Here is a 237224-nt window from a genome sequence, read left to right as displayed (position 1 = left end):
CATTTATTCACTCTAATTTAAGGTTTTGTGTGCCAGTAATACATTTTAACATTTTTAGGTCTCTTTCTATAAGTCTATAATATACAACTAAACTATTGATGTATGTAAAGTAAATAAGGTTTTTAAAATTTTTAAGAAGCTTCATTTACACTTAAATTAAAATGTCAGTGGCCAGGACCTGGGCAGTGTGAGTGCCACTGAAAATCAGCTTGTGTGCTGCCTTTGGCACGTGTGCCATAGGTTGCCTACCCCTGCTCTAGATCACTGGTTATCAAACTAGGGGGCGGCTTCCAAGGGAGGAGCAGGAATGTGTCAAGGGAGGTCCAAGCTGTGTAGGGTGGGTTGGTTGGTTTTTTAAAAGAGCTCTGGCTGTCAGCCCTGGGGTGGCAGCGGCAGAAGCAGCATAGAAGTAAGGGTGGCAATGGAGTGTTATCTGCTATGAAAATTGATGACATGAAGAAGAGGGGACCCCCATCAAATAAGTTTGAGAACCACCACTGCTCTAGATTGTGATTTTCATATATGCCTTTCCCAGATGCCCAAAATATTTAGCTTTTAGGCTGGTGCCCAAAGATATGCTTATTTAAAGTGTGGCTCTGTTCTGCTACGCTGATTATGTATTTCATACTCAGTGGATTTGATTCTACTTCTTTATAATGGAGTTTTACCTTTTTGTAAACCCTTAACTCTAAGGGCTCACAGTAACCTTTTGTTTTACACCAGCCGAAGTAGGAGAATTGAGCCTCCTACATCTACTGTTTGTGTGTAATCAGACTTTTATCTAGTCACTTTGTGTTGATAAGCTTTTCTTCTTTTTACTCCTGTTTAGCCCTCCATTCTTGACACAGCTAAGGTAGAGTGAGCTGAATGCTATTACCCTGTGCTTTATCAACAGAATTGTTTAGGAAGTGCCATTTATTTGTACCAGTCCAGGCACCCTTAAGGCAATGATTTGCATAAGAGTCAAAGGGCATAATTTGATCTGTAAAATCTTTTTACAGGGCAGATGCTACATGTACAGAAAGGGAAGAATCCACCTTCACTTGTAGATTTGGAAGTTATAAAACTATATTTTAAATTGAGCTCCTAATATGTTAAAAAATCATGAGTCAAACTCTCCAGAAATATGAGCGGAGCTTTAAAAAATCATAAGATTATGTAAAAAAAATTTTTTTGCCTTCTGCTTTTTGAGCAGGGGGTGCTAAGGTCACATTTTGAAGCTTTCTGCACAGTCATCCAGGCTCAAAACTTACTTTTCCACTAAGAAATCTTGCTTCTAGGAGCTGGGGCCGTTTTAAGGAAAAGAATAATTATGCGCCTCATGACAAAATCATGAGCGTTAGCACTACTGAGCTGATTCGTTTGTAAAACCAGAAATCACGGAGACAGACATCTAAAGTTACCCGGCCTGGCTGGTCTGTTTTAGCACCATGTGGCGTCATGGGTTTGACATGATCCCTCATCGTCTCGTTCTCTCAAACAGAGCTCAGTAGAAACCCCTCCCCGCAGCTCTTGTGTGCGCGTCTGTGAGGGGCCGGACAGGAACCGGGGGCCGTGAGGCCTCCAGGAGGCGATAAACCCGCGGCTGCCTCTCCCGAAGGGAGGCGCTTAAGCGCGTAGGCCGGGGCGGGGCAGGGACGAGGCGAGTTCCTGCATCATACGGCGGGAGGGGGCGCTGTGAACATTCAGGGGCTGCTCTGGGCTCGCCCCATCGATAGCTCGGAGCTCGCGCGTGTTCCCTGGCCCGAGCTCGGGCCGCCACGCCCCGGAAGTGAGCGGGCGGCGCCTGCGCTGTGGCCGGGCTGGGCTCCCGGCGTTCCCGGTAGCGAGGCTGGTGGCCGCGAGCGCCCAGCGAGGCAGAGAAAGCGGCGCGGAGAGGGCGGGGAGGTGTCTCTGCTGCGCAGGCCCGAGCCCCTCGCGCGCGGGGGGGGGCCTCCCGCCCACCAGCCATGGTGCGGTTCCTGCACGTCCAGAGCCGGCAGCGGCCGCCGCCGCCCATCTGCAGCGACTGCCCCGCTGTCCAGGTGCGGGGCTGCCCCGGAGCCGGGCCGGCGGGCGTGGGGGGCGCTGCGGGAGGGGGCGTGTGTCCGTGTCCCCCTCTGAGGGGGGCGTGGGACAGGGATCCCCGCGGGGTCGCGCTGTTGAGGGCTCTGGAGCATGAACGTGCCCGAGAATGGCTGGATTCCAGGCTGGTCCGTCTCTTCTGGATCAAACTCCTCTCCTGGGACTCAGGCCCCAGAGGTTCTGAGGTGTAGCTGAGATAAAACACCCGCCCGCGCTGATTACCGCCCTTTTAAAAAAGTAATAATTGATTCTGCCAAAGTGTTGGGTGAGTTTGGGTTGTTACACGTGTGGCCGTGGTAGCCGCCCCTTTAAATCCTGACTTGTGCACGCTACGCATTAATATCAAACAAAACTAAGTTAAAGTGGACTGTTTAGGGTGGGAGAAGGATGCATTTGAAATAGGGGTGGAATGAGGATGTCTGGCCTGTATTAATATGCAGTTTATTCTGCCTGACAACTTATCTGGAGGAGCATCCACAGTCATAAGCTACTCCTAATTGGATGCTTTCATGGCTACGCAGTAAGATAATTTTCAGTTTCGAGTCTGAGTCTGCAGGACCTTTTCATAAAATTTCTATTGATGTCAAGGTGTGGAGAGCTTACAGGTTCGGTTCCTTGAAGTCTGAGGTCTACCATAATAGGTTGCTGTCTCAATCTCTGTAAGCTCCCTCATCCTGATATGTATTGAGCTATATCAAGTAGGTAGTGGGGCAGGAATACTTTGCTTTAACCTGAATTAATCATTGTGAAAGTATTTTGGTTAGTTGTAATTTGATTACAATTTATTAATGTGTGCAGGATTTTTTATTTGCTTACAACAGGCTGAGGCATCTCCATACTCTTTACTTGACATCTCTTTGAAAGCGCTGACTGCTGACCTAGAGAAGTTTTGTACTGAGAGACAAGATGGAACACTATGCCTGAAAGAATCTGAAAGACTTCCCCAAGAAGTAGCTGATCGATTGCTGCAGACTATGGCATTTCATGGTAAGACAACTGTCTTGGGATCAGCAAGTGTAGATCTGGTGGAAAAGCTGGATGTCAGGCACTTTAGTCATTTGTTATATTTTTAACATCTGAAATCTTGGAGTAATACCACCTCAAACATTCTTTTCCACCTCAGATTTCACCTTTGGAAATCTGATCACCACCACCTTCAGAAAGTTTGTTCTTTTTACCTTGCCCCCAAAATCATTTATCTTGAATTGATTGCATCTTGTTTCTACTATTACATTTTCTCTTCTGCTTTTCTTAAATTGGAATTATCTAAATTTGAAGGCAACCAAAATTTCCTCCAATTTATGGTCACCTTCCCCCACCCCAAGATTTCAGTGTGCCTCCTTTGCTCACCTAAAAAATGTGAGAAGGGTGGAAATTTATTTTAAAATATTAGTTAACAATATTTATTTTGGTTCCATCTTGGACTTGGTGAAGTTCTGGTGAAGAGTCTGGGAAAGGCAGGGCATGGGTATGTGTGTTGGAGTAAACAATAAAACATCTCACTGGCATCACAATTTAGAAATATGATCCATTTAATCTCTTTAAATCTTGCTTTCTTTTTTCTTTCAGCTAGTGAGGGACACTCTGTTCATATTGTGATTCTGTACTGAGTATGGAGGAATTTTATATAAAAATAAACGAGTGGAACTTAATTTTCATATCACACAGGCCTATCGGGCTTAAGGAATTTAGAGCAGTAAGGAGGGGTCTATGGTGGTTGTTTGCCATCTTGTAGATTATGAAAAGGTTGTGTGGCTATTTTGCTTATTCATAAGATTATCCTTGTCTAAAGTTAATTTAATTGTTTTATGCTTCTCATTAAGCATTAAGTGTTGGAAACTATGAATATCTGATTTTTTTTTGAATGGTCCTAAATTATACAACAATTGGAGTTTCTTAGCAGAGTCATGGGAATAGGATTTTATGTATAAAAGTTTGGGAATAATTACCAGATTTGGTATATTTAAGTATTGTATATTGACTGCAATAAGGAAAGCAAGTTATGTTGTTGCCCTGTGACTTACTGGTGAACTGGTTCATTTCAGGTTAACTAATTTATAGTTACACTTTTATATTTTTCCCTGCTGGCAAAGTTCAGGTAAAATATGTCACAAGCTAGCCTAGTCCTCCTCTGAGCAGACCCCCGTGTGTGGTGACTGGAGCCAGCCGCTGAGTCCCATGTGCTACTAAGGCCTCTGAGTTTGGGTAGGAACTGACTGTTGTTCCTAGCTCTGGGTCTCTCAAGCATACTCCTTTGTCTTGGGCCTGGCCTATGCTTAAAAATTAGATCGACCTGGCTTCATTGGTTAGGGGTGTGAAAGAGAACCATAGTGAAGTTGACTTAGCCATGTCTATGCTGTGGGTTATGTTGACAGAAATATTCTTCTTTTGCCCTAGCTACTGCCTCTTTGAGAGATGGATTAGCTTCATTGATGGAAAATATATAGGATATAGGAAGCATCTACACTATGGTGATACAGCGGCAAAACTGCAGCATAATAGCTGTGCCACTGTAGTGTAGATATGCTCTTAGGAAAACAACAAACATTCCCCCTCAATGTCAAAGTCTTTCAGCTCAGCAGCCCTTCCTGGTGTCTGGACTTCTTGCTTCTGATGGTGGAATGCTGCCCCTCCTTCCTCAGAGAAGAAGCCTCCTTAAAAAAAGTATTTCCTCTTTCGCCAAGTGGTCAGGCTGGGCAACTCCAGCTCTTCCAGCTATGTGCTTTGATTATAACCTCCATCTTGGGTTAAGACATCCAGTTGGAACTGAAAACCGGGGGATTTTGGCCCCCTCCTCAGACAGGTTTCTGCATAGAGTCCTCTGACTTTCAGAGTCAGCGACTTCTACTTAACAGCAAGCCTTTTCTTCCGTTAGGATAGTCACTCAGAGTAGATGGCCCTGAATGACTTTGTCATGGTTAGCTCTATAAGAGGTATCCGAAACCCCAGTATTATCACACAGTGCCAAGAATAGACTCTCTTTGGTAGGAATTAAACGGTTTTCAGTTCCACCTGGATGTCTTAACCCAAGATGGAGATTATAATCAAAATGGGATTCACAAAACAAGTTTGTGTCAAATTGTACATTCCATTTTATCTCCCAGGCTGTCATAGTACACATCTAAAGAGAGCAGCTACCAAGGGTGGAAGGGAGCTATTTAAGGTAGCACAAAAGTGTAATGTATGACAGGGTTCAGTCTTGTCATGGTTGTTCAAAGTGTATGTCAGCCTGCTGGTTGAGATGGAGATTTTTTATTGTTAAATTCTTTTTGGTTTGGATGTTTTAGGAAAGACAAATATCTTACAAAAGGAGGACAATGTGGTTTTTTTGGTATGCTTTAATAACCTTCATACAGTTCCCGGGTACTTCTCGTCATAGGTTTTCTGACATTAAATACTTAGAACTAATAGGATGAAATTAAGAAAATGAAAATGTAGGCTGTGGAATCATCACTTAAGGTCAGCAGTGGAAGGCCCTTCAGTTGGGACAATTAAAGCTAGATTGAGCGAAGCACTAGGAAAAAGTAGTGCACAAACCATTCTGATATTTAGCTGTTTATACTCTAATCAAGTAAGACTTACACAACAAATCCTTAACTAAAAACTCCAACATCATCTCTTCCAGACTAACTCTGAGAATTCTGTAGAAGCAGCAAAGAATCCTGTGGCACCTTATAGACTAACAGACGTTTTGCTGCATGAGCTTTCGTGGGTGAATACCCACTTCTTCGGATGCAAGCAGTGGAAATTTCCAGGGGCAGGTGTGTATATATAAGCAAGCAAGAAGCAAGCTAGAGATAACCAGGTTAGATCAATCAGGGAGGATGAGGCCCTGTTCCAGCAGCTGAGGTGTGAAAACCAAGGGAGGAGAAACTGGTTCTGTAATTGGCAAGCCATTCACAGTCTTTGTTTAGTCAAAGAGAAACTGCTGAGCTCCAGTTCATCTGCAAATTTAACACCATCAGCTTAGGACTAAACAAAGACTGTGGGTACGTCTACACTACGGGACTATTCCGAATTTGCATAAACCGGTTTTGTAAAACAGATTTTATAAAATCGATTGCGCGCGGCCACACTAAGCACATTAATTCGGTGGTGTGCGTCCATGGTCCGAGGCTAGCGTCGGCTTCTGGAGCGTTGCACTGTGGGTAGCTATTCCCTAGCTATCCCATAGTTCCCGCAGCCTCCCCCGCCGCCCCTTGGAACTTCCGGGTTGAGATCCCAGTGTCTGATGGGGCAAAAATCATTGTCGCGGGTGGTTCTGGGTAAATGTCGTTAGTCACTCCTTCCTCTGGGAAAGCAACGGCAGACAAGCATTTCGCGCCTTTTTCCCCTGGATTGCCCTGGCAGATGCCATAGCATGGCAATCACGGAGCTTGTTTTGCCTTTTGTGACTCTCACCGTATGTGTACTAGATGCCGCTCACAGAGGCGATTCAGCAGCGCTACACAGAAGCATGCTTTTGCATGACAGCAGAGATGGTTACCAGCCATATTGCACCATCCAAACCCTTCCATAAATTGGAACTAAGATGATCATGGCTACCAGTCCTTTTGTACCATTTGCTGCTGTCATAAGTGCCCCTGGCTGCTCTTAGCCAGGGGTGCAAAAGCCAAAATTGGGAATGACTCCCTGAGTCAATCCCTCCTTTTTGGTATCTAAAAATAGAATCAGTCCTGCCTAAAATATAGGCAAGTGTACTAGATAACCACTGTATCATAGAACCAGAGAGCACAGCTGCTCTGTGTCAGATCCTGCAGAAATTATTATCTGTATGCTATTCACAGGGGGTGCTCCTGTAACAACAACACCTGTTCATTCCGTTCTTACCCCAGCCTTCCTGGGCTACCATACCATTGTCCCCCCACTTGTGTGATGAAGTAATAAAGAATGCAGGAATAAGACATGGTGACTTGTTAGTGAGAAATGAGTGGAAGGCAGCCTCCAGCTGCTATGATAGTCCAGACAGGACATTAAGCAGTGTGTAGGAGAGAAGCCCAGCATCCCTCTGCTAGTCCAGGGGCAACTGAATCTTTTCTTTACACATGAAGGGTGGGGGCTGATGGAGCTCAGCCCCCTGTTGCTATGATGACGATGGTTACCAGCCATATTGCACCATCCACCACCAGAAAAAATTAGGGCCAGGCGCCCTTGATCGACCTGACGGATGCTAGTCAGCATGGTTACTGCCCCATGTGCCAATAGGCTGATGACGAGGACGGTTACCAGTCCTTTTGTACCATCAGCCACCCATGGCAGGGGGGGAGTGATGATGATGATGTTGGTGTTGACGGCTGCAGCATCGTGTCTATCTGCAGCATTCAGTAAAGATAGGGTGACATGTAAAAGAGTCAGAGGATTGTTTTCCCTTTCGCTTCTGGGGGTGTGTGGGGGGGGTGAGTAGATTGCCAAGCTATGCCCTGACCCACCGCGGACACTGTTTGACCCTAGAAGCATTTGGAGCTCAGCCAAGAATGCAAATACTTTTCGGAGGCTGCAGGAACTGTGGGATAGCTTCAGTCCTCCAGTCCATGAGCATCCATTTGATTCTTTGGCTTTCCGTTACGCTTGTCACGCTGCAGTGCGCTGAGTCCCTGCTATGGCGTCTGTCTGGAGATTTTTAAAAAAGGATTCTGAATTTCATCTTCTGTAACGGAGCGCTGATAGAACGGATTTGCCTGCCCTTACAGCGATCACATCCGCATGGTCCGTGCTGGAGCTCTTTTTTTATTTTGATTTCGGACTGCATCGCCACCCGTGCTGATCGGAGCTCCACGCTGGGCAAACAGGAAATATTCAAAAGTTCGCGGGGCTTTTCCTGTCTACCTGACCACTGCATCCGAGTTCAGATTGCGGTCCAGAGCGGTCACTGGTGCACTGTGGGATAGCTCCCGGAGGCCAATGCCGTCGATCAGCGTCCACACTAACCCTAATCCGATATGTTAATACAGATACTAGTGTTACTCCTCTCGTTAGGGAGGAGTACAGAAACCTGTTTAAAGAGCCATTAAAATCGATATAAGGTGCCTCCTAGTGTGGACGGTTGTGGCATTAAATCGGTTTTACGCTCCTAAAACCGGTTTAAACGCCTAGTGTAGACCAGGCTTGTGAATGGCTTGCCAATTACAGAACCAGTTTCTCCTCCCTTGGTTTTCACACCTCAGCTGCTGGAACAGGGCCTCATCCTCCCTGATTGATCTAACCTGGTTATCTCTAGCTTGCTTCTTGCTTGCTTATATATACACACCTGCCCCTGGAAATTTCCACTGCTTGCATCCGATGAAGTGGGTATTCACCCACGAAAGCTCATGCTGCAAAACGTCTGTTAGTCTATAAGGTGCCACAGGATTCTTTGCTGCTTCTACAGAACCAGACTAACACGGCTACCCCTCTGATATCTGAGAATTCTGTTTTGTCTTTGCTTCTGCTTGCTGGTTGTTTTTTTTCTTGATGTTTCATTGGTTAACACCATGGATAAAATACACACCATGGCTGAAATGATTCCAACAAATGTTTAAATGTTATACCATACTTCCTAATTTAGGGAACAACTTAAACTAATCTTAACAAAACTCCCACCCTTTCACAAATAATTGAGGCTTGTGCATTTAAATGCTGCCTGATCATTTTTAAATGGTAATGTTAAAATATGTACCATACTTGATAATTCTCACATTTTTTAACATATTCCTGACTGTATCTATAATCTGTTTTCCTGTAGAGTATGTAGAAATGGTGTCCTGATTTACTAGGATATAAGTATAGGGTTAAATCTATATATGCTGTATTTGTAAAGGAGCTCTTGAAAAGATGTGATTGAAAAGCTAACCACCAGTGGATGCTTGAATTTGAGAGACAGCTAAAAGACCATTAACTTATTCTTTTCCCCTTCTCTTGCTCTTCTCACAAGCACACAGTCGTGATCTGTAAGGGGGAATTTTTATGGTTCTGTTAGCTCTCTAACAAGCTGGAATATCAGTGTGTGTGTATAAATCTACCATTTAACATGAAAATAGAGCATCAAGGAGTTTGTACTTCAAGTTATAGTATGTTTTTACTCTCAAATACTTATTGTATAATGAACAGTATAGAACATAATGAAGATTTTTAGTCAGAATAGAGAGTTTAGTAACAGTGTTTCCACCAAGCCCACAAAGGTGAGGTACCCTGTATCCAGTGTAAAAGAATGTATCCCTTGCCACATACATGTTCAGGATGTAATATGTGTTTTTATTGTGAGGAAGGCTATAACACTTTATCAGTTCACTGCCATAAGCCTTTTTGAGGATTCAAAACATGAGGAAGGAGAAACATCTTTCAAAATCCATTTATTCTTCTCAGTTTCCTGCTCATAGATTGTTTCCTTACCTTCTAAGAATAATCCTTACAATTTTCTCATGTATGAATATTCCTCCTGGCTAAAGTGCACTGAACATGAGGGATGAAATAGGAGCACTTTCTATAGTTCCGTTACATTGCTGTCTGCTGTAACACACTTATTGATGTTTCCCAATAGAGCTGCTGAATGATGGAACTGTGGGCATTTTCCGAGGTAACCAAATACGCTTGAAACAAGCTTGCATCCGGAAAGCAAAAATATCTGCACTATCTTTCAGAAAAGCATTCTGCCATCATAAGCTAATAGAACTTGATGCTACAGGGATGAATGCAGACATTTCTATTGCAGATATTGTAAGTGGACTTGGTAGCAATAAGTGGATCCAGCAAAATCTTCAGTGCCTTGTACTGGACTCATTAAGACTTTCCCTGACAAATCCATATGAAAGGTGCTTCAATCAATTGTCTGGTCTTCGTGCTTTGAGCATTACCAATGTTCGCTTCCACAATGAGGATTTAGTGGAGATTGCTTCACTTCCAAGGCTGGAAAGTTTGGATATATCCAACACTTCTGTCACTGACATAACTCCACTTCTCGCCTGCAAGGATCGACTTAAGTCTCTCTCTATGCACTACTTGAAGTGTTTAACAATGACTACGCCCCAAGTCTTGGATGTCATAAGACAACTAAAGTATTTGAACCACCTTGATATTTCGGATGATCAGCAGTTTACATCTGATATACCCGTCTCTTTACTAGAACAGAAAGACATCCTACCTCACCTAGTGTCTTTGGACATTTCTGGCAGTAAATACATTACTGATGAAGCTGTAGAAGCATTTGTCAAACAGCGACCTGCAATGCAGTTTGTGGGACTACTTGCTACTGATGCCGGCTACTCCGAATTCCTTTCGGGAGAAGGAAACTTGAAGGTTTGAGTTTAAAAAAAAAAAAAGACACATTTGCATGCAAAAGGAAGTGTGATCTGCTGTGTTGTGTAGGAAGTAGAGCCAGGAACTCTGAATCCTACTCCCAGTAGGGTAAAAAAAGAGTTCAGGGAGAGGAGCAAAGATATGTTATTTAGCTCTTCTTTGCCCCACTTCTCTCTGTCTAATCCTGTCCTAATGAAAGTAACTTTGAGAATAAATCTAGTAAGGGTCAAAACCGTTTGTGCAGTTAACAGTTGAGCTTGTTGAAAATCGGGAATGGAAAAAAATTAAAATTAAAATAAAATTGATTACTTCAATGAAAAAGACAAAAGAAGTTGTAGACTAACATTACTAGTGTTTGTCCAGCTCTGTTCTGCTGCCCGAAGTTAAAATGAGCAAAAAATTGAATTGAGACAGACAACTGAGTTGAGGTGAGAGCAGTTTTGTTTAGTGGTCTTGCCTAGATGCATTTATCCTCCATATGGAGCACTAACAAACTGCTGTGTTGTGTTTGAACTATTTCCATGGCTCTGGGAAGAGCCTGGACAGAGCTCAGGTTCGAGGTCTTTGAACAGAAGACGCTGTCACAATGCAAAGAATTTATCTGGAGAATTTTCTAAGTATATTCTTAGATTACTACATGTGAGTTATAGTATAGCTCAGGGGTGGGCAAACCACAGCCCATCGGATCTTTTAATCCAGACTTCAAGCTCCCATTGGGCGGCTCCTGGAAGCTGGGCTCTGCGTGGCTCCCAGAAGCAGTGGCATGTTCCCCCTCCGGCTCCTATGTGTAGGGGTAGCCAGGGACTCTATACACTGCCCCTGCCCCAAGCGCTGACTCTGCAGCTCCCATTGGCTGGGAACTACGGCCAATGAGAACCGCAGGGGTGGTGCCTGCAGATGGGGCAGTGTGCCAAGCTGCCTGGCCAGTGCCTCGCCTCTGCGTAGGAGCCAGAGGGGGGACATGTCACTGCTTCCGGGAGCTGCTTGAGGTAAGCGCTGCCCGGAGCCTGTGCCCCAACCCCCTGCCCCAGCCCTGATCCCTCTCCCACCTTCCAAACTTCTCATTCCCAGCCCAGAGCACCCAACCAGAGCCCTCACCCGCCGGCACCTCAACCCCCTGCCCCAGCCTGGAGCCCCCTCCCGCTCTCCAAACCCAGATGTGGCCCTTAAGCCAAAAAGTTTGCCCACTCCTGTTATAGCTAGATGACAGCTTGCTCATTGTAACTTCATATTTTGAATGGTTTTGGATAAGACTAATTTATTTGCACAGTTTCAAAAGATCCAACTTGTTAAAGGTAACGTGAAATTTTCCAATTAAACTTCAGTGTATTAACTGTTTTGTGCCCCCAGGTATCGGGAGGAGCAAATGAGATTCAGATTTCTGAAGCTCTGAAGCGTTACAGTGAGCGGTCATACTTTGTGAAGGAGGCTTTCTTTCGTCTCTTCACCCAGACGTGTTTTATGAGAATAACTAAGCCTGAAATCTTAAAGGTAAAAATGAATTGCTGGTGAGAGTAAATATCAATATATTTGTGTGTGTGTGTGTGTGTGTGTGTGTGTGTGTGTGTGTGTGTAAAGATCTGTAACTCATCAGGTACACATCCCAGACTCTTCTCCCTTCCCTTGAGTTAGCTGGTATGTTGAGTGGGGTTATTTCAGAAGTACACTTGCAGGAGTAACCCAGGTGCTGTAATCTCCTTTCCTGTTGATCATAACTATCACAGCAGGTAACAAAGGAAAAGATGGATTTGGGGAGAGTTTATGCTTTTCCCTTCCAGAATTTTAGAGATTAGGGCCAATATCCTTAAATGGATTTGGATTTAAATGGGGAGTTGATAAAGACATGCTTTGTTTGTTTCCTCCATTTAGGATTCTGACTGCAATGTGATGGAATGGCTGTAGCTTTTGCAGTCAATTCTAGGTAGAACACGTTGACTAGTCCAGCATGTTAGCTATGAAAGTATGGGTGGGACTGACTAGGTCTGCATCTGGTGCAATTTTGTGTTTAATCAAGGATCACAGAAGACATTCCCAGCCACTTCTTAGGTGTCCTGGATAAGCAGTGAAGGTCTGCCCTCTTGCCATCCCCAATACTCATTCTCCATTGGCTATTGGAGGTCAGATGCCATCAGGTGCAGTCATAGATCTTGCCTCTTCCCCAGGGTGTGCCCCCTGTTCACAATAATATCACTTCAATCTCCCCCCAAATTTAGTTTGGGGTCACTGTCCTTTCACATCCTGCGGATAGTAGGACATATCATGGAATGGAGAAAAACTCACACCCTTCTCTAGGTGATATGATTGCAGAATAAAATTGATTTTCGCCATTACAACCCTACTGCGCTACTAAGAGGGTGCACTTCTGGGTATACTTGTTGCATTTGGTTAATAACTATTTAAAATATTCAGTAATCATAATTAGAAGTGCATCATAACTTGTACAATGCAGTATTGTGACTGTCTTACAAAATTAGAAATATGAGATCTTATTATGTGAACATAACTTTTCTATTTCAGCTTGTGATTGTTGGAATGAGAAATCACCCCTTGGACTTGGCGGTGCAGTTAACTGCTAGTGCGTGTTCTCTTAACTTAACTAGACAGGGTCTGTCTGCTGGCATGCCTGTTCGTCTGCTATCCGATGTGATCCATTTACTACTCAAAGCCGTGGAAAACTTTCCTGAACAGCAACAGGTAAAAGGGCAGGGAGCACAATTTTAATTCGCTTCTCCTAACAAGGAGGGCTATAATATAAAGCAGAACAAGTATGTTTCTGCTCTGAGAAGGCTTCATCGGTATTGATGTACTGATATTTTGTTCAAATCCAAATGAAATGCCACGATTAGCAGAAAAGACCAGATTTGTAGAATCTGTGGGGTTTTCCCCTAATTTCTCCCTTCTGCTTTGCATCAGTAGAGGCCAACACTAAGGTTGGATGACTGGTGCTCTCTCTACTCTCATGCAGCTTAACAATTTTCTTTTTTGTTTTACTATTTATAAATTATGTATGCCATTAATTTTAACATTCAGATTCCTTTACAGTGTTAACCTTGCCTTGTCATGTTTCATCTTTGCTCTGTATTAGCAGACTTCTTATATGTCACTTAATATAGTATAATGAGTACACTTAATTACACAGAAAAATAAATCGAGAATAAGTAGTCTGAAATACATAGAAAGCTGTCATCCTGATTGTATGAAAATACAGGAAATGCAGGCTGGACTCCTGGGAAAGTGCGGAGACTGACAGATGTGTTATAAAGCATGTACTGTTGTTCTTAACCAATATTTGTGAATTGGTGTAAGTGGTGAAATGCCATAAAATTACTCCTGAATTTTAAAGAAGACCAAACAACAACAAACTCTGCTTGCATCACCGCTGAAAGTCTCCTGCTTTTCCTGTGCAATCAAATGTGGAGCTACATCAGAGTTGTCTTCTTATGGGAAGCATAACTAAAATCTCAATTCTCACTGAGACATCAGCATCATTCACAGCTAGGGAAATATTGAAGCAGTGACAGACATTTTAAGGACTGTACTGGAAATGGGTATAATTAGTAGATATTTACTAATCGAAGTTACCTTTCAAGCTAGCTGTCCTCTGTACAATGTAGAAATCTCTCTTGCTGTATAAAGAGACTTGCAGTATTCTTGCTGTCATGAGGCCTCAGGTGCATTTTAGTATTGGCATAACTTAAAGAGAATTATTAGAAGCTTGTCTTTCAGCAAGCAGGTGAAATTAGTCTGGCACAAATTCAGTCATTACTTCCTCCACAGCAATTAGATTTCTTTAATTTCTGTTCAGAAAGAAGAAATAGCAATTCCAATATTTGCAATTCCACATCGAGGACTGATGGGTAGTGCTTTCTGTGTGGGTAACTGAATTGGTGGTGGCTTGAGATCTCCCACTTACTCCTATCCTCTCATAAGTCGAAAAAGCTAACAATGCTAGCCACCATTAGGAAAGGGCTAGCTAATAAGAGAGCAAATATCATTATGCCACTATATAAATCTGTGGCACACCCACACCTTGAGTACTGTGTGCAGTTCTGGTTACCCTATCTCAAAAAAGATATATTAGATGTGGAAAAGGGCAAGAAAATTATTACAGGTACGAAACAGCTTCTGTATGAGGAGAGATTTAAAATACTGAGACTGTCCAGCTTGGAAAAGAGATGACTAAGAGGGGATATGGTAGAAGTCTATAAATGGTTTGAATAGGGAATTGTTATTTACCCTTTCACATAACCAATGAATTAATAGGCAGTAGTTTTAAAACAAACAAATGGAAGTACTTCTTCACATAACACTGTCAACCTGTGGAACTCATTGGCAGGGGACATTGTGAAACCCAAGGTCTGATTGGGTTAAAAATAATTAGATAAATCCATGGAGGATAAGTCCATCACTGTCTTTTAGCCAAGATGGTCATGGTCACAACCTCATTCTCTGGGTGGCCCTAAACCTCCGACTGCCAAAAGCTGGAACTGGATGAAAGGGGATGGATCACTCAGTAATTGTGTTTTCTGTTGTCTCTTTGAAGCTGCTGGCATTGGCCACTGTCAGAAGCCAGGATACTGGGCTAGCTGGATAATTGATCTGATCCCATATGCCCCTTTTACATTATTATGAGATAGCACACACTAAACTAAGTAATGGTTAGTGGCAGCAATATTCATGTGCTTTTCTTGAATCCAGTCCGGGCTGATAGCAAAGGCTGTTAAGGAAATGCTTTAGATCCAAAGCTGTGATACAGCCAACTGTAATCTTGTAGGATGGTAACAGTCTGCCTTTCTTGCAACACTGAATTCATACAGCTGATACTGACCCTTGAGGAGAGGTTAAGGCTGGTAGTGGGGACTCGGAATGAGATTTTACAAAGAGGTCCAATTCTTAGACAACTTTGAATATGAATTAAAAAAATCTCACAGCAAGATAAAATTTAACATCTTCCCCCATTCCAAAAACCTCCTTGTACGATAAAGTTAAGTAAGGAACAAAACTGGACTCATTAATATCATACATTCTAGGGGGGATTGCATTATCTGTACTGCAGAAGCCTTTATATTGTTTAAGATTTCGTTTATGGTATCTCAATTCCATCCTTTGCTTGTTTAATTATTTGTGTCTAATAATACAATACATGGTTCCCTAATGATTAGTGAACTGCAAAATTATTATAAAATAAAATATGAGAGCGCGCTTCTGTAACTTCATAAAATCTTTTTCTCTTCTCCCCCCGCTCCCCCCCAAAAAAACAAAACAAAAACCAGCTACAGAAGAATTGCCTCCTCCTCCTATCTAGTGTCAGGATCCTTCAAGATGTTCCATTTAACAGGTAAGTGACAACCCAATACATTGAAATAGGATGTCAAGCAGCATGTCAGATATTTGGAACAAATTTTCTTTTTTCTGTTTTTCTTTTTTTTTATCATAACTTTCATCTTTAAACTTTCTTTTGTGGATCCTCAATTAACTAGTCTTCTGACTTGTCATTCAGAAATTTTAGGTTCGCTTCCTAGGGCCTGATTCTTGCTTATAGACTCATAAACTGCAAGTAACTCCACTGAAGCTGATGGTGTTACATTTGTACAAAGCTGGTGGGAGATCAGACTGGCAGTAAAATCTTGGCCCAATTGACGTCAATGGCAAAATTCCTGTTGACTTTGGAAGGGTCAACACTTCAAGATTTCTAGCTCCCTGGACATGTTCATCTGCTGGAGGGAAAGGCAGTTGCCTTGTATATGACTTCAGTGATCTTTCTTATCTGGCAATGGTGTTAATACACTATTGATGTCATTGTTGTGGTAGCCGGGGAGGTCCCAGGATATTAGAGAGACAAAGTGAGCAAGGTAATATCTTGTATTGGAACAGCTGTTGGTGAGAGAGACCAGCTTTCGAGCTACACAGAGCTCTTCCTCATGTCTTCCTGAAGAAGAGCTCTGTGTAGCTCCAAAGCTTGCGTCTCTCACCAGCAGAGGTTGGTCAAATAAAAGATATTACTTCACCCACCTTGTCACTCTATTGATGACATTGGCACTTGACTGCCTGGAGGGAGGAATGGGTGACGGAAGCAGAAGGTACGAGTGGAGGATTCTTTGCTCTGACAGGAAGAAAGGGAAACCTTTCTTCAGATGTGGAGAGGGGGTTTGGTGGTAGTTCTGTTAGTAACAAAAGGCATCACTCATGCATTAATAATGAGTTATTTATTGTTGCTCACTTAGTCATTTTTTAGATAACCTTTTAAAACTATTGGATCCCTCTTAGCATCTTTCTTGTGGCCTGATCAAAGGCTGCTATAAATTAGTCTTTGTTATTGCCCGTTTTCGGGGGTGAGGAGAGGATATGCAAAAACCAAGCTTGTGCTTTTCTATCCTTTGGAAACTAAGCATGTTTCCTTCCGTTTCCAGAGGTTGATATGAGAACCCTAGAGTCTGAGATGCAAGATGAATTTTAAGTTTTGTATAACTTATACTCTGCTGTCATAATCTAGGTTTGAAGCTGCCAAACTTGTTATGCAGTGGCTGTGTAACCATGAAAATCAAAATATGCAAAGGATGGCAGTGAATATAAGCTCTATTCTAGCTTTGAAGGTATGAGACTTAAATTTGGAAATGTTCAAACTTCTGTTTCCTAATTTTCAACAGATATTTCAGATACTCATGTAACATTATTTACTTGCAGCTTTCATCTGAGCAAACAACACAACTCAGTGCAGAACTCTACATCGTTGTGGGGGTGAGTTGCACATCTCTATGTGACATTCTTTGTCACCAGATATTAAACCAACATCATGAGAAAAATGACTCAGTTCTGAGCAACCCACATTTGTACAGCACAGAGCATGATGGGGCTTAAGGTCTTTTGGTGCTTTCACAATATCGATATGAATTATTACTAATGTCTGCAACGAGAATCAAAGCCAAAATCTAAAACCAGGGCCGGCTCCAGACCCCAGCGCGCCAAGCAGGCGCGTGGGGCGGCCCTTTCCCGGGGGGGCGGCATTTGGCTCCGGCATGATTGCGGCGGGTCCCCTCTTCCCGCGGCTCCGGTTGAGCTCCCGCAGGCATGACTGCGGCGGGTGCGCTGGTCCCGCGGCTCGGACGGAGCTCCCACAGGCGTGCCTGCTGATGCTCCACCGGAGCCGGGACCAGCGCACCCGCCGCAGACACTTCTGCCCCGACCGCGGGACCGGGGAAGGGCGGCGGAGCGCGCCGCCCTGCTTGGGGCGCCCTAATTTATAGAGCCGCCCCTGTCTAAAACCTTATTTTTTGCTTTTCCTTTACAGGAACTTCTTGAAATAGTTGAACAGAAAACAAATTTGAATGAAGTCGATACTACTTTCATGTTTACCCTGAGTGCACTTTGGAATCTCACTGATGAATCTGCTACCACCTGTAGGCACTTCATTGACAACCAAGGGTTAGAACTCTTCATGAGAGTCTTAGAGGTGAGAGTGTGACTGATTGTGGTAGATTGCTAGCATACATCAAACCTCTATTTAATGATGACCTTCGTTTGTCTTGACAGTGTTTTCCATCTGATTCAGCTATACAACATAAAGTTCTTGGCCTTCTGGTAAGATCAAAATCAAGTTCTGTTTTAAAAGAAGCATTAGTTTTCTGTTACTTGTTTCTGTTTAACTTTCAGTTAGGAAATACCTGGAGGGCATGTTAACTTACTTTTAAATTGTAAGGGAGAAAATCTCTTTTTACTAAAGGATCAGTTTATATCCTTAGACACTCATCTCAGCATCATTTTTACATTACACTGATGATTTTCTGAAAACCAGTTTACAGTACATGGATTAAAATAGAAATAACCATTCAGCGGTCAAGGCATTTCCTTCAGTACTTCCGCAGAGGTTAGGGGAGCAAGTGAAATGTCTACAAGTACCCAAAAGAAGATAAAGGTCCAGTTCTGCTCCTGCTGAACTCGATGGCAAAACTCTTGTTAAATTCTGGATTGGACTCAAAATTAAGTAATGTAACAAAATATGAACTGTAGGTGAGGGTTTGGTAGTGGGTTTTTTTATTTGCTTCAGTTTGATTTTTAGGTATTGAAGCTTTCAGAGTATCAACTATGTTGTTATAGAAAATGGGAGGTTATAAGGCTCATCATCCTTTAGAAGAAATGTATTTACTTATCATAATGCTTATGAACGTTGTATATGCTGCTTGTGCACATTGATTTTTTTCACCTATTCTGTCTTACAGAACAATGTAGCAGAAGTGAGAGAACTTCAGTCTAAACTAATGTGGAAGGACTTTGTAGACCGTCTCAGTGAATTATTGTGTAGTGCTGAGATAGAAGTCAGTTTCTTTTCAGCTGGGATTATTGCTAATTTACTATCTCGAGGAGAGCAGGCCTGGACACTGAGTCAAACCCAAAGAAAATCTCTGATTGAACAACTGGTACGCTGGCTAAAACTGATACCCTAGTTATATTCTAGTACAGTGCTTGTGCGGTTTACTGTAAATATTATAATAATTAGTTTTGTATCTTTACAGCATTCAACCATTTTGAAGTGGCCAACACCAAAATGTAAGATGGTAGCATTGGTTGCCTACAGGTAATGAATTTGGAATAATGTCTTGACAATATTAACTCTTCTCCTGTTTCTGAAGTTTGTGTACTTACTGTATTTCTGCTGCTGCCGCCGCCAACCTCTTCACCCTAAATGTTCTCCTTTATGGAACACTGCTTTTGTAGCAGATCTCTTGGACATGTTTGGCCAGGGAATGGAGGGGCGAAAAGCCATTTTGGAGCCTGCTGAAATACTGTTCTAGGTAGTTCTAACCAGCTAAAATAATACATACCGTTCACAGGAACCAGATTTGGGTCCTGCACCTATGACTTCAACATCCCAAACCTTTTTTTTTTTTTTTTAGGAGCATATAAATTGCTATGCTGCATTACACTGGTGGCTTATAGTGTAGTATCCTGTCTGTGAGAGTGTCCAGTACTACCAGATGTTTCTGGGGAAGTTGCAAGATACCCTATAGCTGAAAATTTATAGAATTGGGCTATTAAAGGACGCTTTTGCCTAACTTCTGTCAGTTAGAAATTGGCTTAAATCCTGAAGCATGTGGCTTTCTCTTTTTAAAATAATAAAAACCACCACAACCTAATGTAATTGTGGATGCTCCCATTAGCCATATGGTTGTCTTAAAGCTTTATAAATCCTGCCAAGGTGTTGGCCTCTCATGAATGAGTTCCATAGGTAACTCTTGTGGAGGTGTTTTTAAAATTTTCCTTGAATTAGTATTAAACTTAATGGTTTTCAATTTTGTCACTTTTTTTCTTATTTAGAGTATAAATGGGAACGTTATTCCCCCCCCCATGCCATTAATTATTTTATATATCTTTATCCCTTCTTGTTCATCTACAATCTAAACTAAACAATCCCAATCTCTTTCCATATGGAAGACTTTCCATACCTCTCATCACTTATTACCTATTTACAGAATCATAGAAATGTAGGGCTAGAAGGGACCTTGAGAGGTCATCTAGTCCAGCCTCCTGTGCTGAGGCAAGACCAAGTAAACTAGACCACCCCCGACAGGTGTTTGTCTAATCTGTTCTTAAAGACCTCCAATGATGGGGATTCTACAGCCTCCCTTGAAAGCCTATTCCAGAGCTTGAACTATCCAAGTTTTTCCTATCTAACCTAAATCTCCTTTACTATAGATTAAGTCCATTACTTCTTGTCCTACCTTCATGGACATGGAGAACAATTGATCACCAGATAGCTCAGTGGTTTGAGCATTGGCCTGCTAAACCCAGGGTTGTGAGTTCAATCCTTGAGGGGGCAGGATCTGGGGCAAAAATCAGTACTTGGTCCTGCTAGTGAGGGCAGGGGGCTGGACTTGATGACCTTTCAGGGTCCCTTCCAGTTCTATGAGATAGGTATATCTCTATATATCATTATAACAGCCTTTAACATATCTGAAGACTGTTATCAGGTCCCTCCTCTGTCTTCTTTTCTCAAGACTAAGTATGTCCAGTTTTTTTAACCTTTCCTCATAAATCAGATTTTCTAAACCATACATCATTTTTGTTGCTCTTCTCTTGACACTGTTCAAATAGTCCGTATCTTTCTAAAGTGTGGTGCCTAAAACTGGACACACTACTGCAGCTGAGGCCTCACTAGTCCCAAGTGTAGTAGGACTTTTGCCTCCTGTGTCCTACATATAGCCTACGTTCTCTGTAACTCAGTCTTCACATCATGATTTGAAGACTTCAGTAACTCAACCAGAGGTTAGAAGTCTATTACAGGAGTGGGTGGGTGCGGTTCTGTGGCCTGCAGGAGGTCAGACTAGATGATCATGATGATCCCTTCTGGCCAGGGCCGGCTCCAGACCCCAGCGCGCCAAGCACGCGCTTGGGGCGGCATGCCGTGGGGGGCGCTCTGCCTGTCGCTGGGAGGGCGGCAGGCGGCTCCGGTGGACCTCCCGCAGGCGTGTCTGTGGAGGGTCCGCTGGTCCCGTGGCTCCGGTGGACCTCTGCAGGCACGTCTGCAGGAGGTCCATCGGAGCCGCGGGACCGGCGACCGCCAGAGCGCCCCCTGTGGCGTGCCGCTGTGCTTGGGGCGGCAAAATTCCTAGAGCCGCCCCTGCTTCTGGCCTTAGTCTGAGTCTATGTGACACTTCCATTAATTCAGCCCAGAATATTAGGCTTTTTTGCAACTGTGACCACATTTAGACCACATCTAGATCACATTTCCTTAGGGTTTTTCTTTGAGACTGTCACATGGGACTGTGTCAAAAGCCTTATTATAAAATCAAGATGTATCATGTCTGCTTTCCCCCCACATGCGCTACACCAGAAATTATGTCAAAGAGGGAAGTTAGATTGGTTTGGCACAATTTGTTCTTGTCAAATCCATGTTGGCATTTACTTCTTACCCTGTTATTCTCTATGTGCTTACAAATCAATTGTTTGTTTAATTCCAGCATCTTTCCAGGTGTCAAAGTTAGGCTGACTGTCCTCATCCATCTTCCATGAGTTCTGGAAGATAATTATTTATTAAATACTTTTATTGCTGCTGCTATTAGAGAGTGACTAGAACTAGCCCCAGTATCCCAGAGGAGGGTCTGCCATTGACTTCCATAATGGTATTACAGTGTACTTGAGTGTTTCCTGGGTGTTTAATGTTTAATGCAGAATCCAACACTGTATGAGGATACCTAAAGCTTAATGTGTTGAGACAGCATAGTTACTCTGAAATAAAGGTATCCAGTATCCCCATGACTTCACCAAATATATTTCTCTTTTAAACCCATAGATCCTTGAATCCTTTCTATCCATTACTTGACTGCTTCACGATATCTGGGGTTCAGCTGTGGGCAGTGTGGGCTATGCAGCATATCACCTGCAAAACTCGTATGTATTCAACTTTACAGTTTAATCTTTTAATATGAAATAGGATGGTTCTCATGTTCACTCATAAGCCTGTTGGATAAGTACATCAAAGTTTAAGTCATTCTTTGCTGACCTCTTAGTCATATAGGGTTTATGTTGGATAGTAAACAGTAGTCTCATTACATTCAATGACTCAAAACATTGTAACAAGCTGAGATACAGTTCCTTGGTTTTTAAACTGATCTGTGTTTGGCGACAATAGGGTAGTAAATAAAATGACTGGTCAGGATGAATTTGTCTTTTATATAAATCTCATGAGTAAGGCTACGTTTTAGTCACAGGATTTTTAGTAAAGTCATGGGCAATAAACAAAAATTCACGGGCTGGTGACCTGTCCCTTTCTTTTACTATATACCCCTGACTAAATCTGGGGGTGCCTGCTGGGGGGGATGGGGGGCTGGCTCCAGGGTGCCCGCTGGTGCTCAGGGGTGGGGAGCGGCCCAGGACCACTGTCAGGGGCCTGCCAGGACTGCTGCTGCCACTGCTGTCGGGGTGGCCCGAGACTGCCAGCAGGGGCATGCTGGGATTGCTGCTGCCACTGCTGTCAGAGGGTGGCCCGAGACTGCCAGCAGGGGCATGCTGGGATTGCCACTGTCACTGCTGTCAGGGGGCAGCCCAGGACCACCGCCACTGGCGGGGGACCAGTGAGGCTGGCCCCCAGGCAGACCTGCTGTCAGGCACATCTGCAGGCTTCAGAAGTCATGGAGGTCCCAGAAAGTCACGGAATCCGTGACAGACTCACAGCCTTACTCATGAGTAAGTAATGCAATTCTGCAAACAATGTATTCTCTTTAAATTGAAAAAACAATCCCAGAGAGTTTACAGATGTATTGTAACTAACAAGTCTCATTGCTGCTTGCTTTGTTTTTTTATGTTAATGTGTACATGTGTGTGAGAGTTGATGGATGTGTCATCCCTACTCACCCCATTGCTTTTGGGACTTTACTGTTCTGCTCCTGAGCATTTCCTAAGTTGTTTTCCAGACCATCAAACTAAATGGCAATTTTTATGAGGAATATTTCTGTGTAAGGGAGCAGTTACCAAAAGTACTTGGGTTTTGTTCATTTTGATATCCTAAGTGTTTGGAAATTATTATAACGTTTGGCAGATACACCAAGTTTCTACCTTAAAGCAGGGTAACATCAGAATACTTATTCTCAGGATAAATGAGATGGGATCTGTGCCTACATTATGCTGTAGGGGTTGCAGTGAGTTGAAAAAGAGGGTATAATTGGAGCTGCTATTGAGCCAGTTCCCCAGCATGGTGTTTGTGGCACCGTTCTGTTGGAGGTTCTGTGTTTCAGAGGAAACTTTTTAAAACTGAAGTTCTGATCTTTTTAAAAACGCTGTAGTCCTCTTCAGAATAGGGTTTTCCCTACTATTTCCTGCAGTGTCAGGGTGGATGCTGTAGTCCACACCTCTTCCTGCCCTAAACTGTTGTGTAGCATGGCCGTATGCCATATTCCACCTCAGGGGCAGCTCTAACAGTGTGGAGTGAAGTGGTCTGTAGTAGTTTATAAATTTGTAAAGAGTATTGTGGACTACAAAATCATTTATGTAATGTACATCAAATAATTAGACCCATGTGTGATCACTGGGTGGCTTTAAAGAGCTTTACATTGTATAGTCAGCCAATCTGCATATGCGTGCACTAAAGTCAATGTCAAATTAGTAGCCTGTTTATAACTCAGTTTTTAATAAACTAGTTTGATTCCAAATCCTGTTCCAGTTCATTTAACTATATCTGGGAAATGTTGACCCTCCCCTCTATACTTAACAATGTTATTACTCTAAGGATGGTATTTTCAAAAGCACTTGGCGTTAGCATTATTCTGCCCTCATTGAAGTCCTCATAAATGGGAACAACTAATCCAGTGCTGAGTACTAATGCATCACTAATTATGTAGTCTAAATATTGGCTGAAGTCAGAGGCAGCATAATTTAGTTAACACTTGAATTTTTCTCCTAATGTAAGTTGTCATTTTGACACTCTCTTAGCAAAGTCCCTAATAAAGATGCACTTTCTCTCTCTCTCATTTCAGCTGCCCGGTACTGTAGCATGCTAATTGAAGAAGGTGGCTTGCAGCACTTGTATGACATCAAAGAAAACAATCAGACTGATCCAGCTGTCCTGCGAATCAACAGTGAGATACTAGACACTGTAGAGACACACATGATGTACTATGGGAGACCTAAATATTTAAAGAAGCCACAAACCAAATCAAATGGATAGCTGTAGATAAAACTCTAATTTTCCTTTGTTATAATCCTTCACTAACTGTACTGAGAGTATCTGGTACTATTGATCACTGCTTAAGATGGGCATTCCTATAAGATTACTGCTGCTTGCATTGAGGAGGGCTTGTACAGCCAGAGTCCTCTAGGAATGGCACGTTTTGTGACTTGACTTTTGAGGCGGGACATGAGGCTTTGGGATAGATTTTTAAAAGTATTTAGGTGCCTAAAGATGCAGATAGGTGTGTAGATTCTTATCTGCATCCTCAGTTGCCTAAATACATTTAAAAAGCCAGCCCTTCACCCCCTCAGTTACTGTTTGGAAACTGCTCCCATTTGGTTTGTCAGGCAGGGCTTGCACAGAATGCTATGTGCTTGCAAGTCAGCATTTTTACACTCAAGTCTTCGTGCTCACTTCTCACTGTGACCAAAGTGTGCCCAGGGCCATCCCCAACTGAATCTTCAAAGTCACTTGTAAGCAGTGTCCCTTTTCTAGTCTTGCCAACACTGGACCACTATCCTAGTCTTTCCATGTTGCATCAACAATGTTTGAAATGCTTTGTGGTGTAGAAAGGAATAACTGGATCAGCTCCACTAGAGGTATGCAATAGGAATAGGCAGGAAAAACTTTAAAAATTAATCAAAAGTTAGCAGTAGAGAGCTTCTGTGTGCCCACCAAAAAAACCAAAACCAAACATGAAACTCAGTGGGTAAGAGAAAATACCTGAGATTACTTGTTTCTAATACAGTACCCAGAATATTTGGTCTCCTTACAGGCAGACTAACGGTTGCTTTAGTGTTTCCAAATTCTGTCTAGCAATGCACACACTTTCCCACTGACTTTAGTGGGAGTGAAGTACAGGTCATGGGAGGGTAGAATTTGACTGTGTTGTGCAGTGAATTATATCTCCAAAGAACTATAGTCCAAAATATCACCAACGTTCTGTGTAAATCTCATTGCTATGAAACTGTAAATTTAAAACTATAATGGGAGTCTTCCAAAGGCTTTTTTAAGTTTTCATACAATAAAATATAAAAAACAGGTCTTAGAACAGTGTTTACACCTGTATGGAATTTGGAGTTCTGTTGAAAGAAATGGAGACTGTGCAACATGCAAGTGTCTTGATTAAAGTGTAATTGTTGAAGTAAATGGTGCCATGAATTCAGGGTTCTGTTGTTTCAGTGTTCCGTAAGTGTCTCCTGTCTGGAAAGAAGATGTGGGTGAGGGCCCTGAGAGGTTGCTCTGCACTGTCTGAGGCCAGGCAGTGCATGCCATTCACAGCCAGGATCTCGAAACATTTATTTTTTTTTTTATATAAAAATAGAAATACCATATAAACATTTTTAAATATGAAAACTAAACAAACAGCAGGTCTACACAAACAACAATGGAGCAATAGTCCTCTGGGGATATTCAAAAAAAGCTCAGAGAGCAGAAAAAAAAGCCAAAGGTTTCTTTCTTGGGGAGTGCTTTGTGCTTGCTCCGTTGAAGCACACTTCCGCCGCATGCCCCATGCCAGTGCAGGGCTTCTATTAACATCCGCTCTCTCTGTGTGCCCCTGACACGCCTCAGGGTGATGTCGTTGTGGTGCTGCATCTAATTAGTGGGAGTAGTTGTACTGTTACTATGTGCATGGTAGACTTTTTTTTTTTGAGAATGAATGACCTCGCTTAACAGAGTTTTTTTTTTGCAATCGCCTCAGCCACACAGTGTTGCAGGCCTCAGAGAGAAAAAAAAGACAGGGGGGTTTCACGGTCGGGGTCACTGGCATAACGCTATCTTTTTCTGCTCATTTTTTGCCACAGGAGAGCACAGGCAAGCACAAGCACAGCTAAGCACTAACTGTAAAGCAGTCTGTACTGTTGTGTTTACAGGACTTTTTGCAGCAAGGTCTCTCAGCTCTCCTCGCTTATCCAGTGCTATCAAATGCTAATGCCAATGAGGCGTATTCGAAATCTAGGACTAGTTCTCTGGTTCCTGTTCAGTTTTCTTCTCTTTTCTTGGAAAATGACTAGACTGTACTGTGTGTATGTATTTGTTGCCTTGTAGATGTTCTGCAAGACCACAGGCAGGAGGAGAGCCCCCTGCAGTGCATCTGCAACCGCTCCAACGCCAAGAAGTCCCCCCCCCCCCCCCCCAGTGACAAGGAGGGGGGGGGCGGGGCCGTGAGAACTGTCACTGCACCGCAGCAGACTAATGACAAAGACACTCTGGCTGTGCTAGAAATTCTTGTATCTCCCTTTCCCTTCACCAAATCCCCAGTCCAAGTTTCAACTGAGTACTGGGAAATTCCAGTGTGGTTTCCCTTCCCTTAATCAACTCATTTCCCCCTCCCTTTTTTTTTAAATTCACATCAAAGTACAGTAAAAATCCATCACACTTACAGGGTGATGCTGAATGTTTTACATGTTTATCTTTATCCAAGGTAGTTAAGTGAATTTTATCAGATTTACTTGTCTCACTGTTTATATTTCAGGTGAGTCAACTTTCATTTTCAGATTGTTAAATCTAAGTATTGCAGCATTAGTAGTATAGGGCACTCTTTAACTGGTTTAATTTAAATTATTGAAGTCTTTCAATTGTTAAGAGTCTTTAAACAAACTTATTTGGGGGCACAGTTTTTAAAATTCCAGAGATCTGCTCCTAGAAGCTATTGTAGCAGTTTCAAACACCTAGCTCAGAACCAGGGAACTATTAGTTTGTGAACTTTTTTTTTTAAGCCTTATAGCTAGCTGCCTATTAACTATGTATTCCAGCTGTTGTCTCGGACTCCTAGAACTTAGTGATGTGTACGCTATATTTCTAGTTGGCAATTTCAAACTGAGTAAAGTAGTTTCAGGTACTACTCCTGCCCTGGCCAAGTTGATATTTTTTAAAATAGAAAAATGTTAGTGAAAATATATATATATTTTGTAAAAAGGGAAGTATTTACATAGAAACTTCTGGTTGTAATATTACAGCAAGTTACTGGTCCTTGCCAGCACCAAGTACGTCTCAGCAAATCACACAAAGAATTAAGGCACAGTTTATTTGTGGTTTACATACAATACAAAGAGGAAACAAAGTAACTTTGCATTCAAAAAACTGGTAATTTAGGCTGCATCCCATGACCAACAGCAATCTACGCTTTCCCTTTCAGCCTGAACACCCACATGTACTAGGTATAAGAGGCTAGTTTGGGCATTAAACTTATTTACCCATTTGGCCTATCTGTTGTAGTTACAAGCAGGTATAGTGCAGACTTAAAATGAACTGAGACAAATTCTTTCAGCTGGACCACGGTACTGGTCTTTCATTCACTGTGAACCTGGTCTGGATTTGGACCAATAGCAAAAGGCTTTGTCTCTCCTGACAGTTTAGTGTACAATCTCAGTCTCCCATATGATTTTAATCATTCATAGCCTTACTGTCTAAAAAGCCTTGTTTTTCTGTTAATGAAGCTGTTCAATACCTTAATTATCCTTGTAAAACTGTCTTCTATGGAGTGTCCAGGAATGTAGCAGTGTCCAGGGCAAAGAATTAAGCTTGTAGAATATTTAATAATTTCCAATACGTTTAAGGTTGTGCACCTCCATTTTACTTCCTAAAGAATCATGCCCTGGAATAAGGAAAATCCTTGGAAGGCTATTCCCCAATAAACTGGGGTGGACGTTTCTCTCTGAAGGCAGCCATTCCTTCCTGGCGGTCTCTTGTAGGAATATTCTGCATTAAAATAATAAAAGCAGTTTTTTATTTTAAAGTTAGGCAGCCAATACTGAATTGAAATCACTGTCAATATACTTAGAAGTAAAAGCTTTTATGGATATTAAATCAACATCTCGGAAGAAAGAAGGTCAACTGTCACATCTTACAAGGAGGAAAAGGTTAAATAACTTTCAATGCAGGGTATAGCACCAGTACTTGATGCAGTCCAATGGATAATGCCATTGAATTTAATGGCACTGTCCTCCATTATGTGTAGTAAGGTCCATGAGCCCAAAATAACACCTTTTGAGGATAAGAAAATATTCCACTGGAAGAGAAGTCTTACATGCTCCTGAAATATTGTTTTCAACCTAACCAGAAAACCTTCTGATACATACAGTACAACAGGAATCTAGTGTCCAACTCAACCAGCTCCCAAATCATCACAATGTACAGGCCCATGCTAGAAATTGTATACATGGGTACATATGGCTAAATCTAGTAAAACCTGCAATTCTCATTCAGTAAGATGATCAAGTTAGGGCCTTGATGGACCAAGTTCAGTCTGAGGCAGGTGCAGGAGTCCAACTAGCATTCAGAGGAACCCTGTTAATGGGAAGGTAGAACTTAAATCCATGTTTAAGGGCTTGGCCTATACAAGAAAATTATTGTGGAATAAGTCAGGGTGTGAATTTGAAACAGAACAGTTATGCTGCAAAGACGGCATGGACACTATTATTCCAGAGTAAATGTATATATACACCTTTTTGTGATTTAAGATTGAATCAGTTCAACTAATTCAGAAGTGGATTAGAGTGTGTCCATAGATGAGGTTATTGCAGGATAGTTATTCTACAATAGCTACAGTACAGACAAGCGCTAAGGGACTTCAGTAAGTTTTCAAATGTTTGTATGAGTTTTAGCCCTTAAACGCATTATCTCATGGAAGTTGAGGCTATTACAGTATTTAGGAAAGGTACAGTGTGATTTTAAAAAAAAGATTAAGATAACATACCTGTGCATAACACATTCCCTCAATAGCCATCCCCGATGCAATATCCACCTGAAGGGAAAAAGTGATCTCTGAAGTACACAGCATTCAAACTGCAGTACCCTTGAGTATTTTCCATGATTAAATGTCAGAGTTAGTATTAAATTACTAACTCTAACCCTAGCATTACTGTTCTAGTATTTACAGCTAACGTGGAGTCAGACTCCTGCTCTACCAAACTGTTAATTTTGTTCATGCCTCAGGAGTCAGTCACTTACAAAGAGACTGATCCCTTATTGAAAACAGGCATTAGAATCCATTTACAGAACTTTCTTCATGACTGTTCTAAACATTTTTACGAGTGGCTCTTAAATTTTTGAAAAAAAAAAGTTACCTCTATCCCTCTGTTTATTGCCAGTTTACCCATTTTCACAGCGATGGGAGCCTTTAAAACAAGAAAGATAACTGAAGTCACTTCAGTGTACACTAAAGTGCAGTAGTTCATAGCTTCCAAGGACAGACGGGACCATTGTGATCTAGTCTGACTTCTGTCTAACAGTCCATAGAACTTTCCTAAAATTATTTTTTCTTCCAAATAGAGCAGGGCAAAATGTTTTGCAAACAGTTTTCAGCAAAAGAAATAAAGATTTGGCAACAGCAAGACTTTTTAAATTCATGTTTAGGTCTTTTTTTGACAAGGAACTGCCCCCCCCCTAAAAAATGAAAATTTATTTCAATATTTTCAAAACAATGTTTCAACTTCTACCTTTTTTTTAAAAAGGTCATTTTAAAATGGAGGAATTTCAATTGTTTGTTTTGACAATCTGGAAATTTTGAAAAATAATTTTCAGTTTAACCCAAAACAATTTTGGGGGGGGGGGGGTTTGGAACTGTCAAACTGAAAAGTCAGTTATTCACCCAGCTTTTTCCAAAGGCAGTCTCTTGTCTTCAGGAGTTTGCAGTAAAGCTAATACTATATATAGCCAAAAAAAGCTAAGACTGTCTACAGTTCATAATAGAATGTACTTTTAAGTATTCAAGCCAAAGTTTTCAGACTTGAGTGCCTAAATATGCATTCTTGCCTAACTATATGGCCTGACTGTCAGAGGTACTGACAGCTTGCACTGAAACAGCGGCAGTGCTAAGTACCACTGCACGACAAATTAGCAAGACAAAAAGCAGATTGAAAGTTATCACTTTTACGCTGGATGTGTACAGTGCCACCACTTTAGAGAGCAGTCCCAGTACAGTGTTATTTCAAACAGTGTATCAGGGTCATATGTGTTTGATGCACAGAATAATAATGTTCTATGTTCTAATGCTAAAGAACCATTAGTTGTGTCTCCTACTACCATTCCTAATAGAAGTAAAATACAACAGCTAATGGAGTGGGAGAAGATGGAGGCTATTTTGATGGAGTCATTCAGATCCCATTCTGGAAAAGGAAACAAAAGAAAATTCTGTTTCTCACACTAATTTCAAAGGTCTAATTTTCAAAGCTTGCCTCCTTTTTGTTGGTGTAAGCAATGACAACTAGAGGTCTGATTGTGCCCACAAATCAACTAGTAGATGTCTACATTGCATCATTTGCACTTGCACTGAATTGAATCTGGGTTGAAGATGCTTTAAGAAAAATAAGTCCCCCAAGATTTTAATATTTCATAGAAAGAGGTAAGAAGCTAGCCATGTCCCAGAAAGTAGCCAAAACATATGAGCCAAATAAACAATACTGACCTGAGGAAGAATTTCTTTAGCTAAGGTTAATGCTCTCTGGTAAGCAGCATCCCCTTCATCATTCTGTAGCACTGTGTGGTTTACTAATCCTATTGAGAGTGCTTGTTGCCCATCAATCTGTCTGCCAGTGAAAATGAGTTCCTTAGCAAGACCTATTCCAATACAGCGGGGCAGGCGTTGGGTTCCACCTTAAGACAATATACCACATTAGGGTTTTCTGAGAAACAAATAGCAAAAAACACTCAAATGTGTTACCTGTTTATACATGTGAAAAACCTGGTGTTTTAGTAGTGCTATGCACTATAGCCAGTCAGCTGAGGAGCTCAACATTTCACACATTAAGTCACAGCACCTCGGTGGAGTGAACAAGTATTCACACGTTGTATAAAGGGGAAAATAAAAGGGTGAAATGGTCTTCCTAAGATCACAGGAAGTCAGTAGCAGAGCTCAGAAATTCTCCAATTCTGACTCCCTGCTCCTTGCAATGGCTACTAGATAACACTTCCTTTGTATATAAAAGGATTTTCAAGTACCCTACAGTAAAATTCACATGGAGCTGTGTAAATATTAGAAGATTTAATGAAGATAGTTTACCTGCACCCGGAAGAAGTCCTCTGGTGGTCTCAATCAGGCCCATTTTAGCTGATGAAGCTATTTTTAAATAAATTTTTTTTAATAGGTTACTTTCTCACAACAGAAGATAGCTGTTAACATTACACTAAGATCATTTTCACTTGGAGAATGCCAGTGGATGAATCCCACTAGAGCAGGGGTAGGCAACTTCTGGCACGCATGCCAAAGGCGGCGCGCGAGCTGATTTTCATTGGCACTTACACAGCACAGGTCCTGGCCACCGGTTCGGGGGGCTCTGCATTTTATTTTAATTTTAAATGAAGCTTCTTAAACATTTTAAAAACCTTATTTACTTTACATACAACAATAGTTTAGTTATATATTATAGACTTACAAAAAAAAGACCTTCTAAAAACATTAAAATATATTACTGGCACACGAAACCTTAAATCAGAGTGAATAAATTAAGACAGCACACACTTCTGAAAGGTTGCTGACCCCTGCACTAGAGTCAATGGTGTCAAGTGGCTACATACCTTTCACACTAAACATGCATCAGTTTGTATTGAAAGGTATCAAAAATGCAACTAAAATGAGTGTGACTGCAGTGATTAGTCACATTCTGCGATTTGTGTGGACTTGCTTATGACTGGGGCACACTATTTGCTGAGCAAACTAGAGCTACGGATCTTGGCCTAAACAGCGCACGCACACGTTTGTTCCACAAAAAAGAGAAATTTTGATGCCAGCTTTTGCTGAATAAAAGTGTCTCTGCCTATCTAACACCTTAGCACCAGCTGGAAAGTGATCTCTGTGCAAAGTTTATCGTTAGCATTCATTCAGTCTAGGCATCCTGCAGCTAGACTCTCCATTCTCAACTGAAGACCAGCCTCAAATGCTAGTTCTTATTGAATTTTTTAAGACATAAGCTGTTTAAGACAAACAGCTTTGAGGTGTCTGTTGTACAAAATTTATCTTTTAAAGGAGCATTAAGTTACCAAACTGCCATTTTGGGAGATTTCAGGAATAAGATGGGCCAGGTTACAACATTAATTTCAGGTAGCCAGAGAGGATGGGTGCTACAGTCAACCAACCCCAGCTACAAGTTAGGTGATGAGGAGCCTGGACATAAATATACTTTATAGCTGACTGCTTCCAGGAAATTTGGCATTTTTTTCCCCAGGAAAAAGGGGGCTAAGGGTTTGATATGAAGATTCAGAAGGGAGGTAGGAATTAAAGCATTTTGCTAACTTTTAAAAAAACCTCACCCATTAATTTATATGCTGTGTTTACTAGAAATATTAAACAATAAGAAGGAAATCTGGTAGCACTGTGAGAGTTATATGGGGACACTTATTCCAAAGGCAGGGTGCACTGAAGAAGCTGCAGTTCCTCACTGGACTGGGAGCCTCTAGAAGAGATTCTTACTCCCCTTGAAATGGATGCAAGTGGGGAGGTGGTTTTGGTTCTGTCTGAATTAGGCTTGGAATTAGCCTGAGATCAGACTTATGCACACCAGGTCACTGGATGATAAAGTAAAACTGTCATAATTCAACTTGTCACATGACCTGAGATAATGGAGGTGTTTTGAAAAGAAATAGCAGCTCTCTGATCTTGTGCAAGTTACAAGTACATAGGGATGGCCCAGTCCCTCTGCTGATGTACTTTCTAAAGGGTCTATTCTCATCAATGTGCAGGGACCTCACTGCTAAAAGTAGGTTACACCAAACCAGAATTGATCAGTCACCCAATAAACCTGCTGTTAGTGGGCATTAACCATATACCCCTACCACCAACAGGAGATTAACCCCTTCAAAAAGAATTTTAGTGTAACTCATATTGATACCTCATCTAAAATTGTTTTCCCTTTTAAACAAAAGACATTTAACTATTTGAGACAGCTGTATGTCACCAAAATTTTAGGCAAATGCCTATTCATTTCCTACATTACACAAGTTCCTGCCTTAGCTTATCAGAAAGGGAACCAAACAGCCGTTAGCTTACTTTCAAATGTTGTTTAACTAAAACCAGTGATTACTTTAAATATCCCATATTTGGCAGTGCACATACCTGCTATTCGAAGATCACACGCTAATGCCAATTCCAATCCCCCACCTAATGCATAGCCTTCTATTGCAGCTATTGTGGGCATAGGCAGTGCAGCTATTAAAGACAAAACAGATTTAAAAGTTTAATTACAGGAGCGGTTTTTCAGTGAGTGTTTCAAGTAATTACATCTCAAATGTTCAAAGTTTGGTATGATGCTACAATGATTTCAGTAAGTCAAAAGGAACAAGGAAACTGTCTTCAAATGGTAAAAAGTTGTGCTTTTTTCCTTCCTCCTCATCAAAAATAATTCCATATTATAAAGCACTGAAATGTAAAACAAAGGTCGTTTTCCTCAAACTAAAGCTCTGCCTCCTTGAAATGGAGATAACTGGATGTTCACATTTAATGTGTTACAATGAAACAGTCAATTGACAGATTCTACACTCTGAGGCACTCTCCATGTTCCATTTTATATGGCTACAAATGGTCAGTCCCTACTGCTGTCCAATTCGGCTGACCATTACACGCTGCATTTAGTATGTTTATGAACATTCCGTAAGCCTCCCAACACTTGTGAGCTAGGCGAGTATCTCTCCCATTTTAAAGTTGGGAAAACCAAGGCACCTAGTGGTCAAGTATGCCTTGCAAAGAAAAAACAAACAAATCACACTGAGTGAATAGAAAAGTTGGGAACAGAATCCAGAAGTGTTATCTTGAAGTTCCTGGTTCTAACTACTCAACAACACTCCCTCAAACATCCCTTGGTGCTTTGTAACATGAAAGTCCCATATGGGTGCAGGTATTTTGGATAATACATGTATCTTCTTCTTACTGTTACTTTGATTGATATTCTAGTCAGATTCATTTGTTTTAAACATCTAGTTAAAATATCTCCCTCCAGGGACAACAGAACAATTCATTAATACAAGAAGAGAACTGAGGGCTGGTCTACACTGGGGGGAGGGGGGAAAATCGATCTAAGATACGCAACATCAGCTACGTGAATAGCGTAGCTGAAGTCGAAGTATCTTAGATCGATTTACCTCTCGTCCTCACGGCGCAGGATCGACATCCGTGGCTCCCCCTGTCGACTCCGCTACCGCCGTTCGCACTGGTGGAGTTCCGGAGTCAACGGGAGCGCTTTCAAGGATCGATATATCGCGTCTAGATGAGATGCGATATATCGATCCCCAATAAATCGATCGCTACCTGCCGATACGGCAGGTAGTCTAGACGTACCCTGACTGTGCACATCCACACTTCTTGTCTAAAAAGAGGTAAAATCTTCAGAGGCTAGTCCAACTAGAAATTGACTCAATGATCCAAGCTCCTTTACTATTCTACATAGGTTCTTGTATCACACCTATCTCTATAGTATCTGAGCACCTTCCAGTATAATGCATTAAGTGACATGACTAACATCTGTCATGTATGGTTCATTCTTTCATATCCTCTCCCACTGGGGGAGAACTCTGTGTGCTATGAAGTGGTTGGTTTTTTTTTGTTTGTTTTGTTTTGTTTTAAAAAAGAGTGTATTTGCTGCTCTCATTTCTCTTAGAGAAGGTAGCTCCAAGAAGCGCACCTTGCACTTGGAGCAGAAGATAATCCTTAGTTCCTTAGATGGAAGTTCATTCCACAGTCTCGGACCAGGCCCCAAGAACCGTCTCTTGCATGGACGAGTTTTACCCTTTTAGGGGAGGTATCCTTATAAAGTGTCCCTGATACAGGACCACTGACTTCCCCCCACGGTGTGGACATATATAGAAATATGTGTTTTATAACTGATCATTTACCAATTTCATCCATTAAACTTCTCAGCCTGTGAACAAAGTGTCCAACCTCTGTATCATTCATTTGTGCACGCTCCTTTAAGTCAGCACCTAAAGTGTGGAGGAAAACAAAGAATTCAATGACAGAAGAAAGGTACCAGGCAGTTGAGCAGCAGTGCTTGATGTGACTATGCAGGAGAGTCAAGTTCAAAAGCAATCTTGGAATGCCAACTCTCTAGACTTCTGGAGTTTAGATGCAGCATCCCTGGAATTAAAACATTCATGCTTTAAGAATGGTTGTGGAGTGCTCTGCTCTGTTGTTGTCTTTTTTAGACAGTCCTATGCCTAAGGAGGTTAAATCTCAAAATTGCAGGGTAGGGGCCCTCCTATGAGCAGCTGATGGGTCTAACTGGAAAGAAATGGTAATATAAAGAGAGAAGAGCTAGTCTTCAAGTGTAGCTTGCTCTGCCTGCTGAGATCTCAATTTCTAAGACAGTTACATATGCCTAGCCAGGACAAGGCAATGGTTTGTTCCTTGTTACCCCACAAAGTCAAACCGATTTCCTTACGTTTGTTTTTACCTCTGCTGCTTAGCAGTCTAATCTGCATAACATAATTTGAAGGTATCTGTTTTTAATATCAAGTCACAGAACATTTGTTACATACCTGCACAAAACACGCCTTTTACTTCACTTTTAAACACTACCACGCGGATCCTTTCATCACAACGGAGACTTTCTAGAACTCTGAATAGCTAAGAGTTTAATCAAGAAGAGGAGTTAAGAAAAACAGTGTGTCAAGCATCTAAATTGCTATGCATGTTTAAATGACTGAAGACCCCTATATTCTGATAAAAGTTTAATTTCCTTGTTCTCTGTGGGCATAGGGATCTCTTAGAAAGCCAGCCTCAAGGATGGTCCTTGCTCCACACATGGTTTCTACAAGCCTCTCCTGAAACGCTTAGGATTCCCCTCTTCTCAATCCCATCCACAGAGGTTTTTCTGCATCCCTGACTGTCCTTCTTCTTCAGAGTTGCGCAAGGCTTCCTCTGAAACAGGTCAGTCCCCAATTTGACCAGAGGGGTTGCTTATGACCAACACAAAGTCTCCTCTCCCCAGGGACTAAGCTGCCTTTTGACTACTCCCAGCCCCTGCTGGCCTAGCAACAAAGGACATAACTCTAGTCTCAGACTTTGATCTCACACATGGTACCTCACCTCAGTAGGCCTAGACCATCAAGCTGAAACCAGCAGGGCTGCCCGGGGGGAGGGGGGGGGGGCAAGTGGGGCAATTTGCCCCGGGCCCTGCAGAGGCCCCCCACGAGAGTTTTTGGGGGCCTCTGGAGCAGGGTCCTTCACTCGCTCCAGGGGCCCCGGAAAACTCTTGTGGGGCCCGGGCCCCCGGAGCTGCTTCTGCTCTGGGTCTTCGGCATCAATTCGGCGGCGGGGGGTCCTTCTGCTCCCGGGTGGAAGGACCCCCCGCCGCCAAATTACCGCTGAAGCGGGACCCGCCGCCAAATTGCCGGGTCTTCAGCGGTAATTCGGTGGCGGGGGCCTCCCGCCGCAGGTCTTCGGGGCACTTCGGCGACAGTAGGACTCCCCCACCACCAAATTACTGCTGAAGCGGGGGCCCCCCGCCGCTGAAGACCCCAAGCCTCCTGAATCCTCTGGGCAGCCCTGGAACCCAGCCCAAGTTGTTAGGCCCAAACAATGGACCTACATGAAGAGCTGCTTTGGGGTGAAGTTCTGATACCTTCCAGACACCTTCCATTTGTTGATTTTGAAACCCAGTCCTACTGCAGGACAGATATTAAGGAAACCAAACACACAACTGGTTGTTAGTGAATGAACCTGTGTAAATTCACTGTTAGACTACCAGTAAATTGTATATTTGATTAAAATAAAATAATGTACTAGATACAAAAAGGATTAGATTGCCAATAGTAAATACCAGGGAGATTTCTGAAAGTAAGCAAGATGGGACCATTCTGAAGGCACACATTTTTTGCCGTAACAATCATGGCAGCATCTCTTTAAGTGGAATCATTTAGTGTTGTTATAAAAGCCAGTCAAATCTTGCTCCCTACCCAGAAATATTTTGGTAGTTCAAAGTTCTCCTGTTAGGAGATTAACAACAATAAATTCTTGCTTCTTATTTTGGTGCATCTCTGATCTTTGAGTTCATTTTCCCTAGCAGGCAACACAACATGCTCTAAGTTTTTCCTCTTTGATAGACAGTGGAAACCTGAGATCATGAATGTCCAGGAGCTCCTAGTGCCCCAAGATATGGGGAAAAGGAGACACTGCAGCTCTGGAAGGCTCATCCAACAAAAATGTAGCAGTGTCCCCATCTGTAAAATGGGAATAACTATGCTTAACCTATTTTCCAGCCTTTTTAGAGTGGTGAGAATTAGTTCGTATGTGTAAAGTCTTACATATTATTAAAAAAAAGCCAGAATACAAAGTGATTGGGTGCTTAAGTTTTCTCTTCTGCAATTACTATGGCCATTTTACTTCTACAGGATACATTTAGATACTGATCACAATAGTAAACAATATTTAGTCTAGAGATAGAAAAGCAGATATACTTACTTCATTAACAAGTACTCTTCCCAGTGAATTTCTGGCATGGGCTCTGTTCATCAGGATTTCAGCAATTCCTTTAGTAAAAAGGAGCCAATTTCAGTTACATTTTGCTTAAAGATACAATTTATATTTGACATGGCCAGTCTTCTTGGAACAACAGCCCCAAGTACTGTAGCTCTTCTTTTTTGAGACTTTGTATAAAGATTTTTTAAAATATAAAGTAGGCTGCTTAAGTGAGTGAGTTTTAAATGGAACACGCCAGACCACATTGTGAAATTCAGCACTACAGAATCATTGCGAGGTTACATAATACTGAAAAAATGTAGATAAATAATCCTTTAACTTAAAAGTGGACCTCTTGTCCAACTTGGCAGTTCCAAGTGTTCTTCACATTTTTTTAAACCTAAGAACAGAATGGATCCATGTAACAGTTCCATTTTGCATGCTGTTCTGCTTTCTCCATACTGTCTTCCTGCTTGGATTAGCTGTTCGGGTATTTTCCTTAATGCAGAAAACCTTCTTCCCATACCTACTGCTTACAGGAGAAGAACAGCGCAAACTGGACAATATCAGTAATGGCTCACTGTCCAGAGCCATCTGGAAAATGCAAATCCATTTCTCATAACTAAGCCTTTTGTGTAATCACTAGTTTAAGATTCAGGGGTCTTATTCAAGGTTCTCAAAGTCCAGCCAAAAAAAAAAAAAAAAGGCAACACATTGTCCGTAGAATATTATCATACAGCTTCTCCATGTCATGTTGTTCTTGAAAGAAAAACAGCCTCAGAAGTGATGTGCTGTAGCAAAGCCATTTCCAAAGTTCTCACTGGTGCAGAACAGAAAGGGGACATGGGTTCCATTTCCAATACCCCACACATTCTGTGAGACTGGGCATTAATAAACTTCCTCATTTATTTACAGGCATTTCTATTGTGCTCATCACCTTCTGAGTGTCTCACGAGTGAGAATGAATAGGTCTCCCATCATCACAGGATGTTGTGAAGTATCACCCCCATTTTACAGCTAGGGAAAGCAACACAGAGAGGTGAATTGACTTGCCCAAAGTCACACAGGAAACTTGTAGCAAAGCAAGAAATGGAAACCAGATCTCCTGTCCCTAGTCCTGTCCAGCTCCAAATTTGCTCTATGATCCTGTTGCTGCTGTACATGAAGAGCCACAACAAAATATACAATGTTGGTATTTTGTACACTGCTGGAAGATCTGTACATTTAAACCACTGCTTTTGTGACTGGCTGGTCGGTGTGATATCACCATTGACCAAATGGAAGAGAAAAGTCAACTAGCAATAAAGACGTGCAACAGCTGGCACAGGGCTACAAGGGAAGCTAGCACTATGACAACTGTACAAAACCAAAACACTGCAGAAGACACTAGAGAACCTGTTTTGCAAATCCCAGAACAAGTTAACCTCCTTGAAAGCTTGTTGTGTGGAAATCTTACCTTATCCTCAAATTGACCTGCAACTCTTCTCCAACCCTAAGGTTATCCCACCTTTTATTACTGTACATTACTGACGTCAGAAAAAAAATGAACAGAGTGAATGTAGAGAACAGATTATTTATATTCAAGTTCATTGCACGCTTCCTGCACAGCTCTTTTCCTGGTGCCCATCTGTGTTGGGTCTTTGTAGTTGTACCAAGGAGCCAACTGTGGACCAAATAAAGGACACCATGTAGGACAAAAAGATTATAGAGAACTTTATGAAATTTGCAACCTGAATAATCACCTTAACATGGTGTTTCAGCCCAAGCATAAATCAGTAAAGTTCCAGCTGCACTACAGAAAAACTAACCTATCATGGGTGCTTGTTACAAGTCGTTAGTACCACATATATGTAGAACATAAATTTTTCCAGTAGAGTACATGGATCTGAACAGTGTTTCAGCCAACTTCCTGAATTACACTGAAGTCTTGCCAAGTCTGAGATTAAAGCACTGTTCAAGGTGACAGTTGGAATATGTTCTGTCCCTTTGACACAGGGTCAGGAGCTACCCAGTTGTAACCAGAGCCTCTAAGCTTTTCAGAGGTAGATGGGAATTGTTTTTTGCACCATCTCTGCTATCTATTTACAGATAAATACATACAGTTTGACAACAGCTCTGGTACAATATTCCTGGTTCTGCTTTGTTACAGATCATACTGCAGATTTGGCCCATAGGTACTGTGTGGATAGGCCCAGAGTGCATTAGAAATGGGTTCAGGATGAAGGCCAGGGCCCCTCTCTAGCTGGCCTAATGCTCGTAATGATCTGGCTACTGTACAGTTTACTCCTGCCTATACAGACCTGGCAGGGTCAGTTCATGATCGGGCACATGATTATTAGCAGCTGTTAAACTGGACTGTGTGTTTTGTAGCTGTAGCCTGGGGCTTCCTCTGTTTCTGGATTGTTGCAACTTCCCTGGAGAACAGCCGCAGTTTCACAGTCTGCACATTTCAAGGGAGGATTTGCCAGTTGCGTTTTCGGGGTAGGGGGGGAGAAAGCAGAGTTACTTCGTGTAGCTCGGAAAACATTTTTGTGGGCCAAGACTTGAGTAGCGCAGCGCAGGGGGCAAGGTAGGGGGATGAGAGCTGATTCTCCCGCAGCTACCTCCATTGCAGGGGAGGAAGCTGCCTGGCCAGCACCGGACTTGCTACTTCTCCCTCCCATGGGACTGGAGGGGTGGCTCTAGACTCACCGCTGCTTTCCCCGCCGTGCACATTGACCAGGATCTCCTTCCCCCCAGACGAGGATCTCTTGCTGTGGCCGCCGGCCCCTCGGGGGTGCGGCGCGGCGAGCGCCCTGCACCCAGCTGCAGCTCTCCCCAGCCGGAGCATTGTGCTATTGTTCAAGGCTTTCAAAGCGACAGCGGCGGCGGCGCCTGCTTCCTCCTGCACCTACCTCCAGGTTTGGGGAGACGCTCTGCTGCGCCACCCTCTGGCGGAAATGCTTCCTGCAGCCTCCAGAGGGCAGGGGAAAGTAGGACCCACCACTCCAGCAAAATTGCAACCGGGCTTGGCTCTGATTTAATAGGAGCCGGAGGCAAGACCCACTGTCCTACTGGGAGAAAGGGGGCTCAGAAAAGGTTGCTGATTTATTTAAATTATGGTGGGAAGCTACGATCAGAAATGGCAGGAAATACTGAGGGACTGCAAGGAGAGGTGACAGGTTATATAGACCTGAAGCATTGCTCTGTGTGGCTCAAAAACTTTTCTCTCTCACCAACAGAGACTGATCTAATAAAATATATCATCTCACCCACCTTGTCTCTCAGGTTCTACGAGAGGCAGTTGCTATCTACACAATCTATGGCTTTGATCTTGCCACCCTTTAAGCATTGCAGGGGTTCATTAAGGACTAATTAACTAATTTGTCATTAAGGACTAAATAACTCATTTGGGATCAGAATTAATTAATTTAGAAAGAACATGGAAGTTAATCCAGAAGGAAAAACTCACTGTATCTATACATTTTTATAAAAAAAAATTAGTCTATTTGTGTGTGTGTGTGTAAGGAGTGATTAGCTGACATGAGAAAGAAAAAGATCTACAATTGATCTGAAAAAAAAAAATGCTAGTCATTTAGGCCCAGATCCTTAACAGTATTTAGGCACCTAACTCTCAAAGGATCTGAGTCTCAGGGGCGGCTCTAGCAATTCTGCCGCCCCAAGCACGGCGGCACTCCGCGGGGGGCGCTCTGGCGGTCACCAGTCCCGCGGCTCCGGTGGACCTCCTGCAGACGTGCCTGCGGAGGGTCCGCTGGTCCCGCAGCTCCGGTGGAGCATCCGCAGGCATGCCTGCAGGAGGTCCACCAGAGCCGCGGGACCAGCGGACCCTCCGCAGGCACGCCTGCGGGAGGTCCACCGGAGCCGCCTGCCACCCTCCCGCCGACCGGCGGAGCGCCCCCTGCGGCATGCCGCCCCAAGCACATGCTTGGCGTGCTGGGGCCTGGAGCCGGCCCTGCTGAGTCTTAATCTCTTTGTGCTACTCCCCCATCTGCCAAATGGGGGATAAAACTTCACGGCGGTGTTAATAATAAATAATAATAATATCATATTATGTTGTGCAGATTCATTAGTGTTTGTGAGATGCTCAGTTGCTACAATGATGGAAACAACATAACTCCATTAATGCACAGGACTAGAAGCCAGGAACTGCCTTTCTGTCATAGGATATGATTTACTCCTCATAATTTATAGGGGAACAATACCACCCTGAGTTCTAATCTTACATCTGACTTCTTTTGTGAGCTTGAATAATTCACTTACCCTCACTGCCTCAGTTTTCTTATAAAATAGGGATATTAATACTTACCTACTAACACAGGTGTGTGTTGATTAATTAACAAATATCTGTACAGTGCTAAGCATGATATTAATTATTATTGAGGAATGTATCAATTGTACAACATAACTTTTCAGAGCTGTACAATTAATATTTGAAAATTTAATAATTTGGTAATCTGGCTATCCATTTTGTTCTAGGGACATTTCTGCCAAACTTGTTATTTGAATTTGACAATAGTTACAGATTGCAAAAGGCTCTTTAAATTTCCTTGTTAGAGCTATTTTGCAGACCTCATTCGGAAAACATACCATATCAGATAATTAAAGTTAACTAATAAAAAAAGTCTCAAACCAAAAAGCCCAGCAAAATATGGAAAAAGTGACAGCTGCAAAAATGTATAAAAGTACACAGTACATTTTTCCTACTCACCTGCACCACACCTGTCTTCCTTATAAAAGGAAGGATTTACTATATTGAGGAGATACTCAGCATCAGCTGAAGATTATTATATATGACTAGGCAATGTACTTCTTACATCTGCATGTAAAATCAAAGACTACAGTTCTTACAGAGCTTTTGACCTTGCATGTTAGCTACTCAGCAAGCAACTGCATTATTTTTTGTAGAACAGAGTGGCTCACCCTTTATCCTTTAATTCTAAAACTCAGATTATGTCTTGTAAAAGACCCAAATTAATTTCTCAGATGTTAAAAGAAAATTCTCAATATTACTGTATTAGGCTTTGATGCTGCAATGAGACCTTCATGAGTAGACTCTTGCAGTCACATGGAGACCCACTGAAGTCAATATGGTTCTGCATGGGTGCCAGGGTCTGCCCACACAAAACAGTTTGCAGCTTCAGGGCTTTTGCAGCATGAATGCGTATCTTTATATATTGGTTAGGTTCTTGTTTGGATAACTTTTTTGCTTACTTCCAGTTATTAGCACAGGCCTGGGAATAGTGTTGGTTAGTTAAGTGCTGGTTTCATCAGACCAGCAGAGGGGGAATTTGATATATTATTTTCAGGTATGTCACACCAATATAGTGACTTAAAAAAACCTGAAGGATAGAGTGCTGCCATTTAACAATATTTTATAGTATTTAGAATCTAATTATAATCAAATTAAATCTATCCATCCATAGCATTTGTAATGCTTCCATCACTATAGGAACTATAGTGGTATATATGATACCTCCCCTGGCCATTCCTTAATGTACAGTCCCCACAAGAAATACTCAGTAAATAAGGTGAGATCTCTTTAAAGTCAGATGAGTTCTCACTCTCCATTTGTCAGATGGATCTTATATATATTTCTCACACATATACCTGTTTTTAGTGTTTTTAGTATCTAGTGATTAGTGCAGGAGACTGCAAATCAGTACCCCTAGGTTCTAATCTTGACTTTGCTAATAGTTTATGGGTTTTTTTATTTACAATTCTGATGCTTTGAAAATTGATCCAGGGCTTGAAATAAAAAGGGAACACTCTTTTAAAAATTAAGCTGTTAGTTTAATAAGTACAGCAAAAAGGCAAATTGAAAGAGTTAAAATATTTACCCCGTGAGTTCTGAATAACTCTGTGGTTGCATATTCACCCTATAACTTAACTGAGCACCTGATCTAGTTTGTATTAAATATCCTGTTTTTCGAGGTCATACCAGATGATTTAATTAAATTGATTATTGTGAGGACACTGTCCACTCTCTAACCAGGGGGAATTTGAGAACTGAAAATGTGTACATGCTGGAGCATCTCTGCAGCACTCTTAAGTGCATCTCCTCTCTGTTGCCTTGCTCAGAGCCTCCTCCTATCTGCCACAATATTCCCATTTTGATCACCCCATACCCACCTTGACTGCCTTTCAGTTGCCAAATACTCCCAGTCCCCCATAATGGTAATTTTCATCTCACTCATTAGAGTCCTCCCCTAAATGGTTCTTTCAATGGCTCTGTCTGCTACCCTCATCTCTCTCCAGCCCAGATCCTGCAACTGATTCTGAATGGGTCATCCCGGCACCCATGAGGAATGCCAGTGAACTCAACAGAGGTCTGTCTACTGGGACTAGGTTGCAATATGCAGGCCCATAGGTGCAAAGGTCACAGCACTTTAACACCTTGTAGTCTGGAACAGATTTATTTATTTATGGGGGGGGGGAGTGTTAAAGAAGGAAAGGAACTTTCCATTCAAGTGAAAAGAAAGCTCTTCTTCCCGAAATAACCCCTTGCTGATTCCCCCACCAGGGCCCCCTCAGGCCCAGCTCACTAGTTACATGCATCTGTCCTTACAGCTCTGTGTGACTATTAAACAGAACAAGCCGAAGAGTCCTGCTCTCAGTGGAGCTTTGCTAGCACACTCTCTGGCCAGGCCAGCAGAAAACTCCCTCTCTTGTGCTGGGCAGGACATCCTTCACAAGTGAATGACCCTGAAAGCCGCAGGCTGCCTAGCTATCCCCTCACTGCATTGGCAACACTGACATCTTGCATGGCCAGGGACACTGAGCCACCTGCCAGCCGCCACCTTTGGCCAGTATTGGGTTTACCATGGTGCCAGTGGCTCCATAGTGCCAGGCCCAGAGTCAGAAGGAGAAAGCTGCCCCACCCTGCCTCTTCCCACCCCTGTTCTGCCCCATCCCCACCCCCACCCCTTCACCCCAAGCCTCCTCCCTGAGCTACGTGTCCCAGGGGACTGCAGCAGGGGTTGGACCTGTCCTGCACTCACCGCGTGGCGGGAAGTGGAGCGATCCAGTCCACTCCGCTCCTCTGGCTCCCAACCGTGCCACTGGTGAGTGCTTGGGGGTGGCTCCTTCCCCAAAGTCCAGGAGCCAGGGGAGCAGAGCAGAGCAGGCTGGGGCCAGGTCACTCCACTTCCCACTGCCCTGTGAGTGTGGGGTCGGGCCTGCCCTGCAACCACCGGGAGGCAGGAAGTGGAGTGACCCGGCTCCAGCCCGCTCTGCTCCACCAGCTCGTGCTGGGGGGCGGTTTCCCTGCCCCCCAAGCCTGGGGAGGAGATGGAGTGGTGGGGAAGGGGCATGGGATGGGGAAGAGAAGGGGGCAGGAGGGAAGTGGGGGCTGAGGGAAAGAGGCAGTGGGGAAAGAATGGGGTGGGAGGAGGAGGACGAGATGGAGTGGTGAGGAAGGGGTATGGGATGGGGAAGAAAAGGAGATGGGGCAAGTGGGAGTAGGGGGGAAGCTGGAGCCCAGCATGCAGTATCCCCTTGGCAGAAGCAGGCCCATTGAACCGCACCCTGACAAGCCCTCCCTCCCCTGCATCTGTACCACCCCGATGAGCTCCAGCAGACACCCTCCCCACTAAGCCCCAACCACCTGCACCTGGACCCCCACCCAAATGAACCCCACCTCCCCTACACCTAGAGCCCCCTTGCTGAGCCCCAAACACCTTCACCTGGATCCCCTGCAGATCTGGTGACCAGATGTCCTGATTTTATAGGGACAGTCCTGATTTTGGGGTCTTTTTCTTATATAGGCTCCTATTACCCCACACCCCCATCCAGATTTTTTACATTTGCTGTCTGGTCACCCTACCTGCAGAGTCCCATTGACCCTGCACCTGGAACCCCCAATGAGCTTCTGTGCATCCAGATCTCCCACTGAGCCAGCCACACTCATATTGTCCCACAGAGAACTCCCTTACCTCCACCTGGATGCCCCCACACTAAGTCCCTCTGCACTTGGATCCTGCTGCTGGGCTGAGCCTGTTCACCCACACCTGATGTGCCTGGCATGGGGGGTAGGGCCCAAGGGTGTTTCTGGGGCAGGCCTGGCCCTTGCACTGTGTCAGGGATGGGTGCAGCCTCACTGCCGCGTCCCTGTCCGGGGTGGGGGGCTGCTGGGTAATCTCCCACCTCCATGTAACCAGTAGCCTGTGCTCCCCACTGCCATTTTGGAGCCTCCACATTTATTTATTGACAAAATTTGCAGAATTTTAAAATATTGTGCACAGAATTTTTAATTTTTTGGTGCAGAATCCCCTCAGAAATATGAGATGCTGTGCAGCTGTGATGGTGGGACTGTGAGGAAGGTAGTGAGCAGTGGGGAGGTCTATGGGCACTGGGAGAGCGGTGTGATGTGCAGGGTGCTGTGCAGTTATGGCGGGAGGCCAACAGGGGAGGTCTCTGGGAGGGGTGGGGACTGGGCATAAGGGTGGGTAGGGTGACCAGATGAGATGAAGAAAATATTGGGACACATGAGGGATGCGGGGGAGGGGGGGGCGGTCCGCTGGCGGAGCAAAAAAACCCCCAAAATACTCAAGTGCTGCCAGCGGAGCAAAATATTGGGACAAATTAGGGTGGTTGTCGGGATGCGCAGGGGCAGCTCTAGACATTTAGCCGCTCCAAGTACGGCGGCATGCCGTGGGGGGCGCTCTAGTCCCGCGGCTCCAGTGGACCTGTCTGCGGGAGATCCACCGGAGCCGCGGGACCAGAGCACCCCCCTGCGGCATGCCGCCGTGCTTGGGACCAGCGGACCCTGCAACTGGCAGAGCGCCCCCAGCGGCATGCCGCCCCAAGCACGCGCTTGGCGTGCTGGGGCCTGGAGCCGCCCCTGGGGATGCGGGACAACCACCCAAATATTGGGACAGTCCCGATTTTATCGGGACGTCTGGTCACCCTAAGGGTGGGGCACTGGGCGGGGGTGGTGTGGTGCCAGCCCGGCCTCAATGGGAAGGGGCATGCTGGCAGCACAGGGCTGGGTCAGGCCAGTGTGCCTGACAGCTGCAGGTTTGTAAAGGGTGCCCTCCTGCTGCGGCCCCGCTGTGCCTCATCGCCCCAGCCCGCCCTTCACGCGGGAGACTGACCATCCCGCCCCTCTGCACCTTGCCCCGGGGGCCTACAAATAGTTAACCGGGCCGTGCCTCTGGCGGAGGTTAAACATTAACAGCGGGCGCCGGGCGGCGCAGACCGCACACCCGCAGGCCACCCCCCCTCCGTCCCCTCAAGCGTTCCCAGCCCAAGGCCCCGCGCCTGCCCTTTGCGGGAGGCGGCACGCGGCACGGCCGGCGGTTAACGCTCCTCAGAGGGCACGCGGCCGCCACGGGCTGGTCCCGGGAAAGGGGCTAGGCAGCCGGACACCGGCGCAGCCCTCCAGCCCCAGCAGAGGCCCGACCCCCATGGGCCCAGTGGCCGGATCCGCCCTGTGGCGGCGCCGCTCTGGCTGTGCGACTCCAACTGCCCTTTCTACCACTGACCCCGAGGAGCCCTCGCCCTCCTCCCGCCCCCGCTTCCCGAGTGTAAAGCCGATGAAAGGGACAAGGGGCGGCAAGGAAAGCGCGGGTTTGTTATAAGGGCGCTGCCCCTTTAAGAGAAGGGCGGGGGGAAGAGGCAGGAGAACTGCGCCTACCCCTCCCCTTCCCGCCCCTCGACCTTTGGCTCTTCTCGCCCGGCAGTAAGCGGCGTGGCTGCGGCATTGGGCGACCCGTCCTCCCGGCTGGCTAGCGCCCGCGCCCTTTTCGCCCGGTGGCGGCTCGCGCTCCTCTCACAGCGGCAGGATGGCCCCGTTCGACAGGAGGGTGTTTGTGGTGGGAGTCGGGATGACCAAGGTACTCAGGGGGCCCCGGCTTCGCCCCCACCTAGGGACCCTGCGCCTCCCCCGGGCGCCTGTCGCCTGTGTCTCTGCCCCCTTCTCTGAGGGGCTCGGGGGAGCCGTATCCGCCCCAGCGCTCAGCAGGCTCTGGGGCTGGACAGCGGAGATTGTGGGGGGGCTGGCGCCGCTGTCACCCTCCGCCCCCCAACGCCTTTCCCGTAGGGACGCGGCCCCCCTCCCCCCCACAGCGAGTCCCTGGGTCCCTAATTATGTAGCTGCGCCCCTCTGCCGTGGGGTTTTAACTGCTACCCGTCACCTAGTACCTGGGCTAGAGTTACCGGATCGCAAGGGTGAAAAAGCCTGTGTGTGTGTGTGTGTTTGTATATATAAAACAAAGCCCCGCCCATGCGGACGGTCCGATAATCTGGGCATAGGACGTTTCCCTTCCCCCATCCCTGAATGCACTGAGGGGACGAGGCTTGGGGCCAGCTCCCTGTGCAGCAGACTGCTTGGACTCTTCTCATGCTTCAACCTCATGCCTGTCTCCCAGAATGGTTTTAGGCATGGCTTGTCTGCCCCCTGCCTCCAAACTGTCCTGATTAATATGTGGCCCTCCCAGGGCCGGCTTTAGGCCAATTCAACCAAGGTGTACCAGGGTGGCCCAGCTTCCCCAGGGGTCAATTTAAAGGGGGGCAGGGAGCAGCTGGGACCCACACATGTGCACACCGCTAGGATGACCAGACAGCAAGTGTGAAAATTTGGGACAGGGGGTGGGGGGTAATAGGAGCCTATGTAAGAAAAAGACCCCAAAATCAGGACTGTCCCTATAAAATCGGACATCTGGTCACCCTAGCACACCCCCAGGGAGTGGCAGGGACCCACACATGTGAAATGGAGCTCAGTTCTAGTTCAGGCCCATCTTTTTAAAAAAGAACTTTAGGTAGGGTTAACATACATCTGTATTTTCCCGGACCTGTCAGGCTTTTTGGTTCTTAAATTTTCCTCCCGGAAAAATACAGACATATGGTAACCCTATTGGTACAAAAAATACATTCTGTGGCACATCCCTTAAATCGGAACTTTTTATAGGGAACCGTTTTTTTTTTTTTAAGTCATCCCTGCCGGGGCCACGCCAAAAATGTTCGAATTGGGCCCCGCACTTCCTAAAGCCGGCCCTGGTCCCTCCTCCCCCAAAGGTGGAGCCAAGCATAGTCCTCTCTTTTCGAGTTAGGGGGTGCATATAAGAGAGGAATGTATTTTTCTGGATTTGACAAAATCCAAAGACTTTCTTTGGTGAGTTGATAACTGAAATGGATCTACTTGCCTTTGTTAGAGATCCATTCACAAGTGGCTAGTCCTCAGGAAGAGACCATCCAATGCATTTTTGGAAGAAGTGCTTTAAAACTTGTTAGTTTGCATGTGTAGTAAAGTATATAATCTTTTCCAATTAAGCTACTGCTTGTGGCACTGTAGACATGTGGAACTCCATAGTGCACCAATGAAATATTTTCTGTATCTACAGTAATTTAATGTAAAACCTATGGGGCTATTGGAAAAAACGTAATTGCACACCTCCATTGTTCCAGAGGTTTAGACTTTTTTTTACACTTAAACTTCTACAGCGGCACCGCTGTAACACTTCAGTGTAGACCAGGAATCAGCAACCTTTGGCACGCAGCTCTCCAGGGTAAGCATCCTGGCGGGCCGGGCCAGTTTCTTTACCTGCCGCGTCCGCAGGTTCGGCTGATCACGGCTCCCACTGACCGCGGTTGGCCGCTCCTGGCCAATCGGGTGGCAGGAAGTGGCACGGGCTGAGGGATGGCCTGGTCACTGCTTCCCGCAGCCCCTATTGGCCTGGAGCTGCGATTGGCCGAACCTGCGGATGCGGCAGATAAACTGGTGATCCAGGAGTTCACGATTGTTACTGGATTGATGGAGTCTAACTATAGAACATACCGCCTGTTTGGGATGTCTGCCCTGTTTTTGACAGCCTACCCTGAGGTAGGCTCTCACAGTCATGAGCCACTTCATACATCATAACAGAAATTAATAGGCAGCAGGTATAAAACAAACAGAAGGAAGTACTTCTTTCCACACAGTCAGCCTATGGAACTTGTTGCCGGAGGATGTTGTGAAGGCCAAAAGTATAATTGGGCTCAAAAAGGAACTGGAAAAGTTCATGGAGGATAGATCCATCAGTGGCTATTAGCCAAGATGGTTAGAGTTGCAACCCTATGCTCTGGGTGTCCCTAAACCTCTCACTGCCAGAAGCAGGGACTGGTCAATTGGATAGTTTGCTTGATAATTGCCCTGTTCTGTGCATTTCTTCTGAAGCATCTGGCACCGGCCACTGTCGAAAGACAGGATACTGGGCTAGGTGGACCATTGGTCTGACCCTGTAGAGCCATTCTTATGCCATTCTTATGATAATTTCATAATATCAACTAGAATTCATAAGTCATAGATAGGTTCTCCAAAGCACCCACCCTCACCCCAACGTATCACTTATTTCAACGATTCTTGAAACTTGGTAGTTTTAGGAGAGTGGTGGACTCTTTACTGTCTATCTAATCCCTTTCTTGTAAAATGCACAAAGATGAATTCTTATTTGTTAACCATTGCTTCTGTTAAACTAATTCAAGAACATATGTTTTAAATATGTAGTGTAAATGCATAATTTATGGCTAGCTCTTCAGCATTAGCCACGTTTGCAGTCTGTTGAGAAGTCCTGCATGAGGACAGTTTGGCAGTGGAAGACCATATTAAATTTTGGATGCTTAATATTAAGGTTTCAAATACACTGGAATTAAATTTTATTGAGGTATCTTATAGGCATAGGCGCCAACTTTCTCCGCCGCTGGTGGATGCCCACAGCCCCACGCCCCTGGCCCTGCCCCCATTCCTACCCCATCCCCAAAGTCCCCTCCCTAACGCCACACCCTCCCTGCTCCTATTGGATCCCTTCCCCAAATCCCAGCCCCGCCTCTTCCCCCAGCGTGCCATGTTCCCCCTCCTCCCCTCTCCTTCCCTGCCCCATGAATCAGCTGTTTCGTGGCGCAAGCGCTGGGAGGGATGGGGGGAAGCAGAATGCAGCAGCGCACTCATGGAGGAGGTAGAGGTGGAGGCGAGCTGGACCAGAGGGGCGGGGCAGGCTACAGGGAGCTGCCGGTGGGTGCTGAGCTATGCTTATAGGTATCTTTTACTGTATTTAATCATTCAGCTACTAGTTCACTGTATATTTCTTATTTATAATAAACTTGCCCTGGTGGAGAAGGACTTATTTCCAACAGCAGTAAGACATTTTTATGCTTTTAGTAAAACGAGCATATGTTTCAGTTATGCTAATTTGAACTGCTGTGGAGATTGTAATAAGGCATTTTATAAATTAAAAATAAACTCAAAGTATGGGTAGAGAACTTAGAAAAATAAAGGATGTCTTTTGTTTAAAAAAAAAAAAAAAAAAAAGCCTGAGAGGAGAAAGGGGCCTTGCACTATGCCTTAAAAGTCACCAGACTTGGGCTTTGTTAGAATAGTGGGGAAAGCAAATTCTAGAGTTGAAGGTCTTCTACTGAGAATACCCTATTGCTATCTCCTTAAATCTTTGACTCTAGAGGGTATCTGCTTGAGGAGAGTGGAGAAAGAAATGAGGTATGACAGTTGGTCTGTCACATAGCCAGGACCCAAGTCAGACAGGATTTGGTAGATCAAAATCATTATCTTCTTGACAATTTCGCTGTATTTCTAACAACATTGTCTTAAGTCAGGTGAATACTATGTGAGCATATTCTTTGCACAGCTTTACCAGTTTTGACATAAATATCCTCTTTTAGTTTTTATCCTCTTTTAAGCAGACTGCTAATCATATTGAGTGGGCCAAAGAGTATAGTTTTTGGATTGCAGTGAGAGCAGGATGAGGCCCCATGTGGTGTGCTCAAACAAAGGACTTGGAAAAGTTGTGTAGCTTGTCAGAAACCATGCCTAAAAGTCTCGTTAGCTTTTTGTTTCGGAGCCTTTCAGGATCATATAGTTGCACGCTATTTGGCCTCATGGGAATATTTCTTTTGTCAATCTTTAACATGTTTGGCCAATAGATAAACATTTCATGTACCTATTATGACCATTTTCATAGATCATTTGTCATTAATTTGTCAAAAAATATAATAATGTCTTTGACTTAGTATAGGTCTGTATGCATCTCCATTGAACTTCACACTTCATTTTGTTTTGTGAGCATCATCTTGGTTGTAAGACTAAACTGTGCCTTCCCTGTTATCTTTTTGCCTCCATCTTTGATTCACATTCTGAGAGGCCTTGACAAAGAGTTAACAGTGCACTGCAGAGTAATCAAGGGTCCTTAACTCTGGCAGTACAGTAGATATGCTATAGAGAAGTGGCGTTGAAGCAATGGGAAATCCTTAGCAGAAAAGAAGGAATAAAGACAAAAACTGTTAAAGTTGCTCACTAAGCTAAGGGGAAGCCTTTTGATGCTGGACCTGAACAGCTCAAGGGAACTTGGTGCAGGAGAGGACCTCTGAAGATACTTACAAATCCAACAAATGCTCAAGAATGGTGGTGACTCCAAGGGATTGTCCACACTACAGAGCCTTTGCTGGCATGGCTATGCAGGCAGAGATCCCTAGCAAAACACATTCTGCCAGCATAGCTATGCCACCACCTAGACAACATTACTTATACTGAATAAATTACTCTTTCATCAGCATAGTTGTGTCTACATCAAGGGTTTTGCTGCCATAGCTGTGTCAGCAACAGGGTGTGATTTTTTTTTTTCACACTCCTAGCTGATATAGCTATGCTGGCAAAACTTTGTCATGTAGACCAAGCCTGAGAGAAGGAATTGCATGCAGGTGTTCATTTTTTTGCCTAGACCTGTGTCTCTCATGTGATTCATCTATGAGTAAAGTATGATTTGTTTAGAAATTCCTCTGCTACATGCTTCAACTGTCACATGGTCTTGGAGCTTATGACAGCTGGACTATAGAGTCCCTTTCCTTAGAAGTGGTACCAGAAGTCTGTGCCCAAGAAGCATACCTGAGAGGCCAAATTCTGCCCAGACTCAGAGTTGCTTAAACGCATGTGGATTCAGTATGTAGATCCAAACACAACTTCATGGTGAGCATCTGGAAGAGAGAGTTTAGCCAGGACTGTGATAACCTCAATTAAAACATCAGTAGGGTCTGAGAAATTGCTGATATAGTAGTGTAGGTAGAGCAAGATCTTTTGAATAAGGGGTATTATTAAACACAGAATGCTCTAAAGTACAAGATTGTACATGGATCCATTCCCTTTCACTGAATCTTTCTGGTCTTCACTACAAGGGTATTGGTATATGTTGTTAAAAAGAGGTTTTGGAAAATAGAGATAATGAATGTGAAGGGCTATGATTGGAGCTATAAAGGTGAGCGTATGCAGATGTAGAATCACATTTTGATATTGGTGATAGTGTACACAGATATTTTTAAAAACATTGGGAAGGGGATAATGGGTTTCACTTTTTTTTTTAAACCAATTATGTTTCAGTAATGATCTAAACATGGAAATAAAATCTTTTGCTGACATATTTTATCACTATTTATTAAACATTTGCATGTAGCACGTTCATGTTTGTCTCTTTATAGAGAGAATAAAAGTACAGTCGCTGCTGCAAGAATGAAGGCTAGACATAACTTGACACCTAGGTTATGATGCATAGTGAGTTGACATCAGGAATGGGAAGGGAGGCGTACACAAAATAACACTGAATTTGCTTGCTTTTGTAAGGTACATAGATATTTGCACATAGCCATAAAATTGTATAAAAGGACAAAACCTTTGTCAAAACTTAGTGATGGTTATTAGTACTGTATTAATCAGTGAGAATGAAATTCATTCCGTCTGTGCCTCTCTCCTATTCACAAATCTGTCTTAACACAGAGCCAAGAACTCCCTGTCCAGTCTCTCCTTTCACAGAGCACAGCCTTGGTTCTCGGGAGGAGATGAGCCTCGCCTGCATAGCCTCTGTTAATGCTATACCAGTGGTGTGCAAACGTTTCCAGTCACACCTCCCCCACCCTGCCCTTACCATTAATGGAGTCTGTCTGTGTTCTCCCCTCGCCCCCCATTAATGCACATCTAAGGCTTCCTCAGCAGAGGAACTTAGCCTGAAGGCAGAGCTGGGGGAGGAACTGGGGATGGGGAGGACCTAGGACTAGAGGCAGAGCTGGTCTGGGGGCAGAGAGGGAATGAGGGCAGAGCTGGGCTAGAAGCATAGTGCTCCCTCCCTGTCCTCCATGGGAGCTGACCCAGGCCTGGAGGCAGAGCAGGACTGGGGACTGAATGGGGCTGGGAAAGGAGCGAGACTGGGGGCAAAGCTGGGATGGAAGCATGGTGCTCCCTCCCTGCCCCTTGTGGGGCCTGGCTCAGGCCTTGAGGCGGAGCAGGACTGAACAGGGCTGGGAGAGGAGTGAGACGGGGGGCAGAGCTGGACTGGGGGCAAAGTGTGGCTGGAAGTGTGGTGCTTCCTCCCGGTCTCCCCCTGGGGGCTGGCTTGGGCCCCACTGCATGCTTCCCCCCCCAAATGTTCCTCTACAACCCCATAGGGGGCATGCCCCACAGTTTGGAGAACGCTGTGCTATATACTGTGTAGTTTCTATGGAACAATGACTTTGCATGGGCCCTCTGCAAGAGGGATTTCGCCCTGGGTGTTCAGATATATGAGTAAATTATGTTTTAATGACACTTGAGTGTAGCAATGTGAGCAAAATATCTATATTAACTTTAAATCTTGTCTTTTCTTCCTGCCAGTTTGAAAAGCCTGGTGTGCGGAAAAATTGGGATTACCCTGACATGGCTAAGGAGGCAGGTAATTAATGACCAAGATTACTTTTAGTTTTAACATTTTTTTTCTGAATTGTATTATGAGAAAGGGTAAAATGTACAAGAACGGGGAAGCAACCAATGAACATTCAAGACAGCAAATTTAAAACCGATGAAATGAAATACTTTTTTACATAGTGAATAATTGACCTGTGGAACTCACTGCCACACAGAATCGGAGCCAAGAACATAGGATTAAAAAATAATTAAATATTTAAATAAACAGTATCCTATGTAGTTGCACTAGCTAACATTAATGTATATATGTGATATCAACTTTCATGCATAGGCATACCAGCTGATCACTTAACAGCCAGGAGGAAGACGCTTCTGTTGTTAAAACTATGTACGAATGAAATTTGAACTATGTGGCCCAAGAAAATGTTGGGCATACATCACAGGGCTCAAATGTTTATTATATTCTAGCATTAAAATCTTATCTTTAGACCTTATGTCGCCATTTTGACACTTTCATTGAAATAATTATGTATTAGACAAGATTTTCTTGTCTTAAATATACTAGAGTTTTCTACAGATTCCTGGTATAACAATGAGTCGGTTAAGATACGTTTTCCTCTTTCAAACGTAGTAGGCCTTGAAGTTTTGTTTCTGTAGTGCCTGCGTAATACTATTTTTGTATATTGTTTACATAGATGCATACTATAATGTGCCTTTTTATTCAGAGGGATGAAGAATTAATTTAACTAGATTAGCTTCTAAATTTTTGCAAAAATCAGAGCTACATTCAATAAAAAATTAATTAGGCTTCTATGGTAGAGGATTAAAAATTTGTGTGTTCCTCCAGACTGCAGAAGTATTTAAGTCTGCCCCTCTGAGAATAAATAATGTATTTGCCCTTGATCTAATTTCTTTAATTGCCCCCCTATAACTTTTGTTTGGATCATTTTCTCAAAAAATATTTTATTCACTTTTTAAAAAGTTTTGACAGCTGGATTTAAAAAAAAACTCTCTCTAGGTCAGAAGGCTTTAGCTGATGCAGGTGTTCCTTACTCAGCAGTGGAGCAGGCATGTGTGGGCTATGTTTACGGTAAGTTATGTTACCTGTTTAGGGTATGAGTTTCCTAACACCTACGTACTTAACTTTATGCGTATGAGGAGTCTCATCCGTGAGAATGAAATTTGTCCATTCCTGTACAAAGCCTAACATCCACTCCTCCTTCCCCATTCCTGTATCTGCCTTAACACAGAGCCATGCTTAAAACTATGCACCGGTACAAGTCTTTGCAAGATTAGGGCCTCAGATTTTTAATGAGCACAGATTCAAGCCTTAGTGACCTGTAGAGTGTCCAATTATTTTAATCATTGGTAGGTATAGATTTCAAGGAAACGTGACACATGTGCGAATATCCTAAGTAGCTCCCATTACAGGATCAGGCCCCTACAGTGTTATATTTTGTGTTTGATCATCTCCAGCACCTTATGTGAGTTGTACACAATCCATACATTTTTATAATTATTATGGTAATGTCATTCATTGCAGTCGTTTAAATGACAGTATAGTTTTGCCAGCTGGTGCCACCTCTGGAGGTTGAGAAGTGATGCTAGCCTTGCCTGCAAAGCTAGAACATCACCTTTTTAGAGAGCAAGTCATTTTCTCAAGAGGCATTTCTGTTGTTCTTTCTTCCTTATCTTTTTCTGTATTGTTTCTTCACAGTACTTAATGATATATTTATAAATGTTCTTTTTTGCAGCGCACGTTTGCCCAATTCATCCTGAGCTAGTTATAGAAAAAAGATTAATTATTATTTGGGCAAAGTCAGTCCTCCTTCAAGTACATTATGGAAAGGAAATGGTATAACAGGGAAGTTCAACAGGAAGGTTAAAATTCTGAGAATTCTTTTCTTAAATCACTCAATTGTGAGTAGACAGCACAACACACAATGTAATTAAACTACTTCTAGCAGTAACACTGCCACTAAGAAGCCAAACAACATGGCAAAGCTCTCTTTAAAGCAAATTAGGCCAAGAAGAGTGAATGTCAAAATACAGTCTTTCAGGGTCATTTCAAAGAGAAGGATACAGGTCAGTGAAGAGCATTTCTGTGACTTTTTTATAGTTCTGTAAATAAGTGGCATTTTATTGATGAAATAAAGAAGGAATAAAACTAAGGTGATTAAGTTTCTTTGAGGATTTGTTATATTTTTATAATCATTAGAAAGTAGCCAAGAACTTTGTTAAAACAAGTAGTTAAAGATTTAAATAGAAATATTGCTCAACCTCCTATATTGAAAAATTATTAATCATATAAATTAACAAAGAGTTTTGCTACAAATGCTTAGAAACTAAGTACCATATATACTCGTTCATAAGCCAAGTATTTTTGGTTAAAAAGTGACACATCAAAGGGCAGGGGTCGGCTTATAAACAGGTCTACACCAAAATTTGATGATTTTAAACTCAATGGAATCATTGAATTAAATAGCTAATACATTGTCATTTTGTTTACCTGGAGCGTTCACAGGCACGGAACCCCTCAGCGCCCAGTGTCCGAGTTTTGCTGTTCCCAGCCAATGGGAGCTATGGGAGAACTTCCTGCAGCTCCCATTTGCTGGGAACAGCAAACTGCGGCCACAGAGAGCTGAGGGGCTCTGTGCCTGTGAACACTCCAGGTAAACAAAACGTCCAGGCCCGCTAGCGGCTTACCCTAACAAGCCAGGAGCCAAAGTTTGCCAACCCCTAAAATATAGGGTCAGCTTATGAAAGGGTCATATAGTTTTTGCTATTTTTACCTAACCATCTTGGGGGGTCGGCTTATAAACAAATGGGCTAATGAGCGAGTATATGCGGTGTTTTGCCATTTAAGAGCTAAATGGCATTTTGGGGTTAAGTGAATATTAACACACACTTACAGCTGGAATTGAAGAAAAGGAAATATAGTCCCTAGATAATCACTCTTCAGAATTTTAACCAGCCAGGAAAAGGCAAAGGTAAGTTTGAATCTGAGGAGTTAATTTCTTAGGGTGAAGGAGAGAACTGTATTTATTGTCTAGAAAGATATTTGGTAATAAATACTGCCATCTTGGTATGTGCCTAAGCATGTAATAGGCAAACATGGTCCTTCAAATTTCATTTTATTTTAATACAATACTCTTTACAGAAAATTCAATCTGGCACACCACTTTAATCACCTGTCTTCCAGTAAATGTGTTTGTGATTGACCAGATATGAGCAGAAGACAATCTGCTGGGATATTTAGGAAAATGGATTCCATGTCCTTTGAACACAGTTCAGGTTGACTCTTAACCCCTTGTGACGCTTCATATATGTCTGGGAAACTAACTCCCCTAGTGTCATGAGTGTATATATCTGGAACAGGTATTATATTGTAGACTGTTATTTGTACAACCTGGCAATAGTGACTGGACCGCTTTAGAACAAGGTTAAGTGCAATCTTAGCTTACCTGTTGCTATCGGTTGAGTTGGAAAATTGTGCTCTTCAAAGATTTTAGAAGTGTCTTTTCTAGAATCAAAGTATAGCATTACCCTTATGTTGTAGAATTTTTGCTACTATATGATTACTCTCCGCTTTCTTTTAAATGTTTCATTTTTGTATAAAGGTGACTCAACATGTGGTCAACGGGCTATCTACCACAGTTTGGGATTAACTGGCATTCCTATCATTAATGTTAACAACAACTGTTCCACTGGATCCACTGCTTTGTTCATGGCCCGGCAATTGATCCAGGGAGGTAAGCTGTGTTTGTTTAGAATTAATTAGCAGTGATGTAATACATATATTCATTAATTTTGTGAATCACACTCTGAAACAAATGGGAGTGAAAGGGAATAGTATGTTCTCCAAATTTCATAAATTACATTTGTTCAGTTTCCATAAACAGAGCTACATAAATTCTCTGTCTGCCTCCTCAGACTGGGAAGGGTGATAGGTATTGCCTAGACTGATCAATTTTGTCATGCCCTGTATGGGAGTACAGATCCCTCCATATGGAGTAGATTGCAGGATAGGAGTCTAATACAGTAAGCAACATTGGTTTAAGTAATCTAAAATTGTTTATGAATATACTTTCATTTTTAAGAGTAAAACTTAATGGAAGTGCCAGCATTCAATTTTTTCTTATTCTGCATTGTTTTTACAAAATATTGACAATTTCTGTTAGAATTATTAACATGGGAGACCACCGGATACAAATTTAACCATAAATTCCTTTATTAAATCCAGAGGCCAAATGCTATGTTATACAATTGTTCTAAACATGCCTAACAGCCTAAAAATAAGCAGTTACTACACCCAATACAAGAACAAAGTATTCATAAGCAGGGACAGCTCTATGTTTTTTGCCACCCCAAGCACGGCAGGCAGGCGGCTCTTGTTGGCGCACCTGCGGGCGGTCCGGTAGTCACGTGGATTCGGCGGCATGCCTGAGGGAGGTCCGCCAGTGCCACGCCATCGGCGTCCCCGCCGCCGAAGGCACGGGACCGACGGACCTCCCGCAGGCGCGCTGATGAAAGCCGCCTGCCTGCCGCGCTCATAGCGCTGGTGCCTGGAGCCGCCCCTGTTCATAAGCATGTGAGCAGTATACCTGCAAATAGGCCAGACCCACAGCAAATCATCTCATCCTGCTGTGCTTCAGCATGGTCAGTTAGGGTCTAACAAAGAATCTTCAGATTCCCGGCTCTTTCTATATCCTTCAGTTAACTTACTAGCTTTAGCAAAACACAGTTTGAAGCAGTTAATCCTTGCTGCTTTCCTCCCTCTGCCTTGCTTACCAGCAGAACAGTGAGAAGGCGTGTGCTTGTTTCTTTTAAGACAGTTTTTCTTTGTCTTTGTCTATTGCAGCTCTTTATTTTATTAGTTACCTTTTGAACTATACTTCCTTCTCACACTACAAGTAATAAGTAATACTGAACTGAAAATTCTCTTAGTTAAAAGGTGATCTTGGAAAGGAGAGCGCCTTTTTTGGTGTATAATGACTTTTTTTTTTCTGCTTGTGTTTTATACTAGAAATATCAGGTTTTTATTTTCAGTTTTATTGGAATGACTTTTTGGAGAACTGAAACTAGTGGGATTATGGCATCATGAGAGACTGAAACCTTGAACCACTGAGAGCAGAAGGGAGTTCTAGTCAGACTTTAAATTTTGTTTTGTTTTGTATTGTGTTAACTTTAAATAACTCACTCTTGACTAACACTTTAGGGAAAAACTCTTTGTGGAAGATTCTATATCTATTCCTTTTCAACTGAAGGGTGAGGGAGTTTACACTCTGTTTCTCTAGTTCTTCAGGGAGTTTTATAGCACAAAAAAAAGGGGAGAGGAGGACACATGATATTCCTGTTATTTCTATATTTAAAAATATTAACTCAGAGTTCCTCTAAACAATTATATTTCAGTATTCGTGGCTGAGGTGAGGACACTTGGCAATGCTAAGAAATTGATCTTTCAGCATTAAAATAAATATGTGGTTTGAAATAAAGAAATCTGATCTTCTAAGGTACATTTCTTATTTGACATCAATAATTTGTGTAACCTCAATACCATTTTCATTCAAACTTGACTCAAATTCAGAAGTGAAGAAAAAGGAGGAAAATGTACCAATTTTTGTGTGTATATATATTTTTTTTCACAAAATGAATATTTATAGTACATGATCTTTAGATATTTAGTCATATTTCAAATAACGAAAGCTTTATTTTAAGGTTTGGCAAATTGTGCTTTGGCTCTTGGCTTTGAGAAGATGGAAAGGGGGTCCCTTGAAGCTAAAGTAAGTGTCTTTACAATATTTACACTCTTTTTTGAATGTAATCTAGCAGTACAAATGTTTAAAATGTATGAGAGTTCCAAAGTCCTATGTACACATCAGTTAGTTTAAGATATCATCAGACAGACTGCTTAAGGTAAATTATCTACATTTCCATCAAAATAGTTAAGGTACCTTTCACAACTATTTACTAGGAAATATAAATGTACATTGTGCAAATCATGTATCCACAGATAAGAGATTAATTTCCCAGTAAATTTCACTGTCGGAAGACTAATGTTCAATAGTTCTTAACAACTGCGATATGTGACCTAGGGCTTGGCTACACTTGCAGATGTAGAGCGCTTTGAGTTAAACCAGCCTTCGTAGAGTGCAGTAGGGAAAGCGCTGCAGTCTGTCCACACTTGCAGCGGCACTTGCAGCGGCATTGGGAGCGGTGCATTATGGGCAGCTATCCCAGCATGCAAGTGATTGCAACATGCTTTTCAAATGGGGGGATGGGGTAGAGTGTGACAGGGAGTGAATTGTGTGTATGTGGGGGGAGAGAGTGGTTTTTTGGGGGCGAGAGCATGTCAGCATGCTGTCTTATAAGTTCAGACAGCAGCAGACCTGCTCCTCCTCCTCCCTGCCTCTCTCTCTCACACACAGCATTCCACACTAATGGTTGCTTTGTCTCGGAGCAGATAAGCAGCTGGCTGTCAGAGATGGAGCTTTCAAAGGGCATATCCGCGTTCCTGCAGTGATACAAAACAATGACAAGAGTGGCCACGTAATTTAAGGAGATTATGGGACGTTTCCAGAGGCGTATCAGAGCGCAGTAATGCAACACCTCGTTGACATTGGCGCTGCAGTGCTTCAGCGGGGGCACAGCAAACGTTATTCCTCTCGCCGAGATGGAATACCAAGAGCGCTCTAGCTGAAGAGTGAGAGTGCTCTACGTGCCTTGCCAGTGTGGACGGGGAGTGAGCTAGTGCGCACGGGGCTCCTTTATTGCACACTAACTCGTAAGTGTAGCCAAGCCCCTAGACGAGTGGCACTCAACTTTTCCAGACTACTGTACTCTTTTCAGGAGTCTGATTTGTCTTGCGTACCCTCAAGTTTAACCTCACTTAAAAATTGCTTGCTTACAAAATCAGACCTAAAAATACAAATGTATCATAGCAAATTATTACTGAAAAATTGCTTACTTTCTCACTTTTACCATGGAATTATAAAATGTCAATTGGAATATAAATCTTGTACTTAAATTTCAGTGTATAGTATATAGAGAAGTATAAACAAGGGATTGTCTGTATGAAATTTTAGTTTGTACTGACTTCACTAGTGCTTTTTATGTAGCCTGTTGTAAAACTAGGCAAACATCTAGGTGAGGTGATCTACCCCCTGGAAGACATCGGCATACCCAAGGGTTACATGTACACCTGGTTAAGACCCACTGACCTAAACCAGTGTTTCTCAATGACCAGTCTGTGGACTGGTGAGTCCCTGAGATCTCTTTGATACAGTTTAAGAAGGCAGAAAGCTGGTCTCTGGTATCAAAAAGATTGAGAAACACTGACCTAGTCTATATTAAAAACAAAATTGAGGGGAGGTGCAGAAAATTACAAATGGTAATACTGAGGTACAGAGTGGTTAAAGTGATTTGCCTAAAATTGCACAGCAGGTTGAGGTGAGGGTGGGTGGGGAGGAGGAAGAGAAGCCAAGTCGTCTGATTTAGTCCCATGCTGAATCCAGTAGACCCAAAATGCCCCCTGGGCATTTTCTAAGGGCTTCAATAAATGCTGTACCATCCCTCCCCACCTCCCATAATGCAGTTGCTGACTGTCTTCTGCTTATCTGTCCTTTCTTACAAGTAGGCAAGTTATTGAAATTTCAAAATATCCTACTCGGGCAGAGTGCTGTCCACCTGAGCTGTTAAGAGATGTTGTCTTTTTCTCAAAAGTCCATTACATTTTTGCAGGAATACTGTAGTTTATAAAGGAAATGGATAATTCACCTTTAACTTGCCAGTTGCTTAATTTACAACTATTGTTATTTTTAGTTCACAAACAGGACAAATCCAGTGGATAAACATATGGAAGTGATGATAAACAAATATGGCTTGTCTGCAGCTCCAGTAGCACCACAGTTTTTTGGAAATGCTGGAAAAGAACATATGGAGAAATATGGTACTGTTCAAAATTGTGGGGAAAAATCCTATTGCAGAGTAAAGTATTAGAAGAAAAGTGAAAAATTTGTTTGGGAGCTTAGTTATAAACCGTTATTCCATGACTTTGTTTTCACCAGGTACATGTTGCCATACCCAACATCCACAACTAATAGCGTTGGCAAAGGGGAATCTTGATCAAGGGATATTTTCAGAAAAGTAGATTCATGGGACTGAGTTAAGTTTATGGTGTATACTCTATGCTGTACAATAATTGTGGTAGTGGTAAGGTTTGTGCCTGTATAGGACTTAATTTTTAATTTATTTGCTTTTGTGGTTTTGTGCATGGTACGGATGTGTGTAGCAACATTAAGAGTTTTACGACAACTTTTGTGCATTAGTCATATCTCAATTTACATTCTCAGAGTACCGCCATTGCAATTCCTTCAGCTCTCACCAACCAAAGGAATAGCAGTCCCATAATTGCTTCTAAAACTTAGTCTCTTATTTGGCAGCACATATTCCTGCCAGACAAACTATTGGACATCTCCTATTTTAAAATTTATTTCAGATGATTTATGGAAATAATTTAGAAGACAAATGTTTCAGTGTAATTAAATTACTGTGCAGTGGACAAATAGTAATATATAAACATATCTCTGTTCAAATTTGACTAAAATTGATATCTGTTAGCCTTTTTTATATTTTCTATTATCTGTTAATGACAACATAGTGCATTAGATCTCTAAATTTATCAGCTGGAATTCAGCCAGTTTTAAATAATCTCTCATCTAGTAATTGAAACATTTACTGACCCAAACCCAGCTGTATTGCAAAGAATCCTTAATATAATGGATCTGTTTTAACAGAGATTTTAGAGCTAGTGCCATAAGAATTTGAACTGAATACAACATCCCTATCACTTGTTAATAAGTCTGTGAGAAAATATTACAGCCTCTCAGTATAGCTTGACTTCTTTCTTTCAGGGACAAAACAAGAACACTTTGCAAAAATTGCATGGAAGAATCATAGCCATTCAACTAACAACCCGTGAGTGCAATATTGTACTTTGGTAATGAAAATACAGCAAGAAAACCAAATTTGAAAGAAATCATGTATTGCATAACAGTAAAACTCAAAAAAGTATAAAATAGACAAGACACTTTCCATTAAATACAATGAGAACAATATTCCAATATAAATTCTCTGTTCAGTGTCTTCCACTTTGTAAAATTACAGTATGAAAGTAATAATGTGGGTGTAGCTATGATTAATATGTCTTCTTTCTGAGATTATGCTAAAATAAGGTGTGTTTTTCCTAGGTTTTCCCAGTTCCAAAAGAAGTACAGTTTAGATCAAGTGTTGCAGTCTCGGAAAATTTATGATTTTTTGACTGTTTTACAGTGCTGGTAAGAACAGGACTTTGATACTGTGTAGAAATAAATGCTGAAGCACTTTATATTTAAAAAAACAACAACTTTAATTTGCCACTGGATTATAAACTGTAGCTTTTTTTCAAATGCTGTACCATCTGTCTTCAGAGTATTAGATGCATTTTATAACTTAAAATTTAAATAAATAAAACAAAATTCAGCCCATTTTGCTCTAACTTTAACTAGATAATTCTTGAACTATAACTCACTAGACAAAAGTATACCTCATTTTTCTGTTTTCATATATTTCCTAGGCCCTGCATATCAGTGCATTTCTGCTGCTGTTTAACAAGGTTTTTTCCTTACTGCTGCCTTTCCTGTCCACCCATAAATTTTTTTTTAAAGTCAGCACTGTTTCTAATAGAAATTTGAGCAATATGCTATTTTAATGAAAGAAATCTGTTTCAATAAAAGATTTTGCTAGAAGAGTTCAGCCAACTTTTTGATGGAAAGGTCGAGATGATGTCAGCAAACCACTTTGGAATAGCTTATGGATCTAATTTGGTTACATATCAATGATTACTGCCACGAATAGCACTCTTTTCCTGGAAAACCATTGTTAATTGTGTGCAATGAGTAAATAATTCTTTTACGTTCAATTAGCCCAACATCTGATGGAGCTGCAGCTGTGGTTTTAACTAACGAGGAGTTTGTGAGAAAACATGGATTGGAGTCAAAAGCGGTGGAAATTGTGGCCCAAGAGATGGTCACTGATCTTTCAAGTACATTTGAGGAGAATAGTTGTATTAAGGCGGTAGGTTTAAAATTTTACTTTTCCCCTGCTCCCCACTTCTTATGCACATTGATCCTAATACTACTACAGATGTTTCCATGATAAAAATATCCAGATAGCACATGCATTGTACTTCACTATTAAGTAAAAATAAACTATATACTGTACACACCAAAAAAACACAACTTCTAGGATAAAAGATACATCTGTGGAGTAATACTAAGAAAACAATTTTTATATGTGTATATTTATGTATAGGTATTAAGTGTAGGATTGTAAAAAGTTTAGAGTTACGCTGCACTTTTTCAAATTGTTTAGAACATCAAATTAAGGAGACAACATAAAAATTGTGAGACAGATGCAGAAATCATTGAATAATCTGTGACTTGAACCAATGTATCTAGTTTTCCTTCTCTTCTACAGAAGGGTTATTATGAACCTGAAAACCATGTAACCATCAATGTGTGGTGGTTATGTCATTCATAGGTATAATTGCTAGTTCGATTAACTTAAACCCAGAGGTAGGCCTAAACTGCAAAGTTTGGGTGCAGAGCCAAGTTTTCTTAAAAGTTAGGTGTTGTTTGCATTCTGTGCCGGCAACACATCTACAGTTCTAGTATGAGTCTGTCTATTGTAATTATGGACCAGATTCTGTCCTAGGTCAATGGAGCTGTGACAGTTTTCACCATCTGGGAATCTACCACATAATATTCAACCTCATTGATGTCAGTGGGGTTGCACAGGGGTAATTGAGGGCCAAATTCAGCCCAGTAGGTGCAAATCAAATTAATGCATTCCAGAAAGTCAGATTTAGAAAATATTGACTATTAGCATTAAAGTCAGATGGCTGGCAGCAGAGGTACAGATTACTAGCTAAATAGAGATTTGAAGTCAAACTTTCAGCTGGCATAAGCATTTGCAATTCTTCAGACATCTATGGAATTGCGCCCAATTATACCAGCAGCATATCTTGCCCTTAATGACTAAATAATTTTGGCTGCGTATACTTTTACATATGGGGAGAAGGAGTAGAAGAAGAACACAGAAGAGCCATCACTTAGAATGTTCCTACAATGAAGTTTAGAATCTCAGATTTCTTGCTGCAAAATTATGCCACATAATGGAAATTCATAGACTGCAGTACGAGGCACATTAATATTAGAATAGATTACCATCACTTATAGGCCAGCTCACTTATAGCACGTGTTCCGGTCACAACTAGCAGATGAGCATAATCTAAAGTTTTGAACTGTGTAACTCACAATTTGTTGTTGTAGGTTGGCTATGATATGAGTAAAGAAGCTGCGAAAAGATGTTTTTCCAAAGCAGGTCTGAAACCTACGGATGTGGATGTGATTGAACTACATGATTGTTTCTCATCTAATGAGCTCATTACTTATGAAGCTTTAGGACTTTGTCCTGAAGGTAATAACATTAATGAAGAATTTTAGTTTATTAAAATGGACAACATTAAACATGTCTTGTAACTTTGGTGTTTGTTATAAATGTTATTACTGCTTCATTGCATGAATCTGTCCTGTGTGGTAAGAGCATTATTCTGTAACTTCATAAGGGTGAAGAAAAGCAAAATATTAATAAAAGTCATAAATAAACATATTGTAAAAACTGTAATTGGACAAATAACTCCATGTCAAAATGAATATCAAAAGGCAAATTAATGCATCACAGATACATGGTGCAAAAAATCATGTGGTTAGCAAGTTGCAGGGGGAGAGTTCTTTTAAAAGTGTGTGTGTGTTGACTCACTTTCCTCCCTCTTATTTGTGTCTCAGCGTCAGGTCCCCCTCTTTTCAGCTGCTCAAGCTCTTGTTCCCTGTTCCTAGACTTTTATTCATTTATCCTAGATTTTGCTCTGCTTCCTTCCAGCTACTGCTGTGGCCAGTTGATCTTGCTACTTCTCAACCTTCTTAACACCATTGGTGCTTCCCTGCTGCTGCCAGTGGCAGTTAGGTTGCTATGAACTAATTTTCTGGCTAGTGTGAGTAAACACCATTGTTTTTTTTCAATTTTTCTTTCACACTTATTTCCCAGATGCGCTTAGTCAACACTGATAGTTTAAAAAAATCCACCAACACTTAGAAGGTATATTGAATTGGAAAATTTTGGGGCTAAAAAAATTAGAAATCTCCTAAAAGGTGTCTCCTATTCTAATATCTTAGTTTTCCATAAGTTTGCTGACTATGCGTTAACATTTGGTATTTAAGGTAAGATCTTACATTTTAATGTTGTATTGTTTTTTTTACTTATGGGGTTTGAACAAAAAGCACCGAATATAGATTTAAACCAATTATATTGCAAAGTTATGTGGCTTTATTTGAAATTTAAAGATAGTTTTGCTGATCAAGTATCAGAGGGGTAACCGTGTTAGTCTGGATCTGTAAAAGCAGCAAAGAGTCCTGTGGCACCTTATAGACTAACAGACGTATTGGAGCACGAGCTTTCGTGGGTGAATACCCCACTTCGTCAGATGCATGTAGTGGAAATTTGCAGGGGCAGGTATATATATGCAAGCAAGAAGCAGGCTAGCCTGCATGCTTCCATATATATACCTGCCCCTGGAAATTTCCACTACATGCATCTGACGAAGTGGATATTCACCCACGAAAGCTTGTGCTCCAATACATCTGTTAGTCTATAAAGTGCCACAGGACTCTTTGCTGCTTTTGCTGATCAGTTGTTTCAGAAGTATTCACAGAGACTAAAGGAGGGACTCAGCCTCAGATATGATTTTTTTCTTGATTCCAAATACAATACATCCAGAAGCCTTTGAATAGGTCCCGCACAAAGGGTCTTAAGCAAAGTAAGCAATCACAGCAGAAGAGAGGGAAGGTCCTCTCATTGGATGAATAACTGGTTAAAAGACAGGAAACAAAGGGTAGGAATAAATGGTCAGTTTTCACAGTAGAGAGGGGTAAATAGCAGAGTCTCCCTAAAGATCTATATTGTAACTAGTGCTGTTCAACATATTCATAAGTGATCTGTAAAAAGGGATAAGCAGTGAGGTGACAAAGTTTGCAGATGATACAAAACGACTCAAGATAGTTAAGTCCAAAGAAGACTGCGAAGAGTTACAAAGGGATCTCACTAAACTGGGTGACTAGGCAACAAAATGGCAGATGAAATTCAGTGTTGATAAATGCAAAGTAATGAACATCAGAAAACATAATTCAAACTATACATACAAAATGATGGGTTCTAAATTAGCTGTTTAGAGTCAAGAAAGAGATCTTGGAGTACACAATGATAGTTCTCTGAAAACATCGGCTCAATATGCAGCTGCAGTCGAAAAAGCTAACAGGAATTTTTTTAGGAAAAATTAGAAAATAAGACCGAAATTATCAAAATGTCACTATATATATCCATGGTATGCCCACACCTTGAATGCTATGTCCAGTTCTGGTCACTCCATCTCAAAAAAGATATTAGAATTGGAAAATTTACAGAAAAGGGCAACAAAAATGATTGGGGTATAGCACAGCTTTTATATGAGGAGAGATTAAAAAGACTGGGATTGCTCATTTTAGAAAAGAGACAACTAAGGGGGATGTGATAGAGGTCTATACCAGGGGTCGGCAACCTTTCAGAAGTGCTGTGCCAAGTCTTCATTTATTCACTCTAATTTAAGGTTTCGTGTGCCGATAATACATTTTAACATTTTTAGAAGGTCTCTTTCTATAAGTCTATAATATATAACTAAACTATTGTTGTATATAAAGTAAACAAAGTTTTTAAAATGTTTAAGAAGCTTCATTTAAAATTAAATTGAAATGCAGAGCGCTCCGGACTGGTGGCCAGGACCTAGCCAGTGGGAGTGCCATTGAAATCAACACGTGTGCCACCTTTGGCACACCTGCCACAAGTTGCCTACCCCTGGTCTACACAATCATGAATGGTGTGGAGAAAGTGAATTGGGAGTGATGTTTACCCCTTTACATGATACAAGTGTGATGCTGGCAGACCAGGTGCCAGCTCATGCCAACGCCCCTAGGCCTCACTGAACACTTACAAATGCATAGCTTGAAACCAGTCTTGTTTACCTGCGTGTTAGCATTATCAAAATAGATATTAGATTTATAACAGAGTGCTTAGTGTTTTAGACTTTATAGAATGCTTATAGGATGCTGCATGTATATCAGTATCCCATATCATAAAGTAATGTTACAGAGCTAACATTTAAACTATAGAAATGTTTGACTGTAAATTCCCCTCAGTCACGGGAGAAGCATTTCTAAGTGTGAAATATTAGTTTACCCCCAAAAGTATCATCTCCTGCCCATCAGGAAGGACTAGTACATTCAAATGAACCATTATTGAACAAAGATTTTGTTGATTGCTCCCCCCAGTCACCTATATGCAAGAGCACTCGTCCCATCAGCTTGGATTCTGGGGTGAGTGGGGATAAAAATCTTTGACAAGGAGAAACTGTGTCTCTTTATGCTGTTTGAACTCTGAGGGGAAAAGATTCCTAAACATAAGCAAGAGATCCCCAAGCTGCTTGGCTTGGGTTAGCCCCAACGGACATAAAAACTTGCTTATTATAGAAGCTTCTATTACCTTTTGAATTTAAGATTGTAACACATTTGTGTGTGTATGCTTACCTGCTTTAATCTTGTAAATAACTATAATTTCTTTTCTTAGTCAATAACTCTTTAGTTAGTTTATTATAGGATTGGCCACAGGTGTTGTCCTTGGTTTGAGATCTGAGTACAATTTACCTTTGGGACTGGGAGTAACCTGAATATTATTGTGATTTTTTGCTATAAAATGACCATCTATCACATAGTCCAGCTTGCCTGGGTGGCAAGATGAACTGGAATGCCCAAGGGGAATGCCAGTGATTCCATGGTAAGACTGTTATAGTGCTTTAGGAGTTCACACTTGTTACTGGGTTGATGAAATCTAATTATAGAACATACAACTAGTTTGGGGTTTCTGCTCTGCTTTTGACAGTCTGTTCTGAGTTTGGCATTCAGTCTTGAGCCACTCCAGACAGCATGGCAACAACAATCAGGGGTCACCCAATGAAATTAATAGGCAACAGCTTTAAAACAAGTGTAAGGAAGTACTACTTCATGCAACGCACAGTCAACCTGTGGAACTCATTGCCATAGGATGTTGTGAAGGCCAAAAATATAACTCTGTTTAAAAAAAAATAAATTAAGATAAGTTCATGAAGAATACGTCCATCACTGGCTATTAGCTAAGATAGTCAGGGTCACAACCCCATGCTCTGGATGTTCCTAAACCTCTGATTGCCAGAAGCTGTGACTGGACGATAGGGGATGGATCACTCGATGATTGCTCTGTTCTGTTCATTCTCTCTGAAGTAGCTGGCATTAGCCACTGTTGGAAGACAGGATAATGGGATTGATGGACTGTTGGTCTGCCCCAGTATAGCTTTTCTAATATTCTTATGTTCAAAATATATTAAACTATTACATTTCAGATTTTAAAAAGTTCAGCTTTTAAACATATTATTGTTTTTTCAAAAATTGAATTAAAAAGTTGAGAACATTCTCTGTGAATCATTTTCTGAAAAATGGCATGATTTTACTTACACACCACTTGGTGGTGTATAGTCTTATATGAACAGTCAAACTGAGATTAGGGATTCAACAGAAAGGCCTGCAAGAATTTAGACTCAAGATTTTTAACTGAACGAAGCTTTAAAAAGATCTCTTCCTCTGTCCTTTTCTCCTTGCTATCCCTTCCCTTTCTCTGACCTGTTCCTCTATACCACATTATTATCTGCTGGGTCTCTGTGGCACCCGGAGCAGCAAAAATGGTTGCAGTCATTTTCTATTTAGATATGTACACATTAGTAAAAAGCAGCACCCACTCTTTGTTCTACATGTGTCATGGTGCACCTAGAAAATGCAACACGCTCCGGTTACTCCCATTTGGTCAATTATTAACTTATAACTTAGTAGCATATCTTATATGGCATTTTTTCCTTGAGTTCTAATCAATTTCTCTCTTTAGTCAATGCCATGAGAATGTTTCTTTAACTTCTTACACCCTGAGAGCTCTTCAGTGGGAAAATTGCTTAATCCAAATGTACAAGATTATTTGTTCACCTCTATGAATGAAAATCTGGTACTTCATGTGGTTTGTGTTGTTTGAATACTGAAACTGTTAAGGAAGAATGTATGTATTTAAAAGTATTGAGTCTGCCGCATGCCAGCAACTGCCATTAATATTACTGCTCTCAGAGCTGTAGCCATATTGGTTCCAGGATCTGAGAGATACAGTGGAGGAGGTAGTATCTTTTATTGGATCAACTTCTATTGGTGACAGAGACATGCTTCTCTCTTCACTCTTGGGGGAATTTTGTGCCAAAAAATGAAAAATTCTGCTGACAGTATTTTAAAATTCTGCAAATTTTATTTGTCAAAATAACACTGTACAATTACACCAGTTTCAATTATTTTGGTAATTTATTTCAAAATATCTGTTAGCAAGTATGTTTGTAACAATACAGACACACAAAAATTCCCCCAGGAGTAGAGATTTAAAGAAACCGCGACAACTCAATTCCTGCTTCTCTGACCCCTCCCCTGCAGAGCCCAACCAGGGGGCCAGAGACTCACCTCCCCCTTCTCCTCAGACTCCAACCATGGGCCCCCCAACCCAAACACTCTCACCCCCTTTCTCCGAGAGCCCAGCTATGTCCTCTCCCCAGCTAGGGTTGCCAATTTTGGTTGGACATATTCCTGGAGGTTTCATCACATGACATAAGATTAATCTTTAATTAAATATTTAATTCTTGGAGACTCCAGGACAATCCTGGAGGGTTGATAACCCTACCCCCAGCTCATACACTCATACCCCTCTCCCCTACAGAGCCCAGCCGTGGGGCCCTCCCTGGCCCAGACACACCCCGTCTCTGTGGGGGCCCCCCCAGCTCAGACATACCCCCACAGAGGCCAGCTGCGCCCCCACCCCCCCTCCCCTGGCCCAGACAGTCACAGACCCTACCCTTCTAGAACCCAAGGATCCAGAAGCAGAAACAGCCTGATGTTGCATCCCAGGCTTACAGTTTCCTACTTGCCGCCACCTCTTTTCTTCCAGGCGTCCTGGGAACTGCAGCTGCTGGGAACTGTCTAGTTCCCTCCCCATCTCTCTGGCCTTGTTTTCTATTTAGGAGCTGGACTGTGCTGGGTCCAGCAGCTCTAGTGGCGGCCAACATCTCTGCAGCCCATTTTTATGTGGGGGGAAAAAAGGAAATTCTGCATGCCCAACATTAATTTCTGCAAAATTCTGCATTGCACAGTGATGCAGAATTCTCCCAGGAGCATTTCTTTCACTAACAGAAATTGGTCCAATAAAAGGTATTCCCTCACACACCTTGTGTCTCATTAATATTACTGCAAGTTATGATTTCCAGTGAAAAACATAACAGTATCTGTAATGACTAACTGCTCCTTTTCAGGTACATTTGCTCTTTTCATTATAATTTTACCAATTACGAATTTAATTATTGTATAAACTGAGAAGCTTATATAGTGTACTAAAATATATATTTAGTGGGCAATGGAAGCAAATGAAGACCTATTGTCCAGACAGTATAAGCCGTTAATGTTCATATCATTTGGTTATTTCACATATGTGTTCCAAAAGTTTTATGCACTACAATTTTCTGGTTTTGGCTGACTCAAAACATATGCAATAATATCCAGAAGTAACAGTAAGGTTGAAAAATGTACTATAAGGTGATTTTTTTTACAGCTATTTTCCCCGTTTCAATTACTATTTTGTAGGAGGAGCTGGGGAGCTGATTGATAGAGGAGACAATACTTATGGTGGAAAATGGGTGGTAAATCCCAGTGGTGGTTTGATTTCTAAAGGACACCCATTGGGTGCCACAGGTAAGGCAAATACAGAATTTGTATTTCTAATGATTTTGAGGTCTTCATGTGGAAACCGACAGTTTCTCCATCAGGTTCTGAAGGTATCCATGATTATGAATCTTGAAATAATTGTGCAGAAGGAGTGCTGGGGTCTGAGAATATAATGTGTCTGTCTAATGACTTCCAGTATATAAGAAGTTATCTTGCTGTTGGTTGTTTTTTTCACTTACAAAGGTCAAAATACTCTCTTGACTTTGTTTTACACAGCATGCAGTTTACTCTTGGTGTTTGCCACCTTTGAGCTATGAATATGAATTTTGTATTTGTCATATGCATTTCATTAGTTAACTAAATGAATAGCTCAAATAATAGAGGATGATATATGACAACTTTTGCTTAAATTAAGAGATTTTTTTTAAAAAGAGTGGGCTAGAATTTGTTTTTCTTAATTAAAATAAAATCCATTTTCACTTGACTTGAAATGTCTAAGAAGCTAGATGTACAGAGGTATTTTGCACAGACCTAATTAATCTGTCCGGAGAGAGCGAGAAAGTTCATATTGTTGACAAAGCATACAGAGTTAAGATAAAAAATGTTTTTCTTTCGAGACATGAGTACTTACTACTTTTTCTTTAAGTTTCAATAGACTATACTAAGAATACATTTTTGTACTTTGCAGAGAGTACTTGAGTATACAGTTTACACTGAGATATAAACAGATATTTTTCTGTTTTAGAGACTACTCCAATCAAAATCAAGCTATTAGTTTTAAAATGTTGTAGTTTTATTTTATATACAAAGTCTGTCTCCAGCTGCCTATTCAGAGAAAGGGATTCAAAGTAGTTGAGGTGAATATTATCTTCTGCATTATATAATGTGTCCGCTGAAGGCTTTTATGTTTATGCAGTAATTTAAATCTCGACCTTGAACCAACTTTCTCATGCATTCCTTTGAAACTTCCAGTTTTGTACTTCAGCAGTCTTTCTCAGAAGCTAAATACCTGTGGTTTTAGAAGTGCCATTTTAGCAAGACATATCCCAACTTCTTTTTTCAAGAATAATTTCAGTTCAAGACCATCTTTAATTTCTCTCTGTATTGCCACAATTTAATGGGTTTCATTAGATGTTTTCCATATGTATATAGGAAAGTATACTGCACCTAACATAAGATGTGATTATAGCATACCCATGTGTTTACCATAATATACGTTTATTCATAAATTCTGCAACACTTCTTTGAAGAGCTATTCAGTTATAATCTAATTGTAAGATGCCGAAAATGTAAATCTTAAACCAGTTTCTGTGGTGTTATATGATGAAGGATCACGCTGGCATTGAACTTTGTATTTAACTTTTTACTGATTGTGAACTTTGTAAACTTCATTTTTCTTTTGACCTGCATATATTTGGATCTATTTGGGACAATCCTTACCTTAAATACTAGCTAACACTTCATGGAGTAAGAGAAGTATTGTTTCAAGTCAATTGAAAAAGAATTATGATTTTTATAAGCAAATCATCCACCACCACTGTTAAAAGTGTGGAGAACCCATCAGATTTTTGATAGAGCCTTGAAATACTATATGGGTAATTTTGTTTCTCACTGAGCCAGTTGGTCATTTCTGGAAAAAAACTCTAAGGCTTTTTAGAAATTACATGTGTATTCTCTGCTGATTTGCTATTTAATATAGTTAACAATATTGCTGAAAGTTAAAACATACTGAGAATTTTTTAATATTGATTTTGGATGTGCCAACTTAGATGATTAGGTGTTATGTTTTTCTTCGAGCAATAATCCCTATGTGGATTCCAAACATGGGTACGCATACGCTGGAGTCAGAACAGTTCGTGGTAGTATCCGTTGACCTGCACGTGCGTCGTGCATTGACCGGGTGGTACGTCTGAGGCTTTGCGGGTTGACGCTGCTCCAGTTCCTTCTTACCACTGGATGGCCAGAGTCGGAACCCCTGTTCCTCAGTACTCTTAGCTTACAAGAGAGATGTTCTTTGATCGTTGTCTGTAGATAGTTTTTACTAGTTGTATATGGTTGTCCATTTGTTATCTAGGTTTTCTTTGTTGGACTTCTCCCCTTGTGGGGCCCCTCCCCAGCCCAAGGACTGTGTCCCAGCAAGCCAGTTTTAAATACAGTGCTTCGTGCCCACGGTCCTTCTCTGTGAGTGACAAGCACCAACGTTGTCTGTATTGTTTGGGCGAAGCTCACGTTGCCGCCTGCTGCTCCATCTGCCGCTCTTTCCCGGATTGGCCTTGAGAGGCCAGAGAACTTTGCCTTTGCAAGTTCTGTATGGAGGAGGTAATGTGACCATGTGCACAACCGGATCCAGGACCAACAGATCCACCAGAGTGGCGCTTCGTACCGGCGGCGAGCTCCTCCCTGGGCCTTTCCCAGCCGGCACCAGAGGCACCACTGCTACTGCCCAAGACCCACCATGCTCATAAGAGGCACAGCTATGGACATAAGGGCGGCTCCCCGAGCTGTCACATCAACTCGGATGCTCCAGTGACAAAAAATCCCACTCAGAGCATAAGTCCAAGCACCGTGCTCCATTGGCCCTGCCACTGGCCACAGTGACTGGCCTGCTGCCGTCACCTCCAGCTCCATCCACTCCACTGGGATGTCTGGACTTGCATGCCCAGTCTTACATACACCGGGGCGCTTGTCCCCTCTCATGCCAACGGCTGACCTGATGTTGACATATGCCGGCTCTCGTCCACGCTCAGGCATATTGTTGCTCCCATGGATGAGCCCATTCTCCTTCAGCATCCTGCTCTGCTCTGCCTCTCTCCGCTGGGTCCTTCCACAGAGGAACCTCTTTTGCTCTTGGATCATCCGGTTTCATCTCATCCCACGCTGATGGTTCCGACGACTCTCCCTCCCGGCACGCTGTCCCTCAGGTGGAAGGGGTGGGGCTGGGGGCTAACCTCCCCCAGCCAGCGGTTCACGCGCCATCCATGTGAGCCGGCCAATCGCACTGGCCCATGGGACCCGGAGCGGTCACCCCAATTCGTCGTACCCTGTGGATGGCTCTGTCCTTCAGACCCCGCCCTCATGCCACCTACCAGCCCTATCCTCAATGTCCACTGGAAGTGTTTTTGCATCACCTGCTCATTAAAGCCCCACTGTTCCACTGCCACTTCTGCCTTCCTGCAATGTTCCTCCAAGTACCCCTTCCCGGAGACTCGCAAACCTCCTTCCACCCCTGCAGTCACCCCCCGCCAATTGTTTTTGAGATTCATCTTGCCGTTTTTGGTCACAACTGGGCGCAATTACCACCGATGGCTGAGAGGTGGACACTGGTCACCAGAGGTACCTCATAGAATTCTTCTCCTTCCTGCCCCATCACTCACTCTGGGGGCTCTCGGGGATCCCTCCCAATACCATCTTTTCTGAGAGGAAGCAGATGTCCTCTTTTGGAAGAGCACCGTATAATCTGTTCAACAGCACTACAATGGTCTTGGGTTCTACTCCCCTTACTGCCTCGTACTGAAGAAGGGTTCTCCATCCCATTTTGGATCTCTGGTTGTTGAACAAATTTATCCGCAGATTCCGTTTCTGGATAGTCACGCTCCCCCTCATCATCCCGTCCCTTCCAGTGGCTTGGTTCACAGCTCTTGATATGAAGGATGCATATTTCCATATAGACATCCCCCTGCTCATCGCAAATTCCTCCACTTCGTGGTGGGGCGTCCACACTACTGATTCCAGGTCCTTCTCTTTGGGATTGCGCTGCCCCCCTTGTCTTTACAAAGGTTTTTGCCATCGTGGTGGCCTACATGTGTCCCTGGGTTACTCCATGTTTTTCTACCTGGACGATTGGCTCCTTGTGGCTCCGTCCCGGGCCTGCCTCCTTATCACTGTCTGGACCATTCATGTCCTCCTAGACACCTTGGGGATTTGCATCAATGAGGAGAAATCAGTCCTTACCCCTACCTACATGTTCATTTTCATATATTCTGTTGCGGCCCACACCTTTTTTCCCCTTGGACTGCTTCACCGCCCTCACTGCTCTCATCACGCGTGCATACGAGTCCTTCAGTGCCCCCTCTCTCTTGGACCAAATGGCTGCCTGCACCTCTGTCACACTGCATGCCTGCCTCCATATGCGTTGCTTCCAGCTGTGGCTCCACTGCATCTATGATCCTCAGTCAGACAGCCTAGACAAACTGGTCTTGCTTTTTCCCTCTGTCCTCACCTCGCTCATGTGGTGGTGCAACCTGTCAACAGTCTTAGCCAGCATCCCTTTCACGCCCCCCACACACCATACCACTCTCACCACAGATGCCTTGCTCGTTGGCTGCGTTGCTCATCTGGACGGCTTCGTGGCTCAGGGCCTCTGGTCCCGCAGGGAGGCACAGATGCACATCAACATCCTGGAGCTCTGTACCATGTGCCTCACCTGCCGAGTCTTCCTGCCCTTCCTCTGCTCACAGCATGTTCAGCTGTTAAGGACATAAGAACAGCCATACTGGGTCAGACCAAAGATCCATCTAGCCCAGTATCCTGTCTTCCAACAGTGGCCAATGCCATGTGCCCCAGAGGGAATGAACAGAACAGGTAATCATCAAGTGGTCCATCTCCTGTCACCCATTTCCAGCTTTTGGCAAACAGAGGCTAGGGACACCATCCATGCCCATCCTGGCTAATAGCCATTGATGGACCTATCCTCCATGAATTTATCTAGTTCTTTTTTGAACCCTGTTATAGTCTTGACCTTCACAACATCTTCTGGCAAGGAGTTCCACAGGTTGATTGTGCATTGTGTGAAAAAATACTTCCTTTTGTTTGTTTTAAACCTACTGCCTATTCTCCAGATCCAAATACATCATGGTCCTGTGTGTCAGCATACTTTCCTGTATAACATAAAAACAAAGCACTACTTGAGCAGTAGGGTTTTTTTTGGTTTTGTTTTGTTTTTACTTTAAAAAAATACAACCCCTAACTTGTTCAGGAGTCTGTGATCAGTTTTTTTTTCTGTAAGAAATACTTAACAAATGGTTTTGAATTCAGCTTGTTACTGCCAGCCTTTGAAGTATTTCATTGTTACATTTATTTATTTATTTATTACTACAGCAGAATTGAAAGTACTTCTTTTCTCTAATTCCTAAAAGTGTCAAGAATGCTCTGCTAATGCAGTCTTTTGATAGACTTTTAGCAGAAGGATTTATAGTACTGCCATCAGGTTGTGAAAAATCGAACTACTTAATTCTTTATATGGTTTTCAGAACTTAGTCTCTTTTTAAAGACTAAAATTTCACTGTCACGCAGCTGTTTTTGAAATAAAGCCTTCATTAAAGAATTGGAATTTTCTTGAAGGGACCCTCACGTTGGTAGGCCAGAATTTGACATTCTGAGCAATGACTTCATCTGGAAGGTATTACCATAAAATGGTTAAAGAATAAGGAAACTAATCTTCCATACAGTGGACATGTGAAGGAGATGAAAGTGAAAAATGCATTACTTTGAGTCACAAACTTGTATGTTTGTAGAGTATGCGTGCACTGATGTAAATGCTGTATTTTTCTTTTTCCTAAAACGGTGAAAATATTAGTTTTCGAAAACCAAAGATTGCTTAAGAGAGACAGCCTGAAACCCAAAGTCAGGTATAAGAGTACTAAAATATGCCAGTATTGCAGCTCCAAAGCCAGGATAAAGCTAACTCTGGTGTTTATTTCACTGGAGGAATTGCACAATTTCTGTCCCATCTTTCAAGGAAGATGAAAGTACAGACAAATACAGTGATTGTGGGCTTTTTTAAATAAACTTAGGCAAATTAGTCAAAATTTAGGTACCCCAGCGTATCAACAAATAGGGCTCAATCCAAGGCCCATTGAAATCAATGGAAGAATTCCCATTGATGGACCTTCGATCCAAGGCCATATTCTGCTTCATTGTTTTACTTATATAGTTAGTTTTTTTTAATTGCTGAAAAGATCTTTACAAATTTCAATAGGGAGGCAAAAATTATTAAATATTTTTAAAGGAATTAAAAAAAAAAGTTCATGCCTATAGAACAATCGAAAGGGTGCTTTATCAAAAAAATTAAAGTTGACAGTGTTCTTAAGCTAAAGCCTTCCAGAAGCACCACTCTGAGCACTGGTCAATTTTTAGTCTTGCCCAGGTTCATAGTGTCCTTCTTGTTTGCTTGTTCTTTTTAAAACTACGGTCAGAATTATCAAATGGTAATTTTTTTGTATTGTGCAGAAATACTTCTCTATTAAGTGTTATATCAATAAGAAATGTTTGTCTTATTACAGTATTACATTTTGACATGTACTAAAACTTCATGAAACTAATTTTTTCAAACTAGATTGAAGCACTTTGTCATATTAGCCCATATTTTAGCTATAGAAGAGCTAAATAATATTATTACCTAAGTCATGGTCAGTATTGGATTTGCCATAAAAGAAAACAGCATTTTTAAGATTGCTCATTTTTAAATCAGTATAACTTTCTAGCCCTAAGCACTCCTAGTTCTTGTATTCCTTTCAGTTGTTGTATGCAGTGTAGTTGTAGCTGTGTTGGTCCCAGGATATTAATTATAACTTTAATTGGACCAGCGTCTGTTGGTGAGAGAGACAAGCTTTTGAGCCACACAGACCTGAAAAAGAGCTCTGTGTGGCTCAAAAATTTCTCTCTCCAACAGAAGTTGGGCCAATAAAAGATATTACCTCACCGTTTAAGCTTCTGTTTTTAAAAAAAGGCTTTTTTCTTAGGATTTTGGTAACTGGAGTAGTTTAAATTTTAGTTTGCTGAAGAGGTAGCATGATATAAAACATTATTGTATTTGTTGCTTGCTCTTGCAATAGTTGGAATGTTTTAAGATCTGCCTGCTCTGTGTTTGATTTTTTAGGTCTGGCTCAGTGTGCTGAACTCTGCTGGCAGCTAAGAGGGGAAGCTGGGAAGAGACAAGTTCCTGGTGCAAAGGTTGCTCTGCAACATAACATAGGCCTTGGTGGTGCTGTAGTTGTAACATTATACAGAATGGGTTTTCCTGAAGCCGTAAGGTGAGCTTTTATCTATTTGTGTTTAGATAAATCTGTATATAAACGTCATCAGAGAAGAGGCAGCATTATTCTTTACTTTGGAAGACAGAGATTTTCTGTTTGAGTGCAGCATAAAGTAGGATATAATGTTTAAATAGTGTGGTAGATCCAGTTTGGTAGTGCTGAAATGAAAATGTGCATATAATTGGCTTATTTTGCACATACAATACAGCAGGGGTCAGCAACCTTTCAGAAGTGGTGTGCCGAGTCTTCATTCATTCACTCTAATTTAAGGTTTCGCGTGCCAGTAATATATTTTAACATTTTTAGAAGGTCTCTTTCCATAAGTCTGTAATATATAACTAAACTATTGTTGTATGTAAAGTAAATAAGTTTTTTAAAAATGTTTAAGAAGCTTCTTTTAAAATTAAATTAAAATGCAGAGCCTCCTTGACCAGTAGCCAGGACCTGGGCAGTGTGAGTGACGCTGAAATTCAGCTCGTGTGCCGCCTTCAGCATGCGTGCCATAGGTTGCCTACCCCTGCAATACAGTTTTCTCAGTACCCTATTAAATAGACTGCTTGGATTATGTTTGTTCCTGCACAGCAGGGGAAAATGCAGTTCCTGAATGCACAACTCTTTCTCAGTGCTTATGTGCAGCTATTTTTCCTGCAGTCTATTTCAACTTTTTTACAGTGGTTTTGGTGTTGGTCATGATGGCTGCTTTTTTCCCCCTCCTTAATTGTGTTCTTATAAGTATCTGTATCCATGTCCAAAATTCTAAATAAATTTAAGGAAAAGGGATATGAAAAACTGGCACTGATACTTTGATATAATTCTTGTAAAGCTCCAGACATTTTAAGACTTCAATTAAATTGCCATAAAGCAGCATGAAAGCTACAATCTTCATACCTTTAGTACTTCAAAATGCTGCAGTCTGAATGCACAGGTCACTGACCGTTCCTAGGTACTGTAGGCAGTAGTCAGAGATTCCTTTATTTGTTTAGATGTACAAATAATAGTTATTTGGATAAGAAATATGAAATAAAACAGTAGCTTCATGCCTTTTCTGTTCAAGAGCAGTTATTTTTTGTAGTAGAAAAATCTTATTTTCACAGAGAACATGTGAGTGGGATTTTGTTTTTTAAACTAGCAAGCGCCTGATATTTTTCTTTGGGGTTCTTATTTAATGGAGTTTTGCCATTGTCTTCAGTGGGGCCAGGATTTCCAATCCTACTAGCAACAGAGATGCCTGTTTCAAAATCTGTACAGTGTAAGGTTTGTTACTGCTTATTGGAAGTTTGTTTACTATTGGGAAGGGTTTAATAATCCCCATCACAGATTTTGATAGTGATGTGAATATCTGATGGCTTTGGTGATGACAGATGTGGAATATTTGCATAGGAATTGGGGTTGGTGTTCCTGCTTGTACAAATATTTTTGCAATAGTATTTGTTTAAAAAGAGTATTGTAGGCATAACCCCCCCCCCAAGTTTAGGAACAAGTGTATGTATACATGTTCTTACAGCAGAGAGATAATTCGGATTATAGGCATATGAGGGAGTTTCCATACAAAGAGAGATTATAGGATATAGAGTTTCTTAATTCAGACAGGCAAGAGTAAAAGAAGATACACTACAGGTATATAAATTAATAAAAGGTATATGGAAGTCCATTTGAGTTTTCATATTTTTCTGGTCCCATAGTAAAAGGATACGGGTGGTGGTAAACATTAAAAGACAACAAAGAACATTAATTTTTAAAAAATTAAACAGGTAATTAATCTGAGGAACTCTGTCATGGGATTATCTAGGCCAAGAATTTGGTAAGATTAAAAATGGTAAATCTATATGAATAAAAATATCTTCTATAGTAGCTGTAAGGGTCATCAGATTTTCACTGGCGAACTGTCAGGTGTGGTCATAGAGAAATTCCCTTATTGTATAATACGCGTATTTAAGTGGCATTGTAGGAGTTTTATACCTTCCTGTGGCTCATCCAGTTTTGGCCAGGGTTGTAGAATGCCATACCATTGTAAATACATAATTGCCCCATTCCCGTAAAGCAATTCCAAATCTTTTTATTTTCAAAATTTTATATGTGTTGTAGTTTTAAATTATTAATATGAACAGGGGTTGCGCCAAAAATGCCAGTCCATAAAAATAAAAGGATTTGGGAGGGAACTTGCTAGAATATATTGTCCCTTGTTTTCACTTTCAGCCTTGTTTAGAAAAACTGACATGTTGGTTTATACATGTGGAGTGTTGTTGTAGTTTGAAGAAGACTTGAAGAAGAGAGCTCTCTGTAGCTCAAAAGCTTGTCTCTCTTACTCAATCATCTTGTCTCTCTAATGTTGGTTTATACGGCTTTTTGACATCTCCGTTCCATATTTAATATCTGTTGCTTTCAAAACATGAACAACAAAATTATCTCTTGTAAAATTTCAGAGAGAGAGAGAGAGGTTTTTCTCCAACTCATTTCTAATTTGATTTCACAGTCTAGTTCCCATGCATGCCAACTGTACTAATGTACTCCAGCGAGTGCTGAATGAAACAGCAAAGAGTTTGATTTTTCATTAATGATGTTGAGATTGGAAGGTTGAAAATAAAAGCAAAAGATGTCATGAGGTTACTCTTTTTCATTGCTGTTGTGATATAGTGTTCTTGGTGGGAGACCCAGGCCTCTGGAATCTGATCCTTTTGTCAGCATGCCAGAGTTTAGAAGCCTTTAAGCAACGTTGTAAGACCCTGTCTGTCTTTTTGGCCAGGCTTTTATTTGCCCTTTATAATAGGAAATGAGGATTTTTAGTGTAAAAGCCCAGGGTGGTGTGTTATTTAATTGATTTTTATAATTGTTTAGTTCAGGAGACTTCGCAATAGGCATCAATACAGATTTCTAAACACACTAACTCAATAAGTGTTGTATATTATTGTCACAGTTCAGGGCAACAGCACCTGTATTTCTTCCTCGTGGTCCACCAAGGGCACCCACTTTAGGCTCCTGGCTCCTCAACAGTCGCATCTCTTTGCTAGAGACTCACATTTCTTTCTCTACGAGCCATGTTTTTTCCAGGCTGCCCAGTTCGCCTACCCTGTTTCATCCCCTAAATAGGCCAGCATCTGTGCTTTTGCTTTCTCTCTGAAGGCTGTGAATGGCTGTAATTGCCAGCAATCGCAAGTTACCACACAGTTCTTTACAAGCAAGCACACTTATTTTTAAGGTGACAGTATTATGGAGAAAACATATTAAAAACAATAGAAGAACCTAAATGCATGCTAAAAAACTTATCAGAAGTCACCCCAACTCCAACCTCAGGCCCTGGCAGGTATTAGTTCTTCAGAATCCACAACGGAGCTTCCCCCAGGGTTACAAGTTCATAACTGTCTCAGATTCAGAACCATTGTGAATAGTTCAGTCTTTCCTTTATATAGCTTGTACCTTTAATTCTGAGACTCTCGGAATAGGTAATCAGCAGATAATGGTCTTCTGCTCAGGGTGTAGCTTCAAAAGACTGGATTTTTGCATAACCAGAGATGGGGAATTTGCATTCAGGTCCCTATAGAGATTTCCCAGGCAAACTGCTTGACTGTTTGTCCCAAAGGTCCATTTTTGTCTGGCCCACTTTCACTATAGCCCTTTGAAGTTCATAACCCTTTCCAGGTTTCACATCATCTCTCCCCCCTAAAGAGGTTACATACAATCCTGGCCGACAATAATACATAACCTTTGCATTTAATATAATGGACTCCAAAGATACTTAAACTTAATTCAGTTAGTTTTTTTTCACGTATATTGCAGGAAATGGCCTTATCTGCCACAATTATTTACTTTCCTGAGCCCCCTTTTTTTTTTGTCTTTCTAAATTGTAAGCTCTTTGGAGCAAGGACAGTCTTTGCATTGTCTCTACATTGCTAGCATATCCTGAATTACTGACAATAGTGCTCTCCTTTGTGTGTGAGGAAAGGTTTTGCATACTCAACTGATTGTGTTCCTCCTAAATAACTGCAATTAGCAATTATTACTACAACCCATTTATTTGACTTTTCTTTGACATAATTATGATCTTACAAAAATTTGGTTGGGGGAACTGCTCGTGAGATTTTTTTTTTCTTTTTTCCTGAAGACAACTTTCAAAGTATAGAAATTAAAATCTAGCCAGCTATCAATTGCTGCTTTCTTATTAAAGTTGTTTTTCCAAAAGGCTTTGCCTGTAAAAGACCTCTACTAGAAGAATTGCACTAAACATATGTAAGATGTTGGCATTTAAAAAAAAGTTAAGCTCCTCTGTTCGCATCATTTAGCTATGCAATTGTAGTGTGATATGTTAACATTGGGTAACAAAGGGAAAGCTATTGCATTTCATGGTCATAAAGATCTTACTAAATTTTATTTCATACTGGTGCAACCTTGGTTTAAGTCATCAAGCTAGATGTACTGTATTCAGTGGCTCCCGTAATTAAAAGTTACTCTGGGTATACATCCAGGTAAATAAGAGCAGAACTTGGTGCCTTTATATGTAGCTCTAGATGAGATGGATTTGTACGGAATAGAGGGTTATTTGTTAGGTTCTTCACATGATTCTAAGGTCTTGTGTTTACTGCAGTTAACTTGCATTATAGCTTGAATCCCATTCCCCCCCCACACACCATTAACTTAAGTGTGATGGTGCTTTTAACTCTAGTTGGCTGGCCTGTCCGGATATAGGCTACAGCTTGAGTTTGCATAACTCATCACCCGCTAACATAATCACTCTGTGCAGTTGGAGCACAGAGCACTACTTTGGAGCACTACTTTGTAGTGTGGCTGCTCTCATTTGAGCCAGGCTAACTTGAATGTAGATAACTTGAGTTTACTTTTCAGTGACAGACAGCCTAAGTGATTTAAATGAGTGGTTTCCTTTCATTTCAGCAGCCAGCGCATCCAGGCTATTCCCACCAGGGCAACTGTTGATGGATTTAAGGCCCATCTTGTCTTCAAAGAGATTGAAAAGAAACTTGAAGAGGTAAATCCCTTTATTTCTTTTTTTAAAGTCTTTATAATGGGAGACTTAACTTTTTATTTATTATGCTTTGGCTTCAGAGTTAAGGTTGATCATCTAGCTTTAATTCACACCTCATGTGCCTCGCTGCATGCAAAGACTTGAAAAATGTACTTGTCCAGAGTGAGATCTGTTCAATGTAAGGTGCATAAACTTTGGCAGAATACATGCATGTTTTCAAAATGAGAGATGTGACCCCTTCTTAAGTCTACTAAGAGGATCGCTATGTGTGTTGAGGGAGAAAATTGGTTGTTGCTGTTGACAATCAGGTGTCTGTCTGAGTGATTTGCCACTCCACACTTTGGAGCGGGAAGCACTGTGTAGGTGGTAACTGTGACAGATATTGCAATCCTAGGCAGTATTTTTGGGGACCATCGTACTAAATTTATGGATGAATTTTGGATGATTGTGTTCTGCTCTCTGAGGGTGGGTTATATCAGTTCTTCCTGGAACTAAAAACTGTGGGAGGTGGTAACCTGGGATATGTAAACAACTCCAAAGCACTACCTTCTGGGGTGTTTGCATATACTCATTCAAACTGGGTTTTCCAGAGACTCTTTTGGCATAAAAAGCTGAACTGATACAGGTCCTTCTTACTGATCCAGTAAATGAACAGGACCTTCTGTCCAAGGGGTCACCAACCCTTGTGGAAAGGTTGGAAAGACTTTGTCTTATTAGGGCCCCATCAGACTGATGGGTGACTTCTGGTAAGGTTTTAGCACTCCTGTAGGAACTCTTATTGGTTTTTTTTTTAATGCTTTTTTGGTCCTATTGTCTGCTGAGAAAGATCTGCATGGTCACTGAAAACAATGACAGGGTTTTTACCAGAGAGAAAGCGCAGCCCAGGTGCTGACCTTTACACAGATGGCTTTCTGGGGATATTACAGTGTGACACGGGGCTAGGCAGCCTTAAAACCCACATGCGGAAGGGAGTGGGACAAGGGTTCCTGCCCAGAGACAGGTGATGGCTAGAGATCCGAGACCTCACTGGGCGGTATTCCTGGAGTGGACCACAGAGAGGGAATGCAGATGCACTTACCCCAAACTGACAATAACCACACCGATAAAGGGCTCTGTGTGCAGGGTGGGAAGCCCACCAATACTAATTTGGGTGGAGTGAGTGTGGGGAACTTCTGCCACCTCTACAGAGGATTTTGGGGCTGAGAGAGGCTGCTACTATGCCTGCAAAATTTCAACCCATCCTCCTTCCACCTCTGACAGGTTGCTGGGAGAGGAGCTACTCATTATAGGCTTGATCCTGCAAGGTGATGAGCACATTGGCCCAGTCTATTAAAGCACTTGAGCGTGTGCTTAACTTTAAGCGTATAAATAGTCCAGTTCTCTTCATTAGTAATATAAAATTTGAAACTGATGTGATTTGTGAATTTGCTAGGCTATGCTTCTGGTACACAGAAGGTAAAGTGAGTTACAAAAACACTTTAATTACTCTAAATTATCAAACTGATCTTTGTTCTTAAAACAATTTGCTCCAAGTTGCTGGCAGGTCCTAGTAGTTCACTGGGTTCTTCTAATATGGCCTCTCCATTACTGGAGATTTGCAACTTTGGTAGCCCATTCTGTATGGTCCTCTGCTTATCTATTTGTGGATGAATCGTCTTTTTGATCCACCCAAGATACCACATCATCCATCTAAATTCTTCTTTTTCTGCCTCATGTTTTTCTGTCATCAACTTTCCCTTCCAGTGCCTGTAAACATACATCACACTCTCAACCACTTAAAATGTGGCCTGAAATAAAAACTTTCTTGTCAGAAAATCTAACTTTTGCTGAGTGCCAATCATTTCCAGTACTTGTTAGTTAGTTATGTGGTTTTTATATGATATTTTCTGAATTTTTCTGTAACACCATAATTTGAAGGATTGAATTTTTGTTATTCACAATTGTGATTTTAACACAGACCAAATACAAGTTTTTATGAGTTGGAATTTAATCTTCAGATTCATGTCCCTTCTCATCAGATGTTTATTCTTCCAGAATGTCTTGCTCTAGCTGTTCTGGTGCTGACTTCAGTATCCAATCTTCCATCTTCTATAATGATGCTTCCTAAGTAGCAATAATTTCTCACTTGCTGTATAGTTGTGCTGTTCACTGGAATCTTGCATGTTTTCCTAGGATCCTTGATACGCCCATAATTTTTGTCTTGTCCATATTCAACTCTAGGCCATATTCTTTGCCATATTTATATACAATCTTCACTAACTTCATCAGACTGTCTTCTGAATCAGCCAACAATACTGTCATCTGCATAGCGAATATTATTCACCCATTTTCCATTCATGTTAAAACCTTCTATTTCTTCAATTAATTTAATCAAATACTTGCCATGTTTTCCCTTTTCATCTCCCAATATAATTGCCTTCTAATGCCATTCATTACTGGGAGTTTGTACCCATCAGTCCCTACAGATCTTACTATATTGAGAAATTTGTAGTTGTTCCCTCAAGGGCTTTTTAGAAGTCAGTGAAACACAAGTATGCTGTTTCCCCATTTCTATTGATCTTTCTAAGATGAGCTTCATGTTCATAATGCTGTTTGTGGTGTCCTATTCATTTTTTATTCCATATTGTTGTTCACTTTCTTCCTTATCAATCTTTCCTTGTATTTGGTCTTGAACAACTCACAAAAGTGTCTTAGAGGCATGTGATACTAGTCTGATTGATTTTACAACTTCACTGTGTATGAAAATCCCAAAAAAGAACACCACTATGGATTGTAAAGACTATAAAACATTCATACTCTTCATTACCTATGCCAGGGCTTTCAATCCTTCATCCCCTATGTTTTTTAACAATTCAGCTGGTATTTCATCACATCCTAGTGCTTTTCCATTCAGAAGCATTTTTATTGCTGCCATGATTTCTTCATCAGTTATTGGTGGGCTTCCCTGACTGATCTCTAGTTGAGGTTTTTCAGGCCTGTCATCATAGTTCCTTGATATATTTTTGCCATAACTCATTCTTGTCTTTTAGATATTGAGATATTGTCCATTTTTGTCCTTAAGGGTCGTATTGATCACTTTTGTTTAATTAAAGTCTCTTCTGTTTTTGCAAAAAAAACAGGAGTACTTGTGGCACCTTAAAGACTAACAAATTTATTGTAGCATGAGCTTTCGTGAGCTATATATCTCACTTTGTTCTCCTTATCCACTTGTTCAATTTCTTTGTATTTCTCATTCAAACTTTGCTAACCTGTTGCATTTACGTGTTACTTTATTTAGTCTTTGATTTTCCTCCTTTTCTGTTGTCGATCTTTGTGTATTGTGCTCACCTAGTTACTGTTGTTAATTTTCAGCTTTTATTTGGTGTTTGCTGCTTGCTATAATGAAAGAATGGTAATGTAGTGGAAAAAGACCACGAGTTGTGTTTGGATCAGGCTTCCTTTATTGAATACAAGCGCGCAGGGGGTGACAGCTATCGGAGCTGCCCCCCTGATTCAAGGAACACATAAGCTTTTAAAGCTTAAAACCACAAACAAATTACCTATGCTTTCGTCTTAATTACCTTATTTGGAATACATTGCAAAATCAATACAGGTCAAAAGCAAAAAGAATAATCATATTCCCATATTCAGCCTTTCTTCTTGTTGTTATTCACAGTCTGGTTCTTTTGGCGTTTGACTTTTCTGACAGTACTGTTACGGTTATATATTTCTTAAGCGTGGCTATTGCAAATTGTCCTGTTTGGGGACTTTTCCTCCTCATGCCCCCTATACACAGAAAGCCATTGTTCCATTTTGGGGACTTTCCATTCGGCCATGAAAAAACAGAAACATGCTCGGCCAATACTTTAGGCCTACTAGCTTGACCAGAGTTTTAAGGCCCTCTTTCGATTTTCCTCCACGGTAACAAGGCCTGTTTCCAAGCTTAAAGCAAAAATTATAATAGGGCAAGCCTGTCATTTTCAAGCAAGTATTCATATTTACCTGTTTTTTATAATATATTTGATCTTTGCTTTTAAACTCATATTTGTAAATGACAGTTATTTGAGACCTTGGAATTATTTGTTCTTTTTGGGTTTAGTAGACTTTTATCAGTATGTTGGGAGGTGTAACTCCAAAAAATGGGGAATGATTACATTAATTAAAGCAATTATATATTACCATTGGTCTCAAAATTAACAGATATTCAACTTCCAAAGAGTATGTATTTATGTACAATAGCTATAGTACATAAATTCAGGTTTGCGTGTGCTAAATTAAGCTTATCAGAATGAATTGAATAGATCTTTAATAACAGGTTGAAAGATTCATCCATTGCTACTTGGTGTAATCATCTGTTTAAAACAAATTATTTTAATTGTGCCAAAGCTGATGGAATGAAGTGATTCACTTGTCCATCAAATGTAACTTATGCATAATTACAGGAAGGAGAACATTTTGTCAAGAAAATTGGTGGTATCTTTGCCTTCAAAGTAAAAGATGGTCCTGATGGTAAAGAAGCAACCTGGATAGTAGATGTGAAAAATGGTAAAGGCTCTGTGGATATTAATTCAGGTCAGTGCTGTTATCTCTACAGTATGTCTTTTGGTATAACCCATGTTATCAGAATGAAAGGGAACTATCAGGTCCTCGAAGGTTACGTAAAATATGAACTTCTTTAGTTAAACAAGAACTACATTATTTTTAAAATCCCCACCTCATCATTGACAAATGAAGTTAAGTTTTAATCCTCATTGTTTGGTTATGGCTAAGATTAAGTGCTGTTCCTCTTCTTCTTCTCCTTCTGTCCTCATATTTCCTATGACACTTTTTTAAGACTTTCCAGTTAGATAAGCAGTATTTGAGGAGATTAGAACATACATGACTCTTGGAAGCACCAGTGCCAGAATAAACAGAATCGGGTGGCTACTACACTAATGGATAGCCTAGAAATGCCTGAAAGGACAGATAGAAGATTGTTCTTGAAATCTGGGGGGCAGGCTTAATTGCAGCTGCAAATTGGAGCATGCCTGGCCCATGTCTAGAATTGCTGCACCCACTGATTACAAGATAAATCAACATTGGCTGCATGTAAGGGTACAAAACTTGGTGGGGGGAATTATATATAATGCTATTACAGAAAGAGTGGCAGTATTTGACATTCTCCTCTCCACTGCTGTGGAGTAAAAATACCTCAGACTTGTTCACTGACTGTACTTCAGAGAATTGGATGGTTCATGTCTTTTGTAATTTTGTCCTTGGACATAAATCTGCAACTGAGTTAGCAGAATTTAAGTAAGGTATTGTTAGTTTAAGGAGAAGATGTTTTCAGTCGTTATTCTTTCTGTTATGAATGCATTAAAGAACAATGCTATATAGAGATACTGGTCTATCTTTTGTCATAATTAAAATCCAGTCAAGAAAGTCAGTGAAAACTCGTTGTGGTTACAGATACAGATGAAATAGATGATAACACTTTCAGCTGGTTTATGGTTAAGGAGATCTTGAAATCTCCTGGGGTTGCACTAACTCAGCAGCTGTGGCTGTGAGCTTTTTGTTAAGAAATGTACAAAGGAAAACAGAACACACACGCCTCCTCTTGAAAGGTTCTGGGCAGGAAATGCCTCAAGGTGGAGTTTGTGTAGTGATACATATCTCCAGGAACTGTCTCAGGAGAAAATAAACATCTAATCCAAGTTAAAGTTTTTATTTCTACTTAGAAATTAAGTTCACGATACAAATCAAAAGGGTGAAAAAATATGAATCTAACTCCTGGAGTTAACTTTTAACTAATCACATAAGGATCTGTTTCTCAGTGAATGGGGAATTAAATACGTTTCCCAAACCTAATACGAAGTAATACTTCTTAGTTTTCAGCACCTTTCACAAATATTAAAATCCCCTAGTAGTTCCAAGAGCAGAACAGAAAGTGACATTTCCCTTCCCTGCAAATGAGCATCAAGCTGGTTCTGGGGGGACTATGTAGAGTAGATAATGTTATGCCCATTGAAGGTGAAGTTCTGTGCTGCATTTCTAAAGGTACACCTACATTGCGATAAAAGACCTGTGGCACTGCCGCAGCTTGGGTCAGCTGACTTGGGCTTGAACTGCAGGGCTATAAAATTGCTATGTTGATACTCTAGCTAGAGTGTGGGCTCTGGACCCTCCTCCCTCGCAGCATTTCAAAGTCTGGCTCCAGCCAGAGCCCAAATGTCTATACTGCCATTTTATAGCCCCACAGCCCATGCCCTGTGAGTCCGAGTCAGCTGACCTGAGCCAGCTGCAGGTCTTTGATTCCAATGTAGACATACCCTCAGAGGTATAAACACAGAACTCGCAAACCAGGAGAAGGGAAGGCTTTAAGAGGCCCCTGGCTCCTCCTGATCCTAGGCTGCTCTGGGGGCTGTGGTGGCCCCTAGGATCACTGTCACACATATGATGTTTCCCTCCCACATTTTGCACACCCTCTGTAGTTGGGCATGTGAGGAGGTCCTCGTAAGACAGTTTTATAGTTGTTTTTCTGCAGTGCCAGCAATAAGGAAATCCCAACCAGCCAGGACTTCTAGAGGCCATTTAATGTCTGATCCTTTCCCCAGCATAAAGGGGCTAAAGTGTGGTTGAGGATCTCTCCCTCATTTCAGTTGAGATTAACAATTGTGATGGATTATTGCTGTGGACTCTACTCCTTTTGGAACTGGATTGTGGTCACAGGCTCACTTTACAGGCCCCAAACAGTCCTCAGATATTAGCAACTTCCAGTTGCCAGTGACCTAGGTCTGATTTGTACTAGCAGTCTAGAGAAAAATTTTAAATCTTATTGCTATACTCCAGCCCATCTAATCCCAGTGCCCCTTATTATTAATGGACTTGGTTTTGTAGCAAATGCATTCATACTTAGATTTAAGTACTGCCCGTCTGGGACTCCTGCTGATCCTTATGTAACAGGGTTTCTCAATCAAGTTCCCTCTGACACTTACCCAACAAATATTTGTTAGTGATTATGCAGTACTTATGCTGCTATACCTGCTAATGAGTCTTGCTCATATTTTATCCCTTCCTTCCAACTTCTGCTGAGCTCTGTTAATAAGCAGCATGTGACCCTATAGACCATGACTTCTTTTAATATCATTCCACTACTCTACATTCGCAGGAGCTTTAATGTGACTCATGCCTGAGAGTGCTTTGTTTCTCTCAACTTGAAGCTAAACAGTCAAACTCTGTCTCTGTTATGTGTTACAGATAAGAAAGCTGACTGTACAATTACAATGGCTGATTCTGACTTGTTGGCTTTAATGACTGGCAAAATAAATCCACAGACAGTAAGTAAAATGAAGATTAAATGAAAAGCTGAATATCTATAATTGTTTTTATTTATTATTTTATTTTATTTATTATTTTATTTATAGGCTATGAAGCAACACCTTTATTTTTTTCTGGATTCTTTTGGATAAGTGATCAATACTTTTTTATGCAAGAGTATTTTTTGAACACCTGTTAGATCTAAAGAATAGCAAATATAGGTTTTTACACTAATGTACTTCCAGCGTACTTGGCAGAATGTTTACCTGGCAATCAGTAAGTGCAATGAATAAATTTCCTGGTTGGAATTGCTTCATTATTCAGTCTTATTATAACAAGGCTGCATGCTGAAGAAATAAATAGCAGAAAGTACACTAGTCACAGAACACCTAAGTACTGAACAGTCTAAAACAAGGCAGTTACTGTGCCACAATTCTAAGATTCTGTAGGTGCTTGAGTCATATATTGCTTCTAAAAATGTTACTCTCATGCTTGAAACTGTTTATTAAATTCCTGCTGTTTTGTAACTGCACTACTGGGACATTTAGAAAATTATGAAAGTGCCACTCACAGTTCCATAGTTAAGGGTGAATTGAGCATTTTTGCACTTAAACCAGAGACGCAACCAGCTTGTTGTGTACGAAGAATACAGCATAGCCTCACCAAAATCACAGCATTCACTCTTTTTGAATACAGACTGCAATTTTGTGAGACTTTACAAGCAAATGTATTAATTAGTTTACAAGCAAATTTTATTACTTTAAAATGAGTCTTTTGAGTAATTTAGCACCTGATGTTGGACCTTATCTTTGTCCTGAATAATCTTAATAATGGAATAACACAGATGTTTTATACTTTTCTGATACTTAAAAACTCACTGAAATCTTATGTGCAGGCTATTTTTTAAGACAATTTTAGGATTAATGGTAATTTTTTCCCCCTGTTCTTCATAAGTGGAAGTTTCTCCTTTAGCATGGCGATGAGGAATTTTGTTCTTCTGCAGAGAATTTTACATAGAACTGGTCTCCTTCAAAATGGCTGTCATCTCCCATTATTTTCAGTGAGATGGAAGACATTGGCTGTTCTCAGATGGTCATTTTTATAAGGGATTGTTTCCCGTAGTGTTCCTCTCTGCCTTCTGATAGTATAGGGGGCTTCACTTATTGGAAACAAGTGGTGGCAGTGGTCAGTTTGACTGTGGGTGGCAGCTGATGCTCTGTCCCATTGAAAACCATGGGAGAAGATGGCCATTGAGAAAGAGGGCAATTCTTGAGTCTCTCTGATTTTTATTAACCAGCCTCTGTGACAGATAAGCTTTCATTTTTTAAATAAAGGCAAAAAAGACCATTAATCCTAAAAATTTGTTTTGAAAAGCTACATATTATACTGGATGTACTCACCAGATAGGCCAGGAGGGGAAATTTGAGGTCTGAAGGTTGCAGGAGAAGACAAGGGGGAAATTAGTATCTATATGCAGGGGATTGTGGAGTGCACAAAGGAGGGGAAAACTGGTGTTGTGTACAGGGAGATAGATGCAGACACAAGCAGCAGGGAGAATTTGGGCAAGGGGAGAGAGAAGGAAACAGAGGTACACGCTGTGGCTGTTTTGTGCTGCTCTGGTGATGCAAAGCAGCTGTAAAAAAATAAATAAATAAATAAACCCCAGTTGAATTGGCCAGTATGCTCTTGCTGATTTGCTCTGCTTCAGAGTGGCATAAAGCCATCAGAACATACTGGTGAATCTGGCCTAAAAGTTAAAATTAGTTTTAATTTTAAGTTGATACTTTATATTTTCAAATCATCAGAAATATCTCAGGGTAATGTTCTCTTTGGGATTCTTGCTTGCGGTTCATATATAACACTTTTTGTCTGGAAATTCCCTTGAGTTTTATTATTAAAATTACTCAAAGAAATTCCTGGACTAACAGTGTGATAAAATGGAATTAAGGTTGAATTTATCCACCACTAATTTAGGGTAAAATACATTATAGGGATTTTCTAATTATCCCAAATAACAAATGTTGCAAACCCAGAAATTCAGATTTAACCTTAAACTTAAATATCCAAATATGTGAAAGTGCAGAAATCCAAACAACCTTAACTGTCCTGTACTGATACAATGTGGGGGTGAGAAAAAAAAATCTCTTTAAAAATCTGTTTTATCTGATCTGGCACCACATAACCCTAAACTGCCTTTATCAGAATCATATGTTACTGTGTTGTGTTACTACAGAGAAGTTAATGTTGTTTGGGTACAGTAGTGCCAGTAATGCACAATCTGGGAAGGCTTTTCGGCTGATAAACATGTTCCACTCTGAACTCCAGTGTGTAGCCTATGAATCACTTATGAGGAGGCTTCATGACATGCAGAAAGGATGCAGTCTGAAATGAAAAAAAGTAGTAGTAGTTAGCCATCCCATTCAATTTGGGAATGTCTGGCTTTCCTCATCACCAGCCCCCTCCAACATATATGATGGTGGCTTAATGAAATTTATGAAAATTAACTTCTCTCTTTGCACTGTATACTTTTATGCAAAGCTGAGAATATAACAAAAAACAACCCCAAAACTTTTTTGCCAAACTTGGTAAGATATTTAGATAGAATATTGAAGTCCTAATTTTTCCACATACACTTTTGCTTTCCAATATTTCTATGTAATTTGTCTGAAGTAAACATTTAACTCTGTTTTGTGGTCTATCACTGAAATTTCAGGGGTTCTGACATGCTTTTGTGGAGCCCAAGTCCTTCCTTATGTAGTAAAAGAGACTTCTGACATTTAATATACTTAACTGCTTAGATACCACAATTACGTAGCACTATATATAAACTTCAGGAAGTTCCATCAGGCCCTGATCCTGAAAAGATGTACATACGTGCTTAACTTTACGTATGTGAATCATCTCATTGACTTTATTGGGACTGATCACGTGCATAAATCTCTGCAGGATTGGGGCCTAATTCTCAAAGGCCCATATTCTAGATGTTCTGTTCATTCTTCACAGACAGTTGTGGTTGGCAGCTTCCATTATCATCACATTTTGGATTCAGTATTTAAAAGGTAAAAAATGTAAAGCAGTCTATAATGCAGCATTTTGACATGGGGAATTGTTACATGCCTACTTCTCTACAATTTTTTTTTCTTTCCTTGATTCTTTAACTGAGTCTACGTGTAACTGCCACAGAGGTGATGTGTTTTAGTCTGTAAAGAAATTACAGCCCATGCTACAAAGTCTTTTTCTATTCTGTATTGCCATACTATTTAAAAGCCTCCAAAGATTAAGTATAAACCTTGGATGAAGTGGTGCAATAAAGACAGGACATCGTCACCTGAAAGGATTAGAAGCATCAAAACCAAAGGACAAAATAACATTCTTCATTTCGTCTTTGCAGGCTTTCTTTCAAGGTAAATTGAAGGTTTCTGGGAACATGGGCATGGCTATGAAGCTTCAGAGCCTACAGCTTCAGCCAGGCAAAGCTAAACTTTGAATTCATTTGACTGCACTTCACACACAAGACTTGATATATATGTTTGTCAAAATCCAGAGTGGAACTAGACATTGAAAGTAACGGTGGTACACGTTTTTCTAAATTTGGGTAATCGAATCCATCTTTCCTAAACTTAACAGAGCGTTAGTAGAGATTTAAGTACTGTCTTGCTGAACTCCATATATCTGTCTAGTGCAAAGTGAATGTAGTAATTGTGACTTCAGACTAAACTGAGGCATTCATGGTTATAAACAGTATAATGCAAGGAATTAGATAAATAAAATTTGGTGGTAACTAGTCTGAATTATTTTAAAAAGCCTTATGTATTTTTAATGAGAAAGGTCACTTTGGTGTCACTGAACTTAAATCTAACAAATTGGTTCTTTAATTAAAATTATTTTATGAGAGGGATCTCTACAGCTACGTAACTCTTTTTAAACTCCTAGGAATCTGCTTTTAAAATATTTTCCATACTACTGCTTTGGAAATTAAAAAAAAACCCAAACCTCTAGAAGTAAATAAAAACATTCAAAATTAGTGGTCAGACCAAAATTTGCTTTGAGATTCACAGCATTAATTGTAATGCCTCATCACCTTGAAATAAGATTGAGAGGAAAATCAGATAACAGCTGCTTTGTTTAAATACTTATTAATAAAATGTTCCTAGAGCTGATAATTCTTTTAAGTTTTTACCTAATACTGTAAAAAATTCTTATTCCTTTTTATTTGGTGGAAAAATAATGTATTCTGGTCAAATGTTTAATAGAAAATTAAATATGCTTTTCCTATTCTGTGTGGCGTTTTTGTCAGATTTTATTATATAAATCAATTTTCATGGTGCATACTGTGAGGACTATTGGGGCCAGTTTTTCTATGGATCACCAAGTGGGTGACAGAGTAGTCTGTTATCTACTGCAGGATTCAGTGTAGAGAACCCAGTGTCTGGGGAAGAATATCTCACATAATGTTCTGATTTTATATATTTGTTGGCTAAACTAAAGAAGCAAAGAAGCATAAAATACATATAAACAAGTCAAAGCCCTGGCTGGGATGGTTTAGTTGGGGTTGGTCCTGCTTTTAGCAGGGGGTTGGACTAGATACCTCCTGAGGTCTCTTCCAACCCTGATATTCTATGATTCTATGAAATTAAAATAAAATGGATTAACATCAGATCTTTGAATTAATCTAAGTATCCGATTGATTAAATCATGCCAAATAAACTGAATTCTTAAAAAGCTTTACCTAACAATTTGGAAAGTAGTCTTAGCTATCAGCCCTAAAATAATAGGACATTGTCAATGCCAACTGATATATTTGTCATACCAACAGGAAGGGTCAAATCACTCCCAGGCTGAAATTTTCTGATGCCCAGTGTGGCATTCCCTGCCCAAATTACAGATGATTAGGCAACAATCTTTCCCATCTCCTCTAAAACAGAGTTACAAAAATTTAGATGAAAATAAGTTTCAGGATTTAAGCATGTGACCCCGAAACCCTGAAATGTATGATCTTTTAGATAGCAATGCTAACCTGGGGCAGTTTTAGGTGTTTGAGGAAATATTCTCTGGACATGTTTTCAAATTCTGTGGATTCTATCCAAATGCCCACTACCAGCCATCTTCTGGAGTTAAAAAACCCCGCAAAACCCAAGTACAAGCATGTTAAGATAGAGGTATCCCTCTACTAGTAAAAAATGGGAAAAGAATACAAAACCAAAAAGGCTGATATTCAGGGTGGTTTTCATTCAGCTTCATGAGGCTGGTATGTAGTTGAAAAGATTAGCTGGTGGGTTTGTTAGCTCAGCTATTAAATGTCAACAGAGTTGCTGACTGGCTAGAGGTCACTTGGTTATAGCTGCTGTATCTCAGACATTGCTGTCTGCCTGCCCCCTGGCCTTTTTGTCAGTCATTGTGGCAGCATATGGCAAGAGGCCAGCAGCAATCGCCAGAAGCAGTGGTTTCTTCTTTACCTTCATTTTTTGAAGATTGTGGTCTGACTGGTTCTTACCCTTTGGAGCTACTCAAGAATTTCTTGGCAAATCCAAATGAGCGACTTCCCTTCAGAAAACACTGCCATTGTCCAGTGGGGTTTGGATAGATCTGCCTTATGCAAACAAATAACTGCTCAATGCTACTAATTTCAAGCACAGAAAGTTTATAGATCAAAAACATATCTAGTCAGCAGGTTCATAGGTATTTCCACACATTTGACAGTCATGTGTCCATCTGCAGATGATATCTCAACCATCGTAAAACAATTTAACTTGGTTTTCTTGGGTTTGTGCTAGGTGTGTTATGTATGGAGAAACCTTAACTCTCACAACAGTGTTTTTGTGTACTGTATAAGAAACAGGCAAATATCATCAGGATTCCCGTGCTGTGCAATGTTCTTACCTTTTATAGCCAGAACAATCGGATCACATGGGATGTTTACCCCCATCTTATCGTAATAGAGAAGAATCTGTTCAAGTGTTAGTGAGATGTGAAAACCAGTAAGTTCCTTGCTTATGTGTGGTAGAATGAAATTCCTTCATGACCCCAAATTTGGTGGCAATTTAAACTCTGCTTGTGCCCAAGAATCACTTGCTTCGTACACTGGTGATGGGGAATGGGGGCAAAGTCCTTCTTTGATGTACCCTAAACTTGCATGTGTCTTTCATTTCCAGACTGTCCATGTGTTTCTCAGAAGTTGCATAAAGTAAATAGATCATTACCGAAGCCTTTGTCACCTCTTTAAGAACCTATACATGCAAGGAGATTCCCCGTTTGCCTCCATAACCTTGTCTTCTCCAAACAACATAGGCTTAAGCACTTCACCATCTCATTACTAAGATCCTCCATACCTTTTGATCATCTGTTTTCCTGATCTCCAGAATGTGTGCATCTCTACATTGACAGAGTGCTCCAAACTGGATGAATGGTGGAACTCTGGCAAGCTGCTATTTCAAGTACCTTATCATCTTTTTGTGTTAGCCTGATTCCTTTCCCCCATTTCTCTGATTCTCCCTTGCAGGCAGTGAAGTATTGCACTGGAAATGTGAAAATAACTTTTGGTATTAAAGGCCTTAAAAAACCCCAACACTTCTCCTTCAGGCAGTAGACTTAGTAGTTTCAGGTTCCCAGCTCATATGAGCAGAAATTTCATCTTCAGCAATTAAACCTTATAAAGTTCCCCCTTTGTTTGTGGGCTTCAATGAATAATCTTTTTCTTTTTGAAATATGTCATTAGTTTTATCAACTGAAATTAAGTTGTTGATCATTTAACATTGGTAAAGAAAAACTGTCAGAGTTGGCAGACCTAATATTTTCATCTTTATATCTGTTTGCAAAGTCCATGTAATTTTTATATATGATTTTTTGTATTAAAAATGTGCAAAACACATGTTTCAGTACATGTAGAAAATCAAATCCATGTCTCCAATGCTGAGCTGATGAGCAGAGCTGTGTCTAACTCAGCAGATTTGGCTTGCAGGAATTGGTGTTACTATTTCACTTTTGGTTCAGAGCCTCTGATTTTTGTTTGTTTGTTTTGTTTTCTGTCTCTTTGAATTTTGCATTTGAACCTAGCTGTTTTGCCTGATTTGAAGACAAAGCTAAGCACCATGGAGTTTTGATAGATCCTCCTAAAACCATAGGCCTAACTGCTCAAAAGTGATTAGTGATTTTGGGTGCCCAACTTGAGACACTTAAAGGGGAGATGATTTTCAGAGTGTAGGAGTTCAGCACTTTCTGAAAATTAGGCCACTTTAAGGTGTCTCAATTTGGGCACTTAAATCACTAATCACCTTTGAAAACATAGGCCATACATTCAGTGCAGGATCACAAACTTTTGAGAATGCCTCGCCCAAATCAGGCACATTTGCTAGAGCACTCTCCATAGCTGAATGAGTGTGCATGAACCACAGGTCTGGGATATCTAGGGAAACAGTTTTGGGCTTCAAGTTTCTACAGTTTTATAAGTTGTCAGATAGGGCTGGCCCTATGATTAGCATGGCCACATGGGAAGTATGGCATGCAGGTCCTTGGGCAGACTTCTATAGCCGCATAGGACATTTTGAGGTGGGGACAGGATTGGATAGATGGATAGATCATTTTTTGTTATACTAATGGAGTACGTGAGCATTTTTTATAGGTTTGGTGAGTCGTGAAGGGAGGTCAGGTTGCTTGTCACTGGTGGGGAGTATGGATGAAGAGGCTTAGTCAGTTAGCAGGAGGAGGAGGAAGGAAGATTTAGGGTGTGTGTGTGTGTGTGTGTTGGAGCCAACCGTCCACTCTTTGGGGCCATGTAAGGCAATGGTTCTCAACCAGGGGTACACATACCCCATGGGGGTGTGCAGAGGTCTTCCGGAGGGGAGGGGGTGTACATCAACTCATCTAGAGATTTGCTTTGTTTTAGAATAGGCTACATAAAAAGCATTAGCAAAGTCGGTACAAACTAAAATTTCATACAGACGACTTGTTTATACTGCACTATATACTATACACTGAAATGTAAGCACAATATTTGTATTCCAATTGATTTATTTTATAATTGTATGGTCAAAATGAGAAAGTCAGCAATTTTTCAGCAATAGAGCGCCATGTCACTTCTGTGTTTTTATGTCTGATTTTGTAAGCAAGTCGTTTTTAAGTGAGGTGAAAGATAAATGAGACTCCTGAAAGGGATACAGCAGTCTGGAAAGGCAAAGAGCCACTGGTGTAAGGCATATTGCAGACTGCTGGGAGGAAAAGTTCTTGGTAACAAATAAACACTCAACACAAGCATGAGGCTGTGTGTGACCATCCTCTTCCCACGTGCCCACTTCGTAGTTGATCGTTTTAGATTGTAAACTTCCTGGAGCAGGGACTTTCTCTCCTCTGATTTATATGGTGCCGAGCTGAATGTCAGTTCTCAATAAATGGAGACTAATGATGCCCAGGACTAGACTGGCAGATAAAAGGCAGGGGACAAAATCTCTTTAATTATGAAAAATCAATATCTGAGGAAGCAAACCACATATGGAGGACACATGGTGAAGAGCCACTCAGTGTGGTGTGGAACCAGTTTTTACAGTGCTAAAAACAAAAACCAGGTGCACCACTTGCAGGAGTGACACCATGGGCCATATTGTGCTGTATATTTTTTAAGCAGAATTTCCCACCAACTTCAACAGGTAGCTCTGCTTAAAAACAGATGACCAAATATAGCCCTTTAAGTGGAGTCACAAACCAGGAGGTGGTAGTTATTTTTAAGAGGTACAGAAATATTATCAGTGCTACATCAAATTAATCAGGATTTGTGATACATAATAGAGAAAAGTACAAAATACACTTTGTATCAACTGTATATGGTCAGTTAAAAGCCATACACAGTTATTGTTAGGAAACATGAAAAAATGTATGTCCTCCAAGAAAATTAGGGGTCTGAACTAAAGTCACTAAAATCAGTGGAAAGAGGCTAGTGGGTTTAGGATTAGGCCATATAGTTTATATCTTGGATTTGAATACCTGCCTCAGTACGGAATCACATTGGATACCAAAGTTTTCCATCTTTAAGAGAGTATATATGGCAATTTACCTGAAAGATGCTTTTTATAAAAGGTTTGTCTTGGCGTCTCTTCAGGAGTATCAATGTTTCTGTAACAAGCCCAGGTTGACAAGGACGGACGCAAAGGATAAGAGAAAGCAAAGGTAAGCAAATTTTTGCAATGTTTTAGACTCTATTAAAAGTAAACTTAATCTAACTAATCCCTCTCACTCACTCCTTCCATGCTGCCCACAACTGAGTCAATAATCCCATGATATATAATCACTTGTAACTGAACAATCAGAATGTGCACATCTGAAATGAGCTGCCAGGTTATCCCATTGCTCGTACCCTTTGTTGTCCTCACCCCATCCATCTCTTTCCTGATGTTTGTCGCTTACTCATCATGTCAGTCTACATTTATATTTCCCTTCTCCTAAAGAGTTTACAACCAGTGAGATTATGTGCTGAGCCTCTAACAGGTACAGGCCAGGGGGAGGAGGGCTATGATGGCTTTAAAGCCACCTTTGTGCCTTCCTGATCCGGGGCTGCTCTGGGGATTGGAGAGGCCCTGGCCTAAATTACACAGCTCTCAGAGCCTGCCTAAATTATGGCAGCCTCCTAGGGTGGCCCTATGCACCATGGCATTGGCGGTCTGGGTTCTCCACAGTACTGTGTGCTGCAGCTTGGCCCAATGTGCACTCTGTGCCAGAGCTTCCAGTGGGGTCCTTCACAGCACCTGTGCCGGGAGAGCCGTCCTCTGGCTGGAACAGGGGCTTTTAGCCTGGCTTTAAGAGGCCAGTGCAGAGGTGGAGCTCTCACACCATGCATCTCCCATGTTCTAGGCACGTTGCAGAAACACTTTTGGGTTCTGTAAATATATGGAATACAGCAACTGTCACTTTAAATAGCTAGACGTCCTGTCAAAACCAGACTGCTTAAGGACCTATTTCTGCAGATCCCAGTGACCTGCAGAAGGAATTGTATCACAATTTAAATGTTGGTACTTAAGCTTTTCAGGCTAAAAATATTCCTTCTTGCAGGTGTTAACTGCTAATGTTATCAACTGGGTATGGCACTCTTAGAGATGGGGCATTACACTAAATGAGTTTGGCTGGCAGTATTTTCTGCATGTATTCCTTAGACTTAGATTGTGAGCTCATTGGGGGCAGGCACAGCTTCCTTTATATGTCTGCATAGAGGATCTGATCTAACTGATGGCTATTATCACTTACTAAGGGTTACATAAGTATACTGGAGTCATGCCCTTCAGTTTGGATTAATAGTCACTGTAGCAAACTCAGACTTGGCATGATTAAAGGGCTGGTTTGGGAGTGGTTTGTCTAGCAGCTTCTCATAATGGAAATGCAAAGGGTCCGGGGGCTGAGCAGATAGGAAAGAGTCCAGATGCGGTGTGCTAGAAGAGGATAAGCAAGTGCAGAAAGCAACAGTTTGGGAGTATCTTGAATCATTAATTTAAAACAAAGCACAAGCCTCGGGAAAAATACCATTCTCAAGAGGGAGCAAGTCCTGTCCCCTCTCACTTAACGTCTTTTTTCTAAAATGATTAACGAGTTGGGCTGCCATGGGCCTCCTGCTTCTCCTCTCTTCATCTGATTTTCAGAGGCACATGTTACTCTGAGCGAAACAGCACCAGACCCCTCCATAATTGTCTCCGGCTCCCTGAAAACAGATTGCTGCTTTGTGTTGCCTTTGTTGTGTGTGGTCTGGGGGGGGGGGTGTCACACAATGGGGACTATGGCAGAGGAGGGTGGGAAGTGCAGAATAAATCCTAGATCTCTGAATCATTTTAAAACACAGCAGCCAATTTTTTTTTCTTTTTTTAATAAAAACACACACTTCCCACACTGACTTTTGGGAACCTGCTCGTGGTCTGGGTTGGATCAGTTCCAGTTGATTATATAAGCCTGGAAGAAGCGGGGGACAAAACAACTGAATGGGTGTTAACTAAGTATTCAGCTGGAGTCTGAAGGGAAGAGTCTTTTTTTTTTTTTTTGGAGCACAGCAAGGACCAGGAAGGCCTTTTTCTGAGCAGGGAGAGCTTGCCTGCAGATTTCTTACAGGTACAGTACAAGCCACAGCAGGCCATCCGTGCAACAGATTGTTTTCTTTACAGTATGCCACCTCTTGCTGGAATAACCCGCTCCTGGTGTCAAAAACCCATCACATTGCCTGGAAATGCTAGTGCACTCAGAGCTAATATGTGATAAAGAGCAGCTCATCTCCCTCCTGCGAAGTGGAGAATGAACAGGAAATGCAATGATCGTGCCCAAAACAGATTGTTGGGGGTAGGGGGAGGAGGTGAGTGAAATGCTGGGGTGGGGGGAATGGAGAAGAGGAGGATGGACTGGGGTAGAAGGAAGGATTTTTGGTTTGTCTCAGATTCTGGAACTCTATCCTGAGGTTTCTGGGATTTTGCAGGCTTTCTCTGGTCCCTGAAGATCTGCTGATGGGGTGAAAACCAAGGAGAGCTAGAGAGGAAAAGATGGGGCTGGATGAAATTAACAAATTCTTCCCAACAGCAGGGTGGGTGGGAGATCCAGAATTTGGCATGCTCCTTAAATAAATAAATTTTGCACTGACAATGTAAATACCATGCAGTGAAATGTTAAGCATGTGCAGCCGCTGCTTCCCTTCCATCAGTTCTTTAAATTGCTCCTCTTTTTGGCATCTCTTGCTGGTCTCGCAAAGTGTGCTGACGAGAGACTGGAGGTTGTTCCTTGCCCAAGTCTTTATGTTCAGACTACAGCTGCTTCCCCCCTTATCTCTGCTCACATTTTCCCATATGGTAAGTTTGGAAAATTCCTCTCCGATTTCACTGCAAAGGGACAGGAAATTCTCTTTGGGAGACGGTTGCCTATTTCTCGCTCTAGTTTTGCTGCTCACATCTGGAAAGGATCTGAGTTGGGAAAGGGAAAATATCTTTCTGAGCTCAGTGTGTGTAACTGACATGGCATGAACTAAGGGGAGCCTTTGGGGGCAAGAGAAACGCTTTTCTCCATTCATTTGATCTCTGTCAACAACGGTGAGTTGTTTTAGCACTTTATTTTGTTACAGTTTGGTACACTGAGAGCATTGAACAAGCCTGCCTTTTAGCTACAGCCTTTAGAACAGACTTGTCATGCAAATAACAAATACACATGACCTGCTGATCTTAAAAACAAGTGAAGATTATGTTTTTTAAAATCGAGACTGTCTTGTAAGGCTGAACGTGGAGAGCTGTAGGCATGATAAAATAGAGAGAACATGCTTATGCTGTTTGTTCAGATCATCTTCCTTACTGTACAGTGTATACTGACTCCTGCAACTTCACTTGCTGCTTGAGACTGATTGCTGAAGCACTGGGCTGCTGGTACTGCAGTGGATGATGGTAGCTGCAATGCGATGGAGTAAATTTTGGTTCTATATGGGACAGTGTGCAATGAAATCCGAAGGTGCAGCCACAACCCAGAAGAAACCCTGTACTGACTCCCACTACCATTGCAATTTTGTTCTGAGGCACAGGGCCTGATTCAAAGTTCACTGAGGTCTTTCCATTGACTTCAATGGGCTTTGGATCAGGCCCTTAGTAAACGAATGGGTTTTGGATTATGCTCTTAGTGATCTTAACAGAGTTCGTCTCTTCAAGCTGGCTTTGAACTAAGAGAAATCAAAATCCATGCCCATAGTTACTTCCTGAACTCTGGAAGCAAGCAGATGTGCCTTATCCAAAGTGTCACTCTGTGGCACCATAGCAACTATCACTTCAAAGGCATTGTAGCCGAAAAGGACATATTGATGACAGCAGTGTGAGACTTCCTCTCACCTATTAGAACATGATGCCAGATTTTACACTCTCACCTCGCTTTAGTCAACCACTGTCTATGTAAAAGTGTCAAAAAGCACTCGTTTTAGTCCAAAAACAGTCAGCTCAACTATAGCTCTGGTGTAAGTTGGTTCTACTACATTGACTGTAATGTAGTTACACCAGGGCTGCCTCTGGTTGATGTTTACAATATTTTAATTAGTCATTTTTGTCATCAGCTATAAGAACAAATCAATATATGATTTAAAAACCCAGAAATGGTCGTTTTCTAGCTTTTCAATACTTTCAAAAGACATCAGTCAAGATTGGGTAACAAAGATGGATTGCAGTAACCCAATTAGCTGTGTCAGGTTTTTGAGGTCAGGTCTGGTACTAGATAGAGTTCTACCTGCCGCACTGTGCTACATTTTGATCTCACACAAGTGGACATCTAGAGTAACTCCATTCAAATCCACGAATGTACTTGAGATTTACACCAATATAACTTGCAACAGAAAGCAGGATCCATTTACTTCTGGAGTGTCTAAAGTTTTGTAAAAACAGACATACACAGGAATTAAACACCTGGGGCTGGCCTGCATCAGTTGCTTCATGCTTCGGCTACAGGGCTGTAAAATTCTGATGTAGACACATAGGCTCAGGCTGGAGCTCAGAGTCTAGGATCCTGTAAGGAAGGAGGTGCCCAGAGCTCAGGCTCCAGCCTGAGCCCAAAGGCCTACACTTCAATTTCATAGCCCCAGAGCCTGAGCCCCACAAGCTCAAGTCAGCTGAACTGGGGCCAGCGGCAGAGCTGCAAGTGTTTCATTGCAGCGTAGATAGATCTTTAGACAGCTGACCCGGGCCAGCCATGGGTGTTTAATTGCAACAGAGACAACCCCAATGCGTCTGAGGGCCAGATTCTGACTTGCTCGAAAACAGCTGGTCTCCCAGTTCACACCATCTGAAAACCTGGCTATGAGATATTCTTGTTTCCGAACTCAAAAGAGAAGCACTGATTGTCAGAGCTGAATGGAGTAATTATGTCATATTAAGGGCGACAACCCATCATGTTTGGATCTTGAAGGAGCAGTATCAATACGAGCTAGCTGTCCCAGAAAGGCTGTTCCATGACCTCTCCTGTTTGGAACTGGCTGGAACATGCAGTAGACCCTAGATCACATTGTCTCCAATGCTGAATCCTCTGCAGGATTAAAAAAAGAAGAAAGGATAAAATAAAAGCCACTACCAGCTCTTACTGCAAATCATCATCTATGAAACCTAAGATGTGCTAAGAATGAAACGGAGCTGGGCCTGGGCCAGCTGGCTGATTCTGCAGATATTTAACTTCTGTTTAGATATTCTAACCTGCAGCCAGAAAGATAGAGGTTGAATAATAGCCAAGGCTCTAAGGTTCAGATAAATGTTGCTGTCCAAAATCAATAGACGGTCCAGACCATATTTTACTGCAGTAGCTCAAGATTTCGTTACTGTTCAATGCATATAAACCAGACCTAGTGTAGGGCCATCCTGACAGCATGAGTCACTATTTTCCAGCACACCTTGTTTACATTAACCAGGGTAGTGTGTAATGATGGGAATTTATTTCCATATGCAAAACTTTGTGGAACATTATGATCAACAGTTACATAAGAATAACATTGCATAACCTCATATATAAATCTCCCCTAGGACCTGGCGTTTCTTAGTTTGAGAAAAGGAATAACTTACTACAGTAGCCAGGGCTAGTTCAGCTGATGCTGCTACGCCTGCAGCCACAGGGGTCCCGGGGTATCCATTCTTGAGACAAGTTGAAACAATAATGCCATGGTTCTCAAACTGTAGTTGGTATGGCACTGCCCAGTCACATGGTCTTTATTCCGCTCCTTGTTCCAGCTCCTCAATTGCTTTAAAAGAAACTGAAAATACATAAAGGGAGAGTAAGAATGGGCTAGTGGTTAGGGTGTTAATCTGGGGCTGGGGAGTCAAGGCTCAAGTCCCAGCTTTGCCACAAACTTCTGCATAACCGTGTGCAAGTCTCTCTGTGCCTTAATTCCTCCTATGGGGATAACACCAGGGCTGTGGCTCATTGGGGCACTGTAAGGATAAAAAATAAAGACCGTGAGGTACTCAGATACTATGGTTATGTGGGTCATACAGAGAAAATGATGGGGTCTAAATTAGCTGTTACCACTCAAGAAAGAGATCTTGGAGTCATTGTGGATAGTTGTCTGAAAACATCCACTCAATGTGCAGCAGCAGTCAAAAAAGCAAACAGAATGCTGGGAATCATTAAGAAAGGGATAGACAATAAGACAGAAAATATCATATTGCCTCTATATAAATCCATGGTACACCCGCATCTTGAATACTGTGTGCAGATGTGGTCTCCCCAACTCAAAAAAGATATATTGGAATTGGAAAGGGTTCAGTAAAGGGCCGCAAAACTGATTAGGGGCAAGGAACAGCTTCCGTCTGAGGAGAGATTAATAAGATTTGGACTCCTTCATCTTGGAAAAGTCAGCTAAGGGGGGAATATGATAGAGATCTATAAAATCATGACTGGTGTGGAGAAAGTAAATAAGGAAGTGTTATTTACTCCTTCTCATAACACAAGAACTAGGGGTCACCAAGTGAAATTAATAAGCAACAGGTTTAAAACAAACAAAAGGAAGTACTTCTTCACACAACGCACAGTCAACCTGTGGAACTCCTTGCCAGAGGATGTTGTGAAGGCCAAGACTATAACAGGGTTAAACAAAGAACTAGATAAATTCATGGAGGATAGGTCCATCAATGGCTATTAGCCAGGATGGGCATGGATGGTGTCCCTAGCCTCTGTTTGCCAGAAGTTGGGAATGGGCAACGGGATGGATCACTTGATGATTACCTGTTCTGTTCATTCTCTCTGGGGCACATGGCATTGGCCACTGTCAGAAGACAGGATACTGGGCTAGATGGACCTTTGATCTGACCCAGTATGGCCGTTCTTATGTAACTTAGCTGGACAGATGAAATACTTCCCTAATGTTCCATATGACACCTACTACAATCATCACAGGGATAATACGTGATCACAAATAGGAGGGGACAGTGGGTCAGTATCTATGAAGAGTTCTCTGTTGAATCACCGGTGCCACTGCTCTGTAAGTGAGATTGCTGTGTTATGCGTAAATAGTGAATGAAATCCAGCAGGTGGTGCTCAAGAATATGTAGCATACTTCTGAGTTCTGCAGGACTGATAAAATGCCTTGTTGTGCACTGCATAGGGCTTCCTCTTTAGATGGAGCTCTTAATAGCCACCCTCTGCATCCCTGGTCCTTTAGCCTCTTTTTTTGCACTTACTGCAGAATTCCTACTTTACCCAGATACTTCTGTGTGCTTAAAAGGGCAGATCTGCTAGGCTTTGTGGCAAACCATTATGAGGAACAAATTAAATGTGAACTGTCGTAATGCCATCTGGCAATAATACAGACAGGTTGAGGGTTTCCATAGCTGGGTTGGCTAATTGAAATATGCTGCAGTCTTGCCAATCTCGGTTTCCACCGGGCCTGGAGTCAGTCCGGTAATGATGCGAGACACTTGAGTCCATTCCTGAATTTTAGCTTTGCCTGGCGGCAGGGGCGGCTCTAGAAAATAGGCTGCCCCAGGCAGCGCGGTGTGCTGCGCCGCCCTTCCTCAGTCCCGCGGCGGGTCCCCTCTTCCCGCGACTCCGGTTGAGCTCCCGCGGCAGGTCCACCGGAGACCCGGGACGAGCGGACCTGCTGCAGGCATGACTGCGGGAGCTCCACCGGAGCCGCGGGAACAGCGGACCTCCCGCGGGCACGGCTGCCCGGCGGCTCCGCTTGAGCTGCCGCAGTCATGCCTGCGGGAGGTCGGGACGAGCGCCCCCTCTGCAGTCATGCCTGCGGCAGGTCCGGTCGTCCGCGACTCTGGTGGACCTCCCGCAGGCATGACTGCGGCAGGTCCACCGGCGCAGCCTGCCGCCCCCTAGATTTGGCCGCCCTAGGCAACAGCTTGGTTTGCTGGTGCCTAGAGCCGCCCCTGCCTGGCGGGGGGAACCCCCTTCGGATTGGCTGCTTTCCTTGCTTCGCTGGCTCCTGGGGAAGGCCAGCCAATCAGGGCTTTTGCCGGATGCAGGCTGAGTTCTCTCTACCTCCCTTCCTTGCAACCTGACACCTTTCTCAACAGGAGAGTGGGGGAGGAAGGAAGCAGAAAGAGCTCAGGGCAGCTCTGCTCCCTCCCTCTCTTCCTGTGAGCAAAGGGATGGCTCCTCCCCTTCCCTCCCAGACTGGGAAGGGACAATGGGAGGTAAAAAACTCCTGGAGCTGTTCCCAGCCCTAGCCTGGCAAGGGGAAAAGGGAATCCTGCTGCAGGTCCTTGCCAGGCCTGGCTGAGGGAGGTGAAAGAGTCCAGGAGCTGCAGAAGGAGCAGAAGTGAAGCTGAAGGGGCAGTGCTGATGGGGAGTTGAGGGGGCAGAATTGGTTGCTGGGCAGGGGGACAGGCAGTTGTTGGGGTGAGAGCTCCTGCAATGGGAGCCAAAATCATTTTAACCAATTTAGGAGTGAAAAGAAAAGAGAAAAGCACAATATAAACTTTATTAAAAAAATCTCATGATTTTTTGCCAATCGCTTTATTGTTGGGAGGCTGACTCAGGATTTTTGAATCTGTGGGGTTGACAACACTGATGCTGAGAAGTTAGTTTGGTTGCCCGCACAGCAATTAGACCCATACTGCTACTTGGTGTGATTTTTACTGTTTAAATCGCCTGCTACGTGGCAGTCAACCCCACGTGATTAGGTCCTTTACCTTCCACTTGCAGTTTGTGTTGGGCTTTAAAACAGAAATAGTATTTTTGCAGGCTAAGTACTAACTCCCAACTTACCGTGATGTTTGTTTGGTTTCAGTGGAAATGCTTCCAGGCAGCAGATCCCTGCTGGTGCTGTGGCTTTTGGTATTTAGCTACAACATGATCCATGGTCACAATGATGAAGACAATGAGTTTCTGGAAAATTCATCCAAATTACTGAATCCAGACCCTAATTTCCTGGCTCCAGACTGCCCTAGAGACTGCACCTGCACCCAGGAAGGAGTTGTGGATTGTGGAGGGATCGATCTGAAAGAATTTCCCATAGATTTACCAGAGTCAACAAACCACCTTTCCTTGCAGGTAAAATAAAACACAACCGGATTATTCCCCAAAACAGCAGGCCTGATTCAGCGCTGTCCCATGGCTCCTTTGAATAGCACCAGTGCAGGGGGGCCTATCCACCTGACTCAGAGCTGGGGGTGTGCTGGGACTGGCTGAGGGTAGAGAAGATGGGTGGCAGGGCATCCCTACCCTCAGCTGTTTCTCACTGCCATAAGGCCCATGTGGTCTAAGACAGTGGGGAGCACAAGATAGAGTAGCCCTGATGGCTAGGTTGGGGCCACAGTGTGCCCTGGCAGCCCACGGACTAGTCCCCAGATTTCCTACCCCTAGCTCCAAGGCTGCTTGCATCTCTGGCTCTCTGATTTTCCCTCGCTCTCCTTTCTGTTTCTGCTTTCACCCTCCTGGCTCAGAGGTCAGCGACCTGATCAGCAGAAAGATTCTGTGCCTGACAAATATTAATTACATTGAACTTTATATTGGTTTATTTAAAAATGTTTTTTTCCCTCTCAGACAGGTATGGGAGAACTTTCACTCTGGTATTAGTCCTCCCCGAGATCTGGGTGTGTAAGGGGAGCAAGTGATCAGAGCTGAGACCTTCCTTATGGCTCAGAGGTTAATTTTTCCTCAAATAAGAGCCTTCAGTGTATAACAATTCTTAATTCTGCTCTCCCTTTGGAAAACCTGGGCTTAATTCTTCCCTGGTGTAACTGCAGCAGCTGCCAAGAAGTTTCCTGGTATCCCTTATTAATTGAAATATCATAATCAGGATCCATTGGCCCAGATGCATTCCTCTACCCCCAGTGCCAAACATCCCCCCAGATCCCCATCTATACAGAAACATGGGATGTTAAATAGTCATGATGAGCAAAATCACCCAAACGAGAAGAACTTACAAGGGCTGAAAACAGCCATCTTGCAACCTCATTGGGAACCCACAGGGAGGGAATTCCATCGATGAGGCCCTTGCACTCAGCTGGTGCTGACCTCATCCAGCTCAAGTTCAGCAAGATGATCCTGGGGGGTTGTTTTTAAATAGAAGGCTGTAGGCATAATAAGCTCACTCCCCTAAATAATGGTTATGTTTATTGAGACTGAGTGGCTGTTCAGGGCAAGGGTATGTGGGGGTGAGGAAATATGTTCTAAACTTCTTAGGCCTTTGTCTACATGGGAAAGTGTTACCAGCATAACCCTGTGGGTGGACTCTCATTCTGGAGGGTGGCTTTTTTTTTTTTTAAATCTTAAACTTCTTCCCAAGTGACACAAACTAAATGTAATAAAGGCCCTCAAGCTGATGTTAGAGTGCTCTCCTGGGGGATTATACTACTGTAACGATACTGGTTTAAATTAATGCCTTTTTATACAAGTCTAACTTTCCCATATAGACAGGTCCTTAGAAGAATCAACTCACAATGTGCTGTCAGTAGCTTCATTTGCCAAGCAGGGTTTTTTGCAGAAGTTTAGGACGTTTCAATTTAATTAAAGGCGTATTTTTCCTCCTTTTGATCCATTGTCTGAGGCCTCTGGTAGAGCAGAACAGTTGTGTTCAAGACAAGATAATTAATGCTGGTGTTTATCAAGTCTCCCTGAAAGTCCTTAACATTAAGTCCTTCCCGTTCCTTGCTTGCCACAGTGGTGCTGTGTTATTGCTCCCCATCAGGCAAGCAGAAAGGAAGCAGAAAGATCAAGTGTTCATTATTGTTCATTCATAAGTTTTGAAATGTTGTGGTGCCAGGCCAGTGGAACGCATTCATAATTATTCTTTTTTACTGGAGTACGTTAGCCAGATTGTGCTCTTAAAGCAGTGTGAATCCAAAGTAACCCCACAGTCAATGCAATGACTGCAGATTCCCACTTGTATAAAATGTGTCCTGTGATCCCTAACTAGTGGTTTTTTTTGGTATTTATCATGTTTGATAAATTGATAGAGTGCACAGTTTTGCAATGGAAAATTCAGAGTTGTCAATCAATGCACAGCTGTAGTCAGAAAAGTTGTAATGTAAAATGACACCTTATTACTCAACACATCTGCTCCAGGTGTGTTGCAGTTAGAGCTATTTTACTGTCAAAACAAAAGTTTAACTCCTGTTAGCCCACTAGATGGGCTATGGGAGACTGGACAGGATTCCATGCTGTAAGCTCTTTGGAGAAGCAGCTGTAATTTTCTATATATAGCTCTTAGCCACTGACCTGGTTGAAGCCTCTAGATGCTACCATAATATACATGTTTAATACTAATATGAACACTATTCAGCCTTGTGCACTATCAAAGAATTGTTAACTAAAGTCTGATGGCAGATTCTTCATTAGCAGTGGCATGTCTGAAATAGAACCCAGCTTGACTTTCAGATCTCATGATGAGTTTTCAGTTAGAAAAAAAAATCATTCTACCAATCACGTTTGATTTAATAAAATAAAATCTAAACCTGGGACCCCACTATGCCAGTCTTGTATAGTCCTTTTTCAGAGTAAAGCTGTGCTTTAATTACCTGCCAGCTGTTCAGAGGGTTTGCCTCTGGCTGAGCGCATTATAGGCTTTACTAGAACCTGTTCCTCCTAAAGTACAGGACCTGGATATTTCTAGGGATAATCCCAAACTGCAGAACTTGGCTTTGCAAGATTTCAAACTCTGCTAACTTTGGGTTTGTCACATTTGGGATCTGAGTTTGGCCTTTTATAGCCAGGGGTCTATTTTTGACATTCAGATACAGATCCAAACTTTCCAGAAGTTCAGAGCTAGGGTCCTTCTCTGATTACTTAGCTGATGATTCCTATTCTCCCTTTCCTTAGAATAACCAGATAGAAGAAATCTTTCCAGAAGAGCTTGCACGTCTTTACAGACTAGAAACGCTCAATTTACAGAACAACAGGCTCACTTCGAAAGGTAAGCCGGAAAAGCCAAGCATCAGAGTGTCGAGAGCCACTGACGAGCACTGCAACATGAGTCTACGCAACAAACCAGTCAGTGGTCACAGATGGAAGGCGTGAGGAATGGTGTGTGCACTCAAATGTTAATGATTAGAATGGTTGGCTAATCAGCGTCACTCCTTTGGCCAGCACATAAGACGTGGAGGCACTTCATCATCTGAAAAATAATGCTCAGTGCATAAAAATGCAGTCCTCCTTGTACCAAAGGAAGAGACAGAGCAGCTATATTGTGTACTGTGGCATAGCGCACGCTTGTCCAGGAAACTCCCTCCAGTCCCTTTAGAGCGCATCAGTGCAATCCAAATTGGATCCAGAAATATCTGCATGCTGAACAAATTCCCTATGACAGAGCCTGCTTCTTAATTCACTCCTTCAGTTCAATTCAGTTAATTTGATGTCTAAATTACTGAAAACCTTTGGAACCAAACCATATGCATTCAAAATAACACCACTTCCACCCTTTCTGTCAACCCATTTTGATTGCTTCAGGCAAGTTTTGCTGGATAAGCCAAGCACTCGCTATGGGGGGAGGGATAGCTCAGTGGTTTGAGCATTGGCCTGCTAAACCCAGGGTTGTGAGTTCAATCCTTGAGGGGGCCACTTAGGGAGCTGGGGCAAAAATCTGTCTGGGGATTGGTCCTGCTTTGAGCAGGGGGTTGGCCTACGTGATCTCCTGAGGTCCCTTCCAACCCTGATAGTCTATGATTCTATAGAACATTGCTATTTAGTTAATAAGGAAAAGGCCAGATTCTGAAAGAGGAAGAAAAGAGAGGCTGGGGAAGAGCCACATGATAATAAAGGGGGAAGGTGTGTGATTCAGAAATGGTACTGCTGTCAACACACTCAGGTGTGACCCTGTCTGTAAGGTGCACCCTACTACTCATATGGATAACAGGAGCAGCCTCCTATTTCAGGGGGTACAAGTAGACTTGATTGGAAGCACAGGACCATTGTACATCGATAATGCACAGCAACACAAAAATTATAGATTCAGGACCTGGTCTTGTTCCCTTTTCAGTTAATAGAGAAACTTCTTCCATTAACTTCAGTGGGCGCATGATTGAGCCGTAAGTTTCAAATATGCTTTGATATAGACTATGTCCTTATGAGAAGAATTTTCTACAAGTTCATAAAAAGAAATTAACCAAAAAACCAAAAGGTGGAGAGGTGCAGGGAAGGGAAGAAAATCCACATGTGATTCCTGTCCTTTCTTCCCAGGCAGCATGGATGGTCTGTGCAGTTAGTAATATATATCCCACAACAAGCGACCTTAAATCTGGTGCACTCTGTTACATCTTCTGATCATCACGCTCATTACTACAGGCTAAACAATGTGCTTTGTTCAGCTACAGCTTTTTACAAATTTCTATAGCCTTTATAATTATAGAAAATGAAACAACAACAAAAAGCATGAGTCAGGTTGTTTCTGAAACTTACATTATAGCTATCCTTTTGGGAGACAAAAAGTCCCTCTAGCATTCTCATTCACAAAGGGCGTTGACTGTAAATCATTCCTGTTGTTTGAAGGGCTTCCAGAGGAGGCATTTGAACAGCTGGAGAACCTGAATTACCTGTACCTTGCAAACAATAAGGTAAGAGGGGAAAATGGTTTTTGGAGATGCCTTCTGGTGTTATTCATAAAGTTAAACAATAATGATGATTTAAAAAATACATTTATGTTCTCCATGCCTGTAAGGTTGTGCTGAGGTGTGTAATTCCAATGGGGGCTCATCTAAGGCTCCCTACAATTAAAACTTCCATCATACTGCAAAACTGTTAACAAAAAGGGCTATTTATGGAGTTGGTCTGAAGATGTTGCGTGAAGATGTTCGTTTGAAGAGTGCATCGATAGATGAGAGAGGTAGACATTACTTATTCAAAACAGAGCTCTCACCTGTGCGCACAGAGTTTAGTGCCATCTGGAATCTGTGTGCACTTTTGTGCACAATTGCCTCAGTGCAGGGGATTTAAATCCATTACTTCACATGTATACAGGCAAAAGAGTTTTCACGCACAAGCTCGTTTGACCACGTTTGGTGTTGTGTGGTATTTGACCACGTAACGTCTAGAACTGCACTCACTGGGGACCTGATCCAAAACCCACTAAGTCAAGAGAGAGACTCCCACTGCATCAAGATGACATTCGATAATGACAAGTGCAAAGTACTACACCTCATTTAGAAGGGAAAATCAAATGCACAAATATAAAATGGGGAATTACTGACTAGGCAGTAACACTGTATGACTCCGATGTAAGACACGGGAGGTAATCGTTATGCTCTACTTGGCACTGGGGAGGCCACAGCTGGAGTATTGTCTCCCGTTTTGGGTGCCACTTTAAAAAAGGTGTCAATAAACTGGAGACTGTCCAGAGAAGCGCAACAAAAATGATAAAAAGATTTAGAAAACCTGACCTATGAGGAAAGGTTAAAAAAAACTGGGAGTGTTTAGTCTTGAGAAAAGGAGACTAAGGGAGGCCCTGAAAAATGTCTTCAAATATGTTAATTGATCACTGTCCTCTTTGTAACTGCCCTTGTTTTCCAGGTCCACTGAATGTAGGACAAGCAATGATAGGCTTCATCTGCAGCAAGGGAGATTTCAGTTCAATATTAGGAAAAACTTTCTAACTATAAGGATAGTTAAGTATGGAACAGGCTTCAAAGGGAGGTTGTGGAATCCCCATCATTGGAGATTTTAAAGAACAGGTTAGACAACACCTGTCAGTTATGGTCTAGCTATACTTAGTTCAACCCCATGCACTGAGGCAGGGCCAAGTGACCCCTGGAAGTCCCTTCTAGCTCTGCATTCTAGGATTCTATGGGCTTTGGGTCATGCCCTGCACACAGAGATGATAGTGCACATAAACTGTGAGTGCAGGTATACAAAGCTGCACACACACGAGAAGAGGCTGGGTTAAGCTCATTGGAAAAATAGGTCCTAACACTTTGGTGTGTGACTCTCATAATGAACAGTCAGGAACTGAAAATGCCACCACATTCTCCATGGAGCCCATTCCCATCATGTCTACAGGAGCTATACACATGCATAGTAGAGACAACTGCCTGCCAAATGTGGGTTCTGTGGATTAGGAGAACTGTGGAATGAGTGGAAGTAGATGTTAGAGAGGAGCTAGTGCTACTGAGGATTTGGGACATGACGGAAGTGTAACCCTCTTGCCCCCCCCAATGTATTGTGTGCTGTGTGTCCCACACTAGTGTCTGGTCCACATAAGAGACTAAGTGCCTACTGTTGCTAGCAGCTAATCAAGTTACTTCTTTAGCTCAAATGCTTGGAGCGCATACTTCTAGTGGTTAAGGTCCCAGGTCCCTGCTGATGACCCATGGTAGGAGTCACAACAGATACCCCAAGCCTTGATGAAAAGGTTATGCTATCTCAACAGGGATGGAGATACCCTTTCTGATATCACCTTACTCCTGCTTGGTTCTGCAGTGGAATAATTTTTTTAATGAACCCCCACACTTACTTGCCATGGAAGGAAATGTGATGCCACAGAAAAGTATGGCTTAAAGCACCAGGCACAGGTCAATGGGGAAAGGGGAAAGCTCAGCTGTGCAAGCAGGAAGCCCCCTTCAGACAGAAAAAAATGTAATTCTCTATCTGTTTAACCACACTTTTTTTTAAATGTCTGTGATTCTTTGGTCTTTAGATTATACACCAAGTGGCCAGATTCTGGTCTAAGTGTCCTGCCAGGACAAATCCATAATAACTTCATGGATTTCCCCTGGTGTGCCTGAACTCAGAATTTGCTCCTTAGTACAGCTAGATCACATTCTCTATTTTTTCAAGCCACATTTCCATGTAATGGTCTTGGCAGCAAGTAGATCCATAAAAGAGAAGAACAAGCCAGGCTGTGACTAATATTCCAGAACTTTGCAGTCCAACTTTTCCCTGTGTGACAAAACAAAGTGTTTGGCTTTTCCTGACACTGTTGCAGAGAGAGAGACACATCCAAACTAAAAATGCAAACATCAGCAAATTGTCAGAAGCAGTTACAGTGAGAAGTTGTGGACCCACAAAAATAACACGTCTTCAGAAATCACGAGCCAGGACAAACCAGATTGGCTTTGTTATGCATCCATGCTGCAAAGGGAAGTACTACAGCTCAGGCAACGGTGGTGTCTGGAGGAGGGCAGGGGTTTGCTGGTAGTTTACTCCTCTCATTTTATGGAAGGAGGCTTGTCTTGATGTTTTAGTTAGTGGCAGTTCTGATTACTTCAGACAGGTAAATTTTCAGGGTGCCTTTTTAAATTAGCATAACTAGGCTAATACATAACCCTGCTGTATTGCAGGTGTATCGCTCACCATAAGTAAATAACTTATATTGTCACTACTTATTTAAATTCCCCAAGAACACCCACAAGAAGCCTTGGTCACATAGCCTATGGGTAGCCACAGCATGCCTCATTTTTAACAAAAACCTCACCTGCTGAAATGTAGGGCAGGGCATTGAGCTGCTATATTGATTACTTTACATTATCAACCCTTTGGGTCAGGGAGTCTTTAGATTTCTCAATATTCCTGTAGTGATATGGGATTCACTGGATCCAAGGCTTTTCTGTTTGTGTCAAGGTCTGCAGCAGACAAGGAGAAAATAGCTTTTATGGCAGCACTGTTATCGGTTAATCTACCAGTTAGCCATGGAGGAAAGAAACCTGCAATAGGGAGATGGGTGGGGGAGGGCAGGAACAAGGCTGCAGAGAAAATCGCATTAGTTGAAGTCACTAGATTGCTGTTAGACAATAATGATGGGAGAGTTCCCAGCCACTGAATCTACTTTAACAACTATGAAAACCCAGCATAAATTCTCCAAAAAGTCAACTAATGAAAATCATTATTCAGTACTATAGGGATTATCCTAGAATAGTGCATTCAGTACACTATCCATCCTGTGTACTGCAGTAGAAGCAGCACAAGTTTGGAAAATTCATCATTCTCTGCAGGAGCAGATACAGTAAATAGCTCTCAAGACAAACTTGCTATTGTTGGATAATTGAGGTTCCTGCAGGGAGTGTCTGTTTTGTTTTTTTTTCCTCCCTAGTTGGCAATACCTGAAATGCAAAACACACACTTGGATTGATCATTTGTAATATCTGTCATGGCAGGTGAGAGAAAGGACAGTGATGTTCTCTCAGCTGGTCACATTACCATTTCTAGTAAGAGAATGGGATTTCCATTTGGAGATATTTTCTGTAATTTTCAACAGGCTTCTACCCACCTGAGGTGGATGAAACTATAACTTGTCAAACATCAGAGTAACTTGTTTATAGGCTTTTGAGAGCAGCCATGTTTTTCTGATGTCTGCCTCGTATCAAGAGGATGGAAGGCAGAGGGGTGAAGAGAAGGTAAATCTGATATTGACACTTCTGTCCAATGGAGTTCCTGGAAACCTACACAAATCCTGGTGCTCCTCAACCATCTCTTGGCGCTTGGTGAACGCGCACACACAAAACAGTTCATCCAGTTATAAAAGCCAATGAGTGAAAGTTCTAACACTGGGCCAGTTGTTGTGTCAGTTCTATCATTATTGTACCCGTTCCTTCAGCTCCTGCTATGTAGATTAAGAAAGGGCTGTCTGCTTCTGTCTGCTAAATCTGAGCATGCCTTCTTACATCTGAAATCTGCCTGACCAGCAGCAGGTGTCCAACCCCAGATAGTTGATACAAGCTGGTCCTGGAAGAGGAAGAGATGCCGAGAAAAGGATCTGAGCAGCTGAATCAATCAATTCTTTCTTTCTTTGTTTCTTTCTTAGGCCTCGTCTACACTGGGGGGTGGAATCGATCTAAGATACACAACTTCAGCTATGAGAATAGAGTAGCTGAAGTCGACGTATTTTAGATTGAATTAAAATTACTTACTTCGTGTCCTCGCGGCACTGGATTGACGGCCACGACTCCCCCATTGACTTTGCTTCTGCCTTTCACACTGCTGGAGTTCAGCAATCGACAGGAGAGCAATCGGGGATCGATTTATTGTGTCTACACTATACACAATAAATCGATTCCCGATAGATCGATCACTACCTGCTGATCCAGCGGGTAGTGTAGACGTGCCCTTAGAAAGAGCAAAACACCTCCTCTGCATTTTCTTTCTCTGTGGTTTTCAGTGATTCTGTTTCTCTGAGTGTCCCACAGGGCTGTCCAGGGCTGTTGTGTGTTTCATATATCTGCTTTGACCCAGGTGACAATGTATGCAGACAGGAAAGCTTGAACCTGGATGGAAGTGATTAATTGCATCTATGAGTGATTTCCTGTGTCTGATTTCTGTGTATTATGCCATGGTAGAGAATGTTGCCTAATGACACATTTCCAGAGCTTCTTGATCAGGCTTGTTAGTATTAACCCACTCCCATGAGATTACATCTCCCAGCTCAGCAAGTACAGCATGTACCCATGAGTACGTCTAAAGCTAAAGGCAACGTGGTGTCAGTGCTGATCATTGGTAAAATGCCTCTAATTTCCACCCATTATTTCTGGTGGTGAGAAAGCTTCACAGGGGATAAATGATTTGGGGAAATGGCTCTTGTTGCTTGATTTGGGTCCATCAGACATTTTCAGGCAGCCTAAGGAGGGAATTACTGACACAGGAGAGAAAGAGACAAATAAATGAAACTTATTTTTGGTTTAAAAATAAAAGTCTGAATTACATGTCTGGTGAACTACAAGGTGATAGAAACACTACTCTGCCAAGTGCATGCTTGACATACCAGCAGAAAGAGAAGCTTGATACTCTTCAGCTATTCATTTATTTAAGAAGTTAGGCCAAGCTATTCTCCATTAAAATCTCTGTTTTTCCCCAACGTGATGATGATAATGAAGTGTTAACAATAATAATAGGAGGAATGACTTAAAAAAGAATTACTGACATTCCTTTATGTGGAGTCTTATTGTGTCTTGCCTGCTCTATAGGCCTGACTCTCCCTTCACTTACATCACTATAAATCATGAATAGGACCATTGAAGTTTACGGAGTAACACTGTTGTAAAACCTGTGTGAAAGGAGGATTTATAGATTCAAAGTATTTAAGGCCAGAAGAGACCATTATAATCAGGTAGTCTGACCTCCTGCATAATGCAGACCATAGAATTTCACCAAGTGATGTCTGTATCTAGTCCACAACTTCTAGTTCTATTCTCCAGAACATATCTTTTTAGAAAGACGTCCAATCTTGATTAAAGGTGACAGAGAATCTATCACACTCCAGGTAAATTGTTCTAATGATTAATTACCTTCACTTAAAAAATGTGCACCTAATTTCTGATCTGAACTGTCTAGCTTCAGCTTCCAGCCATTGGATCTTGTTATACCTTTGTCAGCTAGATTAAAGAGCCCTCTACTATCAGAAATATTTTCATCATACAAGTACTTACCGATTGTGATCAAGTCACCTCTTAGCCTTCTCTTGGATAAACTAAAATAGATTGAGCTTCTTTAGTCTCTCCTTGTAAAGCACGTTATCTAGACCTGGAACCATTCTTGTAGCTCTTTCCTGAACCCTTTCCAGTTTGTCAACATCCTTTTTTAAAAATAAACTGGCACAGTATTCCAGTAATTATCTTCCTAATGATGCATACAGTACTGAAAACATCTTCCTATTTTTACTAGATATTCCCCTGCTTATACATCCAAAGATTGCATCTGTTCTCTTTACCACAGCACTGCTCTAGGTGATCATGCCTTGAGTCATCTTGTCACCTTGAACCCGATGTTATTTTGAGTTGCTGCTTTCCAAAATACAGACCTCCTAAAAGTGTGACCTGTATTATTGGTTCCTAATTGTACAACCTTGACTTTAGCTACTATTCAGTAAAGTCATTTTACCACATGATCCAGATCACTCAGTAGAAATGGGAGTACTTGTGGCACCTTAAAGACTAACAAATTTATTTAAGCATGAGCTTTCGTGAGCTGCAGCTCACTTCTTCGGATGCATAGAATGGAACACACAGACAGGGGATATTTATACATACAGAGAACATGAAAAGGTGGAAGTATGCATACCAACAGGCAGAGTCTAATCAATTGAGATGAGCTATCGTTAGCCTGTTGGTATGCATACTTCCACCTTTTCATGTTCTCTGTATGTATAAATATCCCCTGTCTGTGTGTTCCATTCTATGCATCCGAAGAAGTGAGCTGTAGCTCACGAAAGCTCATGCTTAAATAAATTTGTTAGTCTTTAAGGTGCCACAAGTACTCCTGTTTTTTGTGTGGATACAGACTAACACGGCTGCTACTCTGAAACCTGTCAGTAGAAATGATTTATCCTAATCTTTTACCACTCCACCAATTTTTGTCATCTGAAAACTTTACCAGCAATGTTTTTTTCCAGATAATTGATAAAGATATTGAATAGCGCTAGGCCAAGAAGAGACTCAAGCTCTGTATCTGTCTTGTTTGGATGATAAGATCTTTGGGAAAAGAACACTGTATTTTGTTTCCAATACACTGTCTGTGTTTAACAAATAAGATGTAATTCTTAATACGCATCAGATATTTGCTTTTGTGCCGATATTATATTCTGCTGTGTTTGGGAAAAAAACACCCCGATAACCTGCATCCTGTTTTGAAGAGATTGTCAAACATGCATGGGACTTTGGAACTAAAGTGTGGAGTAACCACCACGTGAGTCACTTTCACATGAGAGTCTGGCAGTGAGGGCATTATGCTGGTTTTTTTTTTAATTTTGGCATAGTATTTCACAGGAATTATAACCATAACATGAAATGTATTTACTCTCTGAACCCTTGATTTCTTCCAATCAAAATAAAACCCATCCAAACATTTTGAAGCAAAAGTCTAGCTCCTTCCTGTAGAGATGATTTAGTAAGGACAGAAATCCTCACTGTTTTTAACGAGACCACTTGGACTCTGTCATTTACTGTTGCTTCTTCAAAGTAAATAGCCTGCAAATATTCTGTTGCTAACCCAATACTGGTGGTTAAAGCATTCATTGCATCTAACTGGCTTCCTCTCCCCCACAATATTTGTTTTTCAGCTAACTCTGGCTCCGAAATTCCTACCAAATACCTTGATCAGTGCAGATTTTGCAGCCAATTACATCACAAAGATTTACGGGCTCACGTTCGGACAGAAGCCAAACCTGAGGTAAGGGATCGAGAAGTGAAAGGAGGAGTATGTTCTGTCACTGCTTAGTGCAAATGGGTTGGTAGGAAGAACTGATTATTTAGATTGTTTACCAAAACCATTTTTGGCCTGGAGATCACTTTTGGAGGAGGAGGATTGTTTATGTTACCGAGGGGACCAAAACCACTCTCAGATGGATGCATTCTAGTGGCTTTTGCTGGACATCACACAAATATACACACACAACATTTTTAATAAACACGTCTTCTAAATCTTTTTTGTTTATCTGTTCTGAGTGGCAAGGAGCAACACTGATTAAACAACTCAGTGACTAACTGGTCAAATATTCCCAACTCCATTTTAGTTCCTTCACTGAAAGGCTGCGATCAAGCTGAGACACTAATGCTGTTGCTGATGATGCAACAGGATTGGATTCAACAGTACTTACCAACCCCCATCAGTACTTCGACCTTGTGTGGCCGATTCTCTAGGCACCACCGCTATTCTTCAGTGATGATTTTCTAGGCTGGACCCCAGTGCAGTGCCACAGACCACCTTCATTTCACAAACCTGCTGTGAAATGTGGTCTGCTCCACAGAAGTTTTACCTAGTCTAGTCTAATCTATTGATACAGACTCCATTACTGCAGTAACCATTGCAAGAGCATCCCGAGCTCCACTGCTGGTTACAACGTGCACACTTGAATTGTATGTGGCTAGCGCTGGCTGGCACAGTTGAGCCTGCAGGGTCTAATCCTGCAATATGCGGAGAGCCCTCAATTTCCACTGACTTCAGGGGGAGTTGCATTAGCTCAGTACCTTCTCGGCTCTTAGTCTGGTAAGCCTTACAGGTACCTGAAAAGGTTGGGTCAGTCACTCATCTTGAGTGATATTTCATCATGACTGCACCTGAGCTTATGCATGTGCCTTCCTTTCAAACCCTGAATTACAGAAGCTGCTGAGTTCCTGTATCACATTAAGTAGCTGGGCTCTTTCTGAAGTGAGTTTCACAAGTTCTCCCGTAGCAACCATTGTTTAATACAGAATAGCAGCCCGTTGTTTCCTGAGCTGGATGGATACAACATCTTAACTCACAAATTCAGTTGCTGTACTCCCCCCTCCCCACCCCCCCAGTAAAGTATGTACTTTCAGGCTCTGCTGACTTGGAACGATAGGTTTTTAGAAAGGCAAATATTTGTCAGTTAAAAGCATAGCTGACCATACAGAGTGAATCATATCCTTCCCTGTGATTCTCTGCTCATGGAGCTGTTGTGTTTCTATGTTGAGTCCAAAAAATCTCTCCAGATCACCTCCACAATCACAACAAAATCCTAAAACAAGTTAGAAAATCTTTTCAGTCCCTACCTTGGAAGTGGTTCCCTATCATACTGTTAATCTGCCACCAGGATTTTAGCCACAATGACTCCTGCAGCACATGCAGAAACAAAGGGACTACAGAAGTGGGAGTAGTCACCCATTGTTTATGACAGTGGGTTTTTGTTTGGACCTGATTCTCCTCTGACTTGCATAGGTGTAAATCGGGAGTGGCTCCATTGACATCACTGTCATTGCACAGCTATAAAAACTGTGTAAGAAAGGAGGTTAAGGCTCTGTTTCCTTTTCCCCTCGCTCTGAGATAGAACTGTTTTCCTCTTATCTGATAAGGACTTCCTGGGACGAATTTACCTAGGGATGGGGGCTAACTGGTGCAGAGGGAAATAAAAAACATATTTCCCCAAACCTTCACCTTAAGTTTAAAAGTCTTAGACTGGTTAAGCCTATTCTTTCATCTGCATAGTGGTCTCTGCACTCCTGAGTTCTAGGAGCAGAAATTCTGAAATAGCAACATAGAAGGTATTCTTGTATTATTTCCCGCCTTCGTGGAAGCAGAAAGAATGGAAATCTCCTCAGATGACCAATCCTCGAGATTTATAGCCCAACTGTGCAAACTCAAGGTTGGGATGTGCTTTAAAGCAGGGGTTCTCAACCTTTTTCTGTCTGAGGCCCCCATCCAACATGTTATAAAAACTCCACGGCCCAGCAGTGCCACAACTCTTTTCCTGCATATAATAGCCAGGGCTAGCAAGCAGGGCCGTTGCGTGGAGCCCCACACCACAGGGGGCACTGTGAAGCTAAGTTGCTCAGGCTTTAACTTCAGCCCCAGGCGGTGGGGCTTGGTGCCCTGGGCTGCAGCCCTGTGTGGCAAGACTTCAGCTTTCTGCCTTGGGCCCCAGCGATTCTAACACCGGCTGTGCTTGGCAGACCCCCTGAAACCTGCTCGTGGACCCCTGGTTGAGAACCACTGCTTTAGACTAGAACCCAAACTTTGGGTATGTCTCTGAACCAAATCCAAACGCTCAACTTTCTGAGGTTTGCCCATTGCTCCAATAGATTCTCTTTGCCTTATGGCCAAACACTGAGCTGGGCTCAAGCTGCTAAATTCAGATCCCGATTTCAAACATACCCAAGTCTTGCCATGTACAGATTCCAGGCTTTGTCTCAGCCTGTTAAAGATGGGGCGATTCATAAAATACAGATCCAGATCCAGGTTTGGATTTTGAACATTCCACCACTCAGAGACTGCTTGGGGCCAGTATTGTGGTTTGAGCACACCTGTTTTATACTTGGCAGAATAAGTGATACATTAAAAAATGAACATCTGTATCTTAAGACAAGGAAGAAGATAGACTGAGGTGTAGATTTCAGAAGGCTGTATTGGGTAAGAGAGGAAAGCAGACCATACTGCCTAATTCAGTCTCTCTCTCTTTCTGGTAGATCTGTGTATCTTCACAACAATAAACTTTCAGATGCGGGGTTACCTGATAATATGTTCAATGGCTCTAATAATGTGGAGATATTGATTATGTCCAGCAATTTCCTGAAGTATGTTCCAAAGAACCTGCCTCCAGCACTATATAAACTACACTTAAAGGTAATGGAACCAACTTTGTGTATTCTCTTACATCTGGGATGCAGTTCTCTGTGTGTCTGAGATTTAAACTGCAGAGGCAGGCCCATTGTTAGATTGCGCCTGCTAGGTTTGGGCTGAACTAAAAGCAAGCCAATCTCCCCTGTACATACAAGTTTACTGGCATGAGAAGTGATGGCTGTTCTGCAGAGCAACAAGCTGTTTGCCTAGATCAGGGGTAGGCAACCTATGGCACGCGTGCCGAAGGCGGCACGCAAGCTGATTTTCAGTGGCACTCACACTGCCCGGGTCCTGGCCACCGGTCAGGGGGGCTCTGCATTTTAATTTAATTTTAAATGGAGCTTCTTAAACATTTTAAAAACCTTATTTACTTTACATACAACAATAGTTTAGTTATATATTATAAACTTATAGAAAAAGACCTTCTAAAAAGTTAAAATGTATGACTGGCACGCAAAACCTTAAATTAGGGTGAATAAATGAAGACTCGGCACAGCACTTCTCAAAGGTTGCCGACCCCTGGCCAAGATCAAAATTCCTTTTTTTTTCTATTTCCAAGGGAATTTATTGCTGCTGGCTGGCTGGCAGCCTTGCATGTCTCAATCCTGAGTGTAGCCAAACACCAGGCAGTCCTTGGACAGAGAGAGTGCACATTTTGTCATGCTGTCCTTACGTGTTGGAATCACACACGGGGCAGATAAGGGATGAGATGAGAGGGCAGATAAGTTCCTAAGGCCAATCGGTCTTTGTCCTCTTTGCTGTACAGTAAGTAGGGCCCTGTTACTGGGCCAAATCCTGCAATTCTCTTACTCTGTCCTCAGCCAAAACTCTTGGGGAATGGTGCCAGAAGAGTGAGTGAGAAAGGACTGCAGGATTTGGCCTACTGTTTGGATATACGTCTCTCACAGCCTGATAACATCCCCATGTAATATATCATATGCTAGTCCAACTGATTTTTTATTGCTTCTTATGCCCACAGACATGAGGCCTATGATGCTAGCTGCTCAGAGTTGTGCCTGACTGTTCTAGACTCAGATAGTCTCAGACTAATAATGCTCTTTCTGTGTCTATAGAACAACAAACTGGAAAAGATTCCCAAAGGAGCCTTCAATGATCTTTCGGGCCTTCGAGAGCTGTATTTGCAGAACAACTACTTGACTAATGAAGGGATGGACAATGAAACCTTCTGGTGAGACTCTGCTCTTTAAATTTGGCTATTTTTTCTTTACATGTACAAGAAGGTACAAGGTTTCTATTATAAAATGTGTCATTTTATTTACTGGGTCTATATGAAAAGGCCTTAATTTAGGTGCTGCCACCCAAATGCAAACATATTGGTGAACAGTTTGAACTGGTATCAGACAGTGTCTTTAAACAAAGGACACCAATGATCCTAGCTCCCTGGTAGCTACAGGCCCAATCATGCAAAATCCCAGGTGCCTATTGGGAGAGGCCTAGAGTCATGCTGAAGTCAGTAAAAGTTTAGGGCTCCACTCCTGTTGAAACCAACAGGAAGTGAGATCACACAGCGCTTTTCATGATCAGATCCAAGTGCAGTTTTCTGGACATTAAGGCTAGATCTTCAGCTCTGCTGATTCTCCTTTGTGCTGCTCTCACAGTGCAAAACGGACTTGAAAACTGCCCTAATTATGCAGTTCAGGATTACCCTGGCATGGGGCTACCCCAGTGTGGGAGGAAAGCTGGAGAATGATGTGCTTTGATACTTCCCAGAAGTAAAATGGCCCCTAAGAGTTTTTTACAAGATGGTGCAATTTAAAATAGCCCTTTGGCTTCTCTATGCTGTGCTATGGGTAGACTGAGACTCTTGGGATCAGTGTGTCAGAAAGCTACCTTTGCCTTCCCAGTTGTGTGGAGTACTTGACTGGCTGTACCTGAGGATCTGACTCATGGTACCTGTCCTGCCCATTACTTGCTATGTACTCTACAAACCTGTCAGATTATGAAGAAAGGAAAATGCAACAACCCCTTTATTCTTCCGCCACTATTTAGCATCCTCACAATTGCATAGTAATTTATCTGTGGGTTTGCTATTTTTATCTCTAGAATAATGTAGTGTGTAACATTTCTGATGAGGTTGGATGAGCACAGCACAATCACTCCAGCTAAGCCACAGATCACCTTTCGCAGTGGAGATGGGGTTTGATCTTTTGCACTCAGTGGTCAATGAAGATTGCACTACATAAATCCATATTTCCTGGGATATACATTGCCATACAGATTATATGAGTATACTGTCTGACTTGAAGCTATCCCGTTCCAGAAATGTCTGCCTTGAAACACAGAGCTGGGAAATAATACCACTTATCTGCATCCATTTGTTATAAGTGGCTGCACTGAAGATTTGCTTTAGCTACAACTGAGTCCTTAGAATCTAGTTTGAATAGTTTACACAAAGCAGATCTGGCTTTGAATCACTTCCATAATACTAGGAGGTCACGAGAAGTTCATAATCTTGGCATAGGCCTCTGAGCTTATGTTTCCCCCTTTGGTGAGAACAATTCAGCATCATCTCAAAGTCAAAACTTGTTTTTTTAGTGTGAAAAATACCCTTTTATTTGAAATGAGAGACACGAGTTAGTGTCGATTGTGATGTAGTCATTTTAAACAGACAGCAGAACTTTTAAATTGTAATGGTCTTTCTACTGCATCTCTACCCGTCTTTCTGGTGGCATGCAATAACTTTGATCATTCGGCTGTAGCATTTTGTATGTGGTGTTAACAGAGAGAACTACCAAGCTGAAAGGCAGATCTCAGCTCCCTGGCAGATGCTTATGGAATCCAGCCCGCTCTCCTGCAAGTGTAGTAGGTGCTTGATGGCACTGGATATCCCCTAGTGGCCAGTTAGGAACTATATATTCTGCTGTCCCCACCAGGGATACAACATCAAGGACAGTAAGGGAAGTAGCAGGGTGGCCAGGATGGAGGGGGAGAAAGTCTTTTAAAAAGGGGATAAATCCCCCCAGGGAGACAGATTATTGTTTCACTTGGCAGTATGTAAATGGAGAATGTTTTCTTTCCTGCTTTCCCAAGGAAACTATCCAGCCTTGAATATCTAGATTTGTCCAGCAATAACCTTTCACAAATCCCGAGTGGCTTACCTCGAAACATCGTCCTCCTTCACCTGGAGAAGAATGCAATTAAGACGATTGGCAGGGACGTCTTGATCCAAATTAGAAACCTTGAGTACCTTCTACTTCACAACAACAAATTAAAAGCCCGAGGGATCCACCCGCTAGCCTTCCAGGGTTTGAAGAAGCTGCACACTGTCCACTTGTACAACAATATGCTGGAAAGGATTCCCAGCGGGCTACCTCGGCGAGTGAAGACACTTATGATACTTCACAACCAGATCTCTGAGATTAACAGGAATGACTTTGCTACCACTTACTTACTGGAGGAGCTAAACTTGAGTTACAATAAGATCACAAGTCCTCAGATCCATCGGGAGGCCTTCCGCAAGCTGAGACTGCTGAAGTCCTTGGATCTTTCCGGGAACAATCTCCACATGCTGCCCTTCGGCTTTCCAAAGAACTTGCAGATTCTGAAACTGAAGGAGAACGACATAAGCATCATTCCAAGAAGAGCCCTGGCAGGAATGACAAAGCTGCAGGAGCTCTATTTGAGCAACAATAAACTGAAAGTCAATTCCATTCACAGGGGAGCATGGAGGGAACTCAGCAGTCTCCAGGTAGAAACACCACCTTCTCTATTGTATTGATAATACGGATGTCCCTTCCTTATTTGCTTAGTATAATTCAGTGAGCATTAATGGTAGGTTCAGATTGGCCTTTATTTTCTAGGCCTGCACATTAAGTGCAGGACAGTGTAGAAAGGGGACATTATCTGATTTTAAAAGACTTGTGGCAGAGTTGTCCTCCTAAATAGAAAGACAGCCGCCTTTGTACTGTTATCAGAGGAAACATAAGGATTTCTTTGGTCCTGGACTCTGAAGCTGTGTTCTATTTTCAACTGGATATTAATGACTCATGCAGCTAAAACTCCAGATGCCGCCATACAAATGCCACTCTCCACCCACAAGGGTTTTAAATAAGCTTTATTGTGTAGAGTCCTGAAGGGAGGGACACTGGGAGGCAAGGAGTGCATAAACAAAACAAGCTAATGCACAAAACATCCATAGCAGCTTACAGTCAGACAGGACAAGCTGTAGGATTTAGCAGCTCAGCTGGGTAAGGCACCTGGATAGCAGTTAGGAGGCCTGGATTCAATCAACTGCCTGTCCTTTAGTTAATTGTCAGGGAAAGTTGAATAGAAACATAAGGCAGGCAGGAACAATCACATTTGGGCTATGCAAAATGATCTTGCAGTTGTGTCGGTAGCTGAAGGATTTGTCTGCATTTCCTTTTAGGCAAGAGCCTGATTCCCTACATTAAAGAGTATTGCTCTTGTCATATGGCAAACATCCACTGTACCTACATTAATGCACTGTAAGGAGGGAGCTTTTGTATCTGAAAGCAGCACAGGGATAAGAGATGCAGAGCATATGTGATGCTGGTTATCAGCATAAGGGCTTCAGACATGCCAAGAATTTTGATTTGTACAGCAGTTCATCTCATGTTAGTTCTGCCCTTGAAGTCTGTGGAGAAAATGGTGCATCAGATTTCAGGTGGTATAAATTGGCATAACTCCATTGAAATTAATGGAGCAATGCCAGTTTATACTAGGTGAGGCCCTGGCCTATGATTTTTATCATACCTTTTTAATTGTCTTGTCAACTTGGTGCTTTTAATGAAGGCAGGTAACCTAAAGTGTGACTCACTGTATGTTTATATTTCAAAGCTGGTTAGTTCAAAGATGGAATTTAGTTTTGAAGGATGATGTTACCAATGAAGATTACAGATGGTGGGATTCTTTCACTGTAGTACTAAAGACATTTATCCATCCTAACCCATCTGTTTTCAAACCAAACCAAATGGTCTTAAGATTTTGGAAGCTTTAATTATTAAGAAGACATAAGCTTCTGTTATCTAGGGGTCTGATTCACTACAACATAACTCTGGTTTGACGCCACTGTCACACCACTGAAATTAGTGTCAAGCCAGAGTAATGCAGAGTCCAGCTGTACCCTACTACATTGTAAACTCTGGTCAAGAAAAATGACATTACTATAACAGACCCGTTTTTTTCTTCAAGTAGCCTCTAAGGACACTACTTAATGTGGCATTTGGCACATTGCATTTTTTTCAGTGGCTTTATTACTTTGTTATTTCTCTTACAGCATACAGTAATTTATACTTCATTAAGGGGTTGACCCTGCAGTTCTTACATGAGTAGTCCTATTGTGGCAGGTTTGACAAATTATAGCTGAGTAAGGCCCCGATCCTGCAAATACTTATCCACATGCTTCACTTTGCACATGTGACTATTCCCACTGAAGTCAATGAGCAAAGTTAAGCAAGTTTGGGGCCTAAATCCAGAATGAATGTACTGAAGTCACTGGAATTCCAGATTTGCAGTAATGTAACACACAGCAGTGGCCAGATATTATGGCGATTGGTGCTACACAAATATATCTTTGTTTCTCCAACTCCCTATCTTTCGGCCCATTTCTTTCTGTAAGACTACACATGTGAGTAAGGGTTGTGGCATCAGGCCCTAGCTAATAGCTAACACATTGGTCTGAAAAGTAACTTTGAAAGTAACATTTGAAAAGTAACTTTAATCAATGAAGTGTTTGAGAGAATATCATCCAAGGAGTTCTATGCATAATTGAAACCCAGTATGTTTTTCATTCATTTACAAACAGGCCTGGACTAACACATGGGGATAGGGATAGAGAAATGTAGGTGCCCTTAAAGAAAGCAGCATGATCTTTGATGTGATACTGCTAGATTAAATAGCATTGTGGGAGGACAGGACCCCCTACAGCTTTGGCTGCCCAGAATCCTCCTGGCCACATTGATCTTGACGTGAAACGAGGTTCGAAACCATAAAAATCCCTCTACCTTGAACTGAAACTGAACCTTTTTACAGGGTTGAAAATGCTGACACACACACACTCACTCACTCACTCTTTCTCTCTCTCTCCCCCCCCCCCCCCTCTTTTTCAGGTGATTTCCTACTCAGATAGTCAGACCCAGTAATCTGGGATAGGTTTTGCACATGTACCTAACTTCTGGATGGTTACCCATAGTGATAGCTATCAATACCCATCCTTTTGAGATTCCCACATCATGATCTGGTTCACCAGTAATGAAATGTGGTTGGTGCTGCTGCTGTCTACACTCATCTCTTCAGTTAACCCCTGGCTTTGACTCTTCCTTTCAGCTATTAGATATGGGTGGCAATCAGCTGATTTCTATTCCATCGGACCTGCCAGGATCCCTAGAATATCTATATCTCCAGAACAACAAGATCACCATGGTATCAGAGAATGCCTTTGAATCCACACCCAACATAAAGGGAATTTTCCTCAGGTAAGGGCATTTTCTACTTTGAGTCTGCACACAGGATAGTTTGCTATATTCTCTTTTGTGATTGCTTGCTTCGGGGGTCCTAGCTTCTCCTATGGGCAACTTGATCGTACAGCAATCCAGGGTGCAGCTAGGTTTATATGCAGTAAGAGGTCATGTGTGCACCTCATACACTCACTGCTTTGAGTGCTGCATCCTTTTAAATTTCAGTGTTTATAAGAATGGGTCAGGCAGACGGATTAGAGAGACTGTAGGATGTCAGTATACGTGTTTGTCCTGTGCCCAGATATAGCCAAGAACTACAAGTTTGGAAGGTCTAATTTTAACTCAGTCAGCCTTGCCACTGATTTTCAGTCCTGAATTTCTATAGTATCGCAAATAGAAGCTTGTTAGTGGTTTGGGGGCATGCCTGACTATAACTTTACACAATGTGTGTGTTGCACTGGTAGTTTGGTGGGGAAGGAGTGAGCCCATGATATGATTATGATCATGGGTGGCATAGGGCGATTGGCCTGGCCCTCTTAGAGGGAGTGGGATCCAGTGAACCTGGATTGATTACCTGCTGCCCAGTTGAATTTAAGGGGAGATATCTTGGCCTTATAAAGTGGGAGACAGCTGTGGGTTGGCAGATTCCTGCAGACACTGCAGGGATTACAAAGGCTCCTGCAGGACCCTATGTGAGCAATGAGAAAACACGAGTGGGGAAGGTCTGTGGAGAAGGCCATACTCCAGGTATGGGGTGCTGAGAGAGCAGGAAGACAGAGACCCACAGGGAGAAGGGACTATGTGACCAGCTTAGCACTGGGGCAAAAGAAATAAACTGTAAAGAGAGGACAGACCCTCAGCGAGGCGGGGCTGGGCCCAGCTGAAACTGGGATGAAGACTTTGTAGGTTTGAGTTCTATTTCGAATGACTTTGTGCAGCACTTAATGAATTGGACCCCAGAAGGAGAATGCTCTGAATATATGGGCCATGTGGACTTTTAAAGGGGCCCTGAGCGAAGGGGAAATTGAAGCAGACTTTGCAGAGGCACCTCTGGCCACCAGGAGGCAACTTGGGAGTGGCTGACAGTTTGACAATTGATCTCTGTAGTATTGCAGACTGATTGTTCTAGTCCTGATGTTGGGTAATTACTGATTTTCAATTTGAAAGTGCCCTGCAGATCTTTTGGGAAGGAGCATTTTCAATCCTGTCCCAAAAAACTGACTCTGATTTCTATTATATGGTGGTGTAGCTGTGTTGGTCCCAGATTATTAGAGAGACAAGATGGGTGAGGAAATATCTTTTATTGGACCAACTTCTGTTGGTGAGAGAGACAAATTTTCAAGCTTACACAGAGCTCTTCTTCAGCCCAGATCTGAGGAAGAGCTCTGTGTAGCTCGAAAGTTTGTGTCTCATACCAACTAGGTTTGCTACCTTTCTAATGGCTGGTAACTGGACCCCTGAGGCCCCGCCCCCTGCTCCGCCCTTTCCTCTCAAGACTGCACCCCTGTCACTCGCTGGATCATCTCCACCCTCCATCTCCCCTTCCAGCTGGGCTCCCTCTGCTCTGGGGCTGGGATGAGAGCTGCTGCAGCCTGACAAGAAGCCTGCCTACAGGTAGAAGGTGGCCCTGGCTGAGCAGGGGCTAGTATCAGTTAATGACACCACGCCTCCTCCCACCCTGCGGTAACCGGACTTTTGGTGTCTGGTCAGTACATCTGACAGGACACTGCCAAGTCCCCTTTTCGACCAAACTTTCCGGTCAAAAACCGGGCACCTGGCAACCCTATCACCAACAGAAGATGGTCCAGTAAAAGTTATTATCTCACCCGCCGTGCCTCTCCGATTTCTAATCTCTCTCATAAGTCTAAACAATCTATAGGGCAGAGGAAACACATAATACCATACATTTGTTCAGCTCCTCGCTCTAGTCATTATCGTTGCTACGGAGGTGAGGGGAGACCCCCAAACCAGCATGCCATGCTTGCTGGAGACGAGATCTCTTACCATTGGTAACAATCAGCAATATTACAGCAAATCTTTTCAACGTGGCCGTTTGTGCACTTTGTGCGAAACGTGGGGCCACATTCTCAAGTGTGCTATGGCCACTTTACACAGTTCAGGCAGCACAAATGCCCCAAATCACACACAAGTGGCAGGGCCATGCAGACATATCCCCCACTACCATTGTCCTGCACTGAACAGAACTTGCCTGCAGAAGAGTGACCTGGAATGTAGGGATAGAAACCTAAAGTTTCAAACTAGTTCATGGCCTTTTATTCAGAATTTCAAGTTAATTAAGGACAGAGACTAGAACTGGGTGAAACGTTCAAAATGAAAAGTGAAACTCATCAGCTTTCAATGCAAACCCCAAACTTGGGCCAAGTTCACTCACTTCTATAAACTTTTCAATGAGTACGTTTCATACACGCCTGGGACAATTTATTATGTTTCCCGAGCTCTGTTCAAATTCAAAACTCATGAGCATGAAAAGCCCTACAAACAAAGAGGTCTCAGTTTCCCACAGCGCTGACAGAGACTTAATATTTTCCCATCCTTTTGGCTCAGGAAAAGATTGCTGCTTTGCTTTGTAAATCACTGCAAACCTTTAGATATTGATGTCTATCCAGGATGCAATTTAGATTAAATAGCATTGAACTAGAAACTCCACCAGATGAAGAGTTTGTTTTTTAACTATATAATTGGTAGGTGTAATGGGCCACATACTCATCTCATCTATACTCAGCATAAATCCAAACAGTGGTGACTAACTTAAATGGAGTTACTCAGGATTTACACCAGCGCAAGTGAAATCAGTTTTTGGTCCAGTAAATGTATGGGTTTTTATTTTTCTAAGAGACTGATGTTAGCAATACTGCTCACAGGATTTATAAAACCCCTGGCTAGTATGGAATATTTGATTAATCTGATATTTTATCCCTGCAGTAACGTGTTCAAAAGCCTGGGATGTGCATGCCTCATGAGCTTTATACAGTCTGATCTTATTCCTTTACATGCAATTAAATTGCTTTGTGTAACCTACAGATTTGAATAATTCCTTCCTGGATAATTTGATTTGCTTACTATGCAATAATTTAAAAGTCTACTGTCTTTGAATCCAGCTGCTCAGGGTTCTGAGAATTTAGTGAGAACTTGGATGCAAATCAGAAGCCAAATTTATATAAAAATGAGTGTATATAAAACAAATACACTAAAATGTCTTGCTATAGTATTTAGTAGGAGGCCTTGTCAACCTAAGAGATATTTGTCAACAAGAAGCTGTTAGTCATCATGCTATTGTTTTACAATGGTATGATGACTAAGGGCTTCTTGTTGACAAATATATCTTAGGCTGACAAGGCCTCCTACTAAATACTATAGCATCTGGGAATATTTAAGAGACTACAGCAGTGACTACATTCAAGAGTGATGGGCCATGCAATAGACATGAAGGAGCCTTAAAAATACATATTAGTGCGTTTACATTGTTTACAGATTAACAATTGTTGCACTTTGTTGTGTTTCTGCAGGGAGCCTTTGATTCAGTATTTAAGGAGGAAAAAATCTAAAACTATCAACAGGTGTCCTTGAGTCTCATAGACAAGCACACTATATTTTGAGAGAGACATAGTAGGTGAGATAGTATCTTTTATTGGACAAATTTCTGTTGGTGGAAAGTACAAGCTTTCGAGCTTCATGGAGCTCTTCTTCGGGTCTGGGGAAGGAAACCAGAGTGTCTGAGCTAAATACAAATTGGGATGGAGTGTTAGGCACAAGGGTTTACTCACCCTGTAGGAGATCACTTAAAATGAACTGGGCAATTTAGGGTTAGGCAGTGTTGTGTGTTACAAATTGTTGTAATGAGCCATAAAACCAGCGTTTCCGAGTCTGTGGTTTTTAGTGTCCAGCAGAGTTATGAATCTAAGTTGCCAGGCTCATCTTTTGAATGTGTTGTGCGGGTTTCCTTTGGAGGACGAGTACTGAGAGGTCAGATAGGGAATGATTGCTTTGTGAAAAGTGTTCGTCCACAGGTGACATGGTATTTTTGTCTGCGTGAATTCATTTGAGAGTGTAGTGATTGTCTGGTTTCATCCACATAGTTAATGTTGGGGCATTTGATGCACTGGATAATGCACTCAGCCACATGTTGTGATAGGTGTGTGTAAGACCGATGAATCTTGAAAGGTGTGTTGTGTGGGATTTTGATCATTGTAGCAGAGGAGATATGTCTGCAGGTTTTGCATTTATTGTTCTGGCAGGGTCTGGTGCCACTTCAATTTGATGTGTCCTGATCTGTGGGGAACTTGTCTCTGCACAACATCTTCAAAAGCAAGCCTGGGAACTTAAATTCATAACTCTGCTAGATGCGAAAAACCATAGACACAGACACACTGGTTTTATGACTCATTACAACTATCTGTAAAACACCCCACTGCCTTCTAACCTTCAATTGCCCATTTCATTAGCAGTGTTTCTCAGCGACCAATCTGTGGACTGGCACCAGTCCCTGAGATCTCCCTCCTACAGTGTAGGAAGGCAGCAAGCTGGACCCTGGAATCAAAAAGGTTGAGAGCGATTACCTCACCCACCTTGTCTCTCTCATATTCTGGGACCAACACAACTACAACAACTCTGCAAACACACTATACTTTGAAACTTAGGACATGCAGCTGGTACCATTTCCCTATGGGAAGGAAAGTACTGGGTGCTGGGATAAGGAAACATATGGGAGACTTTCCAATACCGTGATTTTTCTCTGCTGTGTAGAGCTGTAGAGGTTAGGGGCAGGGTAATAGATGGAATCTGGAACACCTGTTTCTCTGACAGCCAGATCAGTTGGAGTCCTAGTGAGCAGTTACTCCACATATCATTCACATTTTCAGTGTTTCCCTGCTGTAAAAGTCCTTTGTCAACTGTGGTACAGTTAAAGATAATCAGGGTATATAAATAACTGCCTCACCTGGCTGTTCACAGATCATTACCTTCTATTTCTTCCTCTACCCATCAAGAAGGCCAAGTCCTCTGGTTTTACTCAGTCCTCAGCCAGAAGTCTCAGTTTAATCAATGGGAGTTTGTCTGAGTAAAGACCATTTACGGACTTCAGGATCTGGCCCCTGCATTTCGCCATCCAGGCTGGGACTTTAAAAAAAACGGTCCACCTTTAAAAGGCCCTACTCTCAGAAGTCTCATCCTATAGTCAGGCCAATCAGCATTTGCACTTTGAACAATGCTGCTTTTTTAGGCTGGTACAGTACTTCTTAGAGTGGTATTGTGTGCCAGGCTGAAGCTATGGCAAGTTTGTACCCAGGCTACTTTCTAATCTCCCAATACTGCTGTGTTGGTAGAAGGTATACGGTACTTAGCATCTGCAGAGATTATATATTGTAACAAATATATATATAGTAACATAAAGGCAAAGTTCAAAATTAGAATGTAGCACACTGCAGATAAGTTATTTTAAACACAGTGGTCACACTTTTGTTTTGAAGGTATAATAAGATAGCAGTTGGAGCAGTGAAGGAAAGTACATTTCAAAGCCTAAAGCATTTACAGGTGCTGGATATTGAAGGGAACTTTGAATTCAGTGATACTTCAAAGAACAGAGAGAATTCAGAAGAGGAGGAGGAGGAAGAAGAGGAAGAATCAAGATAACTATGAACAGACTCAAGCACAGCATGTGGTAGGTAACCATCCTGTTATACCTAATATATGGAGATATACCTATCTCATAGTGCTGGAAGGGACCCTGAAAGGTCATTGAGTCCAGCCCCCTGCCTTCACTAGCAGGACCAAGTACTGATTTTGCCCCGATCCCTAAGTGGCCCCCTCAAGGATTGAACTCACAACCCTGGGTTTAGCAGGCCAATGCTCAAACCACTGAGCTATCCCTCCCCCCACTCAAGGGTCTAATCCTGAAACCCTTACATAAGTAATCTTAATTCACAAGAATAGTGCAATTGAAGTAAATGGAATTACTCATCATGGGTAAGAGTTGGAGTACTGGACTCAAAGACCCATCCTAAAATATAATGGGACAGAGATGGCACAGTCAAAGCTGGTTGGAAAATTTCTCTTAAAAAAATCATTGTGTATCTGGTGTTTATCAAAAATGCTGGACAGACCCTAGCAGCCTCTGATTATCCACACAGCAGGTACAGCAGTGGCAGCAGGAGCACTTGACTTTCCAATTTGCCCCCATAATATGTCTCAGGTACAGCCTGGAGGAATGGCCTCTTGGGATGACAAAGTCTCCATGCCCACTTGCAACCCACATTGATACCAGTGTGGCTCTTTGATCCACTCAAGTAGCTGGGCTGCATTTAGAGGCTTCTGTCTGCTAATGCCTGTGAGCTAATGGTCCTGGTCCTGTAGCTCGAGGCTTATACTTTTAGATCCAGATATAATGACCCATCCATAGGGTCCCTCTTACATATTCACATCCAAACCTTCACCACCCCTTCCAAGGCTGAAACAAGAGTCCCAGTTGTAGTGGGGGTGGTATTTGTATAGTTAGCACTGTCCATTGTGGGCTGTACTGAAACCATTACTATTCATTTCACATAGGTTCAGTGAAGAGCCTCCAGATCATGACAAGTCCAGGTCACTACCTCCCTGGGCTGATTTTGAGCTGGTGACCTAGGGATGAAGAGCTCTGTATCTCATTACCAATCTGATTAGCCAATTAATCCCTCTATTTGAACTTTTTTCTCTCTTCTATTGTACACGATACGGTGGAGGAGCAGCAGTGTTTGGAGACCATTGATTATTTAAAAGTATAATGGGGTTCAAAAAATAATTGGATAAGTTCATGTAGGATAGATCCCTTAATGGCTATTAGCCATGATGGTCAGGGATGCAACCTCAAGATGGGTCCATCACTGGCTATTTAGCCAAGATGGTTAGGGACACAACCCCATGCTCTGGGTGTCCCTAAACCTCTGACTGCCAGAAGCTGGGACTGGATGACAGGTGATGGATCTCTTGATAATTGCCCTGTTCTGTTCAGTCCCTCTGAAGCATCTGGCACCAGTCCCTGTCAGAAGATGGGATACTGGGCTAGATGGAGCATTGGTCTGACCCAATATGGCCATTTTTATGTTCTTCTTATTGTTTGCTGTGCAGTGCTCTACTCTTAAAAAAAAGACTTTTATAGGTGGGAAGGTGGCAGGGGTCAAGGTACATACGAGCCTTTTGCCACTGGAGACCCAAGCTCAAATTTGGATTTGGTTAGATGTGAAAACAAATGTGGTCTCCATCTTGGTAAATGTTTTCATCTTAGAGTACGGAACAATTCAGTACTGGGGATTGTCTACTTGAGATATCAGTGTTGGAACAGGGCAGGAGCTACTGGGAAAGCCAAATATTAGACCCATGCCTGTGCTATCCATAAAAGTACAAGAGAACTAGTGGTCAAATTAATCTCCTAGGAAAATAGTTTAAATGTACCTTGAGTTATTAAGTGTAACCTTCTAAGAAGTACATCTCTGTTTTGGGCTGAGACACATCTGACTTCTGTCAGCATGCATTAAGCTTACTGTGTTTTGAATCACAAGCTCCAAAGTTATGTAACTCTGATTTTTGCCTTCCTTATGTTTTGCAGGAAAACATATGGAAAATGACATATATTCCTGTATCTATATATAGATATACTGAGAGCACTTAGAGAAATGTGCGGTGAATTACACCCAGACTATTTGTTGTGGCACTGGGCCAGGCTTGATGAAGACAGCCTGTTATAGTGCCTTAATCAGGGAGAGACCCTGAATGCCATCCCAAAGCTTCCACTTCATCTTATACAAGACTCTGGATCATAAGGAATTGCTCTGGAACTCACAAAAGCTGGCTTTTGTTTCTTCTATTTCTATTTCTCTTCCCCTAGCATTTCCATCTATAATACCAATATGGGACTGTTTTGAACACATGCCTTCAGATGCTGTTTTTGTCACTCGGTTTTAAATGAACCATATATACGTTTTGTCTCTTTTCTCTCACCCCAAACAGATTGATAGTTGATCAAGAGGGATGGGTATTTACAGTAGCTTCATCTGTGGAGCAGTATATGAGGCATCTTCATCACCAAACTGCAATAAGAACAACCAGACTGGATTAATCCATTCCTCTGTTACTACAATATGTATATTTGGATGAGAAAAGCAAATTAAGGCTGGATCCCATAGTAACTTATCCCTACTATCAAAGCCTGCAGTATATGCCCGTGCTAGAAAGGTTTTTAAAACAAAACAACTCTTGTACATATATAAAAAAGAAATGCATTTTTACATTATTGTCCTTGTCAAAGTTTCTATCCTGCTGCTTTTTGTCCATGGGGTATTTGTATAAATATCCCTGAATAGTGATCAGGTGAATGGACCAAATAATACTTAGGAGCTGTACAGCAGCACACATTCTCAACTAGACACATATTGTATAGCATACATACTTAAGGGCCTGATCCTGTGACCACCAAAGCCCGTGAGAGTCGTGGGTACTCAGAACCTCTCATAAGCAGACCCTAAGATGTCATTAAGGACAGTTAGGGGAGGGATTTCCCATCACAGTGCCAGATTGGGGACCCAACCCTTGCAGGACCTTGGGCCCTTAAAGCTGCTCTCACTTTTAAGACCCTTCCTGTAATATCCTGAGTGCTCTCAGTTCCTATTGAAATCATGGAACAGACATGAAAAAATAAGAATCAAAGCGTAAGGGCTGAGAGGTTCTAATCTGCTTGTAATGTCCTTCATCTGAGCTATCTAATCAGTGCAAGGAAGTTGTTGATGCAGTGAGGGTTTCTGGTTGAGCACATGTTGTTTGCATAATGTGCTCCTAGGATTTATTTGCAGGTGTTGTGTTGGCTTGTTTCTACACCAGCTGTTTTCCCTACTGGAGAAGGTCTAGTTATACATTCTCCCTTTTGATTTCTCTAACACATGAGTTATTCCAAGGCCTTGCCAGTTCTCAATGGGGACAATTCAACATGGCCACAAGTCACAGAAGGAAAAAAAGAAGAAAAAAAAGGGCAAAAAATTACTTCCAGAACAAAGAAAAAACAAAAATCAAACATTAAATGTGAACAAGAAATACAAATATGAGCTTTGAGGCAAAAAAACAACTTCCAACTGCTTTCTGGAATAGATTTCCATGTAGCGATGTATATGGATCACTCAGCATAACAGCTCACTCAGACTGTCACCCCACAAAACAGATCAACTTACAGCCCCTCCAAACTATTGAGAGTATTTCTGAGGTAATATACAGATATCAGAGTTGCCATGAGACCGTAGACCACACCCCCTAAAGATGTACGCAGATTAACAAGAGAAAGCAAGGTTTAAAAAGCTGAATATATTTTACAAAGTTGTCTCAAACCTACAACCCCTCTTTTTGCAGCCCTGGCCAATATTTAAGTTACCTTATGTACGAGTGACAATGTTCTTCAGAATCCTCAAACAGTTGAAAGCTTCTCTCTACGCATTACTATTGGAATGCAATGGTGGTAAAGATGGGGTCCATCTAACAACTTATTTCCCCCCCACAACAAACAGTCACCTGATTTTTTTTTCCAGGGAGTTGCTGAGCACCTTTTGATTCCCATTAAACTTTTCATTTCATTTGAGTGCTCCTGGGGAGGGACTGAGTGCCCTTGTCTGCCTCTGAAATCAATAAGAATTGAGGGTATTCAACACTTCCCAGGATTGGGCCCCCTAGAGCAAGTGTTAGCATTTGCTAAGGAAGGCCTAACTTCAGTCTGAGGGCCAGAGTCTGATTTCTTTTACACCAGTGTAAATCTGGAATAACTTGACTGAAATAAAAAAGAAAACCTGCTCTGGCTTTATACCAGAATAACTAAGACCACAGTCTGGCCTTAGGCTTAAAGAAGCCACTGTCTCCGCAATAAAAATACAACACAAAAAATGTACTTTGTCCATCACAAGCTAAACTACTTTGCTGCTCAAAAAAAGAACTATAGGTCTGATTCCTCACTTCATATTATTTCTGCCTGTGCAAAAGAGGCATAACATTCTATCAAACCAAAATAGTAGGGTTTGCAACTCAGTTTGCACAGATGTAAATGACCCTACAAACGAGGAGGGAGTGGAGAATTGGGACCCCTTGTCCAGGTCCCTGGCTCTATTCCAGCTGTGTGTGCTCTACCTGCCAGTTCAGAAGGACTAGAAAGCCAGCATTACCAGCCAGCGGGGGATTCCCTGGTTGGTGCAGAGCTAGCGTGTTTGTCCCTGTTGGAAGGATGTTGCTGGGGCAGGGGGTATGGTTGGAGTGCTTCTGCATTATAGAGAGCCCCAGCTGGTGCAAAGACCTCTGGAGGATTAACCAGCCCCTGAAGCTCTGAGTATCAAGAGACCCAAAGATCAGGGCCTCTGTTTTTTTCTCTGTGACAAAAATGAGGACAGCTTTGAAATCAGCCTATCTGCTTAACTTACAATACTGCACCAATAAAAGAAATATACTATAGAGATCAACAACCACCATAGGGTATGACTTTGTCTTCTCCTGTGAGTTGCTCAGACTTTGAGAAGAAAGAACTGATGTTCCTTGAAGTTGATATTCATGTTGTTGGTAGTGAATCGCACAGATCTGGAACATGTGTCCTAGCAGCATTTTACTGAGCCTGCATTTCAACACACAATATGTTTGCATGGCTTGTATGAGTGTGTATACAAAGGAAGGCCTCAATTTAATTTTTTTCTTAAAACCCATTTTCCATACTATGGAGACAAGGCGCAAGTCTGGGGGAAAAAAAAGATTTTTCTGGGCTTGGACAAAATTCTTCACTGCAGCAACTGCGCAAATATTTTTGATAGGATCTGGTTCATATAGAGAAGATGCAAATAAAATTGTACAGCACAAGGCCATGCACACACCTGTCAGTTCCATGGTACTGTAGATGTGTAATGGTTTGTAATACCACCAGCTCACCAACCAGTATAGTAAACTTTTTAAAGAGAGACTGTACAAATACCCAAAAAATCAAGTGCTACAGGCTCTTAAACCAAGAAAAGTAGAGCAGTTGTTAGAAGAAATATATTGTTTAAGGTGAGATTTTTGAAACTGCTTAAGAGAGTTAGGTGCTTTTTAAAATCCCTCCCTAAAATATTCCTTGCATTTTAGAACACTGTACTAACCTTGACCAATTTTGAAACCCCCCTAGACACAACTTTCTATTTCAGTACAATTATGGAATGGGACCCTTGTAGGTGCTGGGACTGTAATATTGGAAATTACTTAGTTTGTGTTAGGTTTCCTATCCTATTACCAATCCCCTTTCTGCTCCCTGGTAGGCGCTATGAGAGTAGCGAGTGAAAGTTAATGTCTGAGCCTGCTTTAGCTTAGGTGAAATAGGTTAGTGGACTTCGGTCCAGTGCTATGTTGAATCTCTCTAACTACCTATTGAAGTTTTTACAGTGACACCAAGCCAGTGTGAGTACCTGTAAGGCAAAGGGTTGAATGAGCATTGAAACTAACCCTCAGACAACTGGAGTTAGCCCTCCAATTCAGAGTGAGGGAAGCTTGCACTGTCATTACCTTTTTGTGGATTTAGAAGCACATTGTCATGGATGTTAGCCCAAAAAAACCTGACATACCTAATTATCCCATTGGTAAGTTCTCACCAGCAAGACTCAGTCCTGATCACTTTCCTTCAAACTGAAACCTTCTGAGGGATTCTGATTCTTCCTGACGCTGCAACTATTGAAGAGGAACAAGGTTAGTGGCTTATTGTGAGATTTAAAACAAACAAGTGAGTATGCGTATGTTCCTCTTCCCTTATGGGATGCAGAGCTCCATTCTCCCTGAGAAATGTCTATATACTGCTCTGCCAAGTGTCTAACAACTTCTCACTGACAACTGGAGAACAGACTCATTCCTGCCATCAGGGTATGAGCCAAAGACAACATCTCACATACAATAGGTAGAGAGGGAAATGTCCTGCTGGGCTAGCCAGCCCTAATCCAGTTAGGGCAGGATTCATCCCTACAGTGTATTGTCTACAATTTTTGTCTAGTCTATTATTGATGTCACAGAAGTGCCTACAGGCCACAATTGCAGTTGGGGCCCCATTGTGCTACCCATTTTACAGATTCATAGGGCTAGATCCACAAAGGGGCCTTAGGTTTTGCAGTGCCTAAACTAGGCAATGGGAAATGCTGAGGAGAGAGGTGGGGCCTAAGACCAGCCCACCAAAAGGAGTTAGGTGCCTAATGTGAGGCACCATCCCCTTCCTGGGATCCATTGCTGCCCAACCTCTCTTGTTGTTAGGTGCCTAAGTCAGATCAGTCATTTCAAACAAATAAGGAAGAGCCCTTATACCCAGTAGTTACAGCAGTCAGGCTGTGGGAGACCCACTCTGATGCAGAGTAAGAACTTGAACCTAGTTCTCTCTCTTCACAGGTAAATGCCTAGCATCTGGGTGATTGGGGTGGGTCTCTCTGTCTCGCCTGAGAAAGCTTTATATAAAATACTGATTCACTGGAGTAGGGACTTGAATTTGAGTCTAACATCCCATGTGGGTCCTTAACCCCTGGGCTGTAGAAATCTTCTCACACTCTTGGTCACTGGCCTAATAAATATTTAAGTGTTTTAAACAAAGTGGAACAGTTTCAAAAGGAGACATTGAGTATGGTCCTACCAGATCTGTACCTGGAGGTGAGATAGGCAGGGAATCAGCTAGTTTGAAGATCTAGCTGGGGCTAGCATAAGCTAGACACCAGGTGTCAGAACTGAGGTGACTTTGCACATGCCTGCTATTGGAAATTTAGGTGCCATGGGGACTTTACTGACAGAAACTTAGGTGCCTAGGGAATTTAGGTGCCCAAGGGTTTGGTGGCAATTGAGTGGGGTGCCTAAAGTGGCAGTTAAGCATCTAAATCCCTTTGTGGATCTAGCCTCATCAGCAGTCCCTGCACTTAAAAATTTACAATCTACAAACCACAGGAGCTTCCTCTTCCTAGCAATCATCAGTACTGTGCAGATCTCCAAGTCCCTTGCACCCCTCATGCTCCACAGTCAGGGCCGGCTCCAGGCACCAGCGGAGGAAGCACATGCCTGGGGTGGCACATGCTAAGGGGCATTCCATCCATTCTTGGGGTGGCACAGTCCAAGCATTGTTTTTTCTTGGGGTGGCAAAAATGGTAGAGCCGGCCCTGTCCACAGTCCAGATCTCAGCTCTGTTATTCCTGCAACTGCTGCCACTACACATCCCCTCACTGCCAACCAACCTGCCCTCCTACCCATCTTACCTCAGATCTGACACTGTCCATTGCCCTCACCAACTCCTGATTCAGTTCACCCTAGAGTGACCAGACAGCAAATGTAAATAATCGGGACGGGGTGGGGGGTAATAGGAGCCAATATAAGAAAAAGACTCAAAAATTGGAACTGTCCTTATAAAATCGGGACATCTGGTCACCCTAGTTCAGGCTCACCTCCCCCCCCACCCTTAAATCCCACCACTCTCCCATTTCAGCTTTGCCTCCTCACTTCCCCACTCCTGGTTCAGCTCCATCACCACCCACATCAATGCAACCCCTCCCATTCCTGTCTCAGATCTGCCTCCCACTTTCCTGCTCTGCACCCCACATCCCCTTCCTGCCAGTCCCCTCACTCTCTTTAACCCATAGTGTGCTGCCCCCACTCTCACTCCCCCTACACTGCTCTTACACCCAGCTCCCAATGCACTTACTCTGCTGCTCATCCCCTCCCCCTCCCGTGTTCAAACCTCACCATTGCTTTCCAGCGCAGATCCCTTGTCCTCCTGCTGGACCCCATAACTCACCCTTGGAGACTTCAGGGCCTGAAGGGGTGGGGCAGTGGTGATTCCACCCTCCCATCCCCACCATAAGCTGCTTCTGGGAGTGGATGTGCCCCTCATCTTCCCCCAGTCTATAGGGAGGAGTCTGCAGAGGCGGAGCAGCCTCATGTGGAGGCCCAGGCCTGCCTACCCCCTACAGACAGGGAGGCCCTGTGAGGAAGGATCCTGCCATATAAGATATGGCCCCACCCCCTAGAGGTGCAGCTTCCCTGTGAGACAGGGCTCCGACAGACAACCCCATTCACTGGGGTATGTGGCTTCTCCAGGCCCAGCCTCTCAGGCACAGACTGGAGCTGTGTGGGGCAAAACAGCCCTGTCCAGAAGATGGGGCCACCCCATGGATTGAGGGGACACCCTGAAGATCTCCCTTGGATGAGGGGGCAGGGATCTGCTGAAGAGAAAAGCCCAGTCAGGTAGCCCTAGAAGCTGATGGGAGAGGAAGGGAGAATGGCCACTGCCCTGCCTGAAGACTGCACAGTGAGTGCTGTGGGGAATGCCCAGGAGACTGGGGAAGAGGAGCTGGGCTGTGTGGGGCCAGGGAGGTTTGGAGTTGGTTAAGGGGATGTGTTGGTGGGGCGTGAGAGCTGCTGCAGTGGCTCCTTCTCTGCCATAAACTGCTCCAGCTGCCCTTCTCCCGGTCCCCAAGCATGATGGTGGGGGAATGCTGCTGGAGCAGCTAGTAAAACACAGGCACAAACACAGCTTCTGCAGCCACTCCTGTGGGTCACAGGTGCCTCTAACGACCACTGGAGGTCACCTCTTTGTGCAGGGAGGTTGGTGCATCATTAGCAAGAAAGTCCACCTGGGGAGCCTGGCCCCACAGAAAATGGGAGCATGAGACCCCTGAATTATAATGCCCAGGAGGCACCACAGTGCTATTTCAGAATTGAAATATTTGGAGGTTTGGCTGTTCCCTTTGGGTTAAAAAAATCAGTTTTCCAAAGAAAGCAGACACTTCTTTGGTGAAAATTTTGTTTTAATTAAAAATCCAATTTTCTATGGGGAGGAAAAAAGAACATCAAAAAGTTTAGATGGAAAAATTTTGACCAGTCCTATCCCTTACCCATCATGGGGCTTGTCAAAAGAACCTTCCTTTTCACAAGGGAGTTCTATGACAAGCCCTTAAATGAATAAGTGGGGATCGTTTCTGTGGGAGCCCTTCCTCCTGGCCCTGCAGGGACGTAGCTGGGAGAAGGGGAAGAGTGAAGTTATCTCCCCCTTCTCCCTCCCCACAATCAGGCAGTAGTGCTGGGGGAAGGAACTGCAAGCTCTCCTTTCCTGTGGAAGAACAGCAGCTGGGAGAGCCTGGAGACTCCTCCCCTCAGGCCCCCATTCAAATACCCGCCCCCCCGATGCCCATTAGGAGGGTGCAGGGGGAAGTGGTTTGGGGCCAACAGGAGAACCCTGAGGCACCTCCCAGACAACTGAGGAGCTGGGCTGTCATGCCAGCTCCTGAGCTGTGTTTAGGACAAGTCCCATCTCCCTGCCCCCTTGCAGGCAGGAGAGAGGGGGCTTGTTCCCTAAGCTGCCTCAGGAGGTGGGGTTGCTGCATTAGTAATAAAGCTCCCTGCAGACACAGCTCGGCTGGGAGCTGTGTTTGTCATGCTATCAGCTGCCCTTTCTATGGTCCACAGGGTGCTTGAGTGAAGACAGAGGTGACAGTTGGAAGCTGAAAGGTTGTGAGGAACTTGGCTCTCAACCCCACTGCACCTGTAGCAGCAGATGTATGGTAGGGAGCTATGCACCTGAGAGTCCTGCAGTTCTCCGCTGCGTGCCCCCTGCCCTGGTCCATGGCAGAGCTGAGACTGCAGGACTCTGAGGAGCGCAGCTCCCAATGGACCCAACCCCATTCTGCTTGCATCTGTGCTTGCCTGGGGACTCAGTGTTAGCACGCTGTTGGTTTTTTGTTTGTTTGTTTTGGTCTGGGAATAGCTGCTTTATAAGTTCTAGCACACTCAAATAAGTTTAGAGAACTTGAGTCTGAGACTTCATGAAATGCAGGCTGCTTTATTCATGCGGTTTCTGTCCTGAATGGGACTCGTTTTATGGAAGCCATTGCAATATAACAAAGCAATTACTAGTGTAAGCAACCGTGAGTGAATTCCCTACAGAAGCCTTGCATGCTGCATTTTTATGAAGGAAAATATTAGTGTTGTATTGTAACTCTGATTCATCGTCATGCATTTATGAAGTCAGCCAGCTGGAGTTATATATGGAGGGAGTGGATATTGAATGTATCGTACAATCAATCAGTCATACAAAGTGTTTCCACTAAAAAAAATCGTCAAATGCAATTTGAATGTCCAAGAACATTAAACAGACCAACACCAAATGCTGTGTCTAAAATGTCCTCATTCTAAATGCTTTTAAAACATATGCGAAGGTTTTCAAATTTGTTTTTGGTATTTCCATCTGTTGTATAAATCTATTTGTAGTGTGAGATTATGGCAATGTCAAGGATGTTGCTTTGGATCAGTAAATGAGACTAAATTTTGCAATAGTCTCTCAGCCACAGATGAAGGAATTAGTATGTCTCGTGCTTGAGTCACCCTGGGTGTGGTAGCATGTTATATTGACAACCTGGCAACCTTAGAAAAAAACCTGTGGGTAGATCCTCACTGCAGAATTAACTCAGGCTCTTACCTTGGGTGTTGTCCCTAATCCCACTCCTGTCCACACACAAAACCCTCTCACCAAGTTTAGTGGTACTTTCAACCTGGGCTAGAAGGCTTATCTGGGTTTGTGGTCTAAAAGTTATTTGAAGCTTTCACTGAGGCTGTTAGCCCACCTACTTTGTAGCATATGCTAAATCACTTGAGTGCTGATAGTCCTCCAATGCCTTCCCACAATTCCTGCTGTGTACCAAGAAGGAGAAACAAGTTCTCCCACAGTTCTCTTAAAAAGAATCGTAGAGCAGGTCAATTTACTGCAGCACAATGGGATATGCCCACAGTTAGTGACACACGCAGGTGAGTGCAACACCAGTGAAGACCCAGTAACTCTGGTATGGCTTTGCAGTATGGCTATTTGCACTTGGACTGTTTGCACTTACACTCATGTACTGATCACCTGAGTGAAAACATACCCTGAGAAATCGTTCTCAATCTTCTAATGTGTAAATAATGACAACTTGAACTGTGCCCAACCACAGTTATGGATCCAGTCCCCTGCCCCAAGTTTTGGGACAGTTAGCATTTGGCTGTCAGCTTTGTAAATAGGGCCTTTCTCCACTAATACGCATTTGTGTGCTTCATTCAGTTTATTTATTATCTACATGTCATGAATAATTTGATGTAGATATAGTCATTCCTGTATAAAAACCTGAGTTGGGGGCAAGGTCCATTTTAAAACAATGTATTCCTGCTGAGTAAATTATTGATCAGCTGCAAACTAGGCAAATCTCTGCATTTTGAGTTTAATTATGTTTTCAAGAAATAAAGCCACCAAAGATTAAAAAAACTCAACATATTTAAATGAAACAGAAGATTGGTAGATTAGGGCTCAAAATGTCTAGTTTGACATGGTTCTGTGTAATTTCCACATGTTTTTAATAGCCTCGTAGTAAAAACCAATAAAACCACTAGAACCAGTGAAATCATAATGAAACATTTCAACATTGGTATTTTTTTCTTTTTCTTCTAGCTCTTACAGTGTTTGTGGTAGATGCAATGTGAGATATCAATGGAACATAAAACATTTTAAAATCTGCTTCCCTTGCTTTTTCCATCTTATTAAAATACCCTTCTCTGGGGGAAAAATGCTAAAGATGTAATGCCCCTGTAAGCAGGGTCTGAATGAACTCTCCCCTGACTGGTTTCAGAGTAGCAGCGGTGTTAGTCTGTATCTGCAAAAAGAACAGGAGTACTTGTGGCACCTTAGAGACTAACAAATTTATTATGCTCAAATACATTGGTTAGTCTCTAAGGTGCCACAAGTACTCCTGTTCTTCTCCCCTGACTGCTATTTGGGGCGGGAGAGACTTCAAGAGCAAATTGTATTTACATGAACACACCTACTCTGCGTAGGTATCTAGCAGACAGGAGCTGTGTAGCTGCAAGTGAACAGCTTTGGCTGGTGTTGGGTTACAAATCACTTTAGCACTGAATGCAGGGGTAGTGAAATGTTGCTATCAATGTTATCTTCATTGTATGACTAAAGGGGAGCAGAACTGTGCTGAGCTTGTCCCAATTGAGGGGTCACCCTCAGCTGAAAGGAACTTGCTAAGCCAGACTCCTGTGAGAGTAAGAGGGGTGGGGACAGGTGTCTAGCTAAGCATGTGGATTCTCCCTTGGGGTCCCTGGTGTGATTTAACCTGTTTCTCTGTTTAAAGATAGAGCTACATAGGCTTCATTAGGAGCCTTTTGTTATTTTAAGTGCTCAATAAGAGTGAAATCAGGTGTGGTAGGGGCAGTGTTTCTGCCCAAACTGCTGAGAGCTAAAAATCACTAAGAGACTGATCTACAGAGATCATAGCAGAGGGGCAGGTGGCAGTGGAAAGTGACTGACGGGCGGCCAGGATGAGGAAATTGAGACACAGAGAGACTAAGGGTTAGATCAGGGGTTGGCAACCTTTCAGAAGTGCTGTGCCAAGTCTTCATTTATTCACTCTAATTTAAGGTTTTGCGTGCCAGTAATACATTTTAATGTTTTTAGAAGGTCTCTTTCTATAAGTCTATAATATATAATGAAACTATTGTTGTATGTAAAGTAAATAAGGTTTTTAAAATGTTTAAGAAGCTTCATTTAAAAATAAATTAAAATGCAGAGCCCCCTGGACCGGTGGCCAGGACCCGGCAGTGTTAGTGCCACTGAAAATCAGCTCACGTGCCGCCTTCGGCACACGTGCCATAGGTTGCCCACCCCTGGGTTAGATTCACAAAGGGGACACAGGCATTGCAATGCTCAGGGTTGCAGTGCCTAAATCCTAGGTGCCCTGCTGCCCAGTGGAATTCACAGACCTGAGTTAGGAGCCCAGGTGCCCCATGCATTGTAGTGGGAGAGTTAGGTGCCTAAAAGGGATTCTCAGAAGCCAGCGAACTGAGCAGGGAGCCACCTAAACTAGCCAGGAGAAAAATGGAGAGGAAAGGAGAGGAACTTAAGTACATTTGAGGATCTGGGCCATAGGTGGCTAACACTGATCTGGGTTTTAGGCACCTCACTGACAGGCTTGGGTAGAGTCGCTGCTTGGGATGGTTAGCTGTGAACCCTTGCCTGGATTTAGGTGCTTAAGGACTAGTCTACACTTACCTGCCGGGTTGACGTGGTGAGTTCGACTTCTCGGAGTTCGAACTATCGCGTCTAATCTAGACGCGATAGTTCGAACTCCCCGCGCGCTCCGGTCGACTCCAGTACTCCACCACTGCAAACGGTGGTGGCGGAGTCGACCTTGGAGCCGCAGACTTCGATCCCGCGGCGTCTGGACGGGTAAGTAGTTCGAACTAGGGTACTTCGAGTTCAGCTACGCTATTCACGTAGCTGAACTTGCGTACCCTAGTTCGACCCCCGCCCTTAGTGTAGACCTGCCCTAAGTCAAGTCACTCCATCACTAACTCAATGTAAAATCCTAGTGGAGACAAGGCCCTGTAGTTTTTACCTTAACATAGCTAGTGGAGGCCAACTCTATACCCACCACCTAGGGTTGACCTTGACTAGCTACAGCAAGGTTAAAAACTATCCATGCCTCATCTCCATTAGAATTTTAACTAGCGTTGCCAGGCATCTGGTTTTTGACCAGAATCCCCGGTCGAAAAGGGACCCTGGCAGCTCCGGTCGACACCACCGACCAGGCCGTTAAAAGTCTGGTCAGCGGCGCAACGGGGGACCAGGGCTAAGGCAGATTCTTGCCTGCCCTAGGTCTGCGCAGGTCCCGGAAGCGGCCTCCAGGTCCCTGCAGCTCCATGGCGCATGGGCGGCCAGGGAGGCTCCGTGCACTGCCCCTGCCTCCAGCGTTGGCTCCGCAGCTCCCCTTGGCTGGGAACCACGACCAATGGGAGCTGCAGAGGCGGCACCTGTGGGTGCGAGAGCAGCACATGGAGCCTCCCTGGCCACTCATGTGCCTAGGGACCATAGGCAGCAGGTTATATATGTTTGCGGTGCTCGAGCACCAGGAATATTCAGGGCTGGGGGCCCTGCTCCAGCAATATTTGGACCTAGGTCTCTCCCCCAGCCCTGCCTGGATCGGGCCCCAGCCCCCGCGGGTCTCCCCCCCCGCCACGCCGCGTCCCGTCCCTGCCTGACAGAAAGCAGCGCAGTGCCTCTCCCCTGCCTGCTTGGGCTCCCGGCTGAACTGCTGTCTGCTGCCCCAGGGTCCTAGTGCCTGCCATCCCCTACTGGCAGGGCAGGCTGCCCTTACCCTGCCCTTCGGCCCTAGCCCTGAGCCACTCCAACACCCCAAACCCCTCAGCCCCCCACACCCTAATCCTCTGCCTCAGCCCTGAGCCCCCCCACATCATGAACCCCTAATCCTCAGCCCCACAGCCCTCACCCCTGCACTCCCTCCTATCCCCAAACTCCCTCCCAGAGCGTGCACCACCTCCCCTTTCCCACACACCCCTTCCCACCCCCAAACTCCCTCCCAGAGCCTGCATCCCTCACCCCTTCCTACACCCCCAGCCCAGAGCCTGCACCCAAACTCCGTCCCAAAGCCTGCACCCCTCACCCCCTCCTGCACACCCACCCCCTGCCCTAGCCCGGAGCCTGCACCCAGCACCCAAACTCCATCCCAAAGCCTGCATCCTGCACCCCTCCTGCACCCTAATCCCTAGCCCAGGACTTGCACCCCAGACCTCCCCCCCCCAAACCCTTCCCAGAACCTTAGGCAGGTGGAGGCGGAGTTTGGGGGCGGGTTCTGGGCACCACCAAAATTTCTACAAACTTGCCACCCATGCTAGGGACTGCAGGGACCTGGCACCCGCTTCCTGGGAGCTGCGGTAAGTGCCACCAGGACCCCTAATCCTTTCCCATGCCCTAGCCCGGAGTCCCCTTCTGCATCCCCAGCCCCACCCCAGAGCCCACACCCTGCAGCCCAGAGCCAATACCTCAACCTCCTGCCCCAGCCCCGAGCCATGTTCTGCACCCCAAAGCCCTCATCCCTGGCTCTACCCCAGATCCCACACCCCCCAGCCCAGAGCCCATACCTCAACCTCCTGCCCCAGCCCCAAGCCATGTCCTGCACCCCAAACCCCTCATCCCTGGCTCTATCCCACAGCCCACACCCCCAGCTGGAGCTGCTCAACTGTAAACACAATTAACCATATTGTGTGTTAACTATGTCCAACAATAAGAAGAAGCCCAACATCAAGCACACTGCTAGTGATTCAGAGGAACACAGTCAGATTCTGTTACAACTGTGGTGTGTGAGGAGCTCAAGACCCATGACTTTGGAAAGAGTGCACAAAAGTATCTTAGAGATGCTGGAGGATCTATCGGACTGCCAACAATCAACAAGAAGAGTGGTCAAGTGCCTTAAAACTGCCTATTACCAAACCCAGGATGCTAACTGCACCTCAGGGAACTCCCTTTCTATGTTCCTCTTCTGCAAGGAATTCAATTGGATCCTGGGAAATGTGCCAAGCCCAGAGCCCAGAATGCTGCATGACAGTGTCCTCAGTGGAGAAAGAAACCTCATCATTGCAGTCCATAAGATGTGAGCTGCAGTACGTTAACAGTTTCATGAAAACTCCTAACAAAATAAAAAACCTTCTTATGCAAAAGTCCTTTACTGTATGTGGAAGTACATGAACAATTTTTATCATCTTCCTAAGCTGACTCAGGCCCTGAAGCTGAAGCATGGGATAACTACATTATGTCACTCCCCCTCCTCCATGTCACCCTGCAAAACCCAATATGTGGGAGCACAGACCATCCCTGATTTCCCTTGTGCAAGTGTATCCTGCCCCAGTAATGATAGATGCTCTTTCTGGTTGTGTGTACCATCCCAGCAATTCAGCAGTATGAGTCCACACCTGGGAAAATGGATCACCTTTGACCTTGCAGATGTTGTGCAGTGCACAACCGGCCACGATAATATGGATAGCACTGACAACATTGGTATCCAAATGGTCCTGAAGGCACGGCTAGCTAGGTATCACTCTACCAAATGCACATTCCACCACCATCCAACGGCTACTGAGCATGTAGTCAAACCTTCTTTTGCCAGGACGGCTGAGATCAGGGTGCGGTTTCATAAGCCATGGAAGGAGGGGATACATGGGGTCCCCTAGAATAACAGTGGGGGCAGAGACTCCATTTATAACAATGTCATAATGTCCCAGCCTGTCCGTGAAGGTAAAGTCCCAAGCTCCAGAAAACCCTGGCATCATGCACCTTGCTAGCACATCCATGTTGGTGACCATGAATCTGCCCCAGTGGTCAATTAGGACCTGCATACTGATGAAGTGGTACCTTTTTCCAGTCTATGTACTTGTGCTCCTTGTGGAGGGCAAACTATAGGCACATGAGTCTCATTAATAGACCCAGTGCAGTTTGGGAAGCCCATTCTCTCAAAGATGGCAATTATTTTAGGAGTGTTGTTTATGCCCACTACCTTTGGGTAAATCAGTCCCGATCACCTCACAAACCTCCACCATCACAATCTCGCACAGTTGACTTGCCAACACCAAACTTATTAGTCAGAGAACTGTAGCAATCTGGGGTAGCCAGCTTCCAGAGGGCTACAACGACCTGCTTCTGGACCAGCATGGCCTCTCCTCATGCCAGGGTCCTGTTGCTGGAGGGTCAGGGCAAACTGTTTGGACGGCTCCAGGAACGTCTGCTTCAGGAATGTCTGCTTCCTTAGGCAAAAGTACTGGAGTCACTGCTGGTCATCTCAGGTCTGAATGAGAATGTGATCCCACCCATCTGTGCATGTGGTCCTGCTCCAACAGCACCAGGCCCTACATGGGGAAATCTGCAACTATGGAAATAGGCATGAGCAGCATCAGTTGGTTTGCAGATGCCATGTCTGTACCCTCCTCCAAGAGGGACCTTTGATGCTGTCCACCAGCATCTCACAGATGCGCTGCCTGATTCCTAAAATAGGAGTGAAAGCACAAGCAGGAGACGTTCTTCCACTGGCACTGGATCCATGCTGCTAGTTCTGATTGCAGGGAAATAGCTAAGCTGGATGTGCCGATGGGCTAACAGCATTTCCAGGCTGTGCCACGGGATGACCAGAAAAGTTCTCCCATAGTACACCATGAACGAAGCTCGAGTGCAACCACAGCTAGCATGGGCACTAAGAACCCTGGGAGATGCCCCCAGAAGCCACAGTGTCTAACTCATGTCTGTGTAATGCAGTATGGAGGTGTCAGCAGAACTATGAGTATGGACGCTCAAGCATGAGCTTGGAAAGAATGAGTCTGCAGGCATGGGTCATGGAGATCTGGGTTTACTATGTAGTGCAGACATACTTCTCGAGGTTCCATTTGAGTGATGCACTGAACAATCATAAAGAAAAGATAATCCTGGTCCCAAAGAATTTACGTACAATCAAAGTATAAAATTAGAGACTACGAGTGAATACAACAAACAGACAAGGTAACAGTGAGTTACGATCAGTGTAATAGGCAGTAGTCACAGCACACCGGCATACAGAAGGCATGCGCCGCAGTGATGGCTGAGGTTTTTTAATGGCACCATTGACATAATATGAAACATTTAATATTCTCAAAGCAAAGTCTAAGCTATTTATCAATGGGGTATAGATGCACAATATGACTAACCGAGCATTCATTTTAAAGTACGTTTCCTTCCTGTCCAGTGACCCTATAAAAACGTTCCATTTTGCCATTTCATACCTAAGACTTTCCCATGCCCCACCTATCGAAAGATGGTGAGAGAAGGTGAACCATTATCTAGGGCTAAAGATATTCATTAGGTAAGCAAGACTCACTGAGGACCACTGGCTTCTTCCTCTGAGTGAGGAAGCTTTTCCTTCTGAGAGGTGTATTTTGTGGAAATTATACAATTTTCTAATGCTAGGATTGATTTGGGTCTCTTGAGGCCTCACTACACGCTGAACTCATGGAGGCATTGAGGTTAAGATCTTAACATTTGCTGTGACTGTTCCAGGAAACAAAAAGATGGATCTCCTGCACAGAGAAAAGTTAGATGGCCATATAAAATCAACCAGACGCAGTGCAGTAATGTTCAATCTCCTTTGTGTGCCTGATATTGACGCCTCCTCTTTCAAAGCACTATGACCACCAAGACGACATCTAGTCTTGAGTCTTGTTTCCACTTTTGTGTTGGTCATTTTAACAAAGGAGGGTTTAAAACAATATTTTTAAAAGTGGGGAGCTGAGTTTGCAACTGTAGGATCCTAATTAGGACATCTTTTTTTGGAAACTTGCATCAGACACCTAGCTGCCTTAATGATGGGAGCCATATAGTGATGTGGAGTGATATACCATGTATAGTCCAAGAGCTATCCTGACGTCACAGGGTAAGAAACTACCCCTAGATATTATGATGCGTGGTGTCCTATATATACCTAGAAGATAGATTAGGAAAGAAGGCTCAGGGCAGGCAGTGGGAATTTGCAGTCCTTTTGACTAAGGACTTGTCTACATGGTGTCAGTGGACACTAGCTGGTGTATAAAGTCTGCTGTGCATCAGCATATCATGCGCTAACCAGCCTGCATGGACCCTGCTGCTGTGCACTAAAAGTTCCCTCGTGCACTTAAATTGAAGTTTGAAATGGCAGCATCCACGTGGGCCAATTAGTACGCATGAGCTGGAGTGTAAATTCTAGTGCATGCCAGCGTGTCTTGTGCACTAACGCACTGTGTAGAGAAGGCCAAAAAGTAGCATGTGGCTTTGCTGGCTGGAATTGTTTGCTTTGCATATTTGAAACTACTCTTTAATTATTTGTGAAGTGGAGTTCTGTGCCCCTGCCAATTATTGGGGGGGGGGCAATGACCTTGCTTCCCTCTGCCCCTTGTGCACGCCCCTGATTTTGGCAAGTGCTGAAAAAATTGCCCTCTCTGAATAGACTGTTTAAATGTAGAATTTTTCCCATAGAAGACACCTTAACATTCAGCAATATTTTATAGCACCAGCTAAAGATTTTCAGGAATTGATGTGGCAGGCATAAAAATAACAAAATACACAGGTATTTGGCAGGAAATAGTTTGTGATCTTTGTACCTACCTGGTTCTGTATCCTTCCACAAATCCTTTTCCCCCCAAGACCTACCTAACAAAACATGAAAGTTTGAATGTTCTGAGCACATCATGCCGCCCCTCCATCCCAGCTTTGAACGGAGAAGTAAGAATCCGTTCATTCTAGAAGTGCACAGATAGCCTATTTTCACAATGTCAGGTTTATTTAAAAATGTTCTTCATTGCAAACATTGGTAACACACCCAGCAGAATTTATTGTAACCAAAGATTTAGTAGATGGCTAAAAAAAGGGACAACATTCAGTTTAGTCCAACCCCCGGTATAATGAAAAATAAAAAGCTAGTTTCCACAGCAAACTCCCTACAAAACCCAAATATTACTCATCTGCATTGGATTCCAGTCTGTGTTTAGTCTGCCCTTGGAATGAAGCATATTCGTCAAGAGCTTTGAGAATTGAGCTTATACATATACAGTGGAACAGTCTATAAATAAAAGGAGAGAACAGTGAACACTCTTTAGCACCAGTGCTTATGTGTTAGGGCTTGCATGGTTCTGCCATTACAGGTATATTGTACTGATTCTACTGTAGAGAGAGATTTCTTAAAAATTCTTTGTGGATCTGGCACTTAGAAGGCAAACCGTCCTTTGCAAGAATCTAGACATCTCTGAACAATATATTACAGTTTGATGCCTATCTTTGAAGTGTGTATAACAGAATAGCTTTTAAAATGTGTTTTCTTGCTTTGCTTTGCTTTCAGTTTGTGGCATTATACGTTACAAAAGATTTGCCTCTTGAGATCAGTGCAATTTTCTTAGTGCTATTCTAAAACTAAGCGTAAACTTTGTTTAAGGAGTAGAAGAGAAGACAAAATTAGTAGGCTTTCAGTATGTTTTGTAAATTCATTCCTGGCAGCAATACATCTACATAAATACCATGTTCATAATTAGTGAGATGCAAAAAAAGGCTTTTGTCAGAAATAATTAAAAAGGGGTTAAATTAAAAAAAAATAAGCAAAAAAGGAGTGTCTGATACTACATTGGAATCAAATCAGTTTGCCCAGGGAGAACCAAAGTTGTCCATTGGTTAATTTCCCAGTATTAAAATCATCCCCTAAAGAAGCCCCCTATCTCTTTCAAGCCTTGTATCTTTTCTGATCACAGCTAGTCTCCTAGCTCCAGTACAAGCATGCTGACCATAACTCCACATTTTTTTCCCATATAAGAGAGTCCCCCCCTCCAGCTGTGAGGTAGTGATTGGGTACCAGGTCACTGGGTATCAGATACCATCAGACGTAGCAATTACACATTTGTTTCCAGTTCATTGATTTCAATAGTGCAGTGGTCTTTACTGTTGGATTTCTTTGTGTGGTTTTCCGGTGGGTTTAGTTCTTGCTCCACTTGTATAGGTATGTGGTGCTGAAACGCTTTCACTGTTTCTGGTCCATGAGACTCACTCATGTTCTTCACACAACCGTTTCTCTGGTAAGCCATGATTTGATGAATGCTGATGGGTTTAGTTTCACAGATCAGTGGCACCTATGTGGGAAACAGCAAGATGCTGCATATTATCACTGCTAAACACAGGCAATGAATCTCATCCTAATGATGCAGATAGGCACCTAGTGCAATTGGCAAAAAATGCCTATGCAGGTTGGACACCTAATTCCCAGTGAAAGTCAATGGGAGTTAGGTGCCTAACCTGCATAGGCACTTTTTCCCAACCCTCCCCTAGTTGCCTATCTGCATCTTTAGGCATCTAAATACTTTAGTAAATCTGGCCCTTGGTCCATCAGCAGAACTGTTGTTATCACTGGAAGTTCAACCATTCTTCAAGGCATTATATGTCCCTTTGTTTAGAAAAGGGATGAATGGCTAAGTGAGTGTCTATTTATATTCACCCTGGGCCCAATTTTTAAAGGTATTTAGGCACCTAAAGATGCAGATAGGTGCTTAGTGGGATTTTCAGAAGTTCTACCAGCATCTTTAGGTGTCTAAAGATCTTTAAAAATCTGGCTCTCTGTTCCTTCCTGCATGAACAAGAGACAGCTAAGAAACTTAAATGTAAACAAATGCTAGGAAGAAAAAAGGAAAAACTACTTATGAAACATATAAACAACCTGCAATCAGTGTTCATTGTCATAGGATTTGATCAAAGCAAATAATTTAGTAAGATCCTCAAAAGAGATGAGTAGGAAAAATGCCCACAGTTAGACTACCAAGTTACAAAGGCTACAAACCCTAATGTGTCGGGGCCAGATGGAGTCATGTACAATACTGCATTATCATGGGGCTCCTCCTTATCGACTACTGATGCTATGAGGGGTTTTGTCTTTCTTTGAAGTATAATGTAGAGGCTACTCCTGAGCCAAGACACCAGATTGAATAGACCATTGGTCTATCTATGCTTTGGTACCTCCTTCCCTCCCTGTTACCAACCTACTAGACCTCTGAGCTAACATACATTTTTGCCCTCTGTGCTGTTTCAAAGCAAAAGAGGATTTTATTGATTGATTTCACAAGTAATGTGTTGAAATACCCTTAAAATAGAAACCAAGATGGTCTGATGGGGAAAACAATACGCAAATATTGGCAGAGGGAGGAGGTGGGCTTGCAGCTGAGACAATCTGCCCTTTGGGTATATATGACTAACTACACTAAATGTGCAGCCAAAACATAAAGACGACTAATGGTATGTTTTGAGATGGTTATTGAGTGCCAAGTAGAAAATAAATCTCCCTGCAAACAAGTTTACAATCCTTCTGGGGGCTTGGGTTGTATATTTGAATGAAATACTATGCTCCAGGACAGAGTTTGAAGAATTTAGTATTAGTACTAAATACAGTAATAAAATGTCAGGAGTCCTGTATTATTCAGAAGGCGAGACTAGATGATCATAATGTTCGTTTCTGGCCTTATAATGGATTAAATATTTTTCTGTTAGTCTGTATGCTTAAAAAAAGGCTCCTAGTTTAGCCAAGGTTTTAAGGGCTCCATCCTGTGATCAGTGGGAGTTGAGGGTGCTCAGCACCTCTCAATATAACACCCTAGCTAACAAAACATGAAAGTTTGAATGTTCTGAGCACATTGTATCAAGCAGTGACAATGGGATTCTCCAGAAAGATTGGGCAGTAAAATGGGAGAAATGATCAATAATCATTTACTATTCTTATTACTATTATTTAGTTAAGCTCTGAATGAGCTGGACGCTATGCAAGACCTACAAAAAACACACAGTCCTGCCCCATGAAGAGCGAGAGAGAACCACTCAGTTACAAGCTGTCCTGGCTGAGCAGAGGAAGTTTATTGGGGGCTCTCCAATTAACAGAAGTGATTGGGAACTAACACTTAGGTGGACTAGTAGCAATAGGGCCGGTGGAAGAAATCTGTTTTAGAAAGGGATTTGGATGAAGAGGGATCACCTTTCCCACCAGGAGTGGGAGTTCCAGGTGTAAGGAGAGGCATGGAAGAAAACTCCAAGAGAAGAGTGAGAGAAGGAAACAAAAGGAGTAGAACACAGGGGAATGTGAGAAGAAGTAAGAGGAAAGAAAAGCAGAGACGTAAGCAGGGGCTTGTATGTGATGTAGGAGGGGTGAAGATGCCAGGGGAGGGATTTTAGAGGGGAGTAACATGTTCACAGTGGTGGAGGGAGGAAGATTATTTTAGCAGTGGGTGTTGTGAGCTGTTCTACAATATTCACTGTGATCATGAACAAACTCTTCATGTGCCCTTTTCTGCACACACACAAAGGCGGTTGCCATCTTGCTTCTGGTCATAATTTCACAATCTGATTTTTTGTGTGCCAGAAGTGGCTTTTTGCATGATCTGATATTTAAAAAAAAAAAAAAAAAAAAGCATTGTCCCAAAACTTCACAAGAAAGCAAAATGCTGGGAGTTGTGAACTCACCCAAAATGGAAAGAGAAATTTCATGGATAAAATTTCATGGAAAAAACTTCTGACTTTTGTAGAGCTCTGTTTACACCCCTGACCCCATTTAATTCTTATATACGTATTCCTGAGGGTCCTACATGTGGCACATGGCATTTTGTGCAATGCGCTATAGAGCCCACAAAATATTGTTCTGGGTTCTCTAATGGTACAGTATTCAAACAAATACCTTGCACTGTAGAGTCATACTCTTGGGAATGACTTTAAAAAGCCAGGACTATGACACTACCTGCTTAGTTAGGTGATGGTGCACAGTGATGAAGTCCAACTGCTATCCTATATTGGAGATACTTCCTTTCCCCACCTCCAGAGTTTAAAATATCCTCCCTCATTAAAGGGCAACAATCAGTTGTTTAAACTCCATAATGTATCTTCTGTACTTTCCTAAAAAAAGGTAAATCCTTTACAGAAATGCTACAGATATTACCTACTTTTGAATTTTGATCCATAGCCTAATTTTGTTCTTTCCATTCATATAAATTTAATCCAGAATAAATTAATGTGAGAAGTTGATGTTTAAAATGTTTTTATACTGACAAGGAGTTCATTGCTCCAGACTGACTCATTTTGTCTTGTTCTTACCTCATCCCCATCCTTGGTGAACTCCTTTCTGCAGACATGGGCCATGATTCCAGCAGCTAAGGCATCTCCCAAGACATTGATCATTGTTCTAAATCTGTCTCTGACAAACAAAACAGTGGTGTTAGGTGACAGGTGCTCCATCTTGGAAATAGTCATACCTGCAACAGGTACATACTGATTAAACACTTTAAATATTTAGAAAAAATCAATTCAAGTATAAGCATTGCTGTTTTCTCCACAATCTGTGAGCTATTTGCCTCTATTAATAGTATTGTATTTGAGTATTTAGATATTAAAAACTCAGAATATTGTCTGATTTGGGGACTGATCCTGCAAAATGCCAAGTTTCTCAACTCAAGTGAGTTGAGGCAATCAGTATCTTGCAGGTCCCTGATAAATGAAGAATCACAGCAACCAGAATGCTGGATAAGGAGATCACTGTGTGTAGTAGAGTCTGCAATTTGCCTCTTACTGTCTTCCAGAACAACATACCCAAATAACAATTCTTTCCTAGCAATATCAAACTAACGGGAAACAGTCAACTCATATCACACTCCTGTCTGAAAACACCTTACCTGCTATTGTTACAAGTAACACTTAAGACTAGGACAGAAAGAAATGAGAGAGAATATTTTCAGTTTATTGACTCTGTGCATTTGACAGCATCTTGTGTATAATAGATTTCACGATTCTCATATCCTGGGATCAATTTCAGTGTTCTCCCTGTTTAGTCAGTTAATCAATCTGTTTCTCCCTGTTTGTACATGTCTTTCACACAGCAATGCTAAGAATTTTTTTTTTAAATGGATTGTAAAACCACAAATATTGATGGGACGGACTCACTGACGAGGGTAGTATCTGAAACTACTTTTAATACATTATTTCCAAGTAGGGCCACCCAAGGGGGGGGGGAGAAGAGCAAGTGGGGCAATTTGCCCCGGGCCCCGCAGGGGACCCGTGAGCCCCGGCCTGGTGGCGGTCCGGGACTTTGGCGGCATTTTGACAGCGGGGGGCACTTCAGTGCTGCTGAAGACGCAGAGCGACTGAAGGGCCCCCCGCAGCCTGCTGGGGTGGCGGCGGTCCTCTTTTGGCGGCATCAGACTGAAGGACCCCCACCGCTGAAATGCCGCTGAAGACCCGGACTGCCGCCGTGTGAGTACAAGCGCCATAGCACCTATAGGTTTATGAAACTGCCAAGCACTAGTCCAAGAAATGTAAGTATGCTCTTCTCACTCAAGGTGACCTGCAAAGGAAAAAAAAATTGGGCATGCACCCGTCTTTGATTTTTTGTAGAGTGTAGAAAGAGCCTGAAGTGGTTTTTTGTTGTTGTTTGTTTTAAATTTCTGCTAGTTTTACACTAGAAATTCAAGTCTTGACTAAGCTGAATGGCTCTGATGACTGGATAAATAGTGAACTGGTGACTTTACAAGTATTGAGGCAGAGCTGAGTAATAGAGAGGGGAAAAGCTTTTTAGTCAGAGTGTTTAAACACCTTGTTTTTGTTGAGCTTTATTAACTATTAAAGAATGGATTTGTTATAGATTCAACACCCTTGCCCTTTAAAGGTTAGAGGTCATAAACATCCCTGAAACCTCCCAGAAGTTCTCCAGAAAAACCAAGAAGGGCCAGACTTGACATTCCTGATATTTTTTAAAGTAAAAAATAAATGTAAAAAAACCCCAAAACACTAAACCTTCAGGCTGTCTAAGCGTCCTATAGAAACAAAAAAGGGCACAAGCCCAACTTTTTTTTCCTAATACTTCATAAAGTACTTTCAGTGTTGTAAGTTTAAATAAAACACAGTGAATTTGTAATTACACTTTTGTAGCATCTTGTGCAATGGATCTTTACTGTATTAAGAGGAATCATGAAGAAATGTTAAATTGTAGGACTTGTTTAGAATAAAAGAAAAGCAGCTATTGTAAATAGAGAGAGGGTATTATATCTACTGGTATTATATCTATATAATCAGAACTGCTCAACTATGGCCTCATCTACACTGCAAAATGTTATGTCTGAACATGAATGCCAACAGTTGAGTTAACTGACAAAATACTGAACTGTTTAGATGATCTCTGTAAACCTGGGCTGTGCATTATCAGAGCTGAGAACTGAACTGCTCGTAATCTAGATACCAAAAACGTGAACAGTTTTGAATAATGAAGGATATGAAAGTTGAAATCTGCTCATGGACAATTCACAAAGAAAGAGCTGAAATTCAAAATACATTATTTGTTATTAATTCTGCTAGCTCTGGCCATAGACTCTCTACTGCTAATGAAGAGTCTCTGTTAGTTTGGTGCTTTCTCGAGTTCTATCCCTGCTGTCTCTGTGAAGTTCCCAGTGATTATGATGCGCAGAAGTGACAGCTGTGACGCCCTAAGCGTCTATGGATTGACATGCAGAGTACAGAAAAACAACTTGATTTGCAGATGGAAGGAAGGGTCAGACACTAAGTTACTTACAATGCCCAGTCAACTGCAATAATTAAAGTGATGTCATCTGTAGGCAGCCCAACTGATGTCAGAACAATGACCATAGTCACAAGGCCAGCTTGTGGAATCCCTGCAGCACCTATGCTGGCCGCTGTTGCTGTGATACTTTAAACAAGAAGAGGAACAATAAGATTTAACAGCCATATCACCTGGCTGGAAATAACACAAAGTAACAACGTATCTCGACATGACTGTTTCTGGACCAGAATCACTTACATACAAACCACTGCAAGAGGAATTTATGAACTGTGTTTAGAAATCAGCCAGATGGCTAGAATGGGGCACATTAGCCTGCTCCATTTTCATCTTTTATCCCTACAGCCAAGTAGGTGAGCTCCATTGGTCGGATTCTGCACTGTACCTCGGAGTCATAGCATAGAACTGCTGACCTAAGGGAAGGGAGGGCAGCTAAGGTGACTTTAAGCTACTTTTGCACCCTCCTGATTCTAGGCTGCTTGGCAGCCTTCAATGTAATTTAAAGAGTTGCGGGGGCCTGTCTCAGTGATGTCAGCTTGTCCCCAGAATCTCTTCAATGCTGCATACTACAGACTTGCAGTTGATATACACCCACCCTCAGTGTAAACCCTATGGCAAGGAATGAACCTAATAGATGTTGTCTGTAGGTCCTGCACCAAGGGAACCCTTCCTGGCCAATCCTTTTATGCTGTTCTAGCCCTTCTAGACAGTATATATGGGCTGGAGTAGGGGTGAGGCTCTCATCCTAGATCCTGGCTTCATCTGTTTGGGTCTAAGTATGAAGCAAGCAGGAATGATTTCATCCTCCTCTTATGTTTCTGGAAAATAGAAACCAGTCACTACTCCTGTTTGATTCTCATATTTTTCAGCCAGGCAGGAAGAGGGCAGGGGGACCTGGCAGACTTAAATTCCATCCTCTGGAAAAGAGAGGATAGTTTTGTGAGTAAGGAACTAGGCTGGACCTCAAGACATCTGGATCCAATTTGTCTCTGCCACAGACTTCCTATGTGACCCTGGGCAAGTCACTTAGTTTCTATATCTCTCAGTTCCTCTAATATTTTCTGTCTCCCATCCTTTGCCTGCCTCATCTACTCTGTAAGATCCTCAGAACAAGGACTGCTGCTCACTACATCTTTGTACAGTATTTAGCACGAGTGCCAGTCTCCAATCTTGGCTGGGGACTCTAGGCTCTATCACAATACAAACAGTGAGTGAATGAACTGAAAACTTCATTTTTATTTGACACTGAGTATTGAACCAAATGCCTGACTTCAAATAAGAAATGGGACTGAGTCAGAGTGTTTGGATCATGATCTAGGTGAGACAAAGCTTAGGTGTTTTCAGATTGAGGGTACCATTTTGAGTTCCTCTTCCCCATGTTCAGTGGGTGGGAGTCTCAGATCAGGATTCTAGTTTGAGACCATCTCTGATACAAATATTAGTTTCCATGCAGTCTTAAGCTCCCTACTACATATTTGATCAGTGTTATATTTAATTAGTGCTGTATTGGAAAAGGGATTCCCTTTTCCAGGAGCATAAATGATTGGGTATGTTCTTGGAAAGAGACAGATGGAAGGAAGAGAGCTAGGTCAGCTACTAGAAAAAGACAAAACATAAATATAAAGACAGTAAGTGGGTGACTTACTAAAGGAAATAGTAAGTAATAACCATCTGCGTTTATACAGTACCTGTCATCCCGTGATTTCAAAATCCTTTACAAACATTAGTCAATTAAGCCTCAAACTATTATTATCCCTATTTTTCCAATGAGGAAACTAAGGTACAGAGATGTTAATTGATTTACTCAAACCCACACCATGAATCAATGGCACTAGGAGTCTTAGCTTTCCCACAATACATAAATTCCTTATGTGGGCAGAGGGAGAGTGAAAATGAAGATTTATAAGCCATTTGAAAAAAATTAAAGCTTGTATGGCATTTGGATACCATGGTGGTGTGCCTAGCCTAAATAGAAATTCAATGGTGAATGTTACAGGTTCCCTGGACAGCTGATCAGGACACCAAACTATTTCAGAACCTCCTGTGACTGGGTTGCCAATCAGGATTTAGACCTGCTCCTGCTCCCATTAAAGTCAGTGGTAAAACTACCAAAGGAGCTTACCTTTGAAGTTTACAATGTTGAAAGTTATTTGTGGCGGGAAGGAGCCGGTGTGTTCTTAACATACCCCCCGTCCTATGCACTGGAAGTGCATCCCCAACAGCACAGGGATTTGGAGGGGTTCATTTCTTATAGAATTCAAGGGGGAAAAATTAAACACTGTTAGCAACAAAGTTGTAATCCTAAATGAATGAGCTACAACTGGCCTAAAAGCAAAGGATTAAAAAAAAGCCAGTTTAACAATTTGAAATGTGATATATTTCTATGTTCACGTCTGTTTTAATAGTGCTAATAAGATTTCCCTCCACACAGGCCCTGATCTTACAGGAAGCTTTGAACTGAACATTGCAAATTCAGTAATGTGCTTGATACACAAATGAGAGAACGTCACAGATTTAATGAGTCAAATGGAAAGGTTGCTGGTATTTTGGGTTTATACCTTATAGTAATAATTTGTCCAAAATCCAGCTCATAATTGTTTACTTGAGCAATAAAGATTGCTGCCACCGCTTCATATAGGGCAGTTCCGTCCATATTGATCGTGGCCCCAACAGGCAGCACAAATCTGGCAATCCTTCTGTCAACATGGTTATTCTCCAACAAGCACTTGAAAGTTATAGGCAATGTGGCTGAGCTGCAAAACATCCAAAACAAAAACCAAACACATGTTGGAAGCTGTTTTATCCTCAGGGAATAACATTAAAAGCAGCAAACTCATCTGTCTTCCCCTGCATATAGATCATATTCAATGCTGTATGCATTCAAGCACTATTTCCTATCTTCGCTTCTGTCTGCTTATGTATCAGGCCCAATCTGGCTTCACTGATAATGGGAGTTCTGTCATTGGCTTCTGTCATAAATGTACAGCTAAGGGTAGCTTAAAATCCCTCCTTACCTGTAAAGGGTTAAGAAGCTCAAATAACCTGGTTGGCACCTGACCAAAAGGACCAATGAGAGGAGAAGATACTTTCAAATCTGTGGGGGAAGGTTTTTGTTTTGTCTCTTTGTGTGTAGCTCCTAAAGACATATCTGAACTAAACATTTAAGATTACAAATTGTAAGTAATAGGAAGGAAATGTGTTATATTATCTTTTGTTTTAGCTTGTGAATTTTCCCTAGGCTAAGAGGGAGGTTTATTCCTGTTTTTTTGTAACTTTAAAGTTTTGCCTAGAGGGGAATCCTCTGTGTTTTGAATCGGATTACCCTGTAAAATTACCTTCCATCCTGATTTTACAGAGGTGTTTCTTTTACTTTTTCTTTATAATAAAGTTCTGCTTTTAAGAACCTGATTGGTTTTTAGTGTCCTAAAAACCCAAGGGCTGGTCTGTGCCCGCTTCATTAACCTATTTGGTTGGTATATTATTCTCAAGCCTCCCCAGGAAAGGGGCTTGAGGGGATTTTGGGGGAACAGGAACTCCCTGGCGTTCTTTACCTTGAATCTTTGTCTAACTCACTTGGTGGTGGCAGCGATATTGTTCCAAGAACAAGGAAGAATTTGTGCCTTGGGGAAGTTTTAACTTAAGCTGATAGAGATAATCTTAGGGGGTCTTTCATGCAGGTTCCCACATCTGTACCCTAGAGTTCAGAGTGGGGAGGGAACCCTGACAGCTTCTGTGAGAGCAAGAGCAAGTCGGTTGTGTTTAATAAGCACAAGGCACTTGAGCGTGTGTATGCAAATTCTGCTTTGCACTGTTACGCAAGAGACAATCGTTCAGTTCCCACTCTACAACTTATTAAATCAATATTGGATGTTTTTCTAAAAGGTATGCTCTAGTTCAAACAGCAGTTAATTCAGAAAGTTCTATGGCCTGTGTTATGAAGGAGGTCAGACTACATTATCACAATGGTTCCTTCCGGCCTTATAATCTATAAGGTAGAAAGCAAGGGCTGGAGGTGCCACAGAAGCCATATTGTATGTTTAGTCACCAAAGGGTCAAGGAGGGAAAGTGTCTCATGCAGTTCAGTTGTGATACCTCTGGAAACAAAACACCGCTGTTGATGCTTTCAGAAGGAAATTCCATCCCATCCTCGTTAGACAGAAAGCTGATGGCCCTGATAAGCTTTGAAGCAGGGTAAGATATAAACCAGGGGTGGGCAAACTTTTTGGCCCAAGGGGTCATCTGGGAACAGAAATTGTATGGTGGGACGTTAATGCTCACAGAATTGGGGTTGGGGTGCGGGAGGGGGTGAGGGCTCTGGTTGGGGGTGCAGGCTCTGGGGCAGGGCCATAAATGAGAAGTTCAGGGTGTGGGAGGGGGCTCTGGGTTGGGACGGGGGAGTGGAGTGTGTTGGGGGGTGAGGGTTGCGGCTGGGGATGTGAGCTCTGGGGTGGAGCTGTGGATGAGGAGTTTGGGGTGTAGGAGGTGCTCTGGGCTGGGACTGAGGGGTTCAGAGGGCGTGAGGGGGATTACAGCTGGGACAGAGGTTGGGGTGAGGCACAGGGGTGCAGGCTCCAGGTGGCGCTTACCTCAAACGGTTCCCAGAAGCAGCGGCATGTCCCTTCTCTGGCTCCTACGTGGAGGCATGGCCAGGAAGCTCTGCACACTGCCCCGTCCGCAGGCACCACCGCTGCAGCTCCCATTGGAGTGCTGGAAGGGGTCATTGGAGCACGTAGGAGCCAGAGAGGTGCCCCTGACCCTGCTCCCTGGCTGGAGTGCTGGAGCAGGGCCATGCCGCAACTGCGTGGAGCGGCCCTGACCCTGCTCCCCAGCTGTAGCACCAGAGCAGGGCAAGCCCCAGACCCCACTCCTCAGTGAGAGCTCAAGGGCCAGCTTAAAAGGCCCGTAGGCTGTAGTTTGCCCACACCTGATGTAAACCGAAGAAAAGCCTGGATCTCCTCAAGGCTCCAATAGGGCTAGAGGACATGTCTCAGGCCCACCCCATCTCCCTTCAAGCATACAGTAAATAGTGCAGTTTTATTAAAATGCAAGTCTGATCCTGTGCCTGCACTGGATTTCTCCCCCCACCCCTCCTGCTTATCAAAGTTAAGGGCCCTCAGCTCCTACTAACAATGGGAGTTTTGAATGCAGACTGAGGACAGTGTATGCCCTTAAGATTGTGCTAGTGCCTGCTGAGTACTGACACCAAACCAAAAATAAAATACTTGCTTAGGCAACAATTCATAATGGCTACACAGTAAACAGGATTATTTAAAAAGCAGGTTGCTCCTTGAGCTGAACTCTCCAAAACTCTCTCCTTTCAGCCCTCCAAGTGAATTTAGCATTGGGGAAAGATGTCAGATAAATAGCCCTGGGGACTGAAACCCTCTGTTTGTCCACAGATCAGATACAATTAAGTGCAAGGTTCCTAAATCATGATGAACTGGTGGGATCACTTCTGTGGACCAGTGAAAGTACAGTTAAGTGTCTGTGCCTGCTCATTCCTTACCCTCTCTGCTGATGCGGCAAACAAAGAAGCCAACTAGGACAGAGATCTGTGCACTAAGAAGATTTAGGGCTGGCTGATACTGGGAACTTACATCAGGATAGCTACATCTCCCAGGGGTGTGGATTTTCAACACTAGGTTGTTGGATGAATTCTTCTGTGAGTATAGCTTCTGTGAGTATACTTCCTCTCGGCCAGGTGGATTACCGACACCAACGGGAGAACCCCTCCTGTCAGCCTAGGCAGTGTCTACATTGAAGTGCCTCCGCAGGGCAGCTGCAGTGCTGCGGTAGCAGTTTAAGTGTTGACATATCCGGAGACAGAGACCACTGATTCATTTCACACACACCACTAAGCAGCCATATCAATGTAGCCCATTTTGATCCCTAGTGACCTGGAGAACAGCTTAGAAATCACAAACCTGAGAATGGCTAGGTTGGTGGCAAATTGAAATTACTGCTCCTGATTGGCCAAGAATTGCACACATCCTGTTTTTGTTCTCTTCTCCTCTTCCTTGTCCTTTACCACATCCTGCTTGTTCATCTCATCCATTAGTTATGTCTTGTCTCTTTGATTGTAAACTCAATCGAAAAGACAGGGCAGGGTCTATCATTTGCAATAGATTTGTACAGCACCTAGCACAATGGGGCCCTGACCTGGTTGGCCTCCAGGTGCTACTGGAATATAAATGTAAAACAGAAACCAACATCTTAGAATGGACAGTTTTAGGCAATTCAACCATAGGCATAGCTGCCAATAATAATGAACTTAAAATCTATTATTACCACTCTTGAGCTACTTAGAGTTCTGCAGTGACATCCACCCCTTTTACAAAAACATCATCTCTTGCAACTCAAGAGCTTCTTTTACAATGAATCCTTGTTTTTCTTTGTATGGAGAGGAGGGGAAAATGTTTATTCTTTTTTCAAAGTTTTTACATTATTATAAGTTTTTAATGCATCCAGAGGGCACAACATGTTAATAACAATCCTTCACCACCCTTTCTCACCTTACAGACTACTTACCAAATGCCACATTAAGAATAATTTAAAAGTCCCACTAAAGATGAGGCAAGTGCCACGTGTTGTCTTGCAGTTAGGATATACTGGTGGTACTGTAGTTTGGGAAACTATATGTTCAGACAGTAGCAACCCACTCAGGAGAGCAGAATAAAACTTGAAAATTCTAGTTCATGCAGGGTTTATGTGAACCTTTTCTTCTTGTTTCACATCCTTTAAACTTTGCTTTCGGTTTCAGGCTCAAACAAATCTGAACATTAAAGCAAAACTCAGCAAACCCCACAATTTTTAATTTTGGGGCCTATTTTCAGTCCAATAGGTTATAAAGCCACTGATATGATATGAAGCTACTGAGTTTTGCATGGTTTCAATTGGGAACCATAGACTGTGCTAGGTTCCCTTGAAAATTGGCCCAAGTTCAATCAAAAGGATCACTAAGCTCTGAAAGTCTGTCCTAAACTTTGCAGTTTTAAATGAAACTCAAATCTAGCATTTTTCACACCCCTCAGCGATGTAGCTGTGTTGACCTTACTTGTTGGTGTAGACCTGACCTGAGTGTTAGTGAAAGCAGCTTTGGGGGTCTAATGTCAAATGTTGAGGAAACTGTTAGGTTTTAACACTTAACCCATATCCTGAGGCCAAAACTAAAGCACTGTTCTTAAATAACTAAATATGCTTCAGAATTTCCTGAAGCTTTTAGTAAAGAGAGGAGGCATCTTGTCTCACTCAGGACTGTATTACTGACAAGCAATTGCAAAACAACTATAGATTAATCCCACTCCATTTTGGTGATTGTACAGTGGCAGGGATTGAATACAAACCAATATTTCAGTCATGCAAAGCTCTAATGTAGGCCACAAAGAAATAGAAGAGGCAGTCTCTATAGAAAAAGCTCCTTCTCCAGCTGTTTAACCCTGCCAGTTTATCTTGCAAATGAATCCTAATTCTTATTATTGCGCCACAAAGTCAACAAGCTGACTTAATCTAGAATTAAGTTACGCCCCCTTTTGTTAAATCTGTCTTTAATTTACACTGCACAAGAGCCAAGGTCTCAGAGTTTCATAAGAAGCAAGAGCCCCTTGAAATTTTCACATTTTATTTACGTGCTGTGTGCAGAGGAAAAGAGAACTGCTCTCTTTGATGGGATGCACGATTGAGAAGATGCTGCCTTTGATTCACTGACGCTGTAGAAAGATGACCATGGAGAAAAAAAGACCTCTACATGTCCTAGGGAAATTATAATCAACCCAAGGCGCATTCTATCTATTAGCCAGATTCTGTCCTTCACACTGCGAGAGGCGCTTGGGTGGAGGAATGGTAACAGTGACAGATGTTCCTGGATCCAAGCTGACTAAACAAGGCAGGATGGCTCAGAGGGGCCTGGCTACAGCATACTTTGGACCACACCTTATTTCTGCACCTCCCTTAGTGCCTGTCACCAAAGCCAAACAATGGCCAAGGGCCTAAGAGCCTGGGATCACCACCCAAACTAGCCGGCCACGCCCTCTTGAGGCTACGGAATGCTACCCAGTATGCCACTGGGACTCCCTGCCAAGCATGTAAGGAAACAATACATGTTCTACTATGGTCCTGTATGGGTGCACTGTTTGGAGGGATAAGGAGGAGGGTAAAAGAAACTTCTGCCCTTTCTGCCCTCCACCAGTATATATGTGCAAATAAGTCAGAATTTTGCCCTATATGTTTGACATTTCCATACAAATGCTAAGCATGTCATTGGCATCTAAAGTGATAAAACTGGACAGCACATGGGGACTGACTGTTGGATGGAGAACCCCTCACTTATAGGTTATGGGTTCCACTTATGCTTAGGGCAGTGAAGTCACTGCAATGAGATGATTGTTTGGTGGCTTACAGTTCCTGTAGTGGATGGGCATTCACATCCCACTGCTACCAGCACCATTTCCACAAAATGGCAAACTTATTTGCAGGCTTGGCAGAGGTGCCAAGAACTAAATTAGCTATGGGGAATGACCCTCAGAAAGGATCCTTGGAAAACAAAGATAAGGCAAATTAAGGAGTCGGGGTGGGGAGGCTTGTGCTGGCACTGCCTTGTTTTACCTGATTTGTGGTGAGCTAGATGTATTTAGATTCCTGATCTATCATTCCATCATCTTTCACTAACACTAAATTCAGTAAAAAGATGAATTATCCACTAGAGACTCACTAAGCTTTGTCATAGTCTACATTAGTGTTGCTACTATAAAGAGCCAGGTGAAAAATATTTACTTTTTGGCCATGGCTTTATCTAGTATAATCTGTATTTAAAACACTTCATCCTTCCCATCTGCACTCACTCACTCCCATTTGTCTGTCTTGTCTACCTGTCGTATCCTGTCTGACACTTAGAGTGTAAGCTCGCTGGAATGGAGACTATCTTTGCTAGGTGTTTGTACAGTGTGGCCTTGATGTTTGAGTGGGTTTTCCAAGTGCTACCATAATAACTAATAGTAATAGGCAAGGAAAACAGCTGGCTCTAGACATGAACAGGGAAATCTCCCAAGAGTGACTTGTCTCACTTTTTGTGCATGGTATGTCTTTTCTGTAGTTATGATCTTTAACTAAAGAAATCTTCCCACACCTGGTGGCGGCTGGATTTAATACAAGAACACTGATTTTCAGTGTTCTGTCTATCATTAGATGTAGGCATGCACTGATGCAGAAACATACGGTAGAGACACATTAGTAAGCCAACCTTTTTGTTCTGCTTTAAAATGATCTGATTATCCAATGCCTGTATTATTAATATTAATATGTTGCCTTTGTGGCAAATATTACTTAATCAGATACAGATGTGATGACTGTCAGGAGGAGCAGCTTTACTTTCCAAACCCAATTATTTGTGCATGTTCTTTTGGCAACAACTCAGTTATGTGCAGTATTTAATCTTCTCACTGTAACCAAGGTGAAAAGTTCAACTATCTGATCACAAGATGCTACAATTTAAGAGGAAAAACACCAAATAATGTATTGGGTTCTTTTAAAAGTCTACATTGCACTTGCAAAAAAATGCATCTGTTGCTGCAAACGGACAATTGTACATGCAGCATACAAAGCTATGCACAGAGTCATTTGAGAATGTGCACAATTTTCTGCTTTTGTCCGCACTGGCATTGCAGACTATCGAGGAAGGCTGTGTAAACACAAAACACAATTTAGACATTTGGGTCTGTAGTTTGGTCATTAGAAATCAGGCCTGACTTTTGCCCTATATCTATGACTTATGATTTTGGTACATTTTAGAAAAGAAACTTTGGAAAATTCATGATATCATGACCAACCCGTACACTTAGAGACTAAACTACAGAGAAGGTAGCTAATACTTGCAGAATGATCTGATGGGCTCAGAAATAGAGGCAGACAGGTGATGAGAGAAACCAAAAATAATACAATTAGGAAGAAATAATGAGCTGCTTCAATCAAAAGAGGAAATAGCAGTTTAGAAAGCAATAAGGCAGAAAAGATCAGGGGGATAATGCATTGGCTATGAACTCACAAATGTGAAGGAAGAGAATCTACTGTACGACAAAAGAAGTAACTGCTATTTTATAAAGCCCCAGTACGACCACACTTGGTAAGTATGGGAATCTAACCTGGTGAAAAATGCCATTATCTTTCTACAGTACAAACTGGAAGAAGAGGAAGGAACACTTTTTTTTTTGTTTGTTTGTTTTTAAGAGCTGAGAAAGATAAAACCAATGAGAGGCACAAGTTCTAAAGAAGGAAAAATACAGGATGAATAGATAAGAAAATGTCCTTACAGTAAGGGGAATAAATGACCTAGTGAGGATGTTGAGTCACCAGCACTATAGGTTTTCAGAACCAGGACTGAGGAAATCTTAGTGGGATCAGGGGAGAGGGTTGAGATGGAGCATGAAAGGTCTTTTCCAACATTAATATCTATGACTGTAAGATCATCATCATCTGTGAGTCTGGGGAATACAAACACATCTGAAGCTACAAACATTTATGTGGTGTTCTACTTCAAAAATAGTCTTAAACTTTCAAACTTTATTAGAACTTATAAAGCCACCCAAAGCACAAGTTGCTCCTGATTTCACTTTGCAAAATATACTGTACTATATTTCAGTTAGCAAGTTATTAAATTTTATAAGCATCCTGTAAAATGAAATTTATAATAGAGATGCGGACAGTCCCTTAATTTTTATGGCCTTAGTTGGAACCATTATGATTTCAGGAACACACGGATGCAGTGTAGACTGGGTAGACCAGGAGACAATCCAAGTTCCTAGGTTCTGTTCTCAGCTCTGGAACAGACTCTCCATGTGACTTGGGGCAAGTCATTTATTGACAGTAATTAGCACATTGGACCACAAATTATGGAAGCCCTAGCATCTGCTGAGTGAAACTGATATGATTCTTGTCCGTTTCACAGCTGTCACCCACCAAATAGCAGCAATTTCACTCAGCAGCTGCTGAGATCCTGGGGGCCATATTTAATTTTTCATCAGGTTCAGAATCGGAATGAAATCAGATTTTGAAATATTGACATTTCCTGCAAACCTGAACTTCCAAGTTTCAGCCAGCTCTAATTAGGACCTCATATGTATTTAGTAATATCAGTGCTTAATACCTGGATGATGTGGCCAGAGCAATTAGCAAGGCTTGAAGAATCCCTCTGATGAAAACAATGGGGTTTTTCTTAGTGATAAAGAAGTACATCATTGGCAGAATGAACAGTCCATGAACCACCAGGCCACAAACCACAGTAATGGCATAAAAGCCCAGCTTCTTCCCAATAGCTGTAGGATCATCCATTTCCAAGATCTTGCCAGCAATAAGAAACACTATTCCAAAAGGAAAATACCTAAGTGAAGAGAGAGGGAGATTTATCGCTCTGAGACAGATCATTTCCACCAAACAATTTAGTGAGATAAGTTCCTGCACTTCCATTTCAGTACAGACATAGGAATTGACCATGCAGTATTTAGTAAGCATGGAGGGTGTTCAGAATTTCATAGGAGCACCTTGCGGGATTGGACTCTTCTTCCTTTTCCATTCATGAGTTCTGGGAAAATGTTTTTATATCAAATTATTAGCAATGATACTGTTTTCTACTGAAAGAACAGGAGTACTTGTGGCACCTTAGCGACTAACACATTTATTTCAGCATAAGCTTTCGTGGGCTACAGCCCACTTCATCAGATGCATAGAATGGAACATATAGTAAGGTTATAGAAGACCTTACTATATGTTCCATTCTATGCATCCAAAGAAGTGGGCTGTAGCCCACGAAAGCTTATGTTCAAATAAATGTGTTAGTCTCTAAGGTGCCACGAGTACTCTTGTTCTTTTTGCGGATACAGACTAACACGGCTGCTACTCTGTTTTCTACTGACTGGCCAGTAGGACACACTTAAATATAATTTGTTAATGAAAGCAACGTGTATCTAATCTTTCCGTCAATGTATGCATTTTAAGGTCCCCATCACAATAGTGCTTTTGTGGATCTGAGCCTTAAATACTAGGTTTGGATCCACTGTGACCCATAAAACTATCGCTGAACCCTGAAGGTGCCTAAACTCACTCTGCACCTAAGTTTTCAGGGTAATAGTTCCCTAGGTGCCTAGTTTTCTGCCTCTGGGCATATGCACTGCTGCCTCACTCTTGGGGTCTGGATACCTATCTCCTGCCTAAGCCCCAGTGTGATTCACAAACCAGGTGCTCAGACACCTAAGTTGCATATAGGACCTGATCCAGAAGGCATGCTCAGAGGCTGCCTACCAGATAATGTCCCATTCAGAATCCAACAGGAAGAGGAGGTAGTTCTGGTACCCACCTTATAACAGCCTAGGGGTTAACACACTCACTTGGGATGTGAGAGACACAGTTCTGGTCCCTCCTCTCTCGATTTGAACAGGGGTCTGCCACCTCTCAGGAGACTGCTCTAACCACTGTGCTATGGGATACTCTGGTTGGGGGGAGGGGAGGTTGCTCACATTGTCTCCTGCTGAAGATGCTCCAGTGTGGCTAAATAATGAAACAGTGAGTGGAGCAGGGTCTATACCCCCTGGACTACAGAGTCATTCTCTCTCTCTCTCCCCTCATGACTGTTTAAGTATTTATCCACAATGGAACAGTCATGGGGTGAGAGCGAGGTGGGAGATCCCCATTCAAATCGTTTCACCCCCTCCGGAAGAAAGGAGGAAATTGAATCTGGGTTTCCCACATTCCTGGCGAGTGCCGTAATCTCTGGGTTACAAGTTATAAGGTGGGCGCTGCTGCTGCACTGATACTTTCCTACCTCACAGTATTGTTGTGTGTAAAGCACTTTGAGATCCTCAGATGGAAGGTGCTATATAACTACAATGTATTAATTATGTAGTAGCAATATTTACTCATTATTAAGAATGTTCACAAAAGTGCTGAAGAGCCATTCTTAAATTAGCAACATTGATGTAAAGAGGGAATGTCAACTATATTTTAAAAGTCCCCCCCCCACCCATCCCTAGGTCTGTCTGAGCTGTGCTTGGCATGGGACCTGGGATTGGGAATGAAGGTGGGCCATACTTCTTCTATTGGTAAGGATTTATGTTCTCTCTTACACTAGGTAGCTTGTAACCCCACAGCTGTGGCTCTGAAGCATGCACTGATCATTTAAAGCCAAGTGAACTTCCAGTCACTCTGACCCTTGGTCAAAAAGGTTACCAGACAGGGAGCAATGCAGCTGGGATTGTAGTGGGGTGACTTTTTACCAGTATAGCTATTTCGCTGTCAGACTACATCCACACTGCTATTGTGTTGATATAACTACACCGGTAGGGGATTTGCGCTGCTCCAGAATGGGGAACAGCAATTTTGCAATAACTGAGGCTATTTCAATAGGAGACAGACATGAGTATGGATGTGTGCCTGGCTCTGCTAAAAATAGATGAATTCTACTGGGCTAACTTTTGTTAGACCAGGTCTAAGCCACCTTTCCATTCTCCTGATCTGGGGTCAAACTTGCCCTCAATCTAATTTACAGACATTCTAAGTTATGTTGGCTAGAGGAGTCCCTTAGGGCCTACTCTGCTGGTTGGGGATTGCCAGAGGGCGGTGCACTGTGATTCTGTCCCTTCATGCCCCTGCCCACACCACTGGCCATGCCATCTACATCTGGAGCAGGTGGCATAGACCTAAATATGTTGCTTTATGGCACCCGGGAATTCCCCTTTGTTAGGGGAATCCCTGGCATCTGTGTTGAGGCAGTTCTCTGTCCTCTTTATGCCACTGGAGTGGTGCACAAGGAACAGAGCCAGGGACCAGCATCTGGCCTGGAATGTTTGTATAACTTCCTTCAGATGCTAGCGCCATACAAAGTTGAGGTTGTTGTCCCTCATGAATTTGCCTGGAAACAAGATTACATCATCTCAGAGCATTTTTTTTCTCTTGAAATATACTTCAACTTTTTAAAAGTGATATTTTTGCTTGATAAAACAGCTACTTACCACACAGCAACTGCCACTATTTTCATGACAGATTCATTTAAACACTGGCAAAAACTGACCAAGGGAACTCCACTGTTACCCATTCTGCCCAACATTATACCTGCAATCAAACACGTTATTGTTTTAATTCTCATTTACTCTTAAAAATCCCCAACACACTCCTTCTCTACTGCAACTCAAAGTGAACTAAGTGTGGGGTGGCTAGCTGGGTTAGGTAATTGGTAGTGGGATAATCCAGAGAGACAGAGAGAGTATTTTAGGGTAGGATTGATAACAGGAGCCTTGGTTTTTTTGGCTCACCAGTTTAAATCTAGCCCCGACTGGCAGTGACCAAAAGCCATTATCTGACGTCCGTGAAATTAATTTGGTCTCAGTCCAGTTTCTAGTGGATAAGCATCTATAAGATAAAAGCCACCCTCACAACTGGTCCTTTTTGCTACCAGGGTGTAGCAGCCTTAGCAGAATCAAGCAAATGCACATGAATACAAGGAAGGGCCAAACTACTGCACAAGACTAATCAGCAAAGAAAACAAACACATTCATAGCAACCAACAGTCATAAAGGTAGGGGATCTAGTTCCAAGAATAGTTATGTAACTCTATACTTTCTGTATGGTGTTGTTTTAATAATGTATACCTAATAATAAACATGTCTATCATGTTCCTATTTAACTAATTTGCTCCAGTGACCCTCTGTGAAGATTGTAATGGATCATGTTAATCACTCAAGGAAGCATTTCAGAAACAAACTGCACCAAATCAATTAATGTTTGAAGAGGATTTTACAAGAAAATGAAGTTGTGAGGGGGGTGCATTCTAACACTTATTCTGGATAGACAGAATGTTTGCTTTGACTGAGGGCCCATGGTCTGTCACTTGGAGTGCACATCTGCATTTGTAGGCCAGGTCCCAGATTGTAATTGTTCCAAGACAATCCCCTCCTGATATGGAGGAGTGAGCCACTTAGATGTCAGACCCAACAATTTCACAATAACAGTGCATGCAGCATGTGGGTTTATATGCCTGTTAATATTCATCTAGCTGTAAATTTCGGACACAAAACCACATATTTTATTAACAATCTTGCTCATTTATGCTAACAGAATGTTAATTACAAAGTTCAGTTTTTAAAGCTAGACTGGCTTTATTAAGTCATGGCAGCTTTACAAGAGTCTTAGCTTTCTAACTTAGTAGAATGATGAAGAGGGGAGATGGATCACCTCTTATTTTACAGGAATAACTGTGGTTTGCTTACAAGAAAACTTTTTCATGTCTGAGTATGGCAAGTGTTGGCAACAGGAGACGTAGTAGGTAAGACTGGAGGCTGCTGAATGATGAGTATGAGACTCACTAGTCTCTTAAAGCAGTGGTTCTCAACCAGGGGGTATGTGTACCCCTGGAGTACACAGAGTTCTTCCAGGGGGTACATCAACTCATCTAGATATTTGCCTAGTTTTACAACAGGCTACATAAAAAGCACCAGCAAAGTCAGTACAAACAAATATTTCATGCCATGACTTGTTTATACTCCTCTATATACTATACATGGAAAAGCAAGTACAATATTTCTATTCCAATTGATTTATTTTATAATTATATGGTAAAAATGAGAAAGTCAGCAATTTTTCAGTACTAGTGTACTTTGGCACTTTTGTATTTTTATGTCTGATTTTGTAAGCAAGTCGTTTTTAAGTGAGGTGAAACTTGGGGTACTCAAGACAAATCAGACTCCTGAAAGGGGAACAGTAGCCTGGAAAGGTTGAGAGCCACTGTCTTAAAGGACCTCACTATTCAACCAAATACGCAAAGGGATGATTTCAAGAAATGTTCAACAGTAAAACCTCACCAGTTTACTGTACTGTCATTTGCACAAGCCTCTTTCTGCAGCCGTTAGGTAAGAAGCCCAAATGGTCATTTCCAAGCAAAGTTTTTACTCTCTGTGATTTATAAGATGATTTCCAATTCTTCAAAGTTTGTGCTAGACTCTCACCTCTTATCCGTCTCTCACACACCAACAGGGCCACACTCAACCAGCTGGGTGCCTAGAAGGCTGCCTAGGTGAGGCCCTGAATCAATGCATTTTAAAGTACCTTTTTCGTACCCCTTCTCTGGCCACCACTGCCCATTTTGGGGCAGAGTTGGCCAGGACCAGACACAACCTTGAAATTGAGAAGACTCCTTCATGTGGCTTTCTTCCTGAGCTAAGAGTGCTAAGCCACCCACCTCCTGCTTCCAGAAAAAGGAAAAGCAGGTTTCTGTTACTAAGACAGGATGGGCCTGATTCTCAGTTATGCTAAAGCCTCTTTATGCCACTCTGGCAGTGTAAGGGGGCCATAAAATTGGTGTCACTATAATTTATGCCCACGTTAGAGCACCTTTACTTTGCTAGAATGGCGTGAAGGGGCCTTGGTGTAAATGAGAATCAGGCCCAATGACTGAGCAGAACTGCTAGGAAGCACCCAGTGCCAAATGAATTACTTTGATGTATGTTACGATATTTCCGTACATAACATATTTGGAATGATGTTTTCCTTTTCCTCCAAGCCCCATCCACATACCCTCCATTTGATCCCTGCCCTTCACTTTTCCCTAGGACGGAAGGAAGGTGATGTAGAGCTCCTGCCAAAAGGTCAAGAAATACCCTGTTAAGTGGGTTGCCCTATGGAAGCAAAACACATAGGTGGTCTTAAATAGCAGAATCTTGTGTTTCCGCAGCCACCAATCTAACACGACCTAAAAATGAACCTTTAATGCACATATATAATTCTTCTCCTGTCCTTCCATCACAGTCATATGTTTTTCAAGTGATAGGCACATGATATGGCCTGGCCGGAAGCTCTGGAAAGATCTTTTATAATGCATGGTTCCTCCAGGCACTGGCAGACCAACAGATGTTCCATGGTTTGTGTTTCACTGCAGTCATGTGTCTGGGTCACTGGAATAACCCCACTGCCACATATTGACTGTTGACATGCCAGCTCTTGTTCAGAGGCAATTTAAACTTGTCAGGTCAACCAATCCTTCTCTGCACTTGCGTGGATGTGTTCAGCAACACTGACATACGTTTTAATGTCCTCGCTGAGTATTTTGAATTGTGTGTGCTACCTTTCCAGCCATATAGCTGTTAGTGAATTTTTAAGCAGTTCTGTTGCATCTAGAAAGGTGTTCCTGCAATTTCAGGTGGCTATCTGCCATGGTGTGATTGTGTAGGAGATGGCTGGTATTTTCCACCTGTTGTTGTCATTCCAGTTTGTTTGTGACTGCTCTCCTGATATCTGGTGGAGCAATTCCAATAAGCACATAATGGCTGTTCACGCTTGTTGGTTTAAGACATCCTGTGATGCAGCAGCAGCTGTCAATAAGCACAGGGTCCAGCTCCTTTGCATGAGCTGATTTTTCCCACACCTGACATGCATATTTGGCTATAGAATAGCTAAATGCAAGTGTGGTGGCCCTTAGTGTTGCTGGGCTGGTTCGCCCTTTTGAATTTGCAAACTTCCTGAGTGCGGTGTTCTGGGTGCTAACTTTGCCTTTTTTCTTCTCCATGTGCACCTTGAAGGAGAGAGTGAGGTCTAGTGTCACCCCAAGTTAGACAGGACTCCAGCAGTGGACAAGTGATGCCCCATTCCAGATGATGTTACATTGTTTATCGGCCTCATGATTCCAAAGTTAGAAGAGATGCTCTTGCATTTTGGCTGGGTTAGCATATAATTGGTTCTTGGGGTAACAGACTGAGAGCCCAGACGTTGCCAATGTTAGCGTAGTTTCAATTTGGGCAAGATCCTTGGCTTGGGCAGTGATGCATGAGTCGATAGAATAGATAAAACTTGTGCTGAGATGGATTGGTTGATCATTCGCGTAAATGCTGAAATGTATTGGTGAGTGTACACTCCCTTTTGGTAGGCCATTTTTGTGGTGCCGCCATTTTTTCTCCTTCCCACACAGTACACTGTAAAACATCGGTGCTCTGGTAGAGGTTGTATCAGTGGTATGAGGAGTGATCTTTCATCATGTTGTTTACTTTGGTGAGAAGCCTTCAGTGATTCACTGTGTCATATGCTGCTGATAGGTCGACAAACACTGTGCCTGTTACCATACTCTTTTCAAAGCCATCTTTGATGTACTGAGTGATATTCAGCACTTGGCCAGTGCATGACTTGCCTGGTGGAATCCAGCTTGCTCGTGCTTTTCAATGAATGGTGATAGGTGCTTTAGGATGAGACGCTCGTGCAGCTTGTCGAAATGACATAGTTGTGATATAGGCCTGAAGTTCTTCAGCTCCATTGCATCCTTCCCTGGCTTCAGGAGTGTCACAACATGTGCTCGTCTCCAGATTCTTAAGTATAAAATTACAACCATGAAATAAATGGGTATATACGGCTGAGTTCCCTCTGGTGCTGTAATTATGCCAGGAGAATTTGACATAACCACCAACCATCCTCTACATTGGTCCAATTGATCAACTGGCCTATGGCAAGATGTAAGTGGTGTATATCTAAAAACTGTTGACAGCTAACATGGTTATAGGTTAGCCCGGTGGCTGTGCACCCCTACTCAGAGACAAGGGCTCAGCTCCTGACCACTTGATTCCCGAGTCAGCAGAAGTTGGAAGCACTGCTGAAGTAGCATGCTCAGCTCTGGGGAGTAGAGGAATGGTTTGCATGGCTCAATGGCATATGCAACCCCTTTAATCTAATGAACACTAGAAGTGAAGAGACTCTGGTCTAGTAATTCTTGGCTGGACAGTTGGTGGCAGTGGCATGGTGCTTTGAGGGTTGAGTGTTAAATCATTGAAAATTAGGGGGTCTCAGGTTTCCAACTAGGATGCAGGTGGAACTACACATCTTGTGGAAACAAAAAGGGAGAGAAAATTGTGCTACTGACAGGCTGGAATCTTAACCCCTTTTGCTAATGCAAACCATGCATAAAATAAGTAAAATCAAAGGTGCTTTTGGAACCACATCTGCTGCACAGATTCCCTTCCAAGCCCAGTATCATAAACACAGATAAAGGGATTCTTTTTATCAGCATCTCTATGAGAAAATCATCAGGTTACCATTATCAGAAGGATGATGGGCATGTCTAAAGGAAGGATAAAATTCCCTTTCCTCTCACTCAAATTGTAGTCCAGTTAAAAAAACATTTCAATAAATAAATAAACCTACTGCAGTTAGATAACATAAAGAGTTCTATTGAGTTCTTTGGGCTGGTAAAATGGAACATTCTAAATGGATATGAGCTCTCAAAGTCCATTACGATAAGCCTCCTAGATAATACATAACTACTAACATTGAACTATGGTACAAATAAAACTGTACCAGGGGCCATTCAGTGAAAGCAAAAAATGCAAATTTAAAACTAATAAAAGGAAATATTTTTTCACACAATGCATAATTATCCTGTGGCACTCAATGCCTCAAGATATCATGGAGGCAAGCATTTAACAGGATTTTTAAAAATTGGCCATTTTTATTGATAACAAATACATCCAGATTTATTTTACTAATGTTAAAAATGGGAAGGCATATAAACCCTCATGTTTCAAGGCATAAGTCAACCTCTAACTAAAGGGAGTTAAGAAGAAACTTTCCCTGTGCACAATTATCCTGTTACTGCCTATTGAAAGGTTTCTTCACCTTCCTCTGAAGCCTCTGGTTCCAGCCATGGTTAGAGACAGGATAGTGCAGGGGTAGGCAACCTTTCAGAAGTGCTGTGCTGAGTCTTCATTTATTCACTCTGATTTAAGGTTTTGCGTGCCAGTCATACATTTTAATGTTTTTAGAAGGTCTCTTTCTATAAGTCTATAATATATAACTAAACAATTGTTGTATGTAAAGTAAATAAGGTTTTTAAAATGTTTAAGAAGCTTCATTTAAAATTAAATTAAAATGCAGAGCCCCTTGGACAGGTGGCCAGGACCCAGGTGTGTGAGTGCCGCTGAAGATCAGCTCGTGTGCTGCCTTCGGCACGCGTGCCATAGGTTGCCTACCCCTGGGATAGTGGATTAGAAATACCACTGCCCCCTTCTGGACAGAATCAGAACTGCTCAGCTTTGTGTCATCCCCTATACTGCTAATCTTCCTTTCTCTCAAGGAGTAGATGCATGTGCTTTTAAAATAGGTAGGGTCTGAGTTCTAGCCATGAAGTTCTGAACAGCCGTAGTATGCAGCACTGAGACAAATGTCAATTCGTTCTGGTAGGTGGTGGCACTCCAAGGCAACAGAAGGAGTCCCCTTGTTATCCTCCCTCTGTTCTTAGTTCAAGCACTAAATGCCTTGTCTGTCTGTCTGTCTTAATCAGGAGGGAGTGACTCATGCCGAGCACTACTAGTTCTCGTAGGTACAGACCTATCAGAGCTGGGGTAGGGTTCACTGTGGTACACTGCTTAACAGTACGTAGCTCTAACCACGGGGATACTTAGCCCGAAGTACAAATGTTAGAAGTTAAAACTATACAGTAGACATTTCTGTTGTTCCTCACTGCCCTCTATGTGCAAAAGGCACCTAAGTAAAGTTCAGTAGCTTACAAATGCAAGCACACAATAACCAAGCAAAGGCGTAGTGAAATTAAAAGGAAAGAGGGGCGGGTAAACGCAGCATGCATAGAAACAATCAGGACCATGAAAAGAAAATGTCATCAAGGATTATGAACAAGGTTCATCCCCAAAGGATTGGAGTACATTTCTAGGACATGCTTTTTCTGACTTGAAGTTTAGAGGAGGGTAGGTGGGCAATAATTATATCAGGAATACTAAACAAGAACTCTCCTCCCACTCCCGATTCCCCTAAATAAAAAACCCAACCCCCAAAACAACAATACACAGATCAATTCAAACATGACCTACTCCAACATGTTTAAAACATACCCATGGTGGCAGAGAATATCACAATCCCCAGAACGTTCATGCCATCGCTGGTGCCTGGCTCAGATTTGTAAATCACTTCTGGAGGGGGAGTGATATCCAGGGCAAAATTCTGGACATTGGATCCATTCTCATCCTGGACCCCATATATTATGAATCGACGAGTGGTGCTTTCAGAAGCTGCCTTGTTGGATTTGACGATAGGAATGCTCTTGGTGCGATACTGAAAGAACACAGAATATTATAGTGGGTCATCAAGGACTAAAGGGTTAATGAGTCCCCAGATTGCGTTAATGGGCTCCAAAGTGCCTTATGAAAGGAGAATGGCTATTAAAGAAGGAAGGGGCATGTGTAGAAGAAAGAGAAACAGCTTCCCGCCTCCCAAGCTACTGGAAAAACAGCTCTGATCCTTTTTTTCCTATAAAAATCTAACAAAATCAGGAACTCCCCCCAAGCAGAACTTTAAGCAGCAGACATACTGGACCCTGCTAGGGCTACATTTGGCATTCCTCTATATTCACTCTTCTCACCTGTAACTAGGAATAACTCCCTCAAATGCTAATCAGTGACTGTTCCTTTGTCCCACCAAAGGTAAGGATTCCATGCAATATGTCCCATTTGAAAGGGCATTAAACCCAACCATTCCTCTTACTTAACCTGCTCAAAGCTTTTAGACAAGGTGTCCTGCCCAAACTCCAGTTTGAGTAATTAGGTTCTGCCTAAATAAATTCCCACATTGCTTTAACTAGATTCAGCATCTTTCTTCACTTCCTTGTGTGTAATGTTGCTGTGTGTTCTTAAATACCTTTCACCTGCCAGATGACTGCATTTCAGTGGTGGGAAAAGTGATTCTATTGACAAATGATTTACTTATGTAAAGTTCTCTGCCCTTCCCTAAGGCCATTCAATGAGGGCCAGGATCAGCAACAACATTGTTCAGTTTCAGAAATCATTTTTGCAGCCCTCTCAGAGAGCTCCTAGAGAATGGCACAGGCCTTCTGATTGATATGTTTCTTGCTTAAGAACCCATGTTAAATTAGTATCTTAGCAAATGTCTGTTGTCTGGTAGCACAGAGCTGCCATCAGGGCACCTACACCACTCCCCTTCCTGGTCCCTGGTGTGTTCAAGAAAAGGGGGCGTAGCTGCGGGGTGGGGGTGGGGCTATGCTCTGATGATTCCTGATGAGGGCCTTGTCATCCCTTGGTTCTGGGAGGTGTAAAGGTGGCTTAGAGGTACCTGTGTACCCCACTTCCTGAGGTGCAGTGAGTTCTCCTCAGCCAGAACTTGGGGTCTGGGCCAACGTCTCTAATTAAGGAGCAAATAAGGAATTATCTTGTGTACTCTCACTCTCTCCCCCTGCCTTCCATATTCTTACATCCAGTGTATTGGGCAGAGCTCAAATCATTTTCACAGGGGACTAAGGATAATCAAAAATCCATGTTCCACAGAATTAGGAAATTGGGGTGAAATCAAGCAAAATTGGGGGAAAGGGCTAAAACAATTTAAATTTAAAACTCACCAAAATGACTAAATATCAGAACAGCAAGAGCAGGTCTGATTTATAGGGTGGTATGACACTACTTTCTGAATCAAAGACACAACTCAAGAACATAGGCACTTTTAAAAATGTTACCGTAAATCATGTAGGAGCCTAAATCATGGACTTCGCCTACTAAGTGATATAGACACTTTTGAGAATTTTACCCATATCAACCCTAACATCAACAGGACTGTGTCCTCCTAACATTTTTGTTACAAGTCCACTCACAAGCAAACACATGACATCATCAGCATTCCAGCTTTTTAGTACCATGGCAACACTGCATTTCCACCTGGTGCTGAACATATGATAGCAACACAGTATGTGCCTAGTCACTACGTGCCAAGGCACCTGTGACTGCTCCAGGGTCTATTATTGTGATTTACATACATTGATATTTCAGTCTAGGCCTGTCCATAAATCATAGGCAGTGCTTGTTGGATATTAGTTATTTAAGGCCTGAACCTCAGAAGTGCAGGGCTCTTGCAACAGTATTGAAGGTACAGCATCTCTCAGGATCAAGCACTATCTGATTTATATTGTGCCTATCAACATACTGTATGGAAGCAGTTAAAAAAAATTAAAAACATGAAGGAATCATTGCCAAATAACTGGAAACAAAACAAACCCATGCCTGACTCCCACTCCTATTCCCATTCACTGGCAAAATAGGTAACCATTCCAGCTACTTTCTCCTCTGACCTAAAAACAAGTGATTATTAAAATAACTGAATGATTCTGATTACACTCCTGTATAGCAAAGTGATTACTAATTATGGGCCTAACACAAAGCCACTGAAGTCAGTGGAAAAACTCTCATTGACTTCAAACGGATTCGCATCAGATGCCACTGTAGGTACTGAGCCTATATGAACCAATATACAGTATCAAATCTCAGTTTTTGCTTAAAATTTTTCACTGTATGCATTACCTGAAGATGGCTTCTCGGTAGCATCAATGCAGACACTCACCTGTTTGAATGTGGCCTCAACAAGGTTGGCTGGGAACATGTTCCTGGAAAGAAACAGATAAAAGAATTTTTGTCAAGGGGCTATTTAGTTACCCTTGTGGGTCCTCAGTGTCCACTGCCTTCCCCCTTGTGTAGTCACCTGTGCAAAGTGAGTGTCCAGAGGGTAGAAAAGACACTCTGATCTCATAGCATTTCCTACTTGCTCTGCATGGGTGTAAATGGTTACAAAAGGCATAACAGCGGAGAACCAAGTCCACCAAGTTTAAAGTAGAGGTTTAATGACACAATTCTGAACACCTGGTGTGGGATTCAGGAGATCTGGATTCAATTCTTGACTCTGCCACAGATTTCTTGCATTACCTGTGGCAACTCACTCAGACTCTTTCTGCTTCAGTTCCTCATCTGCTAGATGGGAATAATCATAGAATTATAAAAGGGACCTCGAGAGGTCACCAGTCCAGTCCCCTGCATTCATGGCAAGACTAAGTATTATCTAGACCATCCCTGACAGGTGTTTGTCCAACATGCTCTTAAAAATCCCCAATGATGGAGATTCCACAACCTCCTTAGGCAATTTATTCCAGTGCTTAACCACCCTGACAATTAGGAAGGTTTTTCTAATGTCCAACCTAAACTGTCCTCGCTGCAATTTAAGCCCATTGCTTTTCGTCCTGTCCTCAGAGGTTAAAGAGAACAATTTTTCTCCCTCCTCCTTGCAACAATCTTTTATGTATTTGAATTATCATGTCCCCTCTCAGTCTTCTCTTCTCTGGTCTAAACAAACCCAGTTTTTTCACTCTTCCCTCATAGGTCGTTTTCTAGACCTTTAATTATTTTTGTTGCTCTTCTCTGGACTTTCTGCAATTTTTCCCCATCTTTCCTGAAATGTGGCGCCCAGAACTGGACACAATACTCCAGTTGAGGCCTAATCAACATGGAGTAGAATGGAAGAATTACTTCTTGTGTCTTGCTTACAACACTCCTGCTAATCCATTCCAGAATGATGTTTACTTTTTTTTGCAACTGTGTTACACTGTTGACTCATATTTAATAATATAATAATAATAATTAATAATATTTTCTTTCTCCCACTCCTGTTATGTCTTTCTAGATTGTAAGATTTTCAGGACACCACCCAGCACAGTGGGGGCCCTCAATCTACTTCTGGGCTTTGAGGCACTACTATAATGCATATAATAATGATTAGTAATAGTTAATAATAATACTTTTTGCCACACTTTTGTTAATCCCATTATGATTATAAGTGGGACAAGCTCTGATGTCTGTTCCCTTTACCAAGAACAGACTGCTTTTCAAAAGGAGGATCTGATTCCTGATTAAAAGACTCTAGAACAGAGTGGCACAATTTCTTAAAAATAGTCACGATTTTAATGTTTATGAGGCTTTTCCAGGGACAGAAAACCAGTGTCTTTTGGAAAAATGCTAATCAGGAGTTTCACCCTCCACCACTGCTGAGAGAGTGCGAGCAAAACAGAGACCTCACACTTAGGGCCTTAGAATTAGATTCATAGATTTTTAAGGCTCGAAGGGACCATTATTATTATTGCTCTGACTTCCTAGGTAATGCGGGTCATAGAATCTTACTCACTAATTTCTGCATTGAGTCTATATCCTCTGTTTGAGCTAAACAGTATCTTTTAGAAAGACTTCCAGTTTTAAGGAAAGAGGGAAAGAATGCCCTCTCCAGGCGCCAGTGAGAATTCTGTTGCTGGGCAAAAGGACCACAAAACCAAGAACTTTCTATAATACTGGGGAACAAAAAAATTCCCAGGAATTTTAAAATGTGGCAAGATTATTTTTTAAATGGATTTCTTTTCATCCTGAAACTTATAAGCCTAAAGTGAGCAATACTCTAGCATAATCTTATGCATTCATGTTCAGTTTGTATGTGGCTATAATGCTCACTAAACAAAGGACTTCTCTGTTGCAAGTCCAACTCAGGCCCCAACTCAGGACAGCACTTAAGCGCATGTGTACTGTCCATCCTTACTCAGGAGAGTACTCATGCATGTGCATATTTACCTGCTGTCCTGAATAGGAGTGTTTTCCTGAATTGAGGCCCTGTGCAATAGAGCATGCCTGCTATTTGGTAGGGTTGCAATAAGAACATTCTGTGTCGCATTAGTGTAGGAAAAACAGCTTCCAGGCTTCAGACTCTCACTGTTTTACAGATGAGGGACACTTTAATTTCAGGTTGAGTGCTTTATATTGGTTTAACTTAAGTCAATTCCTTATTGGCTCAGTCACTGTGTATAACAGACAGTAGTCTATTGTAAGCAATGGCTGTGATTGTAAACACTGTGCTGTCTGTCTTCTGTGAGTGTTCACCTCCAGTGATAGTAACACAAAAGCCTGAATACTGAGATTTAGCATTTAGTTCTCTAGTCACATCTAACTCCCATAAATACTTGTGAGTCTCTGTGGTCAAATATCCAGTATGAGCCCAAAACTGTGCAGTATACAGACAACACCCAGCTGTACGTCACCTTTACATCAGTTTGTGACAGCACCTTATCCCAGCTCTCCAAGGGCCTGGCTGAGATCAGAAATTAGGGTTGAGATCAGAAATTACTTGAAGAATAGCTGCTGGAAGCTGGATCTGGGAAAGGCTGGTGTGGGGGTGGTGGGGAGAGGAAAGCACTTAAAAGAACTCACCACCACTATATAAATCCCTCCCCTCCCCCCAGTGAAGGATTCTGCCCTAAGATTAAGGACACCCTATCTTAATTAATGTTTTGCAATTTGAGATGATCTGATAAAAGGTGCTGTATAAGTGCAAAGTAGTCTCACTGTGATTAAATTATAACCTGTGTGATGGAAAATTAATCTGCAAGGAGAGATTCTCACTGAGGATTTTTATCCTTCTCTGAATATGAACCAAACATACAGGCTGTAGCTTTCAGACAGTAATGTGAATTGAATTGATAGTGCTTTCTGTCTCCTGCCTCAATACTGCAGCCCTAATTAACAGTATTAAGATCAAATTGAGACTGCTGGAGAAAGGAAATATCATGTTTAGTAGCTAGATTAAATGTTAGCCAAATTCATGGAGGATTAAAGCATTTTATTTTTTAATAATTCTTTATCCTGCAGGAATTACAACTGGTCTTCATAATACTGTAGTCTGGAATTCTTCCAATATTATATAATATATTGTCATCCGTTCTGACCATTCTTTGAGACCAGCCTTGCTAAAGCCACCCAAATGATCTAGTGCAAGGGAGTTGACCTGAATGTGTTTGCCAGAGCTTTGGCTTTTTTTTTTTAAGCTGCTTTACTTGGCTTGGGAAAATCCATTATTAGCCAAAAGTTCAGCTTTCTTAATTAAAAAAAATCAAAAGTACAGCTCACAAAAGGTACATCTCATGGACTAATAAGGAATAATGCTAAGGAGTATATCACCATGGCGTATGGTCAGGGAAGATGAATGGGAGTTTGTTGGCTGGATCAGATCTCCAGAAAAACTCCAGACAAACTCCTGCTTTAGAGACACATTTTATTGCTGTACATTGAGATTTCTCAAATGGGGGCAGGAAACTCTGCAAGTTTCTGCTTCTTAGGTCTCCTTGGAATCTTTTAATTGGGGAAGTAGGGTTTGAATTTGTTTTTACCATGGAACATCCAGAGGCTTCAATCTTCTACATCTGTGAGTGTCCCAAGAACTGCCTGTGATAGCTGCAGAGGGCATGAGCATCCCTTGCCACATGGCTTCCTAAGGGGCCATGAAGCCTGCCACTCCTGGCTGAACTGAAATTCCCCCTTAAGGAAAGTTTACTGCTGCAGAGGGTTTAGTATAGCTCCGAGCCCCAGCACTTTTATTTAACTCAACATATTACAAAATTTAAACTTATGAGATATCCCAACCTCTCAGTCTCTCAATGTGTGCTTTGCCTGTCTTTATGGTTCCAATACTGCAGTCTGATCCAAGGAGTCTTGCACCCCCAAGACTCATTGACTTCAGTGGTAACTCTGCACAGGCATAACAATCTGCCATGTGGATCTTAATGTAGGATTGGGGCATCGGACTGTAGCCTCCTCAAGGCAGGGACTGTGTCTTTCAATATTACAAGTAGAATCAAACACCTTGTCAGTGCTTACCAAATAACAATTAATCATTCTGAGCGACTCATTGCTGTCTCTGACCATAAATGTTGCCAAGTTTATTAAATAAATAGAACTAGATGCTTAAATTATTTCTTAAATTCCCAGCATAACTCTTGGCCTTCATGGCCCACAGGTGGGCATAAAAATAATAATACCAGACCCTTAAAGTGATGTGGGATTAAGGTGGGTTTTTTTGTTTGTTTGTTTTTATAAGTAACCTTATCTATAAACTCAGTGGTATGATTCTTGATGGAAATAATTTACATAATTTTTCTAGGTGTGTCATGTTTGGTACCATTGTATTTGTGGGAGAAAGGGCTTTTGAATGACACCCAATTCGATCCATTTCCAATGACACTATATTATCAAAATTTCCACCAATGGAGGACGTGCAGGTGGCAGCAGATGAGGGCAGCAAGTGCCCCCTGCTATCCCACAGAGGGGGACACCAATGAAATTCTGTAGATTTTTACAAATCAAACTGGCCAATCTGATTGAGGATATGCCTACACTTGAGCTGGAGGTGTAATTTCCAGTTACTTGTTTGGAATAGCATCCCTGGTAGATCTCCCGGGTGGGACAGTATTCAGGGTGGCTAGCCTGTCCCGTTGTTTGTGCTGCCACTGCTACATTTCTTGTTTTAGTGTTCCAAATGAACCAAAGATAGCACGCATATGGCTACCCAAGTTGGAAACTACACCTCGAGCTTGGTGGTAGATGTACCCTGTTTCCAATTGCCTGCTTCTAATTCCTATTAAATTAACAGTATTAATGAACATCTGGGGATAAAGCCTGCACTAACTTACCCTCCCAGTTGCCCATCAGTGTAGGTCAATCAGAATTGACCCTCAGTGTATTGAGTTGTTTTATTTGGTGTTTTTGAGCCAGATTACATCACAATGGCATGATGTCTATTTAGACTTGAACAGGAATAAAAATGCATGCAAATCCTGCATTTGCAATCAGCTAATGGATAGGGCACATGCAGAAATTTGAAGACATACTCATCCTTACATGCAAAACTGGGAGGCAGCCTATTAAGATGTCTAGGACTCTAAATAATTTAAAGTTGTGTTTTTTTAAGATTATGGGACAAATCTTGTTCACACTGATGTATGGCAAAGATCCCATGATTTCAATGGCAACATGATTTAATCTCGTAAGTGAAAGAACGTGATAATGACAACAGGATGAGGCATGAATACTAACTGGTGATTTAAACACTGGGCTTGATGTTGATATTTTGCGTTTGAGTGTTCAGCCCCAAATTTATTGCAATTTTTTTTATGCAGCTTGTCTAGTGAATATATGGTCCTAATAATTAAATGATTGGGCTCTGTATACCGGCTGTTGGACAGATGTATTGGTAGGCGTGTATTGTACACAATTATTGATCACAGAAATGTTATAGTGGAGAGAGGGCTGCCCACGGCATGCAGGGTACTGCTTAACTGGTTCAGCTTTACATTGGCTTTGAATGTGTGCACAGCCAGACAAACACACACCTGTCTGGAATGATGCACTGAGAGGAACAAGTAAAACACCCAACAGTGGATTACACATACTTATTTCTTTAAAGAAAACAATGATCTTTGTCTTTTTAAAAAAGCACTTAGAACATTCTGAAAGGTACTGTCTCAAAACCATACACTTCAAAACTCAAGAAAAGATCGCTCACAATAGTGCACCAGGCCAAACTTTAAGGGCCTGATTTATAAAGGTGACCTGCAAAAGGGGGAAAACGTTGCCATTTATTACTCCTTTTGTGATGCATAAAGGTAGCCTCATAAATTCTAAATCCTCCTGCTTACCCACACCCTAATTTTTTCTTGTAGATGTTTGGTACTTTAGATCAGGAATTTCAAGTCTTGACCTACCTATTTTTGCTGGAGGGTTGGGAGTTAGAATGAGAGCTCAAATGTCAGCCAATTATGATGATGTCAATGTTATTTTTGATATTTTATGTAGTTATATGGCCTCTGTGACTGTAGTATTTAAGTGCCTCACAGTCTTTAATGTATAGATCCTCACAAAACCCCTGAGAGGATGGGTGAACAGAGAATTGAACTTGGGTTTCACAAGCACCAGGCTATCACCCTATTCTCTGAGCCATCCTTCATCTCAGTTTTCCCAGTCCTCAACTGAAGGAGGTGGGATTATTACAGGGCTTTTATCTCAACCATTTGCCAGAAGTTTGAGTTAATAAGGCTTTTATAAAGACAAACAAAAACACAGAGCTTTAAACAGTTTGACTAACTGTCTCCCATCTCTTGAGAAAACTGCAGCCCTGGTTTCAGACATTTGTAATGTCACTTCCTCTCTAGTACTCCACTCCTCCAGCAAGAAAAGGCAAGTCAAGACCTGAGATTTCAAATCTTAAAAAGGGAGCAGGGAACAAAAAGTTTAGACAAAATTAATTAGTTAAAAAAACAAAAGCTCTTTGGAAGTCTTCTTTAGCATCATACAGCAACAAAGAGGACAATACTTTTCTTTTTTGCCATGGCAGCTCACCTTTAAATAGGCTTTTAGCCGACTTCCAATTTTGCAAGTACAAATAAGTATACCTGTAATTCATTTACATATGCCAACTACCTGCAATTAGCAAAGGTAACATTTAAACCACCTGATTTGTACACAGAAGTAATTACTGAAAATCTGGCTCATTTTTGAGTTATCTAAGTGGAAAGACACTCAAAATCTGAAATTTTAAAAAGTGGATATTTCCCCCCTCTTCTCTTGCGTAACACAAAAATGGCTGATAATTTTCTATTCATATTTCCTGGGGGGCCTAGCAAATTTCATCCCAAAAAAGCATTTGTTGTAACTAATATTGAAAGGCCAAGCCAAAGAGCCTTGTTTATTATTCATTATTTGTATTGTGCTAGTGCTTAGGAGCCCCAGTCCTAGACCCAATTGTACTGGGCACTGTACAAACAGGGAACATTCCTTTCTCTTCCACAGACTTTCCATTTGACCTTTGGCAAGTCACTTTGTCTCTCTCTGCCATATTTCTCTACCTGTAAAATAGGGCTAATAGTACTTCCCTACCTCACATGAGTGTTGTGAGAATACATCCATTAAAGACGGAGCTGCTCAGATACAATTGTAATGGGGCCATAGAAGTCCCTTAGCTAGACCGTATACAAAGACAGTCCCTGCCCCAAAGAGCTTACAGTCTAAATATGAAAGAAAGAAAACACTCCCAGATGCCTTTCAGAGTTTGCATTAGAAACATTAAAGACAATAGGGTGTTAATATGTACACATGTCTGAAACTTGAAATAAAATTACATCGAAAGAGACTGAGACCAGGTCTACAGCAGGAGTGCTTTGCCAGCATAGCTATACCGGGGTACTATATCGACAAAGCATTCTTAGAGTGGAAACAGCTTACATTGGTAAAACCGTGCTTTTGCCTTGATAGCTTATTCTAGCCTCCCGAATAAAATAAGCTGCACCAGTAAAAGCACAGGTTTTGCTAGTGTAACAATGTCTATATTAGGAGCTTTTGCTGTCACTGCTACGTCTGAACAAATTACACCTTATTACACCCCGACCGACAAAAGTCTGTAGCGCAGACCTGACCTAAAATACCAGCCTTGCTAAGCATCTCCAGTATAGTTACAGACTTGCATTTGTCTCATGAATCACATGTTTTAGTTGGCCCCCAGCAACTGTACATTGGAAAAGAAAGAGGGTGAGCTGTATCAGGGAGAGATCCTGCACTAGCATGAGGATGGACTAGATTGCCCCGGGGGTCTTTTCTTGATGGCTACAGACAGCAATTTTGAGGTAGGATCTAGGTTAGGTTTAAGTGAGGGTTAAGAAAGCAGCAATAGGGTTCAGGTACCAACATCTTGTGAAGTATCAGAGGGGTAGCCGTGTTAGTCTGGATCTGTAAAAGCAGCAAAGAATCCCATGGCACCTTATAGACTAACAGACATTTTGCCGTATGAGCTCATGCTGCAAAATGTCTGTTAGTCTATAAGGTGCCACAGGATTCTTTGCTGCTTTAACATCTTGTGAGTTATCTTAAAATCCCATGAGAACAACAGTTCTTGTGAGACTTCTGCCACTTTGTGCTACATCCAACTCAGAAAACAGGCATCTTCCATTTTTGGATCTGTAAGAAAAAACATAGCTACTATTTCAGATCCAGGGATTTTTTCCCATCCCTTCCCTGTCTTTTAAAATGGAAGGAGCAGTAGAGCTCAGGATCTCCTGTTCAAGTCTGGTTGGTCTGTATCTCTTCTATTACTTTTACTCTTTCTTTGAACGTTTCCAGATTCCTGTAGCATAGGAAATTCCAAGAAATGGCTATATTGCCTCAGTACATGTTCCACATCATTTCTTCAGTCTTAATTACAAAAACTGCCTGGGCTCTACACCTCTCTCCCAACTTCACTGTGTGTGCCACCATTCATACAATTCAAACAGGGAGACAAAATATCAGAAAATCACTACAGCCATTGAACCTTTTTACCTGTCACATTCTTCTTACGTAGGAGTTACACAGCATGCTCTTTTAAAGCATATAAATCCTGGTATATTTAGACCTGGCCATCAGAAAGCTTTATGCCTTGTAACTGATGCTAAGGGACCTTGACAGCTTCTAACTCTCTTGCCTCATTACTCTTCTGAATGTCCGTTTAATACGTTTGATGTTCTTTCTTTACTAAGCTAATAAAGTGATGAAGTATGACAGAGGTAGGATTTCATTGGCAGAGGATACAATTGAACAAATCCAATCTCTAGAGGTAGTAAAAGGAAGATATGAACTTTCATTAAGGACAAAGCCAAGTTTTGTTTTTACTGAGAGGCTGCAGAGATGATATCTGAGCCTGCTAAGCCTTATTAGATAGAAACACTTTAATAGAACCCAGTTTGCTGCACTTCCCCAAAACAATTCTACTGTTCGTATAACGTTTAGAGATCTTATACACACCTCTACCCCGATATAACACGAATTCGGATATAATGCGGTAAAGCAGCGCTCGGGGCGGGGGGCTGCACGCTCCGGCGGATCAAAGCAAGTTTGATATAACATGGTTTTACCTATAATGTGGTAAGATTTTTAAGCTCCCGAGGACAGCGTATTATTGGGGTAGAGGTGTATATAGTTACAATTTAGTGTAAGACAAGAAGAAAGTCTTGAGACTAGTTGGGGACAACTCTCCAATCTCCATCCAATAATTCTAAAACTTTTAAATTCAGATGATTAGATAACCATTTTTATTCTCATTAGCTCTTGGTTTTTATAATTTGTAGGTAATTTACAGTCAGGTATGAATATAATCTCCTGCCCTAATAAGTTTACATTCTATATAGATTTTACATTTCCTTCTTATTCACATCTTGTGGTTTGTTTTTGGCTCACTGACATCCTTACAAGGCTGTGATGGCTACATTTCAAAGATTTCTAATACATGAAATTCAAAGATCCAGAAAAATGATTTAGTATAGAACCAGCTTTGCAGGAACTAGTTGTCTCAGGAAACATGTAATGGCATCAAGAGCTTTTCTCCTCTAGGCCACTGGCTCAAATTATGATTAATTATTAGTAGTATTTATTAAATGTATTACTGTAACACCTAGGAGCCCTATTCATGGACCAGCACCCCATTGTGTGAGGTGCTCTACAAATAGAACAAAACAACAGTCCTGCCCCAAAGAGCTTACAATCTAAGTATAAGACAAGGTACAACAGATGGATACAGACAAACCAATAGGAGAGTACAAGAAAACGGTGAGACAATACTGGTCAGCGTAATAGGCAGTGTAATCTCAGCACACCAGTGGCCCAAACCTTGTCATGTTTTTTGTAGTCATCATGGCAAAGGAGAGATTTGAAGGAGGATAATGAGGTAGCTTTGCAGATGTTTATGGTGAGCTCCTCCCAACCATGATGGACAGTTTGAGAGACAGCACGAAGGTGCTTGTTTGAAAATGTAAAGGTGTGCGATGAAGGCTGGTGTCATGGACGATTGGAGGTGGGAGCTGACCTCTTGATAGTGGATGAGAGATGATAAAGTGAAGAGAAGTAGCTTATGTTTGGTGCTATAGAGAAAGGTGAGCCAGTGGAGGGATGCAAAGATGGGGGGGATGTGGACAAAGCGATAGGCTAGGGAAATGATCTTTGCCGCAGCATTTTGAATGGATGTGAGTAAAGACTGCATTTGTCAGGGCCAGAGAAAAGAATATTGCCATAGTCAGGAGGCAAGAAGATGAGAGCCGGGATGAGAGTTAGCTGTGTGGATGGATAGGAAAGACCGTAACTTAGAGATGTTATGTAGAAAGAAACAGCAAGACTTAGACTTAGATTGGATGTGAGGACCTAGAGAGATAATGACCAGGTTATAGGTTTGAGTGACAGGCAGGATGGTGAAGTTTTCTATAGTTATCAAGAAAGGAGAAAAAAAGACATCACCATATGGACATCTGTTTGGTGACTTACAGTTTATGAAATGAGTTGATGGTCTCTGTGACTTCAGATCCCAAAGCAATCAACATGGCACCTTTCAAGAGCACTTTTAAAACGTATTAAAAATACATAGCAAGTTCTATCCAAAACCTTAGTTATGTAGCATTTCTCTTGTTTATTAGCATTCTTTATTCACAGGATGCCAGGTGCTTCCTGTATGATTTAAAGACTGTCTCCAGCTGTGAATGGAAGCGATTTAGCATTCAGCTCCTACAGGATCAACTCTTCTAGTTCAAACCAGCAGATACACTGTTACATTTAATCCAGACTTCCTCATAGATATTCAGGAGTTTTGCCATTGACTTTAACAGGGCCAGGATTTCACCCATAGTATGTAGCAAACAGGAAACCCACTTCCAGCAGTTGTTTTATTAACAGTCTTTCTTTTAATAAGTGGGATTTTATTTGTGGTGGATGCACTAAAGCAGAGCATTTGGAATTGTAAATAGACTTTTAAAAAGCCAGTTCTATTATTGGCTGGATGCAGAGGTTAAACTCAATTACATCTCATCACATTTCCATAAAATAATTGAGCATCTGTGTGAGTGCAAGCCAAGAAACAAATGATGTGGACAGGTTCATCTGGCTAGCTTAATTGCCTTGTGCCATGGATTTTGTGAAGGGATTTGAGAACCCAGTCCTCCTTCTGGGTCAAGCCATGTCTCATTCCATGAAAAATGTACTGTATTCTAGTGTAAACACTTGCAAGTACAATTTTAAATTTCACTTTCTCCAAGCTCTTGTGTGAATAAATCTCAAATGCTTGTGTGCAGACTTCAGGCTTTGACTATTTGAATATTTAGAGTTTGATTCTTCCCTGAAAAAAATATGGCATCATTGTGTTCAGTTTACAAGTAAACCAGACTAAGATGCGGTGGAATTTGTGTCTTTCTACTGCATGTGAGGTTGGGAGCAGGATCTGGGGGAATTTGGGCAGCAGACCAATGACCCCTGCAAGCTGTGAGGCAGGGTTTGTCCACTTGTCAATAAGACATCAGTGTGACCTCTATATCACAAATGAGTCATATATGATATTACATTAGTCACGGAGTCATCCAGCTGGTATCCAGAGTTCTCGAAGGAGCAATGACCCCAAAGTAGTACCAATTGCACTTACAGTCCTGTGCTCAGAGTGGAAAAGGTGCAAGTTAAAGTTGCCTTGAACCTGAGCAAATTAGGCTGAGGCATGCTTCTGTTCTAAACCATGAAACTAACTACTGTCCACTATCCAGTAGATGTTTATATTCAGTGAGGTAAAGACCAATAAAACAATAAAATTTTAATCCTTTTTTGAATCCCACTAAACTCTTGGCCTCAAAAACATATTGTGCCAATAAGTTCCACAGATTAATTATGAATTCTGTAAAAATATTTCCTTTTTTTTTTCAGTTTAATATTGTTTGCCTTTCCATTTCATTGGGTGTCTCCTTGGTCTAATATGAGAAAGGGGAAATAGGAGCTCCCTATTTACCTTTATAATCTTTTTTTGGGGGTATTGTTTTTAGATCTAGTTTCTGTCATATTCTCAAAAGGATCATCACTGATTTCAAAATATATCCTTAAGGCCATGGCGCCTTATGCTGTTATGTAACATGCAACGTGTTACCTTCAAAAAGCAGTAAGAATGAATGTAGTTACCGAATTAAGTCTAGCAGTGCATCTGCAGAGCTCATAATTGGCTTTCCACTCTCTTCTGTGTTCTCCTTCTGGGCTGCTCCACCAGGATGGATAATGGAGACCATAATTATTCCCACAATCACAGCCACAAATGTTGTCCATAGATAGTAAGTGACTGTTATGATGCCTAATCGACTGGAAGTCTTGGCATCCAAGGCTGCTAGTCCAGACATTAAGCTGTAGAAAAAACAAACACAAAAAACCACACAAAACATACAGTATCTTTTGCATATAATTAGTACAATGTAAAACCTCATTTCTTAATTATTCTAATTTATCTGTGTCCACCTGAGTGCCTATATAATGATGCTTCTGGAAGGAGCTTTTAGATCCAGATGTCCTAGATTCAGTCCCTAGAGGTGACTGAACCTGGGACCTCTGGATCTAAAAGCATGTGCCTCTACTGCTCAAGCTAATAAAAACAGATCCTAGTAGCTCGAAAGAAGTAGCAGTTTCACAAAACTCCATGCATGGTCTAGCAACTAGCAGGAGACAGAGCCACACTGTGCTAACGTGGGTTACATATGGTTCCCGCACTGGGAAATCAAATCACTGCTGTGAGTGAGTGGCTAGATTGGTGGACACCTATGACTTCTTTGACTACCAAGACCACTAATTTATGCAGACATACCCATCTTCATTGAAATATTGACCCTAACCCTGGCCACAGGCTGCAGAGCTGAGGCTGCCACCTGGGTTGTTGCCCAACCACCTTTTGGCTCACCACAGCCCAGCTTGGGGCAGGCCAGCCAGTGGTGTCAGGGCCAGGAAAGGAGTGGGCTGATGCATTATAGTGGGGATGACCTTGCTGGCCCATGAGAGCCAATGGGCTGAAGCCGGGAGCCAGGCCAGCCCTGTGGGACAGGAGCTGCTGCAGGGTGAATGCGGGATGGGCTTGCTCTCCAATCCCCTCCGCTGTTCCTGGGTCACCATGAATTTCATCCCTTGCCTCATATTCTAAACAGCCATGCTTTCTTCTGCCTACTAGTTTTTCCCCCTCGATATGTTTGTAAAATCCATTCTCATTCCCCTTGGCCCTTTTGGCTAATATTACATTGTTCTACATTGTTTTGCTGCTCTTCTTTCCTATAAGCTGTAACGGACACTGTGCATTCACTTTTGGGTGTTTCCACCTTTAAATCCATTAACGAGTGTGAGTCACTCCACTGCTACGGTAATGGACGTCATAAGTACCGATGACAGATACAGAGACTATTAACTTATGGTTAGTACTCAGAATGCTTATGGTATAGTACTCAGAATGGTTATTACTAATATGTGGTTAAATTACTGTTGCTGAGTGAATAAACTGACCACAGCAGTTTGTTACTTTATTAGTGAAAAAATAAACTAACAGGAGATATTTGGTTTAGCCATTCCAGTAATGTATCACCTTATTCTCAGCCTCAAAGCTCCATGTATATTTTGGCACCAGTAAAATAAGTACATATTGACCGCTCTATGAATGTCAAGGGACCCATTTTCAAAATTGCCCATGGAAAAATTGTGTGCAATTGGCACCTGACTTGTACATGAATTTACTCTGCTTGCACAGGCAAATGGGATAGTTACATTAAAAAAGGGTCAGTTCTCTGTTTAACAGGCTATTTGTGTGTATAATGACAATTTTCAGAAGCAACTGTGGTAACCAAATGTGCAACCTAGGCATGTGATTGTGCCTGTTTTTTACATAAAAGATTCAAGAGGGCTTTGCCATGAGCCCTGTGTCGGGGCAGCGTGTTGTTGTTCTTCCCCAAGAGTAGACCAGGAAGCAGATTGTGACTCCTGCTTCCCAGTTTCCTCCTACTCTAGTGATGGGGTCACACATTGTACCAGCCCTCTGCTTGGTACAGTGACCTGGTGTAGCTGCACTGTCCCGCACATTGGGGAGTGAAGCCCATACCCACCCTGGCCATCCACCTATGTGGGAGGGGGGAGCAGGGGCTCTTAAAGCCCCCAACATCACACAGCAGCCTTTGTAGTGCTTCACTGCCCCCTAATTTCCCTGCACAGGCACATAAGACAGGCCACCATCTAGCCCTAAATTTGCTCAGCACTGCTTTGAACTAGGCCCAGGATCATTAAGAGGTCTGTTATCCCAAGCTGTGTTACGATTTACTAATAAACCTGGAAGCACCAATGTTTCACTTGGCTTTGGTTAATGTTTAATTTTTAAACCAATTTCTAGTTTATTTTAAATATAGAGCACAGTTTAAAAAAAAAAAAAAGAGCACTACAACATGTTGTCAAGTTTTAGCATGACCATTTCATGCAGCTGTTATGACTATGGAGAGTTGCTTGTCAAATCCTTCATCACAAGTAACTATTTATTAGCAGACAACTCTTGATATTTACAGGATCTCCATCTTGCACTGTTTGGTGAAGCTGTCTAGAGCTGAAGTGCAGCTTAACCTTAATAGTAGATTGAATGAAATAATAGTGGTGAGATTTAATGTTCAGGTTCCTGCTATCCAGTAGATTAATTAAGAAAATGCATTGTTTTTCGGCTTTGCCAATCTCCAGTCCGGCATGTTTTGTTATCAGTTCAGAGCAGTATTGGGGGGAGAAAGGGTGAGTATTGTTCTAAAACAAACAAAAAACTATTTTATAAAAGTTAGATTACTTGCAATATTTAACTTAACTTTCACAGGGTTGTTTTATGCAGAATAATTTTGATGTTAATTAGGCTACTAGATTCAAATTCTGCTCTCCATTACATTCATACAATTATACTGGTTTCTCAGGTGTAATGGAGAGCAGAATTTGACCTTTAATTGTCAAATGGCCCCTGGAAGAAGATTGAAATGGCTTGATCAAGAAGATGCACATTTGTTCTAAAGCCAGGTTACAAATGTAGCAACTTTTTCAGTTTAACAGCATTTGCAAACTGTTGCTGATTTTTTTCAAATGTATTTGTTATTCTTAAGAATTCACTGAGTTCGCTTGGACTCTTTGCCATTTGTATCATTAATCATATGATTAATCAGCTGAGTCACATGATATTGATTCTGTGCAGTTACTGAGACAAGACTAATGAATAAATGACTTCAAAATAATTAAATAATAAATAATTTAAAAATTCATGGACCTCTTGAATTGTGAACATTTTTACAAATACCCTGTCATTGTCGGAATACCCATGAACAATTTGATCCTACAAATCCGAGTAAACTGAACTGGGTGCCTTTTATTTGCAAAAATATGAACAAATCATTTTTGGAGGATCACCCTATCTAGAGAAGATGGAGGAATTGCCTTTGTGCCCTAAATACAGGTTAACACCTTTTGAATCTAACACATAAATGTACTGACTCCTGTCAAGCTACATCAATAAAAGGAAAAACTCAAATGTCTCTATAACATACAACCAGTTCCCTAGTTTCACACCAGTCACCATTTTTAATGATTGTTCCTTATATTACAGTGCCACCCAAAGCCCTTAATCAGATTCAGGGGTCCTTTATGTTAGGTATTGGACAAACAGAGGGAGGCACTGATCCCATGGCTAGTAGATCTGTAACTAGAAAGATGTGTTCTTTGGTGTGGACAGGGCACTAGATGAAAAGACTTTGGTTCTATTCCTGGCTCTGCCACTGACCAACTGCGTGACCTTGGGCAAGTCACTTCTCTGTGCTTCTGTTTCCTCTCTTGCCCATTTTGTCTCTTATCCATTTAGATTGTAAACTCTTCTGGGCAGGGACTGTATTCTACTACACCGGACTGTCAGGGGCCTAGGCTGCAACAGAGCCAGTCTCCTGGCAAACTAATGAGTGCAGCTGGCCCTGATTGACCTGCACCTGCCTGCTCCAGCCCCCAGCATCTTTCTGACTCTCAGCTGAGAACCTCAGCTCCACCTTCTAACTGTGACTCTGCTTAACCCTTCAGGCTTCTTTTTTGACTCTGGCTCTGATCCCCCATTGTGCTTTTTGACCGTGAGATAAATCAGTTAATCTTTTGGCTTAGGCTTTTGGTCTCTGATGTCCGGCTATGGCCCTTGGCTTCTCTCCTGGATCCGCCCCATCTGGATTCATCTCTAGGTGACAGGCCAGACTCTTGTTCCAGCCAGTAGCCCAGACCACCTATGACTCGGTTGCCGACAGTTTAAGCAGCCCAAAGATTGAACGAGGGCAGGTGAGGGGCCAGACTGCCTTTCAGCTAGATTCTGCAGAGACAGCCATCTCCCTGCTAGATGTTATGGGAATCCTGCAGACCTTACAGGCCCAGGTTATGGCCTTGCTGATACAAACTGAAGCCCTACAGGCTCAAGCCATCATGCCCAAATCTGCTGCCCCAGCTTCTACGGAGATTCCAGTGCTGGATACAAGTTTGACAGGAACCATAAAAAGTTCTGCGGCGTCATGAACTTGTGCCGGCTCCTGTTCATGTTTTGGCCCCAGTCATTCTCCACTGATCAGACCCAAGTAGGATTTATTATTTGTTTGCTACCTGGGGAGGCGCTGGCCTGGACATCTCCCCTCCTGGAGACTTTTAGCCCTCTTTACGAAGAGTTCATCTAAGCCATGGTGATTGTGTTAGGTGATGTGAATCGCACACTGTCTGCCAACAGCACACTTAGGGGACCACGCTAGGGGAACAGGTTGATCAGCATGTTAGCTGCAGAGTTCCAGCACCTGACAGCAAATGCTAATGCAGTACTACTGTTTCCGACACACGTTAAGCGAGGAAATCAAGGAAGAGCTAGCGTGGGTAGAACTGCCGCCTGACCTGAACACCTGGGTCAAGCTGTGTGCTGGACACCTGACTAAACACCACCTGGAGAGAGAGTCAAGTTCCCAGCTCTCTTCCACATTCTCATCATGGGGACATGGGCAGATCAGTCGGCTTCAACCTCACCTCTGATGCAAAGAAGGGCTAGGTTTGTGCTTCGGGCCCAGTGGCGAATTTGGACACTATGCTATGGGATGCCCTGCTAAGAACTGAGCTGTGTGTCAACCAGAAAGCCTCCAAGCCTCAGCCCCAATAGGGGGGTCTGGGCTGAACCTATGTTCCCCCCTTCCAGGACCTTTCACCTCTTGTCTACCAGCACCCTGGCTTTTGATGGACACCATGCCAGCACCCTGCAACTACCCCTCTGGCTACAACATTCCACCATATTAGAGGCTGACCTGAAGGTGCTTGTGGCCTCTGACAATTTAATCAGCTTAGACTTTGCCCAGGTTCACTATATTCCAACTCAGTCCATGAGCATTCCCTATTTGGTGGAGTTTGTTGACAGATCCCTCCTCTCCTCTGGCCCAGTTACGCATCAAATGGCATAGCCTAAAGCCTTGTTACCATGCTCCAGTGTCAGCAGAAGGTCCTAGAGCTCTATCTCATCCAAACACCTCACTCCCCTGTTATCCTCGGCATTCCCTGGCTCGTTTCCCACAATCTGCATATCCACTGGGGACCAGGCATGGCATGCTTCACATTGAGACTCTGCCATCAATTTTATCTCCCAAAGCTATGTTCCGGACCAGAAACCCCCACGACTGTCACCACCTCTCTGAGAATTCAGAAACCAAAGGAGGTAAACTGAAGGTGACCACCACCATCCTTGTGACTGCCTTGATAGCTTCAGGAATCCCAGTGAAATATCAGGATTATGCTGATGTTTTCAATTAAAAGGGGGGCAGATACTTTGCTGCCCCATCCCAGTTATGATTGTCCAACTGACCTGCAACCCGGAGCTGAGATCCCCTTTGGCTGCATATATTATCTCTCAGAACCTGAACTCTAGATGATCCGGGAGTACCTCCATGAGAACCTGGAGAAGGATTCATTCACCTTCCAGGTCTCTGGTGCAGGCTCCAATCTTCTTCATGGCAAAGAAGGATGGAACCTTACGCACCTGTTTTGACTATCGAGCTCTGAACAAAGTGATGATCTGAAACTACTATCCCTTGCCACTTCTTAATAAACTCTTTGGGGGGCTCTGCTGGGCCAAGATTTTTACTGAGTTGGACTTCATGGGCCATACAAACTGGTCCAAATTACAGAAATCGATGAATGGAAGACTGTGTTCCATGCCCATTATGGGCATTTTGAATATTTAATTATGCTTTTTCGGTTATGTAATATTCCAGTGATGTTCCAGCATTTAATCAGTGATATCTTCTGGGACATACTGGACCTGTTGTGGTTATTTATTTGGACGATATTCTCATTCTTTCCAAAAACCAGATGCTGCACAAGCAATAGGGCCCATGTTCTCAACACACTCTGCCAAAACCATCTTTACAACAAACTACAGAAATTTGAGTTTGATAGAGATACAATTGAGTTCCTGCCATCTCCAGGTAGAATGCCACAAAAGTTTAGTGGTTTCTTGGGTTTGCCAATTTTATAGGTTTTATCAAAGGATTCTCCCACCTTTTTGTCCTGAAAACTGCGCTCTTTTGAAAAGGGGTCCACTTTCGTCTGGTCATCAGAGACACAGATTGCGTTTGGTCAGCTAAAGAGATCTTTTACCTCAGCTTCCATTCTGTACACCTGAATCCTGCCAAGCCCTTCACCATAGAGAAAGATGCTTTGAATTTTTCCGTTGGAGCCGTTCTGTCACAACATACTGGCTCTCATAAACAATTCCATCCCTACACCTTTTATTCACGAAAACTAACAGCCACTGAGAAGAATTATGATATCTGAGACAAGAAGTTACTGGTGATAAAGGTAACATCTGAAGAATGGAGACAACTTCTAGAGGGAGATCGGTTCTCGGTCCAGGTCATTACTGACCCCCCCCCCCCCACTCCACTCCCTTACCCCCACACACACCCACACACACACACACACACACACACACACCCACACACACACACACACACACACACACACACACACACACACCCGTTTGAGTTAGGCTTTGGTTTCTTGATACCTGACTACAACTTTGGGCTTCCCTTCTGAACTCACCCCTGCTGGATTCAGCTCTTAACTGGTAGGCAGGACTCTTGCTCCAGCCACTAGGCCAGACTACCTATGACTTGGGTGCTGACATGGACACATGTTTTGTGCCTCTAGGTGCTAGTGTAATACAAATAACGAAGAAGCAGCCATGGTACTTGCCCTGAAAAGCTTAAATCCAAGACGACAAGTGGCATACAAAGGGTGGAGGCGGAAGAGACAATTCAATTTTATATGAATCTATATTTTTATATTTATGCATATTTTCCTTTATTTTTTTTTAGTTTTGTATCACATAAATCGCCTTTTCCAAGTGCCTGTCACCTAAGCCACCATATATTGTCTGCTTCCTTATAGGCCTTTCAGCAGAAATGGAGTTTTAAAATGGATTTTAGGGAGGAACAAATCAGTGCTATCTCTCTCTGTGCTACCTTTAATAATTGATTTCTGACACTTCTGCTTTTTGTGGTTTACAAAACTTTAAAAATGACCAGTGCTGTTGATCATACTTTGAAATTGTTAGAGCATAGATGAGATACTTTTAAGAGTTAAACTGATGCTTTTACATTAGAATACAAATGCCTGCTAGTGTTTAAATTACTCTAAATTACCAGTTAAAATATTAACAGATTTATTATAGATTCAGTTAAACAGAACAAAGAAAAGATCAAAAGGCCAAGATGACTAAGTATTTGGAAGCAAACCATTTGGTAGATGGTCAGAGTGTTTCTGGAAACACGGGTTGTTTGGAAATTTTAGTAACAATACAGATAGCCAGCTTAATATGCTTTATTTCTAGGAGTCAGCAGTTGTGCTCTGGCTTTTGATTTACCCTCTGCTTGCCAGCTAAACCTTCTAGATGAAAACTGATTACATTGCACACACTAAACTAATGTTATGTTTCTGGCTTTGAACCACAGAGGAAATAAATTCCACGTTACAAAGTAGAAATTCCCTCTTTAACTCTCCCACATGGTGTCTAACTATTGTGGCTTGTATGGCATAAGATCCTAAGAAGTACTGGGCACCTGCAGCTTACATTGAAATAAATGGTAGCTATGGGAGCTCAGCACCTCTCAAGATTTGGCCCATGGCCTGAAATATCATCCGCAGAGGTCCAAGCCCAAACTGGGGAGGGGAAATTCTCTTTGTTATGATAAAGTAATTTTACATGTATGTAGAATATCTGCTGTCTGATAATCACAAATGTATTTAAAGCATTAATGAATGAAGCCTCAAAATATCCCTTTATTATCATCTTGGGGGGAGGGACAGCTCAGTGGTTTGAGCATTGGCCTGCTAAACCCAGCGTTGTGAGTTCAATCCTTGAGGGCCAGAGATCTGGGGGCAAAAGGTAGTGAAGGCAGGGGGCTGGACTCAATGACCTTTCAAGGTCCCTTCCAGTTCTAGGAGATTGGTATATCTCCAATTATTATTTTTTTATCTTAATTTTACAGACAGGCAAGCAGACATTTAAAAGTTAAGAGCCCAGTTCTGACACCTTTACTCACATGAGAATGACTTGTGGAGTCAGGTACTACTCAAGAGGGCTGATTCTTGCACCTTGTGTAGTCCACTGCACCTGTGCAAAGTGAGTGCAAAATGCAACCAGTTCAAAATGATAGTATTCTACGTTCACTTTTCACAGAGGTAAATTACTCCACAAGGTACAATTCAGTGGGGAATCAGGCCCAGCACGAGTAAGGGGGAAAGAAGCTGGCCCTAAGTGTCGTATTGAAGGTCACACATGAAGTCTGTGGCATAGCTTAGAAAAAAGCCTAGGTCTTGCAATTCCCAGTCCTGTGCCTTAATCATTAGTCCCCTCTTCAGTCCTAAGTGGAGTACAGGATCATGTCCAAGAGGTGAATACAGCTGGACTGCTTGGTAATAGTGACCATAATATAATTAAATTGAACATCCCTGTGGCAGGGAAAACTCCACAGTGGCCCAACACTGTCGCATTTAATTTCAGAAAGGGGAACTACACAAAAATGAGGAGGTTAGTGAAACAGAAATTAAAAGGTACAGTACCAAAAGTAAAATCCCTGCAAGCTGCATGGAAACTTTTTAAAGACACCATAATAGAGGCTCAACTTAAATGTACACCCCAATTTAAAAAAACATAGTAAGAGAACCAAAAAAGAGCCACTGTTGTTAAACAACAAAGTAAAAGAAGCAGTGAGAGGCAAAAAGGCATCCTTTAAAAAGTGGAAGATAAATCCTAATGAGGAAAATAGAAAAGAGCATAAACTCTGGCAAATGAAGTCTAAAAATATAATTAGAAAGACCAAAAAAGAATTTGAAGAACAGCTAGCCAAAGACTCCAAAAGTAATAGCAAAATTTTTTTTAAATACATCAAAAGCAGAAAGCCTACTAAACAACCAGTGGGGCCACTGGACAACCGAGATGCTAAAGGAGCACTCAAAGACGATAAGGCCATTGCGGAGAAACTAAATGAATTCTTTGCATCGGTCTTCACTGTTGAGCATGTGAGGGAGATTCCCAAACCTGAGCCATTCTTTTTGGGTTGCAGATCTGAGGAACTGTCCCAAATTGAGGTGTCATTAGAGGAGGTTTTGGAACAAATTGATAAACTAAACAGTAATAAGTCTCCAGGACCTGATGATAATCACCCAAGAGTTCTGAAGGAACTCAAATGTGAAATTGCAGGACTACTAACTGTAACCTATCATTTAAATCAGCTTCTGTACCAAAAGACTGGAGGATAGCTAATGTGATGCCAAGTTTTTAAAAGGGCTCCAGAGGTGACCCTGGCAACTACAGGCCAGTAAGCCTGACTTCAGTACCGGGCAAATTGGTGGAAACTATCGTGAAGAACAAAATTGTCAGACACATAGATGAACATAATTTGTTGGGAAATAGTCAACATGTTTTTGTAAAGGGAAATCATGCCTTACCAATCTACTAGAATTCTTTGAGGGGGGTCAACAAGCAAGCAGACAAAGGAGATCCAGTGGATATAGTGTATTTAGATTTTCAGAAAGCCTTTGACAATGTCCCTCACCAAAGGCTCAAAATAAGCAGTCATGGGCTAAGAGAGAAGGTGCTCTCATGGACTGGTAACTGGTTAAAAGATAGGAAACAAAGGGTAGGAATAAATGGTCCATTTTCAGAATGGAGAGAGGTAAATAGTGGGGTCCCCCAGGGATCTGTACTGGGCCCAGTCCTATTTAACATATTCATAAACAATCTGGAAAAAGGGGTAAACAGTGAGGTGGCAAAATTTGCAGATGATACAAAACTAGCCAAGATAGTTAAGTCCCAGACAGACTGCAAAGAGCTACAAAAGGATCTCACAAAACTGGGTGACTGGGCAACAAAATGGCAGATGAAATTTAATGTTGATAAATGCAAAGTAATGAACATTGGAAAACATAATCCTAACTATACATATACAAAGATGGGGTCTAAATTAGCTGTTACCACTCAAGAAAGAGATCTTGGAGTCACTGTGGATAGTTCTCTGAAATCATCCCCTCAATGTGCAGCGGCAGTCAAAAAGGCTAACAGAATGTTGGGAATCGTCAAGAAAGGGATAGCTAATAAGACAGAAAATATCATATTGCCCAAATGTGGTCGCCCCATCTCAAAAAAGATATATTGGATTTGGAAAAGGTTCAGAAAAGGGCAACAAAAATGATTAGGGGTATAGAACGGCTTCTGTATGAGGAGAGATTAATAAGACTGGGACTTTTCAGCTTGGCAACTGGTGGGGGGGGATATGATAGAGGTCTATAAATCATGAGTGGTATAGAGAAAGTAAATAAGGAAGTGTTATTTACTCCTTCTCATAATACAAGAAAAAGGGGCCACCAAATGAAATTAATAGTCAGCAGGTTTAAAACAAACATAAAAAAGTATTTTTTCACACAACGCATTGTCAACATCTGGAACTCTTTGCCAGAGGGTGTTGTGAAGGCCAATACTATAACAGGGTTCCAAAGGGAGCTAGATAGATTCATGGAAGATAGGTCCATCAGTGGCTATTAGCCAGGATGGGCAGGAATGGTGTCCCTAGCCGCTGTTTGCCAGAAGCTGGGATTGGGTGACAGGGCATGGATCACTTGATAATAAGCTGTCTGTTCATTCCCTTTGGGGCACTTGCCATTGGCCACTGTCAGAGGACAGGATACTGGGCTGGATGGACCTTTGGTCTGACCCAGTATGGCCATTTTTGTGTTCTTAGGTTCTTAAACACAATTCTCTCTTTTGAGGCCCAATGGCATATCCACCAAGCTTCTAGCAAAGGATGACTGTGTATGACCCCTTTTGAGACAGTCATCACTTCTGTTAATCAGGAAGTTGCCCTTCAGTGAAAATGAGCACTCTCCCACCATAGATACTTCAGATAGTCTTCCCACAGCTCTCGTAGCTTCAGCCAGCATTTAACATCGTTCTTTGCTGTCAGCCTAAAGCTTTGTGCATGTGAGAATGTTGTACTGATTGCACTAAATAGGTCTAGTTGATTCCTTACTGATGTAAACCAAGTTGATGGAAGGCACTCAAACAGAAATAAGAGTGTCCATACAAGTGGGTTATGTGATTTAATTAAATCAGCACAACTTCCTTGTTTAGACAAGGCCTAAAAAAAGCCTGAAAGCGGACGGCAGGGTCTGAGGCATATGCCTCAACATCCAGCGAGCATTGCATAAATCATAAAAACATGTAACTGTTTCTAAACCTCACACACTATATAGTCTTAAGACAAAGAGAGTCCTCTAACTAGATGAATTGATGAAATAGCAGAGGATATTGAGGCACAATTGTTAGAGAGGGTGATGAGTCAATATATATTTCAGGAGGATGTGCATGAGGATATGTTATGCACTTTGTTGCCAACCAACACACACCACAGCTGCAAACTATCAAGTCTTTTGAATGACAAATGTCATCTGAACTTAACAAAGTTTTGCAGGATGTGATTAAAATTATCAATATACACAGAAGTGAGATGGCTTTCTAAAGTAGATCACTGGCCAGAGTTTTTGAGTTGAGAGCCGCTCCAGATTTCTTTTTTACAAAAAAACACCACACCAGCATTTTCACAGACAGAATGGGGGGGGTCAACTTTTTTTTTTTTGTGTGACATATTCAACCAACTCACTCAATCTGTCATCACAGCTGGTGCATGATCATCTATCTCAGCTTTCAAAGAGTTTTGAGCATTACTCAACCACAAAAAAACCCCCCTGGGAAGAGAATGGATGGATCCACCATTTGTGAATAAGCCAGGAGTGAATCTCCTTATCCATGAGAGAAGAGAATCAACTGAGAGATCACAAATTTCAACATCCTATCTTTGTGAAGCAGGGTTTTCTGCAGTGAGCTCCCACTAATTCTGCATTATGGTCAGTTGTATAATTATTTCATATATATATACAATATAATATAAAATAAAGTACTCTAATACAGCCTAAACCCAGAGCAATAAAATCTTCATTTTCAAAGAACCTAACAAAAGAGTAAAAGGTGGTTGGACTAACCCAAACCAGTTTATGCAGATAGGAGTATTCTTCCCTTATATGACTTACACGAAAGACCTACATGCTGAAAAGAGTATGAGAATGCAAAATGTGTGTGCTTCCCTTCATCACTATAGAATATAATACAAACCATACCCTAGGATCTAGAAATATTCTAATACCAGCTTAACCACATGATCATATTGGTTCGACAGTATGAAGAAGTTTTCATGTATGTTCATTGTTTTATAGATCAACAGGGGACTGATGGTGAACACACTCTGCGCACAAAGGTAGAATGGACTTGGTTATTCACAAAACAAGTACATCTCTGCTGCTTCATATGCCTATCATCACCCTGAGGGCAAGGGAGCTACACATGGGAATATGATGTGCAGTTAGGATCCAGTCAAAGCTTGGCTCATATGTGATAAATCCTGGAGGGGGGCTAATAATGAGATTGTCCTGTTTTGGGGATATTCATTAACAAGATCATCATCTGTAATAAGATTATCCTGCCACCAGATAAAGTAGTGGTGAGTTCACACTGTGGTGAGATGTGCCTCCATAATTAATTACTTTTGAGGCCTAACAGGGGTAACCACTAGGGGGGTGAAAGTCTGAATAGGGTTTGCAGTTCTCAGGCAAGGCACATACTGTTAATTTCATGCAATGCCCAAGTTAGAAAAGGAAAGGGTAGAAATTACCTGTCTGAAGGCTGTGGGTGAGATGAGGCATGCTACATTTTAAGCAAACCCTGAGAATCACTTTCAAGAAGAGAAGTCCAGTAACTAATATGACATGTCTGACATTTTTTCTCAGTTGTCTTCAGGTGTTTCTTGATGCTAAAAGGAAGAGGAGATCCAGTCTACCACACACACCCAGCATCACAACTATTGCATAACGTAAGTTATATGCAGTCACTCCTCCAAGAGAGGGTCTCCTCACTATTGGTCTGAGCAGCCCTAAGAGTTCTTAATGGGATGGAAGAATGTCAGTGAAAGATAGGCTTCTTCATTTCTAGAAAAATAGAGACGTCAGGAGAGGTGAGCTTCCAAATGGTTGTCAATCTTAAATCAAGCTGACCTTATCAAATTCAGGTTTTCCCTCTATTCTATGCACATTCTTGACTATGTAAGTAAACAAAATACTTCCAGTAGTTTCACAAGCTTCTTTCAAGATTTTGTATTAGTTCACTTTTAACTTCTTAGCAGACACACATTTCAATATCTTCCAACCAATATCTGGCTCGCATGTACTATAATGTCACCCCTCATCAGGCCTCTGAAATTGATCAGCCTTGAGGTCACATGAAAAATGTTTGATGCATGAAATGAAGTCGCCAGTCATACAGTAAAGCATTCAAAGAGTTGTTTGGTGTTTGTCAAAGTTTGGGCAAATGGGAGTCCTACAACTTAAAATACTTTTCAGCCTATCTGAATAGTTATGGCAGCCCCGGCACTTTCCATCATTTCTGTAAAAACATGAATGTTCTTTTCACATCACTCCCAGGAAGTATTTGTTAATTTTGTTACGGCAAAATATGCCCTTGACTATAAGGTTGAATAGCTTTTCCAAAATGTATATTAGAATAGTTAATGCTAAAATTTTTTGGAAGAGATATTAAATGTCATGGTCAAAAGTTTAAGCCAATATCGAACTAATAGGGACTGAGACAATTCTTGCACCTTCCTTTAAAGCAGGGGTCGGCAACCTATGGCACGTGTGCCAAAGACAGGATGTGAGCCGATTTTTAATGGCATGCTGCTGCCTGCCGGAGTCCTTAGAGCAGATCTCAGGTCTGATCCACTATGGCAATTCCTATATTTCTATAAATTCCCCTCTCTCATACACAACCCCATGACTTCAATTTTTGAAATGAACAAAAAATCTGATGTGTCTAATGTTCCAATAAAATAGGAAAAATATTTCAGGGGCTTCTTTGTGCTCCTTGGAGTAGTCTGCTTCTTCCTTTTCCTGATTCAACCTAGCTGATCCAATAAATCCTTGGTGAACTCATGCATTCCCAGGGTCCACCAATCATCCACAAGGCTGGTCATCTAAGCTGTACCCACTGCAAGTTCTGTGTTCACTGTGAGTCCATATGTTTCTGGGTTTATGGGCCATCAAGCCTCATTAAAGTTGACTTACTGTGACTTGTTGGTCTTTAAATGCTTTAGTTAGCTATACATTTACATTGCTCCATTTCCTGAAAAACAATTTATTGTTTCATAATATGACCAATTCTAACTTGCCTTTTCTAAACTGATGTATCAGGTCACATCAGAAAAATTTCACTAATCGGGGGTGGAACTTCATTAAGTCATTGAACTTACTCTGAGTTTACATAATAAGAGTAAAATGTTGCCAATAGCTCTCCCTATTCACTCATGACATATAGACTCTGAAACATTTTAGGTGTCACTGACAACCATCCTAACAGAAACATCTAGCTAAAATGTTTTATCTAGTATGGTTGAATTCATTAGGAAGAGTGAGCCACAATAGTAATACTTTGCGCTTATATAGCACATTTTATGAGAGCATCTCAGTGTGATTTTTACAATTTTTACTCATCTACAAAAATTGAAGTTCTATCCAATACCAGGTATGTTTGTTTGGGCTCCAGTTTAGTAGTCTAGGAGGAAGGAACTAAGGGGGAATCCAGAGTAATGGGAAGGTCTCAATGACTGTAAGATATCTGAGCTAAAATCTTAAGGGGAAGTTGGAATGGGAAAGAAAGTTCAAGGATTTAAGGATATTTTTAAAAATACAAGACTGGATGAAATAAAAAGTTTTATTTTGAACTACCTAGTAATGGCACAAATAACTGAGACTATTTATTAGTGTATTTCATGTGTGCTTTGAGTAAAATTTGCTTAAGCAAAGCAAAACACAGATTTTAAACTTCTGACTAATCGTGGGGGGAACTCCCCAGATTTCCATTGTCCCTAATTAGAAAGTCATATGGCAAACAGATGACAACTCCTCAGCAGCATTTTTGGGGTCATATTGGCAGTCATTGGTATACATCAGATGGGTGCTTGGGAAAACTTTTACTTACATTAGTAAAATCAGACCCATCCTAGCCTTCTGTAGATTTCCTACTTCTTTCTACATAGCTTCCTTTTTAAAAGGCTGCATTCCCTTTTTTACCTGCCTCAGCATCAAAAACATACCCTTGGAAAGGGAAAACGTGTCTCTTCCCCACCACCAGAAGCCATCTGGATATTGCTTTGAAATAGATGGATTGTGGATAAAGTTATCAAAAGGGATTAGTGTGATTAGAAAGACATTAATCCTGTCAAGAAGTAATGGTCAAGTATTAACCATCAACAGTCATTACTAGACTCCGGTTTGTTTTCATTCATCCCCCACACTGAGTCATATTCTCATTTTGTAATTGCTTGCCATGGAAAAGCCCTTCCTAAACATGATCTCCCAATGAGATTGGGAAGCCCCTCTAACAACTACATTAGAGATGATTACATTACTTTCAGCAGCATGGAAGTGCAGTGCAGTTCAGGGTTCTCTAATGCTTGTTGATTTATCAGTCATGCTTCTGTTTACCTTTTTTGTCAAGGTCAATCTTTGAAAGCCTCAACATTATAATAATTTTCATTTCTGTAGCATCCTGCCATCTTAAAGTACTTGACAAACATTAAAGAATTTAGCCACAGGTGAAATAGGGAAGCATTATTATCCCCATTTAACACATGGGGAAACTGAGGCACAGAGACATTAGGAGACTTGTCTGAGGTCAAACAGGAAGTTTGCAACACAGCAAGGAACAGATCCCAGGTCTCTTGACTGCCAGTCCTGCATTTTAATCACAAAACTATCCTTCAAGTCAATAAGTCTACAAAGTTATCTACATATAAGCAAGGAGTTGCACCCTTCTGCTTCCTCAAGCACACATCCATCTGCTTTTACTGCAAACTACGCCACTCCTGTGGGAATAGCAGTTTGGAATGGGCTGTAACTCTAAAAAGAGACATTACAGTGATGACAAAGATAGAACAGAGCAGCTTGAACGGGGAATTTCATAGTGCAGCAAATGAAGGAACAGAACGTTTATACTGAAAAATGCTTTTCCACAGTATTTTCTGATCATAATGCCCCAGGAATATAAGGTGATTTTACAGCTCATCTAGAATTTTTGAAAGTTTGACCAAAAGTTGAAATAATATTCCACAATATTTCCTCCTCATTTTTATTAGTTCTTATATGCATTAATAATAGACTGACAAGTGTTGAAACCACTGCCTATCATGCTGATCAATATTATCTCATTGTTTCCCTGTGCTCTTCAGTCTGTCTTTATACATCTGTTGTCTCTTGTCTTCTACTTAGATTGTAAACTCTTTGGTGCAGGGGCCGTCTTTTTGTTCTGTGCTTGTACAGGACAATAGGGTCCTAGTCCATGACTGGGGCTGCTAGGTACTACTATAATAAATAATAAATACATAAATAATAATAACAAAATCTAGCCCAGAATCCAGACCATGCATTCTGTTCTCCCAGTGCATTACAGCAAGCTCTGCATCAGTTCAGGAGGTCCCCAAAAGGCTGCAGGAAATATTTAATTAAATAAAAATCAGTGCAGCACTAAGCTGGATTTGGAGTTGCCATAAGGAAATAGAATAAACAAACACTTGGGTCGTGTATGCCATGGTCATGGGCCTTCTCCATTAGGCTGGGATAGCACTGTAGTCTTTAGAAATAATATTGGGCATGGGAGTTAAAGGGAGGGAAACAGAAACAAAATCTTTTCCAGCTCAAAAATCTTTCCAACCCCCAAAATGTCCTTCTGAGTCTTTCTCCTTCTTCCATCCATTCTCCCTGAATCTAGGCAGTGATGCAGGGTCATCCAAGCCTTTAACCTCAGTCTGGCTTCATGACAGGACATATTTTTCCTGTTTCCACTGAGAGCAGCTACTGCCTAATAGCTCTGTCCTTCCAGCCCTATGGGCCCTATCTTGCTACCATTAAATACTATGGCAAAATTATCTTTGATGTGAGCAGGACAACACATGTTTCATGTCCCAGTGAGGGTATAAGCCAGGCAACTTTTTCATCACTGCTTCCCTTCCAAGTTGTCCAGTGCACTAGGCCACCCAGATAGACCCAGGAAGGTAGGAAGGAACATACAGCAGACTTTGATCACAGAGAGATAAAAAGATCTGAGAAACTGTAGTGTTAGCAGCATTCATAGAATGCAAGCTGTTACATTGACTTGAAATGCTTTAATAAAGAAACTCTTTCCCAAAGCCAGAACTCAGGATGCAAATGAAACTAATTCATATAAATTAGATAAATAGGGCTTTGGATTTATGGAAAAATCCATTTAATGGTATTTAATTTTCCGGTTTGCCAGTTCTTTGAAGTGTCTTTAGATTAAGAAAAGAATAAACAAAGTTTAAAACACAGTCAGTTTGAATTATAGATAAACAAACAAAAGATTCAGTCAACTGTTTATGATTCACAGATGTTTTTATCCTGAGGAAACAGAAGAAATCGACCCAACTCCTCCAACCTCACATATCACTGCTGCTCAATGTATAAAACACTGTGTCTAAGCGTTTGAAGGCATTTAGAAGGTACAGAAATGTTCTGTCAGATCTACAAATTACTTATGCCGAGCTGGTAACTGCTTTGGCTCTTTCCACACCAGTTCACCTTGTGATCATAGATGCCCATCACACAAAATCGGATCCTGACCTTTCCTACGTAATTTCCATTGATTTAGTCCAATTTAGAGATTACAACATGCATAACTCTTTACAACATGACGTGTTTTACTACCAACCTTGCTCTTTTTTTACAGATAAGATGGAGAAAATATGACAAAATTGAATATATTGGGTCAGATTCTAGCCCCTTTGTAGCCAAAAGGACCCGAACTATCCCCTGGAGAAGTCCCTTAGTGCAGGAACAGCTCAGGGCTGGTGTATGCAGCCCTACTTCATCCCTGCTTGTAGCCCCCAGCACAGAGGTATGCCAGGGCAGGTGCGGGGGCCAGAGTGCTCTATGCTCCAGTTATTCCGAGCTGCAGAGCAGCACATAGGCAGCCATACATGTTAAATACATTTAAGATCAGCCTTTCCCCTCCCCATGCGCCTTCTGTGCTGCATTTCCTGAGAGGCATGTCCTAAATAACTGGTCCATTGTGTATAACAGATTTGGTCTCCCGCAGTCATATCTACTCTTGCCCTGTCTTCACAGATTTTAATATATTGAGACAAATTTGCAATAAAAACTTAAAAAGGAACTAACAAAAAGCATTTGGAATAATGAGCATCTCCTGAACTCTCACTGTTGTAACCCTTGTTCTCCCCCACTCTTTGTCTGTCATCCTTGCCATTGTCACATCTAATTCGCCTTCTAGGCATCTGTAAAGTGCCATGCACAACTATAGCATTCATACATAAAAGAGTGGTAGTAGAAGCATTCATGATATTTAGTATTACATGCCCTGCATCAAGTTTCTTTCCATGTTAGATGGGTGTTATTTGAGAGACTAGCTGGTTCAAGTGATTGATAATGAGAGAGAAAACTTTTCACTGTGATGATCTGGGGAATCTGTACAGCTTATTAATTCTGTTTGATATTGGAAACTGTATCAAACTACAAACTCTGTTTTGAATATGAGGCTTGGTTGCATTCTCTGTTGTTCTTTTACCTCCCTGGATGGTCCTCTATTCAAATAGAAGCACCCTAGACAATGGCCAACTCCTCCCCTTGAGAACTGGTTTAGCACGGGAGATCACCTAGCAATTACATCATTTGGTAAGGGTCGGTGATTGCCAGAGGAGGTTGATCAGAGAGTCACCTGAAAGATGAGACGAGAAAGTTATAAAAGGACAGGAGCTGTTCTACTCTGGGTCTTTGGCCATTTTCACCTGCTCAAGCTCAGGGGAGTTGCTACAGGAGCCTGGTGAGACAGACAGTCTGGTAGGGAGAGGAAATAAACCCTCCCTTTCTGAATGCAGATGGACCCCCAAGAGAAGTATGAGCTAGAGTGAGGGGCCCTGCATTCTGTGTGTTCACTGTTTTCTAAGTGATCTCTTGTGCTTTATCTCCTAAGTAAAGAATTATGGTGTTTTAGAATCCTATGAAGAGTTTGTCTGTTGGCTTTCACTAACGTGTGTCCCTGAAAAGGAAAGCTGTAAATCAGAAGGCTCACACCTTCAGTGGAATTCTGGGGAACATAGAAGAGCTGCTGGTGAGACTTGGGGGAGATGGCACTAGTTTTCGTGCCTATGCAAGTGTATCATGGGGGTTCCCATGGCCAAAAGGAGTGACAGATATGAGGTGTGTACCTAGCGTGTGTGCCAAGAGGCCCAAATCTGGGAATAGTGCCAAAACTTTGCCCCATCCCAGCAAGCTAAAGGCACATGCCGTAACTGTACCTGTTCTATGGATAACCTGAGGAATTCGGCTCCAGAGCTATTAATTCAGCCCCTTTTCACCAGCACTAAAAATTCACACCCAGAAAATTATTTTGGAAAACAATTTTTTTTTTCAAAACCAGAACGACTGAGACGAAGTCAAGAGTACATTTTTAGTCAGAAGACAACATCTCTGTAACAGACTCCTTGTTATGTATGTTTTAATATATTGTTAAGGACCTACAAATACTTCAGTTTTTCATTGAAATGCCCCTGTTGACAGACAAAAAATTAAAGAAGTTTCTCTCCTCCTCTCTTTATACAATGTGATTCTCATTTGTGCAATAAGCAGCTTCTCTGGCCTGGATATACTGTAAATGACACTGGAGAGGACATGGGAGGAGGAAAGTTCTTTTTGTCCCCCTTTATAATCTCCAGTCATGGAGCTGGTGACATTTAGAGTAGCCTCATGGCTGCTCTAAATTGCACTTGGCTTCCCACAACCACAATGGGCCATTACAACAGCTGGGGATCACTGGAGAGTGGCTATGCTCTGGCCAGGCCTCTTTACCCCAGGCCATACTCCCTACAGTGGGAGCTTGGATGGTTGATGGCATAACGGTGCTATGCCCCTTCTATACCACGTAGGCTAGGGATTATCCCTATGTTGGAGGAAAGCCCAGGTAACTGGTTATGCTGTCTTTACATCTCCTTTCTGACACAGAAGAGTGCAGAGGGGACACACTATGCCTAAGAATCTGGCCGAATGACATTACATGCCTAAAGTCAGCTGCTGTTAGCATCACTTATATAGTGAAACCTATCTAGACAGTAGACAGTCATTTGAGTGACTGACAAAAAGTGAGGGCTTAACATATGTGGGCTCCTAAAAGGTTGGAGTAGAATTGTCCTCTGTGCATTTGAGAATACCCTGGGACAAGCTCTCAAAACAAAAGGATTGTTAATAAGGGTGCTCTCTTGTACAGCTTTCACCGTAATTTAATTTAACTTCTACACCATATTAGCAATGTGGATCGTGTAAAATAATATAGTCGAATCAAGTTATTTCGCTCTCTGACCAGTTCATTTTTCCTTTGCGTAATCCTTTCCTTTTGCTTTTATTCAAGACCAGTTTTGCTTTTCACTCTATATCTCGCTCCTTCAATACTTGCTGCTTTGCAGAGATTTTCTCTCAAGAACGTAGGTAAGGATTGGCACATATCTCCTTTGTAACCTACATATCATAGGGAAGGGCTGAGAATATAGTCCTAATTGGTCTGCATTATATTTCTACTCATCATTATTTCAGTATCAGTGATGGGCATGATAGATAAAGTTAACATAAGTCACCTGTTTACACTTTGTATTGGTAGAAATGTGTGTGTCTGGCTAAGGTCACTAGAATATCTGTCCAGGATAGAAATACAACTCTTTGGAGACAACAGAATTTGTCTCTTATGTATTTATGATTAAATTTAAACCAAAAAGCCAGCAGGAATATGAGTGCTGCATCATTGCATCAGCTAATCCTAGTTTTACATGAATGACAATGAGGTCAGATCTGTGTGCGCTGCTAATCTGCTTCTGGGGCCAGGAGATCAGTCTCTATTGTGTTGACAAATTCATGTCATTTGAATGGGAGAAAAACAAAACACAAACCTAAACAAAAAGTGCTGGTTTCTGTTTGATTCATTTTTGGTCTGTATAAAGTAAATTGTCCTCCCTAGACCTCATTTCATAAAGATCAATCACCCAGCTATTAAACATATAAAAACTGATGTTAAATTGGGTGCATGGTACAGGGCATCACAATGCAATCATTTTAGTATTGCATTAGCTAATGGGGCTTGAAAAGCAGCTGCAGAAATACCATCTATGGCTCTCCGAGGACCCTGCTTGGAATAATATTTTTATCAGGTCCTAAAGCCTTTTGCTGAGAAAAAAGCAATACTTTCCCCCACAGAAGCACTATAAACCTGTTTGAAATGTAAGTTTCTTTGCTTCATATTTGCACAGATTTGCCCATAACATACCCAAACCAAACAGTATCATGAAGCTATTTTTCACTTACACTCCAGCTACGAACATATATCTCAAAAGAGATAGGAACAGACATCCCATTGTTAAATCTTTTATTCTCCTCTTCAAAAATTAGCACCACAGTAAAGTTAAATGTCAACATGCAACACTAAACGCTGTCCTTGATGTGCCAGTGAAACATGTATGTTACACTGTGGTTGATGAAAGCAACAAGTTTTAGGAAGATCATTCAGGGACTAGCTCTCCTCCCCATTTCATGACTACAGTGACCCAGCCTAGAAAGATCATCCATTCCCAGACTGCCTCACACGCTGAGAAAAAAAATCACTTTTCATGGCTCTTTGGTACCAGCCTGATTTAAGGTAATAGCTTCCCTGAACGTATAATAAAAAAATTGCTTATGGACAGAATTGTCGTAAATGTTCAGCACCCACAATCTGGCCATATTTTCAGAAAAGGTCAGCATCCACTTAGGCACCTAAACAAAATAGCAATGGGAGTTGCTGGCTTTTGAGCTTTTTAGAAACCCTGACCCTGGTTGTAGGTGCCAGGCATTTCTGAAAATCTCAGGCTTTTGGAAGTCTGGCCTTGTATGCACCTACCATCTCAAAGGATCCCAAAGCTTTTCGTAAACCATGAAACAAACACCACCAAATGCAGACACCTCATGAAGGAACGGAGGTTAAAAGTCATCTAAGTACACAGCATGGTGGGCCCCTTCTGGACAGTGTGAGTGTGGGAAAATTTATCCAGAAACACCTGGGAAAACCCCTCTATATCTACAGGTGCAATTTTGCTCCTATAGCAAACTGCAAGGGCACAAGACCTGTAAGTGACACACCTTCAATTGACAGCAAGCAAAATATTGTGGGACAAAATTTACACAAGCTGAGGATTTGGCTTCCAAATATATTTTAAACCAACCCCCCCCCCCTTCTCAAATAAAGATGTTATAAGTGCTATTAAGTTATCAAAGAGAGTATGCAGAAGCAGCAAGTCTGCAAATAAAATATACAGATCTTGGGAAAGAAGACTGAATATGTCACAATGGTGCTGGAGCAACAAAGAGGATAAAGGGGCAATACCCATGATTGAACAGGATGTGAAAAAGCAAATGCCCAGGCAGAAAAGCCTGGAAAAAATCTAGAATCGGAAAACACCTTGAGCAGTGCCCTAATGAAGTAGTTTCCTAATTAAATAAGAGGCTTTAATAGCATAAAGGGGGCTAACCCACTGGGGAATCTGAGCAGAAGGATAAAGGATTATCAAAACTGATAACATTATGGGTTGTTCTATATTTAGCCATCTAGAATTTGGATCAGCCACCAAAAAGGCAGACTTATTACTATCCCAGAGGAACACAGAAATAAATATATTAAATTATAAATGAATTTAGACTTGTGTCAAGTACAACCTACTAGGGGGAGAGATCATCTTAACAACATTAACTTAGCACAGAGCCAGCTTTTGAGAGCCTGGATAAAAATGGACAGAAATTATTTGTTGGAAGATTCTGTATGTGGAAAAGAGTAAAAACTGTACGCTCTTTAGTTATCTCAAGTGCATAGCAAACTGTTGATACTAAAATAATAAGAAATTATCATTAACTCCAAGATGAAACAGAATGGGCTGAGTCTCTCTAAAAGGGAACATACATGTAGCAGGATCATAGGCACAAGTTATGGCAAGTTTCAGACTTTTGAGCATTTAAATCCCTATCCTGCCAGCACTTACCCACTAATAATAATTATAGTAGTAGTTATATAGCACTTTTCATCAGAATAGCTCAAGGCACTTTGCAATCTTTAATTTAAATTTACCCTCAACCGCCCCCTGTGAAATAGGAAAGTTCTGTTATCCCAATGGTATGGATGAGGAACTGAGGCACAGAGGATATGTCTACACACCCCGCAGAAATGAGCCTCCCAGCCCAGGTCAATGGATTTGGGCTAGCAGGATTCATGCTAGTGCTCTAAAAATAACTGTGTAGACTTCGAAGTTGTGTCTTGGACTTTGAAGCTTAGAAAGGGAGATGGGCTTCAGGGCCCAAATTCGAGCCCAAGCCATAACTTCAGAGTGCTGTCTACAGTTATTTTTAGAGCACTAGTGTGAGCCCCATTAGCCCAAATCTATTGGCCCAGGCTGGGAAGCTCGCTGCCGCAGGCAGTGTAAACATACCTAGAAAGGCTAAATGACTTGCCCAAGGTCACACAGGAAGTATGTAGCAGAGCAGGAAAGTGAGCCCTACTCTCCCAAATGCTAAACTAGTGCCCTAACTGTTAGACCATCCTTCCTTCTTTCTCTTTGAACTCAATGGGACTGCATATACATGTATAAACATTTGGAGAACTGGAGTCTGTATTTGTGACTGCATTAAAAAGTTTGTCCAATCAAGCAGGAAGAGAGCCGGACTGACAAGGCCCAATTCTGCTGTTACTTACACTGGTGTAAATTTGGATTAAATCCATTGAACTGAATATGACAGAACCTCAGCTAATGTCAATCCGCATAGCTCTATTTTTCAGTCAATGGAACTATGCTGATTTGTATCAGTTGAGGTTCTGGCTAAATGAAGTTACTTTAGAGTAAAACGGGTAAAATGAGAGGAAAATTTGGCTCACAGTGTATAATGTATAGTAATATCACTGGAACATACTAACAGAATTATTTCCATTATCATGTTTATTTGTCTTCAAACAGCAAGTTATTCAAAGGTAAATGCAAAAAGCAGTGTGATAAGTACCATGACCATAGGAAAATTAATCAAAGACTAAACTAGGTTGGGACATAAGAAGATGGATCAGAGTAATTAAATCACCGTTAAATTATGCAATGATGGGCAAACATTTTTAAAACATCTAGTTTACACTGTCTAATGCCCTCTCTCAACCACAGAATTTAAGAGAATAGTGATCTTTTGGCATATATCATTAGTGTCTGTTATTCAACACGCAATGTTGCTACATGAATTGCACCTGGTCTCAGTGCACAAGTTTAACTATCATCACTTCTGCAATATATACAGCATATGTTTGCCCAGAAGTTTTACATTAGCACTAACTAATATGATGAGATGGTCCTGACATGTCAGGCAGTCCTGAATATCTGTTCCCCTCATTTATAAGGGCAGCATTTACGGTATCTACGGGATACAGAGGTGTCTGCTGTAAATCTGGCTTAATTAAACATGTCAATTATTAATGAGAAAGTCTGAAAATGATTCCTATATCATTCCAAACTATCCATTCATCCAGGGAGCATTAGCTGTGTGGGAGGGAAACAAGTCAAAGAATTAAAAAATATTAGGAATGTGAAGCGATAAAAAAAATTAATCACACTGTTAAACATTAATAGAATACCGTTTATTTAAATATTTTGGATCTTTTCTGTGTTGTCAAATATATTGATTTCAATTACAATACAGAATACAAAGTGTACAGTGCTCACTTTATATTTATTTTTTGTTACAAGTATTTGCACTGTAAAAAAACAAGAAAAAGTATTTTTCAATTCACCTAATACAAGTACTGTAGTGCAATCACTTTATCATGAAAATTGAACTAAAAAATGTAGAATTATGTACAAAAAAATTGCATTAAAAATAAAACAATGTAAAATTTTAGAGGCTGAAGTCCACTCAGTCCTACTTCTTGTTTCAGCCAATCGCTCAGACGAACAAGTTTGTTTACATTTGTAGGAGATAATGCTGCCCACTCCTTGTTTACAATGTCACCTGAAAGTGAGAACAGGTGTTTGCATGGCTCTGTTGTAGCCGGCATCACAAGATATTTACGTACCAGATACACTAAAGATTTATATGTCCCTTCATGCTTCAACCACCATTCCAGGGGACATGGATCCATGCTGATGACGGGTTCTCATAACAGTCCAACAGCTCGATAACAGTCCAAAGCAGTACGGACTGACGCATGTTCATTTTCATTATCTGAGTCAGATACCACCAGCAGAAGATTGTTTTTCTTTTTTGGTGGTTCAGATTCTGTAGTTTCCGCATCAGAGTGTTGCTCTTTTAAGACTTCGGTTTAGCATATCTGGCACGTAAATACCTTGCAATGTTGGCTACAAAAGTGCCAAGCAAATGCCTGTTCTCACTTTCTGGTGACATTGTAAATAAGAAGAGGGCAGCATTATCTCCTGTAAATGTAAACAAACTTGTTTGTCTCTTAGTGACTGGCTGAAAAAGAAGTCGGACTGAGTGAACTTGTAGGTTCTGAAGTTTTACATTGTTTTGTAACAAAAAAAAAATCTACATTTGTATGTTGCATTTTCACGACAGAGATTGCAGTACAGTACCTGTATGAGGTGAATAGAAAAATACTATTTCTTTTATAATTTTTACAGTGCAAATATTTATAATAAAAAAATATACACTTTGATTTCAGTTACAATACAGAATACAACATATATGAAAATGTAGAAAAACATCCAAAATATTTTATAAATTTCAATTGGTATTCTGTTGTTTAACAGTGCAATTAAAACTGCGATTAATCGCAAATAATTTTTTTTAATTGCGATTCATTTTTTGAGTTAATTGCATGAGTTAACTATGATCTAGCCCTAAAAATATGTCTCATATTTAAGTCAATTCAGAGAGATGAGACTTTTTCTTGTCTTCTGGGTAGGCACGGAGGTAGCACTGGCATAGCATTAAAAAATACCCTAAAAGATCTTATTGAAATGTGTTTTTAATGCATCTGAATGAGTGTGAACTTTCATGTTGTCTAGCTAGCAATTAGAAATGTACATAGCCTTCTAGAACAGAGCCATCTGCTGGGGGAAGCGGTGTAGTACAGAACTAAACAGGTCAAGGGGCTACTTATTTATACTGTAATAATTTCTTGGTAAATTTAAACACTGAGTCAGATACTCAGCTTGTGTAAATTAGCATAGCTGATCTGGGCCCATATTTCTTAAACATATTAGAGGTCTCATAAACATTCACATTTCCCATTCATCTCAGTTACAGCCACGTATGTGTGTGCTTATCTGAATCAGAGACTGGCCCCAAGCTTTTTACTGTAATATTTTGCATATAAATAGTAAATAGTACATATATTTTGTACTATTAATCATAATTATTATTATTACTTGCATTGTGATAGCACTCAAAGATCTCAATCAGGATGAAGTCCTATTATGCTAGCGGCTCTACAAACACAAAGTAACAGACAGTCCCTGGCCCAAAGAACAGAAGTCAGTGGAAGTTTTGGCTGAATAAGAACTGAGTAAGGGAGACAGATCTTCTATTGCAGAATATCCTCCATGGCCCAAATTCAGTGGGTGGATCCACCTGGTAGAGTGGTGTAAAGGGACAGAGCACAGTCCGGGTTTGGGGTTACTGAATTCCAAGATCTGGCAAAAATCAGTTGTCTGTTACAATCTGCTTTTCCTGGTCACTTAATATTGCCGTTCCTTTTTCTCTTTAAGAAAATAAAAAGGTTTTAAACTCAGTGCCCTATGTGTATATGTACGCACACAGTATACAACACAGTAGACAACTACAGCAACATTCACCAGTGTCTAACATCTGGTCTTGTGGCAATTCACTACTGAGTATTTCAAGAACAAACTGCAAATTCTTTCAGACCTATTTGTTTTCCATTCCATGTATTACCTTCTCATGCCTGGCAATTGCTTCTCAGAAAGTCTTGACATGTCCTTCCAATGTCTTAAAATAATGGTCTTTGTGACTAACAAGCATCTGATGAAGTGGGTATTCACCCACGAAAGCTTATGCTCCAATACTTCTGTTAGTCTATAAGGTGCCACAGGACTCTTTGTCGCTTTTTACAGATGCAGACTAACACGGCCACCCCTCATACTAAGCTTCAACTGTTAACCTATTGGATATTTCTGGAGGGATTTTTTTTCTTAGTTTTGAGCCATCTGCTGAATCAAAGCCCAATCATGCTCCGTGACAATTTCAGTGACAGCCAGATTAGGCCCATAGTCTAACAGACATAGGAGGATTTCCTTTATGAATACTACTATAAATTATTTATAAGATTTTTAGCCCCAAATTTTCTTGATTTCAGGCCGTTCCAGAAAATGCCTTTGCAATTATTTGTCCCTTCATACATTACTGTCTTGCAATCTCAATTTACTTAGACTTTTGAGATCTAATATAGTTTGTGAAATATTGTATCTTAATCTTAACTTAATGATTTTAATGGTCAAGTAACATTTTCCCCATATCTTCAGGTGCAAGTCTCTTTCTTAACATTCATGATATTGTATAGTACTGTTTTCCCTTGTAAATGTTATCATTGATTGACTACAGTGATCCTATTACAGCTTTAGAAAGAGGGAATGAGACATTGCTACATTGATGGGAGATTAATAAAAACAAAGGAAACACATAGTTTAGCTCATTTTCTGTGCATCGGGATTTGCTTGCTTGTTTTTGAGTTCTGCATATTTCTATTAATTCTCCCTTCTCCAGGCTCGACCTCTTTCTTTAAAAAGTTACTTTGTGTGTGTGCAAAAGTTCAGTGCTCGTGAGTGGTACTGGTTTAAAAGTACACCTGAAGACAGTGATTTTCTCTTTAACCTCAGAATAGGTATTGCATGGGCATTATTAGTTCAAGTTTCTCCACACTGCCCTGCCAATGTGCCTCAATCCAGACCTGTGGGATCATCTCTAGAGGTGCAAGGGTAGTTTGGTCTCCATGTCTATTCAGGAGAGCCGCTTTGATGAGATTCTCAACAAAGGGTGCCAATAGAAGTGGTATCCTTTGTTATGTGTGTACCTATCCACTGCATTGAGATCACCATCTCTTATTACGTTAGCTACTGAACAGGCATTGGATAATAAAAACTTTTGGTAACTTTTGACATAGGCTGGATTTGAATTAGTGACCCAGAGGTGAAAGGCTCTGTAGCCCAGTTACCGGTCCCTCTAAGAAATCCACTTCCCCACCCAACCCCACCTGGATAAACTGTGGACTTTAACAATATAACTCAAACAATATTGCTTCTATAGGGCAGGCTGAAGATGCTCCATATCCACAAAGAAATAGACTAATTTTAAATGTATATGTAAATTGTTTAAAAAAAGAGAGCATATGCCTTAACTTGCTGATTTTCTTAAATATATGCATGAGAAATGTTGTTATAAAAATGTACAGTTTTACAGGAATTTAATTATATTTCTGTAATTACTTATATTTGTGAAAACAAGTGAAGGTGGGGTGTTAGTATGGTAGCTCCTACATGTCCCCACTCTACTGCTGTCAGTGTAGGGAACATGGCAGAGGTTTTCTTTCCTATATCCTACTAATCTTTGCTGTTATATCAGCCCTTTGGGGCCACTGGCAGATAGAATGACTTAGAGCAGATGAAAGGCTGTTCTACATTATGCCAGGGAGCTGCACTGGCACATAGGACCAGAACTGCAGGAGTGCAAAGGTCAGCTTTGTACCCCTCTCCTGAGCTGTGCTGTGCATTTCACAACCAGAACTAAGGATCTGGGTCATTATGTCTACTGTTGTTATTAAAGTATTTGTACAGCAGGAGAGCTATGCCAAACAAATTACAGGTTACCTGTCCAAAAGAGTTTACAGTTTAGGAGCACAATATAGAACAATACAACATGAAATCAGAGTGGAACATACTTACTATAAATATGATATACTTATATTTGGTATGGGGGAAAATGCGATAGCATGTATGTACATGAGTAGGCTTGGAAGGATTCGATTTTTATCAATAAATGTTGGTAAATGTCGATATCACCACACACAAGAACATACGAATGGCCGTACTGGGTCAGACAAATGGTCCACCTAGTCCAGAACCCTCTCTTCCGAAATGTGATTAGTGCCATTAGTGCTTCGGGGGGAGTGAACAGAACAGGGCAATTTATCAAGTGATCTGCCCCCTATCATCCATTCCCAGCCTCTATCAGTCAGAGGTTTAAGGACACCCAGAGCATGGGGTTGCATCTCTGACCATCGTGGCTATTAGCCATTGACGGACCTATCATCCATGAACTGATCTAATTCTTTTTTTAACCCAGTTATACTTTTGCCTCCATAATATCCCCTGGCAACCACAAGGGTGTGTACTGTGTGAAGGACTTCCTTATGTTTGTTTTAAATCTGCTGCCTATTAATTTCATTGGGTGATCCCTGATTCCTGTGTGATGTGAAGGGGTAACACTTTATTTACTTTCTCTACATCATTCACGATATTGTAGACCTCTGTCATATCTCTCCTCAGTCCTCTCTTTTCCAAACTGAACAGTCCTAGACTTTTATATCTCCCGTTATATACAAACAGTTCCATACCCCAGTCATTTTTGTTGCCCTTTGTACTTCTTTCCAATTCTAATATATCTTTTTTGAGATGGAGTGATCAGAACTGAATGCAGTATACAAGATGTGGGTGTACCATGGATTTATACAGTGGCAATATGATGTTGTCTGTCTTACTATCTATCGCTTTCCCAATGGTTCCTGACATTGTTATTTTTTTTACTGCTACTGCACATTTAATAGGTGTTTTCAGAGAACTATCCATGATGACTCCAAGATCTCTTTCTTGAATGGTAACAGCTAATTTAGACCCCATCATTTTGTATGTATAGTTGGGATTATGTTTTCCAATGTGCATTACTTTGTATTTATCAGACCTAGTACAGATTCTGCTATTTACCTCTCTCCACTGTGAAAACTGGACGTTTATTCCTACCCTTTGTTTCCTGTCTTTTAACCAGTTACTGATCCATAAGAGGACCTTTCCTCTTATCCCATGACCCTTTACTTTGTTTAAGAGACTTTGGTGGGATCTTGCCAATGGATTTCTGAAAGTCCAAGTACACTACTTCTACTGGATCACCCTTGTCCACAAGTTTCTTGACCCCCCTCAAAGAATTCTAATGTACTGGTGAGGCATGATTTCCCTTTACAAAAGCCAGGTTGACTCTATCCCCAACATATTGTGTTCATCTATGTGTCTGATAATTCTGTTTTTTACTATGGTTTCAGCCAATTTGCCTGGTACTGAAGTGAAGCTTATTGGCCTGTAATTGCCAGGATCACCTCTGGAGCCTTTTTAAAAAATTGGCCTCACATTAGTTATCTGCCAGTCCTATGGTACAGAGGCTAAGTCATAGGTTACATACCACAGTTAGTAGCTCTGCGATTTCATATTTAAATTTCTTCAGAACACTTGGGCGAATACTATCTGGTCCTGGGGACTTATTTCTGTTTATCAATTTGTTCCAAATCATCCTCTATTGACATGTCACTTTAGGACAGTTCCTCAGATCTGTCACCTAAAAAGAATGGCTCAGGTGTGGGAATCTCCCTCACATCCTCTGCAGTGAAGACCAATGCAAAGAATTCATTTAGCTTCTCTGCAACGGGCTTTCGCACCTCAATTGTCCAGTGGCCCCACTGATTGGCAGGGTTTCTGCTTCTGCTGTACTTAAAAGCTAACAACAATTTTTGTGTCTTTTATTATTGCTCCTCTTTTTTGGCCTCCCTAATTATACTTTTACACTTGACTTGTGAGAATTTATGCTCCTTTCTATTTTTCTCAGTAGGATTTAACTTCCAATTTTTAAAGGATGTCTTTTTGTCTCTAACTGCCTCTTTTACTGTGTTGTTTTGCCATGATGGCATTTTTTTTGTCCTCTGTTCTTTATTTTGGGTATTGTGATGGAGCAAGGCCGGATGGCTACAGGAAAGTACTGAGGAGCAGGTATGTTAGCTCCAGGCTAAGCAAATCCCTAGGACCAAACCAAAAAAAAAATGTTGCTTGCTCCAGGCTAATCAAGGCACATGGGGCAAGAACTTTCTAAAGGGAGACGGAGAGAGAGCTACATTGATTGGAGCACCTGCATCAGGAATCAGGGGCTAATCAAGGCACCTGGTAAAAAAGGGGAGCTCCAGTCTCAGGGGGGGAGAAGAGAAGGAGAAGTGTGTGTGTGTGTGAGAGCAGCAGGAGGCAGGGGAGCTGAGACTGAGAGGAGAGGGTGAGCTGAGGAGGGAGTGAGGAATACCATCATCACATCACAGAGGAAGACACCAGGAGGAAGAAGTGTGGTGGTGAGGAGGAGGGAGGTGGTTGGAGGAAGTAGCCCAGGAGTTAGCTGCAGCTGTTGCTGTGGCACAGCAGACAGCTGCACTGCAATCAGCTGCGGCTGGGCCCGCTGGGGCCCTGGGGCCCGGGCCCCCCCCCAAACCCTTCCACTCCCAATCAGACACAGGAGGGAGAGGACCCAGACTGTACTTTCCACCAGAGAGAAGATCACTGAGGGAGAGCAACTGAAAAAGAAGAAGAAAGAGGGAGAGGAGAGGGTAGAGAGGGGACAGTTAATTTGAGCCTTTGTCATAGTGTTTTTAAAAAGTGTCCATGCAGCTTGTGACTGTTCCTTTTAATTTCTGTTTTAGCTTCCTAATTTTGTGTAGTTCTCCTTTTTGAAGTTAAATGCTACTGTGGTGTGTTTCTTTTCTAGAAATTTTATGTCTGCATCCCATCCTGAGGTGACATGTTCCCAGTTAATATGTGGATAGTTGAAATCCCCCTTTATTATTGGGTTTTCTGTTTTTGTGGCCTCTTTAATCTCCCTGAGTATTTCACAGTCATAGTCAGCATCCTGGTCAGGTGGTTGTCAGTATGTTCCTACTGACATAATCTTCTTATTCAAGCATGGAATTTCTATCCATAGAGATTCTATGGTATTGTTTGATTCAAATACAGTAAAAATCTTAAATGACTCTATGCTTTCTTTCACATACAATGCCACTCCCCCACCAGTGTGACCCACTATCATGCCTACATATTTTGTACCATAGAATCATAGAACTGGAAGGGACCTTGAGAGGTCATCTAGTCCAGTCCCCTGCACTCATGGCAGGACTAAGTATTATCTAGACCATCCCTGACAGGTGTTTGTCCAACATGCTCTTAAAAATCCCCAATGACGGAGATTCCACAACCTCCCTGGGCAATTTATTCCAGTGCTTAACCACTCTGACAGTTAGGAAGTTTTTTCTAATGTCCAACATAAACTGCCCTTTCTGCAATTTAAACCTATCGCTTCTTGTCCTACCCTTAGAGGTTAAGGAGAACAATTTTTCTCCCTCCTCCTTGTAACACCTCTTATGTACTTGAAAACTGTTGTCATGTCGCCTCTCAGTCTTCTCTTCTCCAGACTAAACAAACCAAATTTTTTCAATGTTTCCTCATAGGTCATGTTTTCTAGACCTTTAATCATTTTTGTTGCTCTTCTCTGGACTTTCTCCAATTTGTCCACATCTTTCCTGAAATGTGGCACCCAGAACTGGACACAATACTCCAGTTAAGGCCTAAGCAGCATGGAGTAGAGCAGAAGAATTACTTCTCATATCTTGCTTACAATACTCCTGCTAATACATCCCAGAATGATGTTCGCTTTTTTTGCAACAGGGTTGCACTGTTGACTCATATTTAGCTTGTGATCCACTATGACCCCCAGATCCCTTTCCACAGTAGTCCTTGCTAGGCAGTCATTTCCCATTTTGTATGTGCAACTGATTGTTCCTTCCTAAGTCGAGTACTTTGCATTAGTCCTTATTGAATTTCATCCTATTTACTTCAGCCCATTTCTCCAGTTTGTAAAGATCATTTTGAATTTTAATCCGATTCTCCAAAGCACTTGCAACCCCTCCCTGCTTGGTATCATCTGCAAACTTTGTAAGTGTACCCTCTATGCCATTATCTAATCATTGATGAAGATATTGAACAGAACCAGACCCAGGACCGATCCCTGCGGGACCCCACTTGTTATGCCCTTCCAGCATGACTGTGAACCACTGGTAACTACTCTCTGGGAATGATTTTCCAACCAGTTATGCACCCACCTTGTAGTAGCTCCATCTAGGTTTTATTTCCCTAGTTTTTTTATGAGAAGGTTATGTGAGACAGTATAAAAAGCCTTACTAAAGTCAAGATCTACCACATTTAGTGCTTCCCCCCCTATTCACAAGGCTTGTTACCCTGTCAAAGAAAGCTATCAGGTTGGTTTGACATGATTTGTTCTTGACAAATCCATACTGACTGTTATTTATCACCTTATTATTGTTTAGGTGTTTGCAAATTGATTGCTTAATTATTTGCTACATTATCTTTCTGGGAACAGAAGTTAAGCTGACTGGTCTGTAATTCCCCGGGTTGTCCTTATTTCCCTTTTTCTAGATGGGCACTATATTTGCCCTTTTCCAGTCTTCTGGAATGTCTTCCGTCTTCCAGGACTTTTCAGAGATGATTGCTAATGGCTCAGATATCTCCTCAGTCAGCTCCTTGAGTATTCTAAGATGCATTTCATCAGGCCCTGGTGATGTGAAGACATCTAATTTGTCTAAGTAATTTTTGACTTGTTCTTTCCTTATTTTAGACTCTGATCCTACCTCATTTTCACTAGCATTCACTATGTTAGACATCCAATTGCCACCAACCGTCTTGGTGAAAACCAAAACAAAGAGGTCATTAAGCACCTCTGCCATTTCCACATTTTCGGTTATTGTCTTTCCCCCCTCATTGAGTAACAGGCCTACTCTGTCCTGGGTCTTCCTCTTGCTTCTAATGTATTTGTAGAATGTATTCTTGTTTCCTTTTATGTCCCTAGCTAGTTTGATCCTGTTCTGTGCCTTGGCTTTTCTAATTTTGTCCCTATATACTTGTGTTATTTGTTTATATTCATCCTTTGTAATTTGACTGAGTTTCCACTTTTCGTAGGACTCTTTTTTTAGTTTTAGATCATTGAAGATCTCCTGGTTAAGCCAGGGTGGTCTCTTGCCATACTTCCTATCTTTCCTACACAGTGGGACAGTTTACACACACAAAACAACAAAAAATATTTCCACTGATAATCCAAATTTACAGATGGGCAAAGTAACAAAAAATAATGCTTGAGAACTAATTAAAGTTTGATTTAAGAATATTTATTTTGTATATTTTGACATGATAGTGACAATTAGTGTTTTAACAGTTATAAAACTTTAATTTTTTTGAATCACGTCTACTCTCATTAAATAATTACTGTCTGACTCTCTAATGTCTGACCCCCCCACACATAACTTCTCACAACTGTGAAAACTTAAATAAATATAGAAAAAGGTGCTTAAAATAAACATGGATATTATCCATTGAAATTATTTTAAAAAGTTGAATTTTGCCAAGTTTGGCAAAGGCGCTATATAAAATTAGTTATGGTATTGTTTCCAGAAGGGATTAATTAAGCTGGAAGTTCATCAGGCATGCTATTTTCCATATAATGCATGTTAGTTTACACTTGCCTTTACGGATTAGTAATTCCTCGGAGGTAAAAGCTATGTGAGCTTACATAATACTGCTCTGCTAACACTGGAAGTATACAGCGCATACAAACTAAGAGACGCATTAACATTAACTTTGTTCTGAGCTGTGGATAAGCTGCTCTAGTCTTCTTTGTGAAAACGAATGTACATTTCAATGGTTAAAAAAAAATGTTTTCAGTTTGGAATCCCATTCCTCCTTATTACGTTTGTCATTTCTCTTAGTACGTCTGACTGACAGGCTCAGAGCAAGGTTTTGCAAATACCGCTGTTCAGATTTCATACCTACTTTACAGTTTTCTCTCAATAAACAAAAGGTCTCCAATAAAGTCATTTTTTATTTGAGTGAGTTTAAAAGTGATCTGGAATAAACACCACTATGCAGGCAGGACATTAGACACCATACATTTGTATTTCATGAACTCTTGGAAAGAGACAGAGGTAATATTTTGAGCACATAATCTAGTCCATATAATGCTTTTTTCAAAGCATTATGGGCCTGATTTTCAGAGCACCCACAACTCCAGCTGAAGTTAATACAAAACATATGCTAGTTTAGTGACCACATCTTAGTGACTTTCATTATTCATCATACTACCGCAAGTCTCTCTCTCAAAATATGGCAAAGAACTGTAAATTAATTGTGGTGTTTTGTATGACTTGCAAGTTACATTCTTTCAACAGATTAGATTTAGTTTATAGTATGGTGGCTGATTCATGCTAATTTGTTTAGTTTCAATAAAAAATCATTTTTAAAAATGAAAAATATAAATTAATTTCAAAAGGTAGTTTGTAAGCAAACAATATTTCTGTGTTATTCTGGCAGAATGTTCCTATTGATCCAGAACTCTCTTCAGCTAAAGCCATGTTTTTCTAACCATGTTCATAAATCTATCACAAATATTAATGCATTACAGCACTGTCTACAATAGTCTTTGCACTTACACAATAACTTAGTTACAATGAAAAGGTGTTTTGTTGCCTCATTTAGGACACTAGATCTATTATTTTGAGCAAATTGTCGCACTCACTTACCTTGAGACAACCAGTGGAAGAATCAACATTTTCAGCATCCTCATCAATAACTCCCCAGGGAATTGGAAATAACTAATTTCCTACAAATATATGGAGAGATGTGTTTATGGTTTTGATGTGTAAGTTTGTCTTTCTTCACAAAGCACCTTACAGCTGCTGGTAAAACTGAATGATCTCATTAAATTGTTCGATCGGTTTATATTACTTGCAACTACTGCATATCATTTCAAGTGGTACAGATGGAAGAAGTTGGGGAATTTTTTTTATATTCCTAAGGCTATGTAATGTGTTTTGATTCAGGAGAAAATAAAATAAGCTTTGCTTCACTCAGGGACACTTTGAAATACTGCAGATATAAAAAAAACAAACAAAAAACAATTCTGCCTTACAGGGGCGGCTCTAGGAATTTGGCCGTCCCAAGCACGCCGGTCCCGCGGCTCCAGGGGACCTCTTGCAGACGTGCCTGCAGAGGGTCCGCTGGTCCCGCGGCTCCGGTGGAGCATCCGCAGGCACACCTGCGGGAGGTCCACCGGAGCCACGGGACCAGCAGACCCTCCGCAGTCATGTCTGTGGGAGGTCCGCTGGTCCCGTGGCTCCGGTGAACCTCCTGCAGGCATGACTGCGGAAGGTCCGCCGGAGCCGCCTGCCGCCCTCCTGGCAAAATGCCGCCCCAAGCGCGCGCTTGGCGCGCTGGGGTCTGGAGCCGGCCCTGCTGCCTTAACAGTACAATGAAATAGGTGCTCGTGATAATTCATTTGCCACAAACACATGTCCTAATGATCAGTAAAATCCCCTTCAATGGTTTCTCCATATTAATCAAATTGCATTGTACATCTGCGTGCCAAAGCAATCAAAAATTAAATAAATAGACCCTTTATGGGCTACTATTAATAGTTTTCGCTGCATAATCGCTTTATTCTGCATTTTGCACATTTCACTCTCTGTGCATGAAGCTACTGTTTGGATGTAGAAGATTTTCAACTCAGGGCCAGCAGCAGAAGATGACAAAACTGGTTTAATGATCACATATTTTTGAAGTACCATAACTTGTTTAAAATATTAAAATTTATATTCTTGGAGAAAAACATGTTCAGCAATGCATTTGTCACTGCCTGTCTGGTCTGTCAGGCTATTCTGAATAGGAAGAATTGAGCACCTACAAACAGATTAGTAGAGATGTATTTGAAGAGAAATCCCCTGGTGAATGTAATAACTTGTGCTTTTATTAATGGGACATCCCAGTTCAGTTCTTATAAAATATACCCTGTGTGAAATAAATATCTGTAACTCTGGATATGTTAATCATAAAAAGTTCCCTAGTGTTCTAATACAAATTCAAATAGAATGTACTCTGACGCCAGTTAACATGCTACACTGTTACCATTTCCATACAGTACAATGCAGCACTTCATTCAGTTTCAGAAGCCAGTATTTTTATTCATACATACAACATTACAATGTGCTTCTTAACGTAGACTTGCAGTGTCTTAATGACAGTTTCTCAACATATATTGGATATACAATCTATGGAAGGACCCAAAGAAAACAAGGTAGGCTCTTATCAAAATACTAACACACTAACAAATTAATTTTTATCTTAAAATACCCATCCTTGAAGTTCCATAGGTTGTTTTATCTCCTATTTTGTTACATAACTGACATTTTCTGCCCCGTGTCATGCTCATTTATTACTGACCTGCTGAGAGAGCCGCCTGGTCCTGAGGAAGAATCCAAGAAGACATCCTACTATGACAGACAGTACTGACAGAATGAGCAAACCATTTCTTTTACAAACATCCTTGACCCGAGCCAGCATTGCATCAAAGGCCACTGCCATGCTGTCCTCAGTGCTCTTTGGAGAAGAACCAGCTTCCCATGGAGAGAGACCTCACTAGCTTCCCTTGTTAGAATAGACAGCTCTAGCTCTGTATAGATCAGATCAAAGCACTTCCAGGACTGCTTAGCTGACCTGCAAGGTCATCCCTCTGCCAATAGCCACGAAGCATGCAGCTGGCATTATTGTTCCAAATTAATACCAACAATCCTATTATTGACTACATCATTAAGAACCTGGAAGAAGATTAAGGAGCTCTGGAAAATTAGAACAGAATGTAGTAGTATTTCTAAAACAATAGTGAGTCAAAACAGAGTGACACACACATGAATGAAAAATAATATTTTCATGCATTCCTCCACCCTTGAAGTTTGGTCTCCTAACATCCAGGTCTAGAAAGGAAGTAGTGAAAGTTATGCATTTAAATGGACAGAAATTATGTTTTTCATACAGTACATATACTAAAGGGTAGGGCAGGTAACACTTTGAACTGGACTATCATAACAGGGCAGGTCAGGTGAGACTGAACTTCATTAACTAAAGCAGATCTGGTTTTTTACTTTGAATAAATGTGGTTAGCAAAAGGCTGGTCAAGTACAATAATAAACTGCATTAAAAATGAATATTACTGGAGAAAAACATAAAAGGAGACTCTACAATACTTTGTATTTTTTATCTTGGGAATGAAATGATTTTACTTTTCGCCCTTCCACTATATTGATTAGAGTAGGGGCCAACCTACTTTCAGAGGATTATCAGCCTAACCCACGTGGATCTTTCCTTTCCTTTGGTATGTCTAATCATCCCATTCATTCAATTCAAACAGATTTTTATGCTGTATAATTAATGTCTTGTAAAACTATACTATCACAACCATCCATTAAACTATAGCAAACCATATTGTTAGTACAGTGTTTGGATCATAACTCTAGCATTCTGAAGTGTTTCTATAAACAATCTATAACACCGTACAGTATATTTGGGGGATTTATAAGATTCTATTTAGCACTGT

General features: G+C 41.9%; 5 protein-coding genes and 3 long non-coding RNA genes across 19 annotated transcripts; 4 read left to right on the top strand and 4 right to left on the bottom strand.

Moving 5' to 3' along the window:
* The first annotated feature begins 1949 nt into the window (after positions 1-1949).
* LOC120370592 (protein zyg-11 homolog B-like) lies at positions 1950-25160 on the top strand. Of its 2 annotated transcripts, none has more exons than XM_039485595.1 (14): positions 1950-2024; positions 2886-3051; positions 9581-10335; positions 11686-11826; positions 12853-13029; positions 15609-15673; positions 16829-16928; positions 17020-17073; positions 17624-17785; positions 17866-17913; positions 18552-18749; positions 18846-18907; positions 21623-21720; positions 23802-25160. In XM_039485595.1, the coding sequence occupies exons 1-14, from the start codon at positions 1950-1952 to the stop codon at positions 23990-23992; spliced, it is 2292 nt and encodes a 763-aa protein (XP_039341529.1). In that variant the 3' UTR covers positions 23993-25160. The 2 variants fall into 2 exon arrangements, with proteins under 2 accessions (XP_039341529.1, XP_039341530.1); XM_039485596.1 differs by lacking the exon at positions 1950-2024 and adding an exon at positions 2551-2584 and having other exon boundaries at positions 2863-3051.
* Positions 25161-27004: 1844 nt separating this feature from the next.
* Positions 27005-40649, bottom strand: ECHDC2 (enoyl-CoA hydratase domain containing 2). Of its 3 annotated transcripts, none has more exons than XM_039485599.1 (10): positions 40638-40649; positions 37386-37453; positions 35462-35549; positions 34820-34906; positions 33048-33140; positions 30999-31055; positions 30405-30592; positions 29065-29115; positions 28695-28742; positions 27005-27697 (listed from the first exon to the last, which is right to left on the bottom strand). In XM_039485599.1, the coding sequence occupies exons 2-10, from the start codon at positions 37434-37436 to the stop codon at positions 27620-27622; spliced, it is 741 nt and encodes a 246-aa protein (XP_039341533.1). In that variant the 5' UTR covers positions 37437-37453; positions 40638-40649; the 3' UTR covers positions 27005-27619. The 3 variants fall into 3 exon arrangements, with proteins under 3 accessions (XP_039341533.1, XP_039341532.1, XP_039341531.1); XM_039485598.1 differs by lacking the exon at positions 40638-40649 and adding an exon at positions 40277-40575; XM_039485597.1 differs by lacking the exon at positions 40638-40649 and adding an exon at positions 40074-40571.
* Positions 40650-46987: 6338 nt separating this feature from the next.
* SCP2 (sterol carrier protein 2) lies at positions 46988-95245 on the top strand. 5 transcript variants are annotated; one of them, XM_039483744.1, is made up of 16 exons: positions 46988-47215; positions 54001-54058; positions 55049-55120; positions 57651-57782; positions 59749-59813; positions 61852-61978; positions 62943-63006; positions 63279-63365; positions 63993-64143; positions 65400-65547; positions 71904-72011; positions 78862-79015; positions 83906-83996; positions 88415-88544; positions 91209-91288; positions 94660-95245. In XM_039483744.1, the coding sequence occupies exons 1-16, from the start codon at positions 47165-47167 to the stop codon at positions 94753-94755; spliced, it is 1614 nt and encodes a 537-aa protein (XP_039339678.1). In that variant the 5' UTR covers positions 46988-47164; the 3' UTR covers positions 94756-95245. The 5 variants fall into 5 exon arrangements, with proteins under 5 accessions (XP_039339678.1, XP_039339677.1, XP_039339679.1 ...); XM_039483743.1 differs by having other exon boundaries at positions 47002-47215; positions 83903-83996; XM_039483745.1 differs by having other exon boundaries at positions 47038-47215; positions 63993-64140; positions 83903-83996.
* A 7926-nt stretch (positions 95246-103171) lies between these two features.
* PODN (podocan) lies at positions 103172-138885 on the top strand. Of its 3 annotated transcripts, none has more exons than XM_039483737.1 (11): positions 103172-103306; positions 108970-109232; positions 112002-112095; positions 113667-113731; positions 121156-121265; positions 124019-124175; positions 125246-125361; positions 127224-127881; positions 130479-130627; positions 136096-136286; positions 138608-138885. In XM_039483737.1, the coding sequence occupies exons 2-10, from the start codon at positions 108975-108977 to the stop codon at positions 136256-136258; spliced, it is 1770 nt and encodes a 589-aa protein (XP_039339671.1). In that variant the 5' UTR covers positions 103172-103306; positions 108970-108974; the 3' UTR covers positions 136259-136286; positions 138608-138885. The 3 variants fall into 3 exon arrangements, with proteins under 3 accessions (XP_039339671.1, XP_039339670.1, XP_039339673.1); XM_039483736.1 differs by having other exon boundaries at positions 138207-138885; XM_039483739.1 differs by lacking the exon at positions 138608-138885 and adding an exon at positions 134137-134240 and having other exon boundaries at positions 136096-136228.
* Positions 104911-116669, bottom strand: LOC120369929. Its single transcript, XR_005583514.1, has 4 exons — positions 116584-116669; positions 113577-113716; positions 105794-105981; positions 104911-105266 (listed from the first exon to the last, which is right to left on the bottom strand). It is a non-coding gene; the product is annotated as an uncharacterized LOC120369929 (long non-coding RNA).
* On the bottom strand, positions 138179-143889 carry LOC120369928. The gene is made up of 3 exons (XR_005583513.1): positions 143860-143889; positions 142207-142309; positions 138179-138687 (listed from the first exon to the last, which is right to left on the bottom strand). It is a non-coding gene; the product is annotated as an uncharacterized LOC120369928 (long non-coding RNA).
* Positions 143890-144586: 697 nt separating this feature from the next.
* Positions 144587-218298, top strand: LOC120369927. The gene is made up of 5 exons (XR_005583512.1): positions 144587-144908; positions 210840-210880; positions 211410-211492; positions 216076-216187; positions 216415-218298. It is a non-coding gene; the product is annotated as an uncharacterized LOC120369927 (long non-coding RNA).
* SLC1A7 (solute carrier family 1 member 7) lies at positions 155739-236219 on the bottom strand. Of its 3 annotated transcripts, XM_039483741.1 has the most exons (12): positions 236075-236219; positions 234379-234458; positions 198159-198374; positions 185917-185959; positions 183408-183627; positions 176544-176643; positions 173687-173920; positions 165111-165305; positions 162547-162681; positions 160083-160182; positions 156904-157090; positions 155739-156036 (listed from the first exon to the last, which is right to left on the bottom strand). In XM_039483741.1, the coding sequence occupies exons 1-12, from the start codon at positions 236213-236215 to the stop codon at positions 156014-156016; spliced, it is 1674 nt and encodes a 557-aa protein (XP_039339675.1). In that variant the 5' UTR covers positions 236216-236219; the 3' UTR covers positions 155739-156013. The 3 variants fall into 3 exon arrangements, with proteins under 3 accessions (XP_039339675.1, XP_039339674.1, XP_039339676.1); XM_039483740.1 differs by having other exon boundaries at positions 155739-157090; XM_039483742.1 differs by lacking the exon at positions 162547-162681 and having other exon boundaries at positions 155739-157090.
* Between the last annotated feature and the right edge of the window lie 1005 nt (positions 236220-237224).

Source organism: Mauremys reevesii, linkage group 8 (genome assembly GCF_016161935.1).
Source record: "Mauremys reevesii isolate NIE-2019 linkage group 8, ASM1616193v1, whole genome shotgun sequence".
Classification (NCBI taxonomy): Eukaryota; Metazoa; Chordata; order Testudines; family Geoemydidae; genus Mauremys; species Mauremys reevesii.
The sequence above is the reverse complement of the archived record's forward strand: the minus strand, read 5'-3'. Positions and strand labels throughout refer to the sequence as shown.

What these genes read in the sequence shown, in the direction of transcription:
- SLC1A7 (XM_039483740.1), bottom strand. Translation starts at nt 236,215, where the DNA reads ATGGCAGTGGCCTTTGATGCAATGCTGGCTCGGGTCAAGGATGTTTGT. An exon ending in CCAGGCGGCTCTCTCAGCAG is followed by an intron (nt 234,459 to 236,074) that starts GTCAGTAATAAA and finishes ATATATTTGTAG; the next exon opens with GAAATTAGTTATTTCCAATT. An exon ending in GCTCTGGCCACATCATCCAG is followed by an intron (nt 165,306 to 173,686) that starts GTATTAAGCACT and finishes GATGTTTTGCAG; the next exon opens with CTCAGCCACATTGCCTATAA.
- SCP2 (XM_039483743.1), top strand. Translation starts at nt 47,165, where the DNA reads ATGGCCCCGTTCGACAGGAGGGTGTTTGTGGTGGGAGTCGGGATGACC. An exon ending in TGACATGGCTAAGGAGGCAG is followed by an intron (nt 54,059 to 55,048) that starts GTAATTAATGAC and finishes AACTCTCTCTAG; the next exon opens with GTCAGAAGGCTTTAGCTGAT. An exon ending in CCGGCAATTGATCCAGGGAG is followed by an intron (nt 57,783 to 59,748) that starts GTAAGCTGTGTT and finishes CTTTATTTTAAG; the next exon opens with GTTTGGCAAATTGTGCTTTG.
- PODN (XM_039483737.1), top strand. Translation starts at nt 108,975, where the DNA reads ATGCTTCCAGGCAGCAGATCCCTGCTGGTGCTGTGGCTTTTGGTATTT. An exon ending in CAACAGGCTCACTTCGAAAG is followed by an intron (nt 112,096 to 113,666) that starts GTAAGCCGGAAA and finishes TGTTGTTTGAAG; the next exon opens with GGCTTCCAGAGGAGGCATTT. An exon ending in TATATAAACTACACTTAAAG is followed by an intron (nt 124,176 to 125,245) that starts GTAATGGAACCA and finishes CTGTGTCTATAG; the next exon opens with AACAACAAACTGGAAAAGAT.
- ECHDC2 (XM_039485597.1), bottom strand. Translation starts at nt 40,212, where the DNA reads ATGCTCCGGCTGGGGAGAGCTGCAGCTGGGTGCAGGGCGCTCGCCGCG. An exon ending in CAATAAACAGAGGGATAGAG is followed by an intron (nt 28,743 to 29,064) that starts GTAACTTTTTTT and finishes TTTTCCCTTCAG; the next exon opens with GTGGATATTGCATCGGGGAT. An exon ending in AGGGAATGTGTTATGCACAG is followed by an intron (nt 27,698 to 28,694) that starts GTATGTTATCTT and finishes ATTTTAATGCAG; the next exon opens with AATATTCCTACAAGAGACCG.
- LOC120370592 (XM_039485595.1), top strand. Translation starts at nt 1,950, where the DNA reads ATGGTGCGGTTCCTGCACGTCCAGAGCCGGCAGCGGCCGCCGCCGCCC. An exon ending in AACTCTACATCGTTGTGGGG is followed by an intron (nt 17,074 to 17,623) that starts GTGAGTTGCACA and finishes TTTCCTTTACAG; the next exon opens with GAACTTCTTGAAATAGTTGA. An exon ending in GCATATCACCTGCAAAACTC is followed by an intron (nt 21,721 to 23,801) that starts GTATGTATTCAA and finishes CTCTCATTTCAG; the next exon opens with CTGCCCGGTACTGTAGCATG.